At 46.0% G+C, this 262,422-nt stretch overlaps 1 protein-coding gene across 1 annotated transcript; it reads right to left on the bottom strand.

The window, feature by feature from the left end:
- Window positions 1-5,951: 5,951 nt before the first annotated feature.
- ARHGAP32 (Rho GTPase activating protein 32) lies at window positions 5,952-235,711 on the bottom strand. The gene is made up of 23 exons (XM_041414024.1): window positions 235,660-235,711; window positions 145,296-145,404; window positions 129,161-129,252; window positions 128,039-128,080; window positions 127,572-127,656; window positions 96,283-96,369; window positions 79,471-79,608; window positions 77,369-77,461; window positions 75,799-75,921; window positions 73,649-73,726; window positions 66,603-66,684; window positions 38,858-39,007; window positions 24,437-24,539; window positions 21,559-21,703; window positions 20,857-20,939; window positions 18,598-18,705; window positions 17,223-17,368; window positions 15,079-15,280; window positions 13,759-13,904; window positions 12,768-12,842; window positions 11,335-12,186; window positions 9,828-10,696; window positions 5,952-8,724 (listed from the first exon to the last, which is right to left on the bottom strand). The coding sequence occupies exons 2-23, from the start codon at window positions 145,401-145,403 to the stop codon at window positions 6,484-6,486; spliced, it is 6,048 nt and encodes a 2,015-aa protein (XP_041269958.1). The 5' UTR covers window position 145,404; window positions 235,660-235,711; the 3' UTR covers window positions 5,952-6,483.
- Window positions 235,712-262,422: the final 26,711 nt, after the last annotated feature.

The following is a 262,422-nucleotide window of genomic DNA, read 5'->3' on the forward strand; positions in this document are numbered from 1 at the left end:
GGGGTGCAGTTTGGTCACCCCACAGGACTGCAGTGACTCAGGGTGTGCTCAGCAGCCCCCAGGTTTAATCAGGCGGTGGGCAATCCCTCCGTTGGGACACCCCAGCCCTTCCCAACACCCCTGACTTCTCCCAGTGCCTCTGAGCATCCAGATGGCTCAGGATTAACAAAAATCCTTCAGGAAAGGTTGATGAAGTGACGGCAGAGGGGCAGGGAAATGGTGTTGTGACAGTTCCTGATGCAGAGCTGCCTCAAAGCTTTCGCAGAGGCAAAGCAAAGGGCAGGACCCTGCCCTCTCAGCTCTTCCCGAGGGAGGAGTGGGAGGAGGCTGGACAGCCCTGGAACAGGGAGCTTGCTCCTGCTGTCCCCGGGAAGGATGAGAGGAGCATGAAGGATTGCTTTTCCCATTCATTTTGGTTGCTGCTGTTGGCCCCACATCACGAATTCTCCCTTAGGAGTGGCTGCTCTGTGCCTGGGCAGGATCCTTGCCCTCCGTGCCAGCTCTCTGGAGGGGGTAGCAGGCAGTCCCTGCACCAGGAATGCCAATCCAGGGGATTTTTGTGACCTCTCCACCCCTCCTCCGCTCCTGTGACGCTGCCAAACTCCTGTCAAGCCCTGCTAGAGGGGCACCAGCAGCTCCAGTTTGGAGGGATCTGGGGCAGTCACCTCTGTCCCCTGCCCTGCCCAGCCCCCAGGCAGGTGATGGGAAGGTGAGAATACGAACAATAAAAATGCTCGGCTGTGAGAAAGGAGGAAGGGAGTGGGAAGGGAGGCTCAGCCGTGGCACGGCTGGGGATGTATTTGCCCAAGCCTTGCTCTGGCAGGTGCTGGGCTTGGAGCCTGTTCTGGGGGCTCTTATGGTTCTGTGAGCTCATAATGAATCTTAGCAGGGCATCCGTGCACCAGCTGGAGGGAGGAAGGAAGGACTGAGCATCTTCCCGGCTTTTCCAGCATCAGTTGCTGGTTTTGGATGACTTTTAGTGTAGAAGTGAACATATTGTTGTGTTCCTTAAGGATGGGGCCGTGGAGCTTAGTGGAATTTAGTGGCTTCCCTGCCGAGGTCCGCAGGTCACCTCCCGGTGGGGATGCTCAGGTGTGGGGGCAGTGGGGCTGCTCCTCAGGATTGCCTTAGGATGCTGCCGGCATTGACCACTCTGCAAATCCCTTCTAATACGAAAAAATTAAAAGGAAACCCATCCTTAGACACAAGGAGTTGGAAAGCCGAGCAGAAACTGCTAGAAAGGAACAGCATCATCTGTTTCAGTGGCAGGTCGGGTTTGAGAGCAAAGGCGGTCTCACAGCGCTGCCTGCTGGAAACTGCTCGGGAGGAAAAGCGATTCTGCGCCCCGGCTTCTGCCACTCCTTTGGCACAATTTAAACCCTTCATTTTCCCTTTTCCTCAACCTGCTCTGCCCACAAACCTCAGCTGCTCGGGACAGGCTGTCAGAGAGGGATGGAGTGTCCATCCTGTTTGTCCTTACAGCAGCGGCTGGAGAACTGGGGGTAACTGGGCTGCTCCCGGCGCTGCAGGAACACCCCGAGCCCTCTCCTGGTGTGTGGAACCCCCAGCCCGCAGATCTTGGGATGGGTTGCTGGAGGGACCTTGCAAGGACAGCAGCACCGAGTTTGGATGTGCAATAAGCAGATCTGGACTGGAGTGAGGATTTGGGAGCAGATGAGGCAAAGGTTTCCAAAGGCCTGATGCAGCCCCTCTGCAGTCACACAAAGCCTCTGGGCAGAGCTGGGCTGCACAGCAGGAGCCAGCCCACAGGTCCATGAGCAGTGGGGTCACCTGTCCTCCATGCAGAGAAGGATTCCTGGCAGCAGGTCTAAACTCGATATTATTTACTGGATGAAAAGACTGTGAGAGATCCTTAGGGTTAAAAATGTTTGAAATTCACTTCCTTTAATAATCTTTTTGCTATTAATTAACTATGAGCAGTATTACTGTGGTGCCCAGAATCCCTCCCAGCCAACTCAGAGGTGGCCTGTGCCATCTGTTTGTCCTGACTTCATCTGCCCTGTGCCTTCAGTGCCAGGGCCAGGCTGTTTCTGCTTGTGCTGTCGTGCTGGGTGAGAGGAAAGGGGCACTCAAACAGCCCAGGCAGGTTTATTTATTGTTAGGAAGCAGCAATGGGCACAGGTGGAATGGCACAGATAAGGCCAAGCCTTGGCATGGCAAATCAAAGTCACCTCCTCCATCCTTAGCTGCCTGCCAGCATCCCTCCCTGCAAGGCACGGCCCCAAGCTGGCTCTTCCTGTTTTGTTTTTTAAATACGCTGTTCATTAACGAGGCAGAGGAAAAAATACACACAGGCACACCTGAGTAGTTTTTAACCTGGCTTGATTAATGCTGTCAAGTTGCACATCTGAGTGTGAGCTCAGTGGGACTGTTGCTTTTGTTTAATACCACAAGACACCTCAGTCTGGATTGTTGCATTACAGTACAAATAAAAAACAGAAACAAAACCACATCTGCATCATACAAGGTGAGAAGAATATGAGAATTCTAAATATTTACAGAGAAGGGCAAGTAGGGAAACCACAAAAAATATTTACATAAAAATACATGAGCTTGTCGGCATATACATTTTACACCAGTTCACAAAAAAAGACACTCTATAAATTAAAGTGAAGGGAACTCCAAAGGTAACCCAAGACTTTCTGGGATGTTTCTCTCATGCGGCTCAGGGAAAGAAAAAAAATCAAGTCTTCTACAGCAGGAAAATGAACGGCAAAACAACCCTTGTGTCGCCGCTCCCTCCCCCCGCTGGACGCGGCAGGGCTCAGCGCACAGGAGGAACCGCGGTTTGCTCACACACACCGTGCCCTTCACAGGGCTCCGCGAAACAGCAACATGCCTAAGCCGCCACAACCTAAGGAGGGAAAACAACTTCTCACCCGATTTCCCACCCAATTTCCTGACATTTAACACACCACTTGAGTCAATGCCCTGCCACCAGCCCGGGGGATGGCAGAGCACACTTGAGGTTCTGTCCCTTCTGGGCTCAAAGAGGAACAGAACGTTTTCAAGTCGGTTTTGGTTTTGTGTAGCAACTTACTACCACTGTGCAATCCTCACTGATCCCCCAGCGGTGAGCAGGGGCGGGGGATCACTGCAAGACATAGGCACAAAGTTGTGGGGGTGTTCTCAGAGATGCATATAGATATCACCTGATAAAACTCTGCAAAAATCAGAAATTAATGCTTTCCTTAAGACTTCATAGGGGCCAAGTCCTCATTACTCACCTACGGCTGCACTCCCCTTCCCAAGGAAGGTCTCCCGTGGGTCACGTCCTGCTCCAAAGCAGAGGTGAAAATCCAGAGCCGGAGCACACTCCTGGAGCCTCCTGCATGCACTGGGAGCCCCTCTTCTGGAAACAGAGGGAGTGGCAGCTCAAGATGCAGACAGTGTCCGTGTGAGGGAACTGCTGAGGAACAGAGCTGCTGTCACCTCGTGGGGATGTGGGCAGGCAAGGAATTACTGAGCCTGAGCACAACTGCACTTGATCAGAGGATTATCTGCATTGCTGTCCCCCTGCTCTCTCCACTCTGGGTCACACGACTGGGCTGTCACTGTCCTCCAGCTCACCCACCTGAGACTCCTGGTGTCACCTGCCTGCCTCACTCCGATGCATGACACGCTTTCCAACCTCACCTATGAATTCTGGGGTTAATGAGCGTGTAAAACTCTCTGTAGGACCAGCACACTGAGCCCAGAGCAGGAGCAGGACTGCATAGTTCACTGTATGGCTTGGCAGGGAAGGATCATGCAGGATGCTGCTGAAGCCGTGGGCAGGAGCAATGCTAAAAGAAAGGTGTTGGTCTGTTACCTGGGAAAAGCTGGTCCCTTCACCTTTTAAAATCCTGTACTGTGGCTCAGCAGTGCTGGACATGAGCTTGGGTTCTTGGAGAGCTTCCACCCTTGGAGCACACCTGGCTGTGACTGTGTGCCAAGGGGGAGATGGCTGGGAGTCACTGCTCTGCTGTCTTCTTCCTCTCATTCCCAAAGGCTGTTTGCAGCAGCCCTCTGGGGTAGGGGTACAGGTATGCACTTCCAGGAGCCCTTTGGGGAAGGTGCTGAGGGTTTGTCTCCAATGGGATGAGCGGGTGCTTCGCACCTGGCACTTGACACAATGCGGGGAGAGCAGCACAGCACTGAGGAGCAGAGGCTGTCAGGGATGGCACTTGGGCTCTATAGGGAGACAGTGGCTTCGAGCAGGAAAATCCAGAGGCGTTTACAATTAACAGGAGCTGGGAGCAGCCCCTCGTAGTGGCAGGATAGTCCTGGCTAATGTAAGGCCCAGGCAGAGGGAGGGGGAGGCTGCGGGGCAGGGGGAGAGTTAAGGCTTTCATGGAGAGAGAGGTTGGACCTGCAGCTCTCTTTACCTGAATCCCAAATAGCCTGAACCAAACACTTATCCCTGCTTCAACTGGAGACCTGGCAGGGAGCCAGGGGCTGAGGCTGGTCCTGGCCCTGGCACAACACAGCTCTGCTGGGGAGCACAGATAATCCAGCCTGGCTCCCGAGGAACCAGGGCAGCTCAGCCTTGCCTGGGAGTTACTGCCAGTGGAGACAGGGTGGCTCACCCAGTGGTCCCTTTCTGTGCAGTTCTGTCAGTTTTCCCTAAAAGAAAACACTACAAAAAGCATTCCCTCACCAAAAACCCCAACCCCTCTACCTGGGAATTCCTTGTGAGGAGATTGTGGTAACCTGGATCACAGTGCTGCTTTTTTATTTTTTTTTTCTTTCTTCTTTTTTTTCTTACTGCCAGATTTCGTTCCATAACATGTGAGAACTCTTCTAAACAAAATGCTTAAAACACCAGCATTGCACAATAAAATAGAACCAGAAGGTAGTTACTGAAACAGCCCCAGACAAGGCTCCAAGGTTAAAAGAAGCGAAAAGCTACAGAGTAGTCAGCAACTAGAAGCAGGCTTTCCTTAGGATTTAAAAGTCCCAAAATAGCCATGAAACTTTTTGTTCAAACAGCCCCACCTAAGCAGCTGTGTGCTAACTGCAGGACTTCCAGGTTTTTCATAAAACATTAGAGATTCAAAACAGGTAGAGAAGTTCTTCAACCACACGGAACAGGAATGGCCTTGGAATTTATCAGTGAACATTTAAAATCTGCTAAATCTCAAGTATTGCTTGCAAGCCCTACCTAATGGAATGGATGTGCTTTATTTGTACAGGGGGTGTGAGTCCTAGGGGGTCTGAGAGGCAGCATGAGGGGCTGCCAGGCTGTTTTTACAATACCAAAGCTTTTCAATAGCTTGGACACCACTTTTTGGTGTATTTTAGAGTGCACTGGCCTTCTGTCCCTACTCACTGAGTCCTGGGGGAACTGCACCTGGGCACATCACTGCTCCCTGTGTGCCACAACTCCACAGGGATCTCTGCCCAGCATGGAACTCAGAGGCTGCAGAGAGTCTGGAGACCTCCAGCCTAATCTCAGCAGGAGCAATCCCTGATGGAATTGCTGCAGGACCTGGTCCAGGGCAGCTGATTATGCAGACCACTTGTCACAAACAGCTGGCAAGGTGGGCTCTGATTTACATAATGCTACAGACGTTTTTTAAAATCTATTTTTCTAGTATTTTTTGCAGTGAGATGACAGAGTCTTGCCAGCCACAGGATGGAGTGAGCTCATCTGGGCCACAGACAACCAAGAGGAAGGACTGGCATGGAATGGGTGTGCTGTTCCCAGCTCTGGGGGTTGGGTTTGGTGTAGTTTAGTGGTTTATTTCTTTTGGTGTGAGAAATGCAAACCTGCCCTACATGGCTCCTGCAGCTTACACAGAGAAATGTAAAGGAAATGGACTTCTTGTAGGCAGAAGCAGCTTGTTAATAAGCAAGAAACATAACGAGTGTGTTGTGTTCTGAGCTGGCTTCAGAGCCTATTCCTCGGGCTTGAAGTCAAAACAGGCCCCCAGCTAGCTCAGAGCAGCTGCAGTGGGTGCAGCCACGGGAGAGGCAGGGCCTCAGCAAGGAGAGGATCCCTGGGGAGCCCTGCCCAGCCCCACTCTCTCTGTGTAACTCCAAGGTTCCTCCACGGCCCTTTCCTGGGAGCCAGCCTGGGATGGGCAGTTTGCAGCAGGATGGAGCTGCAGGTACAGTCCATTGTGCACAGCCCATCATACCTGGGACCCTGGGCATGGGGAGGAGCAGCCAGTGTCACATCTGGGAAGGGAAAATTCCTTCCCTCCCTGCCCCAACAGCATCTGTGTCAGCCCTGCCCGGCCTCTGGCAACAACTGTGTGCCAACAGCCTGCCCTGCCCTCCCAGGTGGCTCAAAACTACATGAAAATCTATAGCTCTACTACATAAAAACAGTGAGTGGGGGCCAAGGGAGGGCTGAGGGGGGTTTGCTTTGCTCACTGGGGCAAGGTCAGGGAGTTTTTTACTGTCACTGAAAAAATAAAACAGTCCACTGTCCAGCAGAGGCTGCTTAGACTCTATCCCTCGTCCCCCCCCCCCAGCTCACTCGACGTGCACCTCTGTCTCGGGCCTCTGCAGACACAGCTCTGTGGGGAGGAAGGCTCCCTGCCCCAGCGCCGTGGCGTAAGTTCTGCTGTGCACATGGGGGAAGCCGGGGGGCACGAAGCCCCCCGCTCCAGCATAGGCCCCTCTTTGGTGCTGAGGCAGGGTATGGTAATCCTCCAGATTATCGTACTGGGACACCACAGTCATCGTGCTTTGGCGCTTGCCCAGGGTTTGGTAGGGGTACAGCAGGGCAGAGTCCCTCTCCATGGGCTCAGGGTGCTCCCGCATTCGGAGGCTGTGGCTCCGCTCGGGCTTGGGTGGCGGCGCCACGGGAGGGGCGGCGTGTTCCTCCTCCTTGTAGCAGTCTCTGGAGTGCTTCTCCATGGATGCCCTGCCTCGGGGCCTCTCCAGGTCTGGCCTGTCCTCTGCCAGCCTCCCCTCCTTGTGGTTCAGCCTCAGGGTCTCCTGGCTGGCCGGGATGTACTTGCTGCCCGAGTGCTGGTAGCCCATGGGCTCGGAGGGCTCTGGGCCGCCCTTGGGCCTGTACTCGGGGTAGGGGGGCCCATTTTTGGGTTCGGAAGGCTGCCTATGGTTGGCTTCCTGCTGCAAATACGTCCTGTGCTCGCTGCTGCTGCTGCCTGCTTCGTGCATCTTCCTGTTCCGGATGCTGCTCTGCTTCTGGGGCAAGGATGGCTTTTCAGGCTGCCCATTCCCATAGCCCCCGCCGTGATAGACGGCTCGGTCCAGCTCAGGCTCCATGTGCTGCCCGTAGTAACGCTCGTCCCCTTCGGGCGTGGCCGCCTTGGCTGGGTACCTGCCCTCCTTCCCTTCTGCCACCGTCAGCAGGCCGCTCTTGCCAGGATCCGATTTGCTGCGCAGGTGGATGGCATCCAGACCCCCCAGCTCGTCCTGCAGCAGTGGGGCCACGTTGTCGTACTGGGACATGAGGGGCCCTTTGACCTTCTGGCGCGTGCGGCTCTCCCGGCGGATGGACTGCATGCGGTACTTCTCCATGTCCTCCAGGTCCCAGGACATGTACATGTGCTTGATGTCCGGGGCGGGGGGCACGTCCCTGCTCACGAAGCTGTGCTCTTTGCCCAGGTGGTTGATGAGCCCTGCCCGGGGGTAGGCGGCCAGGCTGGGGTAGCGGTACAGCCCCTTGCCCTGCAGCCGGGACACGTAGGGGCCGAACTCGCGGCCGGGCAGGCCGTGGAAGGGCCGGACCCGCACGGTGCTGTAGGGATCCAGGTCGTAGAAACTCCCGTCGGCCGCAGTGTAGTACGGAGAGCTGGAGGAGCTGGAGTAGGGACTGTAGCGATAATGGACCCGCCCGTTCTCAAAGTAAGGCTGGAGCTGCGTGACGTGGTAGTCGGAGTGGGGCTGATACGGCTTGTACTGGTAGAGGGGCCGCGGGCAGTACACGGGCTCGTCGTCCGGGGGCACCTCCGTGCGGGACGTCGGCACGGAGCGGATGGCGGCGGCGGCGGCCGGGCCGGGCACGTGCAGCGACTGCACCCTGCGGATGGTGGGGTACGGGGGGGCCTCCTCGGCATAGCCGGTGCCCCGCAGCCCCGTGGGGCTCACGGAGGACATGAAGTCGGTGCGGCTGCGGGGCTTGGGGTGCAGGCCCGTGGCAGAGCCCTTGCCCTGCGTGCCGTAGGAGCCGTAGCGCGTGCCTGCGGTGACAGGCGGCTCCGGGCGGGGTGGGTAGGGCTGGTGCTGCTCGGCCTTGCCGTGGTAGCCGTGGGCAGGGACGCTCTCGGGCCGGTACTGGTGCTTGGCGTGCAGGTAGCTGTCAGGCCCCACGGGCTCGGGGAGGCTCTCTGTCTTGGGGTGCGGTACGTACACCGGCTGCAGGGACGAGTGCTTGGGAGGTGGTGGCGGTGGTGGCGGCAGCAGCGCCTCCTCCACGGAGGACGCCAGCATGGAGGAGGCCAGGAAGGAGTGGTAGTTGGAGTTGTTGATGGCGTCCGTGTTGTTGGAGTGCATGGCTGCGGCGATCTTGCTCTCCAGTGTCCTCACGGGCGGCACGGGCGGGGTGAAGCTGTAGGAGGAGGGGGCAGGGACTGACTCGGAGCGCAGGTGCAGCGGGGGAGCCCTTGTGCTCTCCCGAGGTTTTTCCAAGTGGCTCTGGTGGCCCGCGGGCACAGAAGAGGAGGCACGGGCACTGGAACTGCTCTCGGAGACAAAGCCAGGTGTGGGCTCTGGAGGCTTTTCAGGTGCAGCTGTGCTCCACATCTGCAGGGAAGAAAGCAGACAAAGTTAGGGACAAGCAGCTTTTTCCCTGCTGTTCTGTAGCTGGAACATCCCAGACACTTGTATGGATCAGCTCCATTCCAGCATGTCTGTGCCTTGGTTCTGTTTGCTGGGGACTGACAGATGTGTAGTTCCCTCTCCCAGCATGGGAAGGCAGGATGCCACTGGGCAGTTTTTTGGGACCCAGCAGAACTGGTGTGTTCTGCGAAAGCCAAACCAGAGGAAGGGGAGGAGGTGGCTGTGTCCTCACACAGTACCCTCAGTGTTTTGTTAGGTGGTCTGCTTTTAAATGTCTCATATTAATGAAAATGCTTCTGGATTTAACCTCCTCAGGTTAAATCCAGAAGCTCAGGCCCTGGTGAGCAGATCAAGAAGCACAGTAAAGTAGAAATTCCTGCCTTAACTGTGGCTGCAGGGCTTAGGATGGGCTGCAGCCAGGCGTGTTTCATGGGCTGGGGGCTTTGGATTTCTGATGGAAATGTTTCAATCCTGCACAAGCAATGTGACCTGCTTAACAGAATCACTGAGTTTGGAAAAGATCTCAGAGACCACTGAGTCCTACCTGAGACCAATCCCCACCTTGTCAACCAGCCCAGAGCACTTAAGTGCCACGTCCAGTTGCTCCTTGCACACCTCCAGCGATGGGGACTCCACCAGTTCCCTAGGCAGCCCCTTCTAGCACCAAATCACCCTTTTGTGAAGAAATTCTGCCTGTTGCCCAACTTAAACCTCTCCTGGTGCAGTTTAAGACTGTCTTCTCATCCTGTCTCTGACTGGACAAGAGCCTAACCAGGATGCTGGAAGAGGACCTTGTCAGAGGATGCAAAAATTCTTTCTAAGCATTCTGAACTATCAATCCCTCTGTCAGCTGCCCCTGCAGATACTTTTTCCCTTAAAACCAAGGAGAGTGGGTATTCTGGGATGCTCCCTTAGGAAAGCAGCACAGGATTTTCTGCAAGGCTGCGTCTGTGTTACACCCACATCACTCCCGGTCTCCTGCAAATCCCCTTCCATGCCATTTGGATTTGGACTGACATTCCCAGCGCTCAGCATTTCAGAGGAGCTGTGCAGGGAGCAGCACGTACCTGCCCGGAGCCGCTGGGTGCTTTGGCCGCTGGCACCTGTCCCACGGCTGCCTGGTGCTCCTGTCTCTGTGCCGGGGCCGTGCGCGGTGCGGGCGGGACGGTGGCATCTGCCTGGGGGGCGGCCCCGGGCGGGGCACGGGGCTCAGCCACCGTGCCCGGCAGGGTGCTCAGGTACGGCACCGCGGCTGGGGCGCCCTTGTCCCCAGCGGGACCCACGGAGGGAGACTGCAGCTTGTCCTCGGCCGTGCAGGGAGCGTGCAGCTTGTCCCCAGCCAGGCCCGTGCGCAGGTGGGGCTGTTCCACAGCCAGCTCCGTGCCGGGCAGCTCCCGCTCTGGCAATGTCCCTGGGCCGTGGAGGGCCGCGTGCTCCCAGTCCCCCACGTGGGCCGGGAAGGCCTCCTTGTCCCCGGCTCTGCTGAGGTGGAAGCTGGACTGCTCCTGCTCGGCATCCCTGCTGCCAGGCGTGTCCCCGGGAATGCCCGCGTTGAGAGGCGGGGGCTCTTGGCCTCCAGGTGCGCCGGGTGGGTGGTTCTGCTCCCCGGCCGTGCCTTGGCAGTCCTGCTCTAAAGGTGCCCCAGGCTGGAAGTGCAGGCGGTTCTCGGGCAGAGCAGTGAACAGGTGGAGCTTGTCGGGAGCGCCCGCAGAGAGATGGAGCTTTTCTAGAGCTGTGCCAGCTTCAGCCTCTCCATAATTTGTGCTTTCAGCATGAGCATCTCCTGGCCTTTTGTGGGACTGGGCGGATGCTTGCTGTGCGGACTCGGCTAACGCTAGGGCCAGCATGCGCGCTGCGTTTTTCGGAGGAGGAGGAGGGATAAGAGACACAGAACTGACGGGAACAGGATCCTGGGGGGAGTCGAGGGCAACTGCTCCTAATGGGGGGAAAATTGAGAGAGAGAGTGATTTTATGTTACCCAATAAGGAGAGTGACCTTAACGACTATTATAAAAAAATAGATGCTCTCCACACTTTCACAGTGGCAGTTCCTTCTGATGTGAAACACTTGTGTCTCACAGGCAAACGCTGCTCGACAGCACAGCAGTTCATCACAAAGAGGAAAAAACCCAAGAGATTGTCTAAAGGCTCCTCTTGCATTTCTAGAGGTAGGAAGGAGGTAGCAGAGAATGAGATACCCTTACACAATTTTGATCATAAGATTTAGGCGGAAAGGTCCCTTCTTCGAGTGTTGGCAGATTTTTAATTTAAAAAAGGAAAAGTCTTAGATGGTCTATTGGCTGAAATGATTGAGAAGGACATGCTAGAGATTTTCACGTATGAGAGGATGGGGAAAAAAAAAGCGGAATATAAAGCATTATGGAAATTATCCGAGATTTGTGTGATGTAGGGAGAAGGCAGAGGTTAAGACTTTACTGATCTGCACAGCCCTGCAAGACACTCGTGACCAGAACTGACGGGCAATCCCCTCTCCTAAAGGCACGCAGAGGAGGACGGTTCTGAGAGCAGCTCCCCTTTGGAACTTAAAGAAAGAATGGAGGAAAATGCACTGTACCTGGCTGGGTGTGTCCACTGGGTACAGTCTTATTCTGACTGCTTGGCATGGCTCTCTCCCCTTCTTCTGGCAATTCTGCTTTGCAAGCAGCCACTAGCTGGGGATGCTGCAGCTCTTGGTGGCCTCCTTCCCCTGTTCCTGTTTCACTGTTTTTCAGGGGCAAGGACATCTGGGTTGGGGACCTGTTTGTGATCTCAGTGATGCCAATCTCTTTGCTCCAGCTGGAAGCAGAGGAGTTCCTGGATGTGGTGGGCACTCCTCCCATGGCCTCTGGGACACGGCTGGGTAGCACAAAGGAGGTGGGTTCTGTGCTCAGTGGTGGAGATTTGATGGGCTTTCGGGCTGTCTTGGGTGAGAAGCTGAGTGGTTTGCAGGCCTGCTCTTCCGTGGGGCTCAGGTCCAGCGTAAAGAAGGGACTCATCTTCTCCTGGAAAGGGGACACTGGCTCAGAGCTTGTGGCACTGCCTGGGGTCTGGGACTGGCTGCCTGATTCTAAATCCTTCTTGAGCAGGCTTGGCTTCTCCTTATTGACATCGACGGACTCCAGCAGGGAGGTGCTGCTGTCCAGGCACTCGGACTCTGCCTGGGGGGGGCTGCACTGGAAGGACATGGGGTCAAAGTCCAGGCTGGCGACGCCGATGTCCGGCGGGCTGAGGTCCACGTCCTCGGAGGAGCGGGGAGAGATGAGGGCAGGGACGTGGATGAGCCCCTCGTCCCCGTCGCTGTCGTCATGGGGGAGGTTGTCGTAGGAGTTGCAGCGGTTCATGTTCCCCAGCAGCTCCCCATTGAAGGAGGCAGACAGGGCATCGCTGCTGGACCTGGGCCTTCTGGGCCGGAACAGTTTGGATTCACCTGGAAGTGAGCAGACACAGTGGGTCAGTGACAGGACCTCCTGCCCAGGCGGCCAGGCCCAGTCAGGGGCTGGGGGCAGTCAGAGCAGTCCTAAGGCAGTGAGAGGCTCCCCTGGCTATCTCTGCACACAAAGTAACATCGTTGGCACAGTGACTGCTTAATCCATTTGCTTAAACTCTGTTACAGCACTTGCCAGGTGTGATTTAGTGTGAAACTAAGCTGTGTGCACAAGCAAAGACACTTTAAATGTGCTGAAGGCCTTTCTCAGAGGGCACTTTCCTCCACAATGCTGTCCTGTCAACCTTGAAGTAGCAAGGGGAGGAGCCAAGGAATGAATATAAGCAGTGTCAGCTACACCAGAGCAAGAGGTTTGCTTTTTCTAACCTTAAAAGCAGGAAAAGCCATGAAGAGCATTTCTGTGAGACCCATCTGTGCTGGGAGCAGAAAGCTGCTTCATCAGTTAGCAAGTTTAGCTTCCCCTGGAGGGGTGGAAAACCTGCTCTGCTGAATATCCTCAGCCAGAGATGTCAAATGTCCCTTAATGTCCCTTTCTTGGAAGTGCAGGTAGGATTTTGCCTTACCATCCACAGCATGCAGGGAGGTGAGGGACTCCTCGCTCTTGGCCGAGCGGAGCGTCCCGCTGTCTCCTCGTCCTCCTGAGGGAAGGAACCACACAGGGAAAGGATCGGTTAGAAAGGGGTTCACACTTAGTGGGTAATGGTGGCAGGAAAAACACAAATGCATTTCTAGCACCAACATCACTGTCCCGAGAGTAATCTTATTTTGAAGGTGGGTTTCTGATTCTCATTTTACCTGGAAACAGGAACCAACCCAAGTGATGACTGCTGCAGGTGACAGGCTGGGCAACTTCCCACAAGCAAAACCCCTCAAAAAGGGGGAAGGAAGGAACATTTACAGACCCTGTTTCATGGGCACTAAACAAGTATAATTTCAGTTTATGAGGAGAGAGCCCTGAAGGGCATCATAGAGAGTGTGAAGACTGTGAGGGTAAGAATTTAAAGATCGACCTTGGGAGATGAGGGGATAAAAGTTCTCCCAGGCCCATATTTTGGGATTTGTGATGTGTTTTACTGCAAAAACACGCGGTTGCTATTTTTAAGTTTGGAAAGAGACAGAAAATTATATATGGAAAAGGCTGAGAATTCCACCTACATATCCAGGCTGTGGCTACAAAGGGTTGTTGGCTGCCTTCTCTGGGTACTCTGGTACAGCTTTTGGAGGGAATGCATTTGTGGGAAGCTGCCTTTCCCTCATTTCATCTTCTGAGAGCAGCAAGGAGAACCAGAACTGTATTCTCATTTCATAATGAGAGTGTCAGAAGGAATTATCCTGTGACTTATGACAGCAGCAGCCACATCTTATCTTTCCAAAGCTGTTCCAAAAAGCGCAGAGGTGTGAGCCCCGGCAGGCTCCAGAGCTGCCTGAGATCCATAGGGAAAGAACAGCCACCGGAGGTGTCATGCACAGCTTGGACGCTAGAAGGAGATAAACGCCCACTGGAAACATCACCCTGCACTGCTGACAACCCCGGGATTTGGAAGGGGACCTCACCTGCCAGGGCTATGGCTTTCATTTCTGAGGGCTCGCTGGGGTTGCGCTGCAGTTTGCGCTTGGACACGGAGGAGGATTTTCCCAGGTTGAAGAAGGAACGCCAGCTCCCCACTGGAGACTTCTTCATCTTGCTGGGAGGCCTTTTCCTGGGGAGAGAAAATGGAACACATGGATGGAGGGTGGGCTGCAGCTCAATCCTGGCTGCTTGTTATCAGCACTCTGCTTTCTGCTCAGAAACTCCTGGCTTCTGCTTGGAACCTCCCTCTTTTCCACAGCTGAGTATGTTTTCTTTTTTCCAGCTCAGCCCTAAAGTCTTGTTGTGTAAATTCCCCCAAACTCCACAAAGCAGCTGCAGTGCATGTGAGGAAAGGCTCTTCCTTGTCCAGTGCAGCAGCCAAGGAATCGATTTTCTGGAAGAAGCCCCAGCTCTCTGGGAAGCTGGGCAGCCATAAAGGTGCTCAAAAGCATCTCTCACTCCTGCTATAAAACCACCTTAGTCTCCTCCACTGCCATATTTAACTTCCAGTGTCCAACTTCCAAGCCTGTCCAACTGCTCCATTTCAAGGGAACCTGGATTTGTAACAAGCACTTATTCCTGGAAAACCCCAACATCTGCAGGTGTTCACCCTGTTTACATTTCTGTGTGTGACTGTTCCAGGCTTCTGCTTGGAACCTCCCTCTTTTCCACAGCTGAGTATGTTTTCTTTTTTCCAGCTCAGCCCTAAAGTCTTGTGTAAATTCCCCCAAACTCCACAAAGCAGCTGCAGTGCATGTGAGGAAAGGCTCTTCCTTGTCCAGTGCAGCAGCCAAGGAATCGATTTTCTGGAAGAAGCCCCAGCTCTCTGGGAAGCTGGGCAGCCATAAAGGCGCTCAAAAGCATCTCTCACTCCTGCTATAAAACCACCTTAGTCTCCTCCACTGCCATATTTAACTTCCAGTGTCCTCGAGCCTGTCCAACTGCTCCATTTCAAGGGAACCTGGATTTGTAACAAGCACTTATTCCTGGAAAACCCCAACATCTGCAGGTGTTCACCCTGTTTACATTTCTGTGTGTGACTGGTCCAGGCATCTCTGCATTACAAAAACCATGGATTTATGTATTAAATGATATCCCTGATGAAACAAGAGGGAGTGGAACACAAATTATTTAGCTAATCCAAGACCACTGATATGAGCTGAATCCTCCCAGAGTCAAAAGCAGGTGGAAAACTGGCCACAATATTTACATATATAACAAGTCTCAAGTCAATATAAGCAAATTCCTGCTGTATTCAAAATAACACAGTTATGACACATGCTGGAAAGGAAACCTGTCTCTACCTTTCAGATGGGAAGTCAATGACTGTGTGGAATTTCCCCTGCAAAGCTGCTGGGCCTTCTCCCACTTCAATGTACTTGCTGTCTGCCACGATGGGAGAGTTGATCTGGGCCTGTGTCCGTGCCTGAGCCTCCTCCAGCGTGAGCAGCTTCGTGGAGGGGGAGGACACCAGCAGAGACTTGGGCCGGGATAAAGAGCTGTGCCCTGCAAGGGAAAACCACAGGCAACAGGGAGAGTCAGCAAACGGCAGTGCAGAGATCAAAGCTCAGCTCTGTGTGTCTAGGGAGGTGCTGTGTTTTTCTGAATCTTGGTTATCCCAGACACTGAAAGATGTGGACAAAACGTGGTCACAACGTCACAAATATGGTGATGACTAAAAGAATAATGGCTCAGTGTATTAAACAAAAAAGCAGAGGCAAGCAGGTAGGATGGAAACCTTTGTGACATACTTTCCTTCATCTGTACGCAAGAGCCTGTGAAGAAAATGATGTTTTTCCTTTGTATAAAGCTTGTCTGGGTCATTCCCAGAGTTCACCTCTCTGTGCAGCAGGAAATGCCACGTGTGACTGAAGCTGCTACAAACCAAAGTGCACCTGGACACAGCAAACAGAATCTGCTGTGTGGCCTGCCCGTGGCCTTTAGAGCTTGTGCCTGGTTTTGGTGATGAATGTGCAAAACCTGAAAGTAGCTGCTGCTGCCTCCTGCTGCTGACAGCTTCAGTGGAGAGATTATGGGGAGTCTGTTGTAGAAGCAGCTCTCCTGTGTCTGCCATTGCCTCTTGTACAGGTGTTTCTAGGGTTATTCCCAGGTGAGTTCAGGGCTTTGGGGCAGATGTACCAGTGCAGAACATCCCGCTTGGTCCAGTTCCATGACTGTCCCTGTAGCACCACAGCTCTGTGTGAAGGATGCAGAGTCTGTGGGGTGGTGTGGGAGCTGTAAATGCTGTCCTGGGTGAACTTTGGGTTAAAACAGGTTTGGCAGCACCATCTCCCCCTCTCACAGGTGGGTGCAGGAGCTGTGCTCACACCCAGAGGCTCCCAGGAAGCCGTTCTGGAATGCAAAATTCCTGCACTTAGGCAACCCAACAGCCTGACCCTCCTCCCTGCCAGGTCTGTGTCATAGCCACTGAATGCAAATGACCAAGTCATTAAACAATTAGCCGAATTTACATGGGCCATTCTAAGCCTGGATAATCATCTGGCTGGGATTCTGAGCATGCTTATCTTCCTTCCCCTGGCAGAGTCAGCCTGCTGGGGCTGGCACTGCTCAGCCAAGCTAACCTCTGGCTTCCATGGACTTAGAACTGCCCTACAGCAGGAGAAAAAGCTGGACTTGGATCAACTCTGCCAACCTAAGCAGAGGTAAGGTTTGTTTAAAAGAAGGGAGCAGCAAATACAGTGGAAAGCCAGCTCTCTGCAGTCCCCAGGTGGTGCTAACTGCAGTAGCTGTGCATGTTCCAGGCACAGGCAGGTTATCAAGGCAGATGGTGCAGCCCTAATGCTGCTTAGGAGCAGGAACAGCTCCTGCTGTTCCTGCTCCTAAGAGTTTTAAACTTTCCTCCTGGTACAACTCTGCTCCTTCTCGATAGAGAAGATACATGGTCTCAGTTACTCAAGGGAATTTGCAGGCTCCAAGGCTGGATGACAGGTGCTCCAGGTTCACTCCTCATCCTAAAGCAACACCAGCCTGAGCAAGTGCAAGATTTCAGTTTTTTAGCCTCAACATGACTGAATGCAGAGACTGCTTTACACCAGCTCATTCTATTTGTGTTCTAAGGTATGGATGAGGGCAGACAGACTTAGTTCCAATGTGTAAGTATGCAGGAGCACCAGTAAAGATGGTTTTAAAACAGAGAGGGAGCAGGGGAGACAAAGACTGAAGTGATTCCTTGCAATTTCTCAGTGGTAGGACATAAAAGTAGAAGCCAAACATTCATCTCTGCATTCCTGTGGGGCATCCTTGGCTTTTAAGAAAGGTACTGACAGCAATTTCTAAAAGCAGGCCATCTCTGTCTGGGTTCTGACACCCCAACCCAGAAATGTGCCCTCCAGGTTAAAATAAAACCCATTTCCATGTCCCGGAGGAGGCTCAGCCAGCCACGGAGTGCTGCTGCTCCCACCCGAGTGCAGCAAGCCACGAGACACACCTGCCCCATCGCGGATGACGGAGCTGAGCTTGGAGCTGAAGAGCACATCCACGTGGTTCAGGATGAACTCCACCACCACCGACTGGATCCGCACCTCCATGAAGGCGGCCGTGCCGCTGAAGCAGGCGGACTCGATCTGCTTGGACCTGCAAAGGGACACGGAGAGGGAAGAGGCTCCTGCTGGGCGAGGAGGCTCCTGTGGGGCTGCAGGGCCTGGGGCTCGGGCAGAAAGGGCTTCAGGGCAGTTCTGGGGTTAAATTTCAGCAACGCTCACTGACTCTGGGGATTCATGGCCAAACTTCAGATCCAGGTTCAAGCCTTACTGATGGGGCAAGAGGAACGCTGGGTTGGGAGGAACGGGGAGCGTGGGACAGGTCTGAATTGAGGTTAATACACTGAACACCCAAAATCTAAAGCTTTTTGTTAACTCATTTCCATGACTGGCACAACTTAAGGCAGTGCTGTTGTACAAATCCACTGTGGCCTCTAAGAGGATTTTCCCTCAAGCAGGGAGTGTCTCCACCTGATCCTACTGACCGAATGCCCCAGGACAAATCAAAGCCAACTCAAACATGAGGTCACTCCCCTGCTTGTGGGAGAACTGCCAGAAAGAGGAGCTCACCTGCATGAACTGCAAGTGTCCAAGGGCAGATTGGACAGAGCTTGGACAACCTGGGGAAGGTGTCCCTGCCCATGGCAGGGGGTGGCACTGCATGAGCTTTAATATCCCTCCCAACCCAAACCCTTCTGGGATTCCATGATGAACTGCACACTCAGTTCTCAGCTTGGTAACAATAGCAGGTCAGAAAGCAGTACAATAAGGGCAGGAGGATATTGTTTTCTTTTAAAGCAAAATTTTTAAGTTACACCATTAATTTTCAAGTGCCCTATTCCTGCAGATTCAAAACAGATTTATCTAAGTTAATTTCTGAAAGTTTGAATTCTTGCAGCCAAAAGCTGTCAAATTAGACTCTAGAGACTTATGCAGTGGGAAATCAGTGATGCCACTGCAGAAATTTTCTTGGATGATCAAGGACACATCAGTCTCATCTAACCAGGAGAGGAGAATCTATCCTCTAAAAGAGGGTTCAGGGAATTCTTCCTTGTCACTACTGACAGAACTGCAGCCAGTGGAACTGTGTTGTGTGAGACAGGTTAATACAGGGGCTGTTTTACATCACTAGGTCAGGAACTCACCAGCTGATCTTAAATCCTGCTTAGAATAATTTCCCGTATTTTACAGGAGGAGAAGACCACACTGGGTGAAGAGAGGAAGAGCTCTTTCCAGCTGCTAAAAGCTGGGATTTTCTGGAGTATCTGTTGTTTATGAATGTAAACATTTCTTTTGTATTGAAATGGGAAAATCCCAGAGTACCTGAGGAGGTTTGGAGCCCAGACGATTGCCAAGTTCTTGGTGTGCATATTTGTGATGGAGCAGTAATCAGCCAGACGAGCCAAGTGTCTCATTAGGAACTCCAGTGTCCTGGAAAACAGGAGAGAAGCAAATGTTCAGCACCACTGAGCAAAGCCAGGCCGTGATCCACAGCATAAACCCAACTCATTATTTCCTTTTGGTTTGACAGCTCCCAGAAGGGAATGCTGAACTCCTTCCCCTCAGCCCCACGGTGGGCCTGGCTTTGGCAATACTGACACAGGCTGGGCTGAGGGGAGTCTCTGGCTGGTCCAGGCTCAAGAAAAGGACAGTTCCAGGAAAAACCCTTTGCAGATGTGTGACAGCCATGAGGGGCTGCTCAGGGATGTGTGGGGAAGGATGTGGAATGCTAATCCACAGGGACTGGGGGGAGTATTGCTTCAGACACCCCAGAACACTGAAAATACTGGCTGCAAGTTTCTCACAGGTGGGTAAGGCAGACAGAAGGTTAAACTTCAGAGGGTTCTGTCCACATTAAAAAATGGTGGGATTTGTATATTAAGCACTGTTGTGTTTAATATATGCTAGGGAGCAGGGAGCAGGCGGTGGCAGTGAAAATGCTGCTGTACCCTCCTGGTGCCCCTGGCTTGTGTCTGTCTCACAGCCTGTCCTTTTCTGGGGGAAGGGAGATGGAACAGAGAGGGTGTTTTGGGACTCAAAATTCCACAAATAGGATTGGAAGTGAAGCAAATGGCTCCGTCTGGAAACCAAAGAGACATCTCCTGCCTGCAACTTCTCATCACTGAGTAGCAGAAAAATAAAGTGTTTTTTCCTTTCTCCAAGCAAACCCCAGGAAAGGAGAGCAACACCCTGTGACCTACAGCATTCCACATCCTGCTGTTGGCTGTGCCCCCTCTCTGAGACTCATGTGCTGCTGCTGGCAGAACTCAGTTTAACCAGCCCCATAAAGTAAAAATAATTTCAGGGTAAAGGTGAATGGAAAAGAAAGAGATCAGTTTGTTTTTGAAAGGGTCACACCCCCTCAGTTAACATCAATATTGCAATTAGTTACTACAAGACCTTATTTGAAGAGCAAGTAACACGGTTGTAGTTTATAACACATCAGTTAAATCCCAGTTAACTTTTATTATTAGTTAGTTATACCACTCATTGCAGCATTGCAATAGTCCAGCTAATCACCACACATCAAAGTAAGTGAAATTTAAACATTTATTGGCAGAAATTACTATAAACAGTTATCAATAGCTGTCCTCATGTGTTACACCTGAGCCCTTAGACCAGAATTCTGACTTCACCTGCAGATTGACATACATTACAATAATCAATTGATGATTACAATGAAATATTTTAATTAGGCATCAATAGCCAAACACTGCCTGCATTCACCCCAAATTGTCACCTAAACCACTGGGACACATCAGGGGAGCTGACCCAGCCAATTAAAACATGCACCTATCTGTAAATAACTTCCACTATATGTTGTCATTAGCTATTTCTACCAATTACAATTCACAATTAGTGAATGCTACTTACCATACATCATACATCAATAGTTATTACTATTTAAGTCTCATTAACATACAGTACTCTATACAGTTATTAAAGCTAATCACCAATACCAATCTGTCTGATACCTTTACACCATACCCTGCCATAATTTTTAATACTGAAGACTGTTAAAATGTTGTTGTTCTTAGTCAAGACCCATTACCATACAGCATGAGTTCTTATTACTACTAATTAGCTGGAATATGGTATTTTAATTGGTGATTTTTAAACACCATATTATGCTACTCTAATACATTACACTAATATAGTTAATTACATCAGTTGTCTCAGAGTATTTTTGTTATTTCTAGTTACTATTATTGCAGGGAGGGGCAAACTGGAGACAAAATACAGTTGACCAAGTCTGGCTGAAGGCCTGAGCAATTTTTTGGCTACATTTCACTTTTTTTTAAAGTGCTCTTAGCACTGGTATTGTGCCCCCCCACAATAAAACTGTTTCCTTACTCTGACATAACAAGCTCCTATTTCCCTCCTAGATGGAGTTTCCAAGGACCTGAATTAAGACCATGTTTAGTGCACAGTGTTTGGTAAGGAGCTAATTAAAACAGAAACCAACTTTCTACAGCCACAACCATTTCAATATGCAGAGGCACAGTGTGGCTGTCTTGAGAGGGAAACTGGAATTACAGAATTCCTCTCACAAAATGCCAAGACCCCAAAGGCTGCACTCACCTGTAGTGGGGAGGGGGCAGCTGCTGGATCACATCGTGGATTTTAACCAGCCTTTCCTCATCTGTAGCAGCAGAAACAGCATCCTGGAATGAGGCAGGAAAGGATTTAGCTGCGAATAAATCCGCAACGTGCCAGCCTTGGCAGTGAGATGGGTTTTGTTGCTCTTCTCCCCCTTGGGTAAGGGGGTCTGTCTTGGGGACAGAGCAGCACATGGATCATGTAAGGAAGGGCAAGTAAGTCATGACCTGGGGCATGTTAATGGCACAGAGAATTCCTGTGGAAGACATTCAGCTCAGAGCAGCATTTGCTTCCAATCCCATTCCTGGGAAATGGCAAACAAGAGGGGAATTCCTGCAAAGCATGGGAATTGTGCCAGGGACCATCTGCTGTGGCCCCACAAGTGGAACCCACACAGCGTGGCACAGGGGACAAAGGCACCTCTGAGTGACCTAAAGGGGACACAGAAGGGGCCCCTCAGACCCTGGGCACTGCCAGCCCCTTCTGGAATGGCAGGGTGGAATCAGGAGTGTGGGCAGCACAGAGTCAGGCTAGCAATTTTGGTGACACACCCTTCTGATGGCTCTAAAAACCCCAACTGAGGCAGAGCAGCCAGAGAGGGAAGTGTGTGAAAGACAGGTCCAGCTTCCAAGGATTTCTCTGCTCTACCAGCTGAAGGCGCCCCCACATTTGCCTGGCACTCACTGAGAACTTCTCGTAGAGCTGGTAGGTGAGCAGGGGGTTGGGGAGCTCTCGGAAATACAGCTTGCACAGGGAGCCCACACAGTGGATGTCCTGGATGTAAATGTCCTTGGTCAGGTCGGGAATCTGCTCGGAGTCAAACTCGTGGCTGGCAATGAGAACAGAGAAATGGGTAAAGGGTTTTGAGAAGGAGGAGAGAAATCAAACCCAGCACAAATTACAGCAAGGCTTTCCTGATTTACAGGAAAAAATAAACACTTAGTCACCAAAACCACATGACCCATGGCTGTGGGGCAGCCAGTGGGGATATTTTTGAAAAAAGAGACTTTTCCTTTTTCTAATAAAGCATTTTCAGTAATTTTACAACCAACTGGCTGCAATCCCTTTTGCTGCATCAGGGCTTTTTGCAAAGTCTCCAAAGAACATCTTCCAAGACCACAGGTTTAACTCCCAAGGGCTGTGACTGGGATTGCCCATAGGAACGATGAAAGCTGCTGTCCCTCTGCATTTCAAAGGCCTGGAAATGGCAATGATAAAATCCTGCCAGCAGCACTTCCATCAGCAGCACATGGAAACCAGTGAGTGCAGGAATTCCTGGGGGATGAGCTGGTGAGCTGAGCCTGCCTCTGCTACAGGGAGAAGACAGCCAGGAACCACATGAAGAAAACCCCATAGCACTCCCTTGGTTTTCAGAGAGAGAAAAAACCCCAATCACCAATGTTTATGAAATAAAAGCTGAGCTCAGAAGGCCGAGGGCTGGCTTGCTGCTGGCATATATGCTGGGAAGTGCTGTTTCCAATTAGCAGGACACTCCAGGGGGATGAGAGCTGTGAGCCAGGCCCTGGGAGCTGGAGAACCTTGGGGTCCCTGCCAGAGTCTTCAGGCTGCTCACAGCCATGGGGACTCCTCCTGCCAGCACTGCAATCACAGTGAGTGGGCTGAGTGAGGTGGCCCATCCCTGTCCCTGTCCTTTCCCCCACCCAAAGCTGGCAGGTTGTGCCCAGAGGGTCACACAACCCCTGAGCTCACCCTGCCTGAGGAGCAGAACATGCCCAGGGCTCCAGCTGTGTTTGCAGCTGAGTCCTCATGGAATCAGGATGAACTCCTTCCATCCCTGGACATGGACACTGCTCATGGGAAGCCTTTCACTCCCACCAGACAAGGAGCAGGAGAGGTCCCCACCTTCTCAGGGTGAACAGCCCATCCCTTCCTCATCCTGAAGACAGCAGGAGGAAAGGAAGAATTCAGTTTTCCACACGCCCAGTGTCCAGCACACACCACTTCCACAGGCAGCTTCTGACTCATCCCTTGCTCACATGTGGGACAGAAACTCAGCTCCCGAACTTGGCTCCACAGAAAAGCCCAGGAAGGCACCAGCCCACCCCACACAAAGACACAGCCCTGGCTCAAACTCCCTGCCCATATCCTGCCCTACTCCGTGGTTTTTCCTAGGAATAAAGCTCACACTCTGTCAACAATGTTCCCTTCTGAAGTGAATATGGAAGGAAGAGAGGGATGCCCCACCACATTTAATCCTCCTCCTCTCTGCACTGACTGTTTCCAGAGCTACAGGTTAATCCTTCTGACCCAAAGGAAGATTTTGTTAGGTGAAGAACAACTCCACAGCTTCTCAAAAAGAGCCAGGATACCAGGATACAGGGATCAACACCCCAAATCAACAGTGGCTGTTTGTCAATCTGCCAAATAAAGGCAGCTACTGCCCTACTGAAGAGCCAACATCTGTCCCATGGAAATCTCACACGTAGAATAAATTCTCTAACCTTCTCTCCAACCAAAAAGCCCTTTAAATTCAGGAGATCCTGTTCTTCTATGGGAAACCTAAGCACAGTGATTCATTTGTAAGAATACTGCAGTCCCAGCTTTGGAATGAGCGTAATGCCCTGTTTATACAGCTGGGAACTGCAGCAAGATGTGTCTTATATTCATCAAACACTCAAAATCTGTAGGGATTTACATGAACAGGACAGTGTCAATAAGTTATGCCATGTACTCCCTTCCTTTTGTCTTTGGAACATCTCAGAAACCTGGAAAACAGGCTGTAACTTCATTCTCTGCACTACAACAGGAAATTATGCCATTAGAATTTTAGAAAACCATTTTAAACCATTTTTGATACACAAGGACAAAATGGTCTTGGCAACACAAAAGGAAAAAAATGGACTAGGGCAGAGATTATATGGATGGACCAGCACAGGTCAAAATGGGGAATAAAGGGATATAACTGAAACAATGGCAAATGTTTTATTCAGTCACAGTTCCAGTCAGAGCCTTTAGATCCTGCATATCAAAACCTTGGGACTTGCTGAGATAAGGAACAGGATTAACAGCTCAAACCTGCCCACTGAACTGGGGAACAGCTGGTACAAAAAAGATACTCTGCCCATGGCAAATAGCCCTGTGCTGCCTCTGTCAGGCCGTGGGCCCAGGAGCAGTGCTGGTGAGTCACATCCACTCAGCACATCAATGCTCCACAGCAGAACATTCTACACCAAACCACAGGAGGACAACAGCCTCATAAAAGAAGAAAGGAAGTTTGCTGAGATGGGAACAGCTCCTAACCAGAACACACTCTTGGCCCTTCCCTGTGCAGCACAGCAATGCCACCCACCAGACTCAGGCATGCATCCTTTGCACATTCCCAATTAACTGCTGCTAAGCCAGGAGCCCAAGGCAGCAGAGAGAAACATCAGCTGCTCCAAAGGGCTCCTGGAGAGAAAAAGAACAGAAATGAAACATGCCAGCATAGTGACACCAGGATGCTGATACTTCATGCTGAAGGAAAGCTTCCTGCAGGACGAATGTGGCAGAGGCAGCCCAGGCTGTGCCCTGCCCGTGCCAAGGGCTCACAGCAGGCCCTTACCGGAGTTTCTGGATGTTGGAGGCGATCCCGGAGAGCCGGTATATCCCATCCACAATGCCGTGCTTCTCGATGAACTCCGTGCAGCTCTTGAGGACCTGGGGCACTGAACAACAACAGCTATGGTTAGTACAGACCTCCTGGCAGGTGCCACAAACTGCTCCCACCCAGGCCATGGCTTCAGTTCCTCCTCAGGGGAGAAAGCCTGTAGGAAATTTAACTTCAGGAGTTGATGTGGAAACTGGCCAGAGGAGTTCCTGCTTTAACAAGGGAATGCCAGAATATGAATCGGGTCAAAAAAAGCTAGTTCTGGTCAGAGACAGTGCAGGTCCCATGGCAATTCTCACAGGAACTATGGTGTGAAATCCCATTCCAGAAGAGCTGTAAAATAGAACAAATACTGTCTTTCAAATCTATACAGGATTAATCTATCCTGCTTGGTTTAAGGAAATATAAACATCAGGGAGATGCTACTTTTGGTGGCACAGACAGGAGAGCTTTTACAACAGATAATTTCATCCCAAATGTCTGCCAGAGCATGGCTGGATACGGAGAGCTCCACAGCATCCCACATTAAGTGCAGACAGAGCGGGGCATGACAGAATGGAAAAATCAGCCCAGGGGATATAATTAGGTGTCAAGTTAATATTGCAGCCGCTTCACCACCCCATTCCTTCCAGCTGGCTTCCCAGGCTCATGCACATCCAGTGCTGGAGCAGTGTATCCATCCATGTAAGCTTGAGGAGGAACAAATCACCGGATTTACAAAAGGCACTAAAACTGCCCCGAACACAGAGAGAAAGCCACGATCAAGCTCCTGTGAGCAAGCTTTCATGGACAAAGCTGGGATTCCTGTGGATCCTCCTGCCAGCCAGCGTTTTGCAGCAGCTCCTCTGCTGATCTCAGTGTGTTCTTTAGATGCCAGGTCTGATCAGTGTGCCACGTGACACTGATGCCAAGCAGGTCATATGGCAAATCCCCTTACACCACAGCAAATGCCACCTGCCAGGCAGTGTGCTCCCAAGTGCTGCTGCACTTGGATGCTCCGTGCTCCCCCCAGCCTCCACAAGGCTGCTACCCCAGCCTGCAGCAAACCCTCACAGCTGGAGGAAAGGCTCATTTCAGATGGCTCCCTGGAAATCAGCAGGTGTATCCAGGATAAGGCACGTTTGCTGCACGCTGGAGCACAGGACACGGTGAAAGCTGTAAATCCTGCAGCACGTCACCCACAGGCTCAGCAGGAGCAGATTAGGCCCTGCACCTGGAATGCTCCAAGGTACCCAGAGAGAGCCAGAACTGAGCCAGCCAAGCTCCAGTGTTACATTCCCAGGGATGTACAGCAGCTCTCACCATTTTCCAGTTGGGGCAGACTTTGAGGCAAGCAGAGTCCTTGAACATTAAGCCAAGAGCCTTGGGAACCAAGTGCTGCTTTTTGAGGAACAAAAACCAGTGGAGGTGAAGCCTTGTGCTACCTCAGCATCCAGGAGCTCTGAGGAGGACCACAGCTGATGGCTTCAGGAACCAACAGACGCACCCTGAACTTGGGAAAGCTGGGAAAGGCAACAGGTTCTCACTGAACACACACCCAGGGCACGCTGGGAACACGTCCATCAGTCACCCACAAGGACAGATCCCAGCAGAGCAGGTGGAACACGAGCCCTGAAATTCTCATGCTGTCTCAAAAACACTTCTGGAGGACAACACTTAAACCTTTATTCAAACAGGTTCAACACCTCTTAAAGGAAAAATTTTTTAAGGCTGGAAGTGGAAGGAGTTCTATCCTGCTCAAGCAGTGGCCAGAAAGGGCTGAAGTGTGCATTGTAGCAGAGGTGGAACAGCTCCGTCCCATGCGGCAAAGGACATGGACAAGGCACTATGTGCTGACACAGCCAGTGTTTGTCCTCTGTGGGAGAAGAACACCCCAGACTGCCAGACACACCTGAAGCAAGACCCTGTCGGACATCCCTGCATGTCTGTCCCACAACCACCCCTTACAATGGGCCAGAGATCTCAGATCCCACCAGTGACCTGCACAGGGCTGAGCCCCCATCAGCAGTATTTCCTGCAGCCAGGAGTCCCAGAGGATTGGGCAAAGGAGTCTGCCGAAGCTTGGAAGTGCTTTGGCAAGATCTGCTAAAGCTGCAAATCCCAAAGACCTTAATAATCCCTACTGCAACAACAGGAGAGGTCCCCTGGAATCAGTAGAGCCTGCTAAATAAGTAAATCAAAATGTAAATAATAAAGAAGCAAATAATAAATAAACAAACACACCAAGAGGCAGATAAATAAACAGCACTTGCCCTGCTTGCCCCATTCCCAGCAGGAAACCTGGGAGTGACAGTGGAGCAGGGCAGGGGAGCCAAAGGGAATGCAAGGGCTGCAGCACCAATGCTCTGCCTAAAGTTCTCTTCTGTCATGCCTGGGCACAGTGAGAGTAATTAACATACTCTGGAAAGATCCCAGCAGGCTTGTTCCAAGCATTTCCTCATCTGGTTACCAGGACGATCTGTTCTTTAAGCTAAATATACCATACCAGCACCACGGATATTTTGGGGGAATTCTGCAGGGTTGGAGAAGAGACTTAAATTCATGTAGGGCTAAAATTGTACCTGAGGGACCTTTGCGGGAATGGTGACTTCATTTTTCAGATTTCTGAACAGAGATGACACCTGCCCATTGGGTGTGTGTTTAACCTCCCTCGGCCCTTTGAATACCCAGCCCTTCAATACCCATTTTAGAGATGCACATCCACACATGGAGGGAATAGTGACTGTTCCCTCAGAAGGAAAAGGCAGGATGACAGCACAAGACTTTTGCAAATGACAGCACAAGAATTTTGCAAATGTCAAGTGTGCCCAGACCAACACCTACAGCAGCTTCTGACACCACACTGTGACTTTTTCAGGTACTGTGTCCATCTGCTGCAGAAATCCCTCCCCTGCAGGTGAACTTCTCAGTTCAGGAACTGATTTTGGCTTCTAGATCCCAAGCCACAACCCAGATTTGAACCAGACAGGTATCTCAGCAGGGAACCAAAGGAGATTTCCTCTCACAGGATACACCAGCAGCAACACTAAAGTTCTACTAATGGCAGTTAATTACTGTGGTTTCCTGCAATTACAACAGCCAGATTCAATGGCACACTGGTTTGCATTAGGAGCCATAAAGGCCCACCTGGGTCAGCTCCTGGCAGTGCTCAGGAGCTTTGGGAAAGGCAGGAGGAGGGAGCAAGTGACACTCAGTGCACTCCTGCAGCCCCATGCAGGGAACAGGGTCAGGGAACCTCTGAGCCCAGAACTGCTGCCTGGGTTACCCAGCCGAGCACACAGCCCTTGCCAGTGCCACATTCTCAGGCAAGTAACAAAAATCACTGATCCTCAGTGGGACTTTAGTCCTTTTCTGAGCCGTGGGGTCTTCAGGCAGGACTCCAGAAAACCTCCCAGCAGTGCAGTTGCTGTCTCAGCTGCAGGCAGCTGAAATGCACTGCCAGGTGCTGCCTGGAACACCCAGCTGTGCATGGACACTGCACATGCCTCCCACTCTGAAACAATGACCCCTCCCTCCTTCCCTCCAACATCAGGTGCTTCCAGGAGACAAACGCAGAGGGCTGGAAATGTGGATGCCTCACCAAAGGGGACTCCAGCACATTTCATCATCACAGCAGCCAAAGGAATTAATTCAAGTCCTTCCAAAGCACCTCTCAGCTGGTTTGAAAGGTTTATTGCATCTCTGAGGGCTCGTTAACTGCTTAATTCTCTGCCATTAAGAGGAAGCAGAAATTCTACAGTTCTCATTCTGAAAAACATTTTGATTAATCCTCACATGAGGCATATTTCCTTTCCTATCATCTTGCTGGGTGGGGTTTTCTTTTTTAATATTTTGTAATGTTCCCTCTCTGGGCTTTGAGAGGCTTGCTTGTGTTGTGTATTATTTTATTTTATTTTATTAGCACGTTATTGGAACCAGAAGTGTTTGTTCAGCCCGGGGCATGAGGCCTCCCAGCAAGCCCCCGTCTAGCATTGGCATTTTCCCAAAATACAGCAGTGGGGTGCAGGTCCCACAGGCCAGGCCTTGGGGCTGGACAATGGCTCAGAGCACCTGGGCTGCTGCTCCTCACTGAATTCCACACATAGCAAACCCACAAGGGAGCATGGAGAACAGACTGCCCGAAGCTCTGCTCAGCAGAGGTGACAACCAGCATGCTTGGGACACACATGGAAAATCCAGACCTGAGCAACGGTAGGTTAAAGGCTGCTTTGAGCCACCAGGATAGAAACTGGAACAACCAGCCATCAGATAAAATGCAGGTGGAGAAGCTCACCCCTGGTTGTCCAGGCTGCTTTTGGGAACAGCTGGGCAGGACAGGCAGGGGAAAAGCCAGCACAGCACAAACAGTGCTACTGCAGCAGGATGAGCCCCTTTCTTGGAATTCTGTGCCTGGCCAAGACTGACAACTTCCAAATATCTAGAATGAGCCACATAAATCCCAACTCCCTTGCCATTAATGAGGGATGTAAAAACCTAACAGGGAATATCCCCTCTTGAAGAAATACAGTTGCTTTTACTCCAAAAATTTCCTATTTTAACTCGATTTTAGAACCACAAAGATTGGAAAAGACCTCTAAGATCAAGGCCATTTTCCAAAAAACTATCCAAATATTTCCTTAAAAAAATATGTGACTGTGACTTTTAAATTTCTCATTTCTGAAGCTCTTCCCTCCACCTTAGTTACACAAAGGTGTGAAGCAGCAGAGGAGAGAGATTAAGGATTTTCTCTTTATTGCACAAGGAGCTCTCTGTCACACAATACTGTACCTGCACATGCCATTCCACAGGCACACCGACCCCACCAGCCCCTGCACATTCAGAAAAACATCAAACTTTCAAAGACTCTCTTCTCAGGACTTCTGTCTCACTTTTGTCTCATTCCTAAATCTCTGTCCTCCTGTGTGAACCACCAAGAGAAATACAAGTCCAACCAAACAGACACTTTCCTTCCTTTCCAAGATGCTCAAGGCCTTGTTGGATGGGGCTTGGAGCAACCTGGTCTAATGGGAGGAGTCCTTGCCTGTGGCAGTGGGTGGGATTTGAGGTCCCTTCCAACCCAAACCAGTCTGGGATTCCACGATTCTTCAACCCCTGCCCCTCATTTCCAGGCTGTGAGCCACACTGACATTATCCACACTGGTGATGAGTCGTGTAAAGTCCAAGCTGCTCCAGTTCCTGGTCCCACGCACGCAGTTCTGATCTGGAGTGGGACTTTTGCACTTGGGAGAGTTCAGCCACGGCAGAGCGAAGCACAAGCCCTGAGCTGGATCCCTGACCCAGGCAGGGCTCACAGAGGGAGCAGCACTGGACTCTGCTTCCTCAGCCTGGAATTCTTTTATGGCAGCTCAGCCAGGACTGTGGAAAGCAAAGTGCAAAGTTCAGGCCTGGGGAACAGAAATCCCCCTGAGCTACACCAGGCAGGGCAGGTCACTAGCCACGTCTGTCAGGTCCTGGCAGATGAGCAACATTCCCCTGGCTGTGCCAGGACAGCCTGGAATCTGAGGGCTGCAGGGGATCTCCCTGCCCACTATCCATGATGGAGATGTTGCACAGCCAATCCCTATCCCAGGCTGCACCCATCCATTTCCCAGGGCTCGGGTTTAATTTGTTTTAATACAAAATATCAAAGAATCATTAAGGCTGGAAAAGCCTCTGAGATTGAGTCCAACTGCTCTCCCAGCACTGCCATGGCTGAACCATGTCCCAAGTGCCATAACCCCACAGCTTTCAAATCCCTGGGCAGCCTGAGCAGTTCCAATGCTTGACAGCTCCTTCAGTGAATATCCAACAAGACACTACTAATACTCAGATTTGGCCAGTGTGTTGGAGCTTTTTTGTTTAGATCAACTACACTCCCTCCAATAAATTGAGAGGGGGGAAGCTCTTCCCATGCTAAGAGCAGCAGGATAAGACCACAAGCAATTCCTGTACTGCCTTTGACATTTTTCCTCATGTTTGTTCCCCCCACAGCTGTAGTGTTTCGAAATGCAAATTAATTTTCAACTCCCAGCTGTCCTCAGGGTCACTCAAGCACAAAGAATCCTCTCCTGGCAGCTGCAGGCAGGGCAAGGGAGAAGGGGAGAGACAAACTGAGTCTTTTTTAACAGCAAAGGCTTGTGTTCCCTGCCCAGCAACCCCAAGGATGTCCCCCCAAACAAGAGAGTCTCCACAGGGATCCCATGTACCCCTTTGTAATGCTGACCCCATACCCAATAATCTTGAGTTCCAGCAACTCACAGGGCAGATGGTGAAGCAATAACAGTGCCTGTTGTGGTTGGAAATTTGCCCAAAATAACTCAAAACTATTGGCCTTGAAAGTATCAACTTGTGTCCAGTTAGTTTGTGCAGCAGAGAATACATCTGCAGTAAGGGGACTTTTCTACTCATCTCCAATTTGGGTCAACTGTTCCCTTTTTTTTCCAGGCTGCTGGATCTGCCTTTGATGTCACACAGAGACACTCGTTGCCACATCCAGGGGGACTTCAGGCACCTAAAACACTCTTCACAAAACACAGTTCAACATCAGAAATGTTCAGATTTGGGATGCAAACCCAACCCGAGAAACACAATAAATACAGGGGGAACACACAGGTAAATTTTCTTAATTTTTACAGACAATCACAACTGGATGTCATGTGCCAACTTGTGCTGGCACTTAGATAAATACTATTTGATATTTCTATCCCACTCCTAATCTCCCAAGTACTTCCTGGGTATTAGGAATTTACCTTGTGGCACCTTGGGGGCAGATATGGGTTATTAGTTTGATTGTACAAGCCTGGAGATGGAATGGGAGATAACAAACGAGTTCCCCAAGGCCAAAACTTTGTGGCAGGGACAGGTTTGAGTTCCCATCTCAGGGCCAGAACTCTGCAGCTGTGACCACTGACTGCCCGAGTCCTTTGGAGATCGATTTTGACTTTAAAAATTACTGTAAATCAGGAAACACCAAAAGGAAATTGGTCTTGGCATGTTTGAGGCTGCCTTGGTTTCAATATCCTGCCAATTCAATTAAAAACGGGACAGCCGGGACAGCAGGATGGAGGGAAGGGGATGGCTAAGACCACCTGGGAGCCCAGAGGTTGTGAAGTCACAGCAGTTCCACAGAATTCCTGTCCCAGAGTGCAACTTTCAAACCTTTTCTGCCTCATTTACACCACGTGTACACAGGGCTGTGCACAACAGGGACTCAGGTGCAAGTGAAAATGCTGACACAGGCCAGTGTTTCCTCCGTGTGTGACAGAAAACTGTTTATAGATACACAAATACTACTGAGGGAGGCAGAGCAGAGCATTTCCAGTGTCCCCAGTTAGGTGGCCTTGTCAGGAAACAAGATCCACCCCCGATTTGTGAACTGCAGCTCTATATACAAACAACCAAGCCCAGGTACACAGGAGAGCATTACAGAAATTACGGGATGAGTAAGGATGCATTGTTTATCCTGCTCAACAGAGAAGTCAGGATCCCCTTTTTTAAAAAAACACCTGGAATACGGGAGACAAGGTAAATCACCTCCAGATATCCCCATCTGCAAGCATAACAAGCATGAAGGAGGCAGGGACTTTAAGGGACTTGCCGAAGTCACACAAGGAATGTCTCAGCAGAAAAGAGAATTGCAAACAAAAACTTCAGAACTCTGAGTTGTGTCCTAATCACAAACTGGTTCAGGCATCTAAATGCTTAAAAATAGAGACAGAAGGAAAACTGGGATAGCAGGATGCCAGAGCTGAACCTACTCGGAGGTTTGAAACTTTTCAGTTCACATCCGAACTTGTCAGCTTGGATACTCTGAAAATACCTACTGAAAGCACAAAAATGCCCCAGGGGTTCATCATTCCCAGAGTGAGCACATCCAACACAAACCCCAGCCTCATGCAGAGCCAACACTCCCTCCCATGCTGGAGTGGCTGTGGCCCATGTCACCGTTCTGAGGGAAATGTCACATGCACGTCACACAACACCAACACTTCAATAAACCTTTGTACAGGAACAAGTTGTTATTGCCTGAACAAACCCATTGATGTGGCAGCAAGCATTCAAGGCATGTCAATTCTAAACATACCTGGGAATCACAGGCCAGGCTGCTGAGCTGCCACAGAACTCCATGGAGCTGCAGGTAAAAACTGAGGGGCTATTCCACATGGAAGCTCTGCAAATATTCCAAAGTCTTTCTGAAGAGAAAACCTTGGAGCAAAGCCATCACGAGCAGAGATTGGAGCTGGGGCATCAGAACACTGAATCCCAGACAGGTTTGGGCTGGAAGGGACCTTAAAGCTCCCTCAGTCTATCCCTGCCATGGACAGGGACAGGGCAGTAACAGGGAATGGGAACTGGTTACATTCACTCTCTTGGAGTTTAAACAGCAAGAAAAACTGAAATTATTTAATCTCCACTGTCCCAGATTCCCAATCAAGGCTTCCTTCAGGATGGCAAAGATTCCAAGCCAGCCAGGCAGCCTTTTATTATAATTACAATTCTGAGCTGGTAAAAGGGGCTCCTCACATCAATACCAGGAGCCAAAGGGGTGACACAGATTGCCAAACCTGTGCTTGAGCTAAGGGGAACCAGGCTTTCAGAGATGCCAGCCAAGAGGCTGCCAAGATCTCATTCTTTGTGTTTCTCTGTTCTGGTAGCAGTTCCCTCTATACCCACCCTGACATGAATTCCTGTCAGAGGTAAAACATTACCCAGCAGCAGGGTGGGGATGGCTCCAAGGGATGGATATAATCCAGAGGACCCCAGACAAGCCATGATGTCAGCAGGAACCCCAAGGTGCTGCTATGAACCTTCCTGAAGAGCTTCAGAACCAGCAGAGGAGAATAAAACCATCCCTGGAAAACCTTTGCTGCTCCTGGCACAGTATAGAAAAGTATGCAGATACCTTATCTGCTATTTTCTGCTATTCTCTTCCACTTTATTTTTCATTTAATTCTACCCACTTGTCCAAATTAATTCTGAATAAATGTGGAGAACTGGAAATACAGGAAGGACACAGAGCAAGATCAGGTGAGTTAGTGAAGTTTGTCTCTTGTAGGCATTTACATCTTCAGCAGAAGTCAATGCCTCTTCCTGACCACACGGCTCAAGCACTTTATAACAATTAAAAAATCATGCATAGATCCTTCACTACAGTAAACTTTTAAACTAAAAATTCCATTTGTGAATATATCTTTTCCAGTGATGGCAGCTGATGATGTATGAATATGACAAATGCATAAAGAGGTACAAAAAAAGCCTTGTGCCATTAGCCTACAAAATCATCTGTGGATGCAGCAGGTTGTATGATGGATTATCTCTGGAGGTGGATCTGTGACACACCTCACTGGGGGACCCCAGAGCTGCCTTGTGCTTCAGTCCAATTGCTAAGGGAGAAAGGATCATTTCCAACAAGTGACAGGAACACTTCAGGCTTGGAAGAACAAATGGTGTCCCCGTGATCTGCAGTCCAAGCAACCCAAGCACATGAGCCCAGCAGTATTTGAATAAAAAGTACATTGTAAAGTAACCCCTCATGTGCAGCAGCTCAGGAGAGAATCACTTGCAGAACAGCAAAGTGGCTTTTGGTGGGTGCAGACTCTTCCTGCTGGGTGCTGACCCATCCCACCCCTGAGAGCAGCCCCAGCCCTGCCTGGGCTCCCTGTGGGCATTGTGGCTCCATGTGACTCCTTGTCCCTCCATCAGCTCTTCAAGAACACGCCCAGCTCCCCGAGCCCTGCCTTTCCTGCAGCCCAGCTCCACGTTCCCCCTCACTCCCACCCCTGTCACACCCCCAGGAGCTGTGGGGAGCTTCCTAGCCAAACATTCCAAGGCAGGAACCAGGGCACGGTGCAGCTGCTGCAATGCAGCACTCCACCAGCTCCCACACTCCACAAACATCCTCTGCCAGCACAATCCTGCTAATTGGGGTCGGGCTAAATTTAAGTTCTATTTAGTTTCCTTGAAGAGAGAAAAACTTCGGGGAAAAAAAAAAGAATCTCTGCCTACAAAGGGAATAAGAACAAGGTCTCTTGAGGAGTCAGAGACTGGGATGGATTTGCTGTATCTCACAGCTTCATAAAATTGTGACAGGACATGGGATTGTTGGGGTGTCTGTGCAGGGCCAGGAGTTGGGCCAGATGATCCTGTGGGTCTCTCCCAACCGGGAATGCCCCCTGAATTTGTAAAACAAACCAGCAAGGCAGGTGGCAACTGCACCAACCCAACTGAGAGCATTTCTGAGGGCAATGGAGAAACAGCAACTCCCAGCTGAGCCTGGTCTGCTGCCAAGTGACGCTTCCCTGGCAGGGAAGCATCCCAAGCCCAGCAGGAGCCAAGAGATGAGTAAGGCACTGGATGGGATGCAGACAGGACCCTTCAGGCAGGCTCCACGGGGTGTCTGGAGCTGACTGGAGAAATATTGTGCAAACCAACATACTTGAAGGGAGCATTACCACAGGCTCTGCCAACAGAGAAGTCCAAAATCCCTCATATCAAAACTGGTTTTACTCCTGCAGGTCCCGCCCATCATTCAGTGCTGACATGTGACAACAGAGAAGAAAAGGACACCCTGCTGAGACTTTCACTGGAAGCAACACACCTATGCATACCCAGCCCCATGCCCAGGAGCCTTGTGACTCCCAATTCCCTCTTTCCCAAGCAGCTTGGAGCACAGACAATTTTGAAAAAGAATCCTGTGATCTGCCCATGACTCAGAACCTCACCAGAGAGACTGGACAGCAATGCTTCCTTCCCTCCATTCCCTTCCCTCCAAGGGCCTTTAGGGAAGGACTGCTTGGCACCCCATGGAGGTGTAACTCTTACACTGGAAGGGCTCCAGCACTGTTTGGACAGCTCAGAGTGTCAGCACAAACCAAACTGGAACTGAAAAGCAAACACAGCAAATTCAACCCCCAGGACACTGCCCAGTACTCACCATAGTCCCCACCATGAATCACCAGAAACACAGGAGAGTTTGGAGTGCAATGCTCATCCTTTACTCCTGTTAAATCCTCACCTTCCCCACTGTAGCTGCCTGGCATTCTTGCTCAGACCCACACAGGACACTCAGGGAAATGACAAGGCACACCCTCCCCAGGGCAGCAGCACCACCAGCCTGCCGCTGCGCTCTTCCTGCCTTCCCCAGGCACCCTGCCCTAGGGAGAAACCTGGGCACAGACAGATCATACCCTGATCCTCAGAGCTGCAGGTTCTGTCCTGCCAGCCTGGGAGGCACCTCCCAGCAGGGAGAGCATGGCCTCACCTTGGGTACAGGCCCATCCCAAAAACTCAATGCCACGATGGCACACTGGTTTGCATTAGGAGCCATAAAGGCCCACCTGGGTCAGCACCTGGTTCCTGGCAGTGCTCAGGAGCTTTGGGAAAGGCAGGAGGAGGGAGCAAGTGACACTCAGTGCACTCCTGCAGCCCCATGCAGGGAACAGGGTCAGGGAACCTCTGAGCCCAGAACTGCTGCCTGGGTTACCCAGCCGAGCACACAGCCCTTGCCAGTGCCACATTCTCAGGCAAGTAACAAAAATCACTGATCCTCAGTGGGACTTTAGTCCTTTTCTGAGCCGTGGGGTCTTCAGGCAGGACTCCAGAAAACCTCCCAGCAGTGCAGTTGCTGTCTCAGCTGCAGGCAGCTGAAATGCACTGCCAGGTGCTGCCTGGAACACCCAGCTCAGACAACCACAAAATGCTCTGCTAGGTCAGGGCTCGGCAAGTGCAGCATGTGGAGCTTTGCAGGATGGCACCCCAGGGCTCCTGCTTCCTAACAGCAAACCAGGGCACATCCCTGCATCACTTTCCTCCTGTGCATCCCATGCCAAATTTATCCTCCTCCTAACAGCAGCTCGGAGGATGCAGAACAAGGGATTACTTGCTGAGCCCACAGAAAGACAAGGTACTGCAGTAAGTGAAACATCTCCTCTGTGTTTGCAAATCCCCTCTGGGTACACAGCAAACATGTTCTTCTCCTCATTAAGCAATCTGAGGCAGCTGCCTCGGTGCAGCGTTTATTAAAAAAATGCTAAACTTATTGCAGTTTTTGTCCTTATTCCTTTTATTCTCTCATTCTGCTTCCCATTCACTAAAACTGAGCACAGTTTCAGAGACCCCTGACTACAGAATTTAGGCTGCTCATGTTGTTTCTCAGCAAATTCTTGAAAATTTGTCATCGTCACAAAGCTGATAACTAAGAAAATTCTTAGCATAACTCCAGTTTGTTTCAGTATTGCATTTCTGAGGTGCACACGATGCCTTGTCACTCACTGCAATCGCTAGGGATGGTGGCATTTGCTCCATCAGCCCCAATAAATATTTTCGGGGAGGGACATTGACCCAACAAAACCATCACAAGCTTAAACAAATCAATGAACGTAATGGGTTTTTTTCCTTTTTCTGAACTCCCACGTTTCAGGTTGTGATTCCAAAGTATCACCAGCAGGTACCACACTCAGCCACAGCATGCTCTGAGCTCCTGGAAAAAGCACTTGATGTTCTGATTATGAGAAGCAGCTTTTTAAATTCACCTCAGGCCCCTTTCAGCAGGTCAGTGCTGCAAGAGGCTCCATGACTGAGCTACACTAGTGCTACAGGAGGAGAGAATCTTAAAATGCTGTGCATGCACAGACCCAGAAATGTCTCCACGAGCCCCATCCTGGGGCTTGGAATACAGGTCAGGGAGCTGAATCACATGGAAAACAACAATCCTGCTGTGGGAAATGGAGTCATGCCCCTGTTGGCAACACTCAAATTGGATCTGCTTCACTCCAGGGAGCTAGGAAAGGGCTATTAAATCGAGGGTGAAAGCAGCTGGTGACTCCTGAGCTGAGGGACATCATTAGGACAGCTCAATCAGTGTCACCCCAATGTGTGGGATGGTGGGCAGAGACCAGGACAAGGACAGAGCTCCCAGAGACCGTCAAACAAGAACCTCCAGTGGAGTTCAAGCAGTTTAGTTCAGCTCAGGATGTGTCTTTGAATGGTAAATAAACCACCCCTTGAAGCTAGGGGAAGAAGTCGGCACAGAGGGCAGGGAAAAGCTTCAGCCATCACTGACTTGTGCCTAAGGAAAACAGACAGGAGAAGGGCTGGGGTGGGAGGGAATTCCCTCCTGCCCATCAGTGAGCTCACTCTGCTCTCATGGCTCCTGCCCTCAGGAGTGCTGCACAGCGTGCACATAAAACCAGCTCCAGAGCCACATGGTGCTGTGAATTACCCACTCCTGATGCAGTTCCTATAGGTCAGCGCCTGCTCCTGACTCCAACCATCTCTGGTGCTTTGCAAGCTCCAATAAGGATCTCTGCTGGCTCCAACTGAGCCACTGCACATGCTCTGCACCAGCTGGTGGTGAAACACTTTTATGTGAGGTGAGGGAGTGCACATCTCTGTTACCAGCCAAATCAGCTGGAAAGACAGCAAGAAATGCCCTTTGCCAGCCTTTTACAAAAAGCATTTCAATGAACAAAAAGTCTGAAAACTCAGTGAAAACTTTTAACAGAGAAACTCCTTTCTGGCCCCACGCATCCTGTCACTTCTCCCTCTGCCTGCACATCAAAGCTGGGAGACACCAGATTGACAACTCTGGCACAAGGGATCTGCTGCAAAGCCACCCAACAGATCCCATCACTGCTTTCCGGACGGCCCTAACTCCTGGGCAAACCACCTACAGCCCACAGCTGCTCCAGGCTGCGTTCCCAAACATCCCTGGGTGTGGGAACAGCTGAGCCTGGGGATCTGGGACAGCAGCCCAGTGCTCTGGCTGCTCCTCAGCACTGCAGGAACCTGGACTGGAGGTGGCACAGGGAAAGGGCAGGAAAGAGCCCGTGAAATCTACATTCATCCCAGTAAGAGTGGTAATGATTGTGTAATTTTGTTCTTGGAATGGACAAGTTTGCACCCCTGCCTCCCTGAACTGTTGATGGGGAGGGAAAAGGCTGAACAGAGAGGAAAAGTCAGCTGTGAGGAAACACAATTCAGTTAATTCCTGTAAATCCTGTGAAATCCAAGGAAAAGGCAGATGAAGGATTTACCATGCAAACTGTGCTAGAACCATACGAAGGTACTGAGTTAAGAGAAATGTAGGGGCTTAACATACCTGTTAATTAATCACTGACACTGACATACAAATAAAGCCTATATTCCTGGAAAAAAAAAATTGAAGACTTGAAGAGGTTGAAAATCCATCTGCAGGAGCTGCAGCCGCCTTCAGTGTTCCCACATTGAACCACGACACTTCCCACCTCGAAGCACAGTGTTTGCTTCTCATTAGCCTCAGTTTCCCATTCAGCCATGGATTTGTGCCACACATTTGTGTCCCAGCACCACCCTGAACAGCCATGGTCACCCTGACAAATTCCCAAGAGAGGAAGAGCTCAGGAGCAGGTTGCTTCTTACCATCATGGCCAGAGTTGAGCAGGTGCTCCCCCAGGTCACAGCCAAACACCCTTTCCTTGAGGATCCCCCGCTGTTTCAGTTTCTGTTTCGTTGGGCGCGACTTCATGAATGTCCGGAGGAAGGTGATGAGCTTCCCGTGCTTCTTCGACACTGCACAAGACAAGGAACAACCAGCTCATTCCACACCTGGCAACCACTGAGCAGAACTTCTACAGAGCATGCAAGAACAGTAGTAGCATCAATACCAATTATTTACAGGAACAGATTTCCCAAGGTTTGACACTAAACAGACACTTGGCTTTTGTCCCAGCCCTTGGCTAGTGCGGAGTTACCGGGAGCGAGCTGGAATGGAAGGACTAGCACAAAGACGCGTTTCCTGCAGAGTAGCTCCAGGCAGGAGCCACCTGAAAGGCTGATGGTGGGCAGCACCTGGGAGAGGCAATTTCATCTCTGGGAAAGGGAATGAGGCTCAACTGAGAAATCAGGTAATCTACTGTGCAAACCAGTGTGTAATCTACACACAGAAATAAAGCTTTGTGATCGGCCCTTGCTCTTGCCTGAGGCCCCTGCAGAACAAAGGGCTAGCTATAATCTCTGAGGCTGAGCAGGCAGAGCTCCCTCAGAGCCCAGCCTGCCTTCCCAGCACACCAGGGCCTCACTGCCCCTCACTACACCTGCACTCACTGCACCCTAGAGCCTCAGCAGCTCTGTTCTCAAGCCATCACAAAATAAAAACAGACTCAGAGAGTCACTTACAGAGGTTGGAAAAGCCCTCCAAAGCTATCAAATCCAACATGTGCCAATTCCCCCACTGTCACCCTGCCCAGAGGGCTGAGCACCACACCCAGGTGTCCCCGGGACACCTCTAGGGATGGGGACTCCACCAGCCAGCCCACTGAGCAGGTCACAAAGGCAGCTGATTGAAGAGATGCAGTTTGTCCTCTCCAGAATGAACACAAGCAGCCTCCAAAGAGAGGAGGATGTGGCTCAGGAGCCGCCTTCCAACCTCCTGCTCTGTCCCTCTGGGCTGTGCTGGGGAATCTCTGGTCCCTCTGCTGAAACCACCTGCTCAGGAGCTGAACCCCAGCGCAAGGCAAAGGAGAGCAGTGGGTGACAGCAATGACTTGGCCCTGGCAGGAGAGGCCGGGCTCAGGTTGAATGGGAGCAGAACAATGCCCTGGAATGTCAATGTTCCTCCAGAGGCCCTCAGAGCCTCCCCAACAAAGGTGCCATTGTGTACACAATTTAAAAGCAGTTTAATTCAACAGAAGAGCTCTACTGAAGGGAACAAACTGCTGGGTACAAAGGGTGTCTTTTGTGGAAGCCTTTGCAGCTCGGGAAGTTGTAAAGGCTCTTGCAGCAGCAGCAGCAATCACCCTGCCCTGCTCCTCCCTCTCATCCCAGGCAGGCAAGACAAGAACCGTGTATTCCACCTGCATTAACACTGCACAAACACTGCAATCAGCACAGTAACACCTTCCACAGCAGCGAAGATCCCTGGGGACAAAGGTTCATCCCTTCAGTGTCACCTCTGCTGCCCAATGAAATGTGAACTACAGAGAGCAGTTCTGAAACTGGGACTCAGCAAAGCAGAGATGGATGGACACTGCTTCACTCAGCGGGTTCTTCAAGCAGGGAACATGAAAAACCTTGTCCCAAGATCGTGGTTATACCACACAATGCTTCAGGATGCTTTAATCCCTTCACACGGCTGAATATTTCTCCTTCCATTTTACCAGACACTGACACAGTCCCTCTACTGATATAGGTAATAAACCTGATATATGTATATTTATATAATAAACCTGATTCCACTGACCTTAACAAATTTCACTGATGTGAGGAAAGCAAATGTCTCCTTCTGCACAAAGTCCCCAGTTGCAGTACAACAGCAAACTGACCCTCAGCACCACCTGAATACCTGAAATCCCAAAATCCCCACCAAACCAAACCCCACATCTGCATCCTCAGCAATCAAACCCAATTTATTTAACAACCACAGGAGCCTTAAGCATGACAAAGTGTGGCTGTGGGGGCTTTAATTAAAGGAGTGTTTGCAGTTTGATGGGGTTTTTTAATTGCACGCAATAAAGGAACATATTGTGCTGACATGCCAAACAAAGTTAGGATGGGGTTTGGTTGTATCCATCATCACAGGAAAATAAGGGCTCATTTATCACCTGCTATCGGCCTCAAGGATAAATGGAGACTGTCTCATCCTGATTAGTGTGGAATTTCCATGGTTAGCAGCCTCGGGCTGCTGTGGTAACACCACTGGAGGTGAGAGACCTGAGACAGATGCTTTTACAACAGGCAAACAGAGCACCTACTAATCCAAATAAAGCAGTCATTAATATGTGTTTATTCACTTGAATCAGTTCACACTCTGTATACTATGTACCTTGCTTGACTTAATGAAAAACAAGCCAATCAGAGAATGGATTTTAAGTGGAGAAAAATGCATCCAATTCTAGTCCTAAAGAAATTCTGCTACTAATGGAGATCAACAAATGACTTTTTGGTGTCACCTCAGCACTAAAACCAGAAAAAAACCTGCAATGGGTGCACTTCCATGGTCTAAAGATGTATTTGGGTTGGTACTGGCATCACTGACCAGAAAAGTGAGCTGAGTTTTTAAAACACAGTAAATCTGTTCTGCCTTTAAGCCACTCAGTGCAGGTTAAAATAATTGTCCTGCTTTCTGCACCATTAAGCAGACTCCCACAAACTCCCTGCCACAGAGAAGTGCTGCAGCAGCCAAGGACTCTGCGAGGGCAGGTTCAGCCACCAGAAATGCCCTTGTCCCCAGCCTGTGGAAGTGTTAGCATGGCTCCTTGGTGCCACAGAGCCTGCTCTGGCTCACTGCCTGCTCTGCAAGCCTCTCTGAGGCTGAGCCCAGCTCCGAGGGCTGTACCCACGCAGGAATGATTCACTCGGGCTTCTGCTGGGAGGGGGAGAACAAGAGAACGGCAAGAAAACCCAAGCAGCCACCTCCCTGCTGACAGGTTATTAAGGAGAAGGAAAGCAGGTAGGTGTCAGAGCGGGGTGAGCTCTGCTCCTGAGCTGCGGGAGCTGCCTCCTGCAGCAGCAGCAAAGGTGGGATCCCCCCACCCTCAGGCACTACCGACCCTTGAGCACCAGCGCATCCCGAGGGATTAACTCCCGCCGCATCCTGGCTTGGGTGAGCGCAGCACAGCAGACCCAGGCTCTGGACAAGTGCCAGTGCCAAAAGCTGCCAGGAACGCTGCAAAATCTGTGTTTTCTGCTCCAAAACACCCATCCAAGGCTTCGCTGCCCCACAGGTGACAGTGACAGCAGCAGCCAGCAGTGCTCTCCTGCCGCAGCACCCGTAACTGCCCTGCACCCAGAACTGGTGACTGCAGGAAAACCAGGGAATCAAGGCACAGAGTTTAGACCTGAAACAAATCTACAAGTGTTGCAAACCAAGCAGATGTGCATAAAACAATTAACCCTTTCCTACCATTACTGTCCCTCTAATACAGCAGGGGCATGATAGAGCTGATCCACTCACAGTTTGAGTCTCCACACAAGATGCTCATAGAAATAAATTCGGGAACCAGCATTACTAACAGAAAATTTCAAATGGTTGCTGTGCTTTAAGTTACCAACTGAAAGCCAAACCAAACTAAACAAAAATTCTAACATTTATCCATATTACTTTCCACCTCAGACTTAACCAGTAAAAAATACATTGTTTACCAAGAAATGGGAGACTTTCCTAGAAGGAGCAAGGACTGCTTTCCTCAGAAAGGCAGATTTGGCTTAATATCCTGGCCTGAAGAAGCAAAGATAAATTCTCCATCCGGTAGAGAGTGCCTGGCTGCAAAAAACCCCCAAATGAAACCCAACTGAAAAACCCCACCTGAGTCTGGGCCACTTTTGAAGTTTTGCTGGCACAAATATATCAATTAGGAGCACACAAAAATCTCCCCCCCCACCCTTTGCTGTCATAACTGTGCTGGCCAAAGCCTTTACATGGTGGGGAGGGGGGGAAGGAAAAGGATTCCTTGTGCCAGGTAGTTCATTGTGGCTTTGGGAAGCTGCCCAGTACCTCTCCCAGGAACATTTATGGATCAGGCAGCGCTGTTGCTGTTACCACCAGCACTGGTGGTGCAAGTGAGGCCCCAAATCCCCCTGACACTGGTAAAAGCTATTAAATAACAACCACTACATTAAAAGCAAGGCTCCTTCACCCTCAGGACATGATTTCTGCAGCTTTACTGGAGAGCTGTGCCAGCCATCAGCTCCTCATCAGCTGCACACGCTTGGTCAGCACAACTCACCCCTCTGGAAGCCCACAGGGATCCCTCAGGATTTGCTGAGGACTCCCAAGCCTTCCTCTGAGCTCAGCCCATGGTGGCACTGCTGGGTGTCCCCACACCACAAGCTCAGCCCACGCTGGCACTGCTGGGTGTCTCCACACCGTTCCCTGAGGCTGAGCCACCGCTGTGACCTGGATTAGGAATAATCTGCTGCCCCTGATGCTCTTAAGGCAGAGCTGGGCCAGCCCAGGTGAGACAGCCCAGAACCGACCTGCTGCCCCTGGTCTTGATCCCTCCTGTGCCCCGTGGATCCATTAGGGATGCAGTTATTTGGGATTCACAGCACAGTCCAACAGCACCATGTGGCTCAGCCCAAGCTCCACAACTGATGTCTGGCCACAAAATCCTTCCCAAGACCACTGCAATATTTAATTCGAATTGCCCAAAGTGCTGCCAACAGAAGGAAAGGCAGGATGGCAAAGAGCACTGTCTCCTTCTGATTCCTTGGCTTTGGATCATTGAGACCAAATAGGAAAAACCCTTTTAACAAACAAAGGCAGCTTACTGTGTCCCCAGATTTCTTGTGCTCAGCAAGAAAAGCCCCCTGAGACAACAAAGGCTTGAGAACAAAACACAACCCAACCAACCCTGCAGCAGGACAGCATCTTCCAGCTGACTCATTCTGCCTCTTCCCAAAGGCCAGGGGACATCCAGGCAAGTGGTGACCTGGCAAAAGATTCTAGACACAGAATCCCAGAGTGGTCAGGGCTGGAAGGGACCTTAAAGCTCATCTTGTTCCAAACTCCTGCCATGGGCAGGGACACCTCCCACCAGACCAGGTAGCTCCAAGCCCCATCCAGGACAATGGCAGCTTCCTTCAGGACACCCTCCCAAACTCCCTGCCTGTTTCCCAAGCCCTCTGCCTGGTCCCTGCAGCCTCATTAGCCTCTGCCAAGAGAAAACAAGCCCCTGTTCCACAAAGAGCACCTGTCTCATTCCCTGTTGGTAGCACTAATATTTGGGGTGTGACAAAACCCCCTTCCCAGGGTAATAGCACCACGTTTTCTGATACAGGGTTAGCAAACTTGGACTCCAAGAGAATAATCTTAGAGGGTGTTTGCTGACCCACATTCCCAGCACATGGGCAGCCTGTTTGTTGCTGTTATTCCCGGTGATTTTACAGGTCACAGCACCCAGCTGGACCCCGCTGCAAGGGGAGCCTGATGCTCAGACCAAAGCAACAACAACACGTGTGGCTGCAGAGCTTGACAGCAATCCACAAACTGAACTGGCAGGCACAAAATCAAAAACGGACAAAGGTGTGGGAATGTCATAAAGAAAAGCATTAGAAAACAAAAGTGAAATCCATCCTCGCTTAAAGGAGATTTACAGCAAACCAGGCAAAAATTTTTCTAGGCTATTAGTCCCTCCAGAGCCATTCTCTTCTAAAATTAAACTGCTGCAGGGAGAGAAGGAGAAGCAACACTCTTCTGAAAAAAGAGCAGCACCAGGAATCAGGAGATGAGAAGCTGGGGTTGTTTTTGCCACACATTTCCTGCGCTCCTGATTCTGCACACTCAGGATCACACTGAAGGGTGGGAGCAGAGCAAGACCAGCTGGGTCCCCAAACAGGAGCAGTTACCCCGACTCCTCCTGAAAACATCAGCCAATACACTCAACATCCATCCCCTTGCACTTGGAAAAACCCACTCTGCAGACCCACATGTCACCGAGGAAAAGAAGTGATGCCAAGCCAAGAATTGAGTCACATCTCCCAGTTCTCTCTCATGTTCCTTAGCAACAAGACACTTTCCTCCTTCCCTCCTGCCACAGCACATTCTATTTTGGAAGCTCATTTACACAGCCCTAAAAACCCCAAGCCGAATGTGGAACCATGCACCACCAAGCACCATTCCTTAGTCCTTGAACAGGATGCTCGGTTTGAAGAAGGACCAACCAACACAACAATAATCTCACAAATCTCTATACTGGGCTCCCTCAGCAGGCATAAAGATTTTCAAGAGATAATTTAAAATTCCATAGATATGAGAGTCTAAAAATATCTTTCTATCTTCAATAACTTTCATAAATATGTACTGACTGGTCTGCCATAAACAAGAGCAAAATAAATTATGTTTTCTGATGCTGCAGCATTTCTCTAGTGCCAGGCTGCCATCAACTAAGGCTGGGCTCTGAAGTGAAGAAATATGTTAAAGGTGATTAATTTCAGTGTAATTTGATAAAAACCATTCAAATTAGCTAAGACAAAACCAGCCAAGGATAAGGACAGATTTCCAGCTACCACGAGAGCCCCACACATATGGAGAGTAAAGTAGGTCATTGATAAGAGGTGGTGCTGTTTATTTATAAAGCCTGGTAATAAGGAAGCTGCATCTCTTGCATCTGCTCAGGCTCCTGCAGCCATCCTTTGGGCAGTGTCTGTGCAATGACCCCAGCACAACTCCAGCTATTCCCCATTCCTGCCAACAGCAGCCCTTGGCTCAGGTTGGCTGCTCCTGGTCAGCACAGGAACATCTGGCACCAGAGATCCACCAGCCTGGCAACTCACAATGACACAATTCCTTCAGCTTCTGCTGCATCTGGGTCTGGTCACTCCTCTGCCACAGACAGCACACTGCAAATCCAGAAGCTACCAGCATGGTGGCTATTTTCATTTAACTGAAATCACATGTCTGTGGTGACATGCACGAGGATCATCTACAGTGTGAACTGCCTGGAGAAGTTTCTTTATGGCCATGAGAAAACGCAGACGTGAACCAGGAGCTAATGTACAACAGCAAAACCTCCCTCCCTGCTTTTCTGCCAAATTTTTTGAGTGTTAGTAATGGCTTAAGAATAATAACCACGAGGTTAGTCTGATACAAAAGTCTATCACATATGTCTGATACCAAGAAATCTGTGCTATTTTCCAGCCTTGAGACATGACTGATCTTTGCACAGAGTCTAAGACCATAAGGGAGCACTAAGATGATACCTGACCTCCTGAACAGACCCCAGAACATTTCCTAGTTAATCCCTGAAGGACAGCACACCTTCCCCAGGGCAGTGCTACATGGCCAGGAGATATAAATCAGTTATTTATGCAGCTGAAGGCTAACGCAGACATGAGAGAGGTTTCAAAGGTTCAAGAGCTGGCAAGGTCAACCTATTAATTCTATTAACAAGTTTAAATAGTATTTTGGAAAAAACAACAGTGCTGACTAACAGAGTCCCAGTGATGATGCAGCAGCGACAGGCTGGGACAGGTGACTGGGGGAGGAAATAATGATGGATGGGGCTGTAGTGCAAAGGAAACCAGTTATTAGAGGCTCAATCTGGAAAAGGAGTGGGAGCTGAAAACAAACTGATAGAGATTTAGCACACATGGCAGTGGGGTCAGCAGCTCAGGTGACACAAAGAGGTCACAGGGCCAGCAGCAAAACTAGGAGACAAAGGGAGCAAATTGGGAAACACGGAGCTAGGAAAAAAATACCTGGAGAGACACTTAAAATACCTTTCTTCTCCTTCATTCTAGCTAAATCTCTGTTCCAGCAGAACTTAATGCAGCACTTTTGCTTATCTCACCTACCCTGGAGACTGAGGATCCTTTAGAAAGGCTGCTCTGACTCAGGTAACTATCACAGGCAGAACTGAACACCAGATCTGCCCATCAGGGAGATGGTGTCAGCCTCCTACCCACATCCACTTTGGCACGTCAGAATTGTTTGACTTCACATGCCCAAGCTCACACCACACCCAAAGATTTGAGCTCTGACACCAAAATGTGCAACCCTACATTCACACTGAAGAGGATGTGACACTAACCTGAGGGTACCTCTGGTACACAGTTTGCATGGTTTGAGAAGAAACCCAATTTCAGAATGACCCCAAAGGTTGTGTTGTGTGGCCCATGAAAGGTGGCATTGGTTAAAGGAATTTCTGGAACCTCAGCTGGCGCAGCAGCATTAAGGGTAAGCATGAACATCAACAACCAGCGCCCTGTGCTGGGTAACTCTGCAGACACTTGCAGCTCAGGGAGAAATGGAACAACACTCACGAGGCAAGGTGTCACTTTGGCTTTAGGTGACACCAGAGCAGGGCCCTCTCTGCCAGAAGCTTCTCCAGCTCACCAGTCATCACCAACAGGAATGTGATCCACAGGGAGACAGTGATGGCAATGCCACACATTTCCCGTTGGAGCTGACTGGAGCTGCTGGCCATCCATACAGATGGAACTGCCTAATAGACAACCTCAACCTCCCTTTAGGACAATCTAAACCAAACATTTTTTCTCCTGGCTTCAATGGCCACGATCTTAGAGAAGTCAAGAGCTGGCTGCTCCCAAACTCACACTCACTTAAAGGCAAAGTGCCTTTGCTCTGCCTAGTTCACAGCCCAGCTGTGCTTCATGCAGCTCCTTCCCTGATTAAAACACTTCCCAACAGCCCCGCGGAGCTGCAGCTCAGCTGAGCCTCGCCCACGCAATTCCTGCAAGTGGCAGCAGCACTGCAGGAGATCTTCCAAAAACTTGACAGTAACCCAAGCTGACCCTGCATCACACCAAGCACTTTGGACACAGGCAGGCAGCCCAGAGCCTTCCCAGGCCATTCCAACATGAGCGTGGCATCAGCCGGGTCGGGATCACCGCAGTGACGGCGGCACCGCGCTCCTCCAGCCCGCTCTGGTGGGAGGGGGCGAGAGATGGAAAAGGATCTGACAGGAATCAACAAACAACACAAGTGGAATAATGAGGAGTTTGGCAGATGGAGCCCGATCCCACAGCGAGAGGGTGTTTACTCTTATGCAAGGCCTTGGGAAGGCACGGGGAACGAACAAACCCTTTTGATTCCATGGGGAAGGGGCATGAGCGATCCCCCTGGAAACAGGAGGAGGCCCGGGTCAGGGGGACACTGCCTCGCTGCTCCTGATGCCCATGGCACAGCCTTTGCCCTGGGTACAGGCTGTCCTGAGGTACGTGGTACTCCCAGTATGACAGGCAACATCCCTGCTGCTCTCCCAGTCCCTTCCCAAAGGCTGCCTCTCCCATCTTCACTGGCCCGAGGGCAGTGTTTGCAGCCCAGACCAGTTACTTCCAAACTGCAGTGACCTACCCTTCCCAGATCCACACTGCTCTGGTTCTTCTCCTATTTACAGCCCTAAACTGCTCATACTTTGCTATTAACCCCTGAGATGATTCTGCCTTTGGAAGTTAAGTTTCCACTCACCTGGAGCACAAAAAGAATACTGAAGACCATGACCACAATTTTCATTCACATTACAGTCACTTTATACAGCACAAGAAGGATACAATAGCTAAGAGGATAAAAATTACATTTTCACATGCCTCCTCCTTACACATCTGAAAAAGTGTAAAAAACTTCACTGAAAGTGAAAATTTGACCTAAAAGTTTGGGGATTTGAGGTGAATTAAATCTGCTTTTTAAGGCTTAGGAATGCAGACAATGTATTGTTTTGCCTGCTTTATATTCTTTTCCTTTCACTTCCCAGGGCAGGGCTTTGATTTCAAATGAGCCTCTTTTATCATGCCTGTGTGGTACCCAGAACAAAGGAGGCAGGGGAAGAGTGGAAAGGGAAGGCCTCCTGTCTTCTCTGTCACAAATAATCAGATCCTGCAGGGCATTTAGTCCTTAAAATGGGCTCTGGCTTTTAGGGGGTTTTCTGAACAAATATGAACAGACGAGCCATGGCTACTTGCAAAGTGTCTACTGTGATCACAGTAACGTCTCTCCCTGGGAATTTTATTTTCCAGAGTGTGCATTCCCTGCCCCAGGGCTCCAGCAAACAATGGGCTGGCAGTTTTAATAGGAAGCCCCTTTCTCCTGACCAACAGCATCAATAATATTAACGCTTAGGAATGTGCCAGTCTGGGAAGGGAGGGAAGACAAAAAGATAAAGTGATATGCAAAAATCTATTGAAATTTAAATTGTAGACATTCCCTTCTGTCAGCTGCTTCTTTGGGAGGGAGGTATAAATCTGAGAGGGAGGCACTGAACTCCAGCCCTGCAGCCCCCAGGATCACGGCTGGGGTGGAGGGGGTGTGCACGCTGGAATTCCTTCTCTGCTGGGATCTGGGTGGGAATCCTCACACAAATCATCCCGGACATGAAAGAGGCTCCCTTTAACAGCTCCGGTTTGCTACACACCCATGACCCGAGAACAAATCCAATAAAACAATTTACAACTACAGACCCAACGTGGAGCAAGGTGGAATAGAAACCTTTAGGCAGAGATTAGTTAGAGGGAAACATAAGTAAAACAATTAACAAGGAGGGGGAGAGGGGTAAGTATGTAGATTTAATCGGTATTGGGTCACCAAGCCAGGGAACCTGCCCAAGTGCACGGATCCCCAGGATCTTTTCCCACTGCAGAAGCACAGGTCTGTAACCAGCAGCCAGGGAAGAGAGAGATATTACTGACACCAGGCTGAAAACACGATCCCAGGCAGGGAGGCATCTGAGCACCCTGACGGCATCACACCCGTGCAGGACCAGCCCTGCTCCAGGCAGTGCCCTTCCTGGGCAGGACACCCCAGCACAGCGCAGCACCCCTGGGCCCAACCAGGGGGTGTTAAGTACCATCAAATCATGGAGTTTGGCTTGGAAGGAACTTTAAAGCCCATCCAGTGCCACCCCTGCCATGGGCATGGACACCTTCCACTGTCCCAGGCTGCTCCAAGCCCCGTCCAACGCCTGGTCTTGGGCACTGCCAGGGATCCAGGGACAGCCACAGCTTCTCTGGGCACCCTGTGCCAGGGCCTGCCCATCCTCACAGGAAGGAATTTCTTCCCAATATCCAACGTGAAGTATGTACCAATAGCCTCTTTCCTGACGCACCACCACCGGGAAAGAAGAATCCTCATCCAAAGCCACTCATTCCCCACACGCACATTAAGTACCTGGCAAGTTACTAAGCAACAAGTGGCGCAGACACCTCGGCCCCCTCTCCGAGCCCCGGCGGGGTAACCCGGGCTATCGCTGCCTCACCTGGCCCTGTCCCGGCCGGGTCCCCGCGCCCGCTCCGCGCCGGGCTGCCTCGGCTCCGCCGGGATCCGCGGGATGCGCCGGACGCTCGCAGCCTCTGCGGCTCTGCCAAGCCCCTCCCCGGCTCCTCCTCCGCAGGTGCCTCCTTCCTTCCTTCCTTCCCTCCTCCCTCCCTCCCGCCCTGGCTCTCGCAGCCGCTCCGGCGCTGCCCCCGGGCCGGCACCGCCGCGGGACCGTCGTGACCCTCCTGCCGCCCCGCCCGGGGCCGGGCAAAGGGCGCAGGGTGGGCAGGGAGGGATGGGGAGCAGCACACGGCTGCTCGTCCGTGGAAGGTGTAAAATAGAAATGTAAAAGAGTCCCAGGTATAAAAATCTCGAAGGGGGTGCTGAGAAGATGAATCAGGCTGTGCTCGTTGGTGCCCAGCAATAGGACAAGAGGAACAGGGCAGTTCCAGCTGAACGTGAGGGGAACTTTCCCTGTGCAGTCATCAAGCACTGAACAGACTGGCCAGAGAGGGTGCGGAGTGTCCCTCACTGGAGACATTCCAGAAACATGGACACAAAACTGTGCCCTGCTGGAGCAGGGAGCTGGGACCTGGTGACCCTCTGAGGTCCCTTCCAGCATGAGCCATCCTGGGATTTTGGGAAGGTCTGACCACTGGCTTTGCCCCTTGTAACCCACAGCTGCTCTGGAACTGCCACCATGGGGATGGGCCCGGTGCCATCACCTCAGCCTGTGAGCACCTTCAGGAAAAGACGCGGGACAGGAAAGCTGCACTCACCTTTATCCACTTTCTCCTTCCTTGCTCCTTCATGCCACAAAATCTACAGAGGACACTGTGGTGAGGGCCACAGCCCAACCCCACCAAGACTGTGGAGCTCAGGGGCACATCGGTGCCACCATCCCTGTCCCTCAGTCACTGCTCCTGCTGCAAATCCCTGAGGCCACACTGAAGATCTGTCTCAGCATGTCCAGAAGGAAGGGAAACACACCAGGAAGGCCTGAGTGCTCTGGTGGAAGCATGTCCCAGCTTGCAGATGTGACACAGTCTGGGCCCCACAACCGCACCTTGCACCCACCATGTCCCGGATAATGTAATCACAGGAACAGTGTCCCCTCCCAGTCCGAGGGGCTAGTTGGCATTGAGCTGAATCAATGATCACTGAAAACAAACCAAATTAAAAACTCTCCAGGAGATCTGCTGTTTGAAAGCAAAGCCTAATGACAGGATCATTTCCCAGTGACCCAGCTGCAACCAGACTCCAGCCCACGGCAGAGCACAGAGACCCTGAGACATGACCTGACTCCAGCACTGCCATCAGTGCCCAGCCTCAGCAGCACCTGAAGCAGGAACAAGAGCCAGGAGGGCAGGAAGCCTCAGCCTTTTCCTAGTGCCAGTGAAGCTGTGACCTTACCTGCATTTACTGCAGGTTTGTGGGCTAAGTTCTACCGTTGTGCTGTTCGACCTTGAGCTCCCCCATTAACACCAGTTCATCAATCTCAGTAATTGCTGTCACCCACTTTAAAATGTGGGCTTGCCAGCTAAAGGTGGGCAACCTCAGGATCAGAAGGATTAAGGAGGAATTTGCCTCTCTATCTGCAGATATCTTGATGAGCAGGAGGGGAAAACTCATTTCTTTGGGTGCTCACAGTTTCTCCTCTGTGCTGTTTTCAAAATGGTTTCCTGACTCACATCTCCCGAAGATCCTGTTCTCCAGCTTCTCCGTACACTTGGTATTCACTGCTGGACTTGCTTGGCCTGGACAGTGAGCACGCTATCTCACCAGGTTTACCTCAGCAGCCAAGCACAACCTCTAAATCCACTTCTCTCTGAATAATCCCAAGTGCAAACCCTTTTCCCTGGTACCAACTCACCATTCTCAGAACGTTCTTCCTACCAAACCCACTGATCAAAGCTGGGAAAATCCCAACACAGATGAATACAGCAGAAGCAATGCTATTCCAAATTAACATGCAAAATGCACATAGAACTCCAAGCAGCGTCCAGGGCTTCAGAGCAGTAACTCTGAGCTGCCCAAAGCTGCCAGGATGTGCTGTGTGCTCCCTATATATATTTTTTTTCTTTTTACTGTAGGCCAGGCTTGGCTAGGAAGACTTCTTCAGGGCTGGTGACCCCCCATTCACGCACTTTGCTGGTGCCGTTTCAAAACTAAGGCCAGGAGTTGCCCAATTCTATTTTTGCTAATCAGAGCAGGAATGTAACAGCTGCATCCTCAGTAACAGAGAGCTGCCTCAGCTGCAGCCTTGGGTTTTACCTTTCAAATTACCACTCTGAGGAGGTATTTTACTACCTGGTGTACAATGACACACCTTTCCCTCATCTGCACTTTGTTTCCTGTAAAGGAAAATCTTTAATCCTTCTTAGAAACTGCCTTTCTTTTAGGAATGAAACCTGAGCAACCAACATGTAACTCCTCTGCACCTGGGACCTTCTGCACCTGCACAGGGGTCTCTGCTCTCCACTGCACTGAACAGCACTGCAATGCCTTTTGCTGCTTCTGAATAGTTGATTGAAAATAATAAAATAATCACATGAGCCTCATTTTCTGTTCTAATTTCTTCTGCCAGACAATTGTAAGCTTTTTTTTTTTTTTTAATTAAGCAAGTGAGATGCATTCCCCACTCCTGAGGAGTTTGTCTGCTTGCCATGGAGCAGAGGAAGCAGATAATGAATATCTTTTAAACCCAGCTAAGAAACCCAAGCACTTGAAAGCACAGAAAAAAGGGTCCATCCATGTGCCTGTCACAAATTCAATCCTGAAATTCACACTATCCTCCAAAAGTTATTTCAGACAGAACTGGGAAGGCAAAGCAACCCAGAGAATGTTATTAGTGCAGCCTGTAGCTTCTTCTGCTTTCTGGTTTTGCAAATGTAACCACCCTAGGAGGTTCAAGCCATCATTAGGAGTTGGGACAGTCAGGGTTTTCCAATGCTGCTTCATCCTCTGCTGGATTTATCCTGCAGTCAGCTGCTCCCAACACACAGACACACACTCCACAAACAAAAACCCCTTTAAAAATAAGGGGTGTTGCTGATAAATTATAGATGAAAGCAGAGTGGGGCATTTAAAAAAAACCAACAGAGCAGCACATAATGGCATGGAATGCCTTAAAATGATTGGATTTGATTCAGAGCTGTCAGCAACCAGGTTTGGCATCCAGGTATCTCATGTCACAGAGTATGGAATCACCAAATCCCAGAATGACTTGGAAGGGACCCTAAAGGTGTTTCAGTCCCACCCCTGCCATGGGCAGGGACACCTTCCGCTATCCCAGGGTGCTCCAAGCCCTGTCCAACCTGGCCTTGGACACTGCCAGACAGCCACAGCTTCTCTGGGCACAGCGGTACCATGTGGTGACCGAGGTTTTCAAGGTTTTGGTGGATGGAGCCATGGTCTGCCATGGCTTGCAAGAAAAATATTCCAGCTATTCCATTTATGAAGTCTTTGTGTACAGAGGGGTGGTGGTGCAGCTGCTCAACCTTTGTGAGTTTCCCAGGACCAGTTTCAACGGGAGAGTTGGGCTATGCACTGGCACAACCCTTGATAAATCCATAGACCAGGAAGAGATCAGAGCTTTGTGCCATCGTTTATGGTTAAAAGTGCCTGAAGTAATTTCGAGCCACAGTCTGGCTCCTACACTAATTTACAGAATTATTCAGGAGAAAAGAAGAGGAAAAGCAGAGCAGAACAAACTCCCTCTTGCCATTATTTCAGAGGTTTTAGCATAACTGCAGAGTTTTGCTAAGCCAACTATGACTACAGTTAAGTCCCATTTTGACAGTGCTTGTGAGAAAGGAAAAAACCAACTCATTTAAAAATAACAGCCCCCCCAACCTGAGTAAGTGGAGAGCAGGCAGAGTGAGAAAGCAGCACAGAAGAAGTGAAAAGCAAAGTGGCCTTATTAAAGCACATTGGTGCCTCCAACACCCTGCACTCGGCCAAGTTTCACTGCTCTGCTTCGCACCACTCCGCCTGTTCTGGGGGATCCAGCCTCTCAAACAGCAGCAATGTTTTCATTGCAAACATCAACACAGCTCTTTCTTACCTGCACAGAACACAGATGAATGTCATTATTCATGAACTGATGTATACAGACTGTGCACAGATCCACATACCATGCTTGTTCCTTTCCTTTTCCAATTAAAATTCCCCAGGAAACATGGTCAAGGCTTACCACAAAATTATCTGTCAAAGTGTGAGATGCCTGGAGCTGCTGTTTATGGGCTTAGCTTCTTTCCAAAGCCTCAGTGACCACACTCAAGGAGAAACTGCCCAATAGGGAATACAGGAATGAATCTGGCTCTTCCCTCTACCTGTGTTCCAGGCATTTCCCTGTGCCTGGAGGCTGATTTCCAGCGCTGTAATTACACCAGTAGTGCCTCCCAGTGGGGATGCAGATATACTGGCATGGAGCAGAGGATGCTCCTCAACTGGCAGAGCTCTGCTGCTCCCCTTGCTCCTCGAAGCTGCTAAAGGGCTCCTAGGCCAGGAGGCTGGACCCTGGCAGGGAAGGGGTTTTTTGTGCCAGCTCTGTGTGGGATCTTTTCCATACTTCCAGGGGACTCATCTATGCTAGGGAAAAAACCTGAATGCAAACCTGGGGGCTGGACACAGAGGCTCATTCACTAACACCTTCACCTGTGCCTTACTGGGATTGTTCAGAGAAGGCAGAAGGTCCCTGGAGCATCCCCAGGCTCAGCCTGCACCTGGTGATCCCACAGGACAACACTGGTGTCCACCAACTGTCCTGGGACCACTGGCTTTGCACTCATAGCACTTTCTGAGGGGACACAGGATCCACTCCCTCAGGGCTGGGGGGGCTGCAGAAGGGCTTTCATAGATTAGAAAACTCTCTTTGAGTTCAGCTAAAAATGGTAAGAAGATATGAATGAAGCAGCAGGACCAAAGGGTACCTTCCTCCCGCTCCTGGGCCCCTGAGCCTGTGGGTCCCTTTTGTTTCAGTTCAGCTTCTCTCCAAAGGATGGATCTGCCCTGCTCCAGCTGCCCCTGCCCCAGCTTCCCCTGTGCCCTCCAGGCACAGCACTCATCCCCAAATCCCGCTCTTCCACTCCAGGCTTTCACATCCAAGCCTCATGAAGAAAATGTCAACCAACTCACTCAGAACTTCCTGAGAACCACCCAGACAGTTTCCATAGCACCCAGGAAATGTCACAGAAACACGGATTTGTTCTCACTGCAAATACTGCATAAACATCACCTGAAACTCCTCAGCACTGTGGGGACAAGGAACAGCCAGGGGTGCTCCTAAAGCACTGCCAAAGCGCACTCCTGGCTCCCACTGCCATTGTCAGAAACATCTGCACCGTTAAAGGATTAAAGGGTTACGGAAAAAGGAGAAATACATTAACTCCCGAATGCTCTGCATCCTTAGGAACTTTGTGCAATACAATTCCTGCTCATCTCTCACTTAGGAGTTAGTCAAGGTATAGAGATTTTCATTAGGAAAAGAAGGCAAAAGACAAAAGCAAGCTACAAATAAAAACATGTCCCCATAGCCAGAGGGTGTAGAAAGAATATTTCACACTTTTTAACTCTAAAACCTGCACCTTGTAATTCCACTACTTGTCCCAGTTTGGTGAAGAACTCCCCGAACTGCAACTCGCTGCCATCCTGTGTGCCTGCAAGTCTTACCATGGTACTCTATGGAGAACCCCCAGGTGGATTTCCATGCAGGTCTAGAGGAACACCCAAGCCCTGCCCCCTTGCAAAAGGGAAATGGGACATTTAGAAGATCATTCACAGCTTCAGCCCACAACTGGGAGTGCTGTACTTCCATGGAATGCCAAGAGCATCCTGTGCCCAGTGGGGAAAGGGAGAGTGCAGCAGCAGCCCCAGATGCAGAGCCCTGCTGGTTCCTTCTCCCAAACTACTGGAACAGCAGAACAACACAGGTGGTGCTGCCTGGCTGGCTGAAGCACAGCAGGACTTTCTCCAAATCCAGTCCTGCAGAGAGGGCTGCCAGCAGCTCCTCATCCCAGGCAGGACAGAACTGCTGCTGCTGCTTTTGGGATGCTCCTACATCCAACTCCTGCCTGCCCAGGGAACACTGAATTTTTGCCATGTCTGTTCCCAGCACACAGGCTCAGGAAGCTCTTCTCTCCAACTCCTACTTTTCCAGCAGAATCTCAGATTTTGTGGTGCAAATTTCATAGAGGACCAGATGAATCCTGTATTTAGCAGCACTTCCACAGATCAGCCTACAGCTCTCATCCCTTTCTGCCAAAAAATGGGAAGGAACAAAAGACTAATCACTTAAAACAAGCGAGGGATAGCAAAGAGAAAGAGAAATGAAATTAAAAACTCAGGAAAATGCTGCTGCAGTTCTGATCTGCAGTACAGACCTAAAAGTTAAAGACCTAAAAGGACTAAACAGTCTTCCAGTCCTGAGCAGTCCCTGAAATAAATCTCCTTTTCCTGAAATCTGGTAATTACTGGAGCAATTCAGGGTAAATAAGCACTTTCCAGAGCTCACTGCACTGAAATCCAGCATAACAGCACAATTATTGAAGGTGAAGGTTGACATTCCTAATGTATCCAAGATCCACACTACCAGCAAAATATTCTTCTAAAGCAAGCTTTCAGCACTTCTGATGGGAGTGAAATAAAGCCCTAAAGCCTAGTTTAAAAATAAATCCTCCTCTGATGACTGGAGAAGGAACAATGGGCATCCAGACAAGGACTACAGAAGAAGCAGAGCTTTACACCTAAACCACAAGAAGATGTGCAATCAGCTCAAATACAATTAGAAGAGAGGCCTGGCACCTACCAAGCACTTCAGTCACCAAATTGCCCCAGCACTGGCTCCTTCATAAACTGCAATGTTCTACCAGTGCTGCTGGGTATCAGGAAAGGTTCCTCCTCTGCCTGGAATGGTCACAGCCCCAAGGCTGCCAGAGCTCCAGGAGTGTTTGGAGAATGCTCTCAGGCACACGGGAATGCTGGGGTGTCTGTGCAGGGCCAGTGGAACTGGATGATCCTTGTGGGTCCAGCTCAGGGGATTCCATGATTCCATGGTTTTGTGGATAGCAGGACTCAAATGAGCTCTGACTGGCTGTATTTATCAGCACTGCTTTGATATAAAATATCCAACTTTCACCTTGGGATGACCTCCAGGAAGGTACAGTTCAACCCCAATCCCAAGGGACTAGGTGAAACAAAGGGACACAGGACAATGTGTCTGAAGCCTGTGCAAGAACTCTGCCATTTGCCTTGGTGCCAAGCCCTGCCTAGAAATAAAGCTCCCACACATTGCTGCTCTGCCTCTTCTAAAATCCCACCTACAGTCTATTTCCAAGCACTTATGAGATCCAGGGAAACAGAAGTCCAGCACGACTTAACATAACAAGGGAATAAATGGGAATGTCTGTTGTCAAATACCTTGCAATAACTGAGGATCAAATGTTTAATTACGTAAAATGCACCAGGCACCACTGGAACACTTTAATTTCACCTAGTGCCAGTTCTGACAAGCGACAGCCACGTTGTCATGGCAATGACAACACAACACAGTTGTTTTCTGCTCTCGCAGTGCACTGGGCACACAGGAGGGTTGTATCCATTGCCATAAAACTATATATTTAACCACATTTCTTCTCTCTCTTATTCAAGCAAGCTCTTCCCTCCAGAGCATGGTCACAGAGGGTTTGGCAAACTCCTTGGATAGTGAGGCACAATTGAAAGCCTGGGAAAAGAAGAACGCTTTATATTTAGAAGTGCAGCAGCTGGGGGAGAAAAGAAGCTGATTTCTGTGATACACCCACATGGCTGCTGACACTTCAGAGTGTGCACAAGGCAAGGCCCAGGTGTGCTGAGCAGCACCTTAAGATGTGGATTCACTGGATCTGGAAATCACTTGCAGAAAATCTGCCCCTCAGAAGGTGGGTTCTCAGAACCAGGCACTGGCTTTTCTACCCAACAGGTTTTAAAAAGAAAAAATTCTTATAAAAAGAAATTAATAATTCTCTATTTCACTACTTATTACACTACAGCTAGGTTCTGCCAGCAAGCCTAGGGGTTAGTGAGTGGTTATTGCTACCACATACAGGGTTAGACGTGGTTAGGACAGAGAGTGATGGCACAGAACAGGCTCTACCTGAGCTCAGGTGGGACTGGTTCAGAGCCTCGGTAACAAATGCAGAGCCTGGTTTTACACTATCCATCTCCAAATCTGATAATCAGGGGAGGGGGCACAGGGACAGACAGAAGGCAAGAAAGAGGACAAGGTTAAAAATCTCCCAGCAGGACTGCAGGAGACCAACAATTCAGTGTGGGGAGACAGCAATTAGAGAGACAGAGCCGGAGAAATCCAGAGTTCAGTGCTGGGCGTGCAGAGCTGAGCTTCTCTGGGCTGTTCTAGGCCTGAATTGTTCCTGCCCATCAAAACCTGTGTGCAAGCAGGAGCAGACATTGTGAGGGAGCTGATCCACTGAGCTCAGTGTGAACAGCAAAAACCATGGGCTGAGCTGAACTAAGCTGAGTGAACACCCAAATCCCTGGAAAACTGAGCTGGGGATGAAGTGGGTGGTGCTGGGGCCTGAACAACGGGGCTTGGAGCTGGCTCAGGAGTGAGCACAGTGTGTGCAGGCCAACTCCAACTCCAGTCCCTGCCCATGGCAGCAGGTGGAACCAGATGATCTTTAGGCTCCCTTCCAATCCCCACCACTCAGGGATTCTGGGATGTTGTGCACAGACCACCCTAAGCAGAATTTTCACTGTAAAAAGAGTATTAAAAATGATATAAAATAGATGTCAATTTGTGTTGGCAAATGCTGGAGGAGAAATCAGTGATTTTTAACACAGCACAGCTTGTGCAGGAACAGCCTTTGCTGTGGCTGGGAGACCAAAGATTTTGGGCTTGTGGTCAGGGGCACTTTGTCCCAGTTACAAAACCCCCTTCCAGCCCCAGCCTCCCTGTCCAGAGCTCATCTCGTTTATCTGAGCCCAAAAAAGAACTTCAGTGCCTAAATGAGCCCAGAAAGGAACTTCCCCCTTGCACCCACAAAATGTGAACAGGACCTCAAATCCCCCATACTTAAAAAACACAAATATTTCTAAATTCCTGGTAGTGGAAGCCATGATCTGTGGGACACAGGAATAATATAAAACAGCCCCAGAGCCCAGGAGTGCTCAGCCAGGGGAGGATGCGGTTCCCCAGCTCCAGTGCTCTCAGAGCAGCCACAGCCAAGTTTGTCATCTCTGTGGCAATTCTGTGACTCACAGAGGGACAGGGCTGTCACAAGGAATTAATTTCACAGGAAAAACAAGCAGAACCACAAATAAGCCTCATAGCTTTGAGCAGAAATATTAGAGCTGCTCTGCTGTCAGAACCTTCCTTCTCACAGCTGAGAGAGGAGGGGGACTCAACACTGACCACTGGCATTAAATAACCAAAAATGTGGCCATTCCTTGTTTTTGTGTTAAAAACCTAATAAAAAAGTCTGCCTGAAAAAAACAGACAGGCTAAAGCCTCTCTGTGTTATCTGAAATTAACTGCTGCTGATCCTTGGCAGGAATTGCATCTCTGAAGGGCTCAGGGATCCAAGGAACTTGACTGTACAAATGGAAAAATATTAAGAAAAATCTTTTCTCCAAATTTGTGTGCCCAAAGGGAACTCCCTGCATCTTACAAGATTCACTATTCTGATTCCTCCCAAATTTTCTGTCAGATTATTTACCAGTGGACATGGCCAGTCACAGCAATAAATTCTGTCTTCATTCTTAAAACCTCCATCCCAGTTTCAGTTATTCCCTGGCTCCTATGGAGTTGGACATGGGCAGTGGAAGAAGCCTCACCTCACTCTCAATGACATGTCCCAAATACAAACCCTGCGCTCCCTCTCTGGACATTTCTTCTGCCTGGTGGGTCTGGAGGTGTTGGCACGTGCCCAGGAGGGTTCTCAGGAAGCCAAATGTTGCCACCAGGACCAGGTTTTCCTGTGCTGGAGGGAGCCTGGGAAGGGAGCACTGCCTGCTCCCCACTCTCCAGGGACAGCAGCAGTCTGAGACAGCAGGCTGGCAGTGGGCGTGTGGGCAAAGGATGTATCTGTGTACATTTACATGAATATTATGTATTTTATAATTATCTCTTAACACTATTTGCATATCCAGTTTTCAGACTGACTTAGGGAATCCAAACAACATCCCTGGGGGAGCTGATTTGTACAAGTGAGGAATTTGCTGTAAAAATGATAAATCTACATGACCAATCCCAGGTTTTACTGACACCAGATTATTGCTGTGAGGTTTAGACCAGCACTAGCAGGATCTAAAAGGACCATGGCAACGTGGAGCAGGACTCTGAATAAACAAGCCACATATTAGTTCACTTTGGGCATTGTCAGATGTTAGGCAAAACACCATTCCCTCATAAAAAAATTGGCTTCTGCAGGTTGTCATGTTCTGACAAACTTCAATAACTGTGTTTAATTCCTCCCCATCACCCATTTTTATCTTCTGTTTCTTTCACACTGACATTCATACTTGGTTATCTGACACTTAATTTCTTTTTAATCTTTTCAATCTTTTTATGGATTCAAAATGATTCTATCACCCCCAGAAAAGAGCTATAACCAGCTCTGTTCTTTCCCTGCTGTATTATTTTATGTCCAAATATCTTTTAAAAAAGCACCTTAGAAAAAAAGGTTTGTTTTGGTTTCCCCTAAATATCCTTCAGGCCATCAGTGCTACTGACCTGCATGTACAAAGGAGAAGGAAAGAAAAAGGAGACAGAGAAACAAGGCAAGAATGAAAGAAGGACAAAGGAATAAATGAAGACATACAAGGGGGGAAGTAGCTCCAGGACGCTGGACGGGCTCCGTGGGCAGGGGAGACTGGGAAGGGAGAAATAAAAAAAAAGGAAAAAAGCAAAACAGAAACAAAAAGCAGCTGGTTAAAATATGCTTCCACTGAAAATGGGCTCATTTCACACAAAGCTCAGCTGGGTTATGAATAGCACAATACAACACATCCAATCCTTCAAGTTGTTTGATAATAAACACCTGGGAAATTCAGAGGATCCAGAATTCCCACCCTGTGTCCCAGCTCAAAAAACACCCCACCATTTTGCATGTTTGACCTTTCAGCACAAGGCTCATCCCAGTCCTACCAAACAGCACAGGGTTTGTTATATACTGAATTTTGTTGTATACTGTATTTTCCTGGTACCAAGCAGAGGCTGTTCTTACTCTTCACCCTGTGCAAAAAGCAGAGTAATTGTCTCAGAGCTGTGTCTTGCTGCTGTGCTCCTCCTGAAAATCATGCACTGCAGAGGAGACAGGCCCAGCTGTGCCCCAGCCCCACGCTTGTGTCGGGGAGGGAGAAGTGTGGGATGAGGCACCTGGGGACATGGAGGTGAACGTGGCAGTGCTGGGCAGTGCTGGCACTTCTCCAGCCTAAGGACCCCACGAGCAGGCTCAGACTGCTGGAGCCTGCTGGCTGGGCTCTCAGCTGGGGAAATTCCTGCAGCAGCTCCCACAGACATGGACGTGGGCTCTCCTGGAGTGAGTCTGCACGCTCCCACTGCTGCCCTTTGCTCCTGGATCCCCGTGTCCCAGGGAGCAGGATTCCCTGCAGGAGTTTGGTTCTGAGGCCTGGCAGGGCTGGAAGCAGTTCCTGTCCCATCAGCAGCTCCAGCTGGGCAGCTTTGGGTGCTCATCCCTCTGTGCAGCTTTGGGTGCTCATCCCCTCTGTGCAGTTTTGGGTGCTCATCCCCTCTGTGCAGTTTTGGGTGCTCATCCCCTCTGTGCAGCTTTGGGTGCTCATCCCCTCTATGCAGCTTTGGGTGCTCATCCCTCTCTGCAGCTTTGGGTGCTCATCCCCTCTATGCAGCTTTGGGTGCTCATCCCTCTCTGCTTCCCCCTGCAAATGGAGACCTGCCTTGGCTCAGCACTGTTCCATTTAATTCAGCTTTAATGAGACAGTGGCATGAACACCAAACAAGTGCTTTGTTTCCTTCAGATTAACAAGACTGGTACTAATTATGTACACTTTCACTTCCTCTGTTTTCTTTATAAAAGCACTAATTAAGACATGATGCTCTTATCAGCGACAAATGGCTGCTCAGCCTGGACATCTGCAGAATTTAAGCTCCATTTGCACTTACTTCTTTCTGATTTTTATTAAAATAAATATTGACCACAATCTTTTTATCCAGGTATTAGAAATGAGCCTGTTTCGAACAAGGCATGGCCTTGTTATGACTGCAACAGCTCAGTGAATGTGTCTCAATTTGCATTTCTGCTGTTAAAATTAATTTCTCCAGCACTGACCAGAGCCTGCAGGAGGTCAGGACAGAGCCTGTTGCCTGATCCAGAGCTAAATTTCAATCCTCCTAAAATTCAGTGGATTATTTGTATTGGGTGTGCTGACCCAGATCAACTGATGTTTCAAAAAGAAAATTAGCCATTCACAACAGCCTGTAATACTGACAGGGAACCTTTTAATGTTGTGTCCCATTAAGACACAAGAAGAGCACCTTCACCTCTCAAACATAAATTAAATGGATGAGACAGGAAGTTGAAAACTCCTCCATAAAGTTGGGAAGAGCTGCTGCATTATACATTCTTTGTGAGAATGACCCCTGAGGCTTTAAAAATGCTTATTTGGGGGGGGAGGAAAAAAAAGTGAAACATCACCTTCTCATCCCCCACTTCTCTTCAGCTCTAACTGTCCCCCTGCAAAGTGCAGCTTCATTCTGTGTTTCCCCACTGAAAGCAGCTGCTCCCTAGCAAAGACCAAGTGTAAAACCTTCCCCAAAATGACCATGCCAAGGCCACTGCAGTGAGGCTGGGCCACAGGAAGATGCTGCTTGTTAGGAAAAGACAAAAACAAACTGCAGGTATGAGGTAAGGTGTGAGATATGGGTTAAAATACTGCCAAACTACGAATATCCAGAATTCTGAGGAAGAAAGGGACTAAAAGAGTGAGCTGAGACACTGACTGTGACTGAGGAGTGGGGACAACATGAGCACACGTGGACATAAACGTTCCCAAAAAAAGAGATGGACAGAGGGGGACGAGGAGAGTCAACACAGCACTAAGTTCAGGAGGCTCACAAATGTTCACTTAGAAGGAAAATCCAGAGCGGCTATTCACACTTTTCCTTCTGAGCAGCACTGAATATTTAAACGATTCACTTCTCTCTGAATATCTGAAATTCAAATGCAGCCTCTATGCTGGATCTCTAAAAATGCTCATGAATATGAGCTGATTCCATTTATTCTGGCACTAAAATTCAGCTAAATTGATAATATTAACTATGAAATAGTAGATATAAATCCAATATAATATTTTAGGCTAAAAAATTACCATTAGTGTATTGTATCCCACTAAGAATACTAGGAGAATTTAGAGAAAAGGAAAGTGCTCAAGAAATGTGGGATTTAATGAGCCCACAGAACCTTCCTAGATCTTCACAAGTTTTCTTACATAAATAGAAACAGTCAGGAAAGCATTTGCATCCCAGCTGGGGAAAAAAAAGCATTTTCTTACAGGACTGAAGATGAAAAAAAGAGGGCACAGGTTTAGTCCAACACTGGAGGGAAAATACCTCTCAACAGGTACCTTTCCTCTCCTGACTCCAAACTTTATTGTCAAATATATTTGAGTGGTGACTTGGGGCAAAACTGATATTCTGTCATATGACTCTGACTGTTCAGAATGGAATAAAAAGGCCAGTTCTCTGTATGGTTTTTCTGTTTTTCTGTATTTTCCCGTTTTCCATCACTTATCCCAGGCCCTGGCTCCATCACTGCTGCTACAAAGCACGTCCTGCCACAGTCCATGAAAATGTTGTTTCCAAAAGCAGAGTTTGCCCTCAAACCCAACCCTCCTCTGCCCTTCCCTGTGTTTCATCTCCATGGAACTGCAGTCACTGCCCTGCATTAGAGACCACTGCAATATTTTATGGCTCCATTAAAATGCTGTCCCCATCCCTTGTGCACATCAAATCCTCTAATTATAAATAATAATAGAAACCCAGGGTAGGAAGTTCCCTGCTTTCCATCTGCTTTTCATTAGGTTCCTCAGCCCAGCCAGATCCAGGGACAATTAAGCAGCACGAGGAGTTCTGTGTTTGGAAATTCCTTCGTGGCAAAGAGCTTTACTCTGCACATCCACAATGTCCTGGATGCTCCACACATCCTATTTTGATTAAAGAAATCAAAGTTGGCCTGTTGATAAGTGCAGCTCGTCAAGGCCAAATCTAAAACTTCACATTAATTCAAGATGAAATACCCTGCTAATGTCAAGCGAGGACAACAGCTCCAAGTGAGACTTTTAGGAAAGTCTCTGGTCCTTGGGGACAGCCAAACTGATGTTTTAAATACAGGAACAGAGAGAAAAGTAATTAATGTGAGTATTTAAGTGCATAAGGTGTGGACTGAAAAACACAAAATGCAGGAATATGGGAATGGCATTGCTGCATTATCCCAGCAATGCCATTCCCAGCCAGCTCTGCAGGGTGCCCTTGGCAAGATCCAGCTTCCCCTCTGGCAGCACCTCAGTCCTGCCCCATGCCACTCCCTGGGCTGTGCTGGCATATCTGGAACTGGAACTCCTTCCTGCCTTCCTCCTCTCACCCACCTCACAGAGCACTTTTCATCCAGCCAAGGAGTTCCTGGAGTCCTCCAGCACCATTCCCAAACTACAGCAACCTCCTCCCTGTCTCCTCTCCCAGCAGCTTTTGCAAGGAAAGAATTCCAACCAACCTCAGGAATTCCTGCCAACCTCACTCAAGTGCTGTCACTTCCCAAGGTGCACAGAGAATGCACCCAAGGAACGGCACCAGGAATTCTGTGTGCAGAGGAGGGGCAGGATGACAGAATCAGCAGCACCATTCCCTCCACCTCAAAGCTCGTTAGATCTCTCCTAGAGGAGCCTTTTAATGGACCCATGGAACAACCATCAGGGAAGGTCAGGGGACACCTCTGTGACTTGGCAATATCTTCCAACTTATGACTTTTCATGATACATGGACTTGTGGTGCCAGCTTTGTACCAAGCATTTCCCAGGGCCGAAGGGGGAAATCCACCCCCATGGTGTTGTTAAAGCCAAACAGAATCTCTTCATCCATTCTGCTCCATTATCTCCCCCTAAAGCAGACCCTGCTCCCCAGCAGCTCAGCACACTGAATTGCCTGAGTCACGTTTAACAATAAACATTTGCCTGTGTTTAGGCTGCAAGTTGCCTTTCCTGTTTTAGCTGATGGAGCAGTGCCTGGGCACAGGCAGGCCCTGGATCCAGGGAATGCCCATCTCTGTGCTCTGATTCCAGATGCACATCGCCAGGAATGCCAGAGGCTGGCAGTGCCAATGGCTGAGGACACCCCTGCTCCAGCTGGACCTGAACTGAGACCCAGCTCTCCAAAGGACACAGATCACTGTGCAGACACTCACAGCTTGGGTATCCATGACGTTCCACCAAACCCCAGAGCTCTGAGCTGATAAAATGCTGTTATTTTCCTTGGCAAATGTCAAGCTTTTGAATTGCATCTATTTGTTTAGAAGTATCAAGTGAGCAATCTGCCAAGATAAGGAACATCATTAAAATAGAGAAGAGGAATGAGAACACCAGTTCAACACCAACTCCACTTCCCAGCTGCTTAACATTTTAAGAAAAGACAGCACATTGAAACTTCTCGATACTAAAGATATACAGAAATATCTTTACCTATATGAATATAGAGATATTTTTTAAAAAAATCAGCTTCCCCACCAGTAAATTTTACAGAGCTCTCAGTTATGCCAGCACATCTAATGCCAATCACTTCCAGAACACACTGAAAGGATGGGAAGGTTGACAGCAGAGTCAGATTCAAAATCCCATTCTCTATATATTATTCCTTCTTTCAGCAGAACTTTGGATTAATTTGCCTGTTTTTCCTACAATACAGAACTGTCCAGAAGGCAGGAGGAAGCAGATGGAGACACGTACCCAGAGCACAAGCAACCAGCACTCAAATTCTGTTATATCTAACTTCCTCCATTTATCCTCAAGCAGAAAGAACCTTCCAGTACCAAAGTGATCTATTCCATCTGATCAGCACAAACACTGCTGCTCATCTATGTTCTGTAGAAAACATCCTGACATGCAACACTCCCTTGACCATCCAGAACTGGGATGTTTCATGGAATCTCTCACTACAGACTGCTCAAAGTATCTTGAAATTCGGACAGGTTTAAATCCTTCAAGTCAGGCAGAAGGTGACACTGACACAAGTCTGTAGAGCAGGTGAAAGACATTCAACAGTGGGAGCTCCCCAGAGAGGGGCAACGTGTGGGTGATCGACACACAGAGGGGCATGAGGATGTGCAGGGGATGATCAACACTCATGACACGTGTGAAGGAGGTATTAAACACAGAACACACAAAGAGAACTCCAGTCCAGTTCACTGCATCAAGAAAAGCTGATTTACACACCTGGTTTTGGTACCGAATTGGTCACGGACTGAGGGACTTTGTCGTTGATGAGTTCTACACATTCACTGGGAAAGAATCCAACCTGGAGTAAAACAGAAAGAGGAAATGGAGTGTTATGATCTGAAGTGTTCAACCAAGATCTCCCCTCAACTCCCCCTGCATGATGCTCCCTGACATTACCCATCAAATGACCAGCAGTCATTGACAACTGCAGGTTCTGCTCTGCTGCCAGCACCCTGAGAGAGAACAATCTGAGAGCCCCAGGCACTGCAAGGTCCTGAAGTGATCAACTTTGAATGCTAATTTGCAGTGTCCCTGCACTGACCTTCAACTCAGCATTTCTCCCTGCAGCCCCTCAAAGGCAGAAAGGCTGGAGAGCCCCTCTAAACCAGCCTAAGGGTTAAAGGCTGTGGGAAGGATCCTAATGTGTTCTTGGAGTAGGATGTGCCTGCAGGCATTCCCATGCCACTCAAAGAGGAGCTGCTGTATCTGTGGAGAAGTGAAATTATTTCCCTTTCCCTGTTTGAAGATTCAGGCTAAGCTGTGAGCAGAGAGGAATTTGGCACTTCCCTGCATCCCCACCTTCTCTCTTATTTCCCAGCATCTTTCTTCTTACTCTCATCCCAGGTGAAAATCAGACCAGAGCAGACCTTTGGTAACTTTAATCCATGGTGCATCTCTGCCCACCTTTTCTCTGTGTTGCTCACCCAGCACAGCTCCTGTATTGTGAGATGGAGCTCAGGCACCAGCACCTCCCAGACTCTCACCTGAGGCAGGGCAGATTTCCTGTCCCATTGCCTGTGACTGGACAGCTGGAAGCACCAAGTCTGCTCAAACCCACAGGAACACGAGGGAAAGGGCCAGAGGATGGCCCCAAGCTCATCTGAGCAGAACTGAGCCAGAACTGTGCCAGTCATGTTGGCACATCCATGAAATCCTCTGGAGGCAGAGGGGCAGTCAGCACCAAGCCTGGCAGACACTCCCTCCTCTATTCATTCATCTTACACAATTCCCTTTTGTCTCCATGGAGAAAGATTGATCTCCTTCCTACTCCAAGTTAATTTTCACCCACCAGCTTCCCACCATTTTGGTGGCAGTGTCACACGTGGGGTGTCCAGACTTAAGTTATTCCAAATTCCCCAAAGGAAGCAACAGTTAACAGAGCCCACACCTTCCTCTTCCCACATCCCAACATCCAACAGGGCAATGCTCTGCCCAAGCACAAGGACAAGCTGTCACCCATCACACAATGCCACAGGAAAATAGGATTGTTGTCAGGACTCTGAGCTCAGGACAGAGCCTGCTGGAGCAGCACTCTGGGCCAGCAGCACTCAGGCTCTGAGCTGGGCTTCCCTGTAACTGGGACTGGCCTGGGCATCGCAGGAGACTCACAGAACCCACCCAAAATCCAACACCAGGCATGGCTGCACCTGCCACGGCCTCAGGTCTGCAAGGACATGGTATCCTGGAGTTATGGAAAACAGTGGAGATTTTTGTGCAGTTTATAGACAGAAATGTGCCCATTAAAACAAGAAAATGAGCATGAACAGCAGCATCACATAGAGAGGCCCCTCCTCTGGCAGCTCATGGCTCAGGGACCTGCTCTGCTGGGAGATGCCAAGGAACAGGCTGAGTGGCATGGACACTGAAGTGCTGGTGTTTAAACAAAATACACTTCATGGTTTTACACCATGAACTACCAGGATGGGCTGGCTTGGAAGGGACCTTAGGGATCATCCAGTCCCTTGCCAAGGGCAGGGACACCTTCCACTCTCCCAGGTTACTCCAAGCCCCAATGTCCCACCCAATGTTCCAGGGATCCAGAGGCAGCCACAGCTTCTCTGGGCAGTCTGTGCCAGGACCTTGCCACTCTCACAGGGAGGAATTTCCTCCTTATATCCAACCTAAAATTCCCTTTTTTCATTTTGAACCATTCCCCCATGTCCAGTCACATCAGTTCCTGATGCAAAGTCCCTCTCCACCTTCCTTGTGGCCTGTCCAGGTCCAGACACTGGAAGGTGCTCTGAGGTCTCCATACAACCTTCTCTTCTCTTCCCCAGGCTGAACTTTAACACTTCACTATGTCTGACAGTCTCTGCTGGACATTTCCCATGTGACAGATACAGGAGGCAATTTTAAATTTAGGAAAAATGCACAGATCCAGGGAAAGTCTCAGCCCACCACACAGATATCATCTGGGAAACTCCACAGCTGGAGTGATGAAGTTTCTTCCACTTTCAGTAACTGCCCACATTGTCTGTGTAAAAAAAAAAAGGAAGTCCTGGGACCCCAACCTTCTATTGTTCCTCTAAATCTGGATCTAAACCCAAGCCCAGACCCCACACTGTTGAACATTTAATCAAATGCTGGACATGAAATCAAAACTCATTTGCCTTTGACTGTTAACACAGTATTCCTCCCGTTTGCGGATGCACTGTACAACACAAACCAGGAATTCAGAAATTAAAGACCCTGGATGGTGATGTCACTACTTCCAGATATCCCAGAACCTTCCCAAATCAAACATTCTACCTGCTCTCCATGTATCACTTTTGCCATGTTCACACCAATAATTACAATGGATTTTTAAGGGGCAAAGAACTGTGCTGGCTCTGTCATGTTAACTCACTGCTAGAATTTATTTACATTTTCAGACTTACTTATTCTAACTTCTTGCACGATCCCCAAGAGATCCTCGTCAGGGTTATAATCCACAACTTGTGCCTCATTCCCACCCACTTAAAAGATGCTACTTCTCCTCCTATGGGAAGTTTTCCATGATTTTGTATAAATAAATGAGTTTAGTCCAAGAGTTAATCTCAACAGATGTAGCAAGGCACTATTAGAGCTTGAGCCAGGATTAAAGGATTTGGCAACGTAGGAAAATTAATAGCCAGGGTAGTATATATTTAGATAAATGCAAGGTCATCTAAAGGTTAAATATATCACTACAGACCTTCAGCAGAGGAGGAAGGTACATGCTGGTGCCTGAGAACTGTTCTGCAACACCTACTACAGCTTTATCTTTTCACTTCTGTGACAGGGGCTGCTGGAACTGGAGGATACAAGAGGCTTTAAAGGGAAAAGTCAGAGTAACAATGGTAATTTTCAGTATGGGGAGCAAATTCAAACAAATGAGGAAGTACATGCAACTTAAATGGCAAATGAAACATTGAGACATTTGGATTGCTTTTTTTGGGTTTGACATAATCTACAGTGTGGATTCAATTTTAGCCAAAAAGTTTTCTCTTTTCCTTTTAAATCTGATGACAGTCTAGCAAAACCTGACAGGGAAACTGCAACTTTTAATGGCCTATTTGGCCTTCCTGAGGAGAATTTTCACTGAGTCTTTGCCAAGTGCCTACACAGAGTGCAGGACACCCTCACCTCGTTCCCAAAGGAGCCCCTGCTGAGATGCCCTTTCACTTTAGGGCACTACTAACAGGAGGAACAGGATTATTACTCCTCTTATCCTGAGCTCCTGTTAAAGGGAGTTGAACACCTGGGCCATAAAAATATTGTGACTTCTTTTTTTCACAAAAAAATGTCTGTATGGGATGACACTTGTTGATTATCCATTCCTGACTGGTGTGGAGCAGCACTTTAGGAAACCAGAGAGCTGGAGAGGGACTTTGGACAAGGGACGGAGTGACAGGACACAGGGAATGGTTTCCCACTGCCAGAGGGCAGGGATGGATGGGATTTAGATTGGATACTGGGAATAACTTCTTCCCTGAGAGGGTGGGCAGGCCCTGGCACAGGGTGCCCAGAGAAGCTGTGGCTCCCCCTGGATCCCTGGGAATGTCCAAGGCCAGGCTGGATGGGGCTTGGACAGCGGAAGGTGTCCCTGCCCATGGGAGGGGTGGGACTGGATGATCCCTAAGGTTCCCTCCCAATCCAAACCCTCCTGGCCTTCTGTGGAACTGGGACCTGCAGTCTCACAATCAGCTGAAGCTGCTGCAATCACAGTGTGATTAAAATCAGCCCTGTCCCCCCTGGCTGCACACCCTGGTTTTGTCACCTCTCCAGCAGTGCAGGTGGTAGGGCAGCTCTGCACCTCGGGAAACTATTCCCAAAAACCAGAATAATTCAGGACAACCAAAGGCAGTCATGCATCAAACAAGGGCCTGTCCCCAATGACTCAGCTCCCTGACACAGAGCTGATTGAAAAGACAAAGAGAGCTGAAGGCTGTTAATGTGGAGGTGGCTGTAATTTAGGTAACAATCTTACAGAGAAAGCACTGACTCACACTGAGGGCATTGGAAGAGAAAAAATCATTTTACTTCAAGCAGAGCAAATGCTCAGAAGCCTCGTGGGCTGTTTTGTTCACACAGGATTAGGTGTGTTGCAATGCAGTCGTGAGCTCAGGTATGCAGAGAGCACAGGCACTGTGCCAGGGAAGTGTGATGGATCCACAACCAGTGAGTCATCCCTGGAGGGCAGCTCTGGCTGCCAGGAACACTCTGACTTCCACGCTGAATCCAAGTGCAGGTGCTTGCAGCCTGTCAGAGCCAGTTTTTGGCTCACATCTGCAGAGCTGCCTCCAGTTCCTCACCACAGCCCTCCCACTATCCCAAGGGATGCAGGACAGGCAGCAAGGAAGGCACTTCTGCCTGGGCACACACAACTCACAACTGCTTCAAATGCACAAAGAAAGGGGAGTTCCTTTAAGTCAAGAAGTAATTTTTTCCCCTTTCAGCAAAACAAGAAGGTTTTTTCCCTCTTCTTGCTTTCCTCCTATCAAGACATGGTTTCTAATGGAAGCTGTGCTTGGTTGATAAAACCCTGCTCCCCCTTAACATGAAGCAAAAACCCAAGAAATAACAGGACAAGCTGCCCAAACATTTGGTGGCAGGACCTCCTCCTTTTATCTGCTCTCAGAAATCACAACTATCTGGCTCTGTTTATTTATTTTATTAATTCAAATGACTGGATCAACAGATTGCTATCATTGCAAAGTTCCTAAACAGGAACAGAACTATTTGCCTCTAACAAATGCTTTAGAGGCTGCACAGCTTCATCTGTGCCTACACTATTGCTGTAACAACATTCTTCACCTACACACTCTTTTTGAGCATCCATCAAGGACACTTTTGCCTGTAACTCATCTCTAGGTCTGATGTAGCAACAGGGATAAATTCTGTGAATTCTTACTGCTTGTATTATCTAAAAACTTCATTCCATCAGGAAATGTACATTTTCTGTACATTCAGAGCTCATGAGCCTTAAACTCGACACACAGGTTAAGACTTTGAGCAAACCCAGCTCCTGGAGCTGTAGGAACACAGAGCTACATCTCCATGGTGTGTTTGGCTGTCACCTGCTCACACTGTGACCACTCCTGCTCGTCATTAAAGACACAAGATTATTCCACCCCTAATTTTCTGTTAAGACAGAATATGGTGCTGTATTTCTGCAGCTGCTCCTATCTGTTGTGTCAGGAGCCTGACTGTGCAGGGACACAGAAAACCCCCTTTTCTGGCAGTTTGTTCATCACCATGTTTTTGTGCTGGGAAAACACAACAGGATCGCTGTGATCTGAGAGGCACAAAGCTGTGACAAACTGCAGAAGGGCTGCCTTGCTTCTGTGTCTTTCATCAGCAGTGCTGTTCTCCAGACCTGGCCCCAGTGTCAGGCAGCCTGAATAATGGGATCTACATCCCACACAGGGCTTCCAAACCCTGTGCAAAGTGCCTACACTCAGGCACAGACCACAGAGTAGCTTTGTTTTGCTTTATTGATTCACTTGGAAGTTAATCATGGCATAGGCTGATCATTCCAAGCAGTATTACAGCATTTAATCCACTGAGGGTTGGAAATGAAGTCTGAGGTGCCTTTCACCCCAAGCCATTCTCTGATTCTATGACAGTACAGCATATTCAGCTTTAAGGTTTCTAAGATTATAACACAAGTCCAGCAAAGGTACTGCACAGTTCAGAAGCAGAAGTTTGTTCAAGTAGTACCAGTGTGTTGACTCTAGAAACAAATTAAACTTCAGAGCAGGTAGTCTATGTCCACGCTACTCTGACTTTGCAAATGAGATGTCACCTGAACTCCCACACCTGACACAAAACCAACACAAGCTGTGTCTCACATGCCCTGGCTGAGCAGACAGCACTAGGATGGTGCACTGCATCCAGCTTGGATTGGGAGATCCAGCCACTGGGCACTGACAGCAGCAGGGCCACAGCCTGGTCTGGCACAGAAAGAGCTGTCAGGGAAAACCTGAGGAGCCTTGAGAAGACTTTCCATGCCAAATTGCACAAGTGTCTGATCAATCCTGGGCCTCTGCAGAGCAAACTCCTCATCCCACCCACTCACAGACAGCAGCTGCAGATGGAAATCCCTGTGGCTGAAAGCAGCTGAAATGTGAGACAACACAAGTCAGCCCCCCAACCCGCAGTGGCTCTGGGGTTTGCTTGGTTAAAAGAGACTTTTAAAGCTTTTACATTTCCTAACGGCAAAATCCAAAGGATTAAAAACTCCTTGGAAGAACTGCCATTTCAACACAGAAAGTTTGGTACCTAATCCCCAGGCATGCTGAGGACCTTTTGAAATTTCAGTCTCCATCTCTGTGCTGTGATGTTTACAGGGACCAGCAACACTGACACCACACAGTGAACACAGGCATGGATGGGTGGCTTGTCTAAGTCAGCAGCACTGTTTCCTCAGCTGGAATTCTCCAAATCCTCTATGTTCTGCCTGAGCTGGTTTTAGCTACTGGAAGGAAGGGGATGATGTGAGTAACAGTGTCAGCTGCCTTGGAGGGGGAGCAGCACAAGCTTCCACTGCCATCAGGCCAGCTGTCCATCACAGGCCACAGCCAGCCCTCCTTCCTGTGGTGAGGGAGGAAGGAAACTTCCAGTGGAGACCCTGTGTCTGCTCCAGCCCCAGCCCAGAGAGAAGGGGAGTCCCCTGACACCAAGGCAGGGACACCCTGCTTGTCCCCTGAGCCACCCTGAGCAGGCACAGCAGCTCCAGGAGCACAGCCCTGAGGCTCCTGCTTTTGTTCCAGCCCCACTGCCACGGCTGGGCTGGCGCCTACCTGGAACCCGTGTTTTCCTCTCCACCACGAGGTCAGCTCCTTTGGTGGCATGTCGATGACAGACACGATGTCCCCCACCTGCAAAAGGTTGACAGCATCAGTCACAGCCAGGAGGAGAGCACAGTTCCAATAACCACAGTCTCAGCACTGCAAAAAACTGCACAGCTCTGGAGCAGCTGCACATCTGCCTTTGCAAAACCGAGCTGTGGGGTGGAGGAGTTCCTGCATTGCCCAGCACACAGGATACAGCTGTTCCTGAGGAAAGGGCCTGAAGAGCAGCAGGCTCCTGGGAAGGGCTACAGAGGGTTCTGGTTCAACTGCAGTGATGTGTCAGCACTTGGGAAAATCTGCTCTAGTAGCTGAACTGATTTTTACTGCCCTACCCACGAGTCTGTAGGCACTGACATGTGTCTCCTTGCTCCCTCTCACAGCACAGTGAAGAGCTGCCTTTGCAACTCCTAAACTGCCTCAGGTGAGCTGCACAGGGTTAGGAAGTGAGCAGAGGAGAAGTGGTGCTACAGCAACAGGATGGAAAATGCCAAGGACACCAGACAGGCTTTCTGAAGCTTTGCTCATTCCCATAAAAATGTAGTACTGCAATAGTTCAAAAGGAGATCAGTATCATCAATACTAAATTTGGTTTGATTTGAATCAAGCTTTGTGTGGCCTCTGTTACACAAAATGAGAAGGGGCAGAACCTAAATAAATACTGCAGGTATTCCAGGTAGGTGGGCAAAAAATTCACGCCAATAATGCCCAACTTTCACCAGATATTTGACAATGATGGATTCAAAGTGTTTTACAGAAAAGACAACACATTGCCCATTTGCAGATGGGGATGACTGAGACATGGGGAAATTATTTCCTCCAGGGAATAGTGAATCAAGAGGAAAGGAAATGCTCATGAAGGAAACTGCTGCCACCACAGGAGCAGAGACACTGAGGATGTTTCTCAGAACTGGGGAGCAAACCCCAGACAGCTGCTTGTGCAACTGCCTACTAGAAATTTAGAATAATAAACACAGAGATAATTTGGGTTAGGGAACAGGACTCAGCATCATAACCCCCTGACCCTGTTCTGTGTCAGTTCTGCTGTGGTGTCTCACTGCACACCGCTGGAAACCACACGTGCCTCAGTTTCCCTTCTGCACAGCGCAAGATTTACAAGCAGGGAGTGTCATTTCAGTGCTCTCATAAGCTGACAACCAGCCTGGATCCTGTGCTGCTTGGATTCCAGCTCAGAGCTGCCATGCCCACGTGTCCCTCTGATCACACAGTGCTTTGGGGTATACCAATCCTTGCCTTGACTTGAACATGAACAAAGCCCTGGCAGCACCAGACTATCACTGTTATTTTTTCTTCCTGTGCTGCACACCAAGGATGTGATCACAAAGCTCCTCAGGGCACTGTTCTCCTTCACACGTTTTGTAGAAACAGCACCATTGCACAGGGCAACCAGAGCACAGACCACTGCTTTTTGGGTAAAACAGACAACTGCCAGACAACCAAAAACTTCCAGGGTCTGATCTGGAGATCTTGGATGGGATGTGGAGCAACCTGGGCTACTGGAAGGGGTCCCTGCCCATGGCAAGGCGTGGAATGGGATCAGTTTTAAGGTCCCTCCCAAGTCAAACCATCCTGAGATTCAGAGATTCACACCACAGCAGCTCCTGCACTGGATTTTCAGGCCAGTTTTAGCTCATCACCTGCCCTTTAAACAGCAACTATTTGCCAGTCTTGTTCTTTACTTCTCATGGAAGCAGAAGCTCCTAAAAATGGTTATGGATAGGGACTTGCTTAAAGGGTGTGTGTAACCTGGGCCAGGAGAAATAAAACTTGTGTCCACACACACAGGGACAGTCACCCTGAACAGAAAACACATGGGCTCTGTTCAGGGACAGCCCAGAGGAGCTGGGAGGAGCTGGTTAATCAGAAGATACTAATGCCAAGTAAAGCTGTATTTTAAAGATGACTGAACATCTGCCCGTATCCAACTCACTGCAGAGCGAATATTTAACTCCATCTTCCAAGCTTCACCTCACAAAACATTGTGGAAGTGTCTGGACATATTCCTAATGGGCACACAGGCCCAGACACCCAGATTACACTCATTTGGAGCTGACAACAAAGAATGCAAGTGCTTTATTTACCTCAAAGGACAGTTCATCTGCTGCTTGAGCAATGTATCTCTTAATGACATGGGCAGCAGCAATAGCAGGGACATTAATGGATGATTCCTCATGGACCAGCAGGTGATTCCCCTTGTTATCAATCTGAAACAAAGAGCACAGGGGACTGTGAGGCAGCTGAGGACAAGTGAGGAGGCATTTTAGTGGTGCAAAGGCTTCAAGCTGATTGAGAGAGACAGCCCAGCCCTGGGCCCCAGGAGAGAGGGCACAGCAGAGCCGGAGCGCTCACTGGGGGCTCCAGGAGGTCGGGTGTGCCTGTCCAGAGGAGAGAAACGCTGGCTTGGTGCAGCTTGGTGTACAAACAGTGACACAGAGAGGGTCTGCACCTCCCTTTAGCCCCACATCATGGTGGTTTTCCATGGCAATACAGATGTGCTACAAAAATCCTCTATGAGGTGGAATTAATGCTTGAGGTACTGAGGCAAGGAGAAAATGCTGTAAACCCAAAACCTAGTGCTGCTTTCCATTTTCTCCCATCCTTTAATTATTTTTTTTAAAGAAAACATGTACCCCCCCTTTGCAATCATCAGCACACTTTCAAAACTCCCAGCTTTCTGTGTAAAATTGTGTAGGATTTTCAGTGAGTCACAAAGGTTACTTGCACTGGGTTTGCTGTGATCTCCAGGCCTACTGTGTTGCTCTGAATGCTACATCTCATTTCTCCCTACAGCTTCCTCCCTCCCTTTGCTGCTTTCCAAGATTTTTCTCATCCCAAAGGATTTCAGGGTGAGAAGGATATCAGTAGGGGAAATTGCAGGAAAACACACTCAATCCTTATCAGATCCATTTAAAAAGGAGCTGCAAGTCTATTAATAGCTGTTTCTATTCCTGGTGTGCAGCGATGGAAAGCCACACGTTCAGGCAGCCTGAGCAGGGACAGCTGGACACTCCTCCAGCCTCCCCTGCCCTCATCCTCACTAAGAGCTATTGTTTAAAGGCTACAAGACCATTAAACCTGAAAGCAGAGCTGCAGCTGCAGTTCACAACACACAAACTGTGCCACTGCAAGCACAAGGCTGCCTCTGTCTGCAGGGGAGCCAACAGGAGCACAGAGTATTTGCTGGGCTTGGAGCTGCCACAGGGAAAAATGATTTAAAAAAACAAGAGAGCAGGGAAACACCATAACAGAGACAGCTGAGTTTTAGAAATGTGCCACGGTTGCAGCATCGCCTTGGCAAAAAGGAGAGCAGGAATAAGTGAGCTTTGAAGTAAGTGAGCCTTCTGTAACCCATCACTAGGAGATCCAGCCCTGAACCTGGCATTCCCAGGCAGCTCCCTGGGACTGCCACCTCCTCTGTGAATATCAGCAGGACAATCCATTTCTGAGAGACAAAACCCAGGTTACAAGGGAAAAAACTCTATACTCTTAATACTGATTCTGTGTGTCCTACATCTTCTATGTGCTGGTAACAGGAGAATAAAGCTTTCAGAATAGAATTTCAGTGACACCAACAGATCTGGAAAGAGCAGGTGTGTGCCTGCTGTGTTTCCAAGGTCAGGAAACAAGGAACACCCCAGGTTTGTGCTGTACCTCCATCCATGTGAGGGCAGGGCCACAGTTGATCTTGTTGCCTGCGATGTTGGAGAGCCGAGCCAGGTAAGCCATCAGCATCTGGGTGACCAGCTGAGACACAAACACACACAGTGGTTCTGTTAGTGCACCTGCCTTTGGAGAGCCTTCTGCAGGCTTAGGGAAGACCAGAAATCACCCACTGCCACAGGCAAGAGTTACAGAGATTCATTCCCTTCTGCAAATAAATGCATTTCTGTCGTTCAAAGGACACCAAGCCACACACAGGGTTATGATGGTTACACCAAAAGAAAGGGTCAAGAAGCAGCTCTCTGTGAAAGTAATGATGTTATTATTATCATTCTGTAAGATTCATGCAGATTTTCCTAACTTCCCTTGTCAAGATACCTTAAATCTAAAGCTTTGCCCTGATTGCGGACACACACACAAACAACTCGTGTCTTAGGGAGACACCAGAGAACCACCTAGGAACCAGGCAGTGAACAATCCCCGAGTGCCACTTCCACATGCCTGCAGAGCCTCAAGAATGCAGCACCTCACAGTGACCCCCTGGCCAAAGAGTAACATTTCAACCAGTAGAAGAGGGGTTTAAAAACACACTTTGCCATGGCCCTTTGTAACAGTGAACTGGTTTTTATTACAGAGAAGCCACTGAGGTCTTTCTGAGTCTCCCAGTGACAGTGGTATAAAGCAGCATTGTAGCCCAGAATCTGTAGGACTGTTCAAAACATTGTTCTCCTCAAACATCTGTTCCAACGTGGCCAATTCAAAATAAAAACTATATGATGAGACACCCCACAGCTGCAGAGCAGCAGAGCTGTTCAGCATCTTCACATCCTCTGTGCTTGCAGACAGAATGCAGATTTTCAGGCTCTTGCTTTGAAGTCCAGTTAAATCAGTGGTACAAGTAAGGATGCAAGAGATAGGAATGCCTAAAATATAATTGAAAATAAACCAGGAATTCATTGTCCTGCATATTGCTGCTTCTGCTGAATTTAAACTTGAAACCCTCCTCAGAAGTACCGTGCATGAAGCCAAAGCAAGTGTTAAATCAGTCTCTCTGCTGAGTGATGGGGGCTGCATGATCAGTTCCTTAAATTCCATGGCAAACACCCTGTAAAATTCCAAGGGGTACTAATTTCAGTGTCCCCATCCTCCAAAACGATGCAGCCAAGATTCACCTGCTTCTTTCCAAGGGATTTTTCTGGACATGAATAAATCTTTCAATTATCAGCAGTGAGAAGCTGAGGTAATTTCAGCTCATCATACTCAGGGTGAAGACAGTAAGCCAAGAAATGAGTATCCCTTAGAGGAAAAAAAAAAACCTCATCGAGGAAAAAGAGCTTTTTAAAGACCATTTAAATAACACACTAATGCAAATGCTCTTAAAAACACTCCAGGAATACTCAGTTTAAAATGGAAGCCTAGCACTCCAAATGGGATTGCTCTTGCAGTGCAGCAGCCTCAGACAGCACGATTCCCTGGGAATGCTGAGTTGTTAACAGAAAGCCAGGAAATACCTACATCACTGACAAAGTTTCCAAAGACAAAACCAAATTCACATCTAAGGGACCACAGGACAGCTGCTTTCTTGACACTCAATTACCATTCCAGATTCAGCAGCTTAATTAATTTGTCTGAACTTGCAGGACATTTCCCTTTAGATCACTGAAATTAGGGGTGGAAAACACTGACTTTATTCGTGGTAGCCAATTTTCAAATGTAACCCAGGCTGCATTAAAACTACTCTCTACTACAAGTAAGTATACTCATTACTAGTATATTACTAGAAGTATACTCATTACTAGTAGTAAGTATACTTGTTATTATAACTCTGTGTCCTAGAAATACATGGAATTGCTGAGGCTGGAAAAGATCTCTAAGTCCACCACTAACCATGTTCCCAGGTGCCACATCTACACACTTCTGAACAGTGCCAGGGATGGTGGCTCCACCACTGCCCTGGGCAGCCCCTTCCAGTGCTTGGCAGCCCTTTCCATGATGGAATTGTCCCTGATATCCAAGAAAGCTCCCCTGGAGGTCACGTCTTGCACAAATCCCATGCCTGAGCGTGCCCTGGGTGTCCCAGAGGGGCCCCTTACCTCGGGGCTGTCCTTCAGGGCATCGGAGCGGGGCAGCTCTGCCAGCTGCGAGAAGCGGCGGTCGTAGATGCACAGGTGGAGGTGTTTGTCCAGCACGCGGAAATCCTCATAGCTCCTCTTCACGATCCAGCTCCTGCCCTGCACACACAAACAGCCACTGTCAGAGCTCCTCAGCACAGAAGGGCAGGAAAGGGAAATGTGAGCACAAATAACACCTTCTCCTTGAAACATCCCAAAGCGATCAAAGTGCCCGAGCAACGTTTTCATGTTTTAATTTGCAGGTAACATTTTCATGGTTTAATTTGCAGGTAACATTTTCATGTTTTAATTTGCAGGTAACATTTTCATGGTTTAATCTGCAGGTAACATTTTCATGTTTTAATTTGCAGCAGCCATTCATGCTCAAATCAGCCATTAGTGGTCCTGTTTTAATTATTTAACCATGGGTTTGGATGTGGCCCAGCAGCATGAGAGCTTTAACTTCCACCTGTCTTACAAGGATTTTGTAGCATTTTCCTACGTGAGGTGTCCTTGCACAAATGTAAATCACCAAGTGGTTGTATAACCGGCGTGAAATTAGATTCCAAACAGATAGAAGCATATAAACGCAGAGATCTGAAGGCAGGATTGAAGCTTGCAAAAGTTCTGCCAGGTGCCTCAGGCAAAGCTTCAGCTGAATTAAGAAAACAATCCATGATGAACAATTCTAGCTGCAGATTTATTCCTGAGTGCATATCATTTTCCCAATTAAAATATAGACAAGATACAGACTGCTCCAGGGGACAAGGAAGGAACTGTGGCAGCACAGAACAGTTTGCTTTGTAAAGCTTTTAATATCTAATGATGACTTTTAAGTGCCCCACGGCCTATTATGATCAATAAAAAATGTTGTAATAATGCAGCAGTTTACAGGTCAAAGCACTTTATGAAGAGTCATTAATCACAGAATTCCACAGTGGTTTGGGATAGAAGGAAACTTAAAGCCCATCCAGTCCCAGCCCTGCCATGGGCACAGACACCTTCCCCTGTCCCAGTTTGCTCCAAGCCCCATCCAAGCTGGCCTTGGACACTGCCAGGGATGTGGAAGGAATCAAGGGATCAGATTGCTCTGGTTTACACAGGCATTCAGAGGCAGTGCCAGGGACTGGAAGTGACACAGGGATGCCAGAAAGTGAAGCAGAAAGCAGGGAGTAAGGGGGACACAACAGGGGACAGAGCTGTAAATGCTGACCTGCTGTGTCCAGCTGGCAGGGCTCTGCCAGGTGCCCTCTCCCCTGAGACACAAAAGCATGGCCTACTCTGAACTCCCAGTCATGATTCCTCTACGCTGATTTCTTTATCAGAGAAGTTCTAAGCATCAGTTTTGCATTAATATCCAAAGCCTGCGAGGCAATTGCAGACATAAACCCTCCAATCCAGCTACATTCTGTCCCAGTGATTTAAGACAACTCCACACTGTGACTGTGTCCATAGACTCTTCTTTCAGTCTATGAGGAATTGCCGTATTTCACAATCCTACAAAGAGGCACCTACACAGGATAAATGATTTGGGATTTCCATATTATGTAATTTCACTTTTTGTCTATAGGAGAAAAACAAAACCAGGAGTGCAAGGCTAATTCTGTTCATGGAGCTGTCAGCCTTCCCCATTTCTCCATCTTTTGCAATTAAGGGATTCTTCCCCTCTCGCTGAGCTGCCAGTGTGACCTTCAAGGTTCAGTCACCAACGTAGGGAACAGCAGCCTGAGAAATCCCTGTGATCCTGGATCTGCCTCTGCCACCAAACCAGGCATTTCATTCCTACATGACCACCCAAACAACAAAATGATCTGTGAAACGATCCTGAAGCTGTCACTGATTCCATTTGATTTCATTCCAAAGGCTGGCCTGTAGCTTTGCAGCCTGGTTGCCATGAATGAGCACAGTAAGAGTTAAAAGCAGCCGGCAGGCAGAGCTGGGTCAGCCCCTGCTGTGCCAGGGTGTGCAGGATCACACACCATCCCGGTCCCAGGGCTGACAGCAGCAGGAAAAGGTGATGGATGAGCAGGGACAGCTTACCCCACAGCAGCAGCAGTGTCTCTGGCCCCACGGGAGGCTCCTGGAACAAGGGCAGGCAGCAGAGCCGGAGCGCGGGCAGGGAACCGGGATCCTCGGCTCCTGCACCTCCAAACTGCAGCTCACAGCTGCTAAGCAACCAGCAGAGCTCTCCCGGAGCTCTGCCATCCCTGAGCCATTCCTGAGCTGTCCCTGAGCTGTCCCTGCCAGCAGCCCAGGCTCCAGGAGAGAGATGCTGTAGGTGCCTGGAGGCCAGAACCTCATCACCATTCCCAGGTCACTCAGCCTAGGATTGTGGATATCAGGCTCTTGTGCAAAAGGATCATAGTTTACTTCATGGAATCATGGAATATCCTAAGTTGGACCCACAAGGATCATCATTCCACATCCTGTCCCTGCACAGATCCCCCAGTAATTCTACCCTGTCCATCCCTGGCAGTGCTGTACAAATTCTTCTGGACCTCTGGCAGCCTCAGGGCTGTGCCCATTCCCTGGGGAGCCTGGGCAGTACCCCCTCTGGGGAAAGAACCTTTCCCTAAATCCAACTTAAACTCCCCTGGCACAGCTCCAGCTGCTCCTCAGGTCCTGTCACTTCTCTCAAAAGAGCTCAGCATCTGCCCCTCCACTTTCTGGGAACAGGGTTGCCAATTCCTGTCAGAATTCCACTCAGAGTGGCGGTGCACAGGCTGTGCTGGCACAGCGCAGCACTTCAGGAGCAGTAACACACATTACCACCCAGCAGAATGTTATTCCAACACCCTAAATGGGAGTATTTACCAATATTCTACAATTTTAATCCCGGCATAATTTATCTCAAAAAGCTCCCATACTTCAGGTTGGACTTCAAGTTGTATTAAGCCAAGTTTTTGCAGATTTGGAGCCTGAGTGATGAATTTTTAAGCCACATTTACATAGGATGCAATTAACTTTACAGGAAGGAATCACTGCAGCAATCGAGGAAGGAGCTGGACAGTACTTAATGCTTCCCCTTAGATCTCCAGCACAAATCACAGGAAAGCAAAGTCTGGATTCTCCCAGCCAGACTCCCAGAGAGCCACAGCCAAAGCAGCAGCAACAGCACCAGCCTCATCCCGGATCCGAAGTACTACAAAGGTTTCAAATATAATTGGAAACCATATAATGTAATTTACCAATATAAAAATTGTACATCTTGCTCCCCTCTCCTGAAAATTCTCAAGCACCAGAAAGGTTTGGCAAAAGGATTATTTTTTTTTTTTTAATTTAGAGAGTTAATAAAATATTAGATACAAGTAAGTGCCTGTTAAGTTGATCTTGTGTTGTCAACTGTGTTTTATAGCAAAGCTCAACATTTCTGGGGCTTCAGGCACTCAACATCCATATGGCAAAAATGTCTTCGTCGTGTCTTTAATGATTTCCATAAACTGTTGCTCAAATGAATTTTTGATCAGCCTCTAATTTTCTAATTCAATAATTACTTTTCATTTCTTTAATTATTAATGGTCCTGATTTACAGAAGCACAAACTTAAATCCCATTCATTCCAGTGGGACATGAGAGGTGAAGTTAAGCACAAAGCGATTTCCCAGATTCAGACCTTCAACTACAAACCTGGCTGTGACTAAGTTCTTTAAAATAAAAAATCAAATATCAAGTGAAGATTTCAATAATGCCATTAAATACTTCCAGGATCTTTAAAAGGAAAAATTGACCAGTGACTTAAAAACAAGTTCCTCTTGAAAAAAAAAAAACCAATGTATTTTTTGATGTTGATTTTTAAAGAAACATTGACAATGAAAAGTATCATGAAGAATCTGGAATTTCTCACAGAATGGAAAATCTGGTCTCATCCCTACTCTTTTACCATCCTGATCTGTTCTTCCTCGCTCTGTTGGGTAGGATTAAATGTATGATGAGAGCCTGGTGAGATTTCAGCCTCTGCACAGAGCTGCTGATCTTTTTTGATTATCAAAGCAAGGAGAAATGTCATGCTAAAGAAATGATTGGAGACTACTGATCGGATGATTTCACTTCCAGTGAGCCAGAGATCTGAACTCTCCATCAGTGGCACCAGCACTGCAAGATCACAGATCAGAGACGCTCCTGGGCTTCACTTGGCATGGGAGGAGATGGGGAGGGACAGGGATCCAGAGCCCAGCTCCACAAGGAATATTTTTAGCTCTGCTGATCAAATGGCCTGCAGAGGACAATGAGCAGCCAGAGCCTGGAGTAGTTTCCCACTCCCTTAAGCTCAGCTCAATCCTGTGGCACTTGAGCAGCAGCGTCACTCCCACTGCCATTCTTCCCAAGCCCATCCTGATTCCTGCAGCTCAGTGATGGCTTCATTACCAACAGACAGACATTACCCACTGAAAATCTGAGAGGAAGCAATTTTAAACAATTCCCTGCAGTTTCATTCCCCCAGTCAAAGCCCACTTTGCTCCCTTGTCCCTTAAACTCTTCAATTATCAGCACAAGAATTGTGCTCATTTCTAACTGGGGCTTCCCTAAGTCCAGGCCAGTTCCATACTGGAATATTTGCAGGTGGGTTTAACTGTTTCCACTCAGCATCTGGCAGAAAACTCTTTCTGCTGTGCTCTGAGCAACACCGAGAGGCACCCAGCCTGCAAAAGGGGTCCAGCTGCTGCCAGGATTGGTGGTACCATCCATTCACAAAACTTGCACGCGAGAATTTTATGTTAAAGATGTACAGATCTTGCTACATCAGAAAAATCCTGTTTCCAGCTGTCTCTGTGTCAGCGGGCAGGACAGGAGGCCATCCTGTCCATCAATCCCTCTCCAGGCCAGCCAGGCTGCCACTGAGCTCCAGCACACACAGCCTTCCTGTCCCTCAGTCTGACTGGGTTTGCTCTACAGCACTTAGGATTTATTTATTTTAAGACAGGGATAGACCTTTCTCTTCTGGTTCAAATGCATATTTCCTCAGAGAGAACACATGGATGCTCTCCTGAACCTTGCAGCCCACATGGAGAGCAAGAGCAGAAAATGAGATGAAAGTATAAGGCAAAAGTCACTTCAGTCTGACCCCTCAGTAAGAAAACACCACAGATTAAATGGCTGGAAAAGCAGCAGCATCCAGCAGGGCAGGTTAACTCCACCATGGGTGACTCTTACAGCTGTCTGGGGCTCGGGCTCTGTATGTTATTCCAGCCTGACCCTTCAGCCTTTTCCTGTTTCAAGTCACAGCAGAAAATGGTTTAGAGGTTTAGTCAAAACAGAAAGCAAGATGGATAAAATCCATCCTGGGGAGTTCACCCAGGAAGTGTTTTTAGCTGGTGCCTTAGGTCGCTTTATCTACACTTATATTTGTTTACCAAAGCGATTCCACGACTTCTGGTGTGTTATTCTAACTTGAAGGAAATTATAAATCTTTAAAACTTAAAGGGAGCTTGCACTAAGGCAACATAAAAGTACTTTATTTCTGAATGAAACACTAAAACTTCAGCACTCCACCTGGAATCACAGCTCACGGACATGAGGGAGGAACAAGCACAAGATGGAGGGAAAATACAAATGGACAGAGCACAAGGCAGAGGTGAAAAGCTGGAATATGTGGTGAACTCTTATTAGCCTTATTCCACAGCATAAATTAATCTCTCAGCATGAATTATCAGTTTATTATCAATTAATTGCAGTCACTAGAAAAAAAAGATATTTTAATGGAAACCACTGCAGTTTTTCTCCCCTGTAAATTAGACTTCCTTGTGCTGCTGGATTCCAATTACAGATAGGAGCCCCCAAAGCACACATGGGGACACAGGGCTGGGTCTGAGGGACAGCAGTGTCTGTCCTCACAGTTTGGGAAATCACCCCCCAGGTGTGTGTGGTTCTCTGGGGTGAAGGGGACACCAGCCATGAGCTCCAGCGGTTCCTGTGTCCCTCGGAGGAACAGCTTTGCCAGGAGTAGATAAACACTGGCCGCAGGCTTTGGGGGTGAGTGGTTTTGTACAGGTACAGTGGAGTAAGAGCCCAGCAAGACAACCCAACACAAACAGAGTGCCTGAAACCTAAGAGCCATTTTTCCTCCCAGAACCAGCCCATTTCGGAATGGCAGCCTGACAGACCTTGAACTCGACCCAGGATTTACAGCCCTTGACATGTGAGTGACATCCCTGCTCTCCTGACACGCTGTAATTTAAACACTTCCATATCCATCATCTCTTTAGCAAAATTCCACCATGGAGCAGCGGGTCAGGGGTGAGGGGAGGGTGGGCACAGCATGGGGGGCTGCTTTTCTGCACTTCAGAAAATTACAGTCATGACATGAGAGCTTGGAGCCACAAACAAAACCCTTTAGAGCAACAGAGCAGAGCTCAGGGAGCTGAAATTCCACCACCCTCCATGCAGCAGAGCAGTGAGGGGGTGTATGTACAGCTACAAATGACTGCATGGACCTTGCAGGCATTAAACACAACTCCCTCCTTACCCCGCAGCCCAAATGTGCCACAAACTGCTCTGCACACAACCACAGGGGAAAGTTCCACCAAAGCCAGCAGCCACGGCTGGCCTTGAGAGCAAAACAAACAAAAACCCTTTAAAATTACTTGCCTGAGGTTGTTCAAACAAAAGAAAAAAAATCAAAGAAACCCAAGATGGTTTGGGCTGGGAGGACCCTTAAAGCTCATCAATGCCCCCTCTGCCATGGCAGGGACACCTCCCACTGTCCCAGGCTGCTCCAAGCCCTGCCCAGCCTGGCCTTGGGCACTGCCAGGGATCCAGGGGCAGCCACAGCTGCTCTGGGCACCCTGTGCCAGGGCCTGCCCACCCTCACAGGGAACAATTCCTGCCCAATATCCCATCCATCCCTGCCCTCCAGCAGTGGGAAGCCATTCACCCTTTTTCCTTTTTCTAAAAACTTCCTAAATTCCTTGCCTGAGGTCACCTACAGCATCAGCAGCTTTGGCAGACAGAGATCTCAATTTCCTTAAATCTCATTTCTGAGGCAGACTATGGCAGCAAACAGCTGACTTGTGTATAAGTATATATATATATATGTACATGTGTGTGTATATTTATATATATGTGTATGGGTGTGTGAGTGTATATTTATATATATATATATATTTGATCAGAGCACAGAAGCATGTTTTTGTAAACACAAACTACCAGAGAGAAAAGAGGTTTTTTGTAGGTCCAAACCCAAAAACCTGTTTGGACACCCCCCATGACCCCGTTAGGGCTGCTATGCCACAGGCCAGATATCCATCACACCATTTACAAACAGCAGGCTCTCAGGAGCACAGAAATAACAAAACCCTGCTGTATCTGCCACTGCTCCCTTCCAGCCCCATTCATCCTGACACCCCAGGATGAAACAACACTACCAGTGGTTGGAAAATATCACTAACAGGGTAAGAAATGCCTCTGGGCAAGGTTACAGATAAAAACCATGAGTATTTCCAGGGAAAAGATCTGTGAGCAGGGGGGTTAGAGATGCAGCTGATCAAGCCTCAAGGACAGAGGCTGGAAAGGTGAAACGTTATTCTGAAAGCACAAGAAACAGAAGCAGTTATGGCGAGGTTTTGTGAACAAATCTGGAGTCAAAATGGAAAGTCAGCTGCTTTTCTGGCAGCTGCAGCCATCACTTTCACGAAGCAAGAGTGGAAAGTGGTGCCAAGACCCAGAAGATGAAATAATTAAGACAGACCATCTTCAACATCTAATATCCCTGATGGGGGCTTTTCAAAACCTAAACCACAACATTTGAAATAAAGGCACAGTTTTTAACCCACAGATGAGTTAAAAATGCACCATTTAGAAAACAGAAAATCCTGATCTGTCAAAACCTGAGCCCTTGGTGGTAAACCTGCTCTATGGTCTTGGAAAATACAGTTTGTGTTTATTTCTGATGTCTCCATCTCCCAGACTGTGGCACATCCTCAGAGTGACACTGAACACCTGCTCTGTGCATTTTAACAAACTTGGGGTTCAAACCTGCTCTGTAACTCTGGGAAAGCCCCCACAATTTAAGGAAAAGCTCAAATTGGGTTTTCCCTGAGAATTCTGTGATTGACTCCTCTAAACAAAACTTATTTGTAACGTGACACAGGGTCGGGCAAAGCACCTCTATTTACTGAGTGCAACAGTGGCACTCTCAGCCCTCTTATTACCCAGACAGCTCCATTACAAATTATCTTCAGAGTATCAGTTTAATAATCCATGTGCACTCAGTGCAACTGGTAGGAAAGAACTTCAGAAACTGTTGTGATTGTGTGTTTTGCCACCTGGCTCTGTGCCAGTATATATTTGCTACAAACAGGGAAGATGATGCATCTTTGATTTACCACTGAAGTATCTTTAGGACAAGATGCCCTAAGGAGGGTTAGGTTGGATATTAAGTTGAATTTTTTAATGGAAAAGGTTGTCAAGCCCTGGCAGAGGCTGCCCAGAGCAGTGGTGGGTGGAGTCACAGTCCCTGGAAGAGCTAAAAAAACTGTGTTGATGTGGCACTTGGGGACAAGGATTGGTGGTGGCCTGGCAGTGCTGTGGCAAAGGATAAACTCCATGATTTTGGAGGTTTTTTCCACCCTAAATGACCCATAAGTCAATGATTCTGCCTTTACACACACACTGTTTATTTTGATTTGGTTTCCGTGCCTTGACAGAGTCTTTTTGAACTCATCCTTTCCAGACCTGACTGCTCTGCATTTTATGTGCAATGAATTTGTTATTTGGAAGTGCAGATGCTGTTCCAAGGTCTGTGAATTTCATCTACCCTGAACATCCCAACTGCTTACCTGGGCTGTCTGCTGCTGCTTCCTCAGCATCCTACAGCCAGCATCCCCTGGTGACCACAGCAGCTCTGTAGCCTTGCAGAGGATGGGACTGGATGAAACAGTTTTAGATGACTTGTCCCAACAGCCTGTCACCTCCCCAGGTAAACAGGTATTGAAAATGGCAAACCTCCCCATAAGGAACAAACATCAAGGCAGGAAAGAATATCCACCACAGTCCTCCTCCCATTCTGAATTTGAACCAAGCCCTGCTCTTGGAAAAGTTGTAAAACAAGTGAATTGTAGGCAAAGGGCCCCTCTGCAAAGCATCTGCAGCGCTCAGTTGTGGGGACGACTTGGTGTCTCCTGAGAACAGCCCAAGTGCCCCCTTCAATTTGTGGCCAGGCCCAGCCTTGTCTCCAAAGCAGCACACGAGGGTCAGGAGCCCTGCCAAGACCCATCACAGCCCCCATGGCTTTCTGCAGGGCCCTCAGTGCCAGAGCCCAGAGCACAGTCTGGGCACAAGCACACATCTCTAATTCTGGGCTTGTTTTCTGCCTGAAGGCAAAGGACAGGCCATTAACAAATGGCCATGGAATTGTGAGAGCCTCTGCTGCTCACAAAAACCATTTCAGGACAGCACTTTGATGTGATGCTGCACTTTATCCTGACAAAGGACCTTCCCTGTCACTCATCATCCCTCCACAGACCAGGGCCTGGCCCTTCCCTTCAGCTGGGGGGTTTCCACCACGGAAAACCATCTGAAATTGTTCTGAATCCCTCACATTCTCTTTGACCAAGAACGTCCCAGCAGCTCAGCCTCATGGAGGCCTGATGAAGTGGGAGGCTCTTGTCTTGAGGAGGTTATTCCCAGATACTGTCTTTCCCCAGCAAAACCTACCCTCAAATAAATTCCTGAGCATTTGAGCACAGAAAGCCTCTGTCCCTGGCATACTGAGGGGACAGCTTGAATTGCACCTACACCTGTGCACACTGTGAAGTGCACCTGCACCTACCTGCTGAAAAAATGTGCTTTAGCACCAACAGCTCCACAACTTTTTATTTCTGCAATGTTATAAATCTATTATAAATTAATTATTCCATTCAAAATCCACACACAGCTACAACCCTAGTTTTGCATCTCATGCATCCAGAGTTAAGAAAACAAAGAGCTGATCCCATTTCCGTCACAATACACGTTTAAATAATTAGAAAGAGAAAAAAAATCTGAAGAGAGCCATGAACAGAGCAATTAAAGAGCAAAGTTCAAGGATGACTAATTTTCCATGTCTCGTGAGCAGTAGATGGATCTCCACAGCAGAGCAGTGAATCTGCCCTGGCTGGGGCTGAAGGATCAGCCCCAGCAGCAGGGAAGGGAACCCCAGAGCCCCAGGACACAGGGGTGCAGCTGGGACAGGGCAGCGTGCCCCTGGAGGGACAGCAATCCCTTCTGCCCCAAAAATGGCACTGCCACGGTGACATGTCCAAACAGGACAAGGGGAAACGGCCTCAAGCTGTGCCAGGGGAGGTCCAGGTCAGACACCAGGAGGAATTTCTTCCTGGAAAAGGTGGAAGGGGCTGCCCAGAGAGGTTCCTGGATGTGGCACTCAGTGCTCTGGGCTGGAGACAAGGTGGGCATCAGTCACAGGGTGGACTCCATGGTCTGGGAGGGCTTGTCCAACCTCAAGGACTCCATGAATCTGTGTGAGAATTAAAGGATCACAGGCCAAAAGCCCAGGCTGAGCAAAGGGGTATGGTGAATCTGCTCTCAGAACAGGACACAGCAGACCCCAGTGTTAATCCTACTGGATGGGAGTGCTGCCCTACCCTATCCTGCAGAAAAACCCTGAACACCAGCCAGTCAAACCCTTGTCCTTAACAACTACTATCCCAATTACTAAGAAATTTATCCTTTAGTGTTACCATCCGAGCTACAGGGTAATGGATTTTAAGTAAGCAGTTCAGATGTAATTCAGCTCCTATAGATGGCAGTTTACTTCCCCAAAACCTGGAACAGAGCCAGGTGTTTCAAAGCCCCTCCACCTTGGCTTTGGGATCTCCTGAGGTCTGAGCACAGCCCAGCAGCACCCTGCAGGCTGCCTGCCAGCTTCAGGCATTCTTGATTAATTCTCATTCCCACTGTCACTTCATTTTTATTTACTGCTGCTGGGAGCAGGAGGCACACAGTGTGTGACCTCAGATCCACCAGAGCACAGCACGTGGAGTGATGGATTAGCAGGGTGGAAATAAGGAATTCTGCTACTTTTTTTTTGCCTAATGTGAAACAGCCCTCAACACCCAAGAAAAGCTTAGGACAGAGGTTTCAACATGTGTGAACATCTGGAAGGATGGGGTAGAAATATCCAAGCCAGAAAGGCCTGTGGGCAGGTTTTGAAAAGGTTTTGTGGATATACAAAATACCCAGGATTTGTTGCCCAGAGAAGCTGTGCTGCCCCATCCCAGGATGGGGCTTGGAACAACCTGGTCTAGTGGAAGGTGTCCCTGCCCATGGCAGGGGCTGGAACGGGATGGGCTTTACGTTCTTTTCCAAATCAAACATTCCATGATTCCACCTCCAAACACCTGCACATGTGAGACACCAAACTCGTGGGCAATCTGTCAGTGGAAGTTTCATTTCCCCAGCCATCTTCAGGCAAGTGGTGCCAAGAGGCAGAAAAGAAGAACAAAAAACAAGGCAGGGGAAAGGTTATGATGGTGACCAGAATTTAATGCATCTGAAAGCAGAGCAGCTTTTCTGAGCCCTGACCAAGGGGTGAGGACACACAGGTAGGGATAGGAAGCTGCACCATGGGAAAATTTACTGTCTAAGAAAAGCATCCATTAACTGCTTCTGTTTTGTTTAGTAAAATCCTAAATCAAGGCAGAAAATCCTTTATAAACATGGAGAAGGACCTTAACACACATTCTGAAAACAGATTTTGCACTGGCTAGAATCCACCCGGGTGCTCCACATAGATATACCCCTTTAAAAAAGACACGAAAGCTTTCCCCTCTCTGTAAGTCTATTTGTATATAAAGCACACAGAAGAATATCTGTGAGCTGGAATCAGTCCTTCAGTCACCTGTTTAAAGAGCTTTTCACAGGAGCAAAGTAGCACTTATTCAGTTCCTGTTCTCCAGGTGTTTGAGTTTCAATCAGAAACTATTAATAAAGAAGACAAGGAACCCAACCACATTTTGAATGTTTGACTCAAAAATCCTCCTGCAAGCAATCTGTGGTTCCAGGCTGGACTATCCCAGGCAGCCAGAACCAGCAAACCACACTTGAGCTATTGCTCCTCTGACTCAGACATCGTCCCTGTGGGAAGGATCTTGCACCCTCCCCTCCCCAGAAACCACCCTGGGAGGGGGAGTCCTGCCTGCCCTTCCTCCTTGGAGCCTGCCTTTCCTGGCCTCCCTCTGTGCCGTCCAACACTCCTTCCTGCACAGGGAATGTGGGATGGGGATGCCTTCAGAGCTTGGCAATCCTGCTCTCCAAGCAGAAGATGCCCAGCTCGAACCTCCTGCAGGGTGAGCTGCGACAAGTGCCTGAGGTTTGGGGCAGTGTCCTCCTCTGGTGCAAAAGGGATCTGACTCCATCCACCAGAGCAAACAGCCCCTGCTGGAAGGAAGAACAGGAACAGGGCACAGCACCAGGCATCCTGTGCCACAGGAATGCCTCAGCTCCTGCCAGCCTGAAAATGGGAGCAGGAAAATGGAGAAAACCCTGCTTGGACCACGAGAATTCCTGCTCTGGGAACAGCCTTGGAAATGTGCTCCAGTGCTGGAGCAGAAAAAGGCTTCCTTTGCTGGCATTATCCCCAGAAAGCAGGAACAGGAAAGGTGCTGTGGCTGGGCTGGCATCACAGCAGTCAGCCTCGTTTAATCCCTGAGACCGTGTCAGCCCTGGCTCGTGCTCGTGCAGTCTGACATCCCTGCTGAGCAGTGCCTGTCACTCCTGTCCCAGCCATCCACCTGTGAGCATGGACATGAGCAGCCAAAGCCTCAGGAAAGGCTGGAGGTTCCAGCCTCCCTCAACGTGAACATCTCCACAGACAGTCCTTGTTCTCTCCCTGCCACTCCAAATGTCAGCAAAAATGACGCCTGTGGTGTTCAAACACCACAAATTTCACATTGTAAACAGCATTTACAAGTTTCATTTTTCAGAACAAAAGCTGAGACTAGGCATTCTTCTGTTGTAATATTTAAGTAAGTACACAGGGAGTTGCTGCAATGTCACACAAACAAACCCCAAAACATCCAAAAGGCACATTTCCAGCCTTCCTTACAAGGACTGGATCAGCCCATTCCAGCCCTTTTGCAGGCTCTGAATTGTGCTGAATTACTCTCCACAGACAAAGTAACCCCTTTTAAACATGGTTCAGACCGTATAAATTCTTTGTTTATCCCTGTGGAAACTTCCAGGGATTGCAAACACTGTCCAAGGACTTTCACAGAAGCAGGAACAGCACAAATTCCTCAGGGGACTCAGCCATCCCCTGTGCTCCTCCAGGATCCACAGGGATTACCAATTACTGTCTCCAGGTTCAGAGGGGTCACAGGTACAGTCCTCACACCACACTTCCAGGACTTGACCCTTTTATTTTAATAATATCACTCTTTTCACAGAACTCCTGAAATCTATCTTCTAGAAATGCAAGTTCAGTGCAATCTTATTTGGGAAAAAAAAAAAAGGAAAATCCATCTGAATTGCTGAAAAAAAAACCCAAACCAAACCTTCCCCTCATTCCCCTCATTGTCTCTTCCCAATAGGATTTAATTCCCTCCCTTTGTCATTTCCTAGTTTTCATGTTTAAATTTCTCCAAAGAAATCAAAAGAAGAATCCTATCTCTCCTGTTTTCTGAAACAGCTCTCTATATATTCTCACTTCTTCTTAAGAGCTAATAAACTGGATTAATTTTTTTAGGTTTTTAAGTAGAAGAAAAGCTGAGCAGAGACTTAACCCCTCCTCTGAACCTTGCACAAAGCCTGGATTTCACAACCTGACTTGCAGCACAAATACACCTCCCAAAGAATGCTTTTTCAAACTTTATCTGGGAAGGTTTTGCAAAACAGGCATCAAGCACTAATTCTCTTTACACTGCTAAAATGATACTTACAGCTGGGAAGGAGTGGGATAGAATTCCCTCAGTGTAAGTAGCTGTGTCCTGCCAAACCCAGCTAAGGCTGAGCTGGATGTCTGAAATATCTGCTGCTCCAAAGCTTTGCTCTGCTGCTTGCTCCAGAGGGAATGGCACAGTAAATGCCATCTGATGGGCCACAGCACAGGGGGGTCTGCACAGCCCAGACTGACCCCAAACCCAGGGCTTAACTGATTTCTCTAAGTCTGGCATCAAAAGTTGCCAGGATGGCAACACCCTCACTCTTTGCTATCTGCTTCTGCAACAAATCACAGCAATTTAGAGCTTTTACATTCATGGGATCCAGCCTCCCTAGCAGAATGCCTGTGTCCATCTGAGCAATCCAGGACATAGCTCAGGCTGCTGCACTGCCCAAACACCAGTGCTGGAAGCACATCCAAAGGGTGAGGAAAGCCTAATTTGGTTGTCAGGCTTTTTTCCTCCCCCCTTCAGTATTTTTGGCCTGATCCAGATGCACCCTGCCAAAATCTGTCCCCATTGCACCATCACTCCATGAGCTATTTCACACCTCCCGTTCCATTCTCCTGTGGAGCCAACCCCACGCAGACACTGCTGGTGTCCAACGTGTGATGGAATGGAATCTGTCCCTGGGCACGGGAGAGGCCAGGGGGTGCCAGGGGTGAAGGATCTCCACGGCAGAAATGATGCTCAGCTGTGCAGTTCCTCCCATACCTTCCTGGTCATTGGATCCAAATGTCACAAATGTCTCAGCTTTCTATGGATCTGAGAGACAGGGACATGCAGTAATGTGGGAGAGGGGATCACAGCCTTGGGGAAGGGAGAAGCTTCAGCTAGCCAGGGGGAGTACTTTATAACAGAAGAAAAATAGGAAAAAAAAAGAGAAAAAAGGAGGAAAAAAGACAGGAAATGTAAGGAAAAAATAGAAAAGGGAAATAGGGGGAAAAGGCAAAGAAGAAGAGATGAAAGAGGAAAAGGGGGAAAAGAGGAAAGAGAAAAAGGTGAAAGAAAAAAGTGAATGAGGAAAAAGGGAAAGGGGGAAAGAAGAAAAGGAAAAAGAGGAAAAGGGGGAAAAGGGGAATATAAAAAGGACAGAGAAAAGGGAGGGGGGAAAGGGAGAGGAGGAAAGGGAAAGAAAAGAAAGTGAATAAAAATAAAATGAAAAAAGGGAACAAAGGAAGAAAGGGAGACAAAGGTGGCTGGTTCTACACCAATCCTTTAACAAAGGAGACCAAATCCCAGGGTTTCCATTTGAGTTCAGTTGGGGAAGAGGAAGGGGAAAGGGAAAGGGAAAGGGAAAGGGAAAGGGAAAGGGAAAGGAATTTCTCAGGAGCTGGGCCTGGTGCACAATGGCTACAAAGGAGCAACTCCCTTTGCCAAGGCTCAGAATTCCCCCGATTGTCCCCAGAGAGATGAAATCCACGCCTGTACCCTCAGACACATCCCAGCAAAGCAATGGAGAGTGGGAGCAAGGCACCAGAGGAGCAGGATCAGGCCTCACCTCCACTGTTCCCCATTCCAGCTCTCTGCTGCTCCTGGGCCTCCCTCCTGCATGGGGTACTCTGCAGGGTTTGGGACACAATTTATACCTGAGGCCACGCTGTGCATCTCTGGAGGGGTCAGTCAGGTGGGGAAGGATCAGAAGTGATGTGCTCTGGAGCTAGTGAAAAGCTGCCATGTTCTCCAAGCTCACCAGCAACAGCCAGGGAATAATCTAGGGCTCATCCCTTCACTGAGCACTGCAAATGCACCCCAAATGTGAGGGCTCAAAACACACTGAAATTCCAATTTCCTACAGTCCCCTCAAGTCCCTTTGCCAGGCACTGCCCTGCCCGTGGCTGGGACAGATGTGTGCCACCCCCAGGGTTTGCTGTGTTGCCTGTCTGCCTGGGCTGCTTGGCTGGGAAGTGCTGCTTTTGTGCCAGACTGGCTCCAGGGGGTTACAACAGTCCCAAAAAATGCCAAAACACTAGCAAATCTGAGAGATGTCCACTTGGAGCCTCTCTTCTCTTACCCAAGAGCACATTCATAAACATGTACAGGAACATGCCAAAGCTGCCCACAGAGAGGAATTCCTGCTGGAATTAGCAGTGCTGGAGCTCAGCTTGGCCAGGCTCCATCTCCAGAACAGGGCAAGAGGCTCTGCTCCTCGAGATGTGGGACACTCTGCTCCTCAGGACGCTCTGTTCCACAGCTCTCACAACACCCCACTCCGAGCACAGAGCTGAGGCAGCAGAGCAGGGACCCTGCAAATTCACCACCTGCCAGTGTGTACTCACTGGTAACATGGATGCTCGGGGGGGCTGAGGTGAATCATGGAAAGAGCTGCTGTCCTGAACCCAGGAAAACAAGCCAACACAGGCAGTAACTCCTCACTGAACCTGCCAGCACCCTGCATCTCCCACAAAGGCTGACTCACTGAGCATATTAAATTAGGTAGCATTTTACAAAGTCTCACAGATCAGCAGATGAAGAATTCGTGGGACAGAGCAGCAGATTCCTCTTCCCAAAGCATCCTGAGATGAGAATTCCATACCAGGTGTCTGGGAGCAGATCAAGACTCCTGGCAGCACACTGGTAACAAATCTGGCTGGATTCTCCCTGGTGGGGTCATTGGTGTGTCCAGGTGCCCGTGCTCCCCGCAAAGTGCCCTCAGCCTGGGCACACCCACTCCTGTCTCTGGGCTCATCCCTGGCCACCAGTGAGGATTATTTGCTTCACACTCTCCCTTTTCTCCCCTCAATCCTTCCCCTCTCCTAAAATGTGCTGGTGGCAGCACCACAGGCAGCACCCCTGGGGGACCGAGCCAGGGAAGAGGTGGAAAACCCCAGACACAGCACAGGGAAGAGTCACATCCCAACATTCTGGAGCTGTGTGGGAAAGAGGATGAAAGCCAGGCTGGGGAGAGAAAACAGGGCGTTTACCTGACAGGAGATCTGCACCAGGTACACCAGCTCCTTGGACTCACAGCCATTCCTCGTCACTTCGTTCTGCTCCTCCGGGAGCGAGAGCTGCAGAGGGGGAAGGAGAGAAGAGAGAGGAGGATCAGCCAGGGAACAAACCAGGCCCAGAGCAGCACAAGGAGCTCAGCATCCACACAGCTGGCTCCCAGACATGCTGAGTCCCAGGGAATCAGGGAATCAGGGAAGGGCTTGTCTGGCTGGAGCTGCCACAGGGGAGACACTCAGCACACACAGACCCTGCAATGCCACCGGATTCTGGAAGCTCACCTGACAGGTTAAAAATAAAAATACGGTTCAAAAATAAAACAGTTACGGGGAGGCAAATGGTTTGAGGCAGGAATTAAACCCTCCAGCTTAGAAGTCTGCAAAATTAATTGTTCACTGAAAATATCTCTATAAATATTCATGGATAGTGAATATAGAACAGAGCTTCTCCATAACCCCTCCCCACATTTTTAAAGTTTTTTGTATTTTATACATTCAGGCAGACATTAGATAATAAAACATATCTTCCAATTTCAGTGCTGTCAAGCAATTCACCCCAGCAGTTTTATAGTACCATTCATCACACCCAGAGTCATTAACTGCATCATCAGGATGTGTTGTGTGAGAGCAGCGAGGAGACATTCCTGCATATGGACCAAGCCTGGAGCATCCCACTCCTGGCCCTGTTATCCCACTAAAACAGCTTATGTTTAATGATCTTCTCTGAGAGCAGAAATTACACATAATCCTAAGTAAGTTAAGACTGTTTGCAAAGCAAATAAATAAAGGAAATGTGTACATAAAACTTAAAAGGCTGTAAAAAAAAATCCCAATTAGCCAAGAGTAAAAAATTCCTGAAACAAATGAAAGCAAAAGTGAAAAAAAAGCTGAGGAGAAGAATGCAAAGTTGCTGTATTTAATGAATGTAGGCAAGTAAAAATCAGAAGTGGGTAGTGAGAAACACCTCATGAAAGAGGAACAAGGAAGGCAAAGTTCTCTCCATACAAATGACCATGACACCTGCAATTTATTTAACTTTGTTCTGCCAGAATCTCCCTTCTCTCTGTAGGGAAGTCCCACCACACATGGATTGAAGCCCTCTCCCTCCACCAACCCAGCTCCTGGAATTTTAATTTCTTTTCTGATGGCTATACATAGGTAAGATACAACTTTCCTGCTTCAAAGGTCTTAAGATTTGTACAATTTATTACCAGCGTAGGCTGCTGCCGTTAATGTGATTAAACAGAACCATTGCTTCTGTATTGCACCTTCCCTCCACCTGTACTATCATTCTCTGCTATCAAATGTCACATCTGAAGTGCTACTGAGTTTTGAAACTACAGCCAAAGGAAACCCACAGCATGCAGTAAAGGAAGGTTCACACACACTGTAGATATTTGCCATGTTTGCCAGGTATGCGGAGCCACAAAGATGATCCAAAGGCTGGAGCAGCCCTTCTGTAAGGAAAGGCTGAGAGAACTGAAAATGTTCACCTGGAGAAGAGAAGGATCCACCAGGGAGAGCTCAGAGCCCTTGCAGGGCCTGGAGGGGCTCCAGGAGAGCTGGAGAGGGACTGGGGACAAGGGATGGAGGGACAGGACACAGGGAATGGCTTCCACTGCCAGAGGACAGGGCTGGATGGGATACTGGGAAGAAATTCTTCCCTGGGAGGGTGGGCAGGCCCTGGCACAGGATGCCCAGAGCAGCTGTGGCTGCCCCTGGATCCCTGGCAGTGTCCAAGGCCAGGGTGGACATCGGGGCTTGGAGCAGCCTGGGGCAGGGGAAGGTGAGATGGGCTTTAATGGCTCTTCCAACCCAAACCAATTCGGAGATTCTATGAATCACATGTGGGTTTCCTACTCCTGGAGAAAGTTTTCCATCCTCTAATCTCCCCTGTGCTCTTGAGGGCACATGGACCCCCCAGTCCCAAAGGAATTTCAGGTGTCCCTTCACTGAGTGTATCAGTAGCAAAGCTCATCACCACAGATCCTGAAAAAAACAACAGCCAGGTAACAAAATCACCAAGAGGCAATTGCAGAGCTCCCTGAAAGGACTTCAGGGCCCGAGTGTGCAGCAGAACGTGGGGAAGAGAAAGGCACAGGGTGAATTCATCCCCCTCCCACACTGACAGCAGGCTGGGCTCCAGCCACCCAGGGCTCTGCACAGAGCTCAGGAGCAGCAGTGATCAGCTGGAGGTGTGAGCAGGGCACTGAGGTACAGCACTCTTCCTTCCCGAGGCACTGCTGCCTGGGGACCATGCTCAGGATCACATTCAGGGGGTTCACACCCTCCCAGCCAGCCCCTTTTCAGTCCCTGTCCACACAAAGTCACTGTGGGGACATTCCAGCCCACTGATGGCCATGGTCCATGCACCTGTCCCCGATTTCAGAATTGTAAAAGCCAGCTGAACACTGCTCCTCTCCCACAAGCAGCCTCACGCTGAGACAGAGACAGAAATTGTTTACACAGGAAAATCTGTGGGGTTTATCCTGCAGTCCAGCTGTCCTCACAGCAAAATGCCCCCAAAGATGAATATTCACTCATGTTCCCTGTCCCCACGTGGCTCAGTTTTTATTTTGCTTTGGCAATAGACATGCACCAAAGCTCTCCCAAAAATCATGGATGTCCTGATGTTTAAAAGCCTTTCCTGCTGCTGCATTCCTTGTAAACAGAACATCCTGGAAAGCACAGTTGCCCCCAGGCTTGATTTGAAATCCAAGCACAAAGCAGAGGCCTCTCCTGACCTTACTGGACTCTGAACATGACTCACGGGCAGAATCTGCTTGGCTCCAAAGTGGGACATTGATTTTTGTGTTCTTAAAGAACAGAGCAGCCAGCAGGGCCTGGTGGATATCCCTGCAACTGTGCCAGTGTGTTTTCCTGAGGTAAATAATCTGTAAATAGCATTTATTGCAACTGACCACAGTTAAACAGCATATATTTTATAATATATAATCTGCAATGTTCCTTCTTCACATTGAAATTGGCTGTCAAACCTCCCGAGCCTGATGAACAATTATGAGGCATTAGATCCCATTAGGTTAATTTATTGTTGGAATGTATATGCTTAGCTAGGGTGAGTGGATATGACAAATTTCATTAATGGCCTTCAGAGTATCCTAAACTTTTCATTGGTAGCATTTCATGATACACAAAGAAAGCCTTAAAAACAGTCACACCACACTTCATGTGTATGGATAATGCAGAATCTTGGAAACATGACAGAATTAGGGAATCCCAGAATGCTTTGGATTGGAAGGGACCTTAAAGCTCATCTGGTTTCTCGGGCAGTGACTCCTTCCACAGTCCCAGGCTGCTCCATCCTGGCCTTGGGCACTTCCAGGGACAGGGCAGCCACAGCTCCTCGGGGCAGCCATGCCAAGGCATTGCTCAAATTTGTCTTTACATGGCTGGGGACAAGTCTCAGAGCCTCCACCCTGCACACACCCACTGAGAACTGATGATGAATTCAACACAGATAATTTTTCCTCTACCAGCCAACTAGCACCAAAAGTTTTGGGCTCTTTTTGCCCAAAAGAGCAGTGCTTGCTGGCCAAGACTTTGCTGATCACAGCTACAAGGAGCTTAAACTTAAAAATGCTTCTCGTTCATGTCTGAGATAGAGGCTCATCTCTGGCAAGCTGGGTGATAAGGGGACTGATTACAGGGCTCTCCTGCAGAGCAAAATTTATTGGTCATTCCTCTTGTACAGAAGAACAGTGACAAAGCAGGAGGCTGAGTTATGATATGGCATATTCAGAATTAAAAATAATTAAAAGATAACTCTTGAAATCTGTGCAATCATTTTTTTACTTCCAACCACTGCAGAGTTTTGTGTGCTCCTCTTACAAATATCAAAAGCTGTGAAAAATCATCTCAGGAAAAGCACTACCACCAATCTGTTGAGAGGACAGGGATTGTTGGCTACTAACAGTGAGCCAAATCCTGACCAGGTAAGACCTGGTGCCCCTGAGCCCCAGATTTCAAAGGAAGCTCATTCAGCCAGCTTTAACTTTCACCTCCTTGTTTCCTGAGTGTTGTCAACCCCATCATGCAGCTCTCCTGGTGAAAGGCTGATTTGTGAGAAGCCTGGGAAGCGTAGGTTTGATTTGTCTGTGGAACTTACTTCAACTTCTGCTTCATAAAGCCATGAACACACTGATTGCACTCATGCACATCACAGCAAGTGAGTAACACAGGGCTGTGGCAGAGAGCTCACAATAAAATAAAAACATGTAAGAAAAAGAAAACAAAACATAAGAGGAAAGAATAAAGCCTGAACAAATCCCCCTCCCCAACAGAATCAGCGTTAAGATTATACTTTAATGGGGGAGGCATTCAGTAATTAGATGACAATTAATTAATGAGAACTGTAAGTTAGAAAACTAATCTCGTTTCCAAATAGAAGGAGCAGATCATCCTTCCCAAACTCCAAACCTGTCTGCGCAGGTAACGGTGTAAACTTTTATACTTTAATTAAATTAATCCAACTGACACCGCCTCTCATGTCAGATGAGTGTAGAGCTACACTGACCTGGGGCACAGCCAGGGAATAATACTCCAGAGAGCAGCAAAACCCTGTAAAATAACTCCTACAATTCTTGGAGCTGATTTCAGTCCCCCACACAGCACCTCCCAGGTTTCATCTAAATTCCTTGGATGATGATGCCCTGGTTGGGGAGGCAGCAGAAAGCCGACGCTTCAAAGGTGATGCTGTGTGTGCACACCAGGGCCTGGCTCCTGCAAGAGGCTTTAGAGACACTCTTAGTGCAGAGCTGAGACAGGATCAAGCCACAGGGACAAAACAGGAGCTTCTTCAGGAAAATATTGGGACAATCACAAATATCCATCACCATCTGAGCTGAGAGGCATTTCTGGCATCTCTCACAGAGGGTGACAGAAACCTGCCTGTCCTTGGTCCTGCCCTGAGGGTTTTTCATACATTTCATGGCCAGCCAAAGGAATTATGGAGAATGACGGAATTGTTGAGGTTGAAAAAGCCTAGGAGATCACAGAGTCCAACCATTCCTCCAGCACTGCCATGACCACCACTGATCCACGTCCACAAGTGTCACATCCACGTGGATTTGAAATCCCCCGGGGATGTGGACTCCACCACTGGCCCTGTGCAGCTGTGTCAGGGCTGGACAGCCCTTCCCAGGAAGAAATTTTCCCTGATATCCAATCTAAACCTCCCCTAGAACAACTTGAAGCCGTTCCCTCTCCTCCTGTCCCTGTTCCCTGGAGCACAGCCCGACCCCCCCAGCTGTCCCCTCCTGTCAGGAGTTGTGCAGAGCCACAGGGTCCCCCCGAGCCTCCTCTGCTCCAGGCTGAGACCCTTTCCAGCCCCTGGACAAAAAAGCACTGCTGCTCCCTACAGCTCTTTCTCTATGCTTCAAAATAATAATTACTTAATATTAATTATTGCTATTTACAACAGTATTATTCACTTAATAGACATAATTATATTGTGGTACGTATATAAATATATGCATATCAATATGAGTGCATTACTTGTATAATAAATATTATTGTATTCATATAATGAACTAGGCCTATAATATAAAATACAATAAATGTATAACTGCACTTACACACTGAATATAGTTTAGTTATTATAAGGTAAAGTACAAGCAAGTTGAGCTGCATCCCCCGTTGTGATCCAGCACAACGAAGTGGCAGCACCTGGCCCAGTGATCCAGGTGGGACGAGGAGCTCACATCTGCAGGAGTCTCCAGGAGACAAGGGATGACAGGAATGCTGACCAAGGCTTTAGCTAGGAGTTGGAAGGCAGTGGCAAGGCTGCTGCTTTTCCTGGCAGGGGTTGTGTCACCGTTCCAAGGACAGCTGATGATCTTGTCATGTTTTCCCAGGATGGAATTTCAGGTTAAATCCCTGGGGAAGGCAGCCAGACACAGGCAATGGGAATTGCTGCTGCTCACACTCGACCATGGCAAAAGCCCATTAATCCTCCAAAGCACTGTTACATCTGGTAACTTTTTTCTGACAGTATTAGGAATTACTTCTTTCCCCTTCCTAAACACTTTCATGTCTGTTAATTTCCGATGCTGGTGTAATTTAGCAAATCCAATAAGGGCAAAGCCCCAGGACCAGCGGCACCTTCATGGAATGTGTGCAGTGGGTGCAAGTCTGTCTAGTGGCCAAGGGCAAGGAGCAGGAGGCTCATTTCCCTGTGAAACATTAAAAAACAATAATTTTAAGACCCAAATATCCTTGGAACAAATCCTGAAGAAATTAAAAGCTGATTAAGCTCTGAGATACTGCCTCATTACAAGGAAAAGCTCTGACCACATCTCTCAGCTCTAGTCACCAACAGCCAGATCCTACACCAGTTCCTAAATTATCCTGCTGGTCCAAGCCCACTTCACCCTCATTAGCCAGGCCATTACTCACAACATCTTGTCTGGTAACGGGACATCTTCCAGGCCTGCCTTTTGATACATGTGAATATTTGATTTCATTCTGTCTGAAATTTTAGGATGGCAAAGCTTATCAAACAGGGAAACGTTTTCTACCTAACTCTGACAGCATAAATGTATTTATATGGCCTATTTTGCCTCACTCCAGCTTTATCTTGCTAAATGTACTAATTATCCTCCCACACACTTCCCATCTTCTCCTGCTTTCCCATCTCATCCTCAACTGTGGCTTCAGCGCAAAAAAAGAACATTCTTCACAGAGTGGTTTCTTTACCCAAGCATAAATATCCTAAAGTAATGATCAAAGTAAAGACAAGAAAGCCCTGTTTAAAGAGTATTTTTCTATCTGACTCTCCTTTTTTCTCCTGCTATTCTAAATCACCCCTCTGACACCTCCAACACAGTGCTCAAAAAGCAGCAGAAAAATACACAGAAAATCAAATAGGGCTTGATAAGAGAAAAAAGGAAAATGCGTCTCCTGTAATGGCATGCAATCACTACTCCAGGGTGTGAGTAAATCCCTTGCTGCACCTCATCTGAACCATGTGGAGTGTTGGACATTATCCCTTGATAGTCCATGGTGCACCAGGGTCCAGCCTGGCCACACTCAGCCACCATCAGCACAAGGGTGAGCAGGGATCCAAGCACAGCTCTCCCAGGACAGCTGGATTTCGAGCTTTAAGGACCCTTCCAAACCCAAGCATTCCGTGTCTCTCTGGTTCCCCTGCCTGTTTTGTACAGAGTGTGAGATACCATTGTGTGGAAGGGTTTGGATGCTGGAATTAAACGCCAAGGCACCTGTGCAGTAAAGAGCAAAAACACCTCCATGAAGAGATCTCTGTGGTGCCCAGTGACACATGAGGGAATGGCTGAAGCTGTGCCAGGGAGGTTTACACTGGAGATCAGGAAAGGTTCTCCCCCCAGAGGGTGCTGGCACTGCCCAGGCTGCCCAGGGAATGGGCACGGCCCCGAGGCTGCCAGAGCTCCAGGAGCCTTTGGGCAGCGCTGCCAGGGATGGACAGGGTGGGATTGCTGGGGGTCTGGGCAGGGACAGGGGCTGGACTGGGTGATCCTGTGGGTCCCTTCCAGCTCAGGAGATCCTGTGATCTGTCATACACTGTCTTCTCCCCACGGATTGAGCACAGTACAACAGAAAACATTCCTGGAACGTGTGAGGATACGAGGGATAGATGTGAAATTGACTGATGGAATCCCAGAATGGTTTGGCTTGGGAAAGATCTTAAAGCCCATCCCATTCCACCTCCTTCCACTGTCCCAGGTTGCTCCAAGCCCCAGTGTCCAGCCTGGCCTTGGACACTGCCAGGGATCCAGGGGCAGCCACAGCTGCTCTGGGCACCCTGTGCCAGGGCCTGCCCACCCTCACAGGGAATTCCTACCCATTATCCCATCCATCCCTGCCCTCTGGCAGTGGGAAGCCATTCCCTGTGTCCTGTCCCTCCACCCCTTGTCCCCAGTCCCTCTCCAGCTCTCCTGGAGCCCCTTCAGGCCCTGCCAGGGGCTCTGAGCTCTCCCTGGAGCCTTCTCCTCTCCAGGTGAGCACCCCCAGCTCTGCCAGCCTGGCTCCAGAGCAGAGGGGCTCCAGCCCTGGAGCATCTCCGTGGCCTCCTCTGGACTCTCTCCAGCAGCTCCAGGTTGTTCTTTCATGGGGAAACCCCAGAGCTGGACACAGTAAATCCCCTTCCCAACAGACACAATCCCCATCCAATCACAGGTGTACTCAGAGGTTGGGTTTTATGCAAGAACTCACACTGAGGCAATGTAAGAGCTTGTGGGATGTGTGTTTTGCCTGTAGTTACTTCCACAACTATTTAAAGCTTGCAAATCACACAAGACAATTTCTTCCAATGGCAGGATGATTATTCAGCAGTCAGCATCCCTTCATTTGAGCTTCACCTTCAAGACTAATAAATCCTAGCATGGTTTATAAATATGAACAGCTAGAGAAAAGGGCAGGTCCCAACTCCAGCAGGACCCTCAGGGTGCTTTACAGGCACTGGATGCAGCAATGGCTGCGTATGTGCCTTACAGGCACAAGAACACATCCTCTTTGGGCTATTTGGTTACTGTTGTTTTAATATAAGCATCCAATGATGTCATGCACAAGTGCTACACATCTTGGTGCTTCTGAGAGAGCTGAGAACAGCTGGGACACTCCTTGAAGTCCTTCAAAATCAAAACTCCTGCAGAGAATAACTCTAAATTCATAGAATCCCCGAATGCTGTGGGTTGGAAGGGACCATACAGCCCATCCCATTCCACCCCCTGCCATGGGCAGGGACACCTTCCACTATCCCAGCTTGCTCAGAGTTCTATCCAGCCTGGCCTTGCACACTTCCAGGGATGTGGCATGCACAGAGGGAATGTATGGACACTGAGAAGAGCCTGCTGGACTCCCATGAAAAAATAGAGCTCCTGGTGTGGGACAAACTGCTGCAACTTTTTAAATACACATTCCCTGAGCTCTTCCCAGAGGTATGGGAAAGGGCATCACTTTGAGGTGGCAGCAAAAACTCCACTGCAACCACAGCATGAGATCTGACCCGCCAGGTTTTCAGATTTCCAGGGACTGGGGCAGGACAGGTCCACTCTGGACCATCAGACACAGCATAAAAGATAACACACATGAAGGGATATTAATCAGCTAAGAGAGAAATCTAGAATAAATACGAAACCAGGTAAAACACTTGCCCGGTGCCAGACTTCTGTTGCATGCAGCAAGAGGAAAGGAAAGGCAATTCCTTGTGAATTTTACCCTTTCCAGTCTCACACGCTGTTCTGGACAGGAGGGTCCTCCCCATGCTGCTGCTGTAGAGCTGCTCTGAGACACAAATCACAGGGGATCCAGCTGGTGCCTCTCTGGAGATGAAATCAGGAGTAACCTTGACCTAGGTGCAGTCAGAAATGCACAATTTGGAAAGATCCCCCTTTCAATCCCCAGTGCCAGGTGGAGCTGCCAACGCAGGCCACTATTGTACAACTGCTGGAGTCTGTTTAACTCCTAAGCCAAGTCTATTTGATGCCTAAGCTTGCTGAGACACAAAATCTCAGAGTTCTATCAGAGACACTTCCCTCAGATTTTCCCATATTAAGCTGCAAATGTTTTCTCAAGTGGTCTCACCCTTTTATCTCCTCTAAACGTGTAAGAAGGTCAATCTCCATAAGCAATGAAATATTTATAAAAACTTCTTAGATGCAGCCACTGGAGACCCTATTAGGCAAAAACAACTTCTGAGTCTCTGCAAACAGAATGTTTTCATGGAATTAAAATATCTGAGGTTATTAAAAACAAAGCAGGAACACCCCTGTGTGCGGCTGCAGGCAGAGCTGGGCCTCGGGCACCGGGGATTGGCACAGAGCACAGAACATCCTGGATTGCTCCATGGGCTCCACTGCCACCTGTGGGGTTTCTGGTCGGAATTTCCTGGGTTTGTCTTTTGTCTCTAAAGCTCTCTGTGCTGAGAAACTTCCACACTCCTTGGATTCCAGGCTATGGAAATCAGGGCCTTCAGATAAACAGTGTTGAACTTTACAGACTGAAGCCACTGGGCTCGGAACTGCTTCTCACCCTACCTGGGTGAAGCCTGGATTTTAGTTTTTGTTTTTTTTTTTTTTTTTTTTTTTTTTTTATGACACAGAATCTATGTCACTTGGAATGACATTTGGGAAGCCATGGGAGAAACACAGAAGTACTGCCAGATTTGCTTCATGGATTTCTTTCTTGCAGGTTTTTTTGCTTCCATTACAACCCCATTTCCTTCTCTTTTAGGGGCACACAACTTCAAAAACTTCCCCTGGGGTTTCAAGAGGCAACAGGGAATACAACACTAAGCACAGGCTCTCAAACCAACAGCCATGAGCACAGGAAGCTGTTCTCTCACCAGACTTACAAGGAGTAGGAAGTTTCAAAGAGTGGGAGCTTGGGAAGTGCCTGTGCTCAGTAACTGTGCCACAGCTGGGGACTCAGAGCCTGGCCTGGCTGGTTCAGGCAATCACATCCCTCCTGCAAGCTTGTCCCAGGGGGGATGATCAGCCCATTGCCAACACCACAGGGCACAGGAGCCACCCCCTGTGCCCCCCTGCATGGACACGTGCTCCAGGGACAGAAAACTAGAAAATAAATGAGCAGAATCTGTTACTGACTCCCATCTATGACTTCTGGCCACCAAGAGACATCCATGGGATCAAACACAAAGCACAGAGCTCTGCCAGCACACCTCTGGTGGGAATGCAAAGTACAGCTCCTCCAAGGAGAGCTGGCAGGGTCAGCCCAGCCCAGATGCATCTGGCTCAGCACACACAGAGCCTCCATTATGGCAAGCTGCTGATGGAATTGTTATGTTGTTGTTTGGGGAAAACAGCCCATTCCAGGAGTACATGTGATGTCCTGCTCGTGTTCCCAGAGCTCCACCCCTGGCCAACCTCACCTTGAGCTCTGCATCCCTGGGGCTTTGTTTTTCCCAAGGAAAGGAAATAACTGTGGTGCAGCCACAAGGAAATGAAAACAATCTTGGAGTGCACAACTTATCCCTTCTAAATTCAATTTCCATTAAAAAATACAGCATAAATTAAACATTTCCTCAATAAAAGCAATTGCAAGGCTGGGTTAAATGGCTGTGGGCACAGGCTCCAGTTAACACTGCACTGCTGGCAAAATCTAATTACAAACAGCAATTCCTGGCACAGACACTTCCAGGTACCACAAACCAGGCCAGCAGAAAGGTTTGATATAAAAAGAGTTTGAAGACATATTTGAGTGACTTTACAAAAAGTAACTTTTGGAGCATTTCAGGACCAGGCAGAGGATTTTGAACTTCTTGTTTTGTTTCAAACTTCTGAGACTTCGCTCCCATTGAGCTGCACAGTACTTGGAGGGAAGTACCTGGAGGTACCTCCAGAGACCACTCAGCTGTTCCACATGAAATCCTAACAGGGAGGATAAGGGAAGGGAAGGGAAGGGAAGGGAAGGGAAGGGAAGGGAAGGGAAGGGAGGCACCCTGGTAATTTACAGATGTGTGCTGTAAGGAATCAGTGTAAAGAAAAAGCCACAAGTCAAACGGATCCCAAGTAATTAATTTAAATCTCTGAGTGGCTGAATGTCGTGTGTGAAAAGCAGTGCCATGCACACTGTGCAGGAATTTGAAAGCTTCCAGTCCAAATAATCCTGGTTACTCTGCTCAGTCTGCTCAGCCAAACACACACACACAAATAAAACACAAAAACCCCTCAGTTTCTTTAACTCATGGTAAACATTAAGCTTAGAGCTCTGAGTGACACGGGTGCTGTATCAGCAGCACCACCAACCAAATGAAAGGTGTCAGCCTGACCAATTTATGGAGGGGTAAAAGTCTGAGAAGATTCCCTCTCTTCACATATGCAAATCTGGGTACCAGGGATGAAAGCCTCAGTGGCCCTTAGGAAAAGCAAGGAGCAAAGATAGGCAGGAAATAGGAAGTGGTTTGAGTCCAACTCTCCTACAAAAAAGCCAAGGAGCTGAGCCAGCACAAAGGGAGCTTTGGGACACATCCTGGCAGCTACAGAGCCCTACCCTGGCAGGGCACGGAGCAAGGCAATTCTCACAAGGGTTTAGCAGAGTGCTGGAGATGCTGAGCACCCCCTTGTGCAGCTGACTGAGAGCCTGGAGTTGCAAAGAGCTCCCAGGGCACAGACTCCAGAGGTGGCACACAGAAAATAGTCATTCCTAGAAAGTCCAGATGCTGATTTTGTCTGGTTAATAATTTACTGGCTATGACTGAAGAAATACATGTAACCTCCTAAAACTTCTGTGTCGACTGCAGATCGCTCTGTGTCTCCTGTCAGCTCAACATCCAAGTGCGCATTACGTGCCCCAGCACCTGATGAAAGATTTATCCAAGTCTGCTTCACATACCCACAGATCTACCTCAGAAACACGAAATAATGATCTACAAAATTATCCAGGTAAAAGTTCAGAGTCAATATACACTCACTGTGACAACAGATACTCCTTTATATTCAAAAGATTCTTTTTAAAGATGCATGAAAGAACAAAGAAGAGGAAATAAATGGTAAAATCTCCTTTGCTACCCCTACCCTCATAATAAAGGGTATGTCCTAGGAATTATTAGCAATAGTTTGGAACACATTTAGCACCAGAAAATGTGCTGGCCTCTCATTTCTCTGCTTAGCAGGAGATGCACTAGAGGTTTAAAAACGTTTCTCTCAAAAGCCATTCCCTTCTCCTGAGGCAGGAAAGCTCTGCTGGGACGTTCCCCACCCCACTCCCAGCTAATTCCCTATACCTCATTAATATGGCTTTCAGACTGACTTCCTCACTGCAAAAAAGATCTTCCCAAAGGCCACAGGTTAATCTCTGGGAGGAGAACCACAGGTTGAATTATCCTGAGCTTTAAAATCTGTCATGGAAGACAGTCTGCACAAAAATACAACCACCTCCCCCCCTTTCGAACTACCTCTGAAGATTTCTGCAAAAACCCTTGTTAAACCGGAATCTGAATCGCTCTTTATTGCCACAGCAGCACTTGGTGCCACGCTGCAGGCACCCTTCCAGCCGCTTTTATTTCATCCTGATGACTGTAGCAAACAAAAAGGATCTCAGAGCGAGCCCGGAGGTTCTCTGAGCCTGTGCACTACTTACCCCCGCTACAACGCCCCGTTCTTCCCACGGACGGGCTCCCTAGCCAAGGTCCAACAGCTCCGGGTCCCTCCGCAGCCTCGCAGCAGCCGGCTGAGAAATCCGTGCCAGCAGCAGCTCCGGCGAGCGGCGCTCGGGGCCGGGGGACGGCGGGCCCTGCCCTGCCCGCGCTGCCGGCCCGGGGCCGCCGCGGCCGAGCGCCGCTAGGGCCGGCCCCGGGGCTCTGCCCCCGCCACGCTGCCCATTTCATGCTCGACTGGCACCGCAGAGAAACCCGTGGTGCTCCTGCCGCTGCCGCTCGCTCTCACACTGGGAAGGTCCCGCGGGACGAGCCGTGCAGTTCAACGGGAGCCAAGAGAAACAGGAGGCAGGGAATGCGTGCAGGGATTGTGCTCACAGCGGCACGGCCGAGAGCAGAGCAGGGACAGCGAGGCCAGCACGTGTCCGGGAGCCAGCACGGCCCGCTCCGAGCCCAGCCGATCCCTGCCGGCCCCGCTCTCCCGCTGCCGGCTCTGGGCTGGAGCCCCACGAGCTCCCTCCGGCCGGGAGCGCTGCAGGATGCGCGCCCGGAGCCGAGGCACGGCGGGCTCTGCTCGCTGCACAGCCCCACAGAACACAAGCTTTTCATGAGGAAAAGTTTGCTGTCAAAGCCTTCCCTGGCCAGTGAACAGCCTGAACACGTCTGCGTGTCTGAGAGGTCCGGGTGTGACAGTGAATGAGACTCATCTGCAACATCAATATTGCAGGTCATTATTCACTGGCTGGCTTTCAGCATTCAGCACCCGAGACCCGATCAGCACGGACAGGGACATCACCCCCTTCCCCACAGACCCAAAATCTTGGGTTCAGTGGGGGTTTCAATTTTTAAATTTGGGTGGTAATTTAACAGACTGACTATTCTCACGAACACCGCAGCACGTGCTACTGCAAGTCCACACCACTTCTTCCAGTCCAGAACATCCAAGTTTAGTCTTTCTCTGTAGAAAGAGGCATTTTGAGAATCACTAGCCATGGAAGTGCTTCTATCCCAGCCAGCCCACCCCTGCCTGGTGATGATTTTACCACCACAGGGAGAGAATGCCATGAGCCCCCTCTTCTCTATGGTAATATTACTATACTTATGGTAATAAATATTACCATAAATATGGTAATATGGAAATATTAAGATATGACACTTTCCCAGCACAACCTTGTGCTTTTATTACATTTGGTCACAGAGGTCCCTTGTCAAATTCAGGTGCAATTTTTGCAGTCCAAGACAGTTCTCAGAAACTGCAGGTTCCTGTCAGAGCCTTCATCTTCCACAAGCCATGAAGAGCTTTTACCCTGAATATGCCAGAAGTCAGTCCTGTATTTCACTTACTATTTTACTGTAGATGATGCTCTGTTTGAAGGCCACTGTGCTTCAGACTGCCGGTGTCAGACAGCCCAAAAATGCCAGGGAATGATCACCTCAGCAGCCAGCAGGGTTAGCAGAGTGGTGTGGATCAGTAATATCACACAGCAGGAATTTCCCACAAGTTTTTAATCTGCAGAGAACAGATTTTCCAAGTCTATTCCCCACTTTTCAGGTTTATTTCTCTAACAACACAGAGAAGGGACAGAGAGTTCTGCCCTTTTCAGTCCTGATACCTCTCTCATGCCCATGGGCAAGTCTCCCAGTTTTCCCCATTTGTTGCCTACACTGACAACAAATTTCTCTCTATTTTATGTGTCCCTTGTCCATACCCTACGAGACAGTGTAACACAAACACCCTTAAGACACAAAAAGCATCTTCACGTGGCTGTGAAGACAATGAGCTCTTCCTCCTCACAAATGATGAGTGTAGCACAACAGGAACATACACTTTTAGTGCAGGAACATAGATTTTTAGAGTAGTAAAATGGATTTTTACAATACGAATATGAACTTTTCAAGCCTTCTTCATCAGCTGATAGCGATTTCCCCCTCTTCAAAGTTTCTCTTTGTTCTTTCAGCTCTGAAAATACCCTTGAGAATTTTTAATGCTCAATGCAAGCTGTTTAAATAACTGAAAATTAGCATTGTTAGAAAGAAACTATTTTTTTCCTACCCAATGTCCTATTTCTCCCAAACCTTGGAAATTTCCTGTGCAATAAACTCTCAAAAAGGCCTTTAACTTTTACACTGGAAAATTTATCAAAAGGTATCACTGGTTGCTGTATTTTCAGGTATCACAAGCTGGGAAAATTTATGAGATGGCTTCTCATATCTCCAAATAAATGAGACTATGAGGTGCTGCAGCACGAAGAAATAAACATTTAGGGAATGTTTATGAAGGAAATCAGTGCCTATAAATTACACAGCCTGGGCCACCCCTGGAGTAGCCTTATTTAGTGCAAACAAGGTATAATCAGCAAGAATGAGCATTCCATGTGCTGCTCTCCCCTCAGGGTCCCTCAGCCCATCTGATTCCAAATCTCCTCCTGCACCTGGTTGTTTCTGATAAAATTAGAAAGCAATTCTGACACAGAGTTGGTGCCACTACACATCACTATGTGCAGTCTGGCCTGTCATGGACAAAGGGATTACAGAAAGTGACAATGAAGAAAATCTGTTCTGAGGATGGAAACGTATTTGCTGAGGTCAAAAGCATCCTGAAATGACCTGTAAGAGGCAAGAGAGAGATGTCTCAGTGTGGTCCCTACCACACATTATCATAGAGTTACTGAGGTAAGAAAAGACCTCCAAGACATCAAGTCCAACCTTTGAGTAAAGAATCAGCATTTGTGGTTTATAAAAACACGGAGCAGAAAAGGATTTTATCAGTGTAAGACCAGCATCATCATAAATTTTGCTCCTTCTGATAAACAAGTTCTGGTACTTGATCACATAATTCCTACCAGAGAGCTGATTTCTTTCTAAGTAGGAAAAAAACCCACCAGCAAATAAGCAAAATATTCTCACTCCCTCTGCTGACAAATCACATTTTAACCAGCCATGACATGGACCATTCTCTAAATTGAGTTCATTAAATGAAATCATAGCTCTCATCCTCACAAACAACATCCAGCTCTCACTGGCACAGGCAGATCAGAAGCCTGGTTTAATTCCCAACTCTGAAATAATTTCTCTTTGATCTCCTTGTTACCGTGGATGTCCATGGACTTAGGGATGAGCTGGGGCAGTTTGGGAGTGCACACAGCTTGCTGTACACCCCAGCAGTTTCATGTCTCCATTGTGAAGTTCTCTAGAGGAACAAAGCAAATTTTTCCTTGAATTTGCCTCGACTCTTTCCCAGAGAAATCAAACCCACAAGTTTCCCAGGAAGCCAAGCCCAGTGGCTCTGTTGGAGCAGGGAGTATCCTCCAGGAGTAACTCTGCCTCCCACCAGAGCCAAACCCCTACAGTGCCTTCGGCACCACCAGCACCAGGCACTCGCTGTCCCCTCCTCCCACAGAGCTGAACACAGGTGACCAAAATTCCTCCTGGCTGCAAACCAAGCTCTGCTTCCCACAGACATTCCCAACAAACTGCAGATGCACCCTGCAGCACCAGCACACCCAGGTGTCCAACAGGAAACCACCTTCAGTCACTGGCTGCTGGAGCCTGGTGGCTGCAATGCCAGACCTGGAGAAGGGCCCTTGGATACTCCTGGCACAGGTGGCCACCCTCCTGTGCCAGCCCTGCCACCACAGCCATGTCCCCAAAGGCACAGCAAAGGCCTCCAGTGCTGTCACTGCTCAGAGCAAAGCCAGCTCAGCTGACCGTGGGCCACAGCCATGACAACTTCAGGGCTCTGTCTGGGGTCTGCCATGGCTGCTAATTAAAAAAGAACAAAAATGCCCCTGATCTTCCAGCTCTCCACAAAGTACATGCTTTTCAAAGTCCTCAGCCAAATCTGGAGTGTTTCAAACCCTCTGAATGGCTTGAGTTTAATTTGTTGTTGTTTGGGTCTGTGTTGATTAACACATGTAAATAAAGGCAGCTGGTGTTACCTCTCCCTATTTCCATTTCACACCCTATTCAAGCCTGGTTTCACAATTAATTGAAAGCAAAAGGAGATTATTCAGAAATGAATCCTATCTGGCAGGTCTAGCGAAAACCAGGGGAGACCCAGCCCCCCTCCTGGCAGCATCCAAAATCCAACATCTTGGATACCACACAACGACACCAGAACAGTGCTGGAAAAGGAAATCAAACCCCTCACACTGCACATTCCTCAGCACAGGAGAGGGGAGGATTCTTCTGTCCTCCTGGCCAGAAAACTGTCTTCTTTCATGTGCAGAATGTAAGAGATCAAAGTATTAATGAAGACACACAATGAAAAAATGCTTCTCCTGCACCCAAACTATCAAAAAACAGGCCCCAAGAACAGCCCAGCCATGTTCAAATGCCTCCAGTCTGGTGCAGGAGGGGTTTGTCTCAGTGTGGAGGCAGGACTGTATCTCATGAGCCACGAAAGCACAGCAGCAACAACTGGATAGAAACACCTGACAACCTCTGGACATACTCTGAATCCCAAAAACTCACTTGTGACACACAGAAATTCTACAAAGTCAGCCCATGACCACAGAAATCTCCTCCTTGGACTGTTTCTCCTGCCCTTTTCTACACCCCAGCCTATCCTCACTCCCAAGAAACTCCAAGCAAGCATCAAGATGAAAATTTTGAACACTGGAAGTTCACAATGCTAAAATTTTATTACAACCATCTCCACCATATCATAAAATCATCAAATCCCAGAGTGGTTTGGGCTGGAAGGGAACTTAAATCCCATCTTATTCCACATCTTCCACTACCCCAGACTGCTCCAAGCACTGTCCAACCACTTGAACACTTCCAGGGATGTGCAGTCCAGAACCTCTCTGTGAAATGACAGCAAATGTCCTTTTTCATATGATGAAGTAAAGTCTGTAAGAACAAATAATGCTGGCCCAACTTGCACAGCTTTATCTCTGCAGGGTGTGCAGGGTCTCCAAAAGCCCTGTCCATCAAAAATGAACATCCCTGTCAGCCTGCAGTGACTGACACCAAGAGCTGGCACATTCCAGCCACAGCTGTCTGAGCAGGACCAGGCAGCACCAGGCCAAGGCAGGAGGCAGGGAGGGGGAGATCAGTGCTACCACAGCTACATCTAGGAGTTCTTCCCCACCACAAACATTATTTATCATCTGGCTCAACATCAACTTCTCTTGCTGACAAGAGAGCAGCAAGTGAAGGACAATAATCTCCCCTTACCTGGCAGCCGAAGTGATAAAAGCTGAGGGGAAACTTATTCCATTTCCTCCCATGACCCCACAAGTGGGAAAGATCAACAACCACTCATGTGGACAAACCAGGCTGTGTGAAACCTTGCACTGCTGGCACTGAGGCTGTGCCTGCACCCCCTGGAAGAAGCAGTGGTCAGGCTGTGACCAAACTGACTGTTGGATGCATTTTGAGGGAACACAGCCACAGCAAGACACTTCCCAAAAAAGTCCTTTAGCTTCCCACTCTGCCAGACCTGAGCTGGGGGAAGATGCAAGCAGGAGTCTGTGCATCCATGCATGAGAAATGCTTCAAATTCTCACATCTCCAATCTGCCCCCACCCTGCTTTTTTAACCAAAGAAACAGAAAGTCCTTGTCCCACAGCTGGGACAGATCTGACCCGTGTTTTCTAACCCACTTCCATTTCTGTACAACTTGAGCAAGTGCTGAACAAGGAACAGACTCCATGGAAGCACTTCCCTCAGCAAAAAGGGGAAAGGGGGGGCTGGAAAATGAGCAGCAGAGGTACACGGTCAAACTGATTTTCTGAAACAAGAGCTTTTCTAGGAGTAGAACCCAAAACTTCCCCCCTTAGCTGAATGTTACATAAAAACTTCAGCCAGACTAAAAGAATCTGGCATTAACAGCAAACTCACAGCTCTGGGCATCAGTATTAACAGTCTTCCTAACAAAACAGAGATGCCCAAATCTTGCTAGAGGTCCAAACAGGCACCAATACAAGCCCTAAAAGGAGTGCTTGGGTTTAGTTTCATCTCAACCCAATTAAGGAGGAAAATCTCTAAGAAGATACTGAAACTTAGATGTTTCATCTGAGGCTCCGTAAGACTCAGAATTCCATAATGGTTCATATATAAGGCTGCAGCCTCCCTAATTCTGGCAAAAGGCACTTCCCAGCAAACACAAAGCTGCTCTGACTCAGGCATTAAGAATAAAACCATTGACACCATGGTCACTGATTTTCAGTTCTGAAAATAAATGAGTTTGGGAAAGAGACTGAAATGATCATATTCAAACCTTAGATCTCAAGCAATTATGGGAGAAACTTGTTTAAACAAACAAGTTTCTTCACTCTGGTTGAGAAAGCATTGAAGATACTTGTGCACTGAAGGGATTGCACAGAAAAATCCCTAGGGAAAAATGAGACTTACTTTGAAATTTCTAATCCCCACAATCTTTTATCTCATTCTATAATGTGGTGATATTATTTCTTAGAGACAATATGGTGAAAAAACTGCATTCTATTGTCTGTGGTTGGTCCTGGTGATCTGGGAGGTCTTTCCAACCTCAGTGACTCTGTGTCAGCCCAGGGACATCAAACTCATGACACTGCACTGAAAAGCATCCCATGCTCTGAAATACTAATTGTAACTTTCTTACTACCAAAAAGTGAAGGCAGTGGGGATTTTAGAGCTCTTCTGGTCAGTCACAAATGCCAAAGTTGGATTCCTGCTGAATTCTGCCTAGAAGTGACGCTCTTAGTTCACTAAATAAGCCCCACTGAGGACTCACAGCCACTCAGGGGGGCACCAACACACAATCCCCTGGAGTAAGGAGAGAAAGGCCAGGAAAATCAGACTCTCCTGAAGCCAGGAGCACTGTGCCACCCATACCATGAGCACTTCAGCAGCACTGGGTGTTTTCTAGGGGTTACAGGTAAATGTACAGCAAGCTCACAGGCAGGCAAGCTGGACAACATGAAGCTGCATTTTCCAGAAACAAGCAAACACAGGAATTACCCTGTTATTTGCCTGTCCCAGGTTATTTATGTCCTGTGCAAGAGCACTGTATCCAGTATGGATCCAAAACCCCAGGGAAGGAAAAAAAATGCTGTCACAGATAAAAAAATGCAGCTTCTGTATGTTGACCAATGAAGGGCAGCAACAACAGCACAACAAAATGCCTCAAATTCAGGTTATTAAAGAAATTATCTTGGAAACCCTTAATAAATAGGATGAGCTTTAATTTTGTGAAGTAGTTCATAAACAATGTCTTGGCTTTTTGATCCATCTGTCAAAATTGGTTGTGTCCAGAGGATGGACTTGAAGAGTTACAAGGTTAACTGCATAAAGGGTCATAGATCTGTAGCTCTGTTTTCATTTTTAATTTAGAAAATTCTGCCAAAACTCCAGAGGCAGGAGATACAACAGTAGAGATATGAAAAGAATAAATTAACCTTTAAATTTCCCAGTTCAGGGAAGGTGGGTTGTGAACAATTTGGGTTACACTGGAAACGGTTCATGTCCTGGGAACCACCCAAAAGCCTCTCAGTAGAACTGGAATTGAGCTTCTGATTTTTAACCATTTCATTCACTCCCCTTTCATAAAGGGGTTAGTGTAACCCTCCCCTGTGCAATGCACTGCTTGCAAGCTCCTGTTCTCCTCAGAGAGGCCTCACCCTGCAGCCCTGCCCTGCTCCCAATTTCTGCACATCTCAAGGGAAATTCAGTTCAGTGTGGGATTCAATTCTTGCAGTGTTTAAACATACAAGCACGAGGACAAGAGTAATGACACAACCCAAGGTGGGACAGCCCCCTGGAGTCACCTGGGCTGGCACATCATCAACCCAACCATGATCATTAACCCAAGTGAAATGGCTAAGCCCTTAAATCACCAGGCAAGGGAACTAGTGGTCACAACAACAAATCTGGGAGGTCACAAAGGACAGCTCTGCTTCACACACCAGGACAGACACAGAAGTTGGACCTGATGATCCCTGGGGGTCTCTTTCAACTCAGAATTTTCTGTGGTTCTATGGAGAAACAGAAACCTTCCAGAGCAAGTTCCCAAGCTGCTCCATACTGTGGACAAATGAGACATTTAAACCCTTATTTTGCTTTCTAATATTGGTATTTCAGTTAAGATTTGTATTAACAGCATAGTAGTTTCCAAGAGAAAATAATGAAATTACTTACCAACAGTTCTGTGTAAAATGAACATTCCTCTACAGCAAACACTGATACAATAACTTGTCTAAATGGGCACACAAAGGATGTAAAATGCTCCAGCCCTTCTCACAGCTCAAACCACTTTCAGCCATGGGACCAAGCAAATTTAAATGTGAACAAACTGCAGTGGAACACTGGAGCACACACACAGAGCCTACAAACCCCACAGGGCCTGTGGAAGGTGCTGCCATGCAGACCATTATTGATTCTGCAGGCAATGCAGGGTTACAGGCTGCTGTAAGCTGTCTGTGTGCAGACACAGTTTGCTTTACAGGGGCTGTTTTACCCTTACTCTGATCATCACAACTTACAAGACACAGACACTCATAATCCTAACAGAAAACACATCATCCACACCTTAATTGCTTTTATAACAGGAAAATAAACCATTCATCCATACAGTGCACCACAAAGAATTATAAGAGCTCATGGGTATTTTGTTGTTAAAAAATCCAAGTCTTCCCTCTCCCCTGAGTTATCTGAAAATCATAAATGGTAAATTTGGAACATTATTTTCCAGACTCTCTGAGTGAACTGATTAATGGCCAAAGTTCTGCATCTTTGTGACACTGGATAGGCCTGAGCAGTTCAAGTCAGCTGGGAGAGGAAGGCAGGGCTCCAGAGCAAACCCTGAGCCCTGGCCAGCAGCGACCTGCAGCCCTGCAGGACCCTCTGCTGCCTTTGAGCTGCGCTTAGGGGAACCGAGCTGGAAACCGAGGGGTACAGGAGCTTCAAAGAGTTCAAAGGGATGAGGAACCAGGGGAAATAAAGCCCAACACAGCTTCAAGGGTGCATTCAAAGTGCCCATCAGAGCGCAGTGTTCCTGCTAAAACCCATCAATAATTCAAAGTGCACCAGCCTAAGAACTCATTCCTCCAAAAAGAGCTTCCAAACCCAACCCAGCTTTTATTTAATCTGAAAGCAAATGGCAAAGCACAACACTAAATCAAACCTTGAGCCAGGGGACTCTGAACCACTCTGATGCTTCTCAAGTCTCACACCTTTTATTTAGCCTCAAAAACCCTGAGCTCCCCTCAACTCAGCAAGGCAGCACCCCTGTCCTGATATGACATTCCCCTTCTTTCACACAAATCCTTTCTGCTCCAAGGCTCCAGCTCCCAGTGGGTTCCCTGCCCATTCCAGCACTGCTACACCTACAATTATTGCAGGACTTAGCAGATAAAGAATTATTCAATAATTTAGCAACATTGCAAAGTGAATTCCTGGGCTCAAGCTGTAAAAATAACAGAGGATGTTTTGATATTTGAACTACTTCAAGCTGGTAAATGGGAACCTGGTGCAAAATCCAACATTTTAAAGGCTGAATGTTTTGACATATTGTATTTGCAATAAATAAGATTCACACTTAAACACCACACAGAGGAATTACACAGCTCCACTGCAAGGTAAATCAGAAAAATTTCGGTTGGGATCTAAACATAAACTGGTAGGATCAGGCAATGCCACTTCCCCAAGAAGTGCACTTTTCTAGTCAGTTTGTTTTATAGCCATATTTATAAATTTCATCAGTTTTCCAATAGAACAGAATGGATTTTAAGGCCTGTTCAAGGATTCTGAACATCTATAACATGTATGGCATTATGTATTTTTATTTCCAATTCATATAATACCGGATTTGTGGGTGTATATTAAGGAACCATCTTCCCCTTAAATTATTACTTACATAATTCTGAGTGTTATGTTGCCAAAAGCTCTCTATGCAGTCAGAGTTGTCAATTCTGACTGCAACTCCCAAACCATGCCCTGAGCCTCCAAAACACGTCTGATGGAGCTTGAAACATCTCTGTGCAGCCTAAACAAGATTTTCATAAAAGCTCCTTCTGGGAAATTAACTATTTGAAAGGAAGAAATTCAGGATGGTGGTAGGAAATATGTTCCAGAGTAAATTTTTATTAATATTTCTTTCACTCATCTGGTCGGGTAGAAGGAAGAATTAGTGAGTAGAATCAAAGTTTGTTCACTTAGTTTTAAGAGATAAAAGACGTTAAACTTCAGGGGAGGGGGTCTGGAAGAGGCAGTGAGATAATCTCATGCTTCTCCTTGTAAGTATGTGCTTCTCAAAGCCCACAGCCACACATCCACTTGTAATGGGAGCATTCCCTTTCCCTTTGATGCTTCTTTGCCAGGAAAGCAGCAGCCTGAGTTTGCAGGTTCTGCTGAGAAAATGGCCAGATATGACAAGCTAGTAAGTGATACCTTTGGAATTCTGAGTCAAGACCAAAGAGCTCTCTGCTCTGGATGCTCAGGAGAGCTGAGGGTCAGCACCTTGCCTGCAGGACAGGGAGGCAGGAGCCTCCACCTTGTGCTCACACCCCATAGCAAGGGATAAAATCACAAACCCATCAAAGCCCACAAACTTCTCCAAATGCCTGCCTGACATTCAACAGTCCATGCGGGGGGAATGTGTGTCTGTTCCTCCTCTGGAAAAGAGACATCTGCCTGAATCCAGCCCCTTGGGAATGTTTATATTCACAGGAAATCTTCTGCCCAAATCTCTATTTTGCAGGTAAACAAACAAAAGTGTGATCTCAGCAGATCTAGAAACACCCTCTGTGACCCCTGTGCAGCTGCACATCCAGAGCCCTGGCATAGGACAGCAAGCACTTCCACATGGAGCATCCAAACACCAGGAGCCCAAATTCTTCTCCCTCCCCACAGGACAGCTGGGCACAGGCCAGGCCAGCACAGGACAGCCCTGAGCACTCCAACAGCTCCTCCCTGATTTTACCCTGAGAGCAAAGCCTGAGCTCATCACAACACAGTGCAACACTGTAGTCCTGAGTGAAGCAGCGCTGATGTTCCAAAATGGGAAATTACCTGGAAAGCAGATCATGGAAGCACCATGAGGAAATGGTCACAGGGTTCAGGACACAGAGCACACCTGGAAACAGAGGTGGAGCACGTGTGGGGTGCTCAAACCTTAAGCAGAAAGATGTCAAAGCCAAGAGTGCCAACAAATGTTGCAGGATCAGGTTATACTCTAGATACAGAATTACAGAATCCCAGAATGGTCTGGCTTGAAAGGGACATCCAACCCAAAAGCTCATCCAGTGCCACCCCTGCCATGGGCAGGGACATCTTCCACCCTCCCAGGCTGCTCCAAGCCCTGTCCAACCTGGCTTTCAATACTCCACAGCTGCTCTGGGCACCCTGTGCCAGGGCCTGCCCACCCTCACAGGGAGGAATTTCTCCCCACAGCCCATCCATCCCTCCCAGTGTCAGGTATCCCAGCTGTGCTCCTGCAGCAGGGAATGAAAGAACACATTCCTAGGGCAGGGTAGGGCAGGGCACCACCCCAGGGCAGGCTGAGCTAATGAAGGAACATTCAACACCCCCAGCCTGACTTGCAGCCCCCGAGCTGCCAATTCTGTCATCAGCCCTCCAAACTCCGGCCCCTGAGCAGGGTCTGAACAAGCTGCCCTTTCTGTAGGCAGCTACAGGTTAAACACAGCACAGAATGTTCCCACAGAAGTTTGGTTTCACAGCTCATACATCCTCTGGCTTGACAAACCTCCACGAGAGGGGAAACACAGAGCCCTGCTCCTGTAAATCTCAGGGATCATATCTACAAGGCAGTTATTAAATCACTCCAGCCTGGCATGCTGGCAGATCCCTGAGCCCAGCATTACACTGCATTTTAACACCATTCCTGTAACAGGATGGCTGGCTACAGACAGAAACACACGGCAGGCACTTCATCTCCCTTCAAGCACTACTGAAACTGGCATTATTTTCCTGGAGCCCACGGAATCTTTTCAAGTTTATAACATATTTTAATTACGTATCTAGTACAACTTTCTGGTTTTTCCAGGTCGTTAAACTGCAGGAAAGAAAAATTTTCCAACACAACTGTGTTCCAGTTACTAATTAAACCGATTTTAACACTTTTCTGCAAGATGTTGGTAAAGATGATTTATGGGGCTGGCAAACAGCAGGAGGTCAACGCCAAAATAACAGCTGGGCTTATTACAGCCACTTGAAGATTTACTCATGCCATCAAATAGCCACAATGAACAAAAAACCCTACAATTCCACAGACAAGCTTGCTGTATTTCCAGTGGTAAATGCTGGAGAAGGGAAAATAAACTGGATTCCTGCAGGAGGTCTCTGTTTTCTGTCCCAAATGGATCTGTTCTCCTGTGGAGATATGGATTGTTCCCTATAAACTCATAAAAACATCCAAAAGAAAAAGGAGATGGTAAAAAAGCCCCAAAAATACCTGTTGTACTGAACCAACAGGTAAAAATCTCATTTGCTTGCAATACTTCTTTGTGGGCTCTAGCCCACCCTTCCATGGGTACAGCTTCATGAGCATCTTTTTAAAATAAAGAACTTAGATGGAATCAGACACAGCTGATCAAGATAAATAAATCCAGGGAAATATGGAGTCCCTGTGAAAGGCCATTCCATGAGCTGAGCAGTGCCATCCCAACTGCGTCTTCCTTTGTAAAAAAAGATAAACTACTGATTCAGAACAGTCAGTCAAATGGAGAAAAGGGTGTAAAACACCTTCAGAAAGACTCAGCAGTAAATCCACACGGGACCACCAGCCTCGATCTCCTTCCTGTCCTGTGGATCAGCCACAGCTCTACAGCTGAAGTTATCTTCCATGACAGAACCCATGCTGGATTTCTTCCCATTTCACCAGGGGAAAAAACCAGGGAACCTGGAATTTCACAGGTGTGATCTTATTCCAGGGAACAATTTTTCTGAGGAGCCTGTGGCAAGCTGGAAGCAAGACCAGGAAACAGCAGAATCCAAAAACTGAGGTGAACTTACTCGAATATTTTCATAACTCCTCTGGCAGCAGAAACCTTGGCCCAGAGACTCCAAATTTTTGAAATTTGTTGCTCTTGGCAGGAGGCTGTGCCAATTTTCAGGGAGTTGTGGCTGGAATTATTAAGTTAATAGTGGCAGTTTCCACCTACACTCCGAACAGTTGTTTTTATATACCCACGTCCTTAAAACAGCCCTTGCAACATCCCCAGCACCACTTTGGAAGGCAGTAGGAAAGAAATCACACAGAGAAGACAAGGAATGGGAGGGGAAGGCCTCAGTTTAAACAAGGGGAACATACCAGAATCCAGCCAGGTAATTCTAGGAGATTAACAGCACCCAAAGATGAAGAACTGAAAAGGGGCCCCTCTTCACACTTAATCTGGGTCTACATCTCACTCAAATATTCATAAAGACAAAGCAGAACAGAGCAAAATTGTCTTTTAATGCCCCAACACATAACAAAATTTAGGCCAATTTTTATGCTTCTTACTGACAACTTGCATCTTTTAGAGGGACTGGGACAGGGAACTGCTGTTTTATGTTTTGCCTTTAAAAATCAATCTTTTTTCCTTCTTAAACACTTCACAAAATGAGTGGGATAAATGATATTGCAGCCTGGAGCTACTCGCGCTACTCCTGACTGCCACGCACTGACAGCATCATACCCACAGGAGAGCTGGGGACAAACCAACCCTCCTGCTGTGCAGGCCCTGAGCAGGCTTGGGGTCAAATCCCTGATGGAGAATCCAAGCTAGGCTGTCCCAGCTCCGGCAGACACGCAGCAGGGAGCACCCCCATCCCTGCTGCTCCCAGCTCACCCACAAGGCTCCTTTAGCTGTGGCACCTGAAACTATCCCAGATAACCCCAGCCAAGGGCATCTGGCCAGGCTTTACCAGTTTTGCTTCCTCTGCAATCTATGTTAGGAAAAAACTTACAGAGACTCCTTCACAAGCACATTCCCCCCGTGTTGCCCCTTCCCTGGAATATTATTATATAAAAGAAAAAAAGGCAAACCAAAAGCAGATGACCTCGAAAAGGATCTTCTCAGCAGGCTTTGCTGACAACAGGCACAGAAGGACTGAGCTGCTCTTTGCAATGTTTCTAACTCCCAAGGCACGACAGGAACATCCAATTCCAGTGGCAAAGCCCAGCTGCTGCTGGAGGCAGCCCATCAGCTGGGCTGCAGTGGTGCAGAGGCATTCCCACAGGACACAATTCCTGACAGGAATTCCTGGCAGCTGATCCCTGCGCAGGCGGAAGTGATTCTGCCTCAAATACTTCCTTTACCACTGATAACACAATTCCTGCCATGCCCTGCCAAGGCTGCACTGATAAGGAGAGGATCTGTAAGCCAGTCCTGCTCCCACAGGGATTTATTTTTAGACGTCAGATACAGCAAGGCAAATACAGAGACCGTGCTGTTTGAAGGGATAATTCTGTGTCAAATGCAAGATGCTGAAGTGATATGAATGTGCATTACAGCAACTGCCTTGAGCAAATGGCTTTCGAGGGAGCAAAGAATATTATCTGGGAAGCATGAGCTGATCAGCTCTCCATATTCCATTACCAAAACCTACTGAGCTGAAGATAATGTCTTAATTCTTTCAAGTGAAGAAGAGAGTATTAATTCCTGGCAGGAAGTAGATATTTAAGGAATTCCTAATCACTCTTTCTCCTGTTTGTATTAATGGCATTTAGCACTAAGTAAAGTAAAACCATATTTCATAGAATCACAGAATATCTTGGGTTGGGAGAGACCACAGGGATCATCCAGTCCAACCCCTGGCCCTGCACAGACACCCCAACAATCCCACCCTGTGCATCCCTGGGAGCATTGTCCAAATGCTCCTACAGACTTGGCAGACTTTCTGTAGCATGCAGTTATTGAATTAAATTATTATCTTCTTAAATTATAAAAGAAATTTAACTCTGTCTCAATAAGTTCTTATTGCAAGCAGAAGGATATGATATGGGACTCCATATCCATTTTTCTCTCTCACATTTTTAAACTGAGGGAATTTGAAGTTGCCTCAATAGGCCCCACAGAGTTTTGATGAGTTCTTTTCAGTTATTTATTCATAAATCTGATAGTAACCCAACAGATATAAAACAAAGCTTGTACTTGCTAGATGCAAAGTGCTGACGTTGCACAGTGAGCATTTTTATCATTTCACAGGTGTAATTACAGACTCTTCTGCACAAATGCAATTTGACCACTTGGAAATGACCTTCTATTTGTACAAAGATTTTTATGTAGACTTACCATCAATGTGTCCAATGAATGAGAACCAGATCAAAAAAGTTAAAGGGGAGATACCTTGTGTTTTATGTAAATTGAGAAGAAGCTAAATTAGGAAAAAGGTAAATTAAAGAAGAAACATTGCATCTCCTTGGGAGACGGACCATGAAAAAGCTGAACCACAGTTCTGAATATTTATCCCATGTCAGACTAAAACACATCTATGAGCCAGAACCTGGCTTTTCATTAAAAGTTAAAAATTAATGATGCAGCCCTTAAAATAAATACAGCAATGAACATAAGGTATTTCATCAAAATACCAGTGAATTTTGGGCACTGATGCAATCTGTGAGGCTTAACCTGTCGGTACAGCTTTGACATCACTGCCTTTGCCTGGCAACCAGCAATTTCCTGGGATGCCACACGTGCCTGGCTGGCCAGCCACAGGTATGGGTGAGATATTGCTTTTGGAAGCAGTGTGGAAGGACGTTTCTGAAGGAAAAGCCCCCCAAAATGCACCTAGCCTCACTGGCACGGTGCAAGGAGTAGAAGAGAACAAATCCCTTTTCATACCTCTCAGCAATTTAATTTAAAACTACCTCATCAGGTGAAATGTCAGGCTATTAATACCTCCTGCACCATAAGACCATATTATAAATGACATAAACGTTACAAAACAACCTGAAATTTGGCCAGGCTGTTAATAGACAGCATTACACAATTCCTGACACGGACAGATAATGCTGTATTTTCTACTATGCAAATTTCTAACAGTGAATAGATTTTGAAAGCAGTTTACACCCACCACCCCTCAGATGCAACTCAGTAATTCTCTATTAGGTGCCAAGCTGTCACTTCCCATCACTCCAGCCCACTGCTATTCTCTGCCCTACCTTGGGAGCACAAAGGAGCCTTCAGCTTGATTAAAATGCATGAGGCCTGTGTGAACCTATTTTTAAATCTCCCAACTAATATACTGCTGTTGTATTAACAGCTTTCATTTATTTTACCATTAATACTGGTATTCTAAGGAAGTGCTGCAATGCTTGATCTTTTTGCATTTCAGCAGCAAAGCTCTTGTTCTGCAAGAGATTTTTCACCATATAAAAATGTCCTGACACTGTGGGGATTTATCAGAAACCTTGCTTAGGAAAAGGAAGCAATTACAGGCACAGAGGGCCTGAGTCACCTTATTTAGGCACAAATTTTGCTTTAGGTACACAAATAGCTAAACACACAGGGTTTTTCAGAGGCAGATGTGGAAACAGAGAACTGACCCCTCAACACACACAGAGTCTCAGTTTTATGACAGTTCTTCTCATGCTGCCATCAGCCCCTGTTTTCTTCCTGGTTTCACAGCACAGACACAGAAAACAGCTCAATAACCAATACAATTTTTATTTCCTTCCACAATCTCTGTTTTCAGGCAGACCTCCTCTGGTTACAGCCTCTGGTCTGGTTTGCCAGGGGACCACTGAACCGAGAGTAAGGGAAGCTACAGAAGCAGCAGTGACATCACAAAAATCAGTGCTAAACCACTCCTGCTTGTGGGAGCTTCCCAGCAGGATGTGCTTCAGGAAAACTTGGAAAGGATGTATCACCTGGTTTTACTTCTGCCTCTTGCAAACATAAAGATGAGCCCCACAGGGCTGCCCTGCCATCCTGAAAACATCCCAGGAAATGCTTCAACCCACAAAGAATTAATTATTGGTCATCAAAACAATGTGCCACGCACAGCTTGTGCTCCCTCTCCAGCTGCAAGTTGTGCTGAACACCACTGGATGAGGGGAGGGAGAACTCAAGGACCACAGGATGCAAAAACCACACCTGTGTGGACACAGACCTGCTCCAACATAAAACTTCTCTCCAGAATTACTGAAAAATTAGTTGTGTCAAATCAGCAAATTACCAGGAGACAGAAAGCAGGGACATGGATCAGCCACACTGTTCCTATACACAGAAAATGAAAATAAACAGTTTTCAGCAGTGAGTTCTGCTCCTGCTTGCCCGTTTCCCAGGGCCTCCATGAGAACTGAGCTCTTTGCCCTCTATTTCACACCCAATACTTTGTGTGCCTGGGTCTGCAGAGCCCACACCCCAGAACCAACCCTCCCAGAGCCACCAAGTGTGAGCAACAGCACATCCCAGCCGTGAACAGGACCCAAGCTCCTTCCCAGCTGGAATTTTACTAAGACAGAGAAAAAAACCCAGCTGCATAATTCTGCTTGCAAAAGTGTCAAGTACGGCAGCATGGAAGGCTGTAAATAATTCACTCGGTATTACAGGAAATGTTTTACAAAAGGAAAGGTTGTAACCTCCTTTTGGCTACAAGGCTGGCAGATGCTGGAGGCATTCCTGCTCCTCTAAGTGCAGAACAAAATGTGTTCTGTTTGTGAGAAACTCCTGGGTCTCAGCCCTCCCTGGAAAATGCTTCTGCCTGTATTCCTGAGGGAGGGATCACAGAGGAGCAAAGTCTGCACACTTCCAGAAATGCAGCTCAGGCTGACAAGCAGTTTCTGGTATTTTGATGACACAGCTGCTGCAATGCACAATGCACAGCTAAGGGAAGGGGTAAATTTGATTTATTTATATTTACATAAATACATTCACACAATTTTTTAATCACACACACACTCAAACCAAAAATATACACGCAGTGATTACAGATGACTCAAGACTGAATGTTTGATACAGTTTTAAAACAGCGACATCAGCCAAATCTAGTCGAAATAAAACCATCTCCAAGCTCAAAGGAGAGCTCCACATGACTGAGTGCAGATTCTGCCCCAGCACACAGAAGCAATGCCAAACAAAGTCTCTACAGCTTTAACTTCTTACCACTAAACATTTAGCAACAAACTAAATAAGCCTCAGTGGAGGTCCCTCTATGCCTCCCCACCAGGTCAACTAGCAGGAAGCACAAGGTGTTTTATGTGTAAGAGAAATCCAAGACTCACCTGGATGTTGCCAAAGTCCACGTTTTCATAGTGGAAATGTGCACACTCGGCCATCTTCGGGAAGTGCCCCTTTGTAAAGGATAACCTGGAGCACACCAAGAGCACACCATGAGATGGATGCAGACTACTCAACACAGACAAACAACAGGTAAGGATACAAAACAACAACAACTTTCTCATCCTAAAGCCAAGGGAACACAGGGATTTGTTGATGTGATGCACCAAAATAGTGGGGAAGCGAGCCAAGTGAGAAAGGAAAGCTGATATGCCAAGTGGCTTTTCCACTGCATCCCTAGAGAGCTGGGTGACATTCCAGCAGCACCACATCCCAGCGCATCCCTGCAGAGCTGGGTGACATTCCAGCAGCACCACACCCTGCAGGATGGACACGCGCAGGGACAAGCAGCTGCACCTCACAAATGCACATCCACAGCCTTACACGAGACACGAGGAAAGCAGAACTTTACCTGTGAAAGGCATCACAGCCCATCAGTCCCGGGGGGATGTATCTGAGGGTGCAGAACAAACTCTATTTATCCTTTGCCTTTTACAAATCAAAAGTCAGGCATAATTATTCCCAAGTGTCTCCAGCCACACTGGTGGCTGCCGAGGAGCTCCTCTGGCTCTGCAACATGCTCCTGCTTCTGCTGAAGCTATTACAGAGTCCTATAGATATTCCTGGTGGTGAGCCAATGAGATTGTCATTATCTAGCTCCCTCTTCCCACGGGAATACAAGTGGGAAGTGAGATGCAGCATCTGGCTGCTCAGCACTGGAACAAAGAGCCATTTCCCTCTCAGCAGAGCACTAGAGGGGTGAACTGAAGGCTCAGATCCATCAATCTCAGGGAGTTCTACTCCTCAAGTCAGCATTTTTAGCAGAAGTAATATTGATTATTTCTGATCCCTGTTGCTGCACACATAATGACTTGGTTTACAGTCTCTGGGAGATAGGCAGAGACAGAAATACAACATGAGCCCACAGGAAAAAAAAAAAAAACAAAAACAAACTGGGAGATCAGGGAAGGAAAAATATCCCTTAAAAGGGAAAACTGTAAAATCCATTCAAATGAAGTTACAGAGGGCAGAATGCAAAAAGAAACGAGAAAAAAATATCAGATCAAAAATACATATAGGCCACCCACTTGTCCTGGTTTAGCTTTCCAGAGCATAAGGAGACAGGGAAAATTATCTCATTTACCCACTGCCTGGGCTTCTTTTGAGATTTCTGTTCTATTAAAATAATTGCTCTATTATAATGTTCTATTGTGGGGTTTTTTATCAATTAATCACTTTCAGGAAGAATTGCTAAAGAAAATTAAAAACACTGCAACAGTGAGGTTCAAACCCTACCTAGCTTTGCTTCTATGGTCAGAAAGATAAGAGTGAGCCAGCAAAACCTCTCATGTCCAGTTTTAGGTTCCATTAGCTCAAATTGCCTTAGTTCCACATGGACTTTGGTTGCTCTGCTGAAGATACACCATCACAAATTGTTGCTGAATGCCCTGCACTGCAGCACAACAGCCAAAACTCAGCACAGCAAAACTGGAAGCCCAGGAAAGACGGGAAAATCACACAAGTCTGCTCTTACTTTTTCACATTCTTCACTTTCATGCTGGCTGTGCTGCCGCAGGAGCGGAGCGGCAGCTCCCCCGGGATGTCCGGGATGTCGGCACCTCGGGCCTGCAGGGAAGAGACAGAAAAGCAAGGAGTTAAACACGGCTGCAAGCTCTGGGCTCTGCCTGCTGACAGGAGCCCCTCTGTTCTGCATGGGGCTACAAACCTCAGACATGCTTAAGATGAATTCTGCCTTTTGATCAGGGAAAACTGACCCTTGGGATGGGGACCAGGGAGGTGACAATCTCTTCCTGCCCCAAGCCTTGCTAACCCTTGGGGTTAAATCCAGTATTTAATTCATTGCTACTTCTGCTTTCTGAAGTGGAGATTTTCAGAGGTGGAAGTGAAACAGATATTCCCAAACCCCGTAACTGGACTCCTCAGTAAGTACCTGATTTTCCAGACATCTGTGCGTTTACACTCCGGCAGAGGCAGTGCAAAAAGCTGGATTGCTCACACAATGGAAAACAAGTTAATGACAGAGCTGCTTATATGTGGGAGGTGAACTTCTAAAATAGATGTTTGAAGCTATTGGTTTAAGTGCTTGAGGATATTAAAATTCTTTAATTACTAAAATTCATTAACTTCAGTGAGGCCTGAACTCCAAACTCCCTCCTTTCTGTTCTGTCATACTTTCCCATCCCCTCCTTCCTCCAGCTGCCTTTGCCTAAGCCATGAGCTCTGCTGGGGTTGAATTCTCCATCACAAGAGACACCCTCGACTCCATGGGTTTCTCCCACTGTGACCCAGAGCAATGAGGGGGTTCAGAGAGGCTTTTATGGAGAGCAGTCATCAAACAGCAAGACCATCACAGACTTCACAGAAAAGGAGGAGAAAAACAATTGATGCTGGCCAGAGATTGCCTGTCAGTGATGTGGGCCACAGCAGCTGAGTGAGCTTTTTCTGCTTTATACAATGCACTAAAAACATGAACAATGTCCCAAAGAGGGAATGCTGAACCAAGAGGAAGAAAGGCACTTCAGTGTTACTTCTCTTACAGGTCTGGAACCGAAAAGTATTCCATCAAATCCCTTCTCTAATGACAGGAGCAAACACATGATTGCCCTGATATTACATCAGTCCCAATGGTTCTAAGCTGGTCCAGCAGATCCCGGAACAGAGATGGATCTGTCCCAAAGCTGTAACTGATAACAGAACACAGCTGCATTCTGCAGTGTGAAATATGGAGAAATATGGAAATATGGTCTCCACCCCCAAAACTTTACAGTTGGACCACCACAACTCAAGCTAGCAGCCCATGTGTTGGAGGAACTACAGGACAATCCCTGTCACTCCTCCCTGAAGCTCCCATTTGACCCTGACACAGGTTACCTGTACCTGAGCTTCACCACATCACCGAGAGCTGTGGTGAGGCAGTCAGTGCCATTCTCCTGCTTGTTTTCATCAACCAGACCAGTGCCAGAGAGAGGGAGGAATTCATCCCACTGAACCAAGACAGGCACAGGGGTGAAGCTACAACCACGTTATCCATGTGAGGCTCCTGCTACAGTCTCCAGGGACACTCTGGTACTTGGGGTCCATTCCCCTGCTTTAGACAACAGGAGGAGAGTCCTGGGGTTCAGGGTGGAAGGAACCTTACAGATCATCCAGTCCCACCCCTCCCCTCGGAATGGACACCTTCCACTATTCCAGGTTGCTCCAAGCCCCATCCAGCCTGGCCTTGGACACTGTCAGGGATCCAAGGGCAGCACAGCTTCTCTGGGCACCCTGTGCCAGGGCCTGCCCACCCTCACAGGGAAGAATTTCTTCCTAACATCCCATCTAATTACTCTCTGTCAGTTTGAATCCATTCCCCCTGCCCTGTCACTCCACATCCTTGCCCACAGTCTCTCTCCATCTTCCTTCTCAGGCCCTTGAAGCTCTGGAAGGCCACAATGAGGTCACTCTGAAGTTTCTCTTCTCCAGGCTGAACAATCCCAGTTCTCTCAGCCTCTCCTCACAGCAGAGCTGCTCCATCCCTCTGCTCATCCTGATGCCTCCTTTGGACAAAGCCAAGCAGGCTGCAGGAGCACCCACTCCCCTGGACACAGGGCTCCAGGTTGAGCCTGGGCTCTGAGGAGATGAACCCCAACAGCGGCAGTAACCCAGCAGCAGCTGCACCCATCCAGCTCCTGGTGCTTCCAGCACTGCCCTTGGAAGATCTACTCTGAGTGAGCTCTACCCTCTGAGCACCACAGAAGAAATCTGAACCCAGGTCTCTCTCTCTCTGCCAGCTGCACCTTCCACAGCCCAGACCACAGCCAGTGCTCTGACCCCACTGTCCCACAGCTCTGCACAGGCACAGCCACTCACCAGAGCAAAACGGGAACAGTATTTATACACTTAAATAAACCTACCCTGGGCTGACTGACTTACTGAGCACAGAATCACTTCAGGGTGTAATAGGACACTTCAGCGTCTCATTGTCAATTTTAGCATTAAGAGGATCACCAATTTAATAAGCCTTACAGGTCTTTTACATAAGAAAACAACTAATTACAAGAATAACTGTGCCATTCCAATAAGCTGCTTTTAGGCCAAGCTAGATGCGCTTACTTAACTTCCTAGGGAACAGAATTTCTGTAGGAAGAAAAAGTAATTTTTCTTCTCCATCAGCAGCAGGAGCTGGTGGGATATAAAAATGGATAAACAATCTGACAGAAAATGTGGGCTTCAAGCCAGTTTGCAGCAGTGGGCAGAGACCTCCCTGGATCTGACTCAAAGTGGCGTAGGCAAAACTCACACCTCCAGGAGCCCACAATGCCAGCACCTCTCTTGGAAAAGTTGTATTATCCTCTCCTTCCCAGTGGAGTTAAGTCCAAATTGAGCTGGATTTCTGTGTCTCCCATTTTCTGCAACCAGTTAACTGGACCACAATGAGATGCAAGGCAGTAATTAACTCCAGGAGCTTTTCCAATTAGATCTGAGCTCCATGGACTGCTGCAGAACAACAATCTCTCCAATGTTCACAGTGGAGACAAAAGCACAGAAAGGTAAGGGCAGAGAACTTGTGCAAGCTCAGATCTTTATTAAGAGGTACCAATAAGAGAAAAAACCTTGGTGAAGAGACAGAAACCAAAAGAGAAACTTACTGCAATTTTAGAAACCGCATTACTCCTAAATAACCACAACTCCTTTTCATTCAAACCAAAGATACACAGCTACATAAGGTAGATTTTATACACTATTTTGCACCTGTTTTGATGCAAAACTTGGCATGTAGCATGCAGGTCACTCTCCCCTCAAAACACAAACAAAACCCTCCAAATGAAATTTGTCATCTTTTGTGCTTGGTGTCACAGTAATTTAATTTTAAAAATCATTTTGAAACAGTTGGATTATTTACATCTGAAAATTAGCTACCTGGCATCATCAGTGCCTTCTCACTTCCCTATTTTCCATGCATCGCTGTGCTGTGGAAACCTGGTAATTGCAGAGCAAATCTGTTTATGCAAATTGTTTAGTCCCATTTTCACAGCTGAACGTCACTGCTGTATCAATCTGCTCCAGTCCAAAACTTGGTAAACAAATTAGAGCTCAAGGCAGAACTCAGAGAATTGATTTATCAGGAATCTCAGTCGCTTACCTTTGCAGGGAAGGCTTTGGAGCGACACCACTTCAGCAGCTTGCCCTAAACCAAGAAATTCTTCCAAAAGCTTGACTTGTATCAGTAGTAGTTGAGACAATATTGCAGAGAGTCAGTACTTTGTCACAGATACCTGCAGGGACTGCCAGGCAGGGAGATCTCACTAAACCCTTCCTCTAGGGAGGAGGAAGAACGCCTGCCTGCCTGTCCAACCCTCCCATGGATCACAGCATCACAGGATTGCTAAGGGTGGGAAAGGCCTTTAACATCAAGACCATCACTCGCTGCCACCCCTGTGCTCAGCACTAAACCGTGTCCTGAGGCTCCACACCCGCACGTTTTCTGAACACTTCCAGGGACAGTGACTCCAGCCCTGCCCTGGGCAGCTGGACAGCCCTTCCCAGGAAGAAATTTTCCCTGATATCCAATCTAATCCTCCCCTAGAGCAACTTGAGGCTGTTCCCTCTTCTCCTGTCCCTGTTCCCTGGAGCACAGCCCGACCCCCCCCAGCTGTCCCCTCCTGTCAGGAGCTGTGCAGAGCCACAGGGTCCCCCCTGAGCCTCCTTTTCTCCAGGCTGAGCCCCCTCCCAGCTCCCTCAGCCCCTCCTGGGGCTTCAGCCCCTTCCCCAGCTCTGTTCCCTTCCCTGGACATATTCAAGTGCTGCTCCTAATCTCCCTGGGAATCCGAGAGTGGAATCTGAGAGCTCTCACAAATCAGACTGTTTAGCTTTAAGCATTTGAAATTTCTAGCCTTTTTATTTATAGACATGATTTAGAAAACTTCAGCTTTGTGCTCTCTAGCACACAAAATCTTAGTCATAAATAATTTATATCTAACGATTCCACAGAATAATATGAAAGGATTTTCTCCTAAAATGTCCCCTTGCATTTATCAGAAAACATGTCAATCTGTCTCTCTCACATGCAGAGATGTACCACAACCTGAAATATGTGTAAAACTCATCACAACAGTCCAGTGAACACAATGTCATGAAGTTTCCACCTTGGTATCCTCGACAGGAAGAACAGTGAACCAGTGAAGAACCCACAGCCCTCCTCCTGCTGCTTTTGACTTACTCTGGGATGCACAAGAAACCCTGGAATCCCACAAGTAATCCCACAGTTGGTTTCCCACAGGACTACAGGAAGACCCCTGGGGAGGCACCACAGATACACCTTGGCAGGTGACTGAATCCAGGTGAGATTTCTGAAGGCAGGAATTTAATCCAAGGCTATCACAAAGCAAGAATAACTATTAGAGAGGCAGTAACATATATATTAATTTTCCACTGTCAGTCTCTCAACAAAACCAGTTTGGAGGGACCAGATTGCTCTGGATTCTGTCAGCACATGGCCTTGTTTCTAAAAACAGCAGAGCTGATTCCAAATGCTGTTTGGTTTCCATGACAGTCTTTCCTTTACATCATCTTCATTTCCCCTCGATCTTCTTGGAAGGAAAAATTACAAAGAGAGAGAAAAAAAACTAAACCCCCTTTAGAGCTCTCAAAAACCCTAAAGCTTTGCTTCAGTTATACTTCTTTGCTGGAGAACAGCAGGGAACAGAAATGTTGTTACAGGAGAAGTCATTACTCTGTAGGGAGCAGTAATCACTTGGCACAAGGAGGAATGAAGAGGGCTGAAGTGGGTGCTCGTGTACAAGTACATCAATAGCTACCCCAAATTTTGGGTACCAGCTCACTACACAGAGCTGGATCAGCATCTACTCCATCAGGATGTTTGCTCTGCAGCACTAAAACGAAAGTGTCCCATAAAACTCCTTGCTCCCTGTGAGGTGGAAGGTGATGGCTCCCTCAGCACCTGCTCTCAGGAATTACTGCCCAGGAACTCACGTGGAGCACAACGAAGGAAGAATTTTGGTCATCCCAGGTTTGACCATGCAGCCTTTAACACACTCCAGGGAGACAAAGTCCTTTCTGCTCCTCCTTCAGATGTTGTGACAACTACCCTGGCTCTCCATAATAAATAAATCAAAGAAGGAAAGGGAAAATGCTTCACTAAACTGAGAGTCACCATGTCCAAGCTGCTCCAAATAATTCTGAAGGAAAGGTCCCAATTCCACAGCATTTATCCCTAAAAGGATTAAGATGTACTGAGCACAGCAAGGCTATAACTGGGTCACTGTTTTGAATGGCACAAATATATGGGAATCTATGAAGAGACAACATTCACCCCAAAATGTCAGAGGTACAGGGGCAATATCATGAAAATGCAAATATTTGCCAAGTTCTTCATGTTACCACTTCCCATGGATTCATTTAGTGGAACTGAATTAATTAATTTCTTAAGCATTTTCATACAGCATGGCTCTGTCACGTTAGCACATTGCAGCTACATTTTTCAGAGCTGCTTCAGATATTTGTACACATTTAAAATAAAGAAGAAACAGGCAGTTTAGGTACCCAGGTCTGACAACGACATCTTAAACAAAAATATGTGCTTGTCATACTACAGCAGCTTTACTGAAGAGGTAAAAATAACCTTAAATATCCCCCTCCAATTCAGCATTTCTTAATTGTCATGGGAGGTTGTCGTCCCCATGTCCCTGGAAGCACTCCAGAGCTTGGAGCAACCTGGGATAGTGGAAGGTATCCCTGTCCATGGCAAGGGATGGAACTTGATGGGCTTCAAGATCCCTTCCAACACAAACCATCCTGTCATTCTGTGATTTTAAGGATTAATCCTGTGCTGTTCATGTTCTCATCAGCAGAGCGCAGCACGGGCACATTCAATAACACCCAGCTCAAGGACATTTTCCAGAGTGAGAAACACTGGAACCTTTTAAATTTTTTATTTTTTTTAAATTGAAATCATCACTTAGCTCTCTCCTTAGTGCACATATCCTTTCGGGCTGGAGGGGGGCTTTAGGTGCAGAGGTCAAGGCCAGGATGGCCTAAGTAATTAGAGGCAGTACTGACCTTTTAATCTAGCTCTCAGTTTGGGGATTGTGGAATGTGCAGAAACACTCACCAGCCAGAGATGCCTTTAAAATCTCATGGCAACTGAGATAATGGGAGAGAGAAAAGGAATGAAAAAATGACAAGTGCTTACAGTAAGGAAACTTTTAACACTGGCAATGCACATTCTTAATCCCATGTCTAAAAAATCTGCATTCAATAAAGACATTTGAATATGCATCATTTTTTGAGTTTAGTCTATTTTTCAGGTTCTCAATTCCAAACTGCTCCAACCAGTACTTAGTTCATGGCATGTATAAAAGAGGATTCTTCTTTTTTCTTTAAAGGACCACACAGAACGTGTTTTTTCTACTTCCAGCATCTCCATTAAAAGGGCGTGGGGGGTGGGGCGAATAAGAAAAAGCAAAACAAAAAAACCCCAACACTTTAAAGCATTTCCATGAGCTGGCAAATACAGAGAAAACTCTCATTCCAGAGACTTAGCATCACAGAGGAGTTAGTCCAGGGCATCCATTTACCACAGTTTAAAGGATCAGCCTGGAATGAGCAAAGAACAAATTCTTAACTATTTGTCTGCTCTGTTTTCAAATGAAGATCTGCAGCTCACAGATATGTAGGTGAAACCTTCTCCAGCTCCCATGTAAAACCACTGAAGTGGAATCCAAGACATGGAACAAGCAGCTTGGCAGCTCTGAGCACCTCCTTTGGCACTGCCGCTGTCACTGCCACAAAATTCACCTCTGCTCAGCAGCGTGAGTTTGTGCCATGGCAACATTTCCCAAGTGAGCCTGAAAGAGACACCCAATTCTCCCTGATTCTCTGCACATGAATCCAGGGCACCCAAGGGGTGCTGGGGATTTTCAGCAGAACAGTCTCACATTTGTGTTTTCCTTCACAGAATTCAAAGTTTTAGGGCTGAAAGGGATGCAACCAAGCACAAGTGAATGGTCAGCTACTGAGGGCAGCATTAGCATGATAACTCTCTGACAGCCCTAAGTTTGGATCTGACATTGCCATAGTGAAACCTGATTACCATTCCCAAAGGCCTGGGCCCAGGAGCTGCAGGGTACAGTACACAACCTCACACAATGGCAGAGTGGCTCAGGAATGTACTTTCTTTAAGAACAAAAATCCCACATACAATATGCGTGGGAAAGGCAGACAGGGTTAGAGTCCTGCTTCTGTACAGCCTACAAAATAAATTACAGAGAAAAGCCACAGAAAATAGAACATCCAACAAGAACAATACTTCTGATTCCAGCCTCTTGTTGGTAAAAAAAAGACCCCAAAGATTCCAGCTACTGTTTGATGCACAGAGGGAGGAGAGGATCCTAATTATGGCTTAGATATAAAAGGACAATTGGAGCTTTGGGTTGTTATTGTAGAAAGCAATTTCTCATCACATAAAATACAACAGAGATAGATTCAGGCTCAAACAAGCAAATCCAACTCTGGTAAGTCCCCTGACCACAGCCAGTGATTATGCAAATAACAATGTGATGTTATGTTATAGGTATAAATCGGATTAGCAACTCAGGAGTTGTCCCAGTGCAGCAGCAGCAAGATGGGGAAGGTGGAAAAAACAGCAGCCTGACATTCAACCCCAGCATCTGAGAGGGGACAATTAACAGGAATTTATATTTCTGTGTGTTAAGCCAACCTGGGCTCAGCTTTTGTTTATAGAGAAGAGCTGTGTCCAACGGCATGAACACAAAACTGGGATCCACTGCATTCCCTGCCCAAAGCCCTGTGACAACACAGCAATGTGAGGAATGTGTCTGCCTCTAGCATGCACTTTATACCACACAGTGTCCATAACCTTCTGATCAACACAACAGAAGAGTCATTAACTCTGCCCAAGGGGAGGGGAAAGCTGGGCCTGAGATCACACACAGGGCATGACTCCTCACTCCTGATGCCCTCCAGAAAAGGTGACACAAGCTGGAAAAGGGAGGTGACACTCCTCTCCAGAAACGACCTGGAGGTCAGACCAGGACACTTGATGCTGCAAGAGCTGGGAAGGTGAATGATGACCATGGAGCTGCTCCAGGGCTGGAGCCTCTCTGCTCTGGAGCCAGGCTGGGAGAGCTGGGGGTGCTCACCTGGAGAGGAGAAGGCTCCAGGGAGAGCTCAGAGCCCCTGGCAGGGCCTGAAGGGGCTCCAGGAGAGCTGGAGAGGGACTGGGGACAAGGCATGGAGGGACAGGACACAGGGAATGGCTCCCACTGCCAGAGGACAGGGATGGATGGGATATTGGGAATTAGGAATTGTTCCCTGTGAGGATGGGCAGGCCCTGGCACAGGGTGCCCAAAGCAGTTGTAGCTGCTCCATCCCTGGGAGTGTCCAAGGCCAGGTTGGATGGGGCTTGGAGCAGCCTGGGACAGTGGAAGGTGTCCCTGCCATGGCAGGGGTGGGACTGGATATACTCTAAGGTTCCTTCCAACCCAAACCATTCCATGATTCCATGAATAATCTGTGCCCTGGCAACCACAATATTTGATCAAAACTCACAAAAACAATGTGCAGCCTTACATCAACACAGCATTGACCAATACAATGCAGCAAGGCAGAAATGTAGGGAATGACTTAAATAAAAAAGTCAGGCTAATGATTACCAACATCTTCAGGGAATAATTCATCATTTTATAATTAAGAAGGCTGAATCATGGCAAAAAGCTCCAAACATTAATGCCTACAATCTTCAGAAAGACAAACTCTAACATGATTTGTCTGTCTCTTGGACTTACATTGGGGTGGGGAATGGAAGGAGATGGATGAGCAGACTGTTGATACCCTTTAAAAACTGTTCCATCTTTCCTGCATTATGGTAACTAAGAAGACATGGACACTGATTTAAAAAAAAAAAAAAAAAAAAAAAAAAAAAAAGCCAGTTAAAATGAACCACTTATGAATCAGAGACTTCTTTCCCTTCCTTAATGTTTCACCTTATTTTAAGCAGCTGGGACTAGGGAAAAGTGATTGACAGTAAATAAATTATAAGTTTTATCTCCCAAATAAGTACATTTCGAACAACTGTGGCATTTCCTGTAATCTGACAACAAAAGAGGCATAGAAAGAGACCAGCTTCGGAACAGGGTGGGAGGGAAAGAGGTGGAGGGTCATGACAGTGTAATCTTGACTCCAAAGCTCAGGGTAGAGAATAACTTGGAGCAGCAACAGCAGCATCCCCAGCACCACAGGAACAGCACCACCAGCAACAGCAGCCTGGCTGAGCCAGAATTGGGCAATGACAAACAGGGTGAATTAAAATTGGTGATGATGGTGCACAACAAGCTGCTGATCCCGCCGTAGCTTCATTTTGCTGTACAGAAACAGACTTTCAAACAGATATTTACAAAACATAATTTGGATCTCCTGGATCACCACTGTAGTACCAGAGTGCACACACTGGCAAGGCTTTAAATGTAACCAGAAACTATTGCTGCTCTTGCCCATGAAAACTAAATGATTACTATGAATTAATACTTCCTGCCAAAAATACAGTATCCATTGTGGATGAATTGAACTTATTTAATTGGCAAAGCCAAATGGAAGCCAATGTGCCAATTAAGTGATTGCCCAAATTTCCGAAGATTCTCGGGGACAAGCTCTGTGCTGGGAGCCAGCCTGTGAAATGAAAAGGCCCCTCTAACCAAGAGGCAGAGAAAGAACCTCACACAGCAACAGAAACCCTTGCCAAAAGCTTAACGAGGGAAAATACTGTGAGATTCATGCAGCAGTCAGAAGGAAAAGCAAGTTATGTGGATTGAAAAGGAAACAGGTTACTGGTGCAATGCCAAACCAGAACTGCTTTGACCAAAATATTATTGCACCTGATGGATGCCTGGTGTGCTGGCCTGTCCCAAAACATTTGTGTCAGATCAGTGCCCATGCTGTCCACACTTCCTGGACTCCTATTCCACCCTTCCCTCTGTTATCCCTATTCCCCAGCCTGAGCTGCAGCAATTCCATGAAAATGCTGCCCAGTGCTGGGCACAGGAGACAGACACACTGCAGTTCCTGTAGGATTAACACAGCTCTGACTCACTAATCCAGGCAAGTCAAGTGCTCGAGGACCTTCAGCAGCACAAAAGCAACCTCCAAACCTACAGGTAACATTTTCTATAGCACTGAGGCAGTGATCCCTCAGACTTAGAGCCAGAAGACAAATGCTGAAGCATTTAGGTGGAGAACCACCTAAGTCAGGCTGTGAAGCTGTCAGAGCTCATGGAGAATTGGGAAAACACCCTCAGCACAGGGTGGGATTGTCGGGATCCTTTGCCTCCCTGTTCAGGGCCAGAAGTTGGACTCAATGACTTGTGGGTCCCTTCCAGCTCAGGAGATTCCACGATTCTAAAGTCCATTTCTACTGACTTGTTCAAGCCCTTTAAAAGATAGCAGAAAAGCCCCACAATTCCAGCTTCTTATCTCCTAAAACTTCCCCTTGCACTTGAGAGCTTAAAACTTTAGGCTTTTAAAAAGAACTTGCAGCTGGGCACTCGGAGTTCAAAAGCACATTTTTCCCCAAGAAATTTTCTTCATGATGTGGAACCCATCTGAGAAGAGGATCAGCCTGGCAAAACTCTGTCAGTGACTTCAGAGCTCTCAACCACATCCTCAGCTGTAAAATTCCAGTGTTGGTTCACACATATACAAAGCATTAACAGACACGGGGAAAAAAATCCAAAATATCAATTTTAGCATGTTTAAAAGTATTATATCTACATATTTCAGAAGCTAAAATTAGATCATTTCAGTAAACCACTGTTTGGAAATCACTACAGCTTACAAGGCCAAGCAAATAGATTTACCACATTCTCTTTTTATGCAGATTTTTCCACAACTCCTGGAGGTTAGTCTGCAGCAGAAACAGGCCTGATGTTCTGTGAATTAAAAACCAACCAATGAACCAACACTAATTAAAAAAGAAGCCCCTTGTATTCTATTTTTGGCATCTATTCTTGCAGAAGCCCCACTCAAGACCTCGGGCAGCACTGGCCAAGTGATGTACAAAGAATGAGAAACAAATACTAAGGACATAAAAATCTTTCTTTAAACCCTTACAATGCACTAATCTCTGCACACATTCATAATTGCATTTAAAAATAGTTTCCTCCTCAGTCATGTCCCAGATTTAACAGTGATATATTGAGGTCTCATTAAAAAGCCTTTATTACCTTCACAAGCCATGGAACCTTCCCTATCTGGCATCAAATGCTGAAAATACTACGGATCTCAGAAGCCCTCTGACCTAAGAACTAGGATTATTCCAGGGACTTCATAGGACAGGCTCTAACCCTGTGCCTTTCTAAAGCATTTATAAGCTTGTATTTCTCCTAAGAAAATTCCAACAGCAAAAGCCTAAAATGATGGGTACCAACTGCAGCTGCTGCCTCTTGGCACTGGTCAAATTCAGAGAGTCTTCCACCTTAATTTAGAGATTCCCCTTTTGTAGCACCCTGATTCCACACAAGTAACACCTGACCCCTGCTGTCACCTCTTGGCCCTGCTACGGTCAGCAGAATCCCAGATCCCATGAGATCCCAGCCAGAGGTGCACCAGGGGGACAATAAACCTTCCATGGGCTTGGAGACTCATATTCTCGTATTCTGAACATTTCCAAAGCTGAAGGAATTGGAGAAGTGCAGGAAAAGTGACTTCTTCAGAAGCACACAGACAATCACAGAAAGACATGAGTTGGAAGGGATCTTAAAGCTCATCTCCTCCCATCCTGCCATGGCAGGGACACCTTCCACTGGCCCAGGTCACTCCAAACCCCATCCAGCCTGGCCTTGGGCACTGCCAGGGATCCAGGGGCAGCCACAGCTGCTCTGGGCACCCTGGGCCTGCCCACCCTCACAGGGAACAATTCCTGCCCAATATCCCATCCTACCCTGCCCTCTGGCAGTGGAAGCCATTCCCTGTGTCCTGTCCCTCCATGCCTTGTCCCCAGTCCCTCTCCAGCTCTCCTGGAGCCCCTTCAGGCCCTGGCAGGGGCTCTGAGCTCTCCCTGGAGCCTTCTCCTCTCCAGGTGAGCACCCCCAGCTCTGCCAGCCTGGCTCCGGGCTGCAGCCCTGGAGCAGCTCCGTGGCCTCCTCTGGACTGGCTGCAGCAGCTCCAGGTCCTTTTTTGAGTGCATTCCCCTGATCTCCAGTGTCAGAGGAATGCAGCTCACGTGGCACCTCTTTGTGTCAGCACATTTGCAATGGGTGCATAAATGAAGATTTCTGTATTTATCTCAGCATTTTAATCCTGCTTCACCACAAAATTCAGACAAGGCAGGAACAGAGGGTCTGTAAGCACAGCAGCCAGATGGGGGAAGAGCCACGGGCTCAGTGCTTTCAAACAGTGCAACTCCCTGAACTCAGGAAGAGGAGAAGGCAGGAACTCAGGAGGTCAGCAACATGTGGTAAATGCAATATTAAGCACAAATATCAATTTATGCTAAAGTCAATGCAGGCTGGGGACAGCTGTTTTGTAGGCTCATGTGAGATATATTATATAAAGGCTCTTTCACAACTTCATTTCTTGTAACTCAGAAACAGAGCACTCAGCAGGGCCTGACAAGGAAAAGATACCCCTTTCCTTTAAAATAACATTACTGTCTTGGAGAAATGTTAGAAAATCCATAAAATGCAATTTTCCTTGGCTCACACAGGGCTTTGCAGCTCCAGAACTCAGAAGTGTTCTATGAAGAAAGTCAATATCATCAACTGCATTTTCCGAAGTGGAGCAGAGGCAGAAATCCCAGGATGTGTGAAGGTTACCCAGCAGGTGCAGCACAGTGGGAATTAGGGGCTGAGACAGAAAAATTGTGTCTAATACATCCAAATTCTAAAAATACAGAGCATGAGTTGGGGGGAGTACAAAATATAGCAATGCTTGAGGAGTTACAGGCAGCTGCCTCATTACCCAGCTCCTGGGAACTCTGTCCAGCCAGGGCTGCCTCTCCTTCAGCCTGGACCTCACCCACAACACAGAATTGCACCAGAAATACTGAGGCAGAGATGTCTCTGCATCCCTGGCAGTGCCCAGGGCCAGGCTGGGCAGGGCTTGGAGCAGCCTGGGGTAGTGGAAGGTGTCCCTGCCCATGGCACTGGGTGGAACTGGATGGGCTTTAAAGTCTCTTCCAACCTGAATTTTTTCACAGTTCTGGGATTCCCCCCAAACAAACAGGTTTCCAACACAGAATCACTTGACCTTCTGCTGAACCACAAACACAAAACAAGCAATGTTAAAAAGCAGATGAAAGTATAAATAATAAACTAAAGAAGACAAAAGAAGTTGCATCAAACAAAGGACTGAAGCTACTCAGGTACCAAGAATGAACTGGCAATGACAGAAACATTAAAAATAAAGAGTTTCTGTCACCTTATATTTACAGTATAGGAGGACATTCAACCTCCACACATTTACAAAGACTTTCAGTTTATTTCTTATTAAGAAAAAGCTCTGGAAACAAAGCACTTTTCTAAATTAGTAATAAGCCCTTGGAAAATATTATGGATAAAACTGGGAAGGAAGAGTAGGGATGACTTGTTCATGTACCTGTGAATGCATAAATTGACTTTTCTGAATAAAAACATGTAACAAGGCAAAGTTCAGGAGACAAGTGCCAGGACTCCCCCAGCTCTCCAGTGTCCCTTGTCTCAGCCTTTGCCCACCTGGGAGAAGGTGAAATTCATATGAGGTGACAAAGCCTGGTGCCTGTCAGGGCTCCACAGCAGCCAGGGGAACCAATGGAGGGAACAACTTCTCCAACCCTGCATCCTTCACTCCCTGGGGGCTGGGACTTCAAGCAGCAACAAAACCTAAAATCTGCATCTTCAATGACCACTAACCAAAAATTAGATGTACTGTGGCACTCTGAGACAGTCACATACCATGGAAAGAGCAATCTCCGGGACAAGGCAGAAGCAGAGGCTGCTAAAAATGTAAAGTGAAGGAACAGAGTGAAGGAAGAAACCTCAGGCTTCAAATGATCAGGGAAAAGGCAGAATATTGAAGATATGCTGGTTAAACAGAGAACACTGTCAGTGCTGAACAAGGTCCTGCAAATATTTACATCTGAATATTGCCCCTGACTGGAGGTAAGGGAAGTTGAAATTTGATTCACTCAACACAGTAAACACAAACAAGAGCAGTTTTTCTCCCTCCTCTTCACACTGTATTAAGAGGACCCTGAGGTGAAACCAATCCTGTGAGCACAAATCCAGCCACTTTAAATACAGGTTCAGCAGCTTTACTGTCCTTCATCACACCAAGTCACTGTGCAGCAATTCCAGCTGGGAATTTCCCTGTTTATCATCCTCTAAATCTCTTCTCCACTGGACCAGTCAGTTTTGGCATTGCTGGCACAGAGCTGTGCATGAGGGCACGTTCCAAAAAGTGATTTAATTGGGCAGTGAGAGGAGCATGATGCAGGGTAAAATAAACACTGAGCAATGTTCATGAGCACAACAGCCTCAAGCAGGTGAACATTGCTTTCACTGCAAATCAACCAGGAGAAAAAAAACAACACTAATGAGATATGCCAGGAAACCTGTGTCACAGGTGAGCACACTGAATTACAGCCTGACAGCTCTGAGACACACCTGGAGGTCACAGACAGCAGTGAGGTGTCACACAGTGACTCCCACCAGACTCCAGGGTGTGGGAAGCTCCGAGCTGGGAGCAGGTGCTGCTGCCTGAGCAACACTGATGGGAACAGACACTGCTCCCAACTGTGGCCAAGGTGAAGAGAAGGCAAAAACAGCCACACACGAGGAAAGAAAAAAATTACAAAGTGAAAAGTGCAAAAATTTACAGGCTGGGAGTGCTCACCTGGAGAAGAGAAGGCTCCAGGGAGAGCTCAGAGCCCCTGGCAGGGCCTGAAGGGGCTCATAAATAGGTGGGTGAGAGACTTTATACAGGCAGAGGGTGACAGGACAAGGGGGAATGGCTTCCCACTGCTGAGGGCAGGGTAGGATGGGATACTGGGAAGGAATTCTTCCCTGTGAGGGTGGTGAGGCCCTGGCACAGAGTGCCCAGAGAAACTGTAGCTTCAAAAACCCCCATTTATATTAAGGTAATCCAGTTGTCTGTAGCCCACTGCCCACATGAGTGCCTTCTCTGAGATGATAACAGCACCTTTGTGCGTGCTTTTCTGCACCTCCGGTCCCTCTGATGGCAGGTTTGCTCTCGGGCTAAGGTTTTATTCATGTAGACTTAGCCAGCATTTTGCTAAAATCTCATTCCTTCACAATGCTGCACGCTTCAAAGAGCATGTTTTTACAAGAAGTTCCCTTCATGCTCAGAAGTCTTGCTGAAAAAGAGGTTAATGCAGACTGAAAATTGTTGTGACATTATGGACCTTTTAATTGGTTACAAGACCTGCTTTGGGGCACGTATTAATAGGGCAGAAGCATTGTGAAAGCTCCTTCCCTCTCCTTGACAAACTGCCAGAGGAAGGGAAGCATTTTGGCCTTGTTCAAAGTATTGTGCAATCCACTTAAAAAGCTGAAACTTAGGGAGTATAAATGGAACAGAGGAGCAGAGTGTTCAGAAGGGGAAATAATGGGAAGAGAAGATGTAGCTCAGGTGTTTACCATGGCGCTGAGCGTCTCCTCCCAGTCTGGCCTCTCCCTGGGATGGATGCTCCTCTGCAGCTCTGGGACAAAGTCATCTTCTTCTGCGTGGACAGAGGACTTCATCATTCTGCAAAGGACAGAAGTTGGATATTCACTGACAACTCCTAGGTAATCTCACACCCAGTTTGTTACAGTGTTCAGTTATGTGACAACATAAAATGATTTTACACATCCAGAAATCCCACAGACTCCTGAGTTTCTCCCACTTCCTCATTATACAAGCAGGACAAGAGTGTAAATTTGGTGGAGAGAAATCTGCACTTCCTAAGCAATCAGTAGATAATTTTGTTTAATCACTGCACAATTGGCAAGTCTCACAACAGAGAAAAATGCAGAGGAGTGATTTTCAGTCCACTTCAGAAAAATGGCTCCTACTGCCCAGGCAAACAGCAAGAGAAACACACATTTGTACGGAGAAATACACACATTTGATTCCTCCTCCTTTCAGGAGGTTTTGCCTGAAATGGGGATAAACAGCTTCCAAATCTTAGTCTGACTCCACATCCCAAGGCCTGATCCATCAGCTCTCATCCCTTCCTGATTTTACCTGAAGAGTGAGCACCTCAAATCAGCCTGATGTGACCAGGCAAAACTTTTGCTCCGATAAGGAGCCATCTTCCAAACACCCTGTGAAGGTTATTCCAAGCCTACACAGAGATCAGAGGCTCAAAATGAAAACTGAGAAAGAATTCACAAAAGCTCCTCAGTCCTTCTACATGACAGCACTCTGCAGATATGTATTTTTTTTTCACTTTCTGTTTGCATAAATGTGCCTTTGCAGAGATTATGGCGTAGACTTGAAGTACCGAAGGCCTGTTCAAAGTCTGGTATCACCCATTCCAGTTTCATTAAACATCATATTCAGGCAGGCTTTTATTCCCTTAATAGATCACCACTTATGTATTTAGGATAAGCATTTTGATAATCAGCAGTGGAAAGGCACAGGCAAGAAGGGCTGGTTTCTAACCCTACTGATTTATGCACCACTTGACTGAAACATGCCTGGTGAAAGCCAGTTAATAAAACTCCTTTGCTTCAGATCCAAGATGTGAAGTTCTGAAACCCCAACATGCTGCTTGACACTGGGCCAAATCATTTAACTCTGCTTTGTTCTCTCCAAGAGGGTTAAGGATGAAGTAATTAACACTGCAGTTAATGGCACAGCTGGGTTAGGAATTACAGCCTGTATCATTTCATCCCCAGCTTCGTGATCGTATTTCTGCTCCAATAAAAAACACATCCCTGAGAAAATGAGCCTCAAAACCGAAAGTAACAATGCCCCAGGAAATGCTGCTCACTGTGGGATCTGTGTGCCATTCCCACTCCCAGCATCACCCACTGTCCTCCTGTCCTCAGGAGGGAAGAAATGCACCTGCCTGGGGAAAGCTGCAGAGAGCTGGAAAAAAATCTGCAGGAAAACACCATGATTTAGAAGACAGAGGTGAAATGTCAGCCGCAGAAAGGAGACCCTCACCTTTGCAATAGATGTTTGAAAGAATTTGGGGGTTGAAAGACTAAAAATTTGCTGCTTCAATTTTCCTTTGCACATCAAGAGGAGGAGACCTGGCTTCACAGCTCCAGATCCACCACGGGAGAGGTTTCCCACTTAACTTAAAGCAGAGGAAACCAATTTGGCAACTCAGAAACAAGAAATCAACAACAACAACAAAACCGAAACCAAAACAAAAACAAAAACAAAAAAACTCCAAAAAAACCTCAAAATTTTTAATCAATGTCATGATTTTGAAAAAGGCTCAATACAGTTTTCCTGAAGATTTCTACATGTTGGGGTTTGACCACATTGCAGCTGAATAAAAAGATTCTACACAAATTCACACAGCAAGTTCAGTCTAATTCCCTGAGGTGATGGAGTGGAAGGAAGGGTGATGTGATCAAGACGACCTTCTCCAGCAGTTAAAGCAATCAAAGTGCACCCTCATTTAAAGACTTGAAAATAATGGGACTGTATTTACATCTTTATCTGCACTTGAGAGTACAAATGGATTCACTACACAGCTTCTAAGGCTTCTGGCAATTCCTGCCAGACTTCTGCTCTGAAACGTGCTGGCTGCAGTGGTGAGAGTGAGTGCAGAGGATGGTACATCCTATTTTAAATAATCCTGGGAATCAGGCTCATGTGCAGGGTCTGTACCCCCACACTGGATCAACATGGATGTCACAGCACCCAGCTCTTTAACACACTCCAGTCTATCAACTCACATCATTTCTTTAATCTATGTCTATAAAACTTCCATGATAAACTCTTCACAAACCCTTCCCACTGAGATGCCAAAATGCAGAGCCATTATTCATCCTGTGAAGGTGTTCTGGACTTTTACTGCAAATTGGAAAAGCTCCACATGCAAAATTTAGCCTTTAAAACAGTCAATTCTTTGAGCTTTTGCCAGATTCAGATTATTCTACTGCTGAGGGAAATTCAAACTTGGTCACAACATCACAGAAATACTGGAAATGATACTGAAGATTTTCTCTCTGACACAATTATCAGCACTTGATAACCATCCGTGCACCCTTATTAATTTTTAATAGCCACTATTTAATTCAATGCCATCTGAGACAGAGAGCAAGGAAGGCTGAAGATGCTGCAGGTAATATTAGTCCTTAAAGGATTACGTTTGGTGGCATTTTCCTGCCCATCAGTGGCCTGGATGGAAAGGAAAACAACTTTGTGAACTTGCAGCAATGAAACAGGGAGAGGAGTAGGGGCAGAAAGGAGGGAGAGTAGGAAGAAAAGCAGCTTCTGAGCACACTCCCCTTCACACAATGTTTCCTCTGGGCATGTAAAACCTCAGAGCAGCAGCTGGGGAAGGAGCTTTCCTCCCAGCTGGCCTAGGGAAAACTCCGGCCTCACCCCAAGACAAGCCTGGAATATTATCTCTAGATATAACCACATTCACACATCTTTATATGCATGTGCATTATGTATATTTGACATTATTTTAATTTATAAAATAAATAGCACAACATATATATGTCTGATTCACCACACATGTCAAGCTGGATTCTTTTCCACAGGAGAGTAAAATACCTCAAATCCCAGGAGCACTCACGCAAAACACCGACACATGGATCTTGTAAACACTAAAGGCCAAACCAGCTAAAGAACTGCTCTATAACAGCTGCATTTGGGTATATACATTTGGGGCAGATGTAAATGAGTGAGAAGTCACTACAAAATTTAATTCTGGCCATTAGAATAGAAATAGAATTTTATTTAAAATGCCACTTCCTCAACCTCTCAGCAGCTCTGCCCTTGCAATGAAATGTGACACTGTTATATTAATAAAAGTTCTGGTGTACAGAAGCCATTAAGCAATTCCCCTGCAGATGAATGAACCCTTCTTCATTGTAAATTGAGAACCAAATGTACTGGAACAAATGTTTACAGGACATTTCACAAAAGGCCCTGCCCACTTTCACACCCACCCTTTTGGAAGTTCTCTGGTAGGTCAAGTTGATTAATTGAGTTAGAACTTATATATTTGTACATGACACAATTGTGTCGAGAAAACATCTCATGTCCTTTTCCTCCTTCTCAAATCCAGCCAGCTGCTCCCCTTATTTATGGTATTTCTGTGTCCTATCAGGAATTGAAACCCTCTGGTGCCTTATGCAAGCATCAAGTCTTGCCTGTTCACACCGAGCTGTGTCACAGGCCAGAAAAACCTACAGGACATCTGTAGGGTGATTTGTATTAAGTAAACTTCATCTCAAGTAAATGTAAACTTTGTATTAAATAGATGAATATTCAGCTTGACGTCCCTAAACTTTACAGTTACTGCCTGTTTATAATACTGTAAATTTTAAATACACCTTTCACTAGATGAGAACCTCCCCTATGGCTTTGAGGGAGTCTCACATCCACAAATCCAACATATTTTCACATTTCTGTTTGCATAAGAGAGGCAGAATCACAAAAAGGGGGGTTGTGGAAAGAGCTCCTCAAGTCAAACAAGAACAGAACTCTTAAAACATTGTGGGACCCCTACAAGAGTGTTCCCATTACTCAGGTTCTTTGGCACACCCCCAGTGCCACAGCAGAGGAGAAACACAATTGTTGTGGCTTTGGTGCCATGTGACACCCCAGTTCATGGCAGGACACAAGATGGTGACAAATTCCTTCCTCAGGTGCTGATGGTGTGAGAGCCCCGCCAGGCTCAGGTCAGAGTCATTTCTCTGCCTGCCCCATCCCAGCTGGACAGGCAATGGACTCCTTAGATTAAATGCCAAATATGATTTAGAGCTGTTCTCCTCCTTGGGGACATCAGGCACTGCAGCTTCTCCTGGCTGCTCCCCCCACCAGTGACTTTTCTTCCTGACCTCCAGCTGAGAGGTGAGAGCCCATGAGAACTGATTTATTGGTTTATTTATTACTTCTATCACACTGTTGTTGTGCCTGAAGATTGTTCCCCTGATGGAAAAGCACAGCTCTGCCCTACAGAACCAACAATTCAAGAGGATTTAGAGCTCTGCAGAAAGTGATGCTTCCCAAGATATAAATTTTACCTCAAAGGCTACAGTTTCATTAAGGCCTGTGCTGACACCAACTGAGATTGAAAACCAACGAGCTTCAAACACTATCTGATAACATCTCACATTTGTTTTGTTCAAATAACTTGCACAAAAGGCAAAAAATAACCCATCCTAGCCTGGGTGGAGCATCCCTGTCTTTCCAAATGTAACAAGTAGAGTTTTGATCCCATTACTCTCAATCACAGTTTGGAAACATAATCCAGCAGTGAATCAACAGAGAAATACCTTGAAAACTCTGCTTCAGAAGGTTTAAAACAAGTCAATCAAGATGTGAAGTGCTGTGGGTGTCACTCTACAATATATGACAGCAGAATTAAGTCAACTTTTCACATCTCATGAGCTACTCACTGCCACCAGGAAAGGAAGAAAAATTATTAAACATGAACTGAGATTTGACCCAAAGTTTATAAACACTTGGGCAAGAAGTTGGAATCACGAGAGAAACCCTGATGTAACTTCACTTCTGACCTCAGACTTCTACCACAAACACACACAAAAATTAGGAAATTACATTAGGGAGATGGGGAAAATACCAAATAGCCCTCTCAGCCCAATTTTCCAAGTAAACTCTGTGTCCATGAAATTAAAGCTAATACAGTGGAAAGGGAGAAAATAATCACACAATATGGAAAGCAGAGATAGCTCTGCTCTCAGACAAGCCCCAGGGAAAATGAAAGAGGAGATGGGAACTGCAGGCTGACAGTGCTGACCTGATGAGGATTTAATTTCGCATGTTTCAAATCAGCTTTGTCAACACCTCCCTGATTACATTATGTCCATCTGTATTATATAAAACAAGATTTCTGAAGTCTGACTCCAGGATCACACAATACGAAGCTGGAAAAGCCTGGCAAGGGCAGCTCCAAGCCCACCTCATAAATAATGCCAAATGGATTGTGCCCAATCCTTGGCCACAGAGCGAGAACCTGGCACAACTAAAGGGTTGCTCTGATTGATTGGACAATGTTGAAAGCTGTAATTGCCACTTTTGATGGAAGTTCATCACAGGAGAGCCAAAATCCAATTAGCTGGGAAGGCACAGCACAAGGAAAATCAGGAGAGTAACAGTATATTACAATAAGAGGATATCTAAAAATCACTGGAATGAAACGTCATTCCAATATCAGCACAGAGCAAACTGGATTCCTCTGCACTCTGGGTGCTCCAGGGCTACTCATATGATGCATTTATTTATTGCCTGGTTCTGAGCTGAGCTCAGTGGGTTTCAGCCTGGAGGATGTGGATATGTGAGGGTCTCAGAACTGCAACTGCGAGCAGCTGGAGTAAAAAAATTAAAACAAGCTCACTGTGCTGTGGAGCTCTTTAGTTCATGTGCCCTTCTCATGGAATGCAGGCTTCCCTGGCAGATCTATCCATGTGCCCAAATAAAGGAGGCTGGGAAACTCTAAACCATGGGAATAGAGGTCCAAGCAGGATCAGCACTGTTACAATGAAATCCCATTTTACTGGTTGTGACGGCTTTCAAAAATTAACTACGTTAGTTACAGCCACAAAGGTAATTTAAAAATATTTAAAATACCAAATGTCCTGTTTTTCTCCATGTTCAAATTCCAAATTCATGGCATACCTATGCCCAGGGAGCCTGAGATCACCAATGCAATAGGGTGATGTGGAAGGGCTCATGGGATCCCCAATACCAATTACTGACATTCAGCTACAGAAGGCAATTGGTCACCACAAACCACCTCACACAAACTTGTAGTTCTGGGGTTTCTATTCCTACAAAGATTATTTTTTTAAAGAAAATAATCACTTCCAATTTGATGTCCATCTCTACCTGTGAAATGAGATTCTCAGCTGCCTGAAATCTTTTTCTCTAAGGAAGGAATGTGGGGGTTTGGGGTTTTTTTTTTCATTAACTTCTCTTCTTAGAAAAGTTAGAAAAACTTTTTTAAAATTAGATATAGGAAGTTTTAAATAAAGATCTCTTTGCAATCAGAACTATCACTTGATTAATTTTTAAAATGCCAGAGTGGACATGACAGCCCTTCCACTGTGTATGTTCTTCTGCAGAGGGAGGCAGACAAGGCCAGTGACACTGCAGAGATTAATTAACATATTGGTTTCCTGCCCTGCTCCAGCTCTCTGGCCATGCTTAAATATAAGCTCCAATATAGTCAGACAATTATCTTTGCTCAAGGGCTTTACTGTGGTTTCAGACTTCCAAATTGTCTTGTTTATTCACTTACAAGAGCATTTAAACCACATTTTCAGAGCTGTCAAAGAAAAGTTGCACAAACAAGACAAGATTACCTGGAATTTAAAACCTGTGGGCAAATGGGCAAGTCTGGGCAGGGCAGTTCCCCTTTTAGCAAAAAAAAAGGCATCTCCAGGTACCACAGGCAGCCTCTCTCACCTTGGGAATCAGCTTTTTATTCCAAACTGACTTCTTGGTGTCCCTGACACTGAGCATCTCCCAACCCCTCCTAACCCTCACTGCATAAACAAAGCCCCCAAACCCAGGGGGAACACATCTTTAAACTGAAAAAGGGTAACTTTAGATCAGATATTTGTAAGTAGTTCTTTTCTTTGAGGCTTACACTGGCACAGGGTGCCCAGAGCAGCTGTGGCTGCCCCTGAACCCCTGGCAGTGCCCAAGGCAGTGCCCAAGGTTGGAGGGGGCTTGGAGCACCCTGGGAGAGTGGAAGATGTCCCTGCCCATGGCAGAGGTGGGATGAGATGGGCTTTGAGGTCCCTTCCCACCCAAATCAGTCCAAGATTTTGTGATTCCAGAGCTTGAGGGCACTGCCTATGCTCTCACATAGTCAAAGGGTTGTCCCAGCAGGACCTTGGCACTACTGGGTGGGTTCCAAGGTACCAAACAACTGAAAATTTCTCCCATCCATCAAGGAAGGGAAGGAGGATGGAAGAGGAGAAGCCAACACTGTACTATAAACAAACCTTCTGATTGTTTCCTTTCCTCCAAGCACAGTTCTGTAGGTACACAGTAAAGTCAACCCCAAACCACCATCAGTAAATCTCTACATCTGAAAGCAGAAAAAAGCAATAGACTCACTTTAGTCTGTCCTACCCCTCCACCATGGTTTTGGCAGCCTCTTGTCTCACCTGGTTGTTTTATGTCTCAGCTCAGTACCATCCATCTCCAAGTACATAAGTGAGTACAGAGAGATGCACTCCATGTTCTGGAAGGGAATGGAACATGGAACTAAGAGCTTTGTGCAACTGGGCTGTAAGAATCTGCATCCAGGTTTTGCATAACTGGCATTCCTTTAAGCACTTCATGAAAAGAGTAAGTTATTGGAATATTTGGCTTTTGCAAGCTCAGAGACATGTTCTTAGTTATTAAAAAGCTTTATAAAAATAATCACAGAATCCTCATGCTTTTGCATAGGTATTACTGAACAAACCAGCTCTTTTATTTGGCAACACATAAAAGATGGTATTTTAGTAGGTGCTCGGCATTTTCTTTCAGAAGAACACAGTGACTAGTCAATAAAAAAATTCCTCAGGAATAGGTTTCTCTCATAACTTTGCCCAGGATGAGAAAAATAATTAGGAAATCACTGAACAATCAGAATCTCTGAGCCCTGGCTTGGATTTCTTTTGTTTGACTCAGGAACAAGTATAAAAGTAATAAAAAAAAATACCTCTAGGGAAAAGGGCATGAACCTCATATTTACCATTAATAAACTGCTACAAGCAACTCTAAAGTTGGAACACAGAAGGGTGATGGGAAAAGATGATGCTCCTGTCCTCCTGCTTCACCGAGGAGTCTGAACTTGGGCACGTCAGCAAAGGTTCCTCGTGGGCCAGAGCGATGTCCTGCCTTGGAGCCCTTCCCACCCCCACTGGCTGTGGTGGGAATGATCCACATCCCACAGCAGGGCTCAGCCTCGCTGCCTGTCCTCACCCAAGGGACACCAATAGGGACCTCTCACCAGGCTCTCAGTCAGAAGCTGTTCCCTGCACTTCCTCTGCAATCTCTTTTTGTTTGTCTTGGTAAAACCAAGCTCTCTCCCAGCCAGCCCTTCTCCAATGCCCAGCAAGTGCTGTTCTGCCCCTGGCTGGACCCTTCAGACCTCACCATCACACAAAGCAGGAACAAACCCCACCTGCTCCCAGCTGATTCCAATGCAGCACACATTAAGGGAGAGCCCATATTGTACAGAATGACCTAAACCTAATCCAGGACATACATCTGGGCTCATCTGGGGTTTCTTTGCAGTTCAGTCCCAATGCAAAGCCATAGCAAATTTACTCTTCCCTCAAAGAAGCACATCCTGGAAAATGATGTTTTCAGCACACTGAATGATCAAGAGCAATCACTTCATCAGTTACAGTCAGCCCCATGTGTTGTAAAATGACAACTGTTCATAACATGAAACAATGTTCAGAACCTGCCCAGTCAGACAGCTGCTGAGCAGGGAAACCTTTCTCCAACTCAAACATTTATATGGAGCCTGAAACCCACCCAGAGCTACACTTTCTATCCATCCCACACCTTCTATCCATCCAATACATCCAAACTGCCTGTGTATGTGGTTATGGGGCACTCTGTGGTTAATCCAGGGGAAAAAATCCACCCATAGCAGACTCGCTAGTGAATTCTTACAAGGAAATGAATGGAAATGAACTCTGGGACACCAGAACCTGAATAGCTGAACAAATAATAAAAGATAAGCATAAGCAAATAAATAAAGAGTAGCTCAGTCACTCTGACTTAAATAAATAGTCTTAAATGATGGGTGGTCCTTGCATCATATTTACAACAGCCCTCCTCCTACCCTCCTATTATCACTGCACTTGAGTGGTATCAAAAGCAAACAGGAGGCTGCTCAGTCCTCTCTCCATCTAGAAATCACTACTTATATATTTCACTATTACTGCTCCTACTGGATAGCTCCTGACCAGCTAAATGGAATTCAATGGAGGCCTCCAACTGCAGCAAGTCATCATCAAAGACAGATTTAAGCAGGTGGGGGTCACACAGGCAGGGAATGTGCAAAGCCACACAGTAATTAATTCTCGACAGCACAGCCGTGAATCCAAGCCATTCGTGATTCCCTGGGCTCCCAGAGCACTGGGACAGACCTGCCCTGCCACCCCCCTGCACAGGCATTTCTGAAGCAGGGAATGGGAAGATGGAAGTGGGAGGGGGGCAGAGACACAGGGGGGACAGGGAGAAGCAGTGCCTGAGAGCCGCAGACCTTCGGGGGCACAGCGGTCAAACCCTCCTGCAGTGTCTCTGAGGACATTTCCCTTCAGTGACAACACACCCAGCACTGATGAAGTCTCTAACAACTAGGAACACATTTACTTTGGCTTTTGGAATAATTTACAATTGTTAATTAGCACTTTCAGTGAATAATAAAACCCTCAATAACCAGGAAAGAGCTCCTCGCTCTCCCTTGCCTGGCTCTCAAGGGTCCAGCTGCAGCCACTACTGTCCCTTCTCCCCTCAACACCCACAGCAGTGTGGGACAAAGGCAGCCAAGCTGGCACACACGGCTGCTCTCAATGGAAACCCTGCTGCTTGGTTTCCTGCTGCCTCACAGATGAATACAGAAAGAATAATTAGTCAAGCCTTCAGACTAATTTAGATGTATTTTTCTTTTTGGAGGGGAGACTGAAAAATGGTACATCATAAACCCAAACCTTAACTCTAAAGCTGCTCAGAGGAGCACAGCACTGAAACACCAGGTGCAACCTGGTTACATGGACTTCTGATAATAAACAGTGACTCCAGTTATGCTGAAAGCTGTACTTGGATACGCCAGGAGACCAAAAACATCAATGCAAGGACTGCCTACATCAAAGCAGGCAAGAGGCATGTAGAGTATCTTCACCCATTTTCCAAAAACCAAAGTAACTGACAGATCATGTAAGTTGTCCAGTGTTTCTGAGGAAGACTGGCCCTAAAGTAGGAAATAACTTCCATTTCCCAGTCCATCACATAAGGAGTTATCAAATGTCTTATCAGGGCCTGGAGGAAGAAGAATCGAGGCTCAAGGAGAACAATACCCCCCCATGCAGGGGATCACATCCCGCTCTCTCCCACTCCTTGCCATGAGATGCTGTATCCTGATGGAGCAAAGACAAGAGCCAGCCCAGCTCCCAGCAGGCACTCAGGGCACTCTCCTGAGGAATATGAGAAGGCTCTCTCAGAGAAGGCTCAGGAGGGGAGCTCTGCCCTTTCCCAACCTGTGCCTCTGAGCATGGAGAGTTTATGCAACACCTCCTCTTCACTCATTACTTTACTAATTCCTTCCAAAGAGGAGAAAATGAGAAGAGAAAGCAGCACAATACGCACAGAAGGACTGACTAGGATCACTGAGCAGGGAATCTCTGGGCTGCAGAGAGCAGCACCCCCAAAGAGCTCAGAGCCAGCACCTCCAGCAGGCTCCAGGGACACAGCCCTGGCCGTGTTCCCACAGGGAGCAGCTCCCATCTCCACCTGATGCCTAGCAGAGGGGCTTGCCCATCTCTACAGACACTGCCCTGCAGGAAAAGTGAACCCATTCCACACAGGGCTGGCGTTGTGCTGGGCCAGGAGAGCTGCCAGGCCCCGGGAGCTGCTGTGGGCTGCTCAGAGCTCCAGGGTGGGGACCCTGGGGCAGCCACAGCAGCACTTTGGGTCACCTGCACAGCTGTGGCTGCACAGAGAGGTCATGAGGGACATCATCACCTCAGGGACCTCCTTCTGACCTGGGCCACCTCCTGCCCCGTGAGCCATAAAGAATCCTCTGCACCTCAGAGAATCCTAGAAGGTCTGGGCTGGGGGGAACCTTAAGGATCATGTAATTCCAGCTCCCAGGCAGGATGCCACTCACTAGATCCAGCTGCTAAACCAGACCCAGGATCCTGCCCTGCTCCCAGCCTGTGTCTCCTCCTACTAACTGAGAATCTGGACATTTATCTTTGCTTTGCCAATGCTGGAGCTGGAGCTCCGTGCCCAATGGAGGGGCATGCAGTGCCTCATCATGCAACAACTCCCTAATCCCCTGGAAATGCCACAGATCAGGAAAAAGGAATAGCTTTGTTGGTTGTTATTTCTAATTAACTGGGGGGGAAGCATCTGAAACACAAACACTTCTGATAAAAAATGAGAGGTCACATTTGTGGTTTAATTTTAAAAGCAAACTATAAACAACAAAATGTAAGAATTAAAGAAAAAACCTGTGCCTGAGAACAAGATTTTAAAACTGGGAAAAATGCAACCTTTTAAAGCAAAACATTTTAATTGCACTGCTTCAAAATTTTGTGGGCTTATGGAACCTCTTTAATTTTATATCTGGGCAGACAAGAAAGTCTCTGAAATACCAACCCAGTTTCAAAGGCAGAAGGAAGGAGGGGTAAAGAAAGAGGAAAACATAGTCAAGATTGAAAAGATACTCAAAGAACAGAGACCCTCTCTAATACATTATAGGGGATGAAAAATATTAATTGCCTAAGCAGATGCCATGCATGGAAAATCAAAAGCAAACAAGGTTTCCTGTGCCCTCGACTCATGTCTGCATCCACCAGCTGCCTCTGTGCAAGGAAAATGAACAATTTCAAAATGTGAACATCACAGGAATAAGAGGTCCCTGAGCACAGGACAAATCCTGCCACTAGAACGTGCCTCACTCACCCTGATCACAGAGGGTACCATGGGAGCAGCACTGCAGGAGTGCTTGGATGGCGTGCAGGTACACTGCACGCAGGAGGAAACCAGAAAGGGACGTGACAACTGAGTCAGACCTCCAGAAAGCAAAGCTCACAAAGGACTGGTGAGCTGGGCAATGACTCAGCAGGAAGAAAAAAAAATACAGCAGCTGATAGGCAAGTCTTTTCAGTAAGGACAGGTACCATAAAAAAGTAAGTAAAGTATTAAAGAGACAGAAGCAGAGTTCCCAGGCTGGAACTCTGCCTATGTGCACAGAGCTGTCTCTGCTGCTCATCCATTCCAATCCCCTCCCAGCACACCTGAGCAGGCAGAGGAGCAGGAAAGCCTGGCTTTAACCCCTGCTGTCTCCCAGCACCTGCCACACTCACTGCAAAGGTGATTTTCTTGGTGAGCCACGTGAGAGGAAGCTACAGCCCGGCCAGAAGTCAGGAAAGCACAGAGCAGAGAGAATGCCAGCCTGGGGAAGCCAGGGAAAGGAGGAGTGTGGCAAAGCAGGAGAGTCAGCCTGCTGCCCTGCCAGGCCCAGGAAGGTGACAGAGCATCACTGCACCTCCTCAACTGTCCTCCTGAGCATGAAATCCCACCTCCTGCTTCTCCTGCATAACTTTCCAGGAGGGCTCTGCCATGACTGTTGAGGCTCAACAGATCCTCCTGGAATGGGAAGATTAAATGTAATCTGTAAAATAAAGATAACATGCTCCAACCAGATGGATGAGCAAGACAAGCTGTGCAGATTTCACTGCTCAGTTTGAACATATTCTCACTCACACTCTCCTTTGCAAACCTTTATGCAAATAGCTTTTCAAGAACATTTAATCTTCCACCCCCCCAAATTACCACAGCAGCATCCCTGTCCCTTCAGTCTGGAGCCCAGAGAGACCCCAAGGCACTGGGCATCTGCCTGGCCCGAGCCAGGTGACATTCAGTGACATTTGAGCAGATGCTCATGGGCTCTGCAAGGCAGGAGCAGAAAGGAGATGGATCAGGTAACTGCAATTCCTCTCCATCACTGCTCCCTGGCAAACCCAAGCCCTTGAAAAGCACTGTGTCTTATCTCTCTGCCTTTTGAATCTCACCTGGCGTGGTTCCACTGGTGTCAATTCTGCATCTCTGCCACCACTCTGCTTCTGCACCAGGGTAATAAAATAGGAGAAGATGCCAACAGCTGCTCTGTACAGCAGAATAACTGTATAGTTGTGTTGGCTGGAGCAGGGAACTATAAAATCAGAGGGAAGGGGAGAAAAGGGCAGCTGAAAGGTAACAGCACTAGGAATGACACTCTAAACGTTCTCCTTTGCCACCAGACCACCCCTGATAGCCAGCACAAGCTGTGAAAACTACTGAGAAAATTAACCCCTTCAAGACAAGGGAAGCTGGGGCTTCATGACTGGCACACAGAATTATGTGTGTTAGAAGAGCTGGCAGTGAGAGATCAAGGGGGACCCTGGCCTGCTGTATCACAACCAGTTACAGTTAAAAACAGGAAGCCTGGGTGAGGACAATCACAACATCTGCAACATCCTCCTAACATCTGTGTCAACATCCAGCCCCTCCAGCCCTCAGGTACAGCTCAAGGGACTCAGGGGTTGGGATGAACAAGGACAATCCTGCTGAAAATACAACCCACCTTTCAACCCTCTTTCAAAAGACCAACAGGAATAAAATAAAAATTTTCCCTGAAGTAATTTTTCTGCTTGAGCCGTGCAGCTTTTCACAATTAAGTAAAAATGTTCCTGTAAAACAGCTATTTTTGTTACTCCTTCTTTAAAAGTGGTGTAAATAATGCACAAGAAGACTCAGCATTGCCTTAGTCAGTGAAGTCTGGAATAAAACCCAAGAGTGCCAGCTGCTGTCTGTCCTCCATAAAAGCCTTCTCTCCATAAAACATGACCATGGACACTTTTTTAACCCATGCTGACAACCTCTTTGCACACAAACACTGAGGAACAACACTCCCCCTCCCAGGAACTCCCAAAACGCTGTGCTTTGAAGGAAGGAGTAGCTGGGAAGGGCTAAGGAAACATAAGGCACATTGTTTATTTTCAGCATGACTAAGGTAACACTTCATTCCAGTTGCATCACAGTAGAAGCTGGAATATTTCATTGCAACCTTCAATTGTCCTGACTCATGCTGTCAGTAATAAAATACCCTCTTGGGAAAACAAATAAATAGACAAATGATTTGGTTAAGTACCTACCACTGAAAGCACACTGTCCATTATTCTGAAGGCATTCAGAAAGGTTGCAGGTGTGATGTGCTAGAGCAAGTGATGAAGGGATTTACAGCTTTGTCACTTTTACAAGGGAAAAAAACCCAACAAAAAAAAAAGAAAGCATGGAGCAGCTTTTGAAAGCATTTGTCTCAAGCACCCAAAGGGTCGTCTGGAATATGAAAGCATTTCTACTCCACTGGCACTTGTGCAGTGCAGCAGGATAATGAAGTGACTGGGCTATTCCCCTTCCCAAAGCAATGAGATCTTGCTGAAAGCAGCACACATTAATCTCAGTGCCCAGGGAAAGGGCACTAAACAGTGCTGTGCCAGGCTCTTACCCTCTCTCAGTAACCAGGATCATTTTAGAACTGACACCTGCAACAGAGACTTTTTAGTGCATAATGAGTAACTCGGCAAAAAGAGAAGGCTGTGAGAGAATGGGTAAAATTATAGTGAACAAAGGAGTAAAATTACAAGATATAATGCAGCCTCAGCGAACAGGGCAGCCTGACAGCAGCACTTCCAAAGACTCCTGGTGAGGATGTGCCTTACAGAGCCATGGAACAGGCAAGGAACCATCCTGGAAAAGCACCTGTTCCTTGCTCCCACATTACCCCCAGGCTGTCAGAACCCTCAGAAAAGACAGTTCCTCTTGTCATCAGGGCAGGGCAAAGTCCAGTGCAACAAAAATGAGCCTGGTCCCTAAATCTCCTTGCCAAAGAGGACTGGGATTTCCTCCGGCCGTGATGCCGGCGTTAGAAATCTGACTGATCCAGGAGCTGAGTCTCTCTCGGGTCATGGAAAGGCTCATTCCCATGCCAGGCTCCTCTCCCTGCTCTCCCCAGGATGGGCTGGTGGCTTCCCCCAGGGATGTGACTCGGTGATCGGTGTCTCCCTTTCTGTTCCTAGGCAGCTCACAGAGCGAGACTCTATTCCATGTGACAGCCCAAGCCACAGCTCCCTCTCTCCTCTGAGGTTTTTCATTCCCAGAGACAAACGAGCTCATTTGAAATGTTCTCTGCAAACTTTGTGCAGAAATCAGGGGTGGGTTTTTTAAAATATTTTTTCCTTATTTGGAAAAACATTTCATAAACCATTGAGACGAAAAAACAGGTTGGGTTGGGAGGGAGCTTGAAGACCACCCAGTACCAACCCCTGCCACAGACAGGGACACCTTCCACTATCCCAGGCTGCTCCAAGCCCTGGCCTTGGACACTCCCAGGGATCCAGGGGCAGCCAAAGCTTCTCTAGGCAACCTGTGCCAGGGCCTCACCATCCTCACAGGGAAGAATTTCACCTCAATTTCCCATTCAGCCCTGCTCTCTGGCACTGGGAAGCCATCCCCCTTTCTCCTGGCACTCCAGGATCTTCAATTTAACTATCTCTAAGCAATCTAAGTGACCTCTTCAAGCTTGCTGTTTTATTTTTCAAGCAGTAAGTGAACAGGCAACACAACCCAGACCTGATGCCTCCCATTATGTCATGGAAAACCCATAGGAGAGAGCATGGTTAATGAAAAATACAAACCTTTCTGTTCCTGAATGGAGACTGAAATCTTTTTGTATTCCCATTATATAATTAAAGCTTTCAACACACTTGTTTTATCGTAAATGCAGTAGTAATTAAATATGTTCTCTAAAATAACAGGATTTTATTTTCCCTTGCAAGCAAATCCAGTGCACAGCTAGAACAGAAGATGCGCTGCCACACAAAATGTGTCTGCACGTGACGCTTCCTGTTAGACCACACTCACACCATGCCAACACTTCCCACTTTCCCATCTCCCACAAACAGCCAGCACCAACCCTTTCACACAAAGCAACACAGCAGGAATGGTGACAGAAAACAGGGAACCAGCCCCTTTCTCAGATCTGACATCTGTTTTCCCCTGATATGGCTCCACACACTCATTACTCCACAGAGAGCCAGTCAGGGTCAATTCACCTCTGTAAGCACACTCAAGTAGCAAAAAGCATTATTTTTATGAAGTTCTGAGGCTCATGACAGTGGCAAAAGTTATCCCTTGGTGTGCTTGTTTTTCCTTCCTGTTCTGTTGGCACAGAAAGTGTCAAACATCAGTGGGTGCTGTTTCTCTGATTTACTGACTTAGGGGAGTTTTTTAGGATAGCTGGGAAAGGAGAGATATTTGGGAAAGGATATTTGAGAGACAAGGCATCAGAAGCCTTATAAATGCTTTATTTATGGCACCGGCAAAAGCAAAAATATTTCATGCCATGAGAGTACACACCTGGACATATTCTAACGTATGCATTGGCTGTTGTCTTCCTTTGAATTCCTTATTTCTCCAAAGAGATCTGTATCCCAATTTTTAAGAAATACATGTGCAAAGGTAAAATCAAGAGTGGGCAAACAACAGTATCCAGAAGGATGTGCAGTTTCTGTTTCAATATTCCCCCTCTCTAACTGTGCTGAACACACAAAAGCTTCTTCCCAAACCAGTATTTCCTGTTTGTTCCCTGTGCTGCACAGGTGACTGAGCTTCCTGCTGATTAGCACTTTCAGAACCTGATGGATGATGATAAAACACCTTTAAAGCCCCAGCTGCTACAGGAATCTCAACACTCGGGCCAGAGCTTCCCACACATGACTTGGCAGCCAAAGGGGCTGGAGCACAGAGCTCAGCAGGTGACACCTCCAAAGTCCATCCAACACCACAGCATCCATTTCATCCACAATTGCAGAACTCCTTTCTACCAGAAAGCAGGAGTCTGAGGCTATTTCCCATGAGCCTTCCTGTTCCTTGCACCCAGACTTTGCTTTGTCCTCAGCAGGCACCAAGGAAATTTCTGTGTCTGCACAAGAGAGAATGGGCTAAAACCCTTACCTTCTGTTCTTTTGTGAGCCACAGGGGATTTGTCAAAAATGTTTCCTAAGCAGAGGCTCGTCCTGATTCAGAAAGGGGCCAGATACTAATTAAACATGCTGTATGTGCAGCAGCAATGGTTTTACATCTCAGTGGTGTCTGTTTCCAGTGCCATATCCAATGTCTATTCCTTGTTAGCTGTAATCAGATCCAAACTCTCATTTACAAAGTCTGCATAAGGCAGAGCAGCACCTTTTCTCCCAGTGTCACTGTGGAGTTTGTGAAACATGTTACACACTCCGAAGTCAAGGTGGTATTTCAGTTATTTCAACAGGATACACAAAAATAATCAAAAAGTACAGATCCAAGTTGCTGTCATTTCCCTGTGGGAGGCACAGAATAACTCCACAAGGCAGGGAACATTATCCAGGCAGGGAACGTTACCCCAGTGCCTCTTCCAGTACCTGAACCTCCCCCTTGACCCAGGCAGAAGGGAAGATGAGGTTACCTGCTGGTCCTCTGCAAATATTTATAAAGCCCTATGCAGCACAGGAGATGCTGCCACAGAACCTCACAAATCTGTGTGAAGCTGTACTTGAAATCCTGGATCTCCAAAGACAACAAGAAGTGTGTGCACATTTAACAACATGCATTCAGAAAAAAATGTCCTGCTGCTGATTTTCAAGGAGCTGAGGAGAAATGGGGAAATATTTTTACTGCCAGACCAACCCCCAGGACTTACAAGACCTGTACAAATGTCCTTGGGACTGGCCATGACCTTGAATTATAAGCATATTAAAACACTGTTTCAATTTCTCATCATTTCACTGAAAGTCTGTCAGCATTTCGTATTTTCAAACCTCTAGTCATGGAGTCAAACAGTGATGAAATATTCTCAGTTCTCAGTATAATTATTAAATTATCTTGTGGAGAAAAGGTGAACAACATGACCTATCTTGCACATAAAAACTCAAACTGGAGAGCAAATAAAATTATAATCAAAGCACACCTTGAAAGGCATAATTTTTAAAGTCAGACTTGTGATTTTCAGAAACTTGATGGCTGTTTTTTAAATGCTGGAGGGGTCACTCCTACCACAGATGAAAAGTCACTACAAAAGGTGAGCATTTCTTTTAAGTGGGTCCTTGGGTGAAGAAATTAGTCCTTGGGTGCAGAAATGAAGTGTTCTGCTCCCTCTGCTCGGGCTCAGGGCAGGGAGGCAGTGCTGGACCACAGGGACCCTTCGCTCCTCTCCCCCTGAGGTGGTCATGGACCCTGGGCAGAGGAAATTCAACATCAATGGACAGAGGAAAAGCCTAAACCCTCCCTGGGAGATGACAGGAACATGTTTTAATCAAACAAATTTCAGGCACAAGTGCAAACTTATAAAAGGTCAGTTCACTGAACTAGATAAACCAAACAAGAACATGAAGGAGAAATCCGTACTGCTTCCACTCATGGACTTGTCTTCCATTTTGGAAGGGAAGGAGGAAGGAAGGGGAGAAGGTGCAATATATGCAACTGCATTTTATCTTTTTCACTCTGCTCTTGTGTATACACGTAATTTTAGTAATTTTTAATCCATTCCAAAGGTACTGCGTTCTAACAGCACTGCATGGCAGCTGTGAGACAGGCCCTCTCTCTCACCCAGCTTTATCTCATTCCTTGATCTAACAGCTGCTCCAAAAGCCAGTCAGATCTGCCAATGCAGCACTTGTGACGGAAGAATAGAAAATACATGATTACCGCATATCACTCCAGATACTTCTTCTCTTCTGGTGCTTGGCTGTGCTATTTGCTAGGAGAATTAACCCCACTGTACACAGATACGAGGACTGAACACAAAGAAAACACGTAACTGAAAATACACTGGAATTTTCTGTTGTTAATTTCTGCCATGATGGTTTATAAAGTGTGACGTGCAGAGTTCACAGGGTGTGAGGAGGTGAGTTTATAAGGCATGAAGAGACAAATAAAAACCTGAGAAATAGTTTACCAAGTCAGCTTGAACTTTTCCCCTTTCAATAATGTTTTTCCAGCAATTTGCCATCACAGCTAGGTGGTGTTAGCACCCAAGTACATAATTTTTAACACTCTTCCTACTGCTCAAAGGAACAGAAAGCGCTGCCAAGGCCCAGGAGGAGGTTCCCACCCCATGAACCAGCAGGGTGTACTTTCACCATTGTTCTAAAGCCACTGAAATCTGCAATTATAGAGCATTCCTCATGTGCCATTAAACCTGTCTCCACAGAATCCAGAGGAAAAGTGCGTGGTAAAATCCCTGAGTGGTACCGCACTCTCTCAAAGGGTTGTGCTCCAGGAGGTATGAGCTGTTCTGAAGCACATTGGTGCTAGAGAGCACGGGGAGCAGAGCCATTGATAACCCCTGGAACAGTTCATTCTGCACAAATACACTCCTTTTTGGGTCCTCTGGCTGCAAATTAACCCATCCTGGATTTCTGAACCCATACAAAACTCATCTTCACAGCAGCAGGTTTAAAGCCCTTCCCTCCAGCCCTGCAAGCCAAGCCCGCAGCGAGCCCTCAGTGCCCGCAGCCGATGGGGCTCAGGCTCTGCGCTGGCAGGGCTCTGCGCTGGCAGGGCTCAGCTCCAGAGGCAGCCCCAGCAGCAGCTGCATTCCAGCTGGCAGCCCTGCCCCTGCTGCTCCTCAGGCAGCTCCAGCAGGGCCCAGCGCTCCCAGGCCTGGCTCTGCTCCGGGGGCTCTCCGGGCCGCGCAGCCAAGCACAAATCCCGCTGCTCACTGACTGCCCGATGGCTCGTCTGAAACTGATTCAGAGCGTTTGTAACCACCCTTGCTCTGACACTGCCCTGCCAAACAGGACACGAGAAATAAGGAAAATCAGAATCGAGGAGCTGAATTCAATAATTCTGGAAGGGAAATCTTTATCTTCAAGAGTCCTGTGGCCAAGTGGCTCAGATTTTCCTTTGCCAGTGGTTCCAACCTGAGCGCTGAACTGAGTAACAAATTCTCAGGGAAATAAAGTTCTCTCCTGAAATTCATAAGCAGCAAAGCCAAGACCAGGATTGATGTCTGCACACCCAACAGCTGTGCAGACCCAGCAAATCCCAAAATTCTTTCTAAAGGGACAGTGACAGCAGCAGCCAAGCACGCTCTGTCTACCAGCCGCAATGGAGAGAACAGAACAACAAATAAAAGGAGTTTTGCCTTTTGTCTGTGAATTTTGAGAATTAAAAGTGTCTTGAATACGTATTTTAAATGAGCAAAGAGGTGACCCTGAGCCTAAAAAGCAAGAAAGGAATTGGAAAAGGTCAACACAACCAGGCTCCATACAAAACAGAACACTGTATTCAGGGTCTGTCAGCATCTGGAATTATTTGTGAGCAGCTGCTCCTGAGAAGTTCCATGTGTGGTCAAGCACTGAAAAGGGAGAATGTGCTCAAACCCAGGAACATTTGCTGGAGAAAAGGTTTTTGTGTGATTCGTGTGTCTCTAATGTTTGTTAACGCTGAAGAGTGCAGAAAAGCTGTATTATTTCTGCAAGTCATCAGTCCTGCACACAAGGGAAGAAGCAACATCTCCGCCAGGGTTCTACTGCTCCAGAACCGAAGAAGAGCCTTTTTTGTCAACTGCAGAGACACCACTGGGAAATTGGGGGAAATTAATTAAAAATGAGGCACGGACTTTGCACAGAAAGGGCTGTAAGCTGGGCAGATGTCCAGCGAGATCTAATACACAGATTCAGGCAGGTTTCCATGAAGTATGTGACAAAACTGTTATCACCTCAACAAGGCTAAAAACACACCATAAACAAAGCCCAGGAGCACAACACAGCTTCAGAATCAATACTTAGTTGGAGTTTTGGTTCATTCTGTGCTGCTTATATATACACATAAATATATATACATATCTATATATACACACAGGAACGCTGAGAGTTCTCCTTCATTTTGGTTCTGTTTTAAAGAAAAAGCTTCCCATTTTGCACTCAGAGGCAATCAATCATGGCTGCTTTTATAAACAGGGTAAAATATAATTCAGGTGTCTATCTGCATTCCTAAACCAGACCATGAAGTGTGTCATTTTAAAACAACAAAATTCATCAGAAACAGCAAACTTTTTCAGGGTGTAGCTGGTAAGGAAAGCCAAGGCAAGGAGGTAAGGAAGTTCCAAGTGCTCTAGGACAACACTGCGCCTGCACACCACATTAACTGTGAGAGAAAAAGGAAGGAATTGGTATGTCTAACATGGCTTTTTCCCCACAAGAACTTCACTTGTGGTGCTGGGAGCTGTCACAGCAGTTTTTCCAGTAGTGTAATTATCTCCCTATGAAACTTGCTTCCCTCTCCAGAGTCCAGCGGGTAAAAGGAGGGGGGTGTTTGTCTTTTCTTTCCAATAATGAGCCCCTGGCTGGCAGCCTCAGCAGCTTTGCTGTTTCCCAAACTCACGCTGGCTCTGAGGCTGCAGATGGAAGCTCAGCTCCTCCATCATCCCAGCAACCACATCCTAACACGTCCCCTAAAGAACAACTCTGGGCTTTGCCAGAGCAGCCCCCACACACGAGCAGCAGAGCTCTGACACTTTCACAGCTTCCCAGGGGATTGGAGGATCAGATATGGAAGAGGTTTGTTAATCTCATCATATCGCTCCTGCAAAATGTGATGATCAACTGTGGCAGTATTAAACAAATTAGTTTGTGCACGAAAAAACTCAACACAGCTTTGGTTAACCTTCTGGGCATGAATTTAATGGCTCTCTGCAACCACAAATACCAGGATTTAAGAACGACCATCCTCTGAAATTGATATCTGGTGTGTGCTGGCCTTGTTTCCACCACCGTTAATAGTGAATGGAGACTCCCAGCCCATGAAAATCTAAGTGTTTTCATGTGTGCCCAGAAGCAGCTCCCCTGGTACCACACGGAGCTGGGAAAGTCCCTTCAAAGGAAGCTGTCAACACTGAGCATCAGATGAGACCCTGCAAGATGAAGACATCAGCACAGTTTCCTCTTGTTCTATTTTTCACAAGCCATGCCTTGTTTCTGGCTAGGCAAGTCCTCCAGCCAGCCTGCTCCCCTCTCAGTGTTCCAAATGAGACCAATTTAACTGCAGAAAAGGCTCAGATCTGCTCCTACACTCTGGCTGTTCCCTGGGCTGACACCACCAAGAGCTGGTTTTGCAGCAGATTTTGCTTATGCAGAAGTATGTTAAGACTGCCTTTATCTTCACAGGAGCGTGCCCGAGTATCCAACACCAGGTATCAAATTTGTTACAACACATGCCCAAGGTCAAAACCCACTCTTATTTCACCTGTAGCAAGGGGTTTGCTGGGTGCTTGATGCCATTCAAAGTTCTGCTAAAGGAAAACATGAAAATCTGGCCCTGGTCCCTCTTCCCACTACAAATTATGAGACTTGCTCAGAAACCATGAAAAAAAAAATGTACCAAGTAGTTAAGTGCTCTTTTTATTTACTTTTTGACTCTCAATTATATGGACTTTGGGCTGTCAAAAGCTTTCTACTAGCACATCTTTATTAGAACACAAACAGATTTTCACAGAGCCACTGTAGGCATATGCACTTAAAATAGTTGGATATTTTATGTAAATAGTTTTTTAAAAAGCATGGCATGCACTGGCCCAGCACATTTACACCCAAAAACAGAAGCCAGCACAGTGACACTGCAAAGAGATACAATGCTCATTTACAAATGACATTTATCTCATACAGCAAGCAAAGCTATTCCACTAAAATATCAGTAAGAGCAAATGCACAGAGAATAGCAGACTGAAAATACTTGGAAATATTGTATTTATTATTTCTGGAAGAAGTTTGTGTGGTATCTTGTTATGTTTCACTTCTAAAAGGACAAAGCCTTCTGAAATACACAAATGAAAACAAATCGCCAGAGAATCAAGCCTGTTTGCACAGTTAAAGTACTCCTTAAGGGCTGAAATCTCATCTGCCACATTCCAGTCCTGAACAAGGTTTGGAGCACTGATTTATAAACCCATGGAGAAAAATTCTGAGAAATCCTTGACTATTCACTAGCCCTGTGAGTAGGAAAATCTCTGTATAACACACAATGAAAGGGAGAAACCCCAGCCCACTGGTGTTCATCAAGGTTACACTCAGAACAGGGACATGCAGCCCAGCCAGTGATCTGGTGGAGAGTCACAGCCACAAAACTGCCCCTTCCAAAGGGGGTTAAATCCTACCAGGGCTGCACAATGCACTACATCCATCTGCCAGGAGAAAGCAGCCACCACCACTGCCCGTTTATCAGCTCTGTGTCCAGGAAAACATCATCTCTTATTCCAGAAAACCCTCAGGATCCCTCAGCTAAAACTGCCCCCAGCCTGAACTGTCTGAAGCAAGACCAAAGAGCTGAGTTAAGCTCTCATCAGTGCTAATGGACAAGGGCTTTCTGGTCTTTAACACTACAGGAAGTATCAGGTTTGAAGTCCTTCCTCAAGCTGGATTAACTGGAGAATTGAGACCTTTGAGGAGCTTCGGAGTGAACCTGGAGTAAGTCTGTAAGCCAAGGAGCAGCAATGCTGTGTCACTTCTGGATGCCTCAGCAGTTTAGTCAGGCGTGGGACCTGCTGACGAGAGAGGCAAGGCCCAACCCTTTCTAAATGCAGTAAAATCTGACACAGATGATCCAACACATCCAGCCTGTTCCTGGGCATGCCTGGCTCTGCCCAGTACAGCCACTGCAACCAAGGGTGGCCTCTGCCATCACAAAGCTCCTTGGACCAGACTGAAGGAAAACTGGAACAGATCTTTTAGCAAGTACTGCACTTTTACTGCTGTTTTACCCAGGGGAGGAAGCAAACTAGATTAGATGTGGATTGCGTAAGGAGAGGCAATAGATGGAAAAGCAGGTGTTACATCACCTCCAAGGTGTCTCCAGAGGTGCTGGGATAACTAATTCCACAGTCACACTTTCAGAAGGAGTGAACATGGGATGTAAGAGAAGCTGGAATACAAATGGCGCCTTAAAGCAAGGTACCAAGGTCAAATTCCTCCTTCTCCTGTCATCCCCACTCTGAATCACACTGGATCTTCCCATCAGCCAAAGAAGCAGCTGGCAGTGTGAAATGCACTCAGGTGCTGAGGGCTATACTTCAGCTTCTTTCTGGATCCCCAATTTAGGCATGTTTGCAAGATCCAGAAACAGCACACACAACCTGCTCCAACAAATACACAACAGCGAGCAGCTGAGTAGTTGCACCACTCCATCCTAAGGAGCTGGATGGAATTCTAGAAATGCCCACTCCTTCTCAGCCCCTGTCACTGCATCCTGTCACTATTCCCAATATTCAAAAAAACACATGAAAGGTGTACATCTGCCTGGTTTTTCTCTTTACATGAAAAGACACTGGAGTCTACCCTGCTCTGACTCAACAGCTAAGGAGCTGCCTGCTTTAGTCTTTATCCTCAGGACTGGGGAGCTCAGATCCCATCCCAGTTCTGCTTTCTGTCCATCACATCCACTGCTTCAAACTCACCTTATTTCTCCTTTTCACCAGGGATTCTGTGAGGTTTTTTTCCTCTTTTCTTCAGGCTGATAACTGAATGGAAACTGGGAATAACATTCCTTTTTTCAACATAGGTAAAAACTAAGGATTTAATTCCCTTTAATGACAACTATCAGGAGCAGAATATCAAAAGATTAAACTGTGGTCCCTGACACCAGAGCATGAAGTTTTCATAAAGTATCAAATAATAAGGAGAAACACGGTTCAACACAAAGGCAGATTAAACCAAAAAGCTTGACAAAGCAGGATTAAATGATTATTTCTGTATTTTTGGTATAAATACCGAGGATATGTCACACAGGACATTGTTACACTGGTTGTTGCAAAAAGACCTGGGGGAGCCAAGGACGTGCTCACTAATGGACTGATAAAATTGTCCCCTCCTTGCATAAGAAAAAATGTGAGTTTTTTTCCATGGAAAGCATCCCGAGGGGCCGGAGCCTGGGAAAGCTGTGTGCTGGAGCTGGAGGGCACGCAGAGGTCAGGAGAACAGGCAGCTCAGCCGTGAGCAGGGACACACTGTGACACCCAAGTCACCCCAGGCCGCCCGTGCTGAGCGCCAGTCCTGAACATCAATCCCCCAGCCTGGCTCGGAAGATATTCCCCATCCCTGGAACATACACGGCTCTGCCCCTGCCCTCCCAACCACTGCCCTGGCACCAGCTCAGCACTGCTGCTTTCTGCCCCTCTTCCCTCCAGCCCCAAAGCCACTGCTATGGGCAGGACAAGGACTCTGCAGCCCTCCGATGTGCCACTCAGAAAAGGACGTTTTTCCTGAAGAAAATCTGCATCAGCACAGCACATTCACTTTGACATCAATAACCAGCAAACTCCCTGCACTCCAAGCATCCATCAGGAGCACTGGAGTGAGAGGAGGAAGTTAAAAATACTCCTGTAATCCTGTTAAATGCAAGCTTTGCTTCCAAAAAAACAATACCAATTTCTGTGGTATTGTTATCTCTGTGATGAAAGGCAGGACATGAGCAAGAGATCTGCACTCAGAGAGCCAACCAAAATAAGCTCATCCTTAGTTCTGTCATACTCTGGACTCTCTGAACAAGTGACAAAAAAAGCGGAAGTCACTGCTAGAACTGAAACCTATTTAATCTGTAGACTTCATGAATGACAAGATCCATTTAGAGGAAAACTGCATAGATTTTATCAAACCACTGCTAAACTGTCTTCAGCCAGAAACCTCATACTGCACATACTGACATTGCCAGCTTCTCACAAATATCAGAGCTCTCATTCCCAAGGGAATTCACACCAAACACAAATCCTGAGTTGCTATTTACAAAATTCCCTCTGGTAAACCTGTGGCTCTATCCTTGGGTAACAGCATATTGCCAATATATGGCATTTTGTGCTTTTTCCATGACAAAGGAAGCGGGGAGTGTAAAGCCTTCAGCATTAGCACACTAGACACAGTTAATTTTTAAATACAGTTTTGTTCCCAAGAAAGTGGAACCAAAATTTTCCAACTACCTTTCTCACAGTGCCCAAGTCAAACAATGAGCAGATATCCAGCAGCAGCTTTCCTAAGGATAAATATTTCAAGGAAGAAAGAAAACACAGACAAATTCAAAGAAATTTTGCAGTACTGATGTGAGCTACTCTCCTTAGGTTTCTGGCAGTGTAAGTGAAGTAGGAGGAGTCAGCATAAATTACCAAGACTTTGTTGATGATGTGTTAAACAGTGAAATAAGAATCTGCGTCTCCAGCTTCTGGCACCTTGGTTCATAAATAGCTTCTGATGTGGTAAAACCACCTTGATCTGTAACCCAGGTAGGTGGTAACAGCAAATTATAAATGATACCAGGTCCACAGCTCCCTCCTTTTTACCTCAGCAGTAAATATTTATTCACTCTCAGCCCTGAAGGAGAAAATCCCAATTGAACTGCAGCAACACCAGGCATACTTCCTATCAGGCACAGCACAAACCCAAGCCCAGGGTGAAGGAGATGAGTTGCCCTGAAGATAATCAGCACTGCCTCATTCCACAAGAATTTTAACAACACACACAAGATAACTTAGCCCTCCAGAACTACTGCTCCTAGACCCATATCCCATCAACAGTTTTCGTTATCCATTAGAAAGGAAAAAAATACTCTCAGCAAAGAGCCCTTGTGACTGTTGCTGCTTTCACACAAAGTACACACTGTGTGCTCCTCTCTGCTATGCACAGGGTATAGTACATTTTTTAGTAGAAAAAAATGCATTTTCTGTCATGCTGATAACTGCATTCTGCACACTTTACCCGAAAATGCCTCAAGGACTGCTGTCACAAAAAGGATGGGATGCAAAATTAGACTGTCTGCTTTCTGCATGCTGGTGGGAGCTACACAGTGTAACGTGGCTGAAGCGGGCAATTAACCTTTCTCCATTCAAACACTCAACCATTTAAGACACACATTTACATGGGTTAAAAAATGCAGCAAATATTAAAATGAACTTGCATTTGCTGGGTGGAAACGCCATGCTTGCCTTCCTTAATCTCGCTCTACATTTTTATTAGGCATCGCCGGCTCTGACCAAGTGTGAAACAATTACATCCCTCGGAGATACGGTCTCAGCACGCCATTGATGAGGGTTAAAATAAAGGAGGGGAAGGGAGGCTCGTCCCGGAGGAGCGTCCTGAGGGTACGGCTGGCACTGACCTGTGCGATCCATCGAGGCCGCTCCCGGCTCCGGCTGCGGCTCCGGCGGTGCCCGCGGCGAGCGCGGCCGAGCGGCTGCCGGGGAAGGCGGCGGCGGCGCCGGTCCCTCCCTCCATGTTGCGTGTACGGCACACAGCGAGCACAGAGCAGGCAGCACAGAGCACAGAGCACAGAGCGGAGCGCACACAGCACGCACAGAGCCGCGGCAGCGGCGGGATGGAGCTGCCGGGGCAAGGAAGGGACAGCGGCTGCTCCCGCGGCAGCCCCGCCGCGATGCTCCGGAGCCCCGGGTTTAACCCCCCCAAAAAGGGGTGTTTATAAAGGAAAAGCACAAGGCAGCTCGCGGGTCTGGGCTCCCATCCTGCCCTCCCTCAGCAGCACCGATTCATGTTTTCCTGAGGCTGCTACAGGCATTTCAGCTGTAACCCTTTCCCGGCTGCAGGAGGAAAAGGCATCTCTTTGTCCTGATCACCTCCATCCCCGAACCTCGGATACACGCAGGGATGTTTTCACCTGCTCTGCATGGTCCAACCCCTAAATAACACTTAAACAAGTGACCAGTAAGGACCATATGAGCAGGAGTTATTCCCAGTTCTGCCAACTGGTTAACCTTGGATATATCACATTAATGTGTTTGCTGTTCTGCTCCCTCCTTCTGGAAAACAGGGTAATATTTACTGCACTCCCAGAGGAGACTTGTAAGCCTTAATTTATTTCTCTGTTTATGCAGCCAGTTTGAAAAGGAGCTGTATAAAAACTGCTACTACAATTTCTAGTTTATACACCAAACCAGAAATGAGAAATAATTATTACAACCCAACTTTCCATTAAAAGACTGAAATCCTTCACCAGACCACCAATGCAGCAGTGAGGATGATGAGCTCTCCATCGAAGGCACTGAGGTCTAGTAAGTAAAGGGAAAGCCTGGATGATGGATGACCCTCAGTCCTGGCTTGGCCATCATCTTGTTGTGTGATCTTCATCAAGTCATTTTAATATTTCTGTATCAGTACAGAATGTAGAGCTCTTCTCACTTTTGTGAAACAGCCCAAGAATTTCTGTATTGTTATCACTGCTACTCCTGCCTGAAGCTCAAAGGTACGAGCTAGAATTTGTAGCAATACTGGCTATTGTCTGACCGCAGCCCATGGAAACTCCACGTGGAAGGTAAAGGTTTTGCACAAAACTCCTGTCAATTTGGTAGGATGCTGAGGGTTATCAGTGTACGTGAAGATTGGGGGGGGAAGTGAAATTCTGTATGCTTTTTGGACTCAGCAAAACACCATGTTCAGAAAGACAAAATTATTTCCAAAACAACATCTTTCGGTTTAAAATTCAACAGAAGAGGCTGCACAACCCCAAATTATACAGAACAGTCTGTATAACTGTTATTTTTTAGTCTGTAATGGTTGGATCAGCGCTGCGTGCTAAATGCTGTATAACTGAGTGACAATGACCCCGTTCATCAGCCCTGATGCCTAAGGACACAGCCAGGCCAAGCATGAGCTCAGCACTTACAGGAGACAGAGAAGATTCAAGCTTGGCAAAGCTGAGCAAAGTCAAACAGGTTATACCCGTTCTGTGCCTAGAAAGCTTAATGATCCTTTCCAAATCCCTCTTTCCCAATGCTAATTTTTCTTTGTTTCACCAAAACACACATGCAGGAATGGGACAACCTAAAGATAGAAGAACTTAATAGGAAACAACATGTCCATTGAGGAAAAAAAGCTGTTCTCATTTTGCATCAGTGGCTGCTGGGCTGCAGAAGCTGTTAAACACCCTTCCTGCCCCTGGACCCCTCACCTGCAGCTCCCAGTGACAGAAACCAAGGGATACTGGGTGGATTCATCCCAGGGATTTTATACCTGAACTGGTGGGCATGACCTCTCTGACTTGAGTGAGGAAATTAATTCAAATTCCAAGACAGAAGAAAACAGAAGCACACTGAGAAGTGAAGGATTTGCATGAAGTGATGGGGACAGAGCCAGGGTGGAGGTCCCCAGAGGTCCAAGGCCCCAAAGCACCAACAGAATGAGAACACAAAGTAGGAAACTCTGTGGAAATTCTCCACCCAGGTGTGCTACAATAAAATACTGCACCCTGAGGTGACCACAGATAGAAGATAAACCTTTGCTTAAAGGAGTGAGACTAAAACCCGGTTCCACAGTTCCTGGTGAACAGTGTTCAATCCAAGCTGAATGAAACAGAACCAAAGCAAAACCCAAGCTGCCACTTCAGAAAGTGATAAAGCATAAAAGCACAGCAGAGACTGTCCACACAGCATTTGCTACTGCTTAAGGTCTACTACCCTGCTCAGAGGAGTAGAAATAGCTGTGGGGAAAAATTAGGGAAATGTATTCACTACAGCTCCAGGAGGCTCTTCCAACTACCTGGAACTTCCGACAAGCAGAGAGAAGGTGCATTTCAGTGCAGACAGACTGAGCACATGCACTCCCCACGCAGCCAGGTGTTGGGGGCATGGCACAGGATTTTGCCCTGCTGCTGGCTTTGTGTTTCCATGCTGAGATCCCACCTCCAGCTCCTCCTGTGTGCTCCTCTATTCCTCATCCAGGGCTACCTGTTTTCCTGCACTTTAGCTACAAACCCGCCAAGGCCAGAGCCTCTCTTGCTCTTTATCTGTACGTTTTTCAGTGCAGCACAGCCTTTTTCCAAGGCCAGGGCTTGGGACTGTACAGTTAAACAGTAATAAGGATTTTGTTTCACAGCTAACAAGAATTCACCAGTTATTAGGAACACCACTGTGCATGTCCAAGTGTCACATTTAAAAAGGTCTTTAAGATGTCTCTTAGACAACCAGGCTCAAAACTGCTATGGTTTGATGCAATCTCACACGTTTCCCGCCCATGGGCTGGGTTGTTTCTGCTGGAGGTAAGTTTTGACAGTAATGGATCATTTTTCCAATGCAGACAAGATCTCTCTCCAGTCAGCTTTGCTTTCCCTCTAATTAGGGCTTGAATTATCACAATAACAAGTGACTCAAATGGGGTTTGTTGCTGTTTTTTCAATTAGGAGTGCGGAGCAAAGAGGTATCACTAACTGCAAACTCTAATTTGCTGTTAAATAGGACTTGGCTTGGAAACATTTTATCTCTTAATCCTTGGAGTAACAGGGGGTGGCTCAGAATCAAATTCAAAACAAATCTCCAACCTGGAAAGCTGCTCTATGACACGGCTGAACCCATGACCAATTTGTTTAACTTCAGGTTGAAAGAACTAACACGGATAATTTGATTACATAATGATTCAGCTTTCTACCACGTGAATAAATTTTGGGAAGCTGCAACATCGACTCCTATTTCAGACAATTCTCTCCTAACAGAAACTTCTGTCAACCACTTATGGAACAGGATTATACAATTCTTTACAATTTCTGGCCTCTGCCAGTACTTTCTTTCCACCTTTGATAGTTTCTCAGAGTTTAAACACTATTCCATTTAAGAAGATAAAAGTGCCAGCCAAGAGAGGATTTTAAATATAACCTCTTAGATTGCTTGAGGTTATCTAGGCAGGGAAAGACCAAGGATGCTGCAAGCCTTCCTCCCTTGCTCTTTGCATAATTTTTCATTAAATTAAAAATGGATTGCCATTAATAATGCATGCAGAAGAAGACACTGTAGGATCGCTTTTGTTTTCAAAAGTAAATTAATTTAATGCGTAAATAGTTCAATGTTAAGATATACAAATTTTTGAGTAAATTATTTGAAGCACCACCATTCTTGTAGGCTATTTTACAACAACTATTTTAGCTGAGGTGCTGCTCTATACACACTGAAGCAAGTTCAGGAAACAAAGACCAACTGGACAGCTGGAACCAAGAAACTAAAATAGTTAAAAGAAAATCTTGCTGCTAGCCCAAGCTGAGAACTATTTCATTGCTAATTAATGATATAGGTCACAAACTGCTCTCTCCTGAGGATTATGACAGGACATTTGCCTCCCCCAGCCACAGAGTGCAGTTCTTCAGGGCCTGTTTAATGTAATTTTTATATGAAAAATGGTGGTGTTATACCGGAAGGACTTGGTGAATCACAGCACAAGAAAGAGAAAACTAGGCTGCACTTTGTAACTGACAAAACAGATGTAAAAGCCTTTCAAGCTGTGCCCACATCAGAGGCTCCTCAGGCACAGCTAGGGCTGGATGAGCCTCTGAAAGGCTGTTTGCAGCCGTGCTCCCACATGAAGGCAGAAGTGCTGAGCAGGTACCTCCCAGTCCCTGTCCAGAGGGACATTCCTGCACATTCTCCCAGGCAAGAGCTGCGCCCAAGGTTCCACTTTAAACACAAGTGTACTGCCACTGCTGCACACCTCCCAGCTAATCTTCCTAAGGGCCATTTACCCAGCTATGTGTTACTGCACCTCCAGGACAGTTATTGCATCTCCAGACTTCTGTCCTGCTGAATTCCTTGGTATACACCTTGGGCTTGTGATGCTCAACCAGTTCGCTGCAGGTGTGTTACTGATTTCTTAAACTGCAGAGTGTATGTGTTTATCAAGGGAAGGAGAGAAGAAACAATTCAGAATCTCAGTGAAAATCTAGCCCTGCAATCCTCATAGCAAAAGGGTGATTGGGATGTGGAGACCAAGTTCTACTCACACTGGGTACATAACATGGGACATCTTCAGCGCCCAATCAAGCCTTGTGTTTAAAGGTGTCAAATGCAGTTTTTGCTACAACAAAGTCTGTAAAAGGATCACTCAGCAGCACAGCCATTGCTAGAGGTGCTGAGCAAACACATGGAACTGAGTGTCCCACCTCCCCCTCCTAAACCTGAGCCAAGCTGAGCCATCAGGTGCTGTACCTGTGCAAAGACACTGGCACATTGTGTGGCATTCCTGCACAGCTCTAATGCGGCAAAGCCTGGCATTCCGCAGTCAAGCCCACACTGAAAACTCAGATCCTTTTTTTGTGAGTTTGCATTTAAAATGCAAGTGGCAAGCTCCAGAAGGATACTCAGACTTCAGACCAGACACAGCACACAAAGAGGAAGCAAAGGAGTCCCTGCCTGGCTCCAAGTTCTGCGTGGCACACAGAGCATGTGTTTTGAAGTCATGAACCACAATCTTCACTGGTGGAATCTCTGCCAGGAGAAGAAACAGATACTCCCTGCAACTTACTGTTAGCAAAACCTTATTCCAGGCTAAAGGGAAAGTAGCCTTGTGGAGCAGACACTTAACTAGATGAGTAATTGCAGCATTCCCACACTGACTTTCTTCCTCCCCCAAACAGTCTTAGCAAGCTGCTGATCAGGATAAGTTTGTGCTTGTCCTGTGGTGCTGTGTCCAAGGTGTGTCTCTGTGTGTGACCCACCTGCTCTGCTCAGCACTGTCCATAATACCTCAGCACCTGCCCTCAGGGAATGAACAGGCACTCAGAGATATTCCCTTCAAAAGTGTCTTAGACATGGCGAAAGAGAACTCTGTAGTGCAAAGTAAACAGCAACCTCTGTTAAAAATTTACATTTTCACAAGTTCACTATGGAGAAATAGATCATCAATGTCACAGCTGCTCAGGAACAGCTCATTCCTTGGACTTGTTTTCACCTGGCTTAAGACTTGAAAACCTATCTCACTGAACCTTGAGAAAGTGCAAGATAAGCTACAAGGACGAAAAACTCCCGAGGGATGGAGAGCAGAGATGTGAGAGAGGGAAGCACGCACAGTAATTATCACACACACAAGGTCTGGGTTTCTCCAGCCTTGGAGAAAACAAGAACAGGTTCAGCAGCAGGGAGGAGCAGAGGCAGCTCAGGGGAAAGAGGTGTTTGAGCTCCTGACACTGCTGTGAAGAGCTTTGCCACCCTTAAAATTCATGGCCAAGAGAGAAACTCTGTTCATTAAAGCTGGATGACAGAAGGGGCCCACAAGGGAGAGCCACAGTTTGAGACTGAATGTGGTGGAAAGCAACCAAGTCCAAGCAGTGGGAGAGCACATCAAATGGCAGCAGCACAGACACATTTCAGGGCCCCCAGGTCACAGCTCCCCCAGGTAAAAGCATCTGGCACCCAAAAGACAGCAGCTCACGGAGCAGCCTCTTCAGAGCAAGAGCTCTGCACTAGCAAGGACACAGAAAGAACATGCTGCAAGTGATTTGAGCATCCATATATCTGTAACCAGAGAAGACTGCACAAGAGTTGAAAAACTCTTCTGTCCATCTGTCCATCCCTCTCCTTTCTGAGCATCATACCACATTTCCCAAAGACCCTTTTCAGCCCAGCCACTCTTTAAGCAGATGCTGATCCTCTCTTTTGTCCTATGAATGAAAAATGTGTGTTGGTTGTGAGCACCGTGGACAGTCCAGACCACCAGAGCAGTGCATCTTTAGGTTGCAGGAAGGTGTCCCATGGGATTGCACAGTCCCTCCTCTGCAACAGGAATGATCTGACTCCACACCTGCACAGCAAGGAGCTGCCCACGTGGAAGAGCTGGGAATTGCATTAAGCATCTCTGGTGTAGCTGTCAGGCACTAAATACACTCTGTCTAAATACACAGTCCTACAAAGGACTCCAGTTTGCTTTTTGCCAGGTGTAAAGCTGGCAATGAGCTGCTCTGCTTTTATATTAGCAATCATGATTTGACTCACAGGAATATACTGTAATAGCTCTAGCAATATTTCTGCCTCTATCTCACCTCAATCTCCTCCTGGATGAAAGCTTTTATTTAAAATATCCTCCAAGACAGTTGCAAGGAGAGAAAGAGAGGAGAATTTCTGTCTTCTGCATCACTGCCTGCTCTTATCACAGCCGTGATTCTCCTTTCACTCTGACTGACCCTCTCTGAAACAGGGCTATAGTTTTGCCTGTTCAGACATTAAAGTTTGTAGATAGTGTGGTTTAAGTACCTCCATCTGTACAATCTCTCAGTTCTGTTCTTTCTAATCATATGCAAGCAGTTAAACCTTCCTTGTCCACACTCAGCATCCAAGCACTTCATCTAGTAAAGGACATTGCTGATGTTCTCCCTGTGAAAAGCAGGGAGCTGAAAGTCGGAAGAGCTGTGATTACTCAAACATTCCCAAAGCTGCCTGTGTAACCTCTCAGAGTATCATGCCCAGTTCTCCACATCAGCCCATAAAAGAATGTGCAGTATTTCCTCAGAGATCAGTGATTTGGGACTGATGAGGAAGTTATGCCACACATCCCAGAAGGTGAGCCAGTGAATCCTGCAGGAAGCTTCATTTGACTGAAGCTGGATTCTGCACAGACACTACTGCACAGGAAGGTATCTTTAAATGACCCCTCATGACCTCTGCCTTGCTCTCATATTATTAGAAGACATTTTCAGAATCGTTCCTCCTTTACTCAGATGTGTTTTAAGCCATATTAAATGCCCCAAAACCTGACATCCAACTTTCACTTTGCCCTGCTCTTCACATCTCTCTCCATTGCTTTACTTCATCAGGTTCCTGCTCAACTGCTTTCTCTTTTTCAAGTTCTCACCCTGTTTCCTGCTCTCCACCTTATCACCCCACTTTCCTACATGCATCCTTCATTGTCCTGTTACCTCAGCCCTTCCACAACCTTTTATCAGTATTCTTCTTTCACTTCTTCATTATCACAAAATGTCCTGTATCTCCTTTCCCAAGCGCTGCTTTCTAAGAAACTACTTTACCCTGCTACAATTAAAAAAGCAAGTTTTTTCAAGCAAGTCTTGCAATTTTTAAACCTATGGAGAGAGGTTGGAAAAAGCTGAGGAACATCACTTGGTTTTAGTTTTTAACACTGTCCTTCTACTGCCCCTAAACCAACATTTTATGCCCACTGCTTTGATGGCAAATGAAATGCTAACAAAATCCAGCCAAAGTTAAATCAATTATCCAGAGGTCTTGACACAAGAATTGACACCAAGACCACTTGACAAAGTACAGGCTTTGCTCTCCCAGTAATTTATCCAGACATGGGACACATTGTTTTGCTAATAGAGATTTATTTTCCTGGCTCTGGAAATAAGGCTATGCAAAGCATTCCTTCTCCAAGCACAACACAGGTGACAGTATCTCCCCTACTGCACAGCAAGTCTGAAAGCTGAAGAAGGGAAAGAAATCCAGTTAAATCAGCTGGGACTGCTGAAGGGAGACAACACACTGTACTGTCAAAGTGGGAGACAGAAGAAGCAGCAGAAGGATCAGCTCAGTCTCACAAAATCCAGACAGGTCTGCACCGCAGGGCAGACTGGGAGAGGAAATTAGGAAATTCTTGGTATAAACTTGGATTTAAAGCTTGTGTGTCAAGCAGCATCACACAGGTTACCTCAAACTGGGAACTCGCCTTTATACAAGGCTTTTTCCAGCTGCGTAAAGGTATCGGGGCTTTTGGGAGGTAAGTAAATGAGGGAGCTACACTGGAAGCTCAGAAGTGACTTGGAACATTCTGCTGATACCTGGATGTGCCTCTCACAGCCTTGGGAAGGCCTGGAGCTACACAGAAAATCAGGGAGCCCAGAAAAACCCAGGGAAAAGCCAGTAGCATGGATAGGAGTGTTCGGAACCCTCTGGAAGTGCCTGTGACCTGCGCCCAGCACTGAAGCACCAATTACTTTGAAACACAAGTAGCTGGAACACCCCAAATAAATGAGGTGTGGAGTTTGTCCTTCACAAAAGGCGCTGCCTCAACACAGAGAAACAGCCAACAGGACAGAAACACAACATGCAGGAAGCTCCAAAACACAGGTGAAATTTCTCCTTGTTCAGGGATAGTCCTATCTTGGCCTGCAGGGCATTTATTTGGTAAGTCACAGCTCTGTATATGCAAATTCCCTTCCATTCCAGGGCTATAAACACATGAATATTCTGTTTTATGAGGCTTGAGTAATATTCATGGAAACTGTCACTCAGTGTCTCTCTCTCATGCTGACATTCACTCTGCATCAAGAAGGACAAGATCACTGAGATGCCCAGGAAAGGATGGTTCTGCTGTTACTGGGGGTTTATTTTTGTGTTTAAACATTGGAGAAGGGGATAATGCATGGAAATGTAGATCTTATGCAACATAACACAATTGTTGCAAAGCAAGAAATGCTGCTCCTGCTCCTACCCCCAAGGAAAACCAGCGCACCTCCAAGCTTTAGGCTCATCCTCTGATGTTCCAAGGTAAGGATCAAGTCTGGCTACCACTCAGAAAAATACACAAACAAAGCACTTTTATCCTAATCTTTTCATGAAAAATCACTGATTTTGTTAAAAATCTGACATAAATGCTTTCTGTTAAAAGGTAAGTTCTGTATTTTCTCTAAGTATAGCTTCTGCAATTTTTTTTCAACACCACTGAAAGCTTTTTAACACAGCACACAGTTAAATGACAATAAAATGGCTGTTTTGAACATGAAGGAGATTACACTTTTTCTGAAACAGAAAAAAAACCATGAAAGACAAATCTAATTTTGTCTCATTATAACCCATTGATGCACAGATTTTTGTTAATTGCTTTCCTTATGGGTATAATCTAAACATTTTAAGATATAATAAACCGATAAAGCACCACAGAAAAATAGTAGAGAAAAGGCCTGGGGAATCTTCTAGAAAATTTTTCATTAGTTTTGCATAGAGAACACTATGTGAGAAGCCTGGGTGTGTGTTATAGCCAGAAAACACTGAAGTGTAATCGTCAGGGGAAAAGGACACACAGAAAAGGATATTCCAGCCCTGCTCCCCAGGCCTAACATTCAGAATTCCTAACACTCCCATTCCTGGAAGTCTCCAAGGCCAGGCTGGATGGGACTTGGAGCAATCTGGTCTAGTGGAAGATGTCCCTGTCCATGGCAGGAGGTAGGACAGTATGGGCTTTAAGATCCCTCTCAACCCAAACCATTCTGGAATTACATTATTGGTTTGGTGGGAAAGGGAATAACAGAAGCTGTTGAACACACCTACTAGAAAAGTGAGCAGTAAGATGTTCCAAAAATATGTCTGAGAACTAAAAACCAAGGTGTGCCCAGTGTAATTTACCCCAGAGTCAGGAGAGCTCAGCCAGGCTGGTTCGCACTGCAAGGCTGGGGCAGCCCCAGCCACCTGGCCCCCAAACAAGCCCTGCTGAACATGCAGCAGGAAAGCTGGGAATTGTCCTCACCGGGCTAAAAAGCTGGGAATTATCCCCACCAAGCTCCTTCCACAGTAAGTTTCCAGAATGCAATGAGCACACAAGGTGTAAAAACAGCAGTTTAAAACCCCATCTCTCCTGTCCCCACGACGTAATACTTCTAGACATCCCCACATCCACAGGTAACTAAAATTAAACACAAACAGGAAAACAGATGTAAAGCATTTTCTCAGTAACTGGAATGAACTGAGGAGTTCATGTGCTATCTTCTCTTCATGCTCACAGCTCTGCAGCAAGGCTGAGTTTTACTTTAAGCACAGCCCTTTACACTCCATATTCATGCAATGTAGTAGTTGATAATTTAGTTGTGGGTGAAACCCAGTGTTTTACACACATGCTATACTCTTTTTAACAAATACTGGACATCCTACGATAGTTGTTTGCTTACTTTCTTCTGTTACAGCTGAGCAGAGGAGGGAAAAAATGAATGAAGAGCTCATGAGTTGAAATAAGGACTAGGAGAAAACATTCTAAAGGCAAAATGGTTCAAATCTAAAGGTATAAAGTAAAATTATTATTAACAGAGTCAGATGAGGACAATGAGAAGCGAAATAAGCCTTTAAAGCATCTTTTTTCCCCCCAGCTCTGCCCTCTTTTCCACCAACAGCACAGGGAGACAAGGCATGGAGGTTTTGATCAGTCCATCACTCGAGATCTGTTCACTCGGGGCAGAGTCTTTCCTCTGCGATGCCGTGGGGTCCCTCCCATGGGCAAACAGTCTTCCCAAAACTGTTGTGGTGTGGGTCACTTGTCCACAGGGTGCAGTCTTTTAAGGCTAGACTGCTCTAGTTTGGATGTAAGGGCCTTCTCTGTCTATTCTGGAAGCAGGAGCCTTCTCTCTTTGTTTGGGTCTCTCACTGGATCTCAGCTTTCTCCAGCATCCATGCTCCGGTGGGAGCACTTTTCCCATGGGCTGCGAGTGGATCTCTGCATCCCCCATGGACTTCATGCATTACTTCATGCATTACAGGGGGACAGTTTGTTTCACCACAGTCCTCACCGTGACCTGCAGAGGAATCTCAGCTCTGGCACCTGGAGCACTTCCTCCCCCTCTTCTTCCACTGACCTTGGTGCTGCCATGTTGTTTTCCCTCACATGTCCTCACTTCCTCCTCTTCTCTGACTAGAAGAAAAATGCTGCCTGTAGGTACTATTGCCAACAAATTCCACTAATTTAAAGACTCTTGCAGATCCCACAGCACCAAGAGATTGATTTCATGCAGATTCTGCATAGGGGAGTTGCCCACCACGTTTTTGCCGTCATCCACGCGGCCCCACCAGCACGGCGCGGGCAGCTCCTGCCGCAGCGCCGGCACTGTCCAACGCCTCTCCTCACACGGGCACTGGGAAGGAGCAGCCGCTGGCACCAGCCCTGCCCGTGTGCCCGCAGCACGGCTGGCTGGGGCAGCCAGGCGGGCACAGCTCGGCCACGACAACTCCCCACCCCTCAGGAAAACACTGTGCGCGGCCGTTTTGATCTGCTCCTGAAGTACGTCATCCCAGAGGCGTTCCCAGCCTCTCTAATTGGGCCGGCAGCATGTCCACCCTCAGAGCCATCAGAGGTTGGCTCTGTTGGACGTGGTGGGAACTTCTAGCAGCTTCTCACAGAAGCTATCCCTGTGCCACCCCCAGGGTTTCCTCCCCTGCCATTACTAAAAAACCAGGCTGTGCCAAATCAACACACCCCTCAAGGGGTTATCACAGATTTAATGGTAACAGACTCAATCACCAGAGCGCGGGTCAACAACCTGAAGCTCCCAAGTCATGATTCAAGACCCTCCTACAGGTATAAGATAAAGGATCCATAGGGACGCTCCACTGTTGCCTGCCTTGCTGCAGTTGGTCATGCACAGACTTTTAAACACAGATCTCAGTGACTGCTTGGAGTTACAGGCTTATGAACAATGTTTGAGAGGATGCTGCTCTTGGGGGAAAAAAGAGACTGCAGACAAACCCAGCCTGAGGAGCAAAAGAGAACACTTGTTTGTACCCTTTGTAACATCCTAAATATGCGAAAGTAACATTCCCCTAAAGCCACCTCGCTGGTCAGGCCACCCTCTCTTCTGGTTCACAAACTCACTTTCATTATTCATAAAGAACTGCTGCTGGCATAAATCAAATTCTTCACAGATTAAAGAGAAGAATCCAACATAAGCTGCTAAATACAAGTTTTTCCTGAAAAGCACTACCTGAACCTTGGCTCAAGGTAGTCTTTTAGGGGGACAGGGACAGGATTTCTAAGACATCCATTGCCAGTTATTTTAAACAGATCTCCAGCATCTATTCTACATGGACATGAGGGCTCAACAGTATCAAAACTTCAGGACAAATGATGTCAGCAAATCAGAAGAGAATACAGGATAAGATACCAGCACCTGAGTGATTACTGTCATTAAAGAAAGCAAATAAACCCACTTTTCCATTCAATGAGTTAGTTCCAGTTGTGTCTGGGAGTCCCAGCATGGACTGAACTCTGCAGTCCCAGCATGGACTGAACTCCACAGTTCCAGCAGAAACATTCACCCGACCGAGGAGTCTGCACAGAAAAGCCGGAGAAGAAATGAAAGAATGGGGCATTAAATGACCAGTCTGGGCACACAGTTAATTACTGTGGGGTATCAGTCAGGTCTCCAAAATCCCAGCTCTGTCTCCCCATCCCTCACAGGCCATGCTGGCTCACTGATAAAGACTCCTCTTCCTCAATAAAGCAGGCGGAAGAAAAATCATCACGTCGGGCCAGCAAGGAAGGCAGACAATCTCCTGCACATTTTGTTGAGTCAAAATAAGCCCTTTGAGCTCATCCCTGAGAACCCACAAAAACCAAACAAGTAACAAATTTTTTTCACAGTCCTGTGAAAGGAAATGAGTGTTTCATTTGACCCAATATAAGATAATTGTAAATAGTATAGCAGTGCAGCACATTATGCATCAGCAGACAAGCTTTCAATAAATCATGGGCAGCTGAAAATCAGACCTGCACCATGGCAGAGCTCCTACACCAACCACCAGCTCTTACTACTGTGAGCAAGACACAGTACCTGCATGTGGTGACATGGCAAGGTAGGGCCATTGTTCCCAGGGGAACACACATGGATAATGCGGAATCACTTGTGCCTATTTTTCCAGTTCCACCAAAAACCCCTCAAACCTAAAACCTCTGATTTCTCTCCAGGAAAAACAGGCTGTCCCTTTTTAACATCTCAACAATCCACACATGGCTTTTAAGATGTCTTGAGACTCAATTTCTGTAAGAGGAATGGAGGGAAATGAGTAAGTCACTATGTTTAAGTCAAACCTATAAAAAGAAACACAAGTGTCAGACTCCTGGGTGACAACTGTGGGGTGGCAGGTGAGTCATGCCCTGGCACAGGCACACTGTAATTTGGTGCAAAGAAGTCATCGTAATCAGTATTTACAGGTGGGTATTTTTATAAAAAAGTGCACATTTGCCACAACAGATTTAGAGACTGCTCTTTGAATGCAAATAAAAGCATCAGATGAAAAATTCCGCACGCCCCTCAAAAACAGATATGTCTTCAAACATAAATACATCTTCAAACCTGACCATGGAGATGGACATTTACCCTGGCTCAAAAGGACAACTAGAACAACCCCACTGGCACCAACACCCAAAAGCACGGGGTGAGAGAATTTCTTCACAGAAAGGGTTGTTAAACACTGGAAGGCTTAGGTAGGCAGAGTACCCATCCCTGCAGGTGTCCAAGGAAGGCCTGAACATAGCACCGTCAAACCAGGACAGGCACTCAGTGCTCTGGGCCGGTGACAAGGTGGGGATCAGGCATAGGATGGACTCGATGGCCTGGGAGAGCTTTTCCAGCCTAGGTCCAAGCTGATCCTGCGATTCTGTGACCACTCCATGGGCGACTTCTGAAACTTGTTTAAAAGGATCAGCGCTATTATGCAACTGTTAAATATGTTCATATTTCCAGCGTGAAAACAAACACTGCCAACAACTCCTCAGGGATGAATCTGGGGAAGCACCAGATAGATTTCAAGCACACGAGGTGATTACTTGGATTTTTCTGACAACTTCACGCCTAAGGGCTGCAATTGTGAACCAGAACTGGTGGCAGAGCTGGTGCCTCTGCTGAGGGCCTCTAATCTGCAGTGGTATTAATAGTCTTTTTTCTGTGTCCTATTATCTGGGAAACAAAGAATAATTTTACAAATGAAATTAGACAGTGGTATTAATAGTCTTTTTTCTGTGTCCTATTATCTGGGAAATAAAGAATTTTACAAATGAAATTAGAAAAAAATCCTAAACATATGCAATAAGCTTAAGAAAATCAAGATCTTATAAATAATAATCAAGATCTACTCATTGCACCACATATAGAACACATTTATTTCTCAGGCTTCTAATGCTCACTACAGGCTCTCCAAATGATCAGCTTTTGCTTATGGATTTGCTTTCAATATATAACCTTATACATAGGTTATATACAGGGCTTACCTGCAAGAAGGCCTAATATTTGCAAATTAAAAACAAAACTATCCCCATCACTTTAAATCACTACAGAAAAGCTCAGACACATCTTTCCCAGATCAAATAGGAATCACAGCTGATTTCATTCCAATTCTGTTAGTGCCAAACATCCAGCATTCCAGAACTAGTAAATTGTGTGTCCAATTATCACTCTTGGAGTTCAAGGGGCTGCATTTAAATGAAGATCATGAAAATGAAAGGAACTCCAAATACCTTTCTGAGTAGAGAAGTGAGCATTGAAAGTGACAGTTGCTCAGGGAAAGCATTTCTAAAAATGTTAAGTCTTACCAAGTGTGGTTTGAATAAAGATCTAAAGACTGCCATGTTTTTTTCTTGCTGTCCCTCACTCCCACCCCATGACAAAGTAACCTACAAGACACAAAAAAGGCAGAGAAACAAAGACTTTCAGGAAGAGAGGCTTTGAGTGTGAATGAGAAGGGGGGGAGAAGATATACTGAGGGGGAGAAAAGAAAAAAGGAGAAAACATTTTCAAAAAAGAAAGAGATTCAATGAAAAAACAACCCAAACAATAGTGGAAGTTAAAAGCATTAGAAAAAGTTTGCCTCTAAATGGAGAGCAGACACTGCAGAAAGAAAAGTTTGGGCATGCTGAAGCACCGTAATTTATGGAAAAATGCAACTAAGCAGGTTCCCTAGGTGCAACCCCACACCCTTGTGAACCAGCACATCCAGATGCTTTTTCCCTCCTGGACACTTCTGGGCCAAGTTCCCTCTCCCAGAGTACAGAGTGACCAACACATCAACCTTGGGATACAGCTACAGAATTGCTGCCTTTTATGTGTCTATTCCACCCAGAGTAGTTGTGGCCACCCCATCCCTGGAAGTGTCCAAGGGCAGGTTGCACAGGACTTGGAGCAGCCTGGGCTAGTGGAAGGTGCATCACAGCAGGGATGCAAGGATGGGCTTTAAGGGCCCTCCCAAGCCAAACCATTCCTGACCAGTTCTTGGGATGGAGATCCACAGCTCTCTGTTACAAAGTTAATTCTAAACAAACAATGTGCCACAATCTGAAGTTCCACACAGGAACAGAACTTACATTTCATGCCTAGAACAGGATTTTGCAAGGGTCACCACTAACTAAAATAATGTTTCCAAATACATCTTTAGGCAGAAGTTTGAAACCAGTAAGTTATGTTCCTCAGCAATCTCAATTCCAGTGCCTGATGCCCAAATGATTTCCCAACACTGCTTCCAAAGCAGAAAAAGCACAGAAACATTTATTACAAAGAAGATAAAATAAAAATCACTCGGCATAATTTTACTATTACAGGCAGGAGAAAGACAGGTGAAGAAGGAAAATGGCTACAAATATTCATGATTTAAGCTCCTACACAGCAGACAAACTGATGGATCTGATGCATTCAGCAATATAACCTGTCTCTTAAAAAAATCTACTCCAAGAACATTCCTGGGGCAGCAAAAGTAATGTTTGAGCCCCTTTGGAGATTGAAAAGATGTTTTCTCACTTTGAAGGCAGTAGCAGAGCTGAGCTCACTCTGGTGCAGCTGAGGACTTTCTGCCTGCCAGGACAAAGCACAGGAGCCCAGCCCAGCTCCAGGGAAGGAGCTGCAGTCTCAGGGCTGGCAAGGAATCCTGGATCACTCGAGTTGTGCCAGGCAGTGTTTTCCTCTGGGAAGATGCACAAAGTGCTGTGCACACGAGCCAACGTGGTGCATCAGCCTTGTCTGCCTTCAGTCCTGACACACAGCCCATCTACTGGCACAGGATTTCCCTCTTATCTAAACTAAAGCTTTTAAAGCAGACTAATGCAAATGTTATCCTTGCTGTGACTGGCTCCTGGGCATGGGACATAATAATGACTGATTTAGCCACAGACCTCAAATTAAAACCTTTACAGATTTCCTGTCAAGTGATACAGTATTTAATTTAGCCCTTTTAGGTGGGGTATATATGACAGTATTACAAGTAATCACATTCTGGAAAATTATTTTGAATTACATTCCTGGTCACAATCAAATTGACGGAATTCCTGCTCTGCTCCAGAATAATTGCTATGATATAAATTCAGCCTCTGTTTTCATGTCAAACTTACTGCTGTCAACAGTGAAAGCAAAACCCACATTTAGTGCTGGGCAGAGGTTCTGCTCTTTCTTGTGACTTGATCTAGATGCAAGGGGTTTAGAAATAATATTTACAATAAAAAGTAATATTAATTATTAGTAATCATCAAACAAATAATCCTATTGAATATTTAAGCCAGTAACCATCTCCTTAAAAATTTCTCCTGGGTGTCTCACAGTGCATGTAAATAAGAATCTTTTTTTAAAATTATCCAAATTTTCAAATTACATTTTTGTAAGATTCAATATGTTTTTATCATTGTTGAATATCATGACACTCCTACAGAAAAAAGAAAACAGAGGAAGAAGGAAGAGGGAGAGGAAAAAAATAAACTAGAGCTTGAAAAAAGGAGAAAACATTGCTCTTCTCCCAGTGCTTCTGTACAAAAGGACTGATGAAATTAAGTAATATATATAGTCAATGCGTTCCAACAGAGGCTTGAAATGCCACTTTAACATAAGCAAAAACAGAAAGAAAAATCCAATAAAGTATTTTAAAAAGCGCACATTACTGAGAGACTAATTTTGCTTTCATACTTGGAGTCACAAGCTCCTGCTTTATGTGGCATCTGAGGACCCAAATGGATTATTTCAGTGTTTTCCAGCATCCTCAGTAGCTCCTCCATCTTCTCCCCTGCACATCGTTCTTCAAACTTACAGCTAATCAAAAGAAATTTCTGGGATCTTCACTTCCATTTTTAGTGCTGGCCTAGTTAAAAAAACAAAGGGAGCCCAACAATAAATAGTAAGACAGGCTCCTCTTTTTTTGTTGAAAGAGTAAAGGAAATAATCTCTCTGTTCCTCCTTGATCAGATTATTGAGGCAAACAGGCTCTTCAAGAGCTGTTAGCAAAGCACCCAGCGTGGTGTGAAGTCTGGAGAGAAAGGAGATGGGAAAGAAAGCCATCCTGGAGCTGAAATGCATTCAATGCAGCACTAAAGCAGCACCCAGCCATGGCACTCCTGGGAAGTGCTGCTGGGACACCTTGGCTGTGACTGATTTCTGGACTCCTGCCCAATTCACTTTGGGTGGATTCAGTTTAATTGTCTGTGTGTGACTTCCTGAACAAGCAGGTACCTGCCAGACTGTCCCAGCTTATTTTTAAAGTCCATTAACTGCAGTTCCATGCAGAAGGGAGATTTTCAGAACCCTCAGTTACAACATCCTGATCCCCTGATCAATTTTCCCAATGATTAAGGGTGAATGGCTGGTAACAAACCTTGACAGGTCACATGGAGGCAGCTGGCCAGGAGCAAGTGAAGCTTTGGAGAAAAGGAACTGCACAGGCATCACCAGGTCCCCCCATGGAAATAAGTGAAGACCCAGCTCTGCCTGGATTTGTAGTATCCTGAATCTTCCTTTTCCTTAAGGACCAACTTACCTTACACTTGCTTTATGCCAGTGTACATCCAAGATGACTGAAATAAAGACTGAGTGACAAATTAAATGAGAACACAAAAACTTGGGAATTACATCACAAATCGATTCCATTACTGTGGGATTTCACCTGCTCAGCAGCAGAGTGGGATCAGCTACAGAGATTAGACACTCTGCATGTAAAACAGTCTGCATCTGATTTCTTGGGCAAAGTCGGTTTCACAATGACAACTTGAGGCTTCCAGTGTTCTGGAAGAGACCAAACTGAGGCTTCTGAAGACAGATTTGCTGAGCTGTTCCCAGTACCCTGAACTGCAGAGGAGAGGAGAAGCTGTGTGTGCTCAAATAACCCTGAGTGAAGGGGCCTCAACACTGCCAGGTGTCTCTTCTGCAGACAGCACTGCCAAGGAAGTCAAGGACTCTCCTACTCTACTCTGCAAATCATTGGAAACTGGAGAAATACCACCGTGGACTGCCAAGCCCATCCTGAGTGAAGGCACAGGTAGAAATGAGGTGATAATCCCTGCATCAGCTCCGAGAGGCCAGGACACCCTTCTCCTGGCACAGCACAGTCCCTGTGCAGCACCCCCACCTCTGCTGCAGCCATCCCCGCCCCTTGTGCTCTCTGGTCAAACTTTAGGGGTCTAAAATGCATTAATTATAATGTTAAATGAACCTGCACTTGAAGGATGACTGGGGGGAAGAAAAACTGATGTGCAGGTCCCCATGGCAGCAGCCAGAAAGGACAGGCCTCACAATTCTGTGATCATTTCACCAAGGCAGCTCTCCTGCCTCTGAAGCATTTCTGCTGCAGCTTAGCCAACGTGCTCAGCACTTCTATTTATACAGACATGGCTCACCTTACAACTGCCTCACACAAGGTTCCTCTTCCACCTTCCCTTCAAAAAACAATAGGAATACATGGTGAAAGTAAGATCTCTTCCTGGAGTCCAGGAAGACTTCCCCAGTCAGTGACAGGGCTGTAAAGACAAGGTGATACACAAGTTTGGGAATGCTCAGAACTGCGATGAGGATCTGGGGTGAGCACAAAGGGGAACTGCTGGACCAGAAACTGTCACCCTGACCCCACCTGACACTGCCATGTGCCCAGCCTCGCAAAAGCAGCAGGAATGGGAAGATCCAAACCTCATCTGCATTCAAAACATCATTTCAAAGGTGTCTTGAATGGGCAGACATGTCACAGTCATTTTTTACTGCAGTCCCTAAGTGAATTGTTATGTTGTTTTTATTATTATATTGAGGACATTAATTTAAACTAAGAAAAATAAGGAAGAAAGCAGTGAAGCTTGGCTGGAATGTTGGGTAGACATGTCCCTAGAGATCTCCCATCTAAAGTCTGGGAAAAAAACAGCTCTAATCTCCTCTGGTACTCCTTAGACTGGAAAAGAGAAACACTTGCAGATGGTGTTCCTGAGGGGGTGTGGGAGGCAGGGAAAAATAATTTCTCCAGACTCAGCCTTTCTATAATGTGTAAAAGTAAATGGATTTATTTCACTTCTTCAAATTCTGCATTTTTGGGGTTTTTTTTGTTTTTTTTGTTTTTTTTAAATTCAGCCCTGGTTACTTCCTTCTCCCAGTTCTGTGGATTCCCATCTACATGCTCCCTCTCCACTACACCTCATCCCCCTCATCAAGGCAACACCATCCCAGGGCTGCAGCACCTCATCACCAAAGTCTCACAGTTCCCACTTTTCAAGAGCTCTTTCCTCCTAAGAGCTTCTTAGCAGCTGTACCAGAAGGGAATTTTGCCTCTTTTCTCCTCTGTGTAACATGGTCAGAAGAGTCAGACTGACTCACAGGCACCAAAATGGGCATTCCATGAACTGGGGAGTCTTGGATACACGTCCTTCCTCCCACACAGGACTAGGAGCTGAGCTTGTGGGTTCAGCTTAACTGAAATTGGGAGAGTAACAAAAAGTCACAATGGAAAAATTTAAAGGTTCATTATCAATATCAACTATGAGCAATAAGGTTGATTTGATCAACAATGTCACACCAAAAAAGCAGTTTGGACAGAAATAACCAAAACACTTTCCCATGCTGTCTTCTCTCATGTCCCAGCTCTGTCAATTAATTGCAGATGATCCTCATCTACAGCAATGTCTTCTGCTGAAAACTATTTAGTGTCAACTGCATTGCTGGTAAAACTCCCATGTTCTAATAAGAAAAGTGTTTTGTTTTGAAAGCCCAACACAAAAAAGATCAGTTTCTTCCTTTATGCTGATCTAATGCTCCAGTGGGCAAAACTTAATAGTAATAACCTTCACTGGGAAGAGGCCAACTTGTTCTTCCCCAATTCCCCAGCTGTAAGTAAGCCTGTGTCAACCACTGAGAAAGAATGAAATCCAGCTTGTGCTTCAAGTGAGCTGAAGTGCTAACATCCCTCAGTGAGGGTCACTGGGAGCCCTTCAGTGCAGCTAACCACGTGCTGAAGTGCTGCTGTGAAGTGAAAGGCCAAGAGAACCCTCTCTCAACACACCATTCCTCCTGCTCCCTGTGTGTTATAGTGTAAAATACAAGTTTCTTGGACGCTGAGACTCCACCATTAGCCCACCCTGGAAGAATTCAAGGTGAGCTCTCCCAGCTCTTTCAGCCCTGCCAGGTACTGTTGCTAAGCACATTTTAAAGGAATTCAGCCACAAATGCATCACAAGACAATCCAATATGGACATCAAAGCAGCACAGACCCATAGGAATGGGAAGGAAATGCTGTCCAGCAACTCTCACACCATTCTTTTCCAGCAGGATGGAGCACAATTAAAGCTCTGACATGACCAGAGCTATTAAGGAACAAGGAGGTGCTGCAGTTACCTGCAGACTCACTCAGACCACAGGATGACTGTTCTGGTATAGAAACTGCAGAGGATGACCTTGGATTTCCACCTAAGGTGAAATCCTATTTGAGCATGCCTCACCTCACCTCACAGCTGCTCCAACACTTCCAGTGCCATCACTCAGATGTCCTTGGCTTCCATGGGCAAGTCCTATGAATGGAAACAGAACCAGGGCAGAGGCTATTGAACACCATTTTTGCTTTGCTGCTGCCTAATTAGATGATGCTGACTAATCCTCTGCATTACTTCACAGTGAAAGGAACCCAGCAGGAGTGTTAGGATGGGTTTGAAAGAGCTAAAAGCCATGAATTATTTCCTTTTACAGAGAGCATTTCATTTGTACAAGTTGCTTCCATCAAGTGTTCCTTTCTGAGATTATATTCCCCACAAAATGTCTCTGCGGCCTCCAGTGTTGCAAGTTTGAAGAACAGCAGACAGAAACAGAAAAATGAAGATAAAAAAGCTGGATGCACTCCCCTGAAATATTTTCCATAATGAAGCAACTACAATGAGAAGTGATTTGCAGAACTGGTCTCTTGACCTACTACTAAGTAAACAGGGGCTATAAATTGTTCTCTTGCAAAACTGTAGATCTGTGGCTAATATACCCATAATGCAGCCCGTGAGCAAATTCACAGAGAGCAGCTCATGGCTTTAGAGTGGGACATGCACAAGCACCCCTTGCAAAGCTCAGCCCCACACTTGAGTGTCCTTTTGAGCTGAGAGCACCTCAACAGACTTAGCACTGCCAGAAATTTAAACCTAAATTTAAACATTTGTTTCCTCAGAGATCCTGCTAAACCACAACAGCAAAAGACACAAGGTGAAAAGAAAGGCCACAGACTGAAACATTCAAGGATAGGAAATCTTTTATAATCAATTTTTTGAAGCTTTAACAGAATGCCATCATCAGCCACCTCATTACCTGAGCTGGTTCCTATGGCAAGTCTTTTTTTTTTCTCCAAGCTTAACCTCGTAAGTGATGATCCCTAGGAAGCACAGCAGTGCTACTGGAAAGACAGGGGAAACAATGGCAGCCCAGTCAGCTGGGAGTAGGGCAGCTATGGTTAGGAACTAACAGGGCTCTACAACCCTGGTGAGTATGAAAGTCATTCCTCATTTTCACAGAATCACAGAAATTGGAAGGGACCTATAAGGACCACTGAGTTCAACTCCTGGCCCTGCCCAGACATCCCACCAATCCCACCCTGTCCCTGAGAGCATTGTCCAAGCACTCCTGGAGCTCTGGCAGTTCCAAGCAGAATGATGTCAGCAAAGGAGAACAAATGCACTTTGTTGGTGAGTTTTCAACAAAACTTAAAAGTATAATGAATGTTTTACTTTTTGTGTTTTGACTTCCCCAAATCAGAGGTAAACAGAACATTAACCCAAAGCCAACTTCCTCTATGACTTGAGATACATCAAAACCAGCCCCATGGCCCTGGATGGACGAGTCTGAAGAACATTCATAATACACTTCTGGTGCTGGTGACTGGGAGAAATTTTACCCCCTCCAGTCAGGAGCCCAAGGCCTCCCACACTGTATCAGGCTCCTATCAGAAGTGAAAGGCTGGGGTGTGGGGTGTGTTCCTCGGGTTCCTCCATGCACATCTCAACCTCTATTAGAAAGTACCTCTTATGAAAGAGCAGAGTTTGAAGCAGTTTTATCCTTCAAAATAACTCCACACAAACAGCCTCTTGCCAAACAACACAGCTCCTGAAAGCTGCCCAAGGTCAAATGTGCTCCCTCCTTTAGTCACAAAACCAAGTCAGCACAACTGCAACTTCACCTCCTCACCCACAGAGGATCCCCCAGGAACAGCCTCTTGCCAAACAACACAGCTCCTGAAAGCTGCCCAAGGTCAAATGTGCTCCCTCCTTTAGTCACAAAACCAAGTCAGCACAACTGCAACTTCACCTCCTCACTCACAGCGGATCCCCCAGGATGTGCCAGGGCTGCACCACTCACCGAGGGCAGGTTTTTAGTCTCAGCCTTACCTGAGCACAGAAGTTGGCTGAATATTCTGTGAGCAATTACACAGAAATTTGGGCCAAAGATGGAGGAGAGAACAGGAGGAAAAAAACCAGCTGGGTTTACAGAGCACCCAGGTTTGTGCAAGGTAGAGAATAAAACCTCTTCTACTTACACTGCAGCCACACTTGGTCAGGAAGCAGAATGACTAAGCTCAGGTCCACAGTGATTTTCAAAGTAATTTGCTTACCAAAAAGCTTCCCAGGTGTACCTGCAGGTCAGTCCCTACATGCATGTGCCCTTTTAGATCTCATGTTTTTATTGGCAGATGATTTTACAAGTACCTAGTGCAATAATGCTCAAAAAAAATGTAATGCATAAATACCTCTGCATACAATTAAACTAATAATTAGTTCCCATCAAGGACACGCATGCAGGAATGTGGAACAATAGCTGAGCAGTGGAAGTGTGCAGGCATTCATTAAGTCACTGCATAAATGCAGGAAGATGCGCTGCTGGAAATAACTTTTGCTCAAGGTCACTAGTGAAGTTGTTTTAATGTAATTAATTCAGTAGCATTCAGAATAATAAAAACTGGCATAAAGTACTAATTCAGCTGAAGGACAACAAGCAGCCACAGACTGTGTATCATCCATAAACAAAACCATGACAGATCTGGCAGTGCTGCGCTGGGCCAGGGTTAAGCAACCCCTGCTGACTCACCGGGCAGCTCTGCCACCATCCCTTCCAAACAGCGGGGACAGCAAACGTCCCCTGAAAGTCAGGACCCAAAATGCAACTCCAAGGGGGGGAAAGACAGGAATTCAGTAAGTTTAATGCTAGCTGGTTTTTTATTTTAGTAAATAGAATGTCTTTCCCCTTGGTATTTGGATAATGTGACAACATTGAGGAAGAATTTTGGTTGGTCTCAAATGAATAGGAGTGAGAAACCATTTCAGCCTCTTTTGTTAAAGACAGAAGGCTCAACAGTCTCACACCCTCCTTTCCTTCCAAGGAATCTTGTCATTTTATTGCCCAGCCAGCAGACAGGAGGAAGATAGGAGAGCAGCAGCCAGGGGAGGATCAAACACCTCAGAATGGACTTCAGGCCCAACCGAACAGGTTTAATCATTTTCAGCACATTTTATTCCAAACAGCACGCAACCTATTTTAGGCCTCACTCTGAGCTGACTATAATTAACTGTAATTTGTACAGATTTCAATTTAATACATGAACTAGCTTGCTAAAAAAAAAAAAAAAAAAAAAAAAAAAAAAAAAAAAAAAAAAAAAAAAAAAAAAAAAAAGCAGGGCAATTTCCAAAGTTAAAGAAAGTCAGAAACCCATTTATTTTTAAGTTCAAACGTCAGACAAAACCACACTGTATATTGGCTCTATATAACAATCTTTCCAACACAATTCCAAGGTAAATATTTTAGAGGCTTTTATGGTGTTTCAAACTTAGCACAAAGACAGAATGTGATTTCATACACTGAAAAACTCAATTTCCCTTTAATAAAAATGCACTTAATATTTGCTTTCTTAGCAGCAGTAGAGGCTTATATTTCAGAATTTGGCTGGGTTTGGGTTTTTTTGCTGTGACATAAAGCACAATTGTGTTTAGGTTCAAATGAGATCTTCAAATCTGGTGAGACCTGGCCTTATTTCCCATCTCCAATTCTGTTCTCTCCTATTTTACTACCCAAGAAAAAGCACCATTTCCAGCCTCCCCTTCCACTGCCACCCCCAGTATCACACAAAATCCCAGCAGTGAAAACAAAGAGAAGAAAGCCCTGTTTCAGAACCTCATGTGGACATTCCCCGAGGGGAAAACCACAAGAATAATCTCTTACTCATTTACATCCAGGCCTCTCTTTTTTCCTCCTTCCTAGGCACTCTTATCTATGCTACAAAATTTTCTCTGCTGTAGGGGAGTTACCACAAAATCCCTTTTACAAACAACATGGCAAAGCAAACCAGAAGAACCCCACAAGGTTTTGAATCACAACTTGACATACTGTAGTGTTCCAACTGGGTAAATCTGTCTGCCCTGCACCTCCCTTTTGCCACTTTAATTGCATTTCTGTGCTTTGCATCTCTTCTTTGTTGGAAACTTCTATTTCTCTGGTAACTCCTGAGACAAGACAGCAGTTTGTGGAGGAAAGAAGAATAAACCTGTGAATTTTTTTGTAAGGGAGGAAAACAAGAAAAACTCCCAGTGCCCTTATCTGTATCAGCACCTGCACAAAAAACACCCTTGGATTCCTCTCCAGCACATCCCTCCGATGCAGGCAGCCACATCTGCCTTGGAATTCAGCATCAGGCATTGCCAAAGTTTTCCTGACTAATGCTGCAAAGCCTGGCTGTGAGCTAAGCTGCAGTGACTTCAATTGGAAAGCAAGTCTGATAGTTTTGCAGTGCTGTCTGGCAAGCCAGGAAAGAGATGAGGGATGGGAAGAGTGACGGAAATGGAATTAAGAAGTAGTAGATGAGGTGACATTCAAGAAGAGGGAGACTATAAAAGCAATGACACCATCCTGACTTGACACACTTCAGATAATGTAACTTCAAGCTGACAGAGCATAAACAGTCACTGATGATGTAAAAACAGAGTTAGGAATTCTTGGAAGTATTAACTTTTCCTGGGCAACTGTCATTCCCACAGCCCAGACAGAACTATTTTGCCTCTCTGCAAGTTAAATGGCACCATTTTGCTTTTGGCTTCCAAGAAAACTTTGTTCTAATTAGAAGAGTTCCTTGCAGAGCAGAGTGAGTTCCCAGCACCACAGTAAATGACTAAATGCAGCAAACACAGATGCAACTTCCACCTTGCAAGGCTGTTCAGAAAGTTTTGGATTCATTCAAACCAGACTAGGCAATGTTCAGCCAAAATCATCATGAAGTCGAGGAGAAACAAGCACAGCCCAAACTCGTCAGTGGAGTATGAAGTATGAGCAGAAGAGCACTGCAGAAGTGTAAGAGGGCTGGGCTCCAAAGCATCCACACCTCTGTGGCTCTGAGCTGAGCTCCCTACCAGCAACACAGAAACACTTCGGTGGGAAAAGACCACTGGGATGTGCCTGAAATGCCAAGGATGTGCACAAAAAGGCACCAAGCTCTGGTACTCCACAGAGTAAGTGAATTTCCAGAACACTGCAAGTGCAGAGAAACTGAAAGGAATGATTCAATGAGAGCCAGGGCAGAAACAGCTGCATGACCCCAGATGTGCCCTATTTCCAGTTCCTTCCTTGTCCTTTGCAGCAACTTCAAATCATGAGAGTGAATCTTCCCCAAAGCTCCAGAGATGTCCCAGCAGTTCACCTTCTGCCTCCACATCAGCCCTCTTAGACAGGGAGTAACAATGGGCTGACTGAAATGTCCCCCAAACATCCACTCACAGCAAAAGTATCACCCCAAACAAATCAGAGGGACCAGAGAGCAATAACACAAAAACATCAGGAAAGAAATACAGCACTGGAATAAGAAAAGAAGGAAAGCAAAAAAGGATCCAGAGATAGGAACCAAGGAGTGTGCATCACAATATACTTGGTGTGGTTGCTTGTAGACGGGCAGAAGGTAGGGCAGAATCATCCTTTTCTTGGAAATGCTATGACTAGGATTTATCCAAAATGAAAAGCATTGATTATTTACACCAGCAGCAATTGCTGTCATCGCCATTTTCTATAACTCCTCTTTGGTTTCCATTTTTTCCTGCTGTGGTGGCAGCTATTTCTTACCCTAAACAATAAAACAATAAAGAATACTCCTATTTCTGTTTCTTATTTGTGCACTCAACTCACCACTCTCAAACAGAGGGCTTGTCACAGGCCAGGACACCCACCAAGGACAGTATGGGGATTTTGGCCTTCTAGGAGCAGCGACCAAGAAAAAAAGCTTCTTTTAAAGATAGCAGCTATTTAAAAAGCATCATTAGCCTTCAGAGTTTGAATCAGAGTTTTGCCTTTTTGACACGTGTCCAGACTAGTGCCACCTGTTCTGAATTCCAGCTACCCCTTTATCTCAACCAAGATAAGATTTTTATCTTTTATCTTTTTTAGCCTTTAGACTGATACCCACATAAATGCCTTTTCATCCAAGTCAAGTGAGTTTTCAGCTGTTTTTCTGGGCTGTAGAGATTTACACACCATGCAACAGTGACGGCATTGCAGAACTGGGACAGCAGACAGGCAGAAGAGCAGTGCCATTAATTCTTTAACATACTATAGGTGTATTTAAGGAAGGCAGAGGGGCTTCCTTTTTGAACATCCCAGAAAAACAGCACACTTTTTGAAGCTGATCATGTGGCTCTCAACAAGCTTCGTATTTTGCCCAACCAAAACAGAAGCCATCCTGACCACATCACTGAACTGTGGCTGGAAAATGGAAAACATTCCCCTTTCACAAATGAACTCCCAGGAAATAAATAATCACTCATTAAACACAGAAACACAAACAATGGCATTGCCTGTTCAGAGCTGGTTTGACTTGTCTCAATTTACAGTTTCTAAGTCTATCAGCTGAATTCTCAGTAACTACAAGTGGCTCCCTGCCCATTTTTAGTACCTGGAGCTGCCTGGTAACTCCAGTGCCTGAAGCTCTCTGGTGTACTCACTTCTTTGAAGAAAAGAAGCTGTTTAGAGGGAAGGGCAAAGGAAAATGTGCAGCTTCCCAATCCTAGGACAGACATTGTAGAAACAATAGAGTCAACCACAACAGCAGTAAAGTATCACTTCAGTCCTCCTGGAAAATTCTGCTATTTCAACTTAAAATGCTAACAAGATCTGCCCGATCTCCCAAAAGTCCAACTTTATCTTGAGTTTTGAAGGGAGAAAACCCCAAATAACCAAACACTGACACTACAAGCGCATCCCAACTCAGCATGGGAAATAAATACAAAGTTCAACCCTGTGATTAATCGTTTTTTCACTTGCCCAGTACAAGCAAGGGAGTTATAAAGCCATCCTGGCTGAATTTTGGCCCCTCACATACAGCAATACATGTCAGATATGGCTGAACACTCGTCATTCACCCACTGCCTTTCATCTCCAGCTCTGCCTAAGCTTCGCATGAAGTTTCAAGGCAAAACAAGTTCTTGCCCCAACAGGCCCGGCTCACCCGGAGACTCCTCCTCTGTATTTCCCTGGGCTGGCTCCCTCGGGAGTGTGCACAATTCAGAGAAGCCAAAGGCACCAAGCACGGTCATTTCCAAAGCATTTCATGGGTTTCAAGGAGTGAGGTGGCCCCAGCAGGGAATAGCCTTCCTGCTGCCTTCCTGCATCCAAACATCTCCTGCTCTGCTCGCTGGGACACGTGGGCAGAGGATGCTCAGGAATGAGGACTAGAGGATATCTTTGGGATGGAAAGGGAGCAAAAAGAGGGGGGAAGGGGAAGGAGAAGGAAAAAAATGAAGAATAAGAAGGGAAAAGGAGGAAAAGAGGTGGAAATGGGAAAAAAGGGGAAGAAAAGGGGGGAGAAGAGGGGGGAACAAAATGAGGGGAAGCCAGAACAAAGTGGGGGAAAAGGAGAGAAATAGAAGGAAAAGAGCAAAGATGGTCTGTTTGCTAATTTGCAGTTTATTGTTGTGCTTCACCTGTTGCAGAGCTGGATAATAAACATAATCTCAGTGCACAGGAGAACAATTCCACCACCAACTGCAATCACATCTTGGTCTCTGCAGCCCCCCCAGTTCTCCTCTGGGGGAAATGGACTTTTAGAGCTCAAGATGAGTCAAAATATCTCCTCTGACGCATACGAGAAAATTAAGCATTGATTATCATTGAAATCCTGTAGCCTTTCCAAAACTTTTTTTTTTTGTGCATAGTGTTTAAAAAGTTATATTTTACCTGCAGACCTTGTTCAGAAATATAGGAATGCTAAACACCTATTACTAGTTGTGTAAGAAATCCAGGTGCAAACTGTTCAGTCCTAGATTACATTTAGAGTCAGTGCAAAAACCCTGACACCTGCTCAGGGGGAATTAATCTTATCCTCAGGCAAGAATTAAAGACAGGCCAGCTTCATCACCCTGGGGAGGCGCTTGTTCCTCAGCATCAGCTACTGAGGAAGCCCAGAGATGACAGCCATCCAATATTTAAATTAGATGTTGGGGCAGATGTATCCTACCAGAGGAGGTAGTATTCTAACCCCATTAATCTGGTCCAGTGACTGGAACATTTTTGGGAAAAATTTCAGGACTCTGTACAATGTAAAAGGTTTAGACTTGGCTGAAGCAATAAAAAATCCCACACAAAACCAACTGAACAGTCCTAATTTTAAATATTCCATTAGGTCACATCCATTCCTAGCCTACATTTCAGGGGTTTTTTGTTGTTGATTTAGTTTTATAATAGTTAAGTATAAAAAGCTTCACAGGTAGGGGATGAATAGCTGACTCAGGTGGATTCAGTGGCCTTCGGCACAAAGAAAAACAAAGCTCTGCAAAAGAACTTGTCCACATGAAGTTTCTTCCAGAACAGCTGCTGTGCTGTCAAATTTTATCAAGGGACACACAATTCCTTCTTTACCTCCTAATTCTGCCCTTTGTCCTAACTGTGAAAGTTAAGTGCTCTCTTCTCCAAAAGAATGATGTGCTCTGTTGTCTGTCTGCATTTAACAAGACACGTTAATCAAATATCACCAAAGTTTTCTACAAAGAACCAAAAATTGCCATGATTTGTGTGTCTTTTTTACTTTGTATCCCAAATTTACTTTCATACTAAAAATACTGATTAGTTTTGCTCCCATCTGACTACAGGGATAGGAATGTAAGTGCTGCTTGTGCTGCTATTCTGTTTTCTCAGCAGTCAGAATAAAACACTGCTGTCCTCCAGACACATCTCCTTCAGCTGCTGTCAGATGTTCTATGGAACCTATTTCTACATGGGCTTCTTTGGGCATCCTGGTGAGTCTGAGTAAAACAAGAAAAGCATAGAATATTCAGCGCCAACTCTAAAATATCTAAAATTAAACCCTTCCCCGGGGTGCCAGGTGACATTCACCCTAGCAGGTATGAGCCAGCAGATTCACCAGGTGAGGCAGAAGCACAGCACTGACTAATTCAGCAGCAAGAGATGCCTTTGAGGAAGGATGGAAGGACTACTCCATTCCCCTCCTCCACACTGGTTCCCAAATGCAATGATGTAAAAGCCACAATATTCATAAAAGACAACAGCCAAATGAAGTGCCAATACACAGTGCAGGAAAAACAGGGAGGCAGAGGGACATCTCCATTTTTTTCCACAGCTCTGCCTCCTGATGAAGAACATCTACAGTAGAGCAAAATATGGGAAAAAAACCCAATCAAAATAAGCCAAACAAAAATAGCCCTACTAATTTAACAGAAGATTGAGAAAACCCCCACAGAGCAGCTCATGTTAGAGAAGAGGCATTTTAGGGCACCTCAGAAACACAGAGAGATGGTTCTCAAAGCCCACAAGGGCCCAGGAGGTTTCTCTTCCCCTCTCCCCCACACCTAATCTCTCTCAGTTCCACATGATGTAAACAGATGAGGCTTAGAATACAACAAAACAATTGTGTGAAAGAACAACTTTTGCTTTATGAAAACTAAAAGGCAGAGGGGAAGGGTTGGAAGCAGATTCCAAGATGGGAAAGCTAAGAGAATTTGGTCCCAGCAGACCCTCCTAGATCACATTTTTGCTGCAATGCAAACCAGCTCCTGTTCCTCCACAGCAGAGACACCAGGCTGGACCTTCTGCCCCACTGCACCTGGGATGGCAACAGGAATATTCCCATTTATGCACAGCCAGAGAAGGCACTTCAAACCTCAAGAGCAGTGATACACCACGGGTGTGGAACTCACAGCAGCACCCAACCCTGCTAAACCTCTCCAGGATAAATGATCTCAGCAGCAGCTAACCCAAAACGCCAGACATCAAAGCCTGTGTAATGACAAATAGCTGGTGAAAGAACTACTCCAAGAGCTCAGAGATGTGGATTTTTAACAGTCCTGACAGAAGGTAAAACCACAGCTCCACCAACAAAATGAACCCTGTTTGTAGGAAAAAGATGCCCAGGGAACAGCACAGCCCACTGCAACAGAAATTACTAAAAGAAAAACTGATCACCTAAACCACAGAGCTGATAGCAAAAGCATAAGGAGGAAGAAATGGAGGAAAAGATCACCATGTCGGTGACTTGAAGATTTAAACAGAAAAGCAATCAGTAACAATATATGGCACTCAAATTCATAAAACCTATTAAATCACTTCTCTGCAGTCTTAACTACTGACAGGAGTGATTCCTTATTAATTGATAGGGCATCCTCAACTCAAAGACAGCAGTGAAAAATTTTGATACACAAGGTTTTTCCCAAAGCTTAAGTAAATTTATATCGTACCCATTCACTCCCACAAATCCACAAAGGTCAAAAAACAGAGCAACATGGCCACCGTGGCAGCAACTTAAAAACAAACCGATAAAAGCAGATAAGCAAGAGGTTCTCTTCCTAATTAACACAATATAAAGTATCTTCATTCATAAATTTCTTTCATTTTAAAGAGAACCCTGATGATGCATCTTGAGTATGCAATGTGAGGCTAAAATTCCACTCAATTTGTGTGCTATTAAATACAACTGAGGGATTTGATGAGGCTCTGAAAATATATGATATATGGCACTGAAGAGATCCTGCAGTTAAAGAGGAGGATTCAACCTCCTGGCACTTCTTAGGGATGAGCCATTCAATCATTCCCAGCACCAGCAGTGCCCCAAACTACGTGTGCTCACAGCAGAATGCTGCAGTTCACATCTACACTTGTGTATGTGCCCTGCAATTACTTACTTTATATTTATATGAATACAAACAAAACGTGGGATTCACTGTGGGCACAAACACCATTTATAGAAATTGAGGTTACGTTTAGAAACCCTGATCTGCAATTACCTCACTCTCATTGTTCTACACTGAGACCACATTCACATGTACAGTGCACAAACCTGTTCCCAAACTCATCCAGAATTAAATCAAATTGCTGCATTACCAAATTCCAGCTTACAGGTTTTGTATTTTTTCAATGTAAGGCTAAGCTAAAATGAAAACAAGAGGCAGGTGAGTATTCCCCACACAGAGCTGTATTTACTGCTCAGATGCTGAGTATATACTTAGGGAACACCCTTCCTACCTTTTAAAATGGTAGAAATAAAACAGGATATGTGGGGAGGATGTTCAGAACACCTCCTAGGGGAAAATAAAAACACAAAACACAAATACTATTTCATTGATTCACCTGAGAATTGGAACTTATTTCATTTCCAGACACCCACATTGAAGCCATGAATCATCACATCTCCTGGCTGGAAGCCAGTGCTGCAGCTCCTGTTTCCATGACAATCCTGATGCCTCCCTGCTCCAGAGTCTTCCTATCAAGGTATTCATTCAGAAACAAACAAGGGGGGACTGCGAGCCAAGTGGTGACTCAAGAAAATGCTTTAAAATGCTCATACAAGATTCCAGATTTGCTGAAAACACAGTTAGGAAACGGCCAATCCATCACAGGAGCTATTTCTGCAGCAGGACATGGCTGAACTTCCTGAATACCTCTCTCTGGACCAAAACTTTCCCTGTGTAGGCTTCCCCTCTTCTCATGGCAGCTAATGCAGAGGAAAGGTCATTTTTAGTCTTTTTTATTATTATTTTTGCTTGGACATCTGTTTGCTTCTTTCTGAAAGGATACATTGTTATCCACATGCATCCTGACCCAGCTACTAATCTTCAATTCAGCTTAAACTGTTCCCAGTTTGAAATCCTTGACATTACAGGAAGAAATAGGACCAACTCCTACTCACTCAAATGAAAGATTTAATAAAACATGCCTATTCTGGTCTTCTGACTATTTTTTCCTAGATTTTAGGAGAACAAAACAAGCTTAATGCACAGCTGAAATACGTAGTTATGGCATGGCCTTCTGAAGAAAAATCATGGTGATGTTTCAAGCCTCAGGCCTGATGTATGAAACCATTCATGCAGAAACACAAAATTCTGTCTTTTCAGAGAGAATTTCACCTGTTGCAAAGAGCTCATCAGTTGAATGAGAGGTTTCTGCAAAGTGCAGCGATTTTAAATCAAACACAGGGTTGCTTCAGATGAATCTCCTTCAAAATACAACTTTCACTTCTTCCAACTGGTGAGGACATGAGGAAGTCAGCAGCACTCTCAAAAGGAGATACATTTTGGAGAATTTACATTCTGTGTTAAAGTTATGCTGATCATGCACTAATGCAGAGACGCTCCCTTTAATCACAAGTCTTCAGTCTCATCCAAGCAACCTGGGCAAGTTTTCCAGAAGAGTGGCAGAAACAGCATCTCAAAAAACACAGCAGAAGGAAAACCATATCTGCTGGGAGTACAGCGTGGTGACAGGCACAGAGCCCACGCACAAGCCTGTGGAAACAGTCAATGGGAACAATAAAAATTAAATAAAGCTGACAAGTCCCCTTACAGTCCCTATCTCCACACTACATGGGAGAACTACAGCCTTTTAAATTCACCTATTCCAGCCAGGAAACTCTGTGCTATCATTCCTCCTGTACAGAAACAGACAGAGAAGTGCAGTCTGTCTGGGTAACAGAGAGAACTTCAGCAAGTGAATAAAGCAGGTTCAAAATTAAGGTCTCAGCTGCAGGGACCACTCTCCCAGCCCAAGTCTCTCTATGCCAACACAGACCGTGGTAATTAAAACTATTTGAGTGTCCTCCAACATGTCTTTAACATATCCCTGAGCACATGGATCCAAATGACCTGGTAGCATGTCACCTGGCAAGCAAGCACTGCACTCCCTGCCCTCCATGGGAACTCAGGAGCCTGGCAATGCAGGACAGGAACACCTCGCTGTGGGATGCCCCACTTGGCCAGGCTACATTCACTTTGCTTCAAGCCCTTGAAATTAATTTCCATTATGGCAATAAACACCACTTAGCTGACAGAAGTTGTTTATTTGCCATGTAATTGTCTTCAGAGAGTTGCAGTGTCTTTCCTTCTCATTATAAAGGGCCCTGCAGTTGTCTCTGTACAAATCAGTATTGCCCATGATTTCACAACAATCCCCATGGATTCCCCCCTCTAATTATTAATAGAAGTTAATATCTTCACCTCAAACGATCTGCTCTTCTCCCTGGGAAAGGCACTTCTGTTGCAAGTCCCTTTTTGCATGGTTTTGCAACAGAAACACATCTGGCCCTCATTAGAAGCATAATAAGGTACTGCTGAATGTGTTCTCACTAAAAAATGCATAAAATTCACACTAAATAATGAAACTGCCCTTTCAAAGGGAGTCTAGGTCATTCAGACACTCCAAAAACCTGCCCAAGACCATAAAAAAAAGCTTCCTGCAGCATTCTGGAGTGCTGAATTTCACCTGAACACCCTCAAGCCACTGCCCTGCAGGAAAGCCCTGCTTGTAAGAAACCAACAATTAGCACTGGTCTCATCCTTTTCTTCTTTCTTTTTTTTATTTTTTTTTTTTTTAGTCTTCAGAGCCTGAAAACTGCTTTGGCTAGAAATTCTCGCCTATCAAAAATAAAGAGTTGACAACACCAGAGACAGCCCTTAAGGCCTGGTAACTGAGAACACCAGTTCCACATGAGTACGTGTGCTACCAGAAAAGCCTAATAATCCCACTGATTTCAGTAGACCTGCTAGATGTAAAGATTAATGCTTCATATAATTCAATATATGCTCTTTTAGAATGTCAGCAATGGCTTCTCACAGCTAAAATCATATGGTAGGAAAAGGGAAAAGCAGTTATCTCAATCTTACGACTTCATATCTTATGACTAGAAAGAACTAGGAACACATTAGTTGGCTGGTCAAACCTTTTGGGATTTGCAGGGCTGGAGTGGAATTTTGCATATTTGATCTTTGTATCTTTTTTCTTCTCTTTTAATGATATGTTCTAAGCATTCAGAACGTAAGAGAAGTTTTGTCTCCTGTATCTTCATATTTGATGGCACTTGGAGATATTTAATAACTGTAGAATCCTCTATTTAATTGCCAAAATGGATGTCAAACCTTGAGGGCATTACACCTCTAAGCCCACTTTAACCATACAAATATGTTTGATTAGTGAACACAAGGTTTAAGAAAAATACAGAAACCATACCCACTTGAGTGTCACAACCTGCAGACACTGAAAAACATATGGAATAAAGATAAAAAGCATTCTGATTGGTAACAAAATATTCCTGAGAGTTTACAAAGCCGAATGGAGCACTAGAAAGAGCAGGGAGAGTAAGTGTTTCTGGAGAGCAACACACAAACTTTCTCTTTAGTAGGGAATTTGAAACATGTTCAGACAAATGGGTTTTGCCGTGTCTCATCCTGCCAAGCTTCTTAAGGCCTTCCAGGTGTGCTGCTATACCTGCATATTAAGGAATTGCCAGGTAAAAAGGAATTATTTTTGCATTTGTGAGCAATGCTGGCAGTACACTGCTCAAAAAGGGGTCTCTGTAGTTTGCCCCTCATAGTATTAAAGGTCAAGGATGGCAAGGAGCCAAAAGTAGCTGTTTCCTTTCCACAGAAAACAAATGTACTGAGCTGTCCACCCACATTTCAGGCAGCTGGGGACGATTTAGGGTATGGAAACACAGGCTAAAGAGGGTAATCCTGCAACAGCCAAACACGAGTACTGCAGCACATCCAGGCACAGGAGCTAAGGCTGACGGTTTCTCTCAGTCAGGAGAGATTTTAGCTGTCGCCCTGATTTTGTAAGATTTTGTTAAGCCTTCTGATGTTTGCATTCTTTCAACAAACTTTCTCACACACAGTTCTGTAAATAACCTATGTTTTGCATTCTTTCATGGAGGTGGAGAGAATTGATGACCCCTTGGTCTATCCAGTGGCATTGGAGAGGTGGCACTGTCACCCTCCAATCCACTGTCACCTTTGGAAAACTATAAATGTTGGAGTCAGAAAATAAATTTTTTCTTCTTCTTCTTTTGTTCCCCTCGAGAGCAGCAGTGTCTGTGTCATCATTTCGTGTCTTATCACAACAATCTTAGCTGGCTATGAAAATGAACAAAACTCAGAACAACTTCTTCTGTGCAGTCCCTTCACTCCAGTCAAGAAAAAACACAACCCAAAACTCAGGCAAACACCCAGATTCTGAAGTGTTGTATGCAGGGTCAGAATGAGAACTTCCAAATAGCCAGATTAAAAAGAATAAAACAAAACCCACAACAACAAAAGCAAAAAAACCCAAAAAACAACCAAAGCAAGAAATTCCCCCCCCCCCCCAAAAAAAAAGAAAAAAAAAAAAAAAACCCAAAACAAAAACCCCCCAACCAAAAAAACCCAAAACAAAAACCCCCCAACCAAAAAAACCCAAAACAAAAACCCCCCAACCAAAAAAACCCAAAACAAAAACCCCCCAACCAAAAAAACCCAACACAACAACAACAAAGAAAAAAAAAAAAAACAGCCCTTTTTGGAGTTACTCAGAGCCGAGAAAATTCTGTACAAATGGCTATAAAGGAGGAAATGAACATTTTCTGGTTTAATTTATTACCAACACTATAATGACACCAGCAGGATTTTTGCTAGAAAATCACAGTAACATCACAGAGAGCATTCTGCAAGTTCAGGCATCCCTGCTCAGTATTTCAAACTCTAGACTAATTTTTGGTTTCACACAGGAAAGGCTTCCCTGAGCACCTTTATTTCCCAATGACTTCAAATGATTATAGTTTCTCTGTGCTTTTGCTTTTCCATGTCCAGACTGGAGACAGCTCCCTCATTATCTCACAGCACTGTTAGCAGATCAATAATTACAAAATCCTGACTTCATCAAATCAAACATGCTGTAAGTAACTGTGTGAACTTCCTGTAGCACTTGAACTCTCTCAAGACATGGTTTTACCCCTCTTCTGGCAGTCAACGCTGTCCTCCACCAAGAGAGCAGCACAAATTCAGCTCATCCCACATCCACACACACAGGGGCTGAGAAATCAAAGGTTGTAATAGAAGTGGGTGCTACAAAAATATTTCATTTTTATATTCCTCTCTGCAATTTGGTTTGGTTTAAATTATTTCCAAAGCCATAATCCCAACTCTTCAGAAATAATTTTGCTTTTCAGTTATCTGGGAAGAAAGCCAGCCTTAGCAGGAATGGTATAATGATGTCAAGAGAAGGGACAACTTTGTCAGAGGCAAGAAAATTTACCTTCAGCTTACCATCACCTCTAACAAGGTGCTTCTTGCTCAAATCAGAGATTCAGCACTGTGCTGGTTTATGGAGCAGAAAATAATTTTTAAAAAGCGTCTAGGGTTGAAATACACTTCTTACAAGTTGAGTTAAGAAAGGAAATGGTGATCCAGAAATAATCTGAGGTGTTACTATTAAACATTTGCACAGCAGCACGGTTTGAAATACATTACTTAATGGGACTTTCAAACAATGACAAAATTATTTCCAAGACTAACAAAGCTGATACAGGCAAGATGATGGGTCTCCTTCCTCATCCTAGGCAGGACTTACAGTGAAGCCTTTCCACCTTATCCTTCAGGGCACATCTCAAAACACAGAATCTCACTAAATGAGGTCATTCCACGAGCAGAATTAGGCTGCAAAGGACCCAGGAGTATTCCCCTCCCACATCCTCTTGCAAGGCCAGTCCTGAAATGGAAATCAAGAATCCTTTACAGACTCTCTCCCCAGAGGGGCTGACAATCAAGCAGGGCAGGTAAGGCCCCACAAAGCCTCTCACTTTGCCAAAGCAAACTTCTTTCCCAAAGGATGGCAAGGACACATTCCCTGCCCAAGAAGGACAGATGACTAATTTTAACAAACTCACAGCACATAGTAGAGGCACAAATTTCATTTCGCAGTATTTACAACTCTACTCAGTTTTGGAGAATACATAAAAATTGGTTTTTCACGGCATTTAATTCTTCTCCCATCTGTTCCAACCACCATCTATTTCAACTCTCACAAAGCAACCTCAGGTATTTTCTGCCTGCATTTGGGAGCATCAGAAATACAAAAACACAAAGCAACCCAGAAAAGCCCTTAGCCTCTTCTGACAAGAGTCAAGCCACATTGTTCAACCCCCTTAATGAAGTCGAAACCTGAAAAGAGACAACACAGATTGAAGCTTTTAAAGTGCCAACAGCATCTCCAAAAGGACCATTTAGGGTACACAAGGATACTTTATTCCCTACAATCTGTGTCTGCAGTGAACAAGGCATTTTTGTGCCTCCTGTAGCTTTTTACCCTCTCTCCCAGCACTTGAGTTTTCAAGAGGGAAGCATCACCTATAGCATCAGTGGTTTCCCCTACAGTATTTTCTTGTTTATCTTGTTTGGCCAAAACACTCTGCGCATAAGATTCTTCATCCATCTCTAACTTTTCTTGCTAAAAGTCTTTCAGAAGTGTTCTTGTCTCTCCACTAAAATAAAAAATAAGCCTATTGTCACTCCTCTACCCCTTTCTGACAGCCTTCTGAACATCCTTCACTGATTTTCCCTGCAAGCTTTCCCTTTCTCTGGGCAAAGCCCTCCCTCTACTTCTCCTCTGGTGCCCAATATTCCTTCCCTCCAGGTTTTTGAAAACTCCATATTGCTAAAAACTTCACAGCTGTGCAATTTACACTGTCTCGCACTATTTACTGACAGTAAATAATCCGATTACTAACTTCTGGAACCATTTCCATTACATGCCATCCCCAATGCTAAAGCTCTGGGTGAAGTTTCTGCAGAGAAGATTCCATGCTCTGGAGCTTTCTCCTTAGCACAAACACTGCCACTGGAGCAGCAATTAGAATGCCCACTTGACTTTTCACCAGGAACTTGAGATGACAAGTACTCTCCCCAAGGGCTCAGTGTAATCCCTGTCTCAGGATAACATAAGTCATGCCAGAACAGATGTGGGGGGAAATATCCCACCGCAAAACCAAAGTTTGTGAGTTTAAAAAGTAGGGGCCATGAACCAGCCAGGAGTCATCACATTTATCAAGTTCAAAGTATCACCTAAAGCCAGGCATGGCACAAGATGACATTTTGCAGTTATTCCAATAAAACCTTCCCTTCCCAACGAAATCCTGATTTATGACCAAGACTGCTACCCCAGCCAAGCTTTGAAGTGTGTGAGGTGTTTTCTACTACTAAAGAGTAAAAGAAAAAAGCAGAGTTAAAGCTGTTTATCCTCTAAAGGAGGGTTAGCCCCCTTTATTTTCAGCCTAACAGGAGAAAACAGGAAAAGGCACCTCTTCTAGCCCAGAAATCTTAAAAGGGCAGGGGACAGAAGTCCTTCACTGCCTTTTCTTAGCAATGTCCAGAGGCAGGAATGTGTGGTGGTGCAGTCTTTGAAGACTCCACTTAAGAAACACCCAGGATAGCAAATTCTACCTTTATGAGCTACCACAGAGGAGCTGACTGGGGTGGGAAGTCAGAATCGTCTGCAAACGACACTTCTAATGTACTGCTCCCCAGAGTTCCAGTCTGTCACTCTTCCTGCTCCAAATACAATCGCCAAAATCTGATTTCAATAATTTGTAAATACATGTGGAAGCCCTTCCCCATCTGCGGGTTAATTGGTGACTCATTTCACAGCATTGCTGAAGGATTTGTGCTCTTCCCTTCTTACTCCTGCTAAATTCATCACTCCATTCTGCTGTGCCAGTAAGCTTTTCCACGCTAGCTCTGGCTCATCTGTTGCCATAGCAGCCACGAGAAACAGAATGCAACGTTAACAAAAGATTATTCGCCCCCTCCCCCCCGTAATTTATTTATATGCAAGTAACCCACTGAGAGCTGACAATAGCAATGACTTGTCATTCACTCTACAGCAAAAGGGGTTTTTTTATTTTTTTTTTCCACACATGTGGTACCAAAAATAATTAAAATTCCTCTGAAGGGGGGAAAAAATCCTGAACTGTTTAGGATTAAGGAAATGCAGCAGCAGATCTGTATAGGATGCTGATTTGGAATTAGAGCTTGGAAGAAAGAGGCTTAACACATACACTGCTTGAATATCCCTCTCCAGAAAGCTTTTCACTATTTTCAACAGCACCATTAGAACCATTGAGAGGCTAAACCATGGAAAAAAAACCTAATTCCAAGTATTTATATCTAACTAAAAACCTGAGGGAAAAGGAAAGCAAGCTAACTAGAGAAAGACACAGAGCCTTTTGAAAGGTACCTGTTCCTGATGTGCTTGTTAGCTGCACAACTTGAATTCAGCTGTTCTGTTATTATTTCCCATAAGAACTGCCTCGGTAAAAGGAGCAGTTTACAGATCCTGAGAGACAAACAGCTAAAGTGAACTATATCCTGGTTCAGGTGCCTCTGGTGTCTCAGAAAACACACTGGATGGCAGGTTCCACCATTCCAGAGCATTCTCTGTGCCTGGCCACATCCATGGCAAAATCCTGAGCTAAATACAGAATCTGGAACAGAGTTCTGGTCAAAACATTCCAGGTAACCTCCAATTCGCTGCCTCCCAGGTCTAGAAGATCCAGTATCTCACACACATCTCTAAGACATCTGCAGCCTAAGCCAAAGCTTGGAATTTAATGCCAAAATGAGAAATCCCAGTATTTCCAAGGCATAATGGCCACTTCAGCTGAAAGATCTTACGCTGCCTATAAGTGGGTTTAGAATTTGATATATTAAACAAATCGTAAATTAACCAACGCGATAAAAGAGTGGAACATTAAGAGAAATCAGAGCAGAACACTGAACAATGCTTTAGGTAAATGTATTCACAGCGTGTGGTTTGTGGTTCTTAATGGATTACTATAAACACATACACACCGTCCTACGCTATTGTGATGCAGTTTTTCCAAAGACAACACGGACTAGAGGCACACCTGGTTTACAGCTCCACTAAAAATCCGTAAATATGCATCAGTTTAAGCCAACTGGCCCGTGAAACTCACAAGTTTTGTCTTTTTAGAATGGGAGCAGGAATGGCCCTTCAGACACCTTCAGTTTGCATTAAATAACAACTCAGATGTGTCTGGTGCCTCCGGAGGAGGACACGGTGCCTCCAGGGCAGGGCTGGGAGGCACCAACCCACAACGGATCACTGCAAAGCATCTTTGGGCGTCCTGCTCTGCAGATATCCAATGCAAATCAAGGAAAATGAGACAGCACCAGGCTCAGCTAAATTCCATCCTATCCCCCATCCCTACTCTCTGTCAAAGACTTTACAATTTAAATCTAAGGGGCAAGTCAGCAATATTGGCTACCAACCTCTGTACCCCAATCTCCACCCCAAATTTCTCATAAACCTATTTATTCTATTTATTTTTCCAGCCATCACATACAAGGTGGTCACTTACAGAAATCTGATTCCAGAGAGGGCAGTGGATGGAAACCTCATTACAGAGAACCTCTGCAAGAGAGATGGGAATACTCCACTTCCTGCTCTACCCTAAAGCCGTAACTGCAAACTTTTATGTATTTTGTGTACATACTCTGCAAAAGAACAAAATAAGATGTAGCCAAACAGTCAGAATTTAAAATACTGGGAAATAAACAATTTAAAAATAAACACGACAAAAAAACTTTGGAAGAAAGATTAGTTATATGTGACTCCTGCAGCTTAACCACCACAGATTGTTTTTGTTAAATCATCTTAAAACTGGAAGCTGCAGCAGCCTGTTAAGCAGCATTCAAATAATTTCAAGCAGTTTTACAACTAAGTAGGTCTTCCTTGAGCTTCTTTATACTTTCATATATATATATATGTGTGTGTGTGTGTGTGTATATATATATATATATATATATGAAAGAGTAGTATTTAAACTAAAGAACAAAGAGCTGAGAACTAAAACATCAACTCTCTTATGCTGGAGAGCAATTCTCTGGAAACCTTTCTTTGGCAAAATCTCACTGAGCCAGGTGTAGGTAACTGAGTGCTTGACTTCAGTTAAATATCTGTGGTTTAGATAAAAAAATAATCCCAAAATGTAGTAACACCTGGACAGCCCTTGGCAGACAATGCCTCAAAACAAGGATGATGCTGCAAAGTTGAATACATTTTAAATATCAGTCTGGGAATAAAGAGAACACTCATTTGCCAGCCCAGAAATTCAATTTTTAGGCAGGAAAATTCCCATACTTTGCTTGTAGCTCCCTTTGGAACATTCTGCATTAGTTTAAGACATTATTAGTCTCCCCATTATTTGATTCTAAGTATCAAATATACAACACACAAATTAAAAATACTCCCCAAAGAAAATGGGTGTTATCATTGCATATCTTCTGACTAACCAATTTCCTAAACAGCTCAATTAGAGAAAGCTTTTGAAATGTCAGATGAATTTGGTACGATTAGTTTGCCAATAATCAATGCTTTCATATCTGCTGGAGCTTTTAAAACCCAAAGTGTGCTGTGCAAAATCATAAGGGATGAGCTGCTGGAGGTTTATGTTTGAAGTAATGCAAAGAACCATTTGATTCCGAGGCCTCCAGGCCCCATTTTCCAAGACTCACTTGGTTTTATGAGCAGCTTGGAGCCTGTGCTGAGCATTTCCGACTCCATCGATCGCAGGAACAGATTCCACACACACAGAGGGAGGAAAAGGGCATGTGGGAACCCTCATTTGGAGCTGCAGATCAAGGAGGAGGAACTTCATGCAATAAACAAAAATGACTGCAAGCCCCAGAATAAACAAGTATTCGCAGCGGGAATAAGCATCTGATCCAACCCACAATCCCACCTTTGCCCAAAAGTCAGAGTTTATTTTGATGTCACCAACAGCAGCTGGAAGAAAGCCAGGAAAGAGAGGAAATCTACAGATTTTTTTTCCAAGTAATAATTCAAAATTTTTTTCTACGAGTTCTGCGTGCCCAGTGCTTCTCTGTGGTCTTTGAACAGAAGTTCTCCTAAAACTTTCAGTGGAAGCAGAAAGCAATGCTAAATTTCACTACAATTATGAGAATTCTCCCATTGTTCTATTTTTTCTGGAATTGAGGACATTCCTTTGCATCATAAACTGCCACCACTGTTTTGCTCTAACATCCAAGGAAAACAAATCACAAGTACAACATGCTAAACAGAGACAGGTCTCCAAAGTTATTAATTTCAAAAGCTCATCTTGCTAAAGTATTTGCTGCAAGGCATAAATCATTCTATTTTAAAAGAAGATTTTTAATGCCATGATTTATACTATGTGACTTTAGGGTGAAAAATTCTGAGTCTCCAAAAACACTGAAAAAAAGCGGACTACTAAAAGCTCCTTCCAATACACACAAACACACATTTCACTAATTTAATAATCTAACAACCTCAGTAAAACCTAAAGACACTCCAGGATGCAGCACTAAGGAAGAGTGAGTACAATATTCTGGCTCTATTACCCATTTCCATTTGTGCTTGCCAAATGCACAGGGCCAATTCCAAAGAGCAATACACATAAAGTAGGCTGTTCTCAAAGGAATTCAAAGAGACAAGTATGCTCTTTTGCAATTCAATAACCCACTTTTTCTCACGCTCAAGTGGTGACCTCCTCTTAAATACACAAGTCGCTGAAGAGAAGGTGCAGCCAAAATCCAGCATTTGTCAGATAAAATAATCTATATTTAAAGAGGCAAGACCAGACAAGATAAGCTTCAAAATTTTGTTCTAATAAAAGGAGAAAGAAGGTGGAAAAATGGAACTAGTGTTGTGGCCTGAACTCCAACTTATGTTCAAGATCTCTTGATGAGCAGAGGAAAGTCAGCACAGTGGCGTCACTCAAACCTGGCAGGTTTCTGACTGAAACTCTCCCTTATCACTTGAACTGAACCCAAACCACTTTTTTCCCCATATGTTATCGTGGTGAAGTATTTTCCATACAGTTCAACTACAAAAGTGGGGAAGAACTATAATATTTCCTATTCAGAAAAAAAAAAAAAAAATCTTAAACTGTAACAAAGAGGAATAACCAAGCATGGGGAAAATGCCCTTTTACTCCTAGAAGTACAGAGCAATGGTATAATTGACAAAAATGCAATAACATCCTGGTTTACATCCCATTTCAGCTCAGCATATGCTTCAAGTTAAATCTATGCCCTCCCTTGAACCAGTGGGGCTGTGCTGATGGTTCAGCAGTGTTGGAGCACGCCCCTAAATCAAGTGCATCGGCAACTTCAATGAGTAGTGGGAACGAAGCAAATTGTTGCTGAAATGTTTGGCTTTCTGCACCTCCAGAAGTGCAAAGGGAGCTGAGCAAAACCCACTCACTTGAAAGCTTTCCCTTTCCCATGAAGTCAGCACAGCTCATCCCCAGAGCCGGAATGGGCTGAGCCTGGAGCACAGGCTGGGCTGGCCAGATTCTCCTGTACTGCAAATAAACCAGGCAAAGGATTTTTAAAAATGCATTTTTAAAAACTAGATGGTCAAATCATTTAACTTGGACACAAACTGGTTTATTAGCAAAGAAAAGAAACTATAAAAAGTCTTTAAATAAAACCATGTGAGGAGGATACAGCCCTAAAGTCCTGTTGGTCTTGAACGCAAAATTTCAATGACAGTGATTTTATTTTTTCTGAAATGCTGGCAAAAACATTCTTCCCCATCCCCTCCATACATTTTAAAAGTTTCTGAATGTATCAATTATGAGAAAGAGCTCGATTAAAGTATTCAAAGCACTCATTAATGAAGGCTGCAACTAACCTGTCACAAAATGTAAGTGAATCACCAACAGCTCAACAATAGGAAAACAAGTTGGTTTCAGGTGTGGTTCATGTTGGCTCAAACATCCTCACAGCCACAAAATGACTCCTTCAGTGAATTAAAAATATCCTTTTTTGACTCAGGTTCATCATCCTAAATAATATTCTAGAAAATATCCTCCTGATACTTACATAGGAGCCATGAAAAGGAGGACTGAAACTGTCACTATTGACACCTGCCTGATCCTCCTCTTTGTTTAAAGCTGACAAGATCTTACTTAGGAAATTTCAGCTATACCTGAAGGCACTGTGCTTATCTGATAGCTCCTTGAAGCTTTTAAGGGGGTAACAAGAAGGGAAAAAAACACCAAAGCACCACAATAAAAATCAGTCAGAGGCACAGAAGATTAATTTGTTTTTAAAACTACCTTGAGCCAGGGATTTTTTTTCCACTGTATTATTTCAAGCTGTGTCATGTTCATTCCACTAAGTTCTGCAAACCTCACATCACAAGGCATATAATGAATGCTTTCTTCTCAAAGGAGAAAAAGGCATTTAAAAGCAGTGTGCAAAATTAGTAATGCCAAGGTTGTGGCTTCAGTCCCTGTATGGACCATTCACTTAGAGCTACACTTCATAATCTGGGTGGGTGCCTTCCGATTCACAATATTCTCTGATTCTTTGAAAAGTGGTGTTTTAAATCCCAAAAAGAAACAACCAATGATCATCAGCAGCCATGAAAAATGAAAAAATCCTTTTAAAAATTATCTCCAAAAGGCAGATAACTATGAAATCCCCTCGGGAGAGATTAAATAGATAAATAAATTGATAAACAACACTATTTGCAGCATCTTGCTTGCCATGCCGAAGATTTTTTGGTCCTTACAAATCTCCATTTACACTTGGGAGTGTTTTTTTCCAAGACTTCAGGGACTGGAATTCCCTGGAAAAGTTTTCCCACACTGACCTCTATTCCAGTACTTGGGAGACTTTGGAACCACTACACTGTTGAGTGTTGGTTTTACCAGATGCTGCTGTTTCTTCCTAAATGCTGAACAATTTCAAACCCATTTGAAGTCAGCAGGAGCACAACTGCAGGAAAGACACACAGAAATTAAAGTTAATACTGAACTCAGTCCTGCTGGTGGCCCAACATGACAGGAATAGCTGGGACTTATTTCCTGGACTTCTCACTGTGGTCTGGGGTATTGCTAACACAGAGAGCTCTGGCAGAATTGGGTTAAGGACTGCCAGCATGGGGGGACAGCAAGAGGCAGTGAGAAGATGATAATCTCTCACTGCAGCTGAAATAACTTGATGGCTCATGGCTTAATACCATAACCAAACAGTGGGGGAGGATCAAACCACTGGGGGAAAGAGTTAAAAATTATATTAAGTAATAAACTGAAGTTTTCTTTTCTTTGTAAAAAGAAAAAAAAACTGCAACAAACCACAACTCCTAATCACCTAATACAGATTGTAAAAACACATCTATCCAGAGTTAAAGAAAAAACAAAAACTACCCACAGATGCAGAAGAAATGAGACAGATGGTGACTCTTACAGAGGAGAACATTCATGCTGAACAAACATAAATATGTTTTTGGTCAGTAACATCTAAACTGTCAGAAACAGCAGAGTTAAAAATTACTTACTCAAAGATTCAAACCCCCTGCACTGTCCCTACAATTCTGTAATTCAGAAATATTGTTGATAACATTCAGAAGGCAGATACACTCAACAGGTAAATCATATTTAAAGGCCTCACCTTGATAGGTGTCTGCTCAGCAACAGCAATTCTTTAACATATTTTGCATTTAAAATAGTGATTGTACACCACAGAGGTGTCATGGTACAGACCGTGCTTGAACTGTGCAGGGCATGTGCAGGATTGCTGCACCCAAAATATACACACTCCCATTTCATCACCTATGAAAACACACTGCTCAGTTCTTCAAAGGACAGCAGCACAAATCCACTCAAAGTTAACCAGAAGAGATACAGAGATTTGCACAAGAAATTTTTAAAAACACAAAACCCAAACAGATGCCTCAATTCTACACTGCCCCTCAAAAGATGGCAATATAAAGTAGCAGCCCTATATTTTTAATTAGCATAAAATAAAATTGCTTCAATAAAAGCACTTCAGGAATCTGCATTTGAACTTGATTAAAAAACAAATCACCCACAGGCAAGTGATTTACTTGTTCAGAAGCTGATTTTGGAGCATGTTGTAGAACCACTTGACATGGGTCTCAATTGGTCAGTCTTGCTATAAATGAAGAATGTCAGATGAAAACCAGTTTATCTTTTGATTAAATGGGAAGTTATCAAGGAAATTTGTCTCTTCAGTCATTCATCTTTCCTGCTCCTCTTGCTTCAAACTAATATTTGGGGCTATTTAAAGCAACAGTGAGTTTGGGGAGATGTCAAACCCTCACACATCAAAGGACGCACAAACATTACTGCTCTGTCAACATTTCCTCCAAAGGATGGACATCAAGGCTGAGGAAAGGTTTATTAATGCCACTTCAGAGAGATTCATCCTCACTTCCAAAACATGGCCATTTAATCTCGCCATTCTATACTAGGAAGAGAAAAAAAAGCAACCTAAAAAGCTTCTAATAACATGGCTAAATAAATAAATTATTTTAAATTAAAAATAACATGAAATTCATTTGACAACCCTTTTTTTTAACCTTCATAAAGGTTTCTTTTCTCTACCTTAGGAAAATGTTCAAATTCAGCCTTCAGGTTCTGCTGAAGCAAAGCAACACATTCTGCAGTTTTACAAAAAAATATCTTGAGGGAAGTGAATGAGACATCTCTGCCACACTTTAGCAAAACATACAGAATCTGATACATCCTGAAAAATGTACCAGCAATGAACAAAAGGCAGGGACAAAGGTCCAGGGCTGCAGCATCCAGCTGGGTCACAGCTGTGCCCTGGCTGGCAGTCGGTGCAGAACTGAAACTCAAGGAAATCTGGCTTTGCAAGAAAGTACCAACTGCAACTGGGTCTGGTGAACCTCAAACACATTTCTTTCCTGCTGACACCTTAAATTGGCTTGTCCATTGGTTTGGAGGCAGCTGGAGCCTTGATGGAATCCCCCACTCATGGCCACCCATTCCCTACAGAAAGCCCGGGGGTTTAGGCAGTGGCACATTTGGATCACACCTGGAGTTTTAATGATCTCCTTGCTGTGGGGCAGAAATCCCAGCTGAGGGTCAGCAGGGTCCCAGTGACATTTACATCACAAAGATGTCCCTTCAACACCAGCAGCACTGAGACAGTGGCCCTTATGGCCACTGGTAGGTGGATTTTCCTGTGCTATCTCTCTTTCTGGAATGGCTGAGCTGTGAGCACAAGGTCTCTTCCATTTGGTATGTCATTTTCCACCTCCACTGAATTCCAAGATCCTGTGAAGAACATCTGCAGAGAGGAAATGGAGAAGACTACCAGACTGATGGCATCCCAATATTCCTTCAGGCAGGGAACCCTTTGACACCATAATCAGCTGATTTTGCTATGGTACCAGGTTTTTAAGCACATAACTTTCAGTATGTAGGGTAACACACACTCAAACTTACCTCAAAACATTGACGATTTTCCTGATTACCAACAAAAAGGTGTCATTTGGCAAACTTAGGATAGCACAAAGTCCCACTGGGAGAGAAGTGGAACATGGTAGGGCGTGTTGGTTTATGTCTCCATGAAGGCATGCAGTTGTGTTTACATTTTAAGCTTATTTAAATGTATGGCCTCTGTAAGCAAAACCAGCCCTCATTTAAACGCTTTCACAAGGATGTTTTATCTCGTTAAGAAAGCCTCCTACAGCTATCTTCTGTATTTTAAGCATCAGACTAGGTACCTACATTGCCTCCTCCTTACTGTACAGTTCTGACATCCTTAATCTCTTCTGCATGTTATAAACACTGGCTTGAAGAAACAAACTTATAAATGACAAATCCACACAGATTTTTCTGTTTAGAATCTCTTAATCTTTGCAAAGCTTCCAATAAGTAGAGAATACTTTTTTCTGCTGTGTGAAAGAGCCTCACACCACAAAGATCTTAATAACCTAAGTAAAATCCCCTTTTCTTTACATGCTGCTTTCCATTTGCATTGAAAATATTACAAATATCAACACTTAGCATCATGGAATGAGATTCTCTATCCATATAGCTGGGATAGAGTGGAAACACAGGAAATGGATGGAGGCTGGACCTTCACTTAAAAATTTTCTACCACCTTAACATTTAAGCAGCAGCTATAGTAGTCTATACAGGTTTATTGCTTAGAGCTTTGACCACCATTTCCTTATGACTCAGGGAAAAAAAGAAAAGAAAAAGGCAGAGTCGCATTGGTGAGGCATGGGGGAGGAGAACCATTTATTGCTTTCTCTCTACAGGAATGCTCACAAGGTGAGTGATTGCTCAGGGGGAAGTGGCACAGACCCTGACACTGTTTGATGAGGATGTAGACCCACACTTCAATCAGAATGTTCCCAGTGAGACTGGAAGAAGCGAAAGTAGAACCGCAGCAGAGGAAACATTCTCAAAGTGTTTGTATACATTCCTAATTTCTCTTTCTGTAAAATTTCAGCCTCTGCTAGAGAAATGACAATAACATAAGCCAGAGAGATGGAAACAAGCTCAGAAAACACAAACCATTCTACATGTCCCGGTGTATTTCAGGTCCTTTTTTCATGTCTCTTTTATGTAAATCTACACTTGAGCATTTGTTCCACTTCTGTTCATGTTCTTAAAGATTTGCAGTTCTGCATATAAAAGGGAAAAACTTAAAGTATTTGTTGAAAATGCAATAATATAAAAGCAAATAAACAGTGTCTTCATTGCAATACCTACACAGGCCCAGCTGGAAGAAAGCAAAACCACCAGCAACTTCCATGGTATCACAAGTTGTGCTTGAAAAGCCCACAGCATTTTTCTCCCTTTGAAGCCTTTTTATTTCAACATCTCCCACCAGGGCAAAAAGGATTGATGTAGTCTTCCAGAAACTCCATCATCTCAAAGCTCCATTTGCCAAAGTTTTAAGATAACAATTTTGTCCCCTATTATTTTTTTTTTCTTTTTCCTCTAAAAACCAGATTTTTAACCAAAAAATGGCACCTCTTGACATCATTTCTTCATCTTCACTAACACTGTTTCAAAAGTTTGCTACTCCAGGGGAGAAATAGGATAACTTGGAAAGATGATGTTACACCAGGCTGTATTAGCATTATTTTCAGTCCAGCAGTTGGCCTGGGTTCCATTTGCACACCATAGCAAGGTCTGAGACAAGACACCTTGGAGGCTGCAGGTAAAAAGCTAAGAGAGATTTGCAAGTGCTTGATGCTACTGAGACCCTCAGCCCTTGAAACTCTAAAATCTATTTATAGAATAAAAAAAGGGAAGAAAATAGTCACAAACAGATGGGAGAAGCTGAATAAGAGGAAAGTGTAAATTGACTTGGCCAGGGCAATGTTGGAAGATGTCTACAAGTACTTAATAGAGTTAAATGTTTAAAAAAAAAACATTTCCCTGTAAGTTCAGACTCTGAGGTGGTAAATAGCACCGTATGCCACACCATATGTCAGTCAGCAAACAACCTTCACAAATCATCTCTCAAAAACCATTCTCTGAATCGTGTGGATTTCCCCACAAGCAGGAACAAGCAGTGACACAAGGAAATCCACACATTGTCCATGCATTAATCCTTTCAAACACCAGGCAAACACAGGGCAGGAGTTCAGTGCTCAGAAGTGTCAATTCACCCCACAAAGAACCAGTGCCACTGATGCAAGCAGAGTGAAGACAACACTCACTGAACCCACACACTACTCCCATTTGAAACAGACTATTTCTTTACCCCTGTCCTAAGCAACAAGAAGAACCCAAGTTCTTCAGAGTTACTGGTTTGTTGGATTTGCTGAGCTCAAGAGCTGCTGAACCAACTGGAGAAAATCTATGCACCGCTTCCCTGAGTTTTACAAGGCCTGCTGTATGGATTTGAATGCCACACAGATTAGTGAGATTTAGAATATGCAGCACTGGGGAAAGAACAAGTTGCCTATGAATTTATTTACGAAAATTAAATATAACAGTGAGAACTTTCAAATCTCCATACACTGTCTAGCCCTTCATATACAGCACTTTGTCTAGCAATGTGCTGATAAAATTTCAGGCATGAATTAGAAGGCTTGGAAGTGAATACTTTAACTCATCTATACATGCCCATGAATTAACACGTCAAATACCTCCATCTTCATTTCTAAAAGTCCTTATTGGGTAGATAAACTGTCAGCAATACTAATGAGATTTTCAAATTATTTTAAATCTTTTTTTTTTTAATTATTTAAAAATTTCTTAAAATTAGATTTTTCCTCATTTTAAGAAGATACGAGTGTCACCACTCCCAGAATCTGGCTCTGGTGAGGCAATGCCTTGCTGGGAGGGAAGAAAAGATCCTTCTCGGGAAATTCACATGAGAGTGCAGGAGCAGTACACGTGTATGCACACAATTAGGGCCAGAAATTAGTTCAAGGAGGCATGAAAACCCCACAACAAACAGCTCCTGGGTCCTACTGTCATCTCACTGAAATTGCTATTTGCATAAATAGCTTTAAAATCTTGTGAAAGGTAGGCAAGTCCAATAACTGCAGTCATTTTTAACCAGAAGCATTTCAGCAGTGTGTGCTTCAGAAAGGTAGAAGATCTCTGCCTGTCCCAAAGCATATGCCATGGGATTTCACTTATCCATTATCAGACACAGCTGGTCCAGAACCATGTGACTGTTCAGCAATCAAAACCCTCCTCATTGTCACAGTACCTGGAAAATTAAAATACACAAATTATTTTCCAACTTGTTTGTTAATGTTTAATTTATCCCTCTGAACACCTCTGAGAAGCCTTCAGAAATGAAGTAACAAAGTTAGAGAAGGAAGACCTAGAGAAGATTTTACCCCTCATGCATTTTATGGGTTATGGGGTTGCAGTTCTGTAACGAGGATATATTCTGCCCTCTGTTAAATCAAGATTTGCTGCTCTAATATATCAAAAATGTGAAAGAACAGGAAAGCCAACAGAGTTAAACACTATTTGCAGAACTTTGTTAATAAAAATGTCAATAGTATTTAGAATAGAAGATTAGACTTGATAGTTCAGAACTCTTGAAACTTCTTACAGCTTTTCCATTTGGACATTTTATTTGCACCTTGCATCCAAAATAAAAGTGCAGTATCCATATGGATGCTTGAGTCAGCCTAAATCACTGCATTTCTAATTAATTTTTAAAAGACACTTAAACATTTCACAGATTTCCCCTGGGAACCCATGGGCCAAATAATAGGCTCAGAAGAGGATGCTGAAAAGACCTTCACCCCAGCAGTTCTGGGAGCATCATCCTGCAAGGTTTCTCCAAGATGACAAGGTCACCAGGTTAAGTGCACCGGGCTTTTCTGGTGTTTGGCTCCAGGATTCTGCTGACTTTGCTCTTCATGCTGAGGAATCCTTCAGACCTGTATAATGGGTTGTCAGCTTTCTGCTTCACCAGCCAGTCCCACGTTCATTCCTCATGCAAATTGGTGCAACCTCCAGCAGAAATTACAACGCCAAAGCATTCACAGAGCTCAGTACAAAAACACCAGTCAGGAGCTACTCATGATTTTGAAGCATCCCAGTTTCTGAAAAGCTAGTTTGAGTTTACACAGTATTGAACAAAACATTAAACATTCTGCCCTTGGGTCTGTTATGTCAGAAGCAAACACAGATGTGAACACTGTGATACACCTCTGCATTTCTCCTGACAGCTCATGTTTTGGGTTCCTTATCTGAAGCAGTAATCAGTTCTCAATGAACTCCCTCCTCCTGTTTGTGAGAAAAATGCACATGTAACAAGCCTGGATCCCACTGGTCACACAGGATTATTTCAAGAGTTTACATTATAATTCCTTCTGAACTGTTTGTCCAGGTGAGTTGAACAGTCTTAGTTCATTTTGTCATTCCTATTTTATTCTCCAAATGTAGGCAATGTACTGCCTAAATCTGTCCTGAAACTCCAATCAGCAATTACCTTGGAAAAACCTTGAAAACCAGCATCTACATTAATTCTCCTTCTTCTCTTTATTTTAAACACAAATAATTAGGAAGATTAGGGAAGGTACACTGAGAGACACTTTCTATGTATTTATGATAGACTCTTTTAAAGACTTACATACTTTTATTTTCTACCTTCATTTTCACCAAAGTTGTGACCCAGGCTTTCTGAAATGCATTTTCCATACCTGCTCCTACAGAACTGCACTGACACAAACCTTCTGCACTTTCCTGCCTACAGGAATATGCAACAGGGAAATTCCAACATGCATATGCATAAGTTAACACTCAGCTGGAAATCCAAAATAATTTAAAGAACTGCAGCTTTTTGTGTATTCAAATTTTTCTGAAATTTTAACACATAAATGAGAAAAGCAACACTGCCCCCAGAAGCAGCCAAAGCTCCCAGTGCCAAGAATCTCTGAGCAACTGTCCCAGCTGGCCCTGACAATGTGGCCCAGAGCAAACCCTCCACATCTCCATGCTAAGGAGCTCCTTGCCCAAAATACTGCTCCAGTGTTTTTAAGTCTCTCACAGGAGTATTATGAAGATTAATTAAGGTCTGAGCAGTGCTTTGAAGATCAAAACTGCTATGCTGTTATTTATTATTAAAGAACAACAAAGCGCATTCTTGTTGTCTGTAATTCAACTTCAGAGAAAACAGTGGACGAGCACATGTTCAAGTGCATAAATTTATTCTCCCTGCCCCAACAAGCTGTGATTTGTATAACTGCATTTTTAGCCACCAAAACCCCATCAGAAAGTCTGCACTCATCCCTTTGAAATATTTTAAAGGCCTGAAGGAATATAACCAATACAGTTTCTCTTCTGATTCTTTTCCAGGATAAGCTTTTCCTATCAGATATTTCTGTCTCAGTTCAGCAATGCCTTTTATCCTATCAGGAGCCCTTGGATTAACATTAGACATATATTAAAGTGTTTTGCTAAATCAGCTCAACACCTATTCTGGATGGTTGCATTCAAAAAGAGGAGTGAGATGGACACTATGGCAGTATGGCAGGACAGCAGGGTGGGTAATTTTTTTTTTTTTTTTTTTTTTTTTTTTTTTTTTTGAGGGGGGAGGAAATCACAAGTATTTTGGAGCTCTCCTTTATTCACAGGTTTTTCCATCAGAAAATAACTAATCTCCTTTATAGATTGGTATTTCACAATCAAAGTATTTCACATAAAATATCCACTGCTCAAAAATACATAGAAACACTCCATTGCAAGGTGTGTGACTAATTTACACTTCCTTCAAATGCATGCACAGATACAATTTGAAAATATTTACTAAAAATGCTCCCATATTTCAACTATAGCTGTATCCTTAAAACATGGGATCACATGTATTTTGGTAGTATGTCCACAAAAAAACCCACAAATGTTAGTATTATGAAAAATTTTAAAAACAGAATTAAAAGTTGTGAATTACTACTCTCAAGCCTTGCCACCACAGCCCTGTGTTCCTGGTCTTATTCACACAGCTCCAGCAAGTCGAGTTCTAAACCAGCCCAGCACTGGGCTGCAGCAGTGCAAATATTTAAAGCAAACAAGGATAGGAGGGTGGTGAGCAGAACTGGTGTAACTGGGCTGCTCCTGCCATCCTTCCACTGCACAGACACTGCTGAGAAGGGTCCAGTGTCTGCAGGATGCTGAGCACCTCCCCAGTGTGTCAGCCCTCATCACCTACCACCGGAAATACTTACATTTCACTGGATTACTTTTGGCTCTCTTCCCATTACCTTAGTCTGCACTCCAATTCTGCAGCACATTCTTATTAACAACACGGATACCAGATTGTGAACTTCTGTACTTTTTCAACTGCTTTCAGGAGCGAGTTGAGTTATATTTAGCAGCCATATGGCATCCCTCCTCCACACGTTTGCTAGAGATAAGAACTGACAAATAACTGACAAATTAAGTTTTCTAAAACACCGATCTATATGTTTTCATTTCCAGTTTTAATCGTGGATGTTAACTGAGGTTTAATTGTTAACCCTGGCATTTGCCAAACAGGAAATGCAAAGAGTACCTCCAGCAAAGGATGCAATCACAGAATTAAGTTTTCTTGCAATCTAGGTGAAACTGTTAAGAAAGCTCCTAAGCTGCACTCCAGACAGTTACATTCTTCTTAAATTAATACAATATGGCTACATAACTAAATAGCCACGGGCGTATTGGCTTCCTTATGCAATTGGCAATTGTTCTGTGTACGGATGACTGAACGTAGGTTACTTGAGCAGCTCAAGCTGCTCCGTATCTTAACAGGGGAGAAAGTCAAGAGCACAGTGACAACCAATTCATATCCCATAAAGAACTTCAAAGACAAGGGCAATCACCACACAGTTTTGCCATGCTCCTGGGAACCAGGTTTACAAAGCTGAATTTCCCCACAGCCCAGCCTCAGAGAAACTGCAGCCAGAGGTTAGAAAGAGATCAACAGTTTTAAGAACTAAGACAAGACATTTGAGAGCTGCTATCATTCAGGACAGCTGAAAAGGCAGGCTGAACAGATGACAAGGATCTACAACAGCCTCACCCTGAGTGCCACCCCATGCGTGCATCCCTCAGGGAAAAGGAAAAAGGGGTGAAGGACTGGAGGCCACTGATAATTTGAAAGAAATGGATTTTTTTTTCTCTCTAGCAGCAAGAAAAATCACTGCTTAAAATACTTATCTGTCAGCCAAATCATACCAAATAGCTGACTCCTCTTTCTGGTATCTGGAGCTTTCCCAACTCCTTCTGTGCTTTTCTGGGAACAAGGTATGCAGGGAACCCCCCAAGAAAAGCTCTCACTCAGGTGGCTGCAGCCACAAACATCACCTGGCTGCAAACTGGTGTGACGCTTCCTCTCCAAGGGTGACTGCACAAAGACAACTAGATTCCAGGTCTCATTCCATGCCTCCACTTGTTTTGCACTTAATTCAATTCCTAAGGGGCAAACCCAGCTTCTCCCTTCTGTCCGGAACTGCGGAGCAGCACGGAGTGTTTCTCCAGCAGGGGAAAGAGGGACAGACACGCACATTTCACGCATGCCTGAGCACACTTATGAGCTGCATGTCCAGGATGAGAAATATAAATGAACAACTCTGTTTCTTCCAGCTGGTGTGTTATGTTCACTACTCAAGGAAAAATAATAAACTCTCAATACTGTGGTTTCTCTCCCTCTGCACGAAGCAATTTGGAGAATCTGTTCATCCAGTGCAGCCCATCCTCTGCTTAAGCCTTGTAAAATTAATGAAGGTGAATGATAAGGCACAAATCGCTGCCTGCAGCAGAACCTTCACGCCGGACAACCCACGGGAGACCCAATGTGCCAGTCAACACATTTTGCAAAGAAGTAACAATTTCTTCAGAACACTGATAATTCCCTACCATCTTCCTTGAGGAGACAGCTACCAGTGAAATGAAAAATAATTGTGGAGTCAGAACAACACCAGGAAGCAGGGGAAACAAATTGCTTCACACGCCAGAATCTCTAGCACAGAACATTTGAGAGAGAACAAAATGTTTAAAGATGCAATCAATCATTAAGATTTCTCCCAGAAAAAGAGAGCACACACACTCATTTGTTCAAAGCTTGCCTTGGTGAAAAAAAAGGTAAGAATAACCATCCCAGCATGCTTGATTATCAAATCAGAGCTTGGTGGGAAGAATAAGTAAGGGAGTCTTCCAATTAACCAACTTTTTTTTTTTTTTTTGCTTTAAATGCAGTCATTGAACACTGCTGGAGAAAGTTGTCGGGAAAAGCAAATCCCTGGTCTTCTGGCAGTTTTTCCCATTCCTGAACAATTCCTCCTTCAGATGCACAGCCACAAGGGTTCAAAGGTCCCTGCAGCCTTTGTTCTCAGTTCCAGAGTGGTTACAAACAAACTTTTGTTCCTGTTTCTTCAATGAAATAAGCTGCAGCAGTTACCAATGACTGAACTTTACGTCTGAAGCTTGCCTTGTGCATCGTGCAACAGGATGACTATGGAATGTCATTTACACTTCCAAAAATAAGTTATCAGAACTTTTGCTGAAATAAAAATCAAGTACTCCTTACTGACTCAACCTCCAGTGGACATATTACACCTCTGCAGATTCCTAGAAGCGAGGAAGGAGCAACACATTCTGGTTTCTGGTTTACAGATTGTGCCAAAGAATTCATTTTGGTTTACCTGAACATTTATAGCTATTGCTCATCCATTTGTGAGTTTTACAAAAAAAACTACATTTTATATTTTAGTACAAAAGTGGTATCATCATCCATACATTATAAATACACATATATAATCATTAACAGCAAATCATGATACCCAAACAGCAATTTTCATTTCTATCCCTGACAGAGTGTAAGGGATAAGATGATAATCATAAGGGCAAGTTATGGAAAGCAGCTACTGAAATGTATTCATAGTCCATGAAGAGTTGATATGCAAATTGTTGATAAAATTCGTAAAGATTCCACCACATTGTATCTGTTGCTATGTAAATTTGGGGACAAGAACAAGCAAGGTGCATTATCGAGCAAGATAATAGTCTTTTTGAAGTCAAAATAAATTTTAAAAACTACTGAAATCACCCTGTTAAAAGACTGATTGTTCCCAGCAGGCGGGAGCTGACTCTAGAGATGCTTCTTGTAAAACACAAACACAAAAGGCCTGGCACAAGACTGCCTATTATGAAATCTAATGAAGACATTCATGAATCATAACAAGGAGGAAAAGGGTAAATATCAGCAAACACTCAAAGACTCTTGCAGCAATTAAAATTGTGCACAAACAGGGTTGTCCAGCTACATTCTTCATAACAGCCACACTTACGCCTTAGTGAAGTCTTTAAGAATATGGCCAAATTATAACATTTAGATTTGGAAAACTTCTTCGTTTTAGCTGGCACCAAAAAAACAAACTGTTTTCAAAACACCAAGCACTGCATTATCTCTTTTTCCCTAGAGAACTCACAGACACCTTGAGCATCCGGAGTATCGAGGCCAGAAAGTTCATGGCCCAAATGCCAGGAAACATTGAAATTAAAGAGGGGAAAAAAAGCATAGCAACTTAACTTCAATATTTTAATAGCACAGACACCTTGAGCATCCGGAGTATCGAGGCCAGAAAGTTCATGGCCCAAATGCCAGGAAACATTGTTACTGAAATTAAAGAGGGGGAAAAAAGCACAGCAACTTAACTTCAATATTTTAATATAAATGTTTTTAGTCAGTAATAAATATCTCTCAGATAACAAAATACACAGAGAATTAAATGTGTCTTTCTGTAAGAAACAAGAATTTTCAAACCACACATAACCTAACACCTTGCCATCAAAGATATTTTTGGGAAAACTGATTTTCTCAATCTCCCAGAAAGGGATGACAAAGCTTATGAAAACCACCTTTCATCCACATATCTTAAAAGCAATTCACCCATTGGAAGAGCTGCCACCAGAAGACCTAAGGCCACAACTGTGGCTCACCAATTGTCCCTCCATCCAACAAAAAACCGCAAGGATATTTAAGCATTTAATTTTATCCTGAAATCCATAGGAAGCCAGGCTCCAAAGTGCTTGCAGTCCTGGTGTAAAGAATTGATGGTGGAAATTGGAGAAACTCCAGTTCCTCTCTGATTCTTAATGAGTTATAATGGATACACTAAAAATCAATGTATTCTACCCACAAACAGCAGTACCGAGATGAGGGCAGGCAAAAGCCCCAGGCGCACCAGGGACGCGATGGAGGGGCAGCAATTGCAGCTTCCTCATCAGCAAAAGTAACTGAGATGAACAAGAGGGTGAATGATTCATTGATCAGTAACAGATACACAGCTATTGCTTCAACTCAGACCATGTCAGGACACAATCAAAATGTTGCAACATAGCTACTGAAACAAGACTGAAAGACATTAAAGGTGCCTACAACAACTATTTTTAAAAGTGGAGATATATCTTATTTTCTAAACTATGGGTTAAAAGCTGCTGAGCCATATTCTCATAGAACATTAAGAGATGACACTATGAACTCCAGAACTACATATGTGTAACCTAAGCACAGAGTAAGAACATCCACTGAATGGTAACTTCAGAGTCAATCGTCACCTGACAATACTAAATACATTTAAATCGTGAGCATGATGAGGGTTAACACTGGGTTTAATCATAAAGCAAGACAATAGCATGAGGAAGCACATTTACCAACTTGATTACAGAAAACCTGGTAGCATTGGTTTATCAGCTTAACCAATCAGCAGGTAATTAACTGTGCGTTTAACAACTAGGTAGTAAAGTTTCTTCCCAGGGAAAATCAGATTGGAAAAGTCAACATCAGCTTAAACACGATTAACTTCCTGTTCCACTGCTGGCAAAGCAAATCCAATTTACTAAATAGTTTAAAGGGCGGTTTTTAATTATTTTGCACACTTCCAAAGAATCCAACACTACACACAAATATGGATAAGCGGATCTGCTGCAGTGAGCGGAGACCTCAGAACCACAAAACACCACTGAAATAAACACCCAGAGACTTCTTAATATGCTTAACAGCCCCAGCACTTTGCACTGCAGAAATTCCATATATTATTGGGGACATTATACAAGACAGAGGCCACAAACAGCTACAGTTTCCTGTTCTGGGCAACAAAATCATAACTTGGAGCATCTCCTTCAGACTTCTCCAGTACCTCATATTTCTAAAGCAATCTTGGAAAACCAATATACAACAAGGAAATCTTGTGAATGAGATTTACATCTTTTACCTGGTTTCCAGTGGCACACACACTTCCCTAGGAACATGCACAAACTACTCAATAATCTATACATATCTAAAATCTTTAGCACTGCAGGAATTGAGGGCTCGCAGACAGTGTGGGAGAAACACAGCAAGGCACAGACAAAAACAGAACAAGGATTCAAATGAGCAACTCAGTTTCGCTGCCTTCCTACACTTCTTACCCATCACAGTAATTAAAAAATTGAAAACTGAAGTTTTCCAAGTTTAATTCAGCAGCAAAGATAACCTTTCAGCTACAACACGGAATTTCAAAAATTAAACCTAAGCAAAGCAAACAAAAACTCTCAAAATTAATATTGAAGAGGAACAGTTTCAGCCAAACCGGGTTAGAATTGCTAAATTACTCTTGACCCGAAGCATCACATCCTCGGGTTACACGATTCTCCAAATTCTGGTTGTCTGGAAAACCTAATCTGCATAACAATAAGTACAAAAAATGGCTTCTCTTTAGTGTCCTCGATGTGCACACCCCTCCTCTCCAACAGCTCTCAGCCAGCCCGCTCAAAGGATTAGCATAAGAATAGAAACCACTGGGAAATGACATGCTCCGAATGCCCAGAGTTGTTGACCTGCCTCACTCCAAATAGCAAAATAACTGATTTTTTCAAGGAAAGCTGTTATGGACTTTAAAAGTTGATAAACACTGCAATCCGTTTCTCTTTTATTGCAATATCTGATATCCCAAGAGCAGCTACCAGAGCCGAACAGAAACGCAGAACTATCTCCACTGCTGGAAGCACAGACTCACAACGTGCTCAAGTTCAAATTCCTACACGAGTCTGGTGGGGAACAACAGCTCGGTCAGGATCCTTCTCAGCTTGGACCTACCTGGCCCATCATCAAATCCATACAAGCAGCAAGCTCATCAGCCTTGCAGGAATACGGTGCTGCTGCTGCACAGAGAAGGCTGAATCCAGATCCAGGAGCTGCAGGTGAGGAGCACACGTGGGAGAGGACCTGGCCCTGTGGACACCACACCTGGCAGAGGCCACCCGTGCTCACAGTCCCACAGGACCAATTTGGTTCTGCAGCCAAAATTTACAAATTTACCTACATCGTCTTCCCTTTTTGTCCTTACCCTGGCACCAGGAGAGACAATTGCTCTTGCCTTGGTCATAGCCGCTGGAATCAGAACTACTGGGAAGGTAAGAATATTTTGAGGAAATGCAAATGAAAATAATCCCCCAGTTCATGAAAAAGCCAACATGTTCCTCTTACTGGTGGAGAGCAGTTCACAAATGCCAAGGGAACCCATCTCAATTCTTCTCTCTTACAAAAACTATTCTAGCCATAATAAAGTATGAAAAACATAATTTATTTTTGGAAATATTGACATTGGGATCCTGCAAAACACACTGACCTTTTGTACAAATATATTACAGTATTTGACGTGTTTGTTTTGAAATGGGGGAACTTGACTGGAATCATCCCCATAATGTGGTCTGACACTTCATTCAAAACAATGCACTCAGACAGCAAAATGACATTTCCTTTTCAGAAGTTCACAAAAGAACCAGAAGCCCAGGGGGAAAATGGCCAAAGTAGCACTATTCCCCTTTTTTGCTGGATTTCCTCTACTCCCTCTGGGATCTTCTCTCCAGCCAGTAAGTCACCACTGCAGTCATCCCCCTTAAATTGAACACGATGATCATCATTACCCTCGTTTTGCACTACAGAAAACAGATTGTTAAGGGCTGTGATCCTGATATTTCACAACCCAGCAGCAGCAAGTGATACAAAACCACTGCAACATCCAGCTACAAACTGGACACAAAACCCAAAAACAAAAGCAGCTCTCTGATATTTCTGCTATCTTGCCTCAGATGAATTTGTCGTGTTTCTGAAGAAACAAAGAGCACTTCAAAAAAACAAACCCCAGATTAAGACCACAAGCTGAAAGACTGGCTAATAATTTGCTTCTGGCAATGAACTAATATTTCTTCTGTACATCATACATGGCATTAATACCACAGTAACACTTTCAGTTCTGTTTCCCTAAGTAACAGGTTTTGCATTTTGCCAGACTGACCCCATTTTCCCCCACTTTATTATCTCTATCACCATATGCTCTCAAATGACTAGAATTTAAATTCTTGCAGCTGGCTCCAACGTGTTCAAACACTACAAACCCATCAGCTCCACATGCACACATCCTGGTAAGGCTCCGATAAGTTTCATGAAAACAAACCAGTCCGAACACAAGAACTATTTACTGCTCTTTTATCATGAAGAATATATAATATTTTACTTACCAGTCAAAATAAATTGCTCACTCAAGGCTAACCTGATTTTAGAAAGAAAAGACAACTGTACAGTGGGAAAGAAACGGCACATTCTCAATAAGCACATGCAGGATATTTGTCCCTCTTCTGCAGAAGCTCCAACCTTAAACACCTGAAATAGATTTTAAGAGTCCTGGAAACCAACTCATTCAGTTAATCTCAAAGAAGAGTGTCTGGTCACCTTTGGATTGCACACTTAAAGCTGTTTCTTGAAATTAAATGGCATATTTTAAGCTTCTACCTTGTTGTCTTTCCACCTATTCCTCTCAATTGCATTCTTCCCAGTGCCAGGACCCACCAAGACAACAAACTGGGCGCCCACGGAGGCTGTCCAAGCCTCTGTCCAAAGTGCTGTTTTCTGCACAATCTCACGTGGAAAGGACGGAGAACGAACAAAAACTGACTAGTTCCCATCACCTTCAAACAATCCAGCAGCCCTCGATAGGTCTGGAGCAGCCGTTTGCCACAGAGGATACATTTCCAAGGGAGAACAAGATGGGACACACGGTTTGCAGAAAAAACTGCACCATAGGTTGAGTACCCACGTGTGAATTTCCAAGGCTCATTTACCTTCTTCCCAAGCTGCCATTGCTCACTCAGAGCCCAGAAGTGTTATGGATCCTTCCCCATAAACCTCACTCCGGCATCCACCGCTCGCCTCCTTCTGTGACTGGGCGGGAAGCTGACGGAGATGATTTGGATGAACCACCTCCGCGAGCACACGTAGCACCTGTTGGGCGCTGCTCACACCGTCCCCGGGGAGGGCCGTCCCCGGACACGAACCCCGCGTGCCGGCAGCAGCCGCACAAAGGGCAGCAGGACAATGGAGCCGGCACAAAGCCGCGTCCCCACGCGGGGATGGCACGCATGGGCTGAAATGCCCATTGTCCCTCCTTGCCAGTGATTGTTCCCCGGCCACAGGAGAAATAGCCCACCTGGGAGACCCCCAGCGACACGGGCGGAGCTCCAGGGTCGGGAAAAGGGCAGGAAGCGGGGGAGCCCCGGGACGAACAAAACCCCGCCACGACAAACCCACGAGTGCTTTTATTCGGGGCTTTTTCCTTTTTCTCTCCCGCCCATGGCGGCAGCGGCCGCGGCGCGCGCCCCATCACCCACCCCAGCGCCGCCCTCACGACCTGCAGGGCGCTGTCGCGACACTATCGCGACCGCCGGTGCTGTGCCGACCTGTCCCCTCAGCCCTTCCCTCTGCTGGCCGCGCTCACCTCGCTCCGCCGCCGCGGGGCCGCGCCCCGACCGCCGCTCAGCAGCCCCGTCCCGCCGCCCGCAGCGCCATGGCCGCGGCCGCCGCAGGTAAGGAGGAGCCGCCAGGAAGGGGCCGCAAGGGCCCGGCGAGGGGGATCCGCGTCCGGCACACGCCCCCCGCTCAGGCACAGGCGGCGGGGCCCATGCGCGCTGCTGCTGCCGCCGGCTCCGCCCCGACGCCGGGAAGGGCGGGCGTGAGGCGGCGGCTGAGGGAGGGAAAAAGAGATGGAGAGAGGGATAGGTGGGTGAAGGGAGGGATGACGGGGCCGAAGGATGGTGCGGTGTCGGGGTGGTCGTGAGGAGGGCACGGAGGAGGGAGTTCAGCATGCCGGCTCGGGCTGGCAGGGCAGCGTGTCCCCTTCTCCCACGCCCTAGCAGGAGGCTGTAGCCTGAGCGTCGGGCTCTACCCCCAAGGAAAAACGAGAGGATGAGAGCACATAGGCTTAACCTGCACCAGAGGAGGTTTAGGTCCGGCATCAGGAAGAATTTCTTCCCAGAAAGGATGATTAGATGTTGGAAGGGGCTGCCCAGGGAGGTGGTGGAGTCCCTGTTCCTGGTGCTGTCCAAGGAATGACTGGAAGCAGCACTCAGCTGGGCTGGGTAACAAGGTAGGGATCGGTCACAGGGTGGACTCCATGGTCTCAGAGGTCTTTTCCAACCCAAATTACTCTGGAATTCTGGGACCAAAGCCACCTCAGCTGGAGTGCTGGTAATGGCAAGGGAAATGTTTTCTCCTCAGTGCGGGAAAGCACTGCCTGGTGTGGCTGGTTTGGGGCCAGGAGAAGAGGGGCCTGGTGTGAGAGCTGAGTGGGACTGTGAAGGTTCTGGGAGTATTTCACAGAATCCCACGATGGCTGAGGCTGGAGGGGATGCAGAGGGTCATCAGGTCCTAGGTCCCCTCTCCAGAAGGGCCATCCCAGAGTACAGGGCACAGAATTGTGTCCAGTGTGTTCTGGAATGTCTCCAGTGAGGGACACTCCGCACCCTCTCTGGCCAGTCTGTTCAGTGCTTGATGACTGCACAGGGCAGAAGTTCTTCCTCATGGTCAGCTGGAACTTCCCGTGCATGAGTTCCTGCCTGTTCCTCTTGTGTGTTGCTGGTACCATGGAGCAGAGTCTGGTCCACCTTCTTAGCACCCCCTCTTTATATATTTATACACATTGATGAGGTATATTTGGAATTCAGGGATGTGTGAGGTGCTGGAGCTGATCCAGAGGCAGGAGAAGGGATGGAGCTGTTGGGGCCTGCAGTGACTCTGTAAGGCTGTAGTGGGGCCAGGGCTGCTCCTGTCACAGGATGGTGGGGTTGGAAGGGACCTCTGGAGATTATCTGGGCCAACCCCCCCCCACCAAGACAGGATCACCTGGAGCAAGTGATACAGGAACATGCACAGGATGGGTTTTGAATGACTGAGTATGCAGAAACTCACCAAAGATGTCCTGAAGTTTATTTGTGTGGTTTTTACTGTGTCTTAAGGCATACACCCCATCTGAAGGGAGGGGTCCCAGCAGGGATGTACCAGGTAGCTGCCTGTGCCACAGCCCTCCCACCTCACTGTGCAAGTGCAAGACCAAGAAAGGTGTTTTATTGCAGTCACATGCAGACATGTTTATCTGTGGACAGGCCATTTGCACACCCTGTTCACAGTGCAAAACTTTCCCCTCTAGTTGAGCTTCGAATTTATTAAACCAGTATGGGACAGTGTTGCTTTATCAGTAAAAGTTAATTTGCACTTTTAAGTGAGATTTAAGTATTAACCACAAACTCCTTCCTCCATGTAAGTGCCTCTGTTAATGCAAGGACTTGCTGTGCTGTAGTAAAGGATCTTTTGGATAGAGCCATTACCTGCGTGTTGTGTTTCGATGGCTGACCCTAAACCGCTTCATAGCGTTCTTTATGTGCTTTACTGATTCATTAGCATGGCCAGGAACACACGACTCGATCTTGCTGTCAGTAGGAGGTGTGGAAACCCCTCCCTGATAATTACGGCATTTGGTGACCGCAGAGCTTACAGGTCTGATTGCTGGTGTTGTTTACTGCTCCAGCAGCGGCACTGCAAGGCAGTTAACCTGGGAGCACTCCTTGCCTTTGGCCAGGGCCCAGGGCCACAGGGCGAGGAACATGGAGCGGGGGTGTGGCATTCTCAGAGAGCTAGTGGGGGGAGGCTGTGCCTGGGCTTAGCCACATTTTCATTGCAAAAGGAAATATGAAACGGCCCGGTTGATACGTTTTCAGAAATGTTCTAAATGAAAGACATAATTGAAACTGTTCTGCAAGCTGGATTTGATGTATTCTGGTTTTCATTCCATCTGTGCAACGCTGTAAAGGAAGTATATAATCTACATTAGGGCTGTGGTGATACCAGCTACCCAGAGTGTTTGGATAAATGATACCACTGTTTGCTAATGTATTGGGTGACCAAGAAAGGCAAGCCTAGGCATGCAGAAATTCCAAATTGTGAGTTTTAATTTAAAGGATTTGAAGAATTTCTAGTTGTTGTGATGAAACTTTTCAGAGCCTATTGTGAATAACTCATGGTAACTGTAAATGTGCAGAGTCTGGAACAATAGCTGTGAGACGTCAGCATATGCTGTGCCAGATGCCTACAAACAAAACTGGAGTTAAGAACATTGGTGGGGCTGGGGCTCCACGGATAAGGAGACAGCAAATGATGAAGATGTTGCACATTAGTCCCTAAAACAGCAAAGAGCATAATTATGTGGGCTAATAAACAAAAAAAGTGGCAGAAAATGTACAAATTACAGTGATGACAAGGCAAAATGATGTGATGTATTATGCTGTCTGCAACTCCAGTCCTGTCAAACCTGACAAGTGAATTAGGATGAGGCAGGATAGTCCCTGCATGGCTCACTGCTGATAAGCCCCAGGGTGCCAGAAGTGATTTGTTGGCTCTGTATTTAGGAGAGCAAAGATTCAGTAAGGTGCAAGGAGGTGATCCCTATCTCTCCATCCCTGATATGGGTGACTTTGAAATTCCTGGAGGAAAGATACCCGGAGCATCCCCAAGAAGCTGTGCCTTTCTCACTGTAATAGATGCCATCATATCTCACTTTTGTGGTTTTGCCTCTTGATGATTTTGACTGGCTGTTGCTGCATGATGTTTGCAAGGCCTGTTTGTTGCTCTTCCCTAGCAGAGCATTTTTCATTATTCCTCCCTAACTGAAAACAAATGGTGGGCTGCATGTGGGAATGCGGCTTGGGAAAACTGGAGATCAAAGAAAGGTCTTGACTCAGTGCTGAGGATGATCTTGCATGAATTTCCCTTTAACTGCCTTCCATCAAGCTGTGCCTTGTGATTTGAATCTCACTGCCTTCAGATCTGTGTCTGAACATTTTGCTTAAAAAGATAAATAAATAAGGGGAGAATGTTTACCTCTCCCCTTCTCAAACTTTCTGTTTCTTGTCTTCGTGTTGCTAATTTTCTGGAAAACTTTAATGGCTCTTGGGGATGCCAGGAAATGCTTCACCAGCACAGAACCCTGATATCCAGCTCTGCCAAACAGGAAAGGACTGTGCTGAACTGCTTCAGCCCTTGCCAGTTATAGGTTGCTGCTGTGTGTCCACAGGGCCTGTCTGCCCTTTCCATGGATCTGAAAGTCACTTGGTCCTCATCACCTCATCTGCAAGTTAGCCAGGGCATCCAGGAAAAAAACTTCCCCAGGAGATGAGAGGAAGGGATATGGTCAGCTGGCAGTTCCTCCAGGTCTGATTTCTTGGTTTCAGCTTTTAAAAACCAGTCCATATCTATTTGTTGGCAAGGGTACCAATTTTTATTTTTTATCATGAGTGAGGATTTTTGATCCAAATGGTTTTCTTTTTTGTGCTATAGTATTTTTTGTTTGTTTTTTTGTTGGTGTTTTTTTGTTTGTTTGGTTTTTTTTTGTTTTGGGTTGTTTTGTTTTGTTTTTTGGGGTTTTTTTGGGTTTGATTTTTTTTTTTTTCCCACTGAGTAAGAAGATGAGGGAAACTGAAAGGGATTTTGCCTACCTTGGAATTGTTGGGTTTTTGCAAGTGGCTTTTTTGCCTGGGAATGTCAATGGCAAGATGCCTTAGCTGAGAGAAGCCCTAGAGAGCAGCTCTGTGCTAGCTGGTACAGAATTTGGTTCTGTTTTCCATCAGCTGGCCTGGCTGTGCTTTGAGATGTTGATGTGAGATAACTGTAACTTTCCCTCCTTCACTTCATGTTTTTCTTCTTTTAATTTTTTTTTTTTTAGTGAAATGATAAATATTTAAGAAATCAGTTGCATGTGGAGACTTCTTCTGAGCTTTGTATGTTTGTTCTGAGAAGATGCTGATGCCAAACAGTACTGGACTCTGTTTACAAAATAAACTGGGACCACAAGGAGGACATGTGAAAGATGTGTTTCTATTCCTGAAAGCTGCTTTGCATTTCTGTAGCACCTTTCCTCCCAGTGTTTCAGGGCAGAGCATGAGCATTAGTCATGGCTCATGCCAGAATTGGGAGATGAGTGAGGCAATTCCTGTCACCCTTCAGAGGATGAGTCTTGGGGATATGAATAACCCAGGGAGAAAGGCAAGTCCTTTCTGGAGCAGGGTTGTGGCAGCTTGTGCTAGGGCTGGTGAATTTGGGCTGGGGCTCCAAGATAATCTCTGCAGAGACATGGGTTGGGGCTCCAAGATAATCTCTGCAGAGACATGAGCTGGCTTATCAGAATCCTTACAGTGGTTTTGCCATCAAGAAAAAAGCATGAGCATAAAAATATGACTATTTTCATTAACTTCCGTTTTGAGCTGATCTTCATTCCTGCTGGAAAAGCAAGTAATTCAGTTAGGATTGGGATATCAAGTGTGAAACCTTGCCTCTCTTGAAGCCACAAGGCACATTGCTGTTGTCAGTTGAAGTCAGATTCTTTCCCAAAAGTTGATATTAATGATAAGACCAAGAGATTTCATCCAAGTAACTTCAGTAGCAAATTTGGCATGTTTGAGAGGACTCTGCGGGATGAGAGATAAAGGCTCTACTCGTTTACCAATATTCCAACTCATGTTCTCAGAGAATAAATATATCTTTTCCTGGCAATGAGTGTATTGACTCTGGCTCATTGCTCAGCTGGTCACTCTGTTGTGACAGGTTGTGCTCCATTCCCCAGTGCTTTGTTTTCAGATATCTCAACTCACAGTCATCAGATACAGTAGATTCTTTTTCCCTGCCGTATTTTATAGTTAGAATATTAGTTTTTAAATATGAAAATCCCCCTGACTCGTGCAGCATATCTATATAGTTAAAGCCGCTCATCCTTTGGAAAGGAAAGGGTGTGGTGTTCACAAAATGAGAGCTATCAGTCTGTGACTGGTTTTTGTATCTTCTACACCCAGGGACTGAGCCATGAGTACTTGTCACTGGTAATGCCACAGCTTGTTGCTGTTGCAGGACGTTTTCTAAAAGCAGTGATAAACAGGAAGATAGCTAAACAATGGGCATGTCAGCTGTGATGGTGGTGTGTGCCTTGTGCATGGTTAGAAACAGAGTTCAGTAACTCCAAGATGGTGTTCAGGATTAAAAACTCCTGGTGGGGAAGACTACCCAAGGTAAAAGAGCTGCCAAATTTGAAAACATCAAGACCCATTAGCTGGGAACATTTCTGTACACACAGAGTGCTCTGTGAATTCAAGTGACTTCTGTACTCACAAAGATAAGCATTCAGAATAACTGAGATCAGATTTTTAATGAACCATTCATTTGGACTATTTAGCAAAAAAAATTACCCTCCTCTGAGTTGGTTTGGCTGAAATAGTCACTGAATACTCAAAATGCTTGCAAACAACAGTCTAAATTTGCAATATTCTGTAGCCTTTACGCCAAGAATTTTTTCACCCTTTAAAAATTATTACTATTCTGTCAGCCCTGTGGAGAACATTGTGTTTGGTCATATGAAGCAATGAGAAAGATTAGAAATGTAACTGAATAAATTGATTTTTAAAGTCTTGAACCTCAGTGTTTACAAAATACTCTTAGTATACACTCAGTCTCTGTGCATATGTAAAGTTCAGCTGTGTATAAATACAAGCAGAGCAGAATATTACTTTCTTTTCCAGCCTGTCTCTTTGATGGTCAAATCCACCCAGACGAGTGCCCAGGCTGCTGAATGGAATTCTTCCACTTATTGGGCTTCTCCTTGCATGCAAATATGATGCTGTGTTTGGGACAGAGTAAAACTGTTCTTTTGACTGCTTGCTTTTTAATCCTTCCTTCATAGTCTCAGAAATGCTCCTGGAGCTACTCTGCCATGCACCATCCGTGAAATGAAGTGACTCACTGGGTCAGTCACAGGCTGTTTCTCCCAGAGCAAACTTCAGGCAAACACATTCCAGCTGGTGACCTTGGTGCACAGGGAAGTGGGGATGTGTTACAACTTGCTCACACAATCTCTCTCTTTAAGCCACTTGTGCCAAATTTCCTTGGAGGTTGGAGACTTGCAGTTCCATTGGTATAACCTGGGACAGACCCCCTCCGCCCCACTGCGGGATGGGTTGGCAGCACCAGTTTTCCAGGCAGTTGCAGGCGCTGGCGTGGGTGGAGAACTGGCACAGCTTGCTCTGGTAATGAGAGTAGAAATTGAGAGGAGTTAGGGAAGCAGGGTCCTGCAAGGCTTAGCATTTGTGTACCTCCGTGACTTGCTGAACAAGTGCCCAAAACCTCTGTTTAGTAACTTGACGCTTGGGTATTTTTTCTGCTGAGAGCTGACACAGGGTTTGGGAAGTAGGTGTGAATTAGGACACACTGGTGCTACACCCGGTGAAGAAAGCACTGAGAAAGAACATGAATGTAAAGCATCATGTGATGAGTAAAGATACTGGGTGGAGGGAAATCCAGCAAAGCCCTGGAATGCATTTGGAAAAGGATATGCAAAGTACTGTGGGATGGAGATCAGATGTGCAGTGTAGACCAGCCCCTGCCTTGTTTTTACAGAGACTGATTCAGCACTGCTGCTCCCCACCATATTTTGTGCAAATTCTGTTGTGTAATAATTTGTACATTTATGACTGTGTGTGGCCAGAGCTGCCTATTCCTATTCTTGTCTCTCCTAGAATTGCCTGGAGTGAGTGAATGTGGCAGATGAGCAGGCCTGAGGTTTAGCTACACAAGCTGGACAAGTATCCTGTAAGAAGTGCACTGAATCTTGCATTTTTAACCTTAGATTTTCTTCATCTCTAATAGAGAGTGGTTTAACCCCGGATGCAGGAGCTGTAACATCCAGTTGTTGAAATGATGATAATTGTGGCATTCCCTTATAACTGAATGTTGGGCATGGCTTGGCTTTGAGTTGGACTGCTGTAACTCTGAGCAAGTGGGATGAAGTCTAGAGGCTCTTTAGTCTGGAAAAATTATAAGAAGTTGCAGGATGATTTAGATGGGAGCCTGAAAACATCATGGGAAGGAATCTGAGAGTGAACTGCTGAGATGGGGAGAGCTTAAAACAAAGTGATGGCTGTCAGGGTTGCAACTGGGATGAGATCTGAACTCTGCCTTCCCAGTCACACACACTAAGTTACATTCCTGCAAGAAGGGCAAGTGAAAGGAGGGGAAGTGAGGGGCTGCACAGAGCAGGTGCCAGAAATGGCCTCTGGTTCCTGCTGGCAGAAGCATAGCTGCTCTCTGGAGCTGGGACAGACGTATGGCATTTGAGGAGCCTCCAGGAGAGCCTGACAGAGCTGTCAAGCGGGAACATGTCCCACACAGTGCAGATGCTTGGCAGGCTCTGGCTTATGGAAATTTGTGGATGGTTTTCCCCACACATGCACTTTAGACATAGCCAGATCCAAGAGAGCTTTTTGGGGGGAGGAACTAGTGAAATGCATAACAAAGGAAAAAGCTGTTCTGTCAAGAGGGCTCACATGCAAGCAGAACAGAGCCAGACCTCATTATTTTGCTGTGTCCCAGATTTATCTTCCATTTATTCCCTTCCTGAACTGCAACACTTCATCTGGTCATCATGTAAGCCTGATGTGACGAGCTCAGCCCTGCACTGTGGAGTTTGGGTTGGTTAATCAGCATGGGGAAATCAGTGAAACTTTTGGTGAAATCTTCAGTGAAATCTTCATCTACCTTAGAACTCAAGGGCTGAGGCAGCTCTTCTGCTGTTCTGTTGTTGTTTCAGGGAACTGATCCCACTAGTAAAGAAAGAGGGGTGATTATTTCTCAAGCTTTTGTTAATTTTTTCTTTCTTGTTAATAAATCTACTGTGAAGTTCAGGGATGGGTAGAACTTCCCAGCAGTCACAGTGAGAAAAGCCACAACTGAACCAAGTTCTTTTATTTGGCTGTGAACTTTCCAAAAGCTCAGAGTGGTTTCTTACATCACATGCACAAACTGAGAATTCCTGTCTTTATAGACTTACAACTAAGAGCAGGATTTTTATTTTCCTACACTCAGCTCGGAGCTGGGGGAAGCCCAAGTTGATCCTGACTTCTGACAGCTGTATAATTACAATCAGCAGCAGTTGCTGCCATAAGATACTGGTGCTAAACAGGAATTAGTGTTGCATATTTATCCAGAGGATGAAAATATCTACAAATACCTATAAATATACTCAGTTATTATTAGAAGAAGTATTTAAATCTTCTAGTGCTTGGGTGTCCCAGATATCAGCTGATGGAAGGGAAACCTCCTCTTGCAAATGAGTTGCTGGGTAATGTTTCACCACAAGTTTTGCTGCTTCAGGGCAGTTTTCATGGGCAGGGCACTCATTTCAGCTCAACTATTCATCTCATCTTTCACAAAACTTATTTCACAAGTGTAAATATTTGTGGCAACTTGCCCATGTTGTGTGACCTTTGCACAATGACAGGAATGCTCTGGAAGGCTGCTGATGTTTTAGGGCACATTCTTTAACAAAACTAATTAATCTAGCACTCTATCAATGGTTATTTACATATTTTATTATTTTTTTAGGAAAACTACATTTGTTAACCCAAAATACTGGGTGGTGATTTGTTTAAGCAAATAAATGGTACTGTAGGAATTTAATAATCTTACAATAAAATGTAAGAGTCTTTTGAAGTGAGTATCACCTACTCTCAGCCCTCATAGGCTCCCTGGACCTGGCTTTGGTTCTCACAAAAGTTAACACAGAGCTATAAAGCTGAAGCCTTTAGAACAGCTCAAAACTCACTGCTTACCTTCACAACATTTATAGCAAAAACCTACTGAATTACTTAGTAATGATCTAAAACTTCACCCTGCCTTTTGCTGAGAGTCAATTTGTAATATTGCTGCCGTAAAAACCAGAAATCACACTTATTTTTAAGGGCAGGCTGGACCTCAACACATAATTCTTTTAGACTTGTATAGACATTATTTCACTTACAGTACTGCATAAAAACCTTAATCTGTAGATTAAAAAAAGGTTAAGGCTGCAAAGTTTAACCTGAATGAATGGACTAGAAGAGAGTAGATAGAAAGCTCAGGATATGAACGCTGAATTTAACAGCTCTGCAGTTTCAGGTTGATACTGAGCTGGAGAGCTTGGCAGGCACCAGGACTACAATGCTGGGAAAATTTCTGGTGTTCTGGATATTGGTATTAGCCACCCTGAAAGTCTGGAATGGGAGAGGGAAAAGTCCTGAGCACCAATCTGGACTAAATTGTGAGTTAGTAGAAAAGGTGATAAGAGGCGAGCACAAGAGATGTGGCAAAAGCAACAGAAGAGATGACGCGTTCCAGTTTTCTGTCCCTACAGGGCACCACAATTCCAGGGTGAGTAAAGTTCCCCTGGAGAAGACTTCTGCAGGAATTGAGCTGGAACCAGCAGATTGAGTGTTCCAGACTTGTGTGAGCCAACAGGGGCTCCTTTGTCCCTTGGGCACTGGTCGAGAATCCCGGATGAGGGGAGGAAACATCACAGAGAGCCAGAGAACTTCTGGGGCCAGAAGGGACAAGCTGGGGGAAAAAAACACTGGAAGGAAGGGATAATCTGAGTGGCTTTGGGCAATGGGTAGGACAGAGGAAGTATGAGAAATAAGCAGGGAATTTTGCCAAAAGGTTCCTTGGCTGATTGGTTGAACTTATGCTGGAGAGAAACTGGCCTTAGGTCAAGTCTGCAGTGCTTTTATGTGATTGCTCTCCCTCTGAGCATCCCAGAATGACAGCTGGGCCAGGCATTTCGGCCTGTGGGCAGCAAACAAGAAAGGCATAAGAAATGTCCCTTCCAAGACAGTTTCCCAATATGCTCTTTACATGCCTGTTCAGGAGTTGTGAGTCTTTTTTCCCCCTTGGCTCCTCTCTTAGGAGGTGAATAGGAAGTGCACCCACTTCCCTGTATCTGCAATTTTGTTAAAAAATGCTGCATCATCCGTTGTGGAACTTTTTTGGAGCTCATTTATGATACAGAAACTCTCTGGCTGTCCTTGGAGCAGAGCCATGTGCTACCAGCCCCTTGAAAATACATGTTGAATAAATATGTAGGTCAGAAAACAGAAAGCACGTCCCAATTTATTTAGTAGATGGGAGTTTTGTTGCCTAGTGCTCTATCACTGGGGTTGCTGATCAGTTTTTGAAAGTAATATGGTAATAGCTTTGTTCTTAGCTCAGAGATTAAGGAATGTCGCCCTTTGCTTCCCAAAGGGCAGGTGCAGGTTGTAGAGGGATAGAACTCAGGGGAGTGGCCTTAAGATGGAGGAAGGCAGGCTTAGATAAGGAATTAAGAAGAAATTCTTCCCTATGAGGGTACTGAGGCCCTGGCATAGGGTGCCCAGAGAAGCTGTGGCTGCTCTATCCCTGAAAGAGACCAAGGCCAGGTTGGGCAGGGCTTGGAGCACCCTGGGATAGTGGGAGGTGTCCCTGTCTTTGACAGGGGGTAGAATGAAATAGACTTTAAGGTCCTTTCCCATCCAAACCGTTCTGGGATTCTACGATTTACTGGCATTAATAAATAAAAATATCTACCAGGAGATAAGGATGAGGAGTGCCCTGAGAGAAGATTTGCTAACAAGCAGCAAAACTCTCCCTGTTCTATAAATTGGCCGAACATAGACCAAAGAGCTTCTCCACAGTTATATCAAATCAAAAAATAAGCCTGAAATCCTACTAGCAATTGTTGCCCCCAAGCCTTCATTATGGCCCTATTTTCTTCTTCATCTTCCAGCCCTGAAGGAATTGGCCAGGGAGCTCCTCCTGGCTGGCTGGTTTGTGCTGACTGTCTTCCCCAGTTGTGCTCTCTGTAGCAGCCTCACACAACACTGAGTGAAATTAAAAACATGTCTGGGGCTGACTGAATCATTCCTCATTAGCTCAGTGGGCAGCAGATTTAGGAGCTAGATTTGCAATGAACACTTATTAGATTGTGTGTCTTCTGGGGATAGCTAATTTTTTTTAAATAATCAGATTCCATGACTTAGCAGCATAATTAGCTATTAGACATATATACTCCATTCAAGAGCTGCTTTTTAATTTTTTTTAATCCTGCTTAATCTAGGACACTTTCTTTTCTCATTTATAGGGGAGTTTTGCACAGTTCTTCTGACAAGTGGAAGATAGCCAGTGGGAATGAGACCTGTAATTAATGCATTGAATGCTCAGTGCGAGCAGAAGGCTCTTGGATGAAGAAGCTCTTCTGGCTCTGTCAGGTGTCTGACAAGAGGACAAACACTGTTAGTCAGAATGGTGGTGTCTGTGATATGGTGGGGTTTACACACTGCAAATTCATTTAATGTAAAGTATTGAGGACAGGAGGGAAAATTATGTCTTTCTCTATTCCCCTGAATTTTGAGCAGTCACATGTGCTTGATTCTGCACTTTCTCAACGAGAGCTGATTCACTGGCTTTCTAGTAACAAAAATAAATTGAGCCCAGTGTCCTACCCCTTTTTGTAGGTGTGCATGTGTTGAGGGGGTGATGTGTTAAAATGGAGTCCAGCTGTGAGGGCCTGAACTGTGGGAGGTCCAGATTCAGCTGGGGGGTGCCAGAGACAAATTGTATGAGTGTGGTCATGTATCCTCACTGTGCTTTGGCTTGGCATCCATGAAAAGATCTTCACAGATTTTGTGGTAAAATGAGAGCCCCTTGGATGCTGTAGTATTAGGGTGTCTTGTTGGTTTGTCACAAAATGTTAAGGGTGGCGGAAGCCTGGAGTGGGGGTGGGTGTCCCTTTCAATTAAGTCCTTTTATGTAATGCAACTTGGTTTATTGCTCAGGAAATATCCTTGTTTCTCAGCTCTCTGGCTACAATAGTACCTGCCATTTCTTGCCATTTACTTCGGAGGCGGTCTTCCAACTGCCTCGTGTTCTTGGATCAGATACAATCCCCTTTTATTCCTGTTGTCCTTTTGTCTTTGCTCACTTGGCTCTAAACAATTTGTTCCCTGAACACGGGCCCAGGTTCTCCACTCTCCCATGCTGCAGCAAACCAAACACTGCTTCTGAAGCAATTAGTTAGGAAGCATTGACACAAACAAGGGGAATTAGGACTCTTGACTATTAATTTTTTCCCAAGTTTTGTCAAGGATTCTGTACTGCTTTTCCCAAATCTTCCAGTGTTAGTTCCAGGACTGAATGTCTGCACTTTGAGTGGCGATAGCACACATTACATTTCCAGTTACCTGATCATCCTTCACTGCCTTGTAGTCACAGCACAAGCCACAACACCAGTGGAGCTGTCTGGGTCCTGCTGAACTCAGCTGGATGGATATCCCAAAAGACAGGTATGTCCAGATAGCCATGTTCTCAGGGCAGATAGAAACCTCACTTACTTGGTCACAAGACACTCAAAACATGGAGTGAAGACTGGGGCATTACTGATAAAGAAGGGTGCAGAGTCTGCAGCAGGGCTGGCTCTTGAATCTGGAGGTGAGACCTCTGCAAATAGTTTCCTAGTGGAGTTTGCCAGAAAGAAGGAAAAAAGTTACTTTTTTGATGTAAAAGCTGCTTTTCTATTACCTCTCCTGATATACAGGGAAGAGGCAAGAAATGGAAAATAATTAAGGTCTGAACAAAAATAATAACTGTCCTGAAGTCTTTGGTGTTATTTTGTTTTTATTCAGACTGAATCCCACTCCTATTTTGTTGCTATATTCTGTGTCAAAAAGGGAAAACCTCACAAATATATTTGGGCTAAAATGCTGTTTTCACCTGCACTGTGGGACTTTAATCCTCATTAGCATTTACTTGTCCTGCAAGAGGTTTGCATTCACCCAGCAGCTCTTTCCTTGGCTTTATGGAAGATGTTGCACCACTACCTGAGTCTCAGACAAAAAAAAAAAAAAAACCAAACCAAAAAACACCCACCAAAAAACACCACCAACAACAAAAGACCCCACAACCAACCACAAACAAAAACACACACACAAAGAGAAGTAACTCTCAAGGCCAGGTTGGATGGGGCTTGGAACAACCTAGCCTAGTGGAAGGTGTCCCTGCCCATGGCAGGGGGTGGAACTGAGTGAGCTTTAAGGTCCTTTCCAACCCAAACCATTCTGGTATCCAGTAGAAACTAATCTGATTGCTGAGATGGAGCTGTGCACAGGCTTTGCTCTTCTCTCTTGGATTATGCCAGAATTTTCACATGAGTAGAAGTGCTTCCTTGCTCAGGTCAGAGTCTCTTTATGTCTGTGAAAAACTACAGCAGATCCCATCCAAAAATTATTTACTCTAAGTTGTATTTAGCCTTAACAGCCTGAAAATATTTGGCATTTCAGGTCTCTTAATAATGCTGAGAGAGGAGGAAAATTGCTAACTCTGTTTTGCAAATGGCCAAAGCTGCAGAGGTTGGCTGGAGTGGAGCAGGGACTGTAATCCCTAATTCTAAATTCTCTATTAAAACCCTAATCCCTGGGCTATCCTTCTGCTTCAGGCATTTGGGATGGATGGTGTATAATTTATCTGAAGTGATGCACCTGCCACTGTTTAAAGCCAGTTATTTTCCTTCTGTCCCTGTGTCAAAGTTGCTTCTTTAATTGCCAAATTCATCTTTTGCTGAAGTGATTAAGAGTTGCATCTGCTTGCATTTTGTAGGTCTCTGTCAGAGTCCTGCTCAAACAGTTCAACAAATTCCATGTAGACTCACAGTATCTTGGGACTGAAAAAGGTTGATGTCTGGACTGGTTAAAGGGGAAAAATCTGAGCATGTGATTTCCAGCATTCACTGGCTGGTGAGAATCAAAACCTCTCCTCATTTGCCCAAGGATCCTAATTTTTTTTAATAATTTTTTTTTTTTTAGAAAAGGCAGAAAAACACAGATACTTCACAGAGAATATAGATAGAAAGGAACAGCAGGATGGGAGGGGGGATGTGGAAGTAGGTCAGATACATTGCAGACAAAAAAAATCATTATGATTAGGAGAGATTAGGGAAGGCAAGAGCAAACAGCATCAAAGGAATCCAATTTATCAAGCCATTTAAACAAGACCATTCCTTGCAAAGCAAGTTCTCTATACTGTGCACAGACTTGGAGCAAAATGAGAGGAGGGTGTCCCACATTGTGTGTTTAATTTAATATCTGGTCTTCTCTACAGCCAGCCATGGAGGACTGAAGAAACCTTTTTTAATGTCACGAGAACAAACACTGCAGAACAGTTACCCACCTTAATTGCTTGAGTTCTTTTAGATTTTTTTCATTTTTTAAGCTGTAATTCCTAGTTAGGTGTGTAGGTGAAGGATGCAGCCAAGGTAATGGCAGTGCTTGCTGACAGCTCTCAGTCACTGCTGCAGCATCAGGTACTTTACATGAAATAAGGAGATTCTCACCTCAAAGTTTTCATGTAAAAGGCAATTTGTAAGGGTGAAGTTATTCCATCTGAGGATATTAGAAACTTGGCAATAACAAGTAGATTCTGTTGCTTAATTCTTTGGCAACTAGGAGCCTGGGAGATGTGACCAACATGCTGTGACTTGGTCTCCTTTTCTCCCTTTTTTTTCCTAGTTTTGATGAGCTTATCTGTCCTATGTACCATAACAGCAAGGAAATGGATTTTTATTTGTATGGGATTTGCTTGCCTCATTTGTATGAAGGCAGAAATGAATACTGAAAGCTTTAGCTCTGTAAAACAGAGCATTCTGCTCCTCCAGTCTGATGGGGTTTTTATGTATCAAGCAGGTCTTAATGTCAAACATGAGCAGTGCCTCTTAATTTGCAAGAGACCCACAGCCTTTTGTAAGACAGGCTCTTTGTGGTGGGAATTCTGTTGGAATCTGGGGCCTGTTTCTGCACAGCACTACTTTTGTTGATGTAGAATAACTACATTTTCTTTGATTTCACCAAGCTGGAGTGCTCCTTGCATGTTTTTAACACTGGCTTGGTCCTCTAGACAAAAGCAACAACCTCAGAGCTCTGTCATGTCAAATGTTTCATAGCAGGAGCAAGCAGTCTGAGATATTTAAACAAGATGTGGACTTCTCTTAACAGTGGGTTAAATACTGGCTGAACATCTTCCCAAATATCTGACTGCTGCTGCCAGGGGCCATGGGCTGGTGTGCAGCCTGAACCAAATCCTGCAGAACTGCTGACTTGAGCCTGAGCATCAGAAGGTCTGGCATCTTAGAAGCTCTTAATTAACAGCACCTTTTATGCCACTCGTTAGTTTCTTATTCAGGAGGAATTGGGGTATGGAACAAGCCGAAAGTTCCAAGGGGTGGTTGCCTCTACAGCTGAAGTTACAGCTGGGGCATCCTTAGCCTCCTGAGCTGAGAAGTAAATTCTTTCCTGGGGCTTTTGCAGCAATTTGGGGCAATACAAGCCCAGATTTTGGTTAACACTTTTATTGCTGACTGGCTGCCACATTGTCACTCTGACAGTGTTGTCTTTCAGGTCAAAGCACTGGCAGAACTCTGCTCTTTGTATAGCAGAAGACTGACCTTTGATGGAAATAACCTGATTCTCCTTTGTTTAAGAAATAAAGTGAGTGTGTGGGGAAAAATCTCACCCCAGTTCTGTTTTGGGTCTCTTCCAAAATTTGGCATAAATGTTGAAGCAAGATATTTCTCATTTCATCATGATGAAACTCCAGATCTTGATGGTTTTCTACATGCTGAAGGTTTCCTTCCAGTCTTGCTACCGTAGCTTTGACTGGTTTAAGTTGGTCTGGAGTTTCTGCCTTCAATAAAATGCTGGTAAATTACACCTGGTAAGATTTTAGTCCCTTATTGCTGTGTGATTTTTGCCTGACAATAGCAGGTAACTCAATCTCAGCAGTCTGTGGTCTAGCAACCTGTGAAACCTTGGGTATGACATTGCAAGGTGTAGCATTTAAAGCACTGCTTTGGAGCGCAATGTTGGGGATTGATCCAGTCTGATGGTCTGTGGGCTTGGAAGGAAAAGGAGAGCAGCAAGGCATGAAGTACACCTGCTTCTTATAAATCAGCACACTAGAAGCACAGTTTAATGGTATAGTCGAGAGGAATAAAGAAAAATTAGGCCTTGCCACAGTTGTCTGGATATTTGGACTCTGTTCCTAAATGTGTTACTAACTCCTGTGAAACCCAAAAGTGCTTTCAAACACTGTGTGCTTGAGATTTCCCATTTACAGAAAGACTGGCAAGGGTGTAAGACTTAATTAATGATGAAGAACACTGCATTGCTTTGAGAGCTGCTGGGAAAAAAGGGCAAGTCTTGCCATTATTATTAGTAGTATTGTTCCATCTTTAATCTGTAAGATTATATAAATCTAGCAGATGCCTTACAGCATTGTGTGCAGAGGAAAGCCCTCTAAAGGAACAAATTCCATTTTTCTTTGTCTTGGACTAAAATATCATAATTGTGCATGAAGATAGGACAGCTATTTTTGAAAAGGAGGTACAAAAGGGTAGGAAAGAAGCTAGTGCAGCACTAGAAAGAGATGGGCGACAGCTTCATCCAAACTGATAGTGAAACAGAAATTATTCCCAAACTGGCCTTTTGAAAGTATGCCATAAACATTTAGACATTAAGGGGCTGTGACAATGGCTATTGTTCCCTGAATGCAAATGTAATATCCTGAAGTCTGAGATATTAGCACTTACGGCTCTTCCTTTTTTAGCCTGTAAGTCTCAAAGGTGTTTTAAGCATCAGCTGGACACACAAACTCATTTGCCTTTTTCAGGCAATATTATCCAACTGCTCTGTAAACTATGTTGCAGAGGCTGGAAGTCTTGACTTGACTGTTTCTGTGGGAATTGGAGATTAGGGCTCCTGTGGGGATTCTAGAGGGTACTTTTAACCTAATGTGGACATGATGAACAGAATTATACCAGTGATTAATGGAACTATAAAAGAGAAGTATTAAACCATGTTGCCCCATAATATTATGAGTTACCTATATACATTCGCCTTTCCTTAATCACTCTCCAGGGCCTCGTACAGAACTTTTTAGGCTCTTTCTTGGGCTGCCACCATTTGTTGCATTGCACTACAACAGCTGTGACATATCTGCTGCATTTTGATGAAATTACTGGAACCAGAATCACCAGTGGTGCAATTATTCCTTATACAGTTGATTTAATTACAGTAGTGTGATGTTATAGGGTTAATTAACTGTTGCTTATTAAGTGCTTTGAGACCTTTGAATGAGAGATGCTACGTTTGTGCAAAGGATGATTATTAGTTATTAACAGCAATGCTCCCAGCTATTTGGAGGGTAAAAATAATTTAGTTTCATTGTTAAATATTAAATTTGCAGTCTAGTCAGATGCATGGCACATTTCAGGTTGCAAGTGAAAAGCCAAGTATATACTTAGGTAGTGATGCACTGTGCCAGATTTGGCTTGTGGGAGTGGTTCCCATCAGTTCCCGTTGGAACAGAAAAGAGGTGGAAATGCAGCAGGTTGCAGAAACTGGAGGAGGGGATGGTGTGGGAGAGGTTTCTAAGACTTCAGTAAAATCAGTAGGTAATGGAAGAATTTGCATGAATATTGAGGTACAGGCTCTAATTTAATGATTTAGCCACAGTTATTGAAAATCATACATTGCCTTCAGAGCCACCTTCTCCTTTTGAGGCTTTTTCCTAAAAATTTTCTCCACCAGCAGCAGCTGTAGACTTGTCTGAGCCCATGGACAGTGTATCTGTGTGGAAAATCAGGCTGCCTAAGCTCTGGTATTTATCCTGGCAGTTAGGCTGCAGTGCCATGTCTAGAGAGATATTTCATCGGTTCTCAAAAGTTAATAACTCAGCGTGTCAAAATATGAGCTGTTCAATTACTGGAATTCTTTTACTCATTTCAGAGAGATCTCTCTTCCCTTTGCTCCTTCTTGTTACACTTATTTTTTCTTATATTGGGGAACAAATTTTTTTACTGATGAGAGAGGAGGAAGAGACAAACTTTTGTCCTCATGTTGCTCCCCATGAAGGAGCACAAAGTGCCTTTTAAGGCTTGTTTCCATACCTGGAAGTTCAGTACTTGTCTCCAGCCCAGAGATGAGCCCACTGACCGGAGGCGTTTGTGTGAAGGTTCTGCAGTGCCTCAGAGAGGAAGGAGGAAAACACAAAATAAGTTCTGTGAATCCTGTGCCAAGCAAAAACGACTGACACCATTAAAATTGAAGTCTCTCTCTAGGAAATTATCATGGACATGGATAAGTAGCAGCTCTTCAGGGTGCTGACCCATCACACAGGGGAGAATTGGGGAAGGTGTGAATACGGGTGCCTTAAAACATCCCCTGAGCTGGGAAATGTGGGCAGTGGGGCTGGCAAGGGTGTGAAGTATGTACGCCCACAGCTCCTGCTGGATTGCACTGGAGGGGCTGCTCAAACATGGATCTAGGTAGGAGAGAACCAAAGGAATTGCCAGAGGGTAGAATCCAGGGAATCCCTGCAGCATGTTTCTAAACTCTTGAACTGTCTGAACCAACCTCTAGATAGAGCTGGAGCCCTACAATAGAGTGTCTCCAACTCCTGCACACCTTAGGTCTTTGATTTGTGATTTTCAGTCTTTTTCCAAGTCCCAGTGACAAGAACAGTGTTTGTCTTGCCAACAAGATGCAGAGCTGCCACTTTTCTGCTCAGGTATTCTGTGCAGCACATTCTGAGCACCATGAGTCACTCTGCATGGATGGGCTGTGAGCTGCATGCTTAATGCCTCCCGAGTTCCTGCAAGCCTTAGTCTTGCTCTGCTGGTGCTGTAGGAATGAGCTTCACATACCCAATGGATATGTTCAGGAGTTCTGGATGCAGAACTGCCTGATCAGAGCTGCTGCAGAATACCCAGAAACCCAGAAAAGTGTGTGTGGTCTTTAGTTTTGCTTGGATAAAATCTCCTGGAAGGAAAAACAACAGCAACAACAACAAAATATTCCCAGGTATCTGAGAGCCCTAGATGAAAGCACAACTTTGGGGGATTTATTTGGGGTTTTTTGGTTGTTTTTTTTTGGTTTTTCATCACTGTGCTGTGCAGTGTCCAGTTTAGGTCTGAATTGTGTCATCTAATCGAGACAATTTTTAAGAAGTGTGCAAGACTGTCTAAAAGGTTCCTCCCAATTAACTGGCATTATCCTCTAGGATGTTTTCAGCAGTTTTAATGGACCTAGACCTCTTCCCATTCTCAATGAGCAAATATCTGGGTCTGTTTTCCAGCTTGATGGCTTCGGGAAGCTTAATTTTGTATGAACCGGCTTTATTATATTGGTTTTATTTATTATTTTATTATTTATTTTTATGCAATGGCTTTACTTCCAGAGAGTGGAGATGTCTGTGAGTGTAAATCCCTTTCCACTTGTAGGAACTAGCTGTGTATACGTGTATGGGACACAAGGAGGATTCAGCAAGTCTGATCACAGAAACTTCCTGGCGTGAAGCCTTTTGCTGTTTTTCTGTACAACAGCTGGTTCTGCTGGGTATGACTAGGATTTGAGCTACTCCTGCAATGCTCATGATGATATTAAAAATAACCCACACATCATTAAGTGAATCGAGGAAAAATCCACCAAAGTTACAGTTAAATCTTTATCTATTCTAATGGTGCAGGTAGGGATTTCTAGCTTCAAAAGCAGGAGTAGGGAGGGAAGGCAATTAGGGCAAATTCCATTGAATTCCTGCTTATCTTGGGCTGTTCTGTAGTATGAGATATTGCAAATGCTGTAGCAAGGAGAGATGTGCCTTTGTCTCAGTTACTGCAACAGCTCAGAAATGCAAATGCTTTCTATGCTGCAATTGTTTTGACTCTGGAGATTTGTTCTCTTCCCTGTGTTCTGCCTCTTTTGGACTTTGATTGCCTGTCAGCCAAGGAATACTTCTAGGCAGAGACAAAGGGGAATGGCTTGGTGCCCATCTTTGTGGCTGAAAGACTATTTTATTAAATCTTTCTGGACAGTGCATTTCAATTTCTGTTGCTCCAGGGCTCTGGAATCTGAGCCACTCAGAGAAAAAGGCCTCCTGCTCCTCGAGGTGCCAGGAGTGATCTGAGGGGAAATGAGAGTGGTGGCCAAGGCTTGTGTCCCAGGATTCAGCCATTGATTTTCCCACTATGGGGGTGATCAGAGACACAGAAATCCCTGTGGGGAGATGCTGAGTGGGTCACATGAGTCACCAGAGACACACAGCCTCAAAAAACGAGGAAAAGCAAATTTGTTTTCTACGGATGAGTTACCACAGTGACTTACTAAAGATAATCTATAAAATTTACAGGTTCTGATTTACTATTTTATTCATGAAACCATTCTTTTAATATTCAGCTCTTGCTCATGGGGTGGAAGGGATGGGGAAAAGCATCTGCAGCATTATTAGCAGTCTTAGTGTGAAAGGGATCCTTTAGCAAGGTGTTGTGGAAGTCTGTTGTCTCCTCCTGCTTGAGCCAGACCCTCCACCCCAATGTCTTTATACCCCTGCTTAGTCAGCAGGTTCTAAAACAGATGAAAGCACACAGCCCTAAAAATGCTGACTTCTCAAAGTGCTGCACCTTGTCAGTCAGACAACCAGGAACAGAAGTACTAGCAACACATTCCTCATAGCAGACTTTAATCTCCTTCTGAAACCAAACATGTAAAAGGGAAAATAATTTACAAACAGTGATGCTAAAATTAAAAACTTAGAAGAAGTAATTCCTTATTCAACCTGAAGTGGTTGGCATACAGAAGAAAGAGGAAAAAAGCAAAACCAGTCTAGTTTTCCCTTTTCTGAATATATTACTTTTTTTAAAGCTTGGATAAATCAGCCTGGTTTATTAACCTTCCAGAGTGGTGGATGGAGTGCACCCTGCAATGTGGTTTTTATGTCTCACTCCACTTGAAAGCCTTTGCTCACAGGTCACATCTCTCACAGTTTAGTATTCCTGGGTGGAACAAACTGTCAGCCCTTTACAGCTGGAATGGGAATAGGTCTTGAGGAATGGTTTCTGGTACTGTTTTCTCCAGGAGTCCCACTGGCATTCCCAGTGATAATACCATACTGGCTTCTTCTATTTTCCATTCCATAAGCTGCTCACATCCCCTTGGCCTGGGTTTAGGGCAGTCTGGCAGCTCAGTGGTGGAGCAGAGGGGAGACCTAAGGCTGCACATCCTGAACTGGCTTCCCAGGAGTGCTTGGAATCTGTGTTTGTATGTGGGACACTCAGCTTTCTGGATTTATTCCACATGAATTAGAGTTTGGCATTTCCAGCTGAAGAGAGAAGTAAAAGAACCGGGTTATCGTTGATTTTAGAAAGGCTTTTTCTGTGTAACTGAGCTCCCTCGTTTCCCAGAGTAATTTAATTTTAATTGATGACTCAATTGTACAGTTGTACAGGTACAATTGAGTACAGGTAATACAGTAATATTCAATGAAAAAGAGCTTTATCAAAGCAGAACAGAACAATATTGTGGGGTTTTTCTATTTTATTTGCTTTTGTTTTGCCAGTTGTCTAAGGTACCAGGTTTGCCTTTCCTGCAGCTGCCCTTCACCCAGTGGGCCAGGGCTGTCTATGAACCACTAAAGTATGAGTAAAGAACACTCTCTTATCTCTCTGCCTTCAGTGCGAGCTTGTCTTTGATGCATCCTAGCTGAATAGGAAAAAATAATGCATATTCACTGTGGAACATTGCAGCCCAAGCCAGAAAAGGAGCCCAGGAAAAACCCAAACAAACCCCCTCTTTGAAATTCACTGACGTTTCCTACCTCCACAACTGCTTGAAGGACCAAAGGTTTTAAAATCTTGTTTAGAGAAGGCAGTAATAGCACCTGATTCTTCCAATAATGCTTCTTTAAACTGTTTTCCTGTTTTCAATACAAAATCTTGGGGTCCCATACAAAGCAAGGTCAGCATTCTTCCCTGTTTCAGAACTGAGGAAACTGAGACACAGGCTGACTAATGCAAGATCACACAGTGATACCACAGACAACTACAAGATGTCCTGCTTTTGAGCTACTTGATGTAATCTGAAATTCACATTATTTTCCAGAACTGTCCTGGTGTGGGAACTCCAGCCTGCATTACTGTATTAATGGAGGAGCTGGTTTTTGCTGTTTTTATGGCAAAAATGTGTCTGGGAGATCCTGTTGATCTTTGGGGATGGCAGAGAGCACTTTTTGTGAGAATAAAGCCTTGTCTCACTGCTTTCCCTGGGTGACCTGAGACAGATTCTGCTCAAGAGCTCCAAAAGAAGGCAGGGAATGAGCCCCTGACACAGAGCTTAGGGAAACCAGCCCTTGCTCCGGGCCTCTGAAAAATTGCAGAGGGACTGTCAGGAATGGAGGAATGGCTGGTGTGCAGGGAAGAGGGAGCTGGAATGGTGGGGGAGAACGAGAAGGAAGAGGGCAAGAAACACATGTGAGCACAAGATGTTCAAAGGCATTCTTTGGCTTCTTCTGCCTCCTGTGCTGGCTCAGCCAGTGCTGGGGCCTTGAAGACACCTCTTAATCTACATTTCCTTTTCCTCTTTCACTGGGAATGGAAGAGTCATGTGCAGCTGACCCTGCTCGCCCCCTCCTTCCCTCTCCATTTCCTTTCCCAGCAGCGTCTCTCTGGGATACGCAGCCATCTGGCTGTTTATTGCAGCATGAGCTGAACTCTTAGATGTATCCTTTGGAATTTGGTTCTGGTTTAGTGATTTCTCTGTCATTCCTTTGCATTTTCCATATGTCTCGTTCATGCCCCCGGAGTCACTGCTGTGTGAGTGCACTCTATCCTTTTGTATCCCACGTACTTTAATGCTTCCTCTTTGCCCCAGAACTTTTCAACATTCTTGTTTGGTTTCTATTATTTTTATTTTATTTTTTCTCACGTTTCTCTGTTTCCTGTTAGCACAGGGAGCACCATTCCACTCTGAAACACTAAACTGAGGGTAGGCATCAGCCTCCCTCCAGCTCTAATCCCATCCACCCTGGGTCAAGACAGTGACCTCAAAGGCATTGCTGGAGGCAAAAAGGGAAGGTGCAAACGATTACAGAGGAAGTTCAGCTTTAAAAGCTTTTAAAGTTCAGCACTGGGATAATCAGCAAGACTTCTTAGCCCTCTCCCTTTGTGCTATGAATAAAATGCACAGTACAGTCTGCTTAACTCCTTCACTGCCAGCGGCAAAGGTGTTGGTAAAGAAATAGGAAAACAAAAAGGAGCATCTTCCATGAAAAATCCCTCTGTTCTATATTGGTAAGAGAGCACGAGATACTAGGAGTATAATGATGAAATAGAAGTCTGTCCTGGGTACTTTCATACTCCTTTCCTCTTCCAGCATTTCTCACAAGAGAATGTTAGCCATACAGCTGCTGCAAATTGATTTCTTGATGGATTTCTCATGAAAGAAAGGATTGATGCTGAGAATGAAACCTTCATTTGTGTCTGGTGGTGAGATAAATTTTGACTTTCTCTCCTCTCACAGATTAATTCTCTGATTCTTAGGGATGAACTGTACAGGGCTAAGAGTTGGGTTGTATTATCCTTGTGGGTCCTTTCAGCTCATATTCTATGATTCTGTTAGAGTGTTGTTCTAGGCTCTTTCAGGGTGTAAGAGTTTTTCCTTTTCATTTCTTTCCTCTTGCTGTAAGCGTGAACTTGCCATAGTTGCTTCCTTGTGCTGGACACCATCAGGGCAGGGCTGAAGGTGAAGCTGATGCTCCTGTGCCATCACAAGCGTTCCATGTGACAAGAGACCCCGAGGGCTGGTATGCTGGGATCCATGCCGAGGAGGCTGAATAGCCACTGACAACTTAACGGTGGCAAAGGATATGGAATAATTAAACAACTGTGTCTCATTGCAGCTCATGACAGCTTCCAGATGCTGTTGAAAGTGATTCCAGATGTGTTCTTTGGAACCTCTGGCTGTTGAGAGTACCCATGTCTTGGGAGGGTGAGAGCACATCCTCTTTCCCAAGATGTACGTGGCATCCCTGCCTTTCTCCCTTAGACACGAGAGGTCAGCAGCACTCTACAAATACACCCACAGGGCAGAACATTTCCCTGTCCCTCCAATGCCTCTGTCGTTCCAAGAGCTCACAGATGTGCACAGCTGTGCAGTTGAGCCGGGCACAAAGGCTGTCTCTGCCTGTCACTGTTAAACCCTCTTCCTTGGGCCCACTGTGTCCCCCAGTGGAGACATGCAGCCCAAAGCGACCACAGTGATTCTCTTGTCTAGAAACACAAGGCAGGAGTTTCTCCTGGTTAGCCGCATATCCTTGGTTTTCCTGGCCTGACATCTCCCCCTGCTGTTCCCTGTCTCTTTGACACTCGGCATCCAGCCCCATCCCAGCTCTCTACACTCCTGCTGGTAACTCCGGTTACTCCAGAGCTGAGGTCGGACGCTGTGGTGGCAGGAGAGCAGAGGCGGGACAGTGGGCGAGGCTCACGGCGCAGGAGAGTGTCTTTACAGGGAGATCGTGGGCTTGGCTTTCTGAACGAGCTCCGCGTGGGGAAGGACTCAGAAGTCAGAGGGGCTCAGCTCTGGGAACTCCAAACTCAGGAGCTGAAGGCCACTCTGGTACTGGCTGCAAGCACTTCTCTGTTTCCCCACCTTTAGGACAACACCATCTCCCCATCTCCTCCTAGTGCTGGGTCTAAGTGATTTCCTAAGTTTTGTATAGTCCATTTGTTTTCTTTTTTTTAAAATGATAGTTTAGGCACTCAGTCCCGGTATCATTAAAATTATTTTGTCCTTCCCAGCATGAAAGCTTCTAGGCTGAGACTGCTTTATATTTTAGTGGTTTTAAAGTAACAAATATAATGAGTTCTATAATTATAGGAGAATATAAGGAGGAAGAGGAGTGTTATTGGTGCTCATTCAGCCCCTTCACTACACCATGCAAACCACCCAGTATGAAGCAGGCAGGCAGCTTTCCCAAGGTATGTGCAGGGTAACAGTATTCTGTCTGACTTCTGCCCAGGACGTGGCAGGGGAGGAAATGGTCTTCATAATCTCTGAGGGTGACCCAGAGAAAAGGAATAACATTAGATCTTGGTGAAAGGGACCATTTTTATAGCACAGGGATTCAACATCCTGCACAAAGGATGTTCATCCCAACTGGGTACCAGCCTAGTAAAGCACTTTTAAAAAACCCAACTAAATACACTACAAAACAAAATAATAGGTAGAAGCATTACAAACAAAATGCCAAACAATCTTATTAAATCAGCACTTAGATACTTAGATGCTAGAGCTGAATGCATTCAGATTGGATATAAAACTTTGATGTTGCAGTGGCATACCTCAGCAGACTTGTGAATTCTGTGTTACAGGTGCCATCACATGAAGGCTTTGTGGATGGTTTTCTAAAGATGCTGTTTCACCCCAGAATCACTAACCAGAGCAGTGCATTGAGCCAGTGGATTACTTTATGGTACGTGCCTCGACTCCATGAATGTGCTACCATTGATTGGTAGGAGGGTGACTGGAAAAAAGGAATGAGAAGGCTGGGCTGAGAAGGTTCAGAACACATGCTCTGTGCTTCTGTCCATGGAGGGATGCAGCTGATGGTTGTTCCATGAGCCTGGGTAGCCCTGTCTGTGGACATTTGTTTAGAAACACAGTTACACCAGTAACACTACAGTGTCGGGTCAGTTAAAATGGAATTGGCTCTTATGGTTTCCTTTTCATCTCAAATGTATGGCTATAAACTGACCTGTCCTCCCAAACCCTAAATCAGCCTGTGCCCAGTCAATGTTTTCCAGTGCTTTTAGGAATATCATACTTTGACTGATGGAAATCAAACAGAGCTGAGTCCTGTGTGGACTAAATTGGAGGGAAGACCATTAGTGTCTTCCCTTCTTCCTGGGACACAAGAATGTGACTCATGAGGCTGTTCCTGTCTGTGATGAAGAACTATCCAGAAACATGGATATTCAGGATAGTCCTGATATTCCTGATAGGCAGGAACTGAGGATAAGGCTGGTAGTGACTTAGGAACAGAAGGAAGGAGTGACCTAGATTTAGGCAAGATGGTTTCTATAACAAGTATAAAATACTCATCCCAGGCTCATTCCCTAGTCTTCATTCCCCAATTTTTCATGGTGTTTTCTATCCAACACTGTTACTGTGAGCCTATTGCTCCCTAAGTGTTTTCATAACTCCTTTGAGCAGAAGGATGCAGACTTTGGCTGTGATTTTATTTGGTTCAGCTGGTGAGCCTGTCCTTGGCTTGTCAGGAGACAAGGGGAAATGCTCTATTTAGATGAGCAGAGCTCCTGCAGGGAAGGACTATGACACAAGACATCTGGTTACACTTGGAATGCTGCCGTGAAAATCACTCTTATTTCCCTAGACAAATCTCATCCTTCATCTTCCCCACTCCCCCCCCACAAAAAAAAAAAAAAAAAAAAAAAAAAAAAAAAAAAAAAAGATAATGCTGCCTGATCTGTGAGTGCTGGAGAATGAATCCA

Source organism: Onychostruthus taczanowskii, unplaced genomic scaffold, assembly GCF_017590055.1.
Source record: "Onychostruthus taczanowskii isolate IOZ18803 unplaced genomic scaffold, ASM1759005v1 scaffold43, whole genome shotgun sequence".
Lineage (NCBI taxonomy): Eukaryota > Metazoa > Chordata > Aves > Passeriformes > Passeridae > Onychostruthus > Onychostruthus taczanowskii.

What these genes read in the sequence shown, in the direction of transcription:
- ARHGAP32 (XM_041414024.1), bottom strand. Translation starts at nt 145,403, where the DNA reads ATGATGAAGTCCTCTGTCCACGCAGAAGAAGATGACTTTGTCCCAGAG. An exon ending in CAATTCGGTACCAAAACCAG is followed by an intron (nt 39,008 to 66,602) that starts GTGTGTAAATCA and finishes TGTCTTGTGCAG; the next exon opens with TGTCGAAGAAGCACGGGAAG. An exon ending in CACCCAGCGGCTCCGGGCAG is followed by an intron (nt 8,725 to 9,827) that starts GTACGTGCTGCT and finishes TCTTCCCTGCAG; the next exon opens with ATGTGGAGCACAGCTGCACC.